This window comes from Giraffa tippelskirchi, chromosome 6, assembly GCF_054371585.1.
Source record: "Giraffa tippelskirchi isolate mGirTip1 chromosome 6, T2T-mGirTip1v1.2.pri, whole genome shotgun sequence".
NCBI classification, from domain to species: Eukaryota; Metazoa; Chordata; class Mammalia; order Artiodactyla; family Giraffidae; genus Giraffa; species Giraffa tippelskirchi.
In genome coordinates, this window is record NC_137280.1 from 1,224,446 (window position 1) to 1,442,078 (window position 217,633).

The following is a 217,633-nucleotide window of genomic DNA, read 5'->3' on the forward strand; positions in this document are numbered from 1 at the left end:
CTCCCATAAAAGAGGTGACTTTATTTGAAACAGAACAAGGGGAAATTCAAGCCCAAGGGCATTTTCTAAAACAGTGGAGACTTAAGGAAGTGAAGTCTCTCTGTCGTGTCCGACTCTCTGCGACCCCATGGACGGTAGCCTACCAGGCTCCACTGCCCATGGGATTTCCCAGGCAAGAGGACTGGAGTGGGTTGCCATGTCCTTCTCCAGGAATGGAGACTTGGTGGTAAGGAATTAAGAGGGGCTGGTAGCTCTGAGAGTATCAAGTTAACCGGTGGGCCAGCTGGTTTATTAGAAGGAATCAGAAAAAGAGAGCTTCTAAGAGCCTTCCTGACATGAGAAAAAAAACCTCAAAGCCTTGCCTCAAACTATCCATGATATTTAATTGATGAAACTGAGGAGCAGTTTATGGCCCAGGGTATTGTCAAAAAGCATAGAACAATCCCACATGATTAGTGGAGCTGAACAGCCAACTGTGATATAAAAAGAGACAGACAACTACTCGGAGAGACCAGAGGAAAAGAAGGTCAAAGAGAGCCCTGCTAAATCCACGCTCACCCCAGGATGACTGGGTTGATGCCTCAGCGTCACATCACGGGGGTGGGGGTGGGAAAGGAGAGACAGGTTTCATTAAAAGAGTGTAGCCAAGGCACTACCCAAATAGACAAAGAGTGTAGCCAAGGCACTACCCAAATAGACAAAGAGTGTAGCCAAGGCACTACCCAAATAGACAAGCGCACTCACATGCACACACAAAGCCCCAGGAGGGAGGAAAGAAGTCAGTATCCAGAATTGCTGCTATGTATTCCCTAAAACGTCCCATTAACAAAAAAAAGACAAGCCATGGGAAGAAACAGAAAAGTGTGACTCATACATAGAAGATGGGTATCCATAAACTGTGAGCGGGTTAGAGACCACAGTTAATAAAGCCTCCCAGGCAGCCATTATCAATACGTTCAAAGAACTGACGAAGCTGTACTTGAACTAGAGGAAGCTATGATGACGATATCTCATCAAACAGTATCAGTAAAAATGCAGAAATTACAAAAAAATAAGCAAACGGAAACTCCAGAATTGAAAAGTGTTACTGAAATGAAAAATACACTAGAGGGACCAACACAGTTGACAGAATCAGTGAAGTGGAAGTTAGATTGATAGAGACTTTGCAACCCAAAGGACAGAAAACAAAATGAAGAAAAATGGACAGACCGTCAGAGAAATATGCACCATTATGCAAAATGTACACATAATGGGCGTCCCAGAAGAAGAGGAGGGAAGGGAACAGAAAATAATATCAAAAGAAAGAATGGCTGGAAACAGCACCCCAAGTTTGATGAAAGTCAGTCTGCATCTCAGGAGCTCAATGAATCGCAAGCAGAAAACACACAGAGACCCACAAAGAGACACATCACAGTGAAGATGCTGAAACAAAGGCCAAGGGGGAAATGTGTAAGCAGCAGGAGAGGAAGGACTCCTCACATGTAAAGGAATCCCACTAAGACCAATATCTGACTTCTCAGGAACAACGGAGGCAAGAAGACAGTGCTATGACACAGTCGGAGTGTTGAAGAGGAAAACTATCAAAGAGGAATCTTATGCTCAGCAAAGCTTTCGCAAATGAAGGCAAATAAAGACAGTTTTCAATAAAAGCTGAGAGACCATGTTGCTAGCAGACTCGCCTTACTAGAGACAATGAAGGGAGTTCTTGAGGCTGAAAGCGAGCGGCTACAGATGGTGCTGTGAGCCCCCTGCACGAAAAACAGACGACCTGGTGAAAGTAACTATGTGACTATGAAAGAAAATATAGATGCATATTTCCCCTCCTTTCTACTCTGAATTGATATAAAAAGCAATTGTCAGGCCTAAAACATATAGAAATGTAATCCACCTAACATAACAGTGCAATGAAAGTAGGTAGGAATCAAGCTGTACTGAAATAAGAAAGACACTAGATCGCAATTTGAATCCACAGGAACAAATAGAACCAGAAGCGGTAAATAAGAATGTTACTATACCAAACTCTGTAAGTATATACTTTCTTTCATTTCTCAGTTTCTTTAACAGACATAAAATTATATTATGGCACATATATAAGACTATATTGTTGGTTTTGTAATATATACATAGATGTAATATGTACAACAATAAAAGCCCCCCAAAGGGGAATAAGAAATAGATATGTTAAGAATAATGTTTCTATATCTCATTGAAATTAAGCTAATATCCTAGGTTTTGATAAGTTAAGATATATATGATAAACCCTAGAGAAACCACTAAGAAAATAACTCATAAAAATATAGTGAAAATAATTAAAGGAAATAAATGTTACACTTAATGCAAAAGAAAACCGAGAAACCACTAAGAAAATAACTCATAAAAATATAGTGAAAATAATTAAAGGAAATAAATGTTACACTTAATGCAAAAGAAAACCTTAAAGGAATAAAGAAGAAAAAAAAAGATGAGAAAACGTATAGAAAACAAAAATTAAAATGGCAGATGTACATCTAACTATATCAGTAACAAAAACTGTATCCGTAACAAATTTGAATGAATTAAGCAATCCAATCAAAAGACAGAGATGTCAAACTGGATTAAAAAATAAAAAACAAGATTGACTATATACTGCCCAGAGGAGACACAGTTTAAATTCAAAGTTAGAAATGGGTTGAAAGTAAAAGGATGGATAAAAATACCAGGTAGGGACTTCCCTGGCAGTTCAGCGGTTAAGACTTTGCCTTTCAGCGCAGGAAGCGTGGGTTCAATTCCTGCTCAGGGAGCCAAGATCCCGTGTGCCTTGGGGCCAAAGAACCAAAACATGAAAACAGAAACAATATTGTAGCAAATTCAATCAAGACTTTAAAAATGGCCCATATCAAAAAATCTTTTAAAAAATACCATGCAAAACAGGAAGGACAAAAAAGCTGGAGTCAATTTAAAAAGCTGAGTGGCTGTACAAGTATTAGGCAAAAGAGATGTTAAAGCGAAAGTTTCTGGTACTAGAGATAAAGAGAGACATTTGATAATGATAAAGGGCTCGATCCATCAGGAAGACATGGTTGTAAGTATATATGCGCCCAACAGCGAAGCCCCGGGACACGGGAAGCACACAGGGGAACTGAAGGAGAGACAGCCGTTCAACGGTGACAGCTGAGAGGTGCACATCCGCTTTCAGTAACGCACAGGGCATCAGGCAGCAGACCAGGAAGGAAAGGAAAGACCTGGACAGCACTGTAAGCCTTGCGGGTCTGACGGCCATCCACGGAGCCCTCCACTTACAAGTAAAATGCTTCTCCTCAAGCGCACATGGAACATTCTCTGGGATAGACCGGATGTTCAACCACAAAACAGTCACCATAAATCTATAGGGATGGAATTCATACAGTTTTCTGAACACAGTGGAGTAAAATTAGAAATCAGTGAACACAAAGAAGTTTCCACAGGAAATTAAATAGCAGAGTCCGAAATAATGGCAATTAGAAAATACTGCTAGATACATGAAAACGGAGGCTCACACAGCAAAACTTACAGGAGAATTGACATCTGTAAATGCCTGCATAGAAGAGAAGAGGGATCTCATGTTAATATCTCACCTTCTAAACCCAAATCAGGCATAAGGAAGGAAAGAGTAAACACTAGAGCATAAATAAAGTGGAAAATAGAAAAAAACTAGAGAAAATCAACAAAACTAAAAGTTGTCTCTATGAAAAGATCAACAAAGTTAACACGCCTTTATCTAGATTGACCAAGGGGGAAGAAACTCAAATTACTAAACTCAGAAGTAAAGAAGAGATATTACTACGAAGCTTCCAGAAATGAGAAGGATTGTGAACACTGAAAACGTTATGCTAAATGGAAGAAGCCGTTTACAAAATCCCAGTCTCCCAATTTACCTCTCTTACCTTTTCCCCACTTGGTGACCCCAAGTTAGTTTTCTACATCTGTGACTCTTCCCTATGTTTTGTAAATAGGTTCACTTGATTCCACATATAAGCGATATCATGTATCTGTCTTTCTCTGACTGACTGCCCTCAATGAGACAATGTCTAGGTCTTTCAAATGCAAGGGACGGAGAGTCAACCAGAACTTAGCGAAAGCGAAACCGGAGACGGCAGGCTTCAGGCACCATCAGATCAAAGAGCGCAAAAGACATCATCTCTCCACCTTATGGGCTCCCCTGGTGGTTCACACGGTGAAGAGCCTGCCTGCAACGCAGGAGACACAGGAGCCGCGGGTTCGACCCCTGGGTGGGGCAGATCCCCTGGAGAAGGGAAAGGCAGCCCGCTCCAGGATTCTTGGCCTGGGAAATCCCATGGACAGAGGAGCCTGGCAGGCTGCAGTCCCTGGGGTTGCAGCGAGTCAGACATGACTTGCCGACTAACCCTCACTCACTTACTCCAGCCTATGGGGCTGCTTGCCCCGAGTCAGCCTCACTTCTCCTGCTGCAGATGGGGCTTGGGGCTTAGGAGCCAAGGTAAAGGGGACGTTGGTGGCCCTGGATTCGCCAGTCCCAGCTCGGAACCCCAGGACCGAAGGCTTTCCTCTTCTCCCACGTATCTGTGATTCTCGGAGGACGTCTTGCCTGGCCCTGTGCCCATCTCTGCTCAGTCAGTGGGCCGAAGGGACTGGGTATGCGGACTCTCCCAGCCTGAGTCACGTTTCCTCGTCTGGCGAAGGAAGCACCGTCTAGACCAAATTGCCAAGGCCACAAGAAAGGCTGTAGGGTGAGGAAATTTCCTCATGGTAAAGGAGGAGCTTCTTTTCCAGAAGAAGAGGGCAGCCTAAAGCGATAGCTTGGAGAAGGAAATGGCAACGGCCTCCAGTGTTCTTGCCCGGGAAACCCCGTGGACAGAGGAGCCCGGCGGGCTGCAGTCCACGGGGTCGCAAAGGCTTGGACGCGACTGAGCGACAACAGAAGCAGCAGCTACCTGTAGCGGAGACTAATGGTCCCCAAGGGTCTCTTCTTCCCTTTCTATTTCTTTATGTTAAAATATTTTCATTTATTTGTTTATTTCTTTATGTTAAAATATTTTCATTTGTTTGTTTATTTGGCTGTGCTGGGCCTTAGTTGAGGCATGTGGGGTCTAGTTCCCTGACCAGGAGTTAGACCCAGGACCCTGGATTGGGAGCACGAAGTCTCAGCCCCTGGACCAGCGGGGGGAGTCCCACTTCCCTTGCTCTTTGCCCCAGTGTTTTAGCCGTGTATCTGTCTACCCAGAGTGAAGGCATATTTCTGACCCACTTGCAACCAGGTACGGCCATTTGACTAAAGCTGGAAAATGAATATATGTAGAATTCTTATATGACAGCTTCTGAAAATCTTTTTTTAAAAGTATCTGTTATGTACCCTTTGCCTCACTTTTTTTAAATTATTTATTTATTGAAGGATAATTGCTTTATAGAATTCTGTTGTTTTCTGTCAAACCTCAACATGAATCATTCATAGGTATACATACATCCCCTCCCTCTTGAACCTCCCGCCCCATCCCACCCCTCTAGCTGATACAGAGCCCCTGTTTGAGTTCCCTGAGCCATGTAACAAATTCCCATTGGCTATCTATCTTACATATGGTAATGTAAGTTTCCATGTTCCTCTCTCCATCCATCTCACCCTCTCCTCCCCTCTCCCCATGTCCATAAGTCTATTCTCCATGTCTGTTTCTCCACTGCTGCCCTGCAAATAAATTCTTCAGTACCATTTTTCTAGATTCCATATATATGCGTTAGAATACAAGATTTATCTTTCTCTTTCTGACTGACTTCACTCTGTGTAATAGGTTCTAGGTTCATCCACTTCATTAGAACTGACTCAAAGGCATTCCTTTTTATGGCTGAGTAACATTCCATTGTGTATATGTACCACAACTTCTTTATCCATTCATCTGTTGATGGACATCTAGGTGCTCCCAAGTTCCAGCTATTGTAAATAGTGCTGCAACAAACAATGGGATACATGTGTCTCTTTCAATTTTGGTTTCCTCAGGGTATATGCCTAGGAGTGGGATTGCTGGGTCATACGGTGGTTTTATTCCTAGTTTTTTAAGGAATCTTCATACCAGCTTCCATAGTGGCTGTATCAATTTATATTCCCACCAATAGTGCAAGAGCGTTCCCTTTTCTCCACACCCTCTCCAGCATTTATTGTCTGTAGACTTTTTGATGAGGGCCATTCTGACCCGTGTGAGGTGATACCTCATTGTAGTTTTGATTTGCATTTCTCTAATAATGAGCTACGTTGAGCATCTTTTCATGTGTTTGTTAGCCATCTGTATGTCTTCTTTGAAGAAATGTCTGTTTAGGTCTTTTTCTCACTTTTTGATTGGATTGTTTGTTTTTCTGGTATTCAGTTGTATGAGCTGCTTGTATACTTTGGAAATTAATCCTTTTTCAGCTGTTTCATTTGCTATTATTTTCTGCCATTCTGAGGGTTGTCTCTTCACCTTGCTTATAGTTTCCTTTGCTGTGCAAAAGCTTTTAACTTGAATCAGGTCCCACTTGGTTACTTTTGTTTTTATTTCCGTTACTCTAGGAGGTGGATCATAGGGGATCTTGCTTTGATTTATGTCATCGAGTGTTCTGGCTATGTTTTCCTCTAAAAATTTTATAGTTTCTGGTCTTACATTTAGGTCTTTAATCCATTTTGAGTTTATCTTTGTGTCTGGTGTTAGGAAGTGCTCTAGTTTCACTCTTTTACATGTAGCTGTCCAGTTTTCCCAACACCATTTATTGAAGAGGCTGTCTTTGGCCCCTTGTATATTCTTGCCTCCTTTGTCAAAAATAAGGTACCCATAGGTGCATGGGTTTATTTCTGGGTTTCTATCTTGTTACATTGGTCTATATTTCTGTTTTTGTGCCAGTACCATACTGTCTTGATGACTGTAGCTTTGTAGTATAACCTGAAGTCAGGAAGCTTGGTTCCTCCAGCTCCATTCTTCTTCCTCAAGACTGTTTTGGCTATTCGGGGTCTTTTGTGTTTCCATATGAATTGTGAAATTTTTTGCTCTAGTTCTGGGGAAAATGCCATTGGTAATTTGATAGGGATTGCATTAAATCTGTAGATTGCATTTGGTAGTATAGTCATTTTCACAATATTGATTCTTCCTACCCAGGAACTTGGAATATCTCTTCATCTATTTATGTCATCTCTCACTTTTCTTATTAGTTTTCTTCTGCCTTTCTTTTGGAGTGAAGACACATAGCTGGTTCTCTACCTGCCATTTTGGATCAAGAAGCAAGGGCCACACTGTAGAGTCCCTGAGGACCTTGGAAAGTAGAGCCGCCAGCCTCCCCTGGACTCTAGGTCTAGTTCCAACATTTTAGGTGAAAGAAATAATCGTCTGCCTTCCTTCAGGAACTATGTTTGACACGTACACACCACATTTCACTTCAGCGCAATCCAATACTTTCTCCCTAATAACTTTGCTTCCTCAAATCCTAATTATGGTCTTAAGTCTAAATAAGTACTATGATGTAGTTATTCATTTAGTTAACAAATATTCCTTGAGATCTACTATGTACCAGCTCTGAGCAAAAGGGAACTAAACTGTTCAGTAGTCTAAGGAGTTTACATTTTAGACAGGGAAGAAGAAATAAAAGAACAGACATACATTTTATAAATGGTGTTAACCTGCTAAGAAGGTAAGCCTGGCCAAGGACGAAGAGGATGTGCGTGCTGGCATTAGTTTATACAGGGTGGTGCAGGGGAATACTCTCTGATCACATAATGTTTGAGCAGTGACCTGAAGAAAGGAAGGAGTCAAGATTAGTTTTATGTCAACTTGATTGGGCCACAGGCTCCCCAGATGTTCAGTTAAACACAAACGTCTGTGAGGGAGTTTGGATGAGCTTAACCTTTGGGTCAAAAGAGTGAAGCAGACTGCCCTCCCTAAGTGGGTCTGCGTTGTCCAGGTCATTGCACAGAACAAATGCCTGAGCAAGAAGGAGCTCTCTCTTGGCCTGGCCCTCTTCCAGCTGGGACCTCCATTTCCTTTTGCCTTTAGACTCAGACTAGAACGTCCACCTTCATCTCTCCTGAGTCCCCAGACCTCGCATTTCTCTGTCTCCACGATCCCATGGGCCCGTTCCCTAGAGGAGATCTCTTTTGAGCATGGGGATGAATGGAAGGCCAATAAGTTTAAAGCAGTGATTCTCAAACATTTTGGTCTCAGGACCCTGTTGCACTCCTAAAAACTATTGAGGATTCCCAAGAGCTTTTGGTTGTATGGATTCTAGCTATATTTGTCATATGAGAAGTTAAAAATGGGGAGGTGGGGGAGGGTTCTGGAAGAGGAAAACATGTATACCCTTGGTGGATTCATGTCAATGTATGGCAAAACAAATACAATATTGTAAAGTTAAAAAATAGGTAAATAAACTAATTTAAAAGAAAAAATTTTTTAAAAGAAGTTAAAAATGAGGACATTTAAAAGTATATATTGTTTCATTTAAAATTGTAATAAGAAAAAAATTGTAATAAGAAAACTTGTCACATATTAATATAAATAATATTTTATTAAAAATAGCTATATTTTCCAAAATAAGAACATTTTAATGAAAAGGGTAATATTATTTTGCATTTTTTTGCAAATCTCTTCAACATCTGGCTTGCTGGAAGAAGCTGGATTCTCATAGCTGCTTCTGCATCCAGTTAGTTGTATTGTGTTTTATTATACAAAGAAAATCTGGCTTCATACAGATACATGGTTGAAAAATATAAGAGTATTTTAATAGCCTTTTTAGATGTTTGTGGTTATGTTTCTTTGATACTGCATCAAAACTCAACAAGTGATAGTCTTTTAAAGGGAAGTGGCATTGTGGGATTTGGAACTATATCAACCAAATATTTGTTCTCTGAGAACATATATATGAGAAAATAGACATGAACACAGCATCACAGTATTAGGATAAAAGTAATCTTGGCCTCCAAACTCTAAAATGGGTGTCAGGACCTAAACCTCGAGAAACACTGCTTCAAAGCAGAGCAGCAGGATAATGGGTGAGGGTGTCACCACCGACTTCACGTAGGAGCTGTGATCGGACTTGAAAGCTTATTCTGAGTGAGACATACAGCCGTCATGGGGTCTTGAGTGGAGAAGTGAGTTGGTGTAACATTTCAGTTCAGTCTCTGTTCACGGAGAATAGATGATGGAGGGCGAGGGTGAGGCAGAGCGCAAGCTAGAAGGCAGCTGCAATCACCCACGTGGGAGATGACGGTGGCTTGGACACAGAGGCAAGATGGAGGGGGTCTGGCTTGCCAGATAAACATCTCTGGAGAAGCAGAAATGGGATCTACCTTTGCTATTGGCATCTTGCTACCATGGGAAAGTTGATGAAATAAATGGCTTTAAGCAGAAGCCTTTATTTCCTTTGTGCTGCTGCTGGGCAGCTACCTAGTCTCTTGATGTCTCAAGGGATCAGAGTATGTCAGAGCGTAAAGGACTGCTGGGGAGTATTCTTTGTCAATGATTTCTGCATTATCCTCTAAGGAACAGTAGGCTTTCCATGAACACAGTATGTCAGTAATTGTAGAAATTCAAGGAAACCAGTAGGGTAGCCACCTCTGCAGGGGCCCACCTCTGCTTCAGCCTCAGCAACTTCACTTTTATCTGTTTTATTAATGAAGTCTTTAAAAGCTTTTGTCCAGAGAAAGCATTCTGTGGCTGCTAAGAGCCTGGGAATCAGTCTTGGCCCTCTGCTGAGTCAAGGTGCAGCCTCTGAATCCTTCTCGACACAGTAATCTACGAGTACCAGGCCAGAATTGGCGCTGTAGATGGATAATATTTGTCATGCCTCATGGAAGCCCAAACTTGCGATCTTATCACAGAGCCGTCCATTTCAACACCTCCCGCTCTGACTTGACTAGTTCCTACTTTTCACCACCCTGCTCTCCTGGCTGGGTAACTGTCCCCATACAGAGATCAAAGGAAGGTCAAGCTGAAGATATATTACAGAGCGAGTAGGGGCTGAAAACAAACACCTTCAGAGGACAAGGGCAGCAGGCAGCGGGGAGACTGGGCAGGAAGGCAGATGCGTCCAGAAGCGTGAATGTCTTGGCTCAAGGCATTCAAATTCAGAATTTTTAAAAGTCCCAGCAAACAATGACAGTAAGTCTAAGAAGCAAACAAAAACATTCCATAATGCCTTATGGGCTTTTTTTTTTTTTTTTTTTGGCTCTCTGGAATCTCAAATTGGTCCAGCTTGCCCATTTTTCAGAGGAGTCTTAATAGAGGTGCCATGTCTTGAGAGGCTGTGTAGTTTGGGGATTTAGAGCTCGGATTTCAGAGTCCGACGGAGCTGGTTTGCATCCTAGGACCACTGTTTGCTAGATGCGTGATCCTGGAAATAATGCCCTTTGTGCGCCTCCGTTTCCTCAGCCTCCCATCCCCAGGAAGCACAAGGCCCAGGGCCTGGCACGGTTCGTGCTCAGTAGGGGCAGCTGTTTGTGTTACTGTTGGATAGGGTCCCACACGACCAGTTTTGTGCAAATGCCAAGACTCCCCGTCCTTCTGAGGTTTTACCTCAAGGAAGTCAGTCATGGACGGCTGGTCTCTGCGCGCGTGCGCCTGCGTGGACGCGGCTGCGAAGACGCAGAAGTGGTTTGGAAAGAGCGGAGACCTGGGCAAAGGGAGGGTTCAGGGAGCTTCCCTGGGCCTGCGGCTGTTTCTCAGGAGCATCTGTTTTGCCTTAAGCATGGGGTCCCTTCAGGGAATGTTTTGCAAGGAAGTGGATTTTTGTCCTGGGTTTCCGCACCCCTGCCGTGTGTTCAGCAGAGGCCGGCCCTGGGGGTCTGTGCGCAGCAGGGCCGCCTCCTGGGAGCGCCAATTTACTGAGAATGAACACGGCCGCGGAGTGCTGTCAGGAGGGAATGATTTTCCATCAGTTCAAATCTAGAACAGATTTGAACTAATGCCCTGTAATTAAAACTCATCCTGTTTCTGGTTGAATACAGAATGATGTTTGCAAATGTGGTTTTAAGCATGTCGCTTGGATGGGTTTTATGTTGCAGTATACCCTTCTCTAGAGTGTTAAACACTTGATGAATATCTGTTTGCTCTTTGGGTACAGTGTGGTTTTGATTAAATTATGCTCACAGTTCTGGAGAAATGTTGTCTCTGATGTATCCATGCAGTATAGATTTTCGGTACTTAAAAAGAAAGGCTTTTATAGAGCCTCTATAAAATGACATTTTATAGAGGGTCCATTCCATCAATTCAGGACTGGGGACTTGCAAGTTAATCCCTCGTAATTAAATAAATTTTAGCATGCTTAAGGGAGGGGGCAGCGTGGTGTAATGGTAAGAATACGGGCATTGAAGTCACAAGGACAAATTCCAGCTCTCTCTTTTCCAGTGTGTGACTTCATCAAGTCACTCACATCTGTCCGAACTTCTCTTTCTTCGTCTCTCAAATGAGCACAATAACATCTACTCAGGACAGGGCTGTTAGGAGGTTCAAACTGCAAAATGGGTTTTGAATACTCAGCTCGGTGTGTGGGAATTCGCGGGTGCTTCTGCACACCAGGTTGAAACCCTGCACATCTTAACAGCCTTTGATGAGCAAAAATAATAAATCACATCTGTACAATCCGAATGAACTAATCATGAGTTTAGGTGTCTTCGGCGCAGGGGGAGGCATCTTCAGTAGTTTTCTTGTCATATGTCAAATGCCGGGGGAGAGTCAAGCACAGAACTGAGGACGCCATCTCTTTTCCCGTTTCCTGGGCTTTCCAGGGATCGATGGTGTTCTGCTCCGTGACCCCCTGGGGGGCGGGGTAGGGGGGTGGGGGCTCCGGAGAGGAGCACCGCGGACGCCTGCGGCTGACTCATGCTGGCGTGGGGCAGAAACCAACACAGAAGTGGAAAGCAATTGTCCTCCAGTTAACACACACAAAAGTGCAGGGACTTCCCTGGTGTCAAGGGGCTGAGACCCACATTCCCAGCGCAGGGGCCGGGGCTCGATCCTGCGCGGGAAACTGATCCCACGCGCCACAACGCAGCATCCCGCGAGCCACCAGGAAGGCCGGAGATCCTGAGCGCCAGAACTAAGGCCCAGTGGAGCCGAAACCAAAGAGCGGCTACGAAGGAAATCCACAGCTGCTGCTGCCGGCGAGGCAGGCCCGAGTCACAGCTCCGGTGCGCACCTTCCACGTGGCGCAGAAGCGACTTCTCCGGAGAAACTGTGGGCATTAAGAAAGGGAAGCCTGAGATCCCCAGACAGTCAGGCAGCAACGCCCAGGGCCGGGCACAGGGCTTCCTTGGGGTTCCCGGGATCCAGACAGACTGACTGCCTGGAGCGGCCTCTGTGCACCGCCCTGCTTGGGGGGCGCGCCTGCCGCGACCCCGAGGGGAACTTCCCAACAACGTGCTCAGCCCCCCACGCCCCCCTCACCTGCTGAAATGGTCACAACTGCCTTTCACGTGAAGGCGTTTTCCTAAACCAGCGACCGCTTTGTCCTCCATGAAAATAAAAAATCTTTCCAGGAGAGACTTCCAGTTGTTACCCACTCTGCCGTGTCAGAAGGCTGGCGTCCAGGGAGACCAAGGGTGAGGAAGAGGGCGTGCGCTCGCGCATTCTGTGCGGGGAGCTGATGCCTGCCGCACTAGTCTGGGAAGCCTTTTCCTAAGCGTGGCACCTAGACCACAAAGCTTACCTACATCACTTATCAAAAATTCAGATTTCTGTGCCCCACCGAATCCATCTTTCAGGGGCAAGACCTGGAAATCTGTATGTTTAGCAAACATGTGAGTGATTTGATCACATTTTTGAGAGACCCTGCCCTGGTGGAGGGACCTGAGGGTGAACTGCATGAAGCTTTAAGCAGTCAAACGTATGACAGATTAGCTTACGTGTTGATAATTGCCCCCAAAGACTGAATCCCCCCACTGTACCTCACCGTCTTTGTAGAGCTCATCCTGGAACTCTCTCCCTGCCAGGCAAAGGATGCCCGCACCGCTGGCTGAGATGGGGAGAAGAGCGGCAGGAGACATCGCCCTCCTTCCCCTTCTGCGCTCGCGCCTTGTTCCGCACTAGAACGCCATCACTCGCAGGTAGAAACGCACAGGCCCCTTGATCCCCACTGTGTTCAGGACAGCGCCACTGTGACTTGTTCAGCACAGTGCATCTGGATGGTTTGGAGCTTCAGGTAGGAGAAAAAAGGATTTAGCAGCTCCCTACAGGATCTTCCATCCATGACAAAAGTCTCCGGTGAGTGAGCGTTGCCGCAGTCTGCTGTAACCCAGACGCTCACCAGCTCACATCCCAATGTTGCAGGACTGGTTTGCATATTCGGTAAGTTCTGTGGACACCCTTCGTTTGTTTTGGCAAAGCTGAAGGAAAACAGTCATGGGGGTTATTTTCCATACTTTTACCATAAATTTTTATTTATCCAACAGGGAAGAAAAGGAGCAATAAATTGAATGTTCTGCTCTTAAGAAAGACAAGCGGGAGGAAGGAAACTCGCAAGGCTTTAATGACATCAGTTACGAAGGAAAGTCCTCAGAAACCCTCAGCGCTGCCAGAGGACTGGACTGGTCGGGGTCTGAAGGAAATTAACTGATTCCTGTTTTTGTACACAAGTGGAAAGGGCAATAGGCCCAATGAATAGTGCTTTGACCTTGACGCATGTCCTCCAAACATGAAAACAAAAATAAATGCCCTGAAGTACTTTCTGAGAGAACCAGTTTAACCAAGTTGAGGCATGTCTCTGGTAGTCTTCATTTCTAACTGGAAAGGAAGGATTTTTGTATCTTAGAAAAAGTTTTTTTAGAAAAGTATGGAAGGAAAGATTTTTGTAACTTAACACTTTTTTAAAAAAATAAATGAATGCTGAGGTTTGAATTGTGTGAGTGCTTGTGAATAGTTTACATGATGATTCAATACATTGTGAGCTTTCTTACAGTGTTTACCTCTACTTTTCATATTATTCAAATCAAAGTCCTAACAAGGGCGACATTTAATTTCATAATAGTTGTAAATGTCTTGAGCATTTACTCTTTGCCAAGCATTATACTAATGCTTTAAAAGTCTGGTCTTGTAAGAAATCAAAAGAGGTAGGTATGCTAATTTTTGTTTTTCAGATAAGGAAACTGAGACTTGGAGATGACTGAAATTAATCCTTCCCCCTCAAAATGACCTGTGACTTGAAACTAGACCATCTGATTCCAAAGGATATGGAGGTAATCCCAGCCTAATAAAACCCTGAGTTTTCTATAGTACTTTGCCACGGGCATGCACACTCATGTACACATACAGTACACACAGAAGGATGATTCTTCCTTAGGGACGAAATTTTTCTTTATTTCATTTTATAGGGACCAGATTCAAGAGAGAGAGGATATTAGAAGCCAAAAGAAAGAACCCAGGAAGATGTCAGGAGAACAGATCAGGGCTGTCAGCCTGCTGAGAGTGTTTCAGATCATTCTGATATTGAATTTTAGTTTTGTTCTTTCTCTAACTCTCTCTGTTCTTAAGGGCCTGACTGGTAACATCTGGGTTTTCTCATCTGTAAGAGATGAAGCTGAAGCAAATAACCATTACACTCCTTGTTTCTAGCATTCTGTGAGTATGTATGGTTCTTGCCTTCAAGAAGCTTGTGGTCTCTAAGGCAGGTGTAAAAATAGAAGCAATGCATGACTCAAACAGGAGTTCAAGTACAAGACTGAAGTATCGCTACAGGTGGTCTTGGAGTCATTGCTAAATGAGTGGTGAAGACTATAAGGAAGGTTTGAGAAAATACAGCCCTGCGGCCATCTGAAAATATTTTCCCAAGAGGATAAATAAAACTTAAGCTGGGCTTGTAAAAGGTTCAAACAATTGGACTTACAAAAATTTACAAGTTGAATATTTGTTCTTTGTAATGAGTCAAATACTGCAGGAGTACTGAAGTTGGTGGAGAAGGAAATGGCAACCTACTCCAGTGTTCTTGCCTGGATAATCCCATGGACAGAGGAGCCTGGTGGGCTACAGTTCATGGGGTCGCAAAGAGTCAGACATGCTTTGGAGACTAAACCATCAGCACCACCACCAGCCCTGAAGTTGAAGGGTAGCCAGGCTGGGTAGAGAAAAAGACGGGAGTCCTGACCCTGGTATAGCTTGGTTTTTCCTTTTGCTGTGTTCTCATTAACATTCACATACATTGTGACCGACTTCCCATCACGTGGTTGTCATTCGCCCTGATCGCTTTCACGTGGCCTGGAGTTCCTTGATGACCCTTCTAGCTCATCACACCTGTTCCGGTGCCTGCAGCAACGCACTTAGCAAGTAACTGGTTGAATGAATGTTGTTATATTTGAATAAATGTTTGTTCATCCATCAATTTTATTTTCCTTTAATGATTTTTTGTGTGTGTGTGGACCATTTTTTAAAGTCTTTATCAAGCTCGTTACAATACTGCTTCTATTTTATGTTTTGGTTTTCTGTCCTTGAGGCATGTGGAATCAAAGCTCCCCAACCAGGGATCGAATCTTCACCCACCATATTGGAAAGCCAAGTCTTAGCCATCGGACCCCCAGGGAAGTCCCTGTTCATCCGTATAAACAAGAACAGCAACTCGATTGAAACTTTGTGGGCCTGGCACTACGCGCAAAGATTAAAGTGAGATTGGTCCTATTCTCACGTAGCTACATAACCCCATGGAGATGTGCTCATAAATGCAAAGTGGGAAGGGAAGAGTTCCTCGAGAGAAGTGTTGCAAGTGAGACTCTTCCAGTTTGGACCAGAAGGAAGGACGCCAGTGAATTTTCAGCTCCTGAAGCCTATAGAGAAGTAACGGAATGGATGAAGACAGCCCCAGAGAGCTAGGTGATGCTTCCTGTCCTGCCAGTCCCTCAACTCTGAAACTTATTTCCTTTGGGACTAATCCGCGGATTCGTTCCCTTGGAGCTTAGATGTTGATTCTTAAGTTTCCTCCACTATTCCAATGTCTTGTAAGACTGCATACGAGAGACTCAGGTCACGTCCTGACTGTTGGGTATCGCTGCTGTTGTTCAGTCACTGAGTCGTGTCTGACTCTTTGTGACCCCGTGGGCTGCAGGATACCAGGCTTCCCTGTCCTTCACCATCTTTGGGGTATGAGTGTATCTGATTCTAGACGAATCCAGAACTTGTATGAAAACAATACGATAAAAGTGTTGGTTCTCATCACAGACTGAATAAAACCCAGATGGAAATGCTGGCCTGAGACTGAGGGGGAAAGGGGAGGATAAGAGAACAGGCTAGTTTTTTCATGTCCATGTATCACCGTACAGAGAATTAAGCACGGGAAGTCTAGGTGAGTGGTGGTTCCATTTTTAAATTCATTCATTCATTTGGCAAACACAAATGGGGTATTTATAATGTCCAAGGCAATGTGCTAAGCTCTGAGAGACTCTAGAGACTCCCCATTCGTGTCAGTCTGAGTCAGAATAGTCAAAGTGTATTAGTTTATTACCACTGCCATAACAAAGCACCGCGGACTCAGTGGCTTAAACCACAGAGCTTTACTTTTCCACCGTTGTAGAGGCTAGAAGTCCAGGGTCGATGCGTCAGCAGGGTTGTCTCCCAGCAGACCCCTCTCCTCGGCTCGCAGATGGCCACCTCTCTCCTTCCACACGGTCTTCCCTGCGTGCGGCCTGTGTCCTGACGTCCGCTTCTCACGATGACACCAGTCCTGTTGGATTGGGGCCCATCCATCTGTCCTTGTCTGACCTTTGTTACCTCCTTTAAGGCCCCATCTCCAAATAAAGTCACATTCTGAGGCCTGAGGAGTTAGGACTTGAACATATGAATTTTAAGGGGACAAAATTCAGCCCATAACATGAAGTTTCAAACATTCAACTCAATTCAGGAAGGGGAGAAGCTTGGGGGTGTTTATTTTATTAAAGTTTACCTTTAATAGGTAAATAAATACAAGTTCTTCTACCAAAATGAAAACCAGCTTGAGGAATCCAAAGCCTTAAAACTTTCCATTCACTCAGGGTCTCATTGTTTGATAAAGACAGTGATTTTTAAATTTTTTGGCACTAAACTCTGTTAACCAACCCTGACTGTTTTGTTTACTAAGCCCTTAGTTACAGCCTAGAGTTGACGTAGAATGTCTTATTCTGGAAATGTGGACACATTGTACAAGCTCTAAAAGAGGAAAAAACACGGTACTTTGCTGGCTTTAGGCAGAGATCTACTATAAAGAGGATTTCAAGCGTGTTAAAAGAGGGGATGGATGGTGCTGAATCGTTGTCTTCCAGTGGACATAGACAAATTGTTTGGACTCGGATAAAAGGAAACATTTTGACTTGGGATCAAGGGGAACAACATGACGTTAAGCGTGTTGGCTATGCTTATCCACAGGAACCGCTATGCTTGTTAAATGCGCTTGTGTTCCCAGAGAGGTCATTTCATTTGTGACCTTAGGCATGACATATAAGAACCATGCAAAAAGGTGAAAGATAATACAGAATTCCATCTCTGAGCCAATGTTTTAATATCCCAGGATGGTAACTCAAAAAAAAAAATCCTCATTGTTTGCATGCAATATTAGATTGGGGTTATTGTAAATAGTACATCTTATATGAATCAAATCTTCTTGTTATAATTGATTAATTCATCGTTGTTGATTAAGGGACTCACGGCCCAGGAAACGAGGGCCCAGGACATTGACAGGAGCTGGGATCCAGAGCCCACGTCTGTATTCTCAGGCCCAGGAGCATTCTGCCACGATCTCTCAGGACGGCCTGCGGTGCACAGAGAGGAACGGGGCCCTGCCTCTCTCTCTCCCAGGAGAAGGGAGCGTGGGGCTTGGGGCTCCTCGTCTGGAATCTTTGTCTTCCTTCTGCACAGAAGGATGAAGGGATGGAGCTTAGAGATCCAACAGGACACCAGCCAAAGTTCCACTTTTCCTTAAGTGCAGTGGATCAACCGAAGACTGTATTTATCAACTGGTCAAACTGTTGCGTACCTTCGGTATGCCAGGATAAAAAGCAAAAAAGCCCCAGAAAAAAAGCACTCTTTCTGTGCTTTCTCCTTCATCCATGCAGGGAACTAGATATAAACATTACAAAATATACCCCAAAATACAGGATGCATAAAACTTTTCTACTCACAGGCCAGGTTTTCCATCTGCTTTAGTCTCAGGGGCATGTCTCCTCTCCTCGTCTTCTCTTTTCCTTTTTGAATACCTTTTTGGCTGCACGCAGAGCCTGTGGGGTCTAGGTTTCCTGACTGGGGATTGAACCGCACCGCGTGCCCTGGAAGCTCAGAGTCCTAACCATGGACCACCGGGGAAGCCCCCCCTTCTAAATGGAAGCTTCCTTGAAATAACACTGCATCTTAGTCATTTCTCAGTTTTCTTTTTTAAAAAAAAAATTGGCAACATTACTGGCAGGTGGGATCCTAGTTCCCCGACCTGGGATTGAACCCGCACCCCCTGTTTTGGAAGTGTGGGGTCCTAACCACTGGGTGACCAGGGAAGTCCACTCTTAGTCATTTCTACCTACAGTGTGCAGCATGCCCAATACCGGTTTAACTCGATGAACTTAATACTGAACATGAATAACATGTGTAACAACAATACAAGAAAGATTTCATAACACATAAGATGGCATGAGGCATCTAGACCCAACTGTGGGAAACAGGAAGTAAAGGGCAGTAGCTTAGACAAGTAGAGACATGTTTTCACCCCGCGCTCAAGGGGTCTGTAGGTGGAAGCCAGCCCTCCACGCTGCAGCTGGTCTAGATGCCTTTCTTATTGCCCCACTGCTTACGGCTTCCATTCCAAAACGGCTGGTGGCACTACAGAGATGACATAAATTCTAGCCAGCAGAGTGGAGGGGAGTGATGAAGAATGATTTTCCCCCTTCTTTTTGAGAATACCTCCAAGAAATTGCATACCCTACTTCTACCTGTATCATGTTAGTCAAAATTTAGTCATGGCCATAGCTAGCTGCAAAGGAAGATGGGAACTGTAGTCTTTTTCTAGAAGACCATAAGAATTCAATTAAATATCAAGGATTCAAATTACTGGAGGAGAAGAAAGATCAGGGAGAAAGCTGGCAGAATATGACAAAACTCCAAGCTCTAAAGAGAGAGGTTTCACTGCAAAATTTCGGTATTTTTTTTTTCTTTTTCTAATTAGGGGAAGGTCAGTGATCTCTAGTCTTATGATTAAGATTGTAGAATTAATAATAAACAGATCTGATTGTATTCTGGCTCTGCCAATAACTGTATGTGTAGGACTTTGGTTAAGGAACATAACTCATAGGATTGTTGGAAAAATTAAGCCACAGTCCTGGCCCATGTGCAATGTACAATAAATGATGGTGTTTACTGTATTTTTTTCTTACTAATTTCCCTGTTGAGAAAATACATACCCCAAAACATGTCTAGTAAAAGAAATACCATCTATCAGCTGGGGGATGCAGGCCTTATAAGCTTCAGTCGCCAGAGTGTCCAAACAAGGAGCTATTTTTTCCTTCTAACTGAGTTGGTCTGGGGAATCATTGCTGAGAATATTCTATATACATGGGTCTTGGTCCTATAGCTCCACGGGAAATGTCTTTACCTGTAGGATTCTCTGCGTTTGCCGGCCAGATGCCCTGGACAGGAAATGGCACACAGATTCTTTAACTATGTTCCCCTTATGAATATGTGTATTAAACATATCTTTTTCCCATATTGAGGAAAACTGTAAAGTTGCTAGTAACCATTCTAGCCAATTTCATTGGTTGGTTGGTTGGTACTGAATTAGTTGAAGAGTCAAATTGAGTTATATACCCCAGGTCTGGTGTTTTTAGGCTCTTTTTAACAGAGGCAAGTAGGTTATAAAGCCACCTGTAGTGACCTGGGCCTGGAAAAAGCAACTCAGTAGAACAAGTACCCACTGAGTGCTCTCTATGCGGCAGGCACTGCATTGAGCGCTGAGCAGCGCTGACGTCTTGTGAGAGAGAAGAATCCAAGCAAGAGATACACAGAGAAAGAGCAATGAAGACAGAAGCTCTGAGGTCCAGAAAGCTTGCATATTCATCTGTGTACAATTTAACTGGGAATGAGAAAGCATGCAGAACTCAGATTAGAGACGTTTCTATTCAAGAATGAGCGGGTTTCACCTAAGTTGTTGCAAATGGCAGAATTTCTTTTCTTTTCATGGCTGAATAACATTCCATTGCAAACTTGAGGGTATTATGCAACTGGAAGGACTGATGCTGAAGCTGAAACTCCAATACTTTGGCCACCAGATGCAAAGAGCTGACTTATTGGAAAAGACCCTGGAAAGATTGAGGGCAGGAGGAGAAGGGGACGACAGAGGATGAGATGGTTGGATGGCATCACCGACTCGAGGGACATGAGCTTGAGCAAGCTCTGGGGAGTTGGTGATCGACAGGGAGGCCTGGCGTGCTGCATTCCATGGGGTCACAGAGTCAGACATAACTTAGTGGTTGAACAGCAACAAAATCAATCAGACAGAGGAAAATGAGTACTACATGATGTTCACTTATTTGTAGAATCTGAAAAGGCTAAACTCATACAAACAAAACACAGGGAGCCCAGCCCAGGGCTCTGTGATGACCTAAAGGGGTGGGAAGGGGGTGAGCGGGAGGGACATAGGTATACTGAGGGCTTGTTCACGTTGTTGTACAGCAGAAATCAACACAACACTGTAAAGCAATTATCTTCCAACTTATTTATGTTGTTATGACTGATTCACATTGTTGTACAGCAGATATCAACAGAACACTATAAAACAATTATCTTTCAATTTATTTTTTTACAGATGATCAGGGAGAATAGAAAGATATTTGCATAATCGCCTTTCTTGCAGCACTAACTCTGTGACCTCTGCTGGTTTCGTTATCCTTTCCGGGACGGTTACCAAGGCCAGGAATGAGGTCCGTGCTGTCTGGCCGATTTACGAGAGGAGCTGGTAGAGCAATGTTACACCAACACAGCCCCGGGGACAGTGATTGTGTTTTGCAAGACAGTCAGAATTTGTAAAAGGAATCCAGCACCAGTTTTCCGAGGAGTCACTAGGAAACTATGATCTGAAACATATTACATTTTTTCAGTTTACCGGCATTTGTTAAATTGCTTCTAATCTGACTTGGAAATTAATACAGTGGAAACAGAATGGTGCTTTGGATGCAGGACAGACTCACGTGTAAACCTAGCCGTCTCCTTGGCTTCTCCGTGATGGCGCAGGGTTACTTAATGTCTGTTAACCTCTGTTTCCTCTTCTGGGGGATTTTTGTGAAGATTAACTGGAATGATACATGCAAAACACTAGTTGTCGCCTGGGTGTATCAGACACTTATTATCAGTTTGCCATCTTCCACTCCAATCTCCTTCCTTCCTCCCCAGAGCGCCTTCACCGGTTGCCAAACCCAAGGGACAGCTTTATGTGGTGTTTGTTTATAGCCCTTGTGAGCACTGGACTCTGCCGACTCTCTATTCTCTCCTGTGGTTTTTCACAAAGCCACCATCTCTAGTTTTCTTTCTGCCTTTACAATTCTTTTTTGTTTTAATACTTATTTATTTATTTATGGGCTTCCCCAGTGGCTCAGCAGTAAAGAATCTGCCTGCCAATGCAGGAGATGAAGGTTGGGAAGATCCCTGCAGGAGGGCATGGCAACCACTCCAGTATTTTCGGCTGGAGGCTCGCAGGGACAGAGGAGCCTGGCGGGCTACAGTCCACGGGGTCAAAGAGTCGGACAGGCCTGAGCGAGCGAGCAGGACGCTCGTCAGACTGGAGGGGGCTCAGGGTGGAGTGTGAGCGGGGGGGAGGGGCTGCAACACAGACCGAGCTTCACTACCCGGCCAGGGACCAGCACTCGTCTGAGCCCTGGGGCCTGGGGACCCCTGTTCTCAAACCAACTGAAAAAAAAAGGAAGAAAAATTTTATCTTCAAAGAACTTGGGAAATACCCTCAACCCCAAACGCTGAAGAATAATTGCTCAACACAGTAAAACTCGACTCTAACTGAGGAAAGAAAATGACAGGAAGTTCACACTTCCACACGCGTGAGCGCTCGACCACAAAGCCCTGTCTGACTCTGTGCGACCCCACGGACTCAGCCCGCCAGGCGCCTCTGTCCACGGGATTCTCCAGGCGGGGATGCTGGAGCGGGGTGCCATTTCCTCCTTCAGGGCATCTTCCCCACCCAGGGATTGAACTCGAGTCTCCTGCGTTTTCTGCATTGGCAGGTGGGTCCTTTACCAGCTGGGCCGCGTGGGAAGCCCCGTGTTTCCATGGTGGTCTTTAAAAAGGGGCCGACCACCATTGATGAGCCCACTGTGGCTGAGACAGTAACGCGGGATTTCGGGTAGACTAAGGAGGTACCTAAGGCCCAGTTTCCTCCTGCTTGTGTCGTGGGAAGTGGAACGAAAAGACAATCCTGCAGATAGGACATCTCTACAGGGATTCTCAGAATGAGAGGGTACAGGGGTACAGTAGAGATGGTAGGTGATAATCATATCAGGGTCAACCCACATACACAGGTTAGGGTTAGGGTTAGCACACACACAAACCCTCCTGATACACAGCCTTCATGTCAGGGTCAACCCACACACACAGGTAGACACACACAAACCCAGCTGACATGGAGCCTTCCCTGTGTGCCAGGCAGACTCCCTGTTCTTCTAGCTGATAGCTCCCCTTACAGAAGTGAAAAGGAGGGGCTTCCCTGCTGGTCCCGTGACTGAGACTCCGAGCTTCCAGTGCAGGGGTCACGAGTTTGATCCCTGTTCAGGGAGCTGAGATCCCACACACCTGATGGCCAAAACACCAAAACACAAAACAGAAACAGTATTGCAACAAATTCAATAAAGACTTAAAAAATAGTCCACATTAAAAAAATCTTAAAAAAAAAAAAAATGGGAATCCCCTGATTTTCCAGTGGTTAGCTCTTTCTGCTTCCTCTGCAGGGTACACGCGTTCAGTTCCTGGTTCGGGGACTAAGATACTGGCAAGCTGCGTGGCTGGGAAAAAAAATGACGAGAAGAAAAGCGGTTATATCAAAGAAAATAAAAAGAGACCGCGCAGCGAAAGTTAGAAAACAGAGGAAGCAGTAAAAGTAGAAAACGGCGAAAAGAAGGGAGCTAAGAGCAAACACCTCTATCGTGTTAATGAACTGAAATGAGGGAAAAATCTTTTTCTCCTTTTTTGCGTTTTTAAAAAACTTTTTATTTTGTATTAGAGTATCGCTGATTAATAATGTTGTGATAGTTTCAGGTGAACACAGAAGGGACTCAGCCATACATAATTCATGTATCCATTCTTCCCCAAACTCCCCTCCCATCCAGGCTGCCACACAGCATTGAACAGAGTTCCCTGTGCTATACAGCAGGACTTTGTTAGTTATCCATTTTAAATACAGCAATGTGTACAGACAACAATAAATTCATTCTCTAAGTCTGTGAGTCTCTTTCTGTTTTGTAAGTAAGTACATTTGTAAGAATGAAGGTAAAATCTTTTCAGAGAAAGACAACAAATGAAAAAAAAAATAAAATCTATATCTGACGCGTGTGCTTGCTCAGTCATGTCTGACTCTGCGACCCCGTGGGCTGCAGCCTGCCAGGCTCCTCTGTCCATGGAATTCTCCAGGCAGCTATCCTGAAGTGGGCTGCCATTTTCTGCTCCAGGGGATCTTCCTGACTCAGGGATCAAACATGAGTCTCCTGCATTGACAGGTGGATTCTTTACCACTGAGCCACCAGGGAAGCCCTCTACATCTGACACCTTGGAGCAAAACAAACTCTTGATTGATTAAAAATGTAAACATAAAATAGGAAGTCCTAGAAATATGAAAGAAAAACTGTTTGGATTTTAAAATAATATTGGAGTGGAAGAGACATTTCTAAGAACTGGCTAGAGCCCCGGAGCCATGAATGACATTGTGGTCAACTTACCTGTTTTCTTAGTATATAAAGGGTCTTATAAATCAGCAAGGAAAAGACCACAAACTCATAGAGAATTTGGCAAGGAAAATAAAAAACTGTTCACAGGAAAAGCAGTACAAACGGTTTATAAACACAAGAGCGCTTGCTCATCTTCACTCAGTGAAAGGAATATAAGTCAAAACGAGGAAATGAAAAAAAGGTTAGCTTATCAGATCGGGCAAGAGTCAGAAGTCTGATCACATTAATGTCCAGGGTCCATGGAAACAGACACAGCAGTGCTCTGGTGGTGAGACGTTAAGGAGGCGCTTCTCGTTAATGGGCAAGTTGAAAGCAGCTCTCGGAGTTAGAAGCACACACCCTTTGATCCAGCAGTTGTGCTTCTAGTCGTTTGTCTTACCGGAATACTCTCATGTATTTGCACAGATAGAAGTACAAGGACAGATTGCAGTTTGTTTGTAATAATAAACAATTGAGAACAACTTAAATATTTACACACTGAGAATTATTTCAATAAAAGATGACGCAACAATCTAATGCGTGGGATACCATACGGCTATTTTTTTTTTAAAGAAGGTGAAATTACATATGCTGAAACAGAAGGATCTCTGTAATTCATTGTAAAGCGAGAAAGAAGCACGTACAGAGAGCAGTATATAAATATTCATCCACAGGAAGACTTATAAGAATGTTTATATGGAAAATTTTTGGAAGAAGAGAGAATAAAGATTTAACTCAGGAGCAGGGGTAAACCTAGTGGTCTGGGATAAAGAGAAGGATTTCGTTTTTTACTATATCCTTTTGAATATTTTAAAAATATGTATGTGGCTTTCATAATGACAATGAAAAAAGCTAAATACAAAATGCAATTAAATTCAAAAGGGGAAATTTCAAATCTCTTTAATGACCCTGCATGACTTACAGGATTAGGTCCAGAAGCCCCACCTGTCATGGAAACCTCCTGGTAAAGTGACCCAGGTCACCGTGCTCACCCTGTCTCCAGCATTTCTTCTGGTCAAAAAATGAGTGAATAAATAGATAGATGTATAAAGATGTTTTTAAAAAGCTTGCACTGATGTCTCCAATGAACATCACATTTTGACTAAATGAGCTTTGAAGTCTTAGGACCAGTTGTCTTGTAATTGTCTTCAGTGTATTTTTTTCTTACCTTCACTGAACGCTTTTGAAAGGGTGGCGCTCTAGGAATTGGGAACTCATCTTGGATTCTCCCAAACCCAGCTTTCCCATCTTACAGACTCAAGATGCCAGACTTCTTTCTTTGTAGTCTTTTTTTAAAAAGAGATAGAGAGAAGCATAGAAAGCTCGTCTTCATTTCTTCTTACAGATTTTAATTACTCACTTTCGGTTGCGCTGAGTCTTCCCTGTCACACACGGGCTTTCTCCAGTTGCAGTGACGGGGGGCTTGCTTCTCTTGTTGAGGGGCAGGGGCTCCCGGCGCCCCGCTTCAGTAATTGCATTGTGGGAGCTCCATAAAGAACGCGCCTGCCAGTGCAGGAGCCATGAGAGGTGGGCTCGATCCCTGGGTCAGGGAGATCCCCTGGAGGAGGGCACGGCACCCCACTCCCGTGTTCTTGCCTGGAGAAGCCCGTGGACAGAGGAGCCTGGCGGGCTGTGGCCTGTGGGGTCACCACGACTCAGCAGGCCTGAAGCGCTGAGGCAGCGCGCGTGAGCTCAGCTGTCGCGGTTCAGCGGCCCTGGAGCGCCGCTCAGGAGCTGTGGCTCATGGGCTCAGTTACCCCTCGGTGTGTGGAATGTTCCTGGACCAGCGGTTGAACCTGTGTCTCCTGTGTTGGCGGGCGGATTCCAATCCTCTGTACCACCAGGGAAGTCCCTTTCTTTGCAGTTTTGATGGATGTTTCCAAATGAAATGATGCTGGTCTTTGTAAGATGTCTTCAGCCCTTTACGCGGTCACGCTGAAGTAGCGCCCGGGCCTGGAATCCGGCCGCCGACTTCGCCGCGCCCGCCGCCTCCCGCCACCTTCCGCCGCCGCTAGACTATGGACCCCGCAAAGTGAGCGAGCTTCGAGCCTTCGTGAAAATGTGTAAGCAGGACCCGAGCGTTCTGCACACCGAGGAAATGCGCTTCCTGAGGGAGTGGGTGGACAGCATGGGGGGTAAAATACTACCTGCTGCCCATAAAACTAAATCGGAAGAAAATACCAAGGAAGAAAAAACAGAGAGTAAGAAGGCGGAAGAAAACATAAAGACAGACGAACCATCAAGTGAGGAAAGTGATCTAGAAATTGACAACGAAGGTGTGATTGAACCAGACACTGATGCACCTCAAGAAATGGGAGATGAGAATGTCGAGATAACTGAGGAGATGATGGATCAGGCAAATGATAAAAAAAGTGGCTGCCATTGATGCCCTAAATGATGGTGAACTACAGAAAGCCATTGACTTGTTCACAGATGCCATCAAGCTAAATCCCCGTTTGGCTATCCTCTATGCCAAGAGAGCCAGTGTCTTCATCAGAGAAGCCAAATGCTGCCATCCGAGACTGTGACAGAGCTATTGAAATAAATCCTGATTCAGCTCAGCCATACAAGCGGCGAGGGAAAGCACGCAGACTTCTGGGCCATTGGGAAGAAGCTGCCCATCATCTTGCCCTTGCCTGTAAGCTGGATTATGATGAAGATGCTAATACAATGCTGAAGGAAGTGCAACCAAGGGCCCAGAAAATTGCTGAACATCGGAGAAAGTATGAGCGAAAACATGAAGGGCGTGAGATCAAAGAAAGAATAGAGAGGGTTAAGGAGGCTCGGGAAGAACAGGAGAGAGCCTAGAGGGGGGAAGAAGCCAGAAGACAATCAGGATCTCAGTCTGGCTCTTTTCCAGGTGGCTTTCCTGGGGGAATGCCTGGTAATTTTCCTGGGGGAATGCCTGGAATGCCAGGAATGCCTGGGCTCAATGAAATTCTTAGTGATCCAGAGGTCCTTGCAGCCATGCAGGATCCAGAAGTTATGGTGGCCTTCCAGGATGTGGCCCAGAATCCGGCAAATATGTCAAAATATCAGAGCAACCCAAAGGTTATGAATCTTACCAGTAAATTGACGGCCAAATTTGGAGGTCAAGCATAATGCCCTTCTGACATAAAGCCCTGCTGGAGGAAAAGCAGCTTAGATCACCTAATGGATGTTGCAACAATACAAACCAGTGTACCTCTGACCTTCTCGTGAAGAAAGCTGGGGTGCTTTGAAGATAATCCCTACCCCTTTGCCCCAAATGCAGCTGAAAACATTTTACAGCGGTTTGCCATTCATTCAGATAATGTTTTCCTACTAGAAATTTAAAACTTTAAGGAATTTTTAAACCTTAAAAATATTTAAAATTAAAAAGGTGTATTAACCCCTACATTTTTCTTTACTAATGATTTTGATTTTTTCCTTTGAATTAATTAGGCAAGTAAGATACATCAGTGTGGAAGATTTATTGTTCCAAGTTTGAGTGAAATAAAGATTTGTTAGTGGGAGGCAAATACAACATTCAAATAGATAAAGTTTGAATTGGACATATGGTTACTGAGGCATTTTGATTTGTCTTTTTACCTGCTTTGTTATTATGATCTTAAATGATTTGCTTCTGTAGCTCTTGGGACCACCAGCATTGCAGTAGGACCTGGGGAGGGACTGGAAGTACTTGGCCAGGCAGCAGCCATCTTACTACATTTTATACCACACGGCCCCTTGTGCACATGAATTAAATCTTACATTGTGGTGAAGGGATGGTTTTTATAATGCTGCAGTAAAATGGGATTACTTAGCTCTGTTCTTGTCTGATACCTAAAATAAATGTTTCATATTTCCATACACACACACAAAAGATGTCTTCCCTTCCCTTGGACTGCAAGGAGATCCAACCAGTCCATCCTAAAGGAGATCAATCCTGAATATTCATTGGAAGGACTGATGCTGAAGCTGAAGCTCCAATACTTTGGCCACCTGATGGGAAGAGCTGACTCATTGGAAAAGACCCTGATGCTGGGAAAGATTGAGGGCAGGAGGAGAAGGGGACGACAGAGGATGAGATGGTTGGATGGCATCACCGACTCGTTGGACATGAGTTTGAGTAAACTCCGGGAGTTGGGGATGGACAGGGAGGCCTGGCGTGCTGCGGTTCATGGGGTCACAAAGAGTCGGACACGACTGAGTGACTGACCTGAACCCTCCCCTGATATTGCTGCTCCTCTAGCCATACTTACCACAGCCATATCTATGGTTTCTTGAGCACATCATCACCTCACTATCTTTATGTCTTTACCTTTTTTGCATGAATGTCTCTGATTCCTTCCTGGAAAATTGTTCTTCATCCATTAATGCCCACTTCAAAGGATGCCTCTTTTGTGAGCTCTGATTTGACGCTTTCAGGCAAAATTCGCTTTTCCGTCATCCTTGCTCTGGTAGGACTTTAATGTGAAGGAGCCCAGCTGTGTCCTCAGCCCATCTGCTCTGTGAGCCCCACGAGGACTAGATGAACCTGAGCCCTCTTCAGAGCAACTGGACACTGGACCGGTTCCCACGGCACGTCAGAGGGTCGAGAGTGGGGAGGGACTCTGTTGATGAGAGTCTGGGCTCCACACTGGCTTGGCCAGGTCACCCCACAGAGGAAGGGGCAGGAAGGGACCAGACAGGGGTGTTGATGTCACACACATGTGTGTGTTTACATGAGCTACCTCATTCATTCTTTACCTTTCAAAGCAAGTCATCTTATCCTCATTTTGGAAATGCAGAAATCTAAAGCCCAAAGACTCAGACGGTGAAGAATCTGCCTGCAGTGCAGGAGACCTGGATTTGATCCCTGGGTTGGGAAGGTCCCCTGGAGAAGGGCTTGGCAACCCACCCCAGTATTCTTGCCTGGAAAGTCCCATTTCAGAGGAGCCTGGCGGGCTCCATGGGGTCTCACAGAGTTGGACACGACCGAGCAACTCACACTTTCAAGGCTCAGAGAGATTAAGTAAATTACCCGAAATGGGTGGCAGAGTTCGGTTTCAAATTTGGGACTTTCTGGTTGTTCCTGTTGCGTTCTGGAATCAGCTTTCCAGCGGGGAGAGGTTGAGACTGAAGCAACCGTGTTCTCCCTCGAGGGGGCGCGTCTCCCAGCTCCGCGCTCTCTCCTGCTGTCAGGTGAGCAGGGCGGGCTGAGGGGACGCGGAGGGAAGCCGGGCTGAGGAGATGGCGGGGCGGCCTCCCTCTCCAGGGGAGCCTGGGTTGTGGCTGCGCGGCTGACCCCAGCCCTGTCCTTCCAAAAGGCCAGCTGGAGCCGTGCCGCTTTCTGGAATAACACAGGGAGGACGATGAGCAACACTTGGCAAGCTCTGGAGTAGGAAATGCGAAACACGTGCCCTGGTTGGGGTTCCTTCACATGTTTCTAATCAACCAACCAGATTTCGCTGGAGTCTTTTACTGCTTCTCTGAAATTTGTAGGGAAATTGAAAGCCAAGGGTAGGCCTGGACCGGCTTGTGGTTGCTCTCTAACTACCGCTTGTCCCCGACTCCTTCCACCACTTAGTGAAAATCATTATTGCAGTAAAGTTTCTTAGTCATAGTTTCCAGGGGGTTGAAATTTCTTAGCTTGTCATATGGATGGATCTTGTATTTATGTTAACATGAGAGCTGGTATGGTTGGATGAGGCTGTATGGAATCTGACAAAAGACAGTTAAAAATAGATATTGAAAATTCTGCAAGTAGGATGTACTGCAGCTTCAATTCAATTCAAAAAGCATTTTAAGCACCTATTATGTATGAGGTATGACCGAAGCTGTATACAGAGGTAAGTCCTACTTTTCTTAGGAAAGTCCATATCTTACACTGAATACATCTTAAAGTGAACCCACTATCTTCATAGTTCTGAGCTCAGACGATGACACTGCCAGTGACCCAGCTGCTGAAGCTAGAAACCCTGGGACCTTCTCTGATTCATCCCCTTCCCTTATAACTGTATTTAATCAAGTCCAAGTGATTTTTCCTCTGCAATTAAAAAAAATTTGCTTCCTCATCTCTGTTGCCATGATTCAGGTCTAGACCTTCATCATCTCTTGCCTGGATGTTCCAGTGGGTTTCTGAGTTTGTTCCAACTTATGGCCATCGAGTCGATGATGCCATCCAACCATCTCATCCTCTGTCATCTCCTTCTCTTCCTGCCTTCAATCTTTCCCAGCATCAGGGTCTTTTCCAATGAGTCAACTCTTCTCATCAGGTGGCCAAAGTATTGGAGCTTCAGCATCCGTCCTTCCAATAAAAATCCAGTATTGACTGGTTTGGGATTCCTTTAGGGTTGAGTGGTTTGATCTCCTTGCTATTCAAGGGTCTCTCAAGTCTTCTCCATGCTGGGGACTCCTAATCTAATCCAAGAGGGTCAGGGAAGGTGTTATTTAAGTGGAAAGAAGAAAGACTTACCCAGGTGAAGAGAAGAATGTGTAAGAGAACATGGGTAAAGAGTCAGAAGCGAGACAGAGGGGAATTCCGAGATGCTACGAAGGCGGGGTTACAATGCTGAGGCCAAGAAGGAAGCAGGCAGAGGGGCTATTAAATATGCACCGACCACAGGGAGTGGCTGGTCCTCCGGGGCAGGTCCGGCCCTTCCTCACTCTGAGGCGGGATGGGCCAGGGCTAGGGCTCATGGCTTGGCTTTGGCAAATGGACCACGATCCAGCTAACTAGAATCCTTAGCTAGAAACTTTTGTCAACAGCCAGCAACTGTGACGAGATTATCACTAAACTAGGTTAAGGCATTGACGCTTTATCTTTGCAACAGTGGAAAACCTTGCAGGGCACTAAGCAGAGGCATTAGGTCAGGTTAGAACTTTAGGGCAACTGCAGTTTGGAAGGAAGATCAGAAGACTTCAAACTGGAGTCAAGGGGGATGCTGACGGGACTTTCTCAGAGGTCGGGCTGAGAGGAAGCAGTGGCCTGGCCTTGAGGAGTGGCATCCATCAGAATCAGCACCGTTGTGAGCAGAGAGGAGCTAAGCAACAGCCTGAGAGGAGCCAAGCGGGAACTGGCGTCTGCTGCTGTTTCTCGCCAAAAGCCCACGTTAGTCAGAGACACAACAGTGGATTTGCTGAACCATGATTTTGACTCAGTGAGGAAGCAGTTTCTTTTTTAGACACCTTTATTGAGGTATAATTGATATTAAAAATCTGTACATACTAATGTATATAATTTGATGAGTTTGGCCATATGCATCTGGAAAAATGGTATAGATGATCTTATTTGCCAAGCAGAAATAGAGACACAGACGTAAAGAACAAATGCATGAACTACGGGGGAATGTGGGAGGGTGGGAGGAATCGGGCGATTGGGGTGGATACTCGCGCAGTATTGATACTGTGGGTCAATAGATAACCGTGAGAACCTCCCGGATGGCACAGGGACCCCTACTCAGTGCTCCTGGTGACCTGAAGGGGAAGGAAGTACAAAGGGAGGACACAGACGTATATGTAAGGCTGCTTCATTCTGCTCTACAGTAGAGACTAACGCAACATCGTGAAACAATTACAATAAAAATTAATTTAAAAAACCCAACAAAGTGACAAACATACCTGCCCCTCCAAAAGGGTTCTTAACAATAGAGACTCAGCAAAGGAGCAGAAAGAGAAACAGCACAAGATTCTGTGAGTCTCCCAAGCGGGCCCAAATGCGTGTCCCTTTGGCCTTTTGCGGGATCATCACCTCACCTGCGCCGAGGACACCGATGTTTGTGACAGCTTGTTCTGTTTGTCCTCCCCCTGGAAACTTTTTCACGAGGCAACTGAAGAATCTCATTCATTATCCGGAAAAGCAGCTTGAGCTTTCACGGTTGTGCAATCGCACCAAGTTAAATTTTTACAGGCCCTTGGTTGGCCTGGTGCGGGTGAAACGTGAGCCTGCAGGGTGGGCGTGAGACAGACGGGGAGTCAGACAGTGATGGAATCAGCCACACTGCAGACTGGCCTTGGTCTGTGTTCACGTCCTCTGGTTCCACCTCAGGGGTGCTTGAGGGCTAGCGTTTGATCTGGAAAAACCATTAATGAACAAAATAATCATTCATATTTTCTCTAGTTTTCTAACCATGTTCAAAAATCTGTTATTTTTTTCTTTTAGGTCTCTTGGTTTTTATTAATTTTTTAAAAAGTTTTTATTTTATATTGGAGTATGGCTGATTAACAGTGCTGTGACAGTTGGACAGCAAAGGGACTCAGCCACACAAATCCATCTTTCCATTCACCCTCCACACTCCCCTCCCATCCAGGCTGCCACATAACACTGAGCAGAGTTCCCTGTGTAGGACCTTGCTGGTTATCCATTCTAAATCTAGCAGAGTGTACCTATCCGACTGAGAGAATGAACTTATGGTTGCTGGGGCAAGAATTGGGGGAGGAGACAGTGAGGGAGTCTGGGATAGACATGGACCCTCAGAAAATCTGCTATTTTAACCAAAGGGAGAAAATTCCCTGCCGTGAAAGAGCAAGATGTCAGGAAGAGTTGGATTCTAATCCCTAATGTTTTCCTTTCTCGGGTGCTGGAGAAACTTGATAAGATACACCCTTTTCTGGGTCTCATTTCCTCCTCTGAAGATTCTTTTGTGTGATAACCCCAGGCTTCCATGAAATCTTTGCATTTTGAAATGTCAGCTCATAGTAGCTTCTCAATATATATCTGAAAATTGGAGGGATGAGCCGTGTATGCTAAGCCCAGAGCTGTTAATGGGAGACAGAGATATGTATACCTATGGCTGATTCGTGTTGATGTTTGGCAGAAACCAACAAAATTCTGTAGAACAATTATCCTTCAATTAAAAAGTAAATAAATTAAAAAAAAACAATTAAACTCTCAAAAAAAAAAAAAGGCCCTTTGTGTTTCAACTGTTCTCAGTCATCGGCACAGGTGATGGCTGGACACAGGCCCAGGGGCGTGTACCCAGGCTGTCCTGTCACAGACGGCAGGAAGGCAAGAAAGAGAGGGTTGCGCAGCATCTGTACAGAGGTTTTCCAGATGTGCAGGAAAGGCTGTTTGCAGCAGGGGAAGCCAGGCACGGTCCTGGTGGGCCAGAGGTTAACAACCCATGCTCCTATGCAGGGGACACAGGTTCGATCCCCGGTTGGGGAACTAAGATCCCACATGCCGCGGGGAGACAACCGAGCCGTCAGACCCTGACCACAGAGAAGCCTGCGGGCCGCAACAAAGACCCACCCCATGCTGGAGCTAAGCAGTCAAAAGTAAACCAGTTCAGTTCAGTCGCTCAGTCATGTCCGACTCTTTGAGACCCCATGAATTGCAGCACGCCAGGCCTCTCTGTCCATCACCAACTCCCGGAGTCTACCCAAACCCATGTCCATCAAAGTCAGTGATGCCATCCAACCATCTCATCCTCTGTCGTCCCCATCTCCTCCTGCCCCCAATCCTACCCAGCATTAGGGTCTTTTCCAATGAGTCAACTCTTCACATGAGGTGGCCAAAGTATTGGAGTTTCAGCTTCAACATCAGTCCTTCCAATGAACACCCAGGATTGATCTCCTTTAGGATGGATTGATTGGATCTCCTTGCAGTCCAAGGGACTCTCAAGAGTCTTCTCCAACACCACAGTTCAAAAGCATCAATTCTGCGGTGCTCAGCTTTCTTCACCATCCAACTCTCACATCCATACATGACCACTGGAAAAACCATAGCCCTGACTAGACGGACTTTTGTTGGCAAAGTAATGTCTCTGCTTTTAAATATGCTATCTAGGTTGGTCATAACCTTCCTTCCAAGGAGTAAGGGTCTTTTAATTTCATGGCTGCAATCACCATCAGCAGTGATTTTGGAGCCCAAAAAAATAAAGTCTGACACTGTTTCCACTGTTTCCCCATCTATTTCCCATGAAGTGATGGGACCAGATGCCATGATTTTAGTTTTCTGAACGTTGAGCTTTAAGCCAACTTTTTCACTCTCCTCTTTCACTTTCATCAAGAGGCTCTTTAGTTCTTCTTCACTTTCTGCCGTAAGGGTGGTGTCATATGCATATCTGAGGTTATTGATATTTCTCCTGGCAATCTTGATTCCAGCTTGTGTTTCTTCCAGCCCAGCGTTTCTCATGAAGTACTCTGCATATAAATTAAATAAGCAGGGTGACAATATACAGCCTTGACGTACTCCTTTTCCTATTTGGAACCAGTCTGTTGTTCCATGTCCAGTTCTAACTGTTGCTTCCTGATCTGCATGCAGGTTTCTCAAGAGACAGGTCAGATGGTCTGTTATTCCCATCTCTTTAAGAATTTTCCAGTTTGTTGTGATCCACATACTCGAAGGCTTTGGCATAGTCAATAAAGCAGAAACAGATGTTTTTCTGGAACTCTCTCGCTTTTTCGATGATCCAGCAGATATTGGCAATTTGATCTCTGGTTCCTCTGCCTTTTCTAAAACCAGCTTGAACATCTGGAAGTTCACGGTTCATGCATTGCTGAAGCCTGGCTTGGAGAATTTTGAGCATTACTTTACTAGCATGTGAGATGAATGCAATTGTGCGGTAGTTTGAGCATTCTTTGGCATTGCCTTTCTTTGGGATTGGAATGAAAACTGACCTTTTCCAGTAAAACCAGTAAACCAGTAAATATCTTTAAAATGCGTTAAAAGCGTTAGAGGTCAGATGACGGCACGTGGGTGCCTGCAGGCGAGAACCCCTAGAGCGGGCAGGGTAAGAGATCATGAGAGCGACCGGGTGCACCCTGTGCCCACTGGACACAGACCGCTGTGTCTGACCCTTGACTGCCGCTGCCGAGGCCCAGCCTCCTGCTGCTTTCAGACGAACCCAGGAGACTGCAGCGGGGCTGAGCAGGGGGTCAGGGCGGACGCAGAGGAAGGGGAAAGCGAGGGAGCTGCTGGACGGAGTGCGGGTCAGGCTTTTTACTCCAGGAATGGCCCTAATCCATCTCTACCCCCCCGCCCCCCGCAGCTTTCCACTCATGGTTGCTCTTCAGCTGAAGCTTCAGCTCTCCACCGTCCCTACTTTCATCAGGCGGAACACACCCGACCATCTGGCCGGGTATCTCCGCGTGGTGTGTGAAGCTTTCCTAGAATAATGGTTTGAATTACTTTTGTAAAGCAGCAGAACCCTCTTTCCATATTAAATCTTACTTAGAGAAACAGTATGAATACAGCTGTGGTCAGACATCATTAACTACAACATCATAAATATTTATCAGGCTTTTATAACCTCCCAAGCGCTGTGCTATGCACTTGCAATGTATCTTCTCATTTAATCTTTATTACAATGCTATGATGTGCTGCTTATAAGACAGGATTATTTCTATCCTCATTTTAGAAATGAGGTAGCTGGGATAGTGGTAAAGAACCTGTCTGCCAATTCAGGAGATGTAAGAGCCCCGGGTTCGATCCCTGGGTCGGGAAGTTCCCCCGGAGGAGGGATGGCAATCCACCCAGTGTTCTTGCCTGGAGAATCCCACGGACAGAGGAGCCTGGCAGGCTATGGCCCACAGGATTGCGAAGAGTTGGACACGACTGAGCGGCCGAGAACAGCTGGGAATGAAGGTGACGGCTAGCACACGGCAGAGCTCGGGTGGATGCAGGCAGTCTGCCCTCAGCGCGGGTCCTCATGCTGCGGGCGGTCGGGCAAGCCCGGCCTGGAGTCCGCCCGCTCCCCTTCCTCGTTTGACGGCAGGGGCAGCTAAGCCTGAGCCTCCTTCCTCCAGCTCAGGAATTCAGATGATTTACCAGGTTGCTGTGTGATGTGATTTAAGAAATATTGCCCTGGTTTCTTCTCCGGAGCAAACCACTCTACAGAGCCCACCTTCTGCCAGGTTGATTCAGCGTGAAAGGGGTCCTTGGCCAAATGAGTCTTCAGATGCAGAAGGAAGTGACAGTCACACACACACACACAAGGGTGTTGTATGATTCCATTTACATGAAATGTCCAAGACAGGCAAGTCTATAGAGAGGAAGTAGACTGGTGCTCATCTAGGACTGCAAGACTGGGGAGTCATGGGGATGGATGATTAATGGCTACAATGTTTTGTGGTTTTTTTTGGGTTTTTTTGGAGTGACGAACATGTTCTAGAATTGATTGTGGTGATGGTTAACTCTGTGAATACCCTAAAAACCATGACTCGTACCATTTACATTGAGGAATTGTATCTTATGTGATTTATAGCTCCATTTGACTGTTAACCCCCCCAAAAACAAAAAATAAAAATAAACAAAGCACACCTTAAAATTTTTTTCATGTGTTAATCTATTAATTCATCTCTGATCGGGCAGTCTGCAACACATGGGGGTACATGGAGAAACCATCTCCGAGTCAAAACGAATCACGACACAGCTGCTGGCAGCACCATGACCACTCTAACAGGGACACACATAAGGAGAGGGGTGAGCCCTCTGGGGACCCTGGGGAAGATCTGGCAGAGAAAAGGTACTGAGCCCAAAGCAGATCTTCCTGGGAGTCCAGCAGCAGGGAAACGCCTCAGGCAGCTGGGATGCCGTGTGGGTGATCTTGGTAGAGCCGATATTATGCAGAAGTTTAGAGCCATGGGAGCGCAGGGCTTGTTTGCCTTGCATGCCCAGATAATAGATGCTGTGAGGAGGACCCAGGGGAAGAGGGTTGCAAGATAAGCAGGAGCTTAATGATCCCATTCCTTGAATCATTCATTCACCCGTTCATTTCTTTTTTCAGAAAATACTTATATGGATTTATTTGGCTGTGCAGGTCTTAGCTGCAACAGTCAGGATCTTCCATCTTCTTTGTGGCATGTGGGATCCGGCTCCCTGACCGGGGATCGAACCTGGGCCCCTTGCATTGGGAGCACGGGGTCTTAGCCACTCAACCCCGAGGGAAATCCCCATCCATTCATTTCTTTCCCAAGCTCACCCATGTGTCAGGCAGACGTTAGGTCAGTGGTCTCTGGCTTGGCTTTTACAATTGCCTGCAAAATTAACAAAAACTGGTAACAGAGTCTCATCCCAGGGGGTGCCCTGAGTGTCAGGATTTTTTTCAAAGCTCCTCAGGGAGTTCTGATTTAGTCAATATTGAAAACCAGTAGGCTGCCAAATGGAGATAAAAAAATAAAAGAGTAAGGCAAAAATGGCTGAAGCACTTGGGGGTTTATAATCAACAAATGTTTTTTGAAAGCCTAAAAGATGGGTCCAAGGCCTCACGAAGTTTCAGACTGGTAGAAGCAGCAGGAAATAGGCGAGTAAGGGAACAAGGGACTCTCTCGTCACAACACAGGGTGAAGGGTGTGACCAAAGTGAAGAAGGCTGACAGCTAATAACGAGGGAGAGGAGGACGGCTCCCTGGATCGGCCGGTCGGGGAAAGGCTCTTTGAAGAGGTGACTTAAAACTTGGTTCTAAAGGGGAAACTGGCCTTGGAAGATCCACCAGGAAGTATGCTCTAGACACACACATGGTGTGTGCGCGTGCCTGTGTGTGTGTTGTTAAAAAGAACGGGCATGTATTCAGATCATATTAGGAAAGATGGAGCATGCTCTATGGGAGACAGTTGAATGTGTTTGTAGACTGTGATGAAATCAGCAGAGAAGGAACTGAAAGCTAAGGGGATGGCTGATGAAAGAATGTTCCGGAAGACCTGAGAAGAGAGGGACTCTGTCACACACAGAATGGAGACTGGACATAGAGTTTCTGGTGCCAGGACAGGAAGCAGCGCTCCCTCCTGCTAAGTTCCTGTGATCTCTGCTGGCAAAGAGGAGACTGTTTGCTGAAAAAAAGGTGGCGGGGAGCGGGCTCCGGGTTCTGAGGGGTGGGAAGAAGGACTGTGGAGTGGGTGGGGGGCTGACCAGGGCTGTGTACCAAGGTGTCCAGGGGTCCGGGCACGCAGTGCTGGGGCCAGTGGACACGGCATGCGCTGCTGTGTGGCTCTCATAGAGCACAATGTGTGGCTAGGGCTTTGGAGATGGTCTGACCCTGGCTGGACTGGGAAACGAACAAACTGAGCAGGAAAGCGAGTTAAGATGGAAACTGACATTAAAGTCGAGACCAGGACATAAACGGAGGAAGTGATGTCGAGGAGGAAAAAAGCAGAAGGACTCTGAGTCAAAAGCCAAACAAGCGTAAGGGGAAGAAGGGAAGGCATCAGAAAGGAGCTAGTTCCTTGTTACTCCATGATAGCCCTGCGCACACACAGTAAGGTACTTGCAAGGATAACAGTAGCTACTTTGTTACTCAGAAGAAAGGCAAAGGGTTTGACCTACATAACTTCATTTAATTCTCATAGCACATACCATAATCCCCATTTTACTGATGAGAAAACTGAGGCTTAGTGAGGTTAAATATATTGCTCGCAATTTATAGCTAGGAAAAGGAAGAAACTGTTATCTGTCTAATGAAGCCAACGCCAGTAACCACCAAGTCAGATCAACAGATACACATTTCTTGCTGTAGAATAGTCTATGACTCCTGCACCCTCTTGTTAAGAGCTGGTAACCTGAGCCAGTCATAGTAACCCATCAGGCTCCACGGGATGAAGTCCAAATCCCCTCAAGAGACAGAAGGTCAGAGTCCAAACCACACCCTCCTCTCTAGTCACAGCCTCCCACGCACGCCCTCTGTTCTCGCCTGCAGAAACTATTTTCAGTTTGTCAAAGGCATCAGGACAGCTTTTGGACATGATGCTGTCCGGGTCAGTGATGTGCTTCTTCGTCTTCTCCTGGCTGAAACCTTCCAGTCCTTCCAGACTGAGTGTGAGTATCAGCCCCTCTCCCCTTGTCTCAGTGGAAAAATCAGAGTGATGCCACTTTCCGGATCAGCCGTCTCCAGAGCATCTCCACAGACCCGCACCACAGCTGTCCTCCTCACACTAAAATTCCGGTACACTGACTCCTTGTTCAGGGCTCTCTTTATAGTCTCACAGCCCCTTCCCCTTCCATTTAGTATTTCACCATCTGGAAGGATCCAGAAAAAGGAGGGGAAAAGACTCTGATCAACACCAGTGATGGACTCAGAGCAGCCTCAGGGATCCCTGGGCTTGTTCCAGCACTTCAGAGTGGCCAGTCTGGTTCCCGCAGCATCCTTTTAGCAGCTAGCAAACAGGAGAAATCAGACAATAAAACAATGTAGTCTATGAACTCAAGATTATCTGTCAATATCCTTAACTTTTAACACTTTTTTTTAACACTGCCTAACACTTTTATAATCCAAAAATTAGAATGTTGAATAGTTATCTTTGCTCTATGTTATACATTGTAACTATAAGAGGTGCTTCTGTGTTATAATTCAGTTAGTGGGGTGGGTCACTCAGCAGGGAGATGGGTGGTCTGTGGGTACACCCAGGATGTGGTTGAAAAAAACCCCGCAGATTTCACTTTCTGGTTGAGTGATTGGGTAGATATCTTATTTTTCTGGAGCTGCTTTCTCCTTCTGTGTAGAATGGCAGTCGTAGGAGAGCCTTCCTGGCATTGTTTGGAAGGTCAAATGACAGGCTGATTGTCCAAAGCTCTTTGTCAACTGTTGCAAGCTTTAGGGAGAGTAAATGGGGGTATTATTTCCCGGAGTGTGAGAGGACTTTATAGGAGGCACTGCCCGGGTTTAACCTGGAAATGCTAATTCAAGGAACTCACCAACCGCGCGGCAGGAAAACCCGGGGAGAGACCGGGGCCGGATGCAGGAGCAATGGCAAGTCAGACCCCACCGAGTCTCCCTGAAAGAGAAACAGTAACCCGGCGCGTGGGGGTGGGGGCGGCGGCCCCGGACGCCCCGTCTGCGCCCGCGGGCCGCTCCAGGCAAAGGTCACGCGCGCGTCCTGCCGGAGGCCGGCTTCCAATGGGCGCCGGGGCCCCGGGACGGCGGCCCCGCGCGGGGAGGCCGGGAGGCGGGCGGCCGGCCGGGGGCAGGGCCGGCGGGGCCGCGCGGGGCCGCAGCAGCATGGGCCGCCGCGCCGAGCGGGTAGGTGGGCGCCGGGCCGCGCTCCGGGCCGGAGGCTCCGGGGGGCTCGCCTCCAGCCTGGGCGCCCGGGCGCGTCTGGGTTTGCAAACGCGTGCCCCGTTTCTGGAGACCCGGCCGCTGGTCCCGGCGGCGGCGCCGCGACTCCGGGCGATGGGCGCCCCGAGGCGCAGCGGGGTCGGGGTTCGCGGGGCTCCGTCCTGCGGCCGGCCGGGCGCTTTGTGCGCTACCTGCGGAACCAGGGCTTTGCGGGGAGGACGGGTTTGTGTTTTCAAGCCATCGGTTACGGTGAAGCTCTCGGGGGTCCTCCGCTTGGCCCCGGAGGAGACGCCCCCCGGAGGCGAGGGGAGCCCCTTCCACAGGCCGGGTCCGCGTCCCGAGCCGCGGGCCTTTGTGCCTCAGCCCGCGGCCGAGCGGACTTCCCGACGAGTCTGTGCTCTGGGAGAGGAGCTGGGGGCCGGGGAGTCCGGCCGAGCCGCCTCGGAGCCGGCACCCCGCGGGGCGGGGACGGGGGCCCCGGCGGCCGGGGTCGGGCCGCCGTCCGCCACGCGCCCTCGTTTCGGTTTAAAGGTTCACCGCCCCCGGCCGAGCCGCTGCCCCCCCGATAAGGGCAGGGGAAACCAAAGCCCCGCTAGCGCCCGGCAGGACGCAGAGGAGGCCGCCCCGGCGTCTCTGGAGGTCGTTCGCCTCCGGCCGGCGGGGCAGGGACGGACCGTCCTCCTCTTCGCAGTCAGTAGCTGTTTGTCGCGTTTCCGCGCTTCCTCACCTCAGCCAGTAGGTGTTGGTCTCATGTCCGCGCTTCCTCTCCTCAGCCAGTAGCTGTTGTTCGCGTTTCCGCGCTTCCTCACCTCAGCCAGTAGGTGTTTGTTTCCGCGCTTCCTCTCCTCGGTCAGTAGCTGTTTGTCGCTTTTCCGCGCTTCCTCTCCTCAGCCAGTAGGTGTTTGTTTCCGCGCTTCCTCTCCTCAGTCAGTAGCTGTTTGTCGCGTTTCCGCGCTTCCTCACCTCAGCCAGTAGCTGTTTGTCGCATTGGGCTGTCCCTCTGCTCTCTGTCTGTCTTCCTCTTGCGTCTCCCTGGGATACCTCATCTACCCCCTTGCCTTCCCAACTCCATACGTATCTGTAGCCTGTTCGGGTCTTTCTCCTAAATCCCACGCTTCTCTACAGCACCTCTCTGCTTTGCGGTCTCACGGAGCCCCTTCAAGTCCACCAGTTCAGACTGAGTGTCTCCTCCCCTCCCCTCCTATGCCCGCTCCTCCGCCATTGTCCACTGCTCAAATGGGGTCCCTCATTGTCCAAGCCAGACAGGACACAGTCACCCTGGACAGAACCATCATCCCCTTCCATTCATGACACCTGGTCAGTCCCCACGTCCTGTCCACTCTCCCTTCTTGACGAGTTTTGCGCACTTGCCTGTGTCTCCAGGCCAGCTCCCACTGTTCAGTATCAGTCAGGACCACCCCACGTTGACTCTGGTCCCAACTTTCTGTGGGTCTCACCTGAGACCAGTACTGCCCACCCCCAGGCCCGCTATCTTGTCACCATCCTGTATCAAATGGTCTTTCTAAAATGCAGTGCAATCACGCAGATCTTTTTGGAAGAGCCCACAGTGGATTCCTATTTTTTTCCTTTTGAGAACAATGTTGATGTACACGGGAGCTCTGGACTTGCCCTTTACCTCTGTCTTCAATGTGATCTCTTGGCAGTCATCCACTCCCTCTGCACGTATGATGCACGTTTGATGCGCACCGTATGCGTGCAGTGTGTAAATTCAGGCATGTGAAGCTATTTCCTCACCCTGACTTTCCTCCGTGTCCTTCTCTTGGGTCTGGTCTAACTTCTGTTTTATCTTAGACTGGGCTGGCAGCCCCTCTCCTGGAGACCACCCAGGCCATCATCTCCTTATTCTCCAGCAGGGTGGGTGGTCCTTTCCTTTTCTCCCAGAGTTTCCTCATCTCTTCTGTCAGGGCATTGACCATTCTTTGTTGCAAGTATCTGCTTGCTTGTCTCTCCTCCACTGGTCTGTAGGCTCCTCAAGGGTAAGATCAGCTCTGTCCTCGCGTCCTTTGAGCCTGATCTCTGGACCCAGGGGGGACGTGCAATGAGTTTATGTGAATTCTTGTACAATTCTGGTCAGTGACTATGATCTTCAGGCATTGAATAAGATGACAGTGATACAATGTATAATACAACTCGGTAAAGAATGAAGAATGAACATCCACCCTGATTATCAGGGACAGGTACAGTCTTCCAAGTATTTAACAAGTGAAGGTGCAGACTTTCTGGGTGTTTGAGATAACCCTGCAAGTTTCCAGATCCACCAGCTCCCTCTCCCATCCACCTCTCAATGATGTCTCCTATTACTCTCCTATCACCCAAGGTTGGGGAAAGTGGCATGAAACGCCTGTTGCGGTTTTACTTTGGCTTTGTGAAAGCAGAGAAATCATTTTCAGGGTAGAACCTGGCACAGGAGGAGGGTACTGAACACCAAGCGAGGTGGACTTCTTTTGTTGTTTCAGCTGCACAGCACGTAGGATCTTAGCTTCCTGACCGGGGATTGAACCTGTGCCCCCTGCATTAGAAGCTCAACGTTCCAACTCTGGGATGTCCAGGGGAGTTTCAAGGTGGGCCTCTAAGAGAGCCCTTCGATAAGCTGACATCAAAGAATCAAGCTGGCATGTTTTGACACCAGAAGCAAGGCTCCAAAGGGACCAGCAGATGAGATGTTTGAGGCCTGCTAGAGTGATGGAGGCTTTGGAGAATAGAGATGAAAAACTTCAGTTTGATTTTCTAAAGAAATACTTGCATTCAGAACTCTATAGACAGAGTGACGGTGACATTCTAATAGAGAGCTATTTAAACTGCAAATTGTTCTTTGAACTGTTTGGAGACACAGTACATTACTGTGAGATTCAAATATACATTACTTTTTAGAAAAAAATGCGTCATATACACCACATGGTGCTTTCTGTAAACTTTCAGGAGGTTCGTCCAAGCCTACTCTTGGGCCCCCTAGCGTGGTCATGAACCTCAGGTTCAGAATCTCTAATCAAAGACGTTATTCATTCAGCAGGCATTTGGGAGAGTAGATGGTGATCACCAGGAGCCCACTTCAGTCCAAGAACGTATCTTTTCTCTTTTGGGAGGGTCCCAGTGGACTGGGTGCCATTGAACTTGCAGTCGCAACACTGGAAGTCGTGTCCCTGCTCAAGCACTTGCGAGCTGCATGACTTTCTCTCTGAGTGACCGTTTTATTACCTATTGAAAAAGGATAACTAAAATAAAGTTTATGAAAGGATTAACATCTGAAACGTAATTATACGCACTTTACCTAATAATTTAAAAACTGTGATTTTAGGAAGGGCCCAGATCTCATCAGGTGCTCCTGTGTTAGAAGCATGCGTGTGGACTGGATCAATGACTGTCCAAACGCATTCACTAAAGCACAGCTGATCGACAGATGGACCTCTTTAGAAGGTGTGCTCCTGGGGTCCATCTCCATTCCTGTTTTATTCAGTATTATTAATATCCATGAAGGCATAACACACTACTCACATTTGCTCAGAGACTAGGCTTAATTAAGAATTAGGAATCCAGAAGTTAGCAATATATTGTAGTACACTTTGATATTTTGTCTTTGGAAGGAGTGTGCAAAACTAGATGCAAAATGTATTGTGCGTGCCCAAAATCATTTGCAAATTACTGTGTGTGTGACAGAGAGAGCGAGAGAGCGTGTGCTCGAGCACAAAAGAGGGAAAGTTAAAGTCAGAAGTGGTGGCTTCATATAGTTACGGGGTGGGGACTTAAACGGACAATAAAATCAATCATGAAATTTTCTGCTAAAATAATGTTAGGTTTTATTAAAAGAGGTGTGGAATATAGAACATGTAAGTCAATTGTCACTCTAATATGTGTTATGCAGACCACATTTAGAACAGTTGTGTCTAGTTCTGCATGCTAGATATGAACGTATTAGCATTTTTGAACACATGTATGTTTGTGGTGGTGGTTTGTTGCTAAGTTGTCTCCGACTCTTTGCAACCCCAAGGGCTGTAGCCTGCGAGGCTCCCCTGTCCATGGGATTTCTCAGGTAAGAACACTGGAGTAGGTTGCCATATATATACATTTTTTTGAGCACATATATTGAGTTGGCCAAAAAGTTCATTTGGATTTTTCTGTAAGATGTTACGGAAAAATTATATATATGTGTGTGTGTGTGCGTGTATAGTATGTATATATGTGTGTATGTGTATAAAGTATGTGTATATATACATATGTGTACATATATGTATACATATATTGGGTCGGCCAAAAATTTTGTTCAAGTTTTTCCATAACATCTTATGGAAAAATCCATAAAATCCATCCATACTGTAATATATACATATATATATATTATATATATATGTAATACACACACATACATTTATATATGTACACACTATGTTCCAATCACTGTGCTTAGATACTGATGACCATGGTGCTAAAAAACCAGACTTGTTTTCAGGGTGTTCACAGTATAGCCAAGGTGGTAGATGAATAAGCAGGGGATTTTAATTCAACGTTATGCTTGCTGTAATATGAGAACCTTAGATCCCTGAGAAACCACTTAAGGGGTTTTTAATTCAGGCTTAGTGGAATCAGGGTAAACTTTTAGAGGCAGTGATGTTTATATCGAAACCCAGAAGCGAAGTATGGGTTATCAAGGTACAGGTGGTGGAGGGAAGAAGGTTCCACGTGTAGGTGAAGTGACTTCAGTGGGGCAGAAATCCTGTGCAAGGGACTGAGGGAAGGGGCGTGCATCCAGAGTGGGGTGGGAGGAGAGAGTCAGATCAGAGAGGGGGGTGGGACGAGAACTTCCTGCTGTGAGGCTCTAACTGGCCCTCAGAGCAGTAGGGAGCTATTGAAGGTTGTCACAGTCAGTTTTTTGGAAAGATCAACATGGTTTGGAAAGATCAATCAGTTTTGGAAAGCTCAATATAGACAATGGGTTGGAGGGATAGTCAATGAGAGAGAGAGAGAGAAAGAAGGGGAGGGAAACAGCTTAGGAGGAATCGCTGTGGTATAAGCAAGAAGGGATGGTGGCTCCAGCCAAGATGGTTGCAGGCAGATGACAAGAGAGGGACATTTTCAAAGCTCTTTAGGAGCTAGAAAGCCAGGAGCGACACACTTCAGGGCTGCTGTAAGGACGGCTGCAGGATGTTTAACCTGCAGAGGAGTCCAGAGAGCCTCTTCAGCTGTCTCTACGTCTTCTCTCTCCTGTGGAAGAAAGGTTAGACTGGGCTTGTCTCTCCAAGATGGCAGCAGTGGGCCAAATGGCTGAGAGATACAGGGAGATAAATTTCAGCTCGGTACAATGAAGAACTTCCTGACAGAGCTGGTCCAAGGCAGTGTGATCTTTGTCACAGAGATATTTAAACAAAGGCTGATAAATATTCTAGGAAAAGTTGCAGAGGTAGGGTTGGGGTGGCCAAGGTGGAAAGCATTGACATTTCTTGTCAACTCCAAGATTCTAAGATTCTGGGTATGAAGTTCAGATACCTTACTTAGCTTGGCATTTAAGGCTCACTGTGACCCAGCTATCAGTCATATGCCCTGGTTTCCCTGTGTCTTTCTAGTGAATGCCTGTCACCTTCTAGTAGCTATTAAGAGCATTCAGTGTTCCCTCTCAAAAGTCTTCATCTGATAAATTTTTATGATCGTCCATCTCTTGACTCGGTATTCCTGCCGTGTCCCCTGGCATGCTGTTAGACACCCTAAGAGCTACTCACACTGGACTTCTGTTGCTCCTAGAGGAGACCTAGCATTCTGTTGCATGTTGGTTTACTTAAGCCATTTCCTCTGTCAGGAGTACCCCTCCTCTTTATATTCTAAATACCTTATTGAGAATATACTTTTTCATAAAGGCCTAACCTAAATGGGCTTTCCAGGTGGTTCAGCGATTAAGTATTCACCTGCAATGCAGGAGGCCTGGGTTCAATCCCTGGGTCGGGAAGATCCCCTGGAGAAGGAAATGGCAACCCCCTCCAGTATTCTTGCCTGGAGAATCCCATGGACAGAGGAGCCTGGTGGGCTACAGTCCACGGGGTCCCAAAAGAGTTGGATACAACTGAGTGACTAAACAACAAAAACAACTTAAATCAAATGCCAAGTCCTTCGTCCAGCTTTCTGATAATTTTATGAGCTGCATCATAGGCTAAGTGCTGCATCACGCTAAGTCGCTCAGTCGTGTCTGATTCTTTGTGACCCTGTGGACCGTAGCCCGCCAGGCTCCTCTGTCCGTGGGATTCTCCAGGCGGGAACACTGGAGTGGATTGCTGATAGTGCTAAGTATCAGTACATAATTATTTTTATATGTGTTTGGTTTTTTATTCTTTAATGGGAGTGTAGTAGCTTGACCATGCTGTGCCAGTTTCTGCTGTACAGCACGTGAATCAGCTGTATGCAGACATCTGTCCCTTCCCTCTTATTCGTCCCTCCCTCCCCAGCCCGTGGCTCCAGGTCACTGCAGAGCACCAACCTGAGCTCCCTGTGCTGTATGGCAGCTTCCCACTAGTTAACCTATTTTCCACCTGGAAGTGTATCTTTATACATATTTGATCTCCCTCTGTTATCCTCTAGAAGTCTAGTACAAAAATCTGTGAAAAATAGTCACCCAGTGGTATGAATTATACAATGTTTAAGGCAGTAACCTTACAGAAGAAAATTCTCGTTTATTAAAAAAGTCATATTTTCATTTTATGATGTATGCATTTTGCAGAAAAAATTTAATAAGGAGAGTAACAGGTAAAAAATTGTCTACAATCTTAGTACCTAGAGACCAGCATATTAACATGTCAGTGAATATCCCTTCTATATTCTTTTGTGCACATGTAGTCTTAAAATTGGAATCACGAGTATCCTTCTATAGCCTGCTTTTCAGTAAAACATACCAAGTGTTTTACTCCATGTCACTGTATGCTTTTCAAAAACATGGTCTTCCACGGGTGATGAATTTTGTTCCTTTCTGTAGCTATCTCATGCTTTGCTTAACTAACTTCTCCCGGTGGACGTCAGGTTGTTGCTATTTTTCAATATTGCCAGGAATGCTTTGATGACCATCTGAGATGTACATCTTGTTCCCATACGTCCATTCTGTGTGGGACATTTATATTTTGTAAAATTGCAAGACAGTTGATGACCAAAAACTGACATTGAGTTGCTTAGAAAACATGAGTTTAAAAAAGGGTCTAATTTAACTTAAAAGCTTCATTTCTATTCTATGTATTATAAATCTTTTGTATATGAGACTTTATATGTGTGTGCCTGTGTCTCCACTTCTCAGTCCTCTCATTTAATGGAGGAATCTGATTTTAAAATGTGTCAGTAATCATGGGCTTGATGTGGAAGTGAGACATAACCAGTAAATACATTTCTTGAATGAAGAATTGAGACTTTGAAATCTAAAACCTTTAGCATCTCTCTATCAGTGTGACACATTTTTATTTCCAAGCTAAATATAAGAAAAATGATGACATGTATGTTACAGGATAAAGAGAGCTCTCTGTAAAGAGAAACACTGCCTAATAGTCTGGTGTCTGGAAAAGATACGTGACCATGGTCTTAGATTTTTATTCTAAAGAGACTAATTAATCTCCTTAGACACTCAACAAGCAGGTATATCTCCACTGTAGAGTGAAATGTTTTCATCTGAGAAGTAGGTCTTGGTTGGGAAACACTGCGAATCGGTTTGGTGGCTTTTTAACAAAATAAATCAAAGATCTTGTCATGGATTGAATGGTATCTGTTCCTCACCCCTTGAAGTCCAGACACCTAATATTGTTGCTGCTCCTGCTGCTAAGTCGCTTCACCGACTCTGTGCGACCCCATAGATGGCAGCCCACCAGGCTCTGCCATCCCTGGGATTCTCCAGGCAAGAATACTGGAGTGGGTTGCCATTTCCTTCTCCAGTGCGTGAAAGAGAAAAGTGAAAGTGAAGTCGCTCAGTCATCTCCGACTCTTTGCGACCCCATGGACTGACTGTAGCCTACCAGGCTCCTCCATCCATGGGATTTTCCAGGCAAGAGTACTGGAGTGGGATGCCATTGCCTTCTCTGCCTAATACTTGTAAATGTGACCTTATTTGAAGATAAGTTCTACATTCATCAGTTCAGTTCAGTCGCTCAGTCATGTCCGACTTTGCGACCCCATGGGCTCCAGCATGCCAGGCTTCCCTGTTCATCACCAACTCCTGGAGTTTACTCAAACTCATGTCCATTGAGTTGGTGATGCTATCCAGCCATCTCATCCTCTGTCGTCCCCTTCTCCTCCTGCCTTCAATCTTTCCCAGCATTAGAGTCTTTTCAAATGAATTGGCTCTTCGCATCAGGTGGCCAAAGTATTGGGGTTTCAGCTTCAACATCAGTCCTTCCAATGAGTATTCCGGAGTGATTTCCTTTAGAATGGACTGGTTTGATCCCCTTGCAGTCCAAGGGACTCTCAAGAGTCTTCTCCAACACCACAGTTCAAAAGCATCAATTCTTCGGCACTCAGCTTTCTTTATAGTCCAACTCTCAACATCCATACATGACTACTGGAAAAACCATAGCTTTGACTAGATGGGCCTTTGTTGGTAAAGTAATGTCTCTGCTTTTTAATATGCTGTCTAGGTTGGTCATAGCTTTTCTTCCAAGGAGTAAGTGTCTTTTAATTTCATGCTGCAGTCACCATCTGCAGTGATTTTGGAGCCCCCCAAAATTAAGTCTGCCATTTCTTCCCCATCTATTTGCCATGATGTGATGGGACCAGATGCCATGATCTTAGTTTTCTGAATGTTGAGTTTTAAGCCAGCTTTTTCACTCTCCTCTTTCACTTTCATCAAGAGGCTCTTTAGTTCTTCACTTTCTGCCATAAGGGTGGTGTCATCTGCATATCTGAGGTGATTGATATTTCTCCCGGCAATCTTGATTCCAGCTTGTGCTTCTTCCAGCCCAGCGTTTCTCATGATGTGCTCTGCATATAAGTTAAATAAGCAGGGTGACAGTATACAGCCTTGATGTACTCCTTTCCTGATTTGGAACCTGTCTGTTGTCCCATGTCCAGTTCTAAGTGTTGCTTCCTGACCTGTGTACAGATTTCTTAGGAGTCAGGTCAGGTGGTCTGGTATTCCTATCTCTTTAAGAATTTTCTATGCATATGGATTGGCTCAAAGGTTCATTTGCATTTTTCCATTACAGCTTATAGAAAAACCTGAATGAACTCATTGGCCAACTATATATAAATAGTTGAGAGAGAGAGAGATTTATTATAAAAATTGACTCACCCAAGGATGGAGGCTGAGAAGATCATTAATGTTTTGTCTGCAAGCTGAAGGACCAGAAACTGGTGGTATAATTTACTTTTAGTCCAAGGAATTGCAGGGCTAATGGTGTAAGTCCCAGTCTGAATCCCAAGGTTTGAGAACCAGGAGCACCGATACTGAGGAAGGAGATGGATGCCACAAATCAAGCAAAAAGAGCAAATTCACTCCTCCTCCCTCTTGTTTTCTGTTTGAGCCCCAGTGAATGAAGTGGTCCAGATCAATATTGTTGAGGATAATCTTAATCAACCAATTCAATTGCTCAGCTCTTCCAGGAACACCCTCACAGACACCTGGAGAAATGTTTTGCCAGTGTAGGGGCGTCCCTTTGCCCAATCACATCAATTAGCCATCATGAGGATCTTTACAGAGGTAATCAAAGTAAGGTCCAGTGGGCCGTCACCCACGATGACTGCCATCCTTGTGAAAAGGGAAATCTGACACAGAGACAGGGAGGAAGGTGTTGGGAGGAGACACAGAGAGAAGATGGCCATCCTCGGAGCCAGGAGGGAGGGGGTGGGGACAGACCCTAGAGGGACCCAACCCTCTGACACCTTGACTTTGGACATCTAAGCCTCCAGCCCTGAGACACAATAGTTTCTGTTATTTAAGTCATCTGGTTTGTGATACTTTGTTATGGCTTAGTACAGATTTAAATTAACACAGATTTCATGAGATCATAATTCCCTTGGTGTGGTTTCAGCAGATAACAGCAATACATCATTATTTTGCTCTTCAGTCACCGCAGATTATGGTATTGTCCCTAGGCATGACAGCAGATGGTGTGTTGCTATTTCAGTCAGCAAAGCATTTTCATAACCACAATCTCCTTTGACCCAGACCAGAGCCTACCAGAGGAGCATTCTTTTTCTTTCTTTGCCTTGCCACGTGGCCTGCAGGATCTTAGTTCCCCGACCAGGGACTGAACCTGGGCCCCCTACATTGGGAGCAGGGAGTCTTAACCACTGGACCACCAGGGCAGTCCTGAGATGGGCATTCCCCCACCTCTGGGTTAGGGGTAGGAACAGAGGTTCAGAGAGGCCAAGCCAGTTATTCAAAGTTGCATAGCTCAGAAGCGGTAGACCTGAAGCTCAAATGGTGGCCTTTGGATACTAAATACCACACTATTTTAGTGAAAATATGATGCTTTTCACCTCTGTGGACATGTCAAATATCATCTTCCCTCTTTAAAATTTGAAAAGGCTTGAATCTTGTGGCATGCTGAGCCGGATTTTTTTTTTCTTTCTTCTCCTAAATCCCCTGAGAATGATTTAATAATCCCACTTGTTGGAAGACCTCTGATGGCTGAAGACACCTACTCCACCCACGTCTTCATTATCAAATATTTATCAGGAATTTAGGCGCCCGTGTTTATGTGCACAGAATATCTCTTCTCCACTCAGAAGCTTTGTTTACTGACAAAATGGACTTTCTCGGGACACAGTTTGATTACTGACAAATCCAACTGCAGAACTTTGGACATGTTGGATATAATTGAGTTTTTCCATCATTAATTCTTCTCAGATATTAATTCAACATCATGATGTGAGAAGCGCCAAACAGTTTCCAGGAAGCTGCTTGACTTTAGTCAGCAGGAACAAATGCAAGATTAGTGCACTTTTTCCTTGGGTGACCTGAGCTTGTTCTTGGCACCCGTGAGTGCAGAGCGCTGGTTGTCTCAGGGTTTCAGTGGCTTCTACCCAGGGGACTTATTAGTTCTGAACCTTGGGGATAATTCCTTAAGAATGTAATTCTTTTCCTCCCTGAAAGAACAAAATGTTGCTTGTGTTGGGCTATTCTTGTTATGGGATAAAACCAGCAGTTCCCAAATTATGGCATCAAAAAGGTCTGTAGGTTGGGCTGTCAGAGTCAGGAAAAGACAAGCAAACCAAAATAGACAACAGCAACCCCTCCTCCCCCACTCCCAGGATGCCCCAGTTAAATTTCAATTGCCAATAAACAAGAAATACTTTTTTAGTATAAATATGTCTCTGATATTGAAAATACTAAAAAAAAACAAAACAAAACTATTGTCTCCAGCAACTTTGCCTGTAAGATTATACAGGGGGTAGAGTACTGATAATTTATCAGTATTTCAAAAGTCTATGAAAACTGTCCATTTACCTAAGTGAGACTTCAGAGTTTCCTGAAAATGTTAAATGTCCTTGATTTTGGTTGGGATTTTCTTTGAACCAGCTCCAAAGCACCGGTCATCTCATGCTGAAACCATAATTATGTTACCATTTTTGATGACTTGTATTCCAGGGATCATGCAAAGTAGATATATTATCTCATGTCATCCTCAAAATCAGAGGCTGGAGAACCATAGCCTGCAGCCAAATCTGATCACTGCTTATTTTGTAAATGAAATTTTGTTGAAACACAGTCACCTCCTTATTTTCTGTATAGTTTGGGGCTGCTTTGATGTTACAACAAGTTGAGTAGCTGAGATAGATCATTGTATGGCCCACAAGACCTAAATATTTATTATTTGGCCCCTTACAGGGAAAGTTTGCCTACACTGGTTCAAAACCATCTTTTGAAGGAGTTACCTGTGTTCTCATTTTCAGAATGAAAACATAGAGACCCACAGGTTCGTAATTGGGTAAATTCTCACAGGGCTTCCCAGGTGGTTCAGTGGTAAAGAATTCGCTTGCCAGTGCAGGAGACAAAGAAGGCGTGGATCAAATCCCTGGGTCGGGAAGATCCCCTGGAGGAGAGAATGGCTTCCCACTCCAGTGTTCTTGCCTGGAGAATCCCAGGGAGAGAGGGGCTGAGCCCACGGGGTCACAAAGTGTCGGACACGACTGAGGAACTGAGTGCGCCTGCACACGAGGTCTCACCACTCTTAGGATTCAAACCGAGCTCTGTTGAATTCCACAACTTCTGCTCTGACTATAGCTGACCCTACTAAGGCTGACGGTCAGTTATATGTATCCTTAAATGGGTTTTACAATGGGGAAACTGACTTCTGATTTCTTATTGAATACTGTCCATCTCAAAGACAAGGCAGATTGCATGGGGTAGTGGTTAAGCAGCCAGGCTCTGGAGCTACATTGCTTAAGCCCCAGATCAACCCCCTAATTTCTCTGTATCTTGATTTCCATCCCTGTAAATTATAGAGGATGATAACACCTATATGCATGATTGTTATTGGGGTTAAGTGAGACGATGTCTAAAAAATGGGAAGAACATTTGACGTGTGGGTCACAGGGCGTTTATTATTTTTATTTCAAATAACTATTATTTCAAAATAAGGGTGAAATAAAGAGTCTGGAGAAGTTGGGAGCATTTGCCATGGTTGGGTGGCAGAGCAGCTCAGCCAGACGGCTCGGAGAGCACGGTGGCCCCTGCCTGTCAGATCCCAGCGAGGAGAGACAGCTGTCTGGCTTCTTCATGTCGGCATGTCTCATTTTATTTGCTTTACAGTGCTTCACAGATAACTTCATTTTTTTTTTTGTAAACTGAAAGTTTGTAGCAACTCTGCGTGGAACAAGTCAACCGGCACCATTTTTCCAACAGCATTTGCTCGATTTGTGTCTCTGTGTCTCGTTTTGGTAATTCTTGCAGTATTTCAGGCTTTTTCGTTGTTACTATATTTGTTATGTGATCTGTGATCAGGGATCTTTGATGTTACTGTTGCAAAAAGATTATGCAAAAAGACTTGCGGATCGCTCAGGTGGCAGCATTAGCAATCGTGTGTTTTAAGGTAATTTTAGTTTTGAGTGCACTGGGTCTCTGTTGCTGCTGGGGATCTTTCTCTAGTTGCATGCGGCGGGGACTGCTCTTTACTGCTGTGCACAGGCTCAGTACTGCAGCTCTTGGGCCCTAGAGCATGGGCTTCAGGAGCTGTGGCCCTCGGGCTTAGTTGCTCTGGGACATGTGGGATCTTCCCAGACCAGGGATCAAACCCATGTCCCCTGCATTGGCAGGGGGATTCTTAACCACTAGACCACCAGGGAAGTCCAGTCGTAATGTATTTTATTTTATCTTATTTTTTTCATTATGTATTTTAAAACTAAGATATACACACTGATTTTGTTTTTCTTTTATTATTTTACTTATTTTCCTGTACCACACAGCAGGCAGGATCTTAGATTCCCAACCTGGAATCAAACCCAGGCCCCACAGTGAAAGCACTGAGTCCTAACACCTGGATCACCAGGTAATTCCCTGTACACTGATTTTTAGATATAATACTATTGCAGACTTGATAGGCTACGGGAGAGTGTAAGCACCATTTTTATATGCACTGGGAAACTACAAAGTTTGTGTGATTTGCTTTATTGAGATATTTGCTTTGTTGCAGTGGTCTGGAATCAAACCCACAGTATCTCTGATGTCTGCTGGTAAGAGCTGTCTTTGTTCTCAGTATGCCTTTTAGTGCTTGGTTGGCCGTGTTTGCCTTGGGAAGGCGTGTTATGAGATGTTACAGCATGTTCATCCAGTGCTCGTTGGACGTTAAACCCCTTATTACTATTACCCTGGATATTTATAGTCCTAATATCCACTGCCAGGGGCTCCAAATTGACTAAAAATAGACCCAGCCTGTCAGAGAATGACCTTCCTATATAACACAAGACAGGCAATTGTCCTCAGAAACATCTCAATCTGTAATTTAATCTCAGGAAAAAGCTAGGAAAAAATCAGTTTTTACCAGTATTCTTCACCCTCCAAAGTATATTTTGTGTATGGAGTCACTATGAATAAAATCTTTATGCAGAGCATGCTAAATATATTAGAATAGATTTGATCTTTTGAGGACATTAGGAGATAAAGTTGTTCCCTGAGAGTAGTGGGAGTGGAAAGGCTTGAAAAGACTGGAAAAATTTGCGACATTATATACAAACTATTCAAGGGTTAAGTCAATATGTAGTAACTAAAGATATGGCCAAAATTCTCCAAGCAAGGCTTCAACAGTATATGAACCGAGAACTCCTAGATGTTCAAGCTGGATTTGAAAAGGCAGAGGAACCAGAGATCAACTTGCCAACATCTGTTGGATCATAGAGAAAGCAAGAGAATTCCAGAAAAACATCTACTTCTGCTTCATTGACTACGTTAAAGCCTTTGACTGTGAGGATCACAACAAACTGTGGAAATTTCTTAAAGAGATGGGAATACCAGACCACTTTACCAGCCTCCTGCAAAACCTGTATGCAGGTCAAGAAGCAACAGTTAGAACTGGACATGGAACAATGGACTGGTTCCAAATTGGGAAAGGAGTACGTCAAGGCTATATATTGTCACCGTGCTTATTTAACTTACATGCAGAGTACATCATGAGAAATGCCAGGCTGAATGAAGCACAAGCTGGAATCAAGATTGCCAGGAGAAATATCAACAACCTCAGATATGCAGATGATACCACCCTATGGCAGAAAGTGAAGAAGAACTAAAGAGCCTCTTGATGAAAGTGAAAGAGGAGAGTGAAAAAGCTGGCTTAAAGCTCAACATTCAGAAAACTAAGATCATGGCATCCAGTCCCATCACTTCATGGTGAATAGATGGGAAAACAATGGAAACAGTGAGAGACTTTATTTTGTGGGGCTCCAGAATCACTGCAGAAGGTGACTGCAGCATGAAATTAAGAGATGCTTGCTCCTTGGAAGAAAAGCTATGACAAACCTGGACAACATATTCAAAAGCAGAGACATTACTTTGCCGATAAAGGGCCATATAGTCAAGGCTATGGTTTTTCCAGTAGTCATGTATGGATGTGAGAGTTAGACCATAAAGAGGACTGAGTACCGAAGAATTGATGCTCTTGAACTGTGGTGTTGGAGAAGACTCTTGAGAGTCCCTTGAACTGCAAGGAGATCCAACCAGTCCATCCTTAAGGAAATCAGTCCTGAATATTCATTGGAAGGGCTGATGCTGAAGCTGAAGCTCCAACACTTTGGCCACTTGATGCGAAGAACCGACTCATTGGAAAAGACTTTGATGCTGGGAAAGATTGAAGGCAGGGGGAGAAGCGGATGACAGAGGATGAGATGGTTGGATGGCATCACTGTCTCAATGGACATAAATTTGAGCAAGCTCCAGGAGATGGTGAAGGACAGGGAAGCCTGGCGTGCTGCAGTTTGTGGTATCACAAAGAATCAGACACAACTGAACGACTGAAAAACAACAAAGACATGGCCAAGACTGCTGGAGACTTTGCTTTGCAAAAATGAAGTAGTATGAGCGTGCATGGCCGTTATCAGCAGGGTTTTGCAATTTCCTAGTGTGTCTTAGGGGCTTCCCTGGTGGCTCAGTGGTAAAGAATCTGCCTGCCAATTCAAGAGATACAAGTTTGATCCTTGATCTGGGAAGACCCCCTGGAGAAGGAAATGGCAACCCACTCCAGTATTCTTGCCTGGATGATCCCACGGACGGAGGGGCCTGGCGTGCTACAGTCCACGGGACGCAAAGAGTCGGACATGACTTAGACCCTAAGCTACAAAGAGTGTCTTGGGTTCATGGAACAGAAGCCAGAAAGTAGCATTATTTTTCTAGGGCTGGGATTTAGCCATCCTCTAGGATCTAGAAAATTCTTGAGAGGCAGAGGGAGAAGGCCCTGGCAACCTTGCTGCCATTTCAGGGCCGCCCGACCCCCTTTCCCCTCTGTCTCTGTCCGCTGCAGTCGGGTACGCTTCCCCTCCGCTCTCGTCAGGGTCTTCTTCCTTTGTTGATCTGCTGAACCAACAGTAGCTGTGTGTCAGGCTCGGCGGCTGAGAGACGAGAGGTGAGGACTTGGTTCCTAATCTTGGAGCTCGCAGTCTGGTGGGAGAGGCGTGCATGCCCGGAATTACCTCCTGAGCCTGAGCTCTAACTGCTTGCCCACAACAGGCCAACATTTGAGACTCGAGTTGTCGCGGGAAGGAGTAACAACTTTATTGGGAGCGCCAGCTAAGAAAGAAGGTGGGCTTGTGCCCTAGAGAACCATCCTGCCTGAGTTGTTCATAGACCTTGGACTCCTTTTATGCGGAAGGGGAGGGAGTGAAGTCGGACACGTCCCGGGCTCCCATCAGCCCCTGGAGGGGTGTGTTCATTTCTTCCTCCCTGGAGTCAGGCACAGGTTGGCCTGGTCCGGATGCTCCTGTGAGCCAAACAGAGGTGTTTTAGCTTAATGCTCGTTATGTGGGAAGCAGGGTTTCCAGAGATGGGCCGTTATGTATAATTTAAGCCTATAGGGCCACATCCCTGTAGTAATTAACTTCGGTGTGTGTGTGCATGCGTGTTCAGTCATGTCTGATTCTTTGTGACCCCATGCACTGACAGCCTGCCAGCTCCTCTGTTCATGGATTAACTTAGAAGAACAAGATTCTTCCCAAGAATTAACAGGGGAGACGAGACTAAAACTAAGCTCCAAAAAGCAGGTAGACATATTGGGGAGAGAAAGAGTCTTTCCTGGAATAGGCATGTAAATAATAATAATAATAAAGGTTCTTCCCTGGTACAGTTAGGGTAGAGTGTTACAGTGGCAAGGTGTAAAGGTCTAGGGAGAAAGAGAATAAAGAAGCGTGTGTGGAAGGTGTGTGGATGGGGTCAGGAAGGCCTCTCTCTGAGCCGAGAACTGAAGGCTCAGTGAAAGCAGAAGTCTGATGAGTTAGCATCCAGACTCAACCAGCTAGTCAATGGTAGCCCTGAAGTTTGAACCTAGGTTTGCTTGACTTTGAGAACTCTTTTCATTAAATCTTAACCAAAAAGGGATTATACTTGCTCTCAAAATGTTTACATTTAGCTCTGTTGTCCTCTCATGATTCAGCTTGGACAAGAATAAGGAGAGAAATCATTTATTCCTTCTTTACCCATTCTGATCATTTACCATGGATTGGCCATGATGCGCCTGCAAGGGCAACGTGCAGCTGTGGCCCGCGCCCCCAGGACTGCTGAGAAAAGCACTGTTAGCTGGAGCTGGGGCGGTGCAACCAGAGCCCACAGGCTCTTCAGATGCGTCTCAATGCCCTCTTTGCTCCAAAGGGTTCCTGCCCTCATCAGAATGCGAGACACGTGCGTCCCTCTTGTTTATTCTTTTCATTCCTGGGCAAATACAAGTCTAATAAAGAGGCAAACAAGTGTGTCCAGGTCAAAAGTCCACTCTGGAAGGTGGATATCTTGGGGAGGTTAGGCTGATGCTAGCAGGTAGCCATTGCACTGTGCAGCTCTGTGAGGTTCAAGGGTGATATTGCCTGCAGTGCTAATTACTCACTGCAGCCCACTGCCGAGGGAGGCTGACCAAGTTTGAAGGTTAGCATTGGCAGCCATCTTTCTTGGGTATTTAGAGTTCTGTCTGTCTGGAAAATGCAGCTGATTTAGATGGAGGAATTTTAACAGTTTCTGTGCCAGATGTTGTGGAACTTTTGGGAGATGCTGGTAGGGCAACTCTGTCCTCGAGGAGCTTTCGGTTTAGTCGGAAGAATTTCTGAGGTAGCAAACAACCGAGGGGGCAGGGTGAATTTAAGCCACTCAGGCCAGCTTCTCTCCACCATTACCATTTAGTCTTGAGCAAATTATTTCTTCTTTCTGAGTCTTGCTTTCTTCCTCATAAAAATAGGATGCTATAACTATTTTGCTCAATATGTCAGCAAATTTGGAAAACTCAGCAGTGGCCACAGGATTGGAAGAGATCAATTTCATTCGAATCCCAAAGAAGGGCAGTGCCAAAGAATGTTCAAACTACTGTACAATTTCACTCATTTCACATGCTAGCAAGGTTATACTCAAAATCCTTCAAGCTAGGCTTCAGCAATATGTGAACCAAGAACTTCCAAATACATAAGCTGAATTTAGAAAAGGCAGAGGAACCAGAGATCAGATTGTAAACATTTGTCAGATCACAGAGAAAGCAAGGGAATTCCAGAAAAACATCTACTTCTGCTTCATTGACTACACTAAAGCCTTTGACTGTGTGAATCACCTCAAACTGGAAAATTCTTAAAGAGATGGGAATATCAGACCACCTTACCTGTCTCCTGAGAAAACTATATGCAAGTCAAGAAGCAACAGTTAGAACCGGACATGGAACAACAGACTGGTTCAAAATTGAGAAAGGAGTTCATCAAGGCTGTATATTGTCACCCTGCTTATTTAACTTATATACAGAGTACATCACACAAAATGCTAGGCTGGATGAAGCACAAGCTGGAATCAAGATTGCCAGGAGAAATATCAACAACCTCAGATATGCAGATGATACCACTCTAATAGCAGAAAGCAAAGAGGAACTAAAGAGCCTCTTGATGAGGGTGAAAAAGGAGAGTGAAAAAGCTGGCTTAAACTCAACATTCAAAAAACTAAGATCATGGCATCTGGCCCCATTTCTTCATGGCAAATAGATGGGGGAAAAAGTGGAAACAGTGACAGATTTTATTTTTATGGCTCCAAAATCACTGTGGACGGTGACTGCAGCCATGAAATTAAGACACTTGCTCCTTGGAAGAAAAGCTATGACAAACATAGACAGTGTATTAAAAAGCAGAGACATCTCTTTGCTGACAGGTCCATATAGTCAAAGCTATGGTTTTTCCAGTAATCATGTATGGATGTGAGAGTTGGACCGTAAAGAAGGCTGAGCGCCAAAGAATTGATGCTTTTGAACTGTTGTGTTGGAGAGGACTCGAGAGTCCCTGGACTGCAAGGAGATCCAACCAGTCCATCCTAAAGGAAATCAGTCCTGAATATTCATTGAAAGGACTGATGCTGAAGCTGAAGCTCCAAGACTCTGGCCACCTGATACGAAAAGGCGATTCATTGGAAAAGACCCTGATGCAAGACTGAAGGCAAGAGAAGAAAGGGGCAACAGAGGATGAGATGGTTGGATGGTGTCACCGACTCAATGGACATGAATTTGAGCAAACTCTGGGAGTTGGTGATGGACAGGGAGGCCTGGCATGATGCAGTCCATGGGGTCACAAAGAGTTGGACACGACTGGGCGACTAACACAGGCTCCCAGCACACGGGAACTGTTATTGTGCTGGTATCATCACTAGGGATAGTCAGTGGTGTGCGCCAGGCCAGGAACCACTATAGAAATTCTGCTCTTGCCTCCGACACTCGGTGACGTTTGTTGTTAGCACTGGCATCTCATCAACAGTGTTGTAGCTGGGTGAAACAACGGGGCCATTGTCCGTAGTGAGGTCACATGAGATCAACTGTAAAAACAGGAGTTTCAGAATTTTTATCAATTCTCAGGAAGAAGGGGAAACAGCTGCAGGAAGGGAAGAAAGCCTGGGGCAAGGAGAAAACAGGGTCCTTTGCAAAATATTTTGTCACAAGAGGCCACGGGCTATGTCTCTGACTAAGGTTTACCCAGCTCCGAACCTAGAAGGCATACAGAAGCAGCTGCTTTGATCAGATAACACAAAAAAAGTACGTTACTATAATGGTCCCAACCTGTATTTGGTGCCGAACTGAGAAACAGCTTTACAAAATCTGTTCTATTTGTGAACTGTTAAAGGCCCTATGGGATAAAACCCTCAACTGCCCTTCAAGGGTGAGATTAGAGGAATTTCTTTTAAAAGTAATAAAATATAGCATCGTGGACTATAGCAAGAACTATTTATTAATAGAAGCTGGACTCTGGTTAGGCAGACCTGAGTTTGAATAAACTTGTGTGAACTTGGGCAAATTACTCAAATTTCTATGGGCCTCTGTCAAGAAGAGAAACCACTGTGTACTTTGCAAGGTTGAGAGAATTCACGGAGCTCATTCCTGAACAATGTCTGGCACATCCTAGGGGCTCAATAGATGGTAGCTGTTGTTCTCAACAGTGAACGCTAGGCGGATTATTTTGCTTAATCCCTGCAATAACCCTATAAGGAAGATACTGGGATTCTCCCATTTTTACAAGGTCTAGAGAGGTTTTCTAACTCAGGCAAGGCCACACAGCTAGCAAGCAGAGTCACCACTCCAAACAACCCCAAGATCCCAGGATTTTCGTAATGAGCAAGTTGTATAACATCTCTCATAAGAGCAACAGAAGCTTAGCGGCTCAACAGAAGGCCCAGAACTTCCGAGTTCTCTTGCATAATACTCCAGTGGCAAGCTGAGGTTATTGGACTCCAACTTTGCAGTGGCTCTCTGTTTACAGAGGGTTGTAAGAGACCTCCCAGCCTTGTACTGGGTCTTGTATAAGACATTCCAGCCTTGTACTGGGTCTTATATAAGACCTCCCAGCCTTATACCGGGTCTTGTATAAGACCTCCCAGCCTTGTAGTGGGTCTTGTATTAGACCTCCCAGTCTTCTACTGGGTCTTGTATTAGACCTCCCAGCCTTGTACTGGGTCTTGCATTAGACCTCCCAGTCCCATACTGGGTCTTGCATTAGACCTCCCAGCCTTGTACTGGGTCTTGCGTTAGACCTCCCAGTCTTATACTGGGTCTTGCATTAGACCTCCCAGTCTTATACTGGGTCTTGTATAAGACCTCCCAGTCTTGTACTGGGAGAGGCAGTGTAAGATCAGCCTGTCCTATGGCTCTCTTCTAGCTCCGTCTGGAAGTAGATTCCTTCATCTCTTAAGTCCATCAAATGATTTTGTGAAAGGTATTCTCCTTTTCTTAGCCTCGCCCTGACCATGTTCCCTTTAATTGTGTGCCTACATGCATGCTCATTCCTGTTTGACTCTGGGACCCCATGGACTGTAGTCTGCCAGGCCCCTCTGTCCTTGGGATTTCCCAGGCAAGAACACTGGAGTGGGTTGCCATTTCCTTCTCCAGGGGATCTTCCCCATCCAGGGATGGAACCTGGGTCTCCTGCATTGGCAGGCAGATTCTTTACCACTGAGCCAGCTGAGAAGCCCTTTAATTGATATAAATTAAATTGCACATGCCATAGGTATTATATATCTATCTACACCTATCTATGTCTATATGTATATTTCTTTCAGGAGATGAAATAGTAAGAACAAAGTGTATTTAGGATCCTTACCATTCCTTTGGATTTATTCAGGAAAAATAAAACCAAGTTTAGTTATTAATTGAGTAGCTCTTTGCTGGTCATTACATGCAGAGAGAACTCAGCTCCCTAAGAGAGTTTTAAGAAGAGAGAAAAATAATAGATGCCTAGAGTTGGAAAGGACCATACTTGTTGTATAGTCAATTTTCCTTTAAATTTAGATACTGTAAAAGGCCCAACCTTTTCTTGAATAGTAACCATGAGTTCATTTTCTGTAAGAGAACTCTGGCAGCATGGATGGCTGGAAAGTTTGTTTTATTGTGAGATAAAACATGCTTCTCTGTACCTTCCAGTTTTGCTCATGGAAGTGCAATGCCCTTCGAGTATCTGCGAAGGACAAACACACCCGCCTTCTCCCATCGTCCATGTAAAGCAGCAGGATGCTCGGTCACAGGCTCCCCACCCACGGGCCAGAAGGGGAGCCGTTAAATAGCCCTCGTCTAAATATTAGGCAGAGTGAGCCTTTTGAAACCGCACTGCCTGCCTCCGATCGCTGCAGCTGGTCCTCAGCCCGCCCGCGGGAAGCGCAGCGGCCCCCTCTGACCACGTGCTCCTCCCCGACCCAGAGCTCGAGCCCCTCTCTGCCGTCGGCTGCAGTTGCCCCCTCGTCTCCCAGTCACTCCGGCCGCACTGGGCTTTCTGAGCACGCGGACTGTCTCCACCCCAGGGCCTTCCCACCTGCTGTTTCTCCCAGGAGACGCCTGGTTCTGCCGTCTGTCCATCCAGACTTCTGTCAGGAGCCCTTCTCTCCGGGAACGCTTTTGTTCCCATCCCGCCGAAAACAGCGCCTCCCGGCCCGCTCTGTCCTCTGCTCAGCTTTGTCTCCTTTATCAGGAATCTTACCTGATAGTTTATTCTATTTCTCTCCCTCTAGAATGTGAGACCCACCAGGCAGAGGATTTGTTTTTTGTTTTTTCCCCCAATTTTTTTGTTTGTTTGTTTATTCATTTGGCCACACCAGGTCCCAGCTGCGGCATGCGGGTTGTTGTTTTTTATTATTATTAAGTTTATTTGTTTTTGTTTTTGGCTGTGTTGGCTGTCCGTTGCTGCACAGGCTTTCCCCTCATTGCGGTGCATGGTCTTCTCACGCGGGGGCTTCTCTCGTCTGGGGGCGCGGCTCTGGAGCGCGGGCTTTCCTAACTGGGCCATGGGCTCAGTACTTCTGGCCACGGGCTTAGTTGCTCCGCGGACGTGGAGTCTTCCCGGATCAGGGGTCGAACCCATGTCTGCTACAATGGCAGGCGGATGCTTTACCTCTGAGCCACTAGGGAATCCCCAGGATTTGTTCTGTTCACTTTGCATTTCCAGTGCCAGATGCATACTAAGTGCTCAATAAAAGTTTGTTAGATGAATACGCGGATGAACGAGTGGGCCAATGCACTGGGTGGCAGGGGCGCCCATCACCCTGGTCACGCGTCTGCCCGCGGTGTCTGTTTGCGGTGACTCAGATGAGACGTCCCAAGGGAAAACGGTCCCGATGGCGTCCAGGCAGCGCCGCGCAGCTGACCTTTTCTCCTCTGGATCTGAGCTAGTTGTTTATTAGAGGATCTTGAGGAAAAATGGGCTTCCCTGGTGGCTCAGCTGGGAAAGAATCTGCCTGCAATGCGGGAGACCTGGGTTTGATCCCTGGGTTGGGAAGATCCCCTGGAGAAGGGAAAGGCTGCCCACTCCAGGATTCTGGCCTGGAGAATTCCATGGGCTGTATTTTCTATGGGGTCGCAAAGAGTCCGACAGAACTGAGCAACTCTCACTTTCACTTTCAAGGTGAAATTAGGTTATTTAGAGTTGTGGTCAAGCAGGGGTGCCTTTAGAACTTGCAGATAACAAAAACTCCTGACTTCGGAGGAGGTATTTTTAAGACCCCATTTTCTTTTTTTTGAAGACTCAATTTTCTTTCTTTATTTATTAAAACATTTTGTCTGCGTGGCATGCAGGATCTTAGTTCATCAACCAGGGATCAAACCCACACCCCCTCCATTGGAAGTCTTAACCACTAGACCACCAGGGAAGTCCCCAGTTTTTTTTTTTAATGAGAATCGTTTTCAATTCTGGTCTCTCTTAGTATGAAGCTACAGACCTGAATTTTGTATTCTGTTGTATTCAATATTGTATTCGGTATACGAAGAATGTTATCCCCGACAGATCTAGCTATTTTTTTTTAAATCTCTTGACTTCAACCTGTCAAGATATTTTTGAATTTTGTTCGGTCCAGGTCTATAGTGTGTGGTAGCTAGCTGTCACTGAATTATTGCATTCAAGAATATACGCCATATCCCATGATTTAGGAATCAAGAAGCTATCATCTCTGTCACCCCCATAGAGGGCCTAGGAATCTGGAGAATGGACAGTGAAATAATGTTTATGAAAGCCTTCCATTTCCACAATCTTGTTTGCCCAGAGTAATAGCTAAGAGGGATTGGAAGAGAGATCCCGTCTTAATTATGCTGTCCAAATCTCATGTGCATGAAGACAATCTCAGTAGCATAACTGGCAGAGATCTAGAAACTGTGTCTATAATTCATCCTACAAAAAGTCTGCAAGATAGGAGAATTCCCTGAAAGTGGCGTGGAGTAGAGATTGAAGGAGCCAATTCTCAGTATCTTCCACACATAACCTTTGCGTACCTCTACAAGTAGAACTCACAGGAGTGTGTTTAGCAACAGTTGACTTCCATTTCTTCCAATTAAAACATGCTTTCTTGTTTCAGTATCCCTGATACATAGTGCTTGGCACATGGCCTGGTGGTTCAGCAGTGAAGGATGTGCCTGCCAGTGCAGGAGACACGGGTTCAATCCCCTGGAGAAGGAAATATCAGCCCACTCCAGTGTTCTTGCCCGGAGAATCCCACAGAGGAGCCTGGTGGGCTACCGTCCATGGGGTCACAAAGAGTTGGACACGACTGAGCCAGTAAACAACAACCACAGCACTTTTGCTAAGCGTTAGCTTATATTATAGTGCGTGCTTGCCAAATCTGGGTTGCATCAACACGATGTGCATCTGCAAAACTCTTCCATTCGAACAGTTGGAGCCCTCGTCTGACAACGACCTCCATTCTCTCTGGTGTCTTAGGGACTTTGAAATGACATGGCTATGATGCCCACGGCTCTGATCGCCTCCTCGTTACCAACTGATTCTTTTTTTGGGTCAGAACAAGGTCAGTCTAGAATAGACATTAATCTGTGGGTTTTGATATGTTCTGAAATAGGAAACATTTTCAAGATTTATCAAACGTTTATCAGATCCTCTGCTTTTAATAGACTTATGTTTCTTCTAGAAAATAGTTGAAATTCCCATTCCTTTAAAATCTTGCCAGTTTTGTAATCCTCATTGGGAAATCATGGAGAAAAGAGGACTCTTCCGCTTAAAATGCATTTGAACTTGGGCAAGTTGCCCAGTTCAGTTTATTTTCTCATATATTGACAGTGGTAATACTCTGAAGGCTTTATGAAGGTTAAATAAGGCAGTGTATGTAAAGGTCTTCAGTTAACGTTGCCTGGCGGAGGGCAGGCGCTTACTAAATGCCAGTGCCATTCGTGGAATGTCTTCTCCACGCCAGATGTGATGCCGCTCATGCAGACGTGCTTTTCCCGTTTCCCTCTCCCAGTCCTGAACTGCCCTCATCTCCCAACCAAGCTGCCCATACTTGAGTGCTTGTGACCTTGACTAAGAGGAATCTTTCCATTTTATTGATTGCAAAGTGGGGAGAGTGAGTGAGCCTTAATTCTTCTGACTTATAATTCTTCACTCTTCTAACATTTTCTTTAAAAGAGAAGTGTTCTTCAAATGCACAACATTGTTCTTTTTTCTTTTTTTAAATGAAGTACAGTCAACACATCACATCATAGTCTTTTCAGGTGTGTAATATAATGATTCAGTATTTATATATATTGATCAATAATCACCACAGTAGCTCTGGTTGAGATCTATCACCACACAGAGTCAGAAATCTTTTTTCTCATAAAGAAAGCACTTAAGATCTACTCTCTTAGCAGCTTTCAAATAGGCAGTGCAGTATTACTATCTACAGTCACCGTGCTGTACATGACATCCCCGTGACTTATTTTACAACTGGAAACTTCTCCTTTTTGATCCCCTTCACTGGCTTTGCCCACCCTGCTTCTGGAAACCTTCATTCTGGTCTCTGCGTCTCTGCGCTCTCTCTCTTCTAGAGATCGCTCCTATCAGTGAGAGCCTACGGTATCTGTCTTTCTCGGTCTGACTTTATGTCACTTAGCATAATACCCTCAAGGTCCATCCATGTTGTTCCAAGTCATCGTTCTTAAATTCCCCACACAGTCCTGCAGACTCTGGTTACAGTTTGTTGCCATTAAGACTCAAACCCCTTGAGATCTGTAGGCGAAGTGACGGCTACAGGGCCCTAGGTTTTCTTCTTAGACCATTTTATTTGAAAGTCAGATGAAGCAGAAACTGATGAAGCAGAATGGCAGAGACCCTGAAGTGCTCTGAGAGTCCCAGGAGCTCCTCCTATTTTTAGAAAAGTAGAGGGCTTCATCACATCGAGGCTGGTTAAAATAGGTCCACACCGCAACGCAAACGCTTCAGTTTTCCTGTTAATTATCAGGTTTGGAGGGTAACTGAGGTGACTCTGAAGACACTTTTGAAGGCATTGACCCGAGCTGCAGATCAGGATTAATGTTCCTTTTCTGCAGGTCCAGATGCTTTGAAATTTGCTTCACTGTGGAAATAATAACACTAGCGTGCTCACTGTCTCTCTTTTAACAGCATTTTTGGAGCTATAAACCAGAAAATCCATCCTTTAAAACTGAGCATTTCAGTGGTTTCTAATACATTCACAGAGATGTGCAAACACTACTATGATGTAATTTTAGAGCCTCTTTGTCACCCCAGAAGAAAACTGCATCTCCAAAATCAGTCAGTTCCGCATCACCTGACCACCACTGATTTACCTTCTTTCGCCGTGGCTCTGACTACTCTGGCTAGTTCACGTAAGTGGATTCATACAGTGGATGGCCTTTATATCTGACTGTTTTCACTTAGCATGATGTTTCCAAGGTTCATCCCTGTTTTAGCATGTATCAGGACTTCATTCCATTTCATAGTTGAGTAACATTTAATTGCATGAATATACTGCTGCTGCTGCTGCCGCTAAGTCGCTTCAGTCGTGTCCGACTCTGTGCAGCCCCATGGACGGCAGCCCACCAGGCTCCCCGTCCCTGGGATTCTCCAGGCAAGAACACTGGAGTGGGTTGCCATTTCCTTCTCCAATGCATGAAAGTGAAAAGTGAAAGTGAAGTCGCTCAGTTGTGTCCGACTCTGCGACCCCATGGACTGCAGCCTACCAGGCTCCTCCGTCCATGGGATTGTCCAGGCAAGAGTACTGGAGTGGGGTACCATTGCCTTTTCCTGCATGAATACACTAAATTTTGTTTATTCACTCATCAGTTGAGAATTCTGCTGTGAACATTTATGAACAGGATTATGTGTGGACACAAGTTTTCAATTCTCCTGGGTATATACCTAGGAGTAGAATTGCTGGGTTACATGGTAACACTGTGTTTAACACTTTAAGGACCTGACAAAAAGTTTTCCAAAGAGGCTGTAACCATTTTATAATCCTATCAGTAATATATGAGGGTTCCAATTTTTCCACACCCTTCCTAATACTTATTATTTTTTGTCTTTTTAATTTTAGCCATCCCGTGTGCTGTGCTCAGTCACTCTATCATGGCCAACTCTTTACGACCCCATGGACTGCGTCTGAAGCCTGCCAGGCACTTCTGTCCATGGGGATTCTCTAGGCAGGAATACTGGAGTGGGTGGCCATGCCCTGCTCCAGGGGATCTTCCCAACCCAGGTCTCCCACATTGCAGGTGGATTCTTTACCATCTGAGCCACCAGGAAAGCCCTTAGCCATCCTGGTGGGTGTGAAATAGTACTTATTTCACTGTAGTTTTGATTTGCATTTCCCAAAAAATAACAACAGCATCTTTTCATGTACTTATTGACCATTTATATATTTTCTTTCTAGAAATGTCTATTATACTCCTCTGAACATTTGAAAGATTGGGCTAAGTGTCTTCTTTTGCTCACTTGCAAGAGTTCTTGATATATTTGGATACTAGACTCTTGTCAGATATATAATTTGCAGATTTTTTCTATCTTTTCATTTTCTTATCATCTTGACAATAATATTTTCCAATCCATGAACATAATTGTTTTCCCATTTATTTAGGTCTTCTATAATTTATTTCAATTATGCTATCTAGTTTTCAGTGTACAAGTCTCACACATCCTTGGTTAAATTAATTAAGTATTTTAGACTTTTTGATACTGTTATAAATGCAGTTGCTTTCTTAGTTTCATTTTAGATTGTCCATTGTGAGTGTACAAAAATACGACTGATTTTTTTTATCATGCCATATTCCTGAATTCTTTTATTGTTGTTGTTGTAGTTCTAACATTTTAAAAACAGATTAATTAGGATTTTCTATATAAAAGTTCATGCCATCTGTGAATAGAGATTATTTTACTTGTTCCTTTCCAATTCAAATGTCTTTTATTTGTTTTTCTTGCCCAATTGCTTCGGCTAGAAGTGCAGTGCTGAGCAGATCTGGTGGGAGAAGGCAGCCTTGTGTTGCCCCTGATCTTAGGAGGAAAGAGTTCCGTCTTTCACTATTAAGTATGATGTTAGCTGTGAGTTTTTTGAAGAAATCTATTATCAGGCAGAAGAAGTTTCTTTCTATTCCCAATTTGCTGAATGTCACTATTTGTTGTCTGATTTAAGGGGAATCACAGAAATAGCAGTTCTGCTTCCTCCCCAAGAGGGTCCCATTGTGCCCCAAACGTGTGATGGTGCCCTTCCAGTAGCAAGTATAAACTTCCTTGTAGGTTTGAGTTCAATAGCTTCCTTGAGTGGAAGCTCAAATTCTTGGGACTTTCCATTTCAAACAGAAGGTTGTTATTGTCACAGTTGAAACCTGTGTCTCTGGAGCCCTCTCCAGAGTCACTGCACCCTTTGCCAAATACGTGCAGCCCATTTTCTCTCATGGCTGGAGAGAATGTGAAGAAAGTGGTTCATAACATTTTCAGCTGAAACCTACACGCCATCTCTCTACAAGTAAAGCAAATTCTCCTAGAACCTTTGTCACTACTAAGCACCTACTAAGCACCCAGCACTTTGCTGCCTACTGAGATCATGAGAGTAGATGATGTTTATCCTGCTGTATTTAATAAAGGTTAGTATTTGTGTATTTCTTGTGTTCAACTACTGAGATACCTGTTCCACATGCGTTGTATCATTTGATGTTTGTATCAGTCCTGTGTGATAAGAACTGTTACCATTTTTGTTATGAGAATTCCGAGTTTCAGAGCGGTTAAGCAAGGTCTCATGCTTGAAGGTGGCAGACCGAGGTTGGTTGGACTCCGGAGTCCAGACTTGAAGTCTCTATACCAGGTGGTGTCCTTCCCCTGCTCTCTGGGAATTTATATTCTTGTTGCCGAGGCAAGAAATGCTGAAGCGAAACAGGCAGCACTGAAGGGACAAGCAGGGACTGTCTTGGGCAGAACCTGCGGTCTCCTGAGGAGAGGACCGGGTGAGGGGCTTCCGGTCAGGGGGCTGGCCTTGGCGAAGGCCACGGCTTGACAAAGGCTTGAGGGACTACAGTGGGAGAGCAGCAGGGCTGAGAATCAGCGTGAGGGGAAGCGTGGAGATGACCTCGGACTTTGTGGGGCCCGAGTCTGACTGGAATGAGAGCTTCTCTCAGTCATCAGGGAAAGATCTGGTCTGGGGGTCATTTGGGTCATATTTTGAGGTGTGTGTAGGTATATGAATGGGCTTCCCTGATGGCTCAGACAGTAAAGAATCTACCCGCAGTGCAGGAGACCTGGGTTCGATCCCTGGAGCAGATCCTTTAGAGAAGGGATGGCAACCCACTCCAGTATTCTTGCCTCGAGAATCCCATGGACAAAGGAGCCTGGTGGGCTACAGCCCATGAGGTTGCAAAGAGTTGGACTCAGCTGAGTGACTAAGCACACACATGTAGGTGTATTAATACGACAGCAAAGGGCGGGGTTTAGAAAAGTGTTTAAGTAGTGGAGTTGACTTAGTTATTGATTGGTTTCTTTCATTTGTTTCTATAAATTGCACTCCTTGAATTCCCATATTTCTGAGAAAGTACCATAGGCAGAAGGGAGGTGGTTGCTTAGATGGGATCCTGGCTTCCCAGTCCCAAATTTAGATGTTGGTATTCATTTTGAGATTTTATTTGAAAGTAAGGTATTGATGCTTAAAAAAAGGGTTTCAAACCACTGAGTTCGCCCAATAATCCTGCTTTACAGATGAATAAACATGGGCTTAAAGGGACACAGCTAGTTAGTAAGAGAACAAGACTTCAAGTTCAAGGCCCAATTTCTTTATGCCAAGTCCTTCACTGGACAAACATTTATTGTCTGTCTGTTAGATCCCAGGAAAGATGCAAGGCTCTGTGGCATGCAGGGTGACTGGTCAGTGTGTTTGAAGTGACCCTGAAGGATGGAGATACCTAAAAAGGGATTACAGATGAAATGGGAAAGCCCTTGCTCTGTGTGGGAAGGGCAGAAGTCAGGGTGGGCTTCACAGAAGAGTGGCAGCTGAAGTGAATCCTCACCACAGTGCTGGAGTCGGCCAGGGAGATTAGGTGGAGAAGAGCGTTCTAGGCTGAAGCAACAAGGTGTATCAAAGGACGAAGGTGTGAGAAAGCACAGCTTCATCAGGGAAGAGCAAATCGTTCCCTGATTAAGAAACTTACCCTTTATTAAGCATTCCTCTGTGCCAGGCGTTGTACTAGGCAGTTTACATGGATTATTTCATGTAATGCTCCTAAGAGTCCTGTGAGCTGGGTACAGATGAGAGAACTGAGTCTTGGAATGGAGAAGTAATTCGCCAGAGGGTCACGTAAGGTCCAACTGCTGAGCAGTGGTAGAGCCAGGATCAGAGTCTGGGGAGCTTAGTTTTGGATTTGGAGCCCTGTGCGCCTCGCTAAGCAGTTTGGATTCTATCCTCTGGGTCAGTGGGTCTCAAATTTGCAGCAGAATCACCTGATGGGCCTGTTAAAGACTCTGGGCTCTACCTTTGAGTTTCTGAGACCCAAGAATTAGCATTTCTAACAAGATTCCAAGATTCCAAGTGATTCTGACCCTTTTGGGGATCACACTTCGACTGGAAGGTTTTCAGTTTAGTGGGGAAATCATCACATTTGCCTATATTTTATGCAGGGCTCTCTGGGTAAGAAATAGAAAATGAATTACAGATTGGATGAGAGAGACCTCGGTGGGATGGTGTCTGAAGTGGGCAGACAGTGCAAACGGGAAGAACAGTTATTTCTTCTCTTATTTGTTTGTTGTTAGCCTTTAATCATTATCTGATCATTCCCACATTTACATATCTGGATCTGATTCTGCTCCTTGCTTTGTCTCTTATACTAGAATAGTTATTTCTAACATGTGTTCAGAAGACTGAAGATGAAAAGATGAATCTAAAAGTATTCATACGGGAAGATAATTTAGGTATTCATGGCACTCAGTAGTCTCTGATAAAGGATGGTAATAATTCTGATTAATGACTAGGATCTGCAGACATGGTGCCTGATTCGAAGTAAGAGATGAAAGGACTGTGACAGAACAAAGGTGGTTTTAAGGTTTCCCTGGAAGGAGGCTGGAGAGGGGGCTGGTTGTTCAGTGGCTGTGCTTTGGGTGTGTTGACTTGAGGCCCTTGTGTGGCCTGGTGGAGAGACATCATCTGTAGTGGAGGGGGACTGACCTGGCTCAGGAGGCCCACTTTCTAGACTGGGCTCAACCCTTTATTCTACCACTGTGGGCCATCATCTGTCATTTGAGCCTCCATTTCTTCTTCTGCTGTGTTGGCCAAAAAATTCTTTTGGGTTTTTCCGTAAGGTGTTTTTGGCCAACCCAATACAAGTGGGGTTCACGATGGCCTCTCAGCCTGCTTATGTGAGACCGGAGGATAAAGGATGAGAGTTCTCAACCTTGTATTGATACTTTTAGTTAAATGATTTTCTCCAGTCATATAGCCACCCATCTATGCTCAGATGTTCACAGTTCACTTGGCAAAGTTGACTCAAACGACTTCCATTTGCCTGGATTTTTACATGCACGTTTCGGAGTAGCAAGAAAAAAAAAAAAAGACTTAAATTGAGTTTGAGTTTTACAATGTTTTATTATAAGCTATAGTTAGGAACAAAGCTGAGCTATTTCCTGGGGGTGATTCTTCTTAAACCTCAATAATGAATAAATGTATTTTCAAGTGTTTCAAGTCTACTGTAACTTTACTTTAAATCAACTGCCTCAGAAGAGTTTTGAAACCACTGACACATGTTTTAAAGCTATTAGCAAGATTCCTTATTTTAACTATTTAATTCTAGAGTGTTAGCAAATGGATGCATATTGCTGCATCTTTCTTATAACCCAATGAAAACCTAAGAAGTGACCTTACAGGCCATCATGACCATTAGCTATTCATTCACTCACAAATCACATTTAACACCTTCCTGCCCCTCAACCTCCATACACAGTGCATGAAAAAGTCCTTTTCCCAGCTCTCCCAGTTTTCTGCCTCTCCACTGGCACCATCGTTTTCCTGATGCCATATCTCACTCACTGGCTTTTGTCTGGATTACCGCCATTGTTTCCAAACTAATCTACTGTATCCATTTTGACTCCCTTCAACTCATATCCACACTGTACAGAGGTTAAGGCTTCATATCTAATTAAGCTTCCACTGATTTAAGCCCTTTAAAGGCTTTCCAAAGCTTTTAGGATTGAGACAATACCGCCCTGCATGACTGATGAGGCACCACGTGGACTGACCTCCACTAACCTCTCGGGTCTTATTTCACCCCAGGCTCCCTTTATCTCCCTGCACTAGTCCAGTGGGTGGTCTCTGGCTGGATGCATTGTGCCTCCAGTCTGTGCAGAGCCTTTGCATATCCTGTTTGCTCTCCCTAGAATCCTTTCCTTCTCTCTTACCTCGTTACTCCCCTCTACCCTCATATCACAGCTCAGCTGACACTTCACGAAGTTTTCTGCGACCCTCTTGACCACATCAAACCTGAATCATGTGTTCTCATAGCATCACTGACCCCTATACATCTACGCTTACGACAGCTGCAACTTTCCGTTTATTTCTGTGTCTATGTGAATTATATGGAGGCTGAGGGACTATGTTTGGTTTGGCTCCTTGTGTAGAACTAGTGCCCGGAAGAGTGCTTGGCACACAGTAGGAGCTAACGAACATCTGTGCAAAGAGTGCATGTTCTTAGAGAGTGTTCCGGTGCAGGGGCTCATGCTTAGATCCCATTGAGAGTACATGTAATGCATAGATGTTTATGATATAAATTGAAGTCATTGAAAGAGGTGACAGTGTTGATTTCAACTTTCAACTGTGTGATAACTAAGAACACAAGTCCTGCTGGCATTTGAATAGGCGTATGCCACTTCTCACTGGCGAACCCCCCAGGGACCATAGATTACTCGTAAAACTTTGCCTCTGTGGTTTAAACTCTTAAGTGGAGTCCACTTTATACACAGGCAGTCCTGGATTGTGAAAACAATTGAGCCGGCTTGTTTTTGTATTAGCTGTCATGATTTTTTGCTCCATTAAGACTGGCAAATCCCTTTTGCAGAGGCTGTTGTATGGTTTTTATTCTGAATTTTCTAATAGTTCTCAACCACAGCAGAATTGAAAAATAAGACTTAACTCAAAGAGTTTTAAAAGGGTAGGAAGAATGCATGTAGGTGCTGTTTTCTTAATTTCCTGGTGTTTGTGCTGTAGTGACTGCTTACGTGTTACCTCTGAAAATCAGGTGATCAGTGACTGTCTGGTAGTCTTAGAAGTGCTGTGGGAATAGACTCAAGTCAAGGCACCGTCATTGTAGTTAATTCTGCATAATGAGAAGCTGGATATTGATAAAGTTTGAATCCGTTCATGAATGCTTCATAAATACGGTAGGAGGCAAGAATGACAACCCTCAATTACAGATTTTTCAAATCTCACTGTTGACCTCAAACCCTTTTACCTTAATCAGGGCTTGGAAACAAGGACTCACAGAAGCACATCATGAAAAGATGGACTGTGCATTTGCATAAATGCAACTACTGTATTACAATTAAGCAATACACACCCTGGCTGCGTCGTACCACCAGCAAAGTAAATAAAATACTGTTTCACTGATTACAGTTTGGAGATGGAAGAACTGTGGGGGAACCACCATGGTTTGCCATTAAGGGATATAAACTTTAATGTCCAATTAGTAGTGGATGCTATTAGTGATATATTAAAATTACATTATGATTTAGTCCAGGCAAGTCAACATTCAGGACATAAGTTAATTGACTCAGAGTAATTTATTCTAATGCTCTTTTCTTACATTATTTGCATCAGAACGTGGCCTTTCCATTGCTTGCATCAGAAGAGCCTATTGTGTTAGCTCTTGCCTGGCTCTAAACTTTCCCTTTCTTCTCCTCACCTCCTGGAGCTAGTGGTTCGGAATCTTGGGGTTTAGACCATAAGCATCAACATATTAAACAAGTTTCCAGGGTCATTCTTATGCCCAGTAAAGCTTGAGAATCACAGAATGATTTTTCAGGCCTGAGATTGTTGTTAAGATTTGTTTGGGTTTTCTTCTGCCAGGGGGCAGTGTTCTCTGAAATATGGCTGGATTAATAAACCAAGCTGAAAGTTAATTTTAGTCTTTCTCATATGCTTTCTTATTTACTGACCCAACCACAAGTGACCTTACACCCAAATCTTAAATACCAGCACAGGTGAACTTTCTTGATTTAGTTTTGTTATAAAAGGTTTTGGACTCTATTTCAGTCATTTTAGTTGAATTTCTAGACGTGCAGTATGCATTATCAGGTTTTTCAGTTTTCTCAATTTTAGATAATGAGGGCTAATTTTATTTTATGGTTGGTTAGATGCCCGACATAGGGACTTGGGTCATCCCCCTGACAGTTAATTTGTAATGATGTCTTTTAGTTAAGTTCTTTTAGTGAAATTCTTTGTAACAATGGTTAGGTGGTGTGTGTGTGTGTGAGCGTGTTCTCTGTGCACAATGACCAGTAGTAGATAAAGTTCTTTGGCTGAAAGGTTATCAGAAATAGAGGTTGAGTTCAATCCTCTTCGATAATTGGTAACAAGTGCTGTACAAAAGCCAATTATGGATCAAGCTGGGCTTCCCTTGTGGCTCAGACAGTAAGGAATCTGCCTGCAATGTGGAAGACCCAGGTTCAATCTCTGGGTTGGGAAGATCCCCTGGAGAAGGGAATGGCAACCCATTCCAGTATTCTTGCCTGGAGAATCCCATGGACAGAGGAGCCTGGTGGGTTACAGTCCATGGGTCTCAAAGAGGCAGACCGGACTAAGCAACTAACAACACATTTCGTTTCTCTGACTATTACACTTAAGACTTTTTTCCCCCTGCACAGCTACTCTGCATGTCAAAAAAAATGAATGAATAATATTCAGCTTCTGAGTCTAATTACTTTTCAAGGGGAGCTTTTATTGTCCTCAAGCTGGATTTCTACCATCAAATATCAGACAGATTCTAAAGTTGTTGGACTCCATTGAGGGCTGGTGAGGCTGGTGAGGAGGTTGAACATTTGGACCACTGTGGCGTACAATGCAGTCACAGGATTGCCTTGGTATTTCCCTTTTAGCTGATAGTTTTCCTCTGTAAAAGCCTGCATCTTGAAACTGAACATCAAGAGTAGAAAAATCTTACGTGGGGTTAACATCTTTCATAAGCCTTGCTAAACACCCGACCCCAAATCATTTCAGTATGGCGTGCAGACTGAAGCAAGAGAATTCTATAGAGAAATCCATCAGCCTGCCATCTCTATAAGAGTGTAAAATGAAAAGGATTTGAGAGAGGCAGCTGAAAGTTTGGCACTGTGTTTTCTTTTTCTCAATTAGCTGTTACTAAATTCTAGAATATCTAATGAAACCCAGACCTACTGTGCAGTCCACCGCAAACCAGCTCTGGCTTTTGTGCTCTCGGGTTTTATTTACGCAGAGCCACCGCTTCCTCCGCCGTTTGTTGCATAGTGAGCGCCCTGTTTGTTTATGTACACACATATGCTGTGCACAAGATCCCTGGTCGCCAGGTCTGGCCAGAGGGAAACCAGAGATAAGGTTTCCTCCCCCGTTTGAGTCCTGCAAGTGTACAGTATTTAAAGAACTTCCAGCTTTTGAGGGCTTGATTTCTTTTAGAAGTCTCCTGGTGGCTAGCTAGCTCAGTAAAAAGACTTTAAGCCTCACAATAGCATCAAAGGCACAGTGTTTGGTAGCTAGACGATAATTTATCTGGGGAAAAACCTAAGGAAGCAATTCTATAGAGCTGAATTCTTGCTGCCACCGAGATGTCCTTCCTCAGTTCAATCACTGATAAAGCTTCCCCCCATCCCACCCTGGCGGCTCCCCAGTGCCTCCGAAACAAAAACAAAAAACCTAAACCCAAAGCTGACAGTTTCTTCAGGAGGCAGAGGCAGGCAGACCTGAAGTCATTTGATGCCTCCTCACAAGGCAAGAGAACTCTGTGCGGCTTCACTGGCATTCCCAGGATTTTGATAAATGTTACTTCTCTAAACTTTAACGACAACATGGGGAAGCAGAATGCTATCTCTGTGTTTCGTTACAATCCTGGGAGGTTTCATCTTGAGAAATGTTTGAGGAGCCGGGAGTCGCTGAGAATGCGGCAGAAGGGACAGGGTCATTTATACTGCCAGAAAAATAAAGAAACGGGCAAGACAGAGGGCTAGTAGGCTTAGAAATGATAAAACTTTCCTTGTTTTTCTAAACACATACAGCCGTTGACCGCATTGAGTAACTTCATTGTTAAACCTTGAAGCTTAAAGCTGGTGGAGACCCTTTTGTGGCTCTGTTTCATTTTTATCGGATAAAACGCATTTGGTTTCTTTTTTTAAAAAGCATGTTTTCAGGAGAGAGGGAAAATGAACATGCAGGGTTATTGGCTACAGCAACATAAGAAACCCTTATGTTACCAGAGGAAACCACATGAAAGTATCTGTGTGTCAGGGGAGGGACCGATGGGGGTGGAGAGAGGGAGAGTGATGTTTCAAGCTGCGTAGGCTCAGGGCTGCGATTTGCGAACAAACTGTGATGAAATCGAGCTTTGGACAAATCAGAGGAGCCTGTCAACCTCCCAGGTGGGATTACTTGTAGTTAATAGACTGGACTCAGAGCCCCAAAAAGCAGCGCATTCAGGGTAGGCAAACAGAACACACTGCCACAGGCTTTCCAAGAACCCCCTGCCATGGCCAGGAGAAGCTCATGCCAGCTCCATCGGGTAGGAGAAGGAGAGAATGACAGGGGAAAGCCTTGACCTTCAGAGTTGCTTTCTGATTTTGAATTTTCTTTTTGCTTTTAAAATGAAGACAGCACTGCAGGGTGCATTTGGGAAGCTGCAGGGTTGGATGGTGATGTTGAAGTCCTTTGCACTGCCTTCGTGGAGTCTGATTTAGGCTTGTCTGGCTGCACTGACAATTTGATCTCTTTCTTCTCTTAGGTAATATCTCTGTTCACTTTTGCTGTTGGTGTTAATATCTGCTTAGGATTCACAGCAAATCGAATTAAGAGGGCAGAAGGATGGGATGAAGGCCCTCCTACAGGTATGTGTAGCAGCTGTGCCCATTTTCAGTCCTTTTAAAATATTAAAAGTGATCAATCTCCACTTACTTGTTAAGAAATGCACCTTTAATCTTGCAGTGTAACTAGTTCATGCTGTCTCTGGAATAAAATCAGCTGTCTGTACAGTTCAGATGGGGGAACGTGGTTTAGTTAGAGAACATTTTATGAGCTTTTCCTGCTGCTTCACTGACTATTTAAATCTCTGTCCTCTGAATTTATAATAAATACCGAGATAACATTAAAGCTCTTGTGAACAGACAAGGCTGAAAAAGACGTGGTGAGAACAGGTGCTGACTTGATAGTAAAGATATTGTGAATGTAATTTGTTGTTATATGATAAGAGATCTAGTATCTGTGTCCAGGAAGTTCTGACCTTGAGAAAAAGAGGGATGGAAGTAAAAAAAAAAAAAAGGCAGGAAACTGTTTTTATGAAAGTTCAGGGCTATGAGATTAAGGTTTAACCTAAAACAGGAAAAATATGAGAGGAGGTGCTTAGAAGAGCTTATGAGATTGACTTCTTCTCCCTGATTTTTCTTTTGGCCCAAGGAGAGGTAAGTTTTCATAGTGTGTCATGACTTAACTAACAGAACTGAAGTGAAAGAGTTTCCTTTTACAATATACACTGTGCCATAAGCAGTATGGGAATTCTTATAAAGGAGCTCCTTGTGCGGATCCAGGAGGCTAAACTGACCAGGTCTTAAGTAATGAGTTGGTTAATTTCCTGGAAATTGGAGCTGCTGATGGTTTTATAAAGAAAAATTACATATTAAGTAACGGGTACTCTAGGGGGCAATCTTTTCTTGACTTTTCCTGACATCTCAACATGTTTGTCGGCCTTCCTGTGCAATTCACATTTCTCTGCACTGGATTTCTTGACCCGACTCATAAAAGACTGTCACCTGTCTCTCTTTAGCCAGCGCGAGCATTTCTTAGCCAAGTTATGATCCGTGCATTGATGGAATACCGAACCTTCCTTATTTCAAGCAAGTGACTTTTGAGTAAGGGCAAAAGAATTATATCAGAAGTGGTTTAGTGAATCCAAGTGGAGTGTGCTTGGAGTGAAAAGTAAAAAAATAGATCATAAAAATTGCACCCGCAGGGAACCAGTGGACAAAATGAGTTGTCTTCTGTTGGGGAAGGGGAAGAAAGTGGATCCCTGGGCTGGAGGATCCGGTTTCTATTGGTGACAAATGGTTGTTCCAGACAAGTGTAACTCCTGCTCACATTGACTGTAGCTGCTCAGACTGGAAGAAGGAGGATCAGACCTTTAGTTCAGCCATGGAGGCAAGCTTGAGAGCCCACTGCTGGCTCTTTCCAATGGACCCTCAAAGGAACTTTTTTCCCTCTTTGTATTAATGTATTACTTTGCCTAAAACTGATATTAAAAGCGATTTCTCTGATGAATGTTGTAAAATCAAGTCACCCATTATTTTCAAAGTTGACTTTTTTTTTGGAAAATGGTCGTGAAAGCCCTGGATTGGCACCCTGAATCCATCTCACCTGCCAGGTGGTCTTGGGGAAGTCACCTGTGAGTTCCATTTCCTTAGCTGTACAGTGGAGAACAGGCCTAGGTGATTTCCAGTTTTCCTTCTGGATTAAAAAAGAAAACATGATTCTGTCTGTTCTGTTTCATTGCCTTTTGAATCTGTGTACTCTCTGCAGGAGAACTTGAAAAATATAGACCAGATTTACTAATCCTCAAATATATTTTGTGTATAATACATAATTTCCATGCATTATTGAAAACAATTATAAGAATTAGTGAATCAATGCTACTTCTGGAAAAATAATACAATCTAAATTATCATCTATAAATCTAAATGATCTCAACTATCTTTCAGAGTATTTGCTTCTTGAATTATTGAATCAAATCATTGATTATTTTTGGCCTTATGGTATCTTCTAAAATAATTTATTAGTGAAAATTCTACTGCTAGAAAGTATTAGTCTTGGGATACATGTAAGTCTTAGTTTGGGATTTTGGTATGCCTGACACTTTTTAAGTTTCTGTTGAGATAGCTTACTGCTGTTGAGGCACTATAATTGATTTCTCCTGAATAAAGACCATGATGTACTTTGGAAGCTGAGTGAAAGCATAGTGCAGAGAGTTTAAACGTTTTCATCTTTTTAAATGTTGTGTGTGTCTGAAATGACGCATTCGGTTGACGATTCTGCCCGCAAAGCGTGCACGTCGGGAAACCCTGGGTGAGCTATTACATGCGCATTAGCGAAGATGCTAGGAGGAAAGGCTGCCGTGCTTACTTTCAACGACACTTCCATGTCCAGAGTGTTCCTGAGAAGCTCAGTGCTTCGAGATTGTTCCACCAAGCAGAAGGAACACCGAGGATATTGATGTATAGCCCGCTTTAGACTGACCGGGGCAAGACCTCCCATTCACTAGCATTCAGTTTCTTGTTTAGGAATCGTAGTAGCTCCGAGTCCTCAGCTGTAGCTGAGAATGTTCTACATGCATGGAGACTGTGGTGGGTACTAGCTCCAAGGCTGTGGCTGTGCAAACTATTATAACTAATTAGCTGGCACACTTGTTAGCTGGATTTTTTGTTAGGATGTGGTGATCTATTGGAAGTCATGGTAAAATAAGATTTCTTCTTTCAGATCATAGATTTATTAGAGGATATGAAATGAGCAGAACTAATTACAATTCTGCAGGGTAAATATCATGGACCATCAAGTACATGAGATGGCTGGAATAAATTTTCAAAGAGAATGTAAAGAATATGTGTGATTGAGTTTGACATTCTTGTCCCATACATCTGATGTAGCCAGCTTGATTTACCTCTAAAGTTGAAAGAGAATTTATATGTGTACAGGTATGTGATACTCATGTAATGTGCTCATGTGTATGTTTGTGTGTGATGGTGGAATCTATTTCACTGGAGTTGGTGACGGATACTCTTCCAGTCTCTGGGTGGAAATGGGATATCCTTTGAGAGAAGCAATTTCATACTTGAAAGACAAAGGGAAATGGGTAAGCTTGTGAATAACTGGCTAACAGAGACTTGAAAGCTTAGTTCAAGTCATCATTGTTTTTAAGTGGCTTGAGAGTTTAAAAGTATGTGAATGCAAGTGAAATTTCATGGGGAAATGTGAAGAGTATCACTGACAACTTTACAAGTAAAGCTTTGCTTTGTGAATCCTGGAGAAAACAGATAATGGTGACAGGAGTGAGAAGGTTCATGTTCATTTGATAGCTTTGGGCGTCTCATCCTACAATGCAAAGGCACTTATATCATAAGGCAATAGCTTGGAGGAACTGAAAAGCTGACAGGTGACTGTCATCAGCCATTACTCTGCAAGGAAAATTAGAAGGACTATCACGTCCTGGGACTTTATGTTAAATCTAACTTTGAAATCAAAAGGCGTTTAAATCAGTGGAACACAATGATCTGAATTAGCATTTAAAGAAGGGCATGGATTTTTCAGTTCTTTGTTATATGGCACTTAGGTGCAGTGATTTTTCATGTATCTTAGAACTATACAAATGCTCTATGGTGACCTTCATGGGAGGAAAATCCAAAAAAGAGGGGATATATGAAACTATATAGCTGATTCAATATGGCAGCCTGGATGGGAGGGGAGTTTGGGGGAGAATGGATACATGTATATGTATGGCTGAGGTCCTTGGCTGTCCACTTGAAACTATCAAAACCTTTTCTTGGGAGGGGACGCAGGGAGTAGAGTTCTAGTGTTTATTATTGTACATATATATATATATATATGTATATATAGATATTTCCTGTGTACATACATAGATAATTTTCTTTCTCAGAAGTATTAAAAAATTGATTAACCTTCAGTCTACAAAAAATACCTACTCTGCATGATAGAAAAATCTCTCCTACAAGTTTAAACTGATTTATACCCAAAGCTTTCCCCAAAACATCTCAAATTCCTGGTGGCTCAGACAGTAAAGAGTCCTCCTGTAATGCAGGAGACCTGGGTTCAATCCCCAGATCTGGAAGATCCTCTGGAGGAGGGCATGGCAACCCACTCCAGTGTTCTTGCCTGGAGAATCCCATGGACAGAGGAGCCTGGCGGGCTACAGCCCACAGGGTCACAGAGTCTGACACAACTATGTGACTTTCACTTTTCCCAAAATATATAATATGAAGCAACGTATTAAATCTTAGTGTAGAAGGTGGGCCATGAGGAGGATGGAGGGGCACAGAGCCACATGTGCTCACACGCTCGTGCACACACACCCCCTCACGCATGTGCCCCCACTCAGCAGTGGCCTGTGTGCGGGGCTCTGGCCCACCTGGGAGCCCCACCTGGGAGCCCCCGGAGGCTCCTGGCCGGCCCCGCGCTCAGGGGGCAGGCCTAGCAGCCCTGTATCACAGCCCTGTTAACTGGCTATGCTCCACTACAAACAGAGAGTTTTCAAAGAAACACAGCTTTGCTGTACAGCAGAAACCAACACAGTATTGTAAAGCAGCTGTGTGCACGCCTGCTCAGTCACTCAGTCGTGTCTGACTCTTTGCGACCCCATGAACTGTACCTCACCAGACTCCTCCATCCATGGAATTTTCCAGGCAAGAATACTGGAGCAGGTTGCCATTTCCTACCCCAAGGGATCTTCCCGACCCAGGGATCTAACCCACGTCTCTTGCATCTCCTTCATTGGCAGGTGGATTTTTTTACCACTGAGCCACCTGGGAAGCCATTAATTTAAAAAAGGGAAAGGAATGAATTCAGACTAAAATTTTATTGTGAACCTAATAAAACTTGTTCCAATTTCTGTTGAAAAGCATAGTAAATAGTAGGCAAAAACCTGGTAAGCAAAAAAATGTCCAAATGATATAAGCACACATTGTAATAGTAAACTTTTAAAATAACTTCTTAAAAATGGATATTTTGCAGATTGTGTTTTAAAAAATCAATTTAGTTTATATTCCAGATGATTTTTATGCTTTGCTTATCATAATTGTATGCTATAGAAAGGGGTGTTAACTATTCTTTAATTTTCAAATTTCATAAAAATCAAAGACTAAAATTGACAAGCAAAAAAAAAACTATACAGAATCTTCTATCTTGTTGCATTAACCAGAAATCTCCATCTTTAATAAAGTTCAACATAGCTTATATCTTCCAAAATCATGCCTTAAAAAGAAGATCTAAAATCTGGAGCTTATGTGCATAATTTGAAAAATCCTTTGTTAATGAAAATGATACTGTAGTTATGATCAGATGATCTAAAATTGTAGCTAGCCCTTTATTAGCTTAAGTTAGGTCTAGGGTTCTTTTTTTAAAAACAACTTTTAATTTTATATTGGAGTATAAAAGTATTGTGATACTTCCAGGTGGACAGCAAAGATATACATACAGCCAGTATATATGTATACATACATACATATATACAGACAGACAGATGGTGTGTATGTATACATACATACATATATACATACAGACAGATGGTATGGATGTATATATACATATATACATACATACAGACGGTATTGATGTATACATACATACACAGGTATCCACTCTCCCCCAAAGTCCCCTCGCACCCAGGCTGCCGCATGACACTGAGCAGAGTTCCCTGTGCTATACATACATACATATATACAGACAGACAGACGGTGTGTATGTATACATACATACACATGTATCCACTCTCCCCCCAAGTCCCCTCCTACCCAGGCTGCCGCACGACACTGAGCAGAGTTCCTTGTGCTGTACATACATACATATATACATACATGCAGACGGTATGGATGTATACATACATACATAGGTATCCACTCTCCCCCAAAGTCCCCTCCCACTCAGGCTGCTGCATGACACTGAGCAGAGTTCCCTGTGCTGTACATACATACATATATACATACATGCAGACGGTGTGGATGTATACATACATATATACATACATACAGACGGTATTGATGTATACATACATACACAGGTATCCACTCTCCCCCAAAGTCCCCTCCCACCCAGGCTGCCGCATGACACTGAGCAGAGTTCCCTGTGCTATACATACATATATGCATACATGCAGACGGTGTGGATGTATACATACACACACAGGTACCCCTTCTCCCCCCAAGCCCCCTCCCACCCAGGCTGCCGCATGACACTGAGCAGAGTTCCCTGTGCTGTACAGTGAAGCACTACACGAGTGAAATTAAACTCTTAAATTTTATTCAAATCGTCTAGAAATCTGTTTTCTTGTAGTTTATGAGATCTTTCTACATGAGGACATGGTATTTAAAAACACATTGAAAGTATAGGGTTCTGAGGGCTTCCCTGGTGTTCAGACAGTAAAGAATCTGCCTGCAGTGCAGGAGATCCGGATTCAACCCCTGTGTCAGGAAGGTCCCTGGAGGAGGGAATGGCTGCTCACTCCAGGATTCGTGCCTGGAGAAGCCCATGGACAGAGGAGCCTGGTGGGCTGTCTTCCATGGGATCGCAAAGAGTCAGACATGACTCAGCGACTTTCTCTTTCACTAGAGTTCTGATCTCCCAACCTGGAAAATGGGGATAATATTACCTCTTTGTCTGAAAAGATTCTTGAAAACAAACGTGCCATACTAAGACTGATGAGAATATAAGGTGTTGAGTGTATGCTGATATATTTCATTTATCTCCAAATTTGTTTGAAGGCCAGGGTCTCCATTTTTACCTCATCCAATTGGCAATATCTGCCATATAAAATGCCATTTCATTGTTTGGTAGCAGACTTATACTACTGACTATGATCATACATGTTATTTGAGTGATTTACAAGTGAAATTAGACTAAAATTTCATTCAAATCATCTAGAAACCTGTTTTCTTGTAATTGATGGGGTTTTGGTACATGAGGATGTTGTATTTAAAAACGCATTGAAAGTACAGGTGTTTGAAAACTTCCCAGGTGGACCTACTAAAAAAAACTGTCTATGAAATCTGGTTCAGAAGCTGTGAAGAGGAGGAGAGGATGGTGATGCTGAAGTAATGGATATATTCATAGAAAGTGATGTATTTAGGAAGCAGTCTAGATACTGACACACAGGCCTATATTAAGTGCTGCTTTCGAAGAGATGAGGTCAAGAGTATCAAGAAAAACTGGCAACTTCAGTGCAAGAAAGTAGGACCAGAAAGAACACATTGTATACTCCAGAAGAGGCATTAGACAGGACTTCACTCTTGAGTTGGCCGGCATTTCGATTGTCATCCATGTTGTCCGCCGTTTTTCCTTGTATTTTATGCTTCAGACAAGGCAGGCAGACACCGGAGAACCAGATCTGTCTCAGTGCTCTTGAAAAGGAGGTGGCATACTCACAGTCTGTTTCATTTCAAGACTTGCCTCTCACTTTCAGGAAATCCTCAGGCTGAGAACCATGGAAAATGGCAGGAACAGAGAGCGGGTCACAGCACAAACTCTGAATGCAGGACCCGACAAAACTTAGAAGAATCGTCCAGCTTTAGGCTGGGCTAAGCATTTTCAAACTTAAACACAGCCTCCCTCACTGGCCATCGTCCAAATCTGAAAATTTCCGTCTTGCAGAGAGATTTGGCGGGAAATGTGATTGGGAGTCCGGGATGAAATAAGGTTTAGGTCACAACTCTTGTCATGAATTAGGTTGTTTCGAATAGTCAAATTATCAATAATTTTTTTTTTCTGTGCATAAATGGCACCAGAATTCCACAGTGCTGCCTCTGTGTAGGTATGGTAATATGGAATATTTTAGAAAGAAGGCTTACTTAGATAAGTAAACATAATTTCACTAGTTTCTCTGAGAATTATGAGTTTGAATGTGATAAATCCAATTTTACATTTGTGGGATTTTAAAATCATGAAATTGTGCTTCTGGGAAAAATAAGGAATGTACCGCATTGTTTTTATGCTCATCACATACGTACATATACACATATTTTAAGATTTGAAGTCTCTATTTAAAGAAAACTTCTGTCTGTGTAGACCTGTGACATCTATTTTTTAAGATTCTGGAACTGACTTGTTCCTGTCAAGTAAAACAATATCGTTTAAATATGTAATTCAAAAGGCAGAATAGCAATTGACTCTCATAAAACTGCTGGCAAGTACCTCATATGAAAACCCCCATCAAATGTAGGACGATTTCTTTTTAATTTATTTTTAATTGGAGGATCATTGCTTTCCGGTGTCGTGCTGGCTTCGGCTGTGCAGCAGTGTGAGCCGGCCGTGAGTGTCCGCAGGCCGCGGCTGCGTGCACCTCGCTCCCCCCAACAGCAGTGTGAACCGGCCGTGAGTGTCCGCAGGCCCCATCGGTTGCACCTCTCAACACCGCCCCCCCACAGCAGTGTGAACCGGCCGTGAGTGTCCGCAGGTCCCCGCCGCGTGCACCTTTTCCCCCCTCACCCCACTGCACCCCCTGGGGCTCACAGAGCACCGGCTGAGCTCCCTGAGTTATGCAGGCCTTCCCACCATTCTCTGGTTTACACTTGGTGACGTCTGCGTTTCAGCGCTCCTCTCGCAATCCGCCTCCCCTCTCCTCCCCCGGCTGTGTCCACCCACCTGTTCTCCATCCCTGCGTCTCTGCTCTGCCCTGCACATAGGCTCAGGTACCATTTTTCCAGAGTCCATATCTGTGTGTTAATATACGGTATTTGTTTCTCTCTTTCTGACCTACTTCACTCAGTACAGATTTTGTTTTGTCTCCTTGTTGTCTTTCTCGTTGGTTCTGAGGGTTTTAGTTCTGATAAAGGAAGGCTTTACAGATTTTAGAATTCAGGTGTATAAGAAGTCAGATAATATTTCCATATCTGACTATTCAGTCAGGTACAAGAAGAGCAGTCCTAAAATCTGAGCTTGGCCTGGTACAGGGTGAGGGGCCCGGGACCTGGGTGGGATGAAAAAGCCGGCTGGTGGGGACGTGCTGCAGAGAGAATCAGGGCTGGGAGTCGTTATGAAGGAAGGTGGCAGGCGTGGAACAGGCCCTGGAAAGGCCAGGTGAACTTTGTTCTGTCACTTTATTTTGTAAAAAAAAAAAGGGGGAGGTGTGCAGCCGTTCAGCTCTTGGACTTACTGGCTTTGAAGAAATGTTGATAAATGGCTCCATTGTCTACCTTCCTATTTCTCTTCCTGCCCTTCTCAGCGCAATCTAAGTCAGCCAGGAATGAACTTTGGCACATGTATCCCTAATCCATGGGCTTCGCTGGTGGCTCAGTAGTAAAGAGTCTCCTGCCAACACGGGAGACCCAGGTTCGATTCCTGGGTCAGGGAGATCCTCTGCAGAAGGAAATAGTAACCCCCTCCACTATTCTTGCCTGGAAAGTCCCATGGACAGAAGAGCCTGGTGCGCTACAGTCCATGGGGTTGCAAGAGTCGTACACACTTGGCAACTAAGCAACAACAATCCCTGATCCACACCAGCCCAGAAATTCACTCTTATTTGAAAGTTGTTAGCAACCCAATATTGAGTGCAATACTTTTTATGAGCTGTATCTTTGCATTATGACTGTAACTGCAACTCTTTCTTAATAAAGCTGTCTTCAGTTTAAGGGTAGGCAAGGAAGATTATAATTGGATAGGGGCAAGCTATTGCGTGAAATTCAATTATTTTCAAAAGCAAAGTGAGTGGTAAACTTAAAGAATAACTGTTGTTGTAAGGAAGGAGTAAAAATCACTTGGATAGAATGAATGGAGAAAGGTTTTAAATGATTAGAAATTCACACAGACCTTTTGAAGGTAAAAGTAGGAAAAAGGAAGAGATTATGATGAGGGGAAAGCAAAGGGCATGAATGGAGGAAAACTTCACATGCTGGCTGAGATGCCACAAAGGAGACAGGACGGGTGAGCATCTACAAACAATGTGCCTTTGAAGCTCTTCTGATTATCCCAGCTCTAAGGATAGCTAAGTGTGCTTATATACGCAGTTCATGAGCACAAATTCTATTCAGAATTTATCATAATAAATGGATACTGGAATGATTCTAAGCAGTATCCTCAAAAAAGGAATATTTCAATTGTAAGCATTTTTCTTATATTCACTCTTCACCGCAGGACTTGATGTTTCCTCTCTCTGTGCTCAGCGCCCCTCCTCTCGGGGTTCAGCACGTCTATGGAGTGGTTGGGCAAAGTCAGTAGAAAAGTGTGGTTTGTGAACCAGAGGTAAGGCATTGCCTTGGAAACCTGATATTATTTCTTCAACTGAACGGGGGTGATTTGTATGTCTTTGAAGATCCCAGAATCAACCACGCAAAAGCGTTTCACAGCTCGTGGTCACATGAATCGGCTCGCTTTAGTTGAACTGATCAAATGCCGTACAGGTCAGGATTGGGTGACTCGGACTTGAAAGACGACAAAGAACTAACAGATGAACAGGATGTTCAGATAAACGGCTTTGGTGAACCTAGAAATGTCATTAAATATCTGTGCTCTCCCTGCCTCTGGTGTATTCTTGATTTTACAAGTAATGGATTCAGATTATAAAAAAATGGAAAATTCATAAACATAAACAAGGAACTAAAATAACATATTATAAATAAAATTTGTAGGATATTTATATATTGTATAATATATCCTTTATGCACATAAATTCACATGTATGTCTACTTACACACATATAGGAATATGTTATATATATACATGACGGGGAGAAGTAAGCAAGCAAACCATCAAAAAAACAAAAAGACATTTGTAAAACAGAAGTTTCAAATTGCAGAAAAGTAAGAAGTTTCCTTGCTTTTTGTCTTTCTCATTTCTCCAAATATAATTTCTGTAAAGAATTTTTTACAGTGAAAAAAAGTGTTATTCACATTGGCGTGTGCTGTGTGCTCAGTCGTGTCCGACTCTTGTGACCCCAGGGACTGTAGCCCGCCAGGCCCCTCTGTCCACGGGGTTTCCCAGGCAGGAATACCGGAGTGGGTTGCCATGTCCTCCTCCAGATTCACTTTGGTACCTGTCTCAATGCTTCTGTTCCCACCCACTCTCTCATCTCTAGGTCTGGCCTCTGATTTTATTTTATGTTTATCTTTATTCCTTTCTCTACCTCTGTTTCTAACGGAAAATATAATATATACATTTACCACCAGGGCTTCCATGGTGGCTCAGATGGTAAAGAATATGCCTTCAATTCAGGAGACCTGGGTTCGATCCCTGGGTCGACGTGAATAGTTTACCATGCTTTGCTGTTTAAAAAAAACATGTTTATCCATTTTGTAGCTCTTTCCATACTAATCTGTGCAGATCTGACTTGCTTTGTAAGCTAGGATGAGGATCCTGCTTAATTTTTCCAGCCAACCTGTTATCCTAGCACTACCTACTGATTAATTTTTTTTCACTCCTTGATTAATCCTTTCTTTCTCCAAGATTGTAGAGTTTATGTTTGTATAACTCTAGTTACATTTGTAGATTTTACGGCTGGAAGAGATCTTAAAACTATTTTATTTCAACCCTATCTGTTCAGACTGTTCTCAGAACATTTAGGCTCAATTTTCCTGTTGCAGTTGTAAAGAATCCTGCCTGCCAATGCAGGAGATGCAAGAAACACAGGTTCGATTCCTGGATCAGGAAGATCCCCTGGGGGAGGAAATGGCAACCCGTTCCAGTATTCTTGCCTGGAAAATCCCTTGGACAGAGGAAACTGGCGGGTTACAGGCCATGGGTCGCCAAGAGTTGGATATGGCTGAGCCCCTGAGCGTGCATGCACATTCCTTACAAAAGCTGTGGGTTTTGAACAGGGGAATGAACACTTCCGAGCGTAGACTTCAAAGTACAGTTCCCTGTTGGCATCACAACATCCACAGAGACTCAGGTTTGTAGTAATAATCAGTGCAAATAGTAGTAAAACCAGTAGCCAACATTTCGTTACTTTCTATATGGCTGATGCCTTAGTCAGTATCTCATTTAATTCTCATGATAGCCTCTGGTTGCTTTTATTGGTCTCCCCGCTCTACAGATGAGGACACTGGCGCAGAGGACCTGCTGAGGTTCACAGCCAGCAGGAGATGGAGCCAGGCTGCTCAGCTCGAGTCTGCCTGCATCACCGTGGTCTTCTGCTCAGGGCCCTCCTGCCAGAGTGACATGCCATGAAAGTCGCTCAGTCGTGCAACTCTCTGTGACCCCATGGACCGTAGCCTTCCAGGCTCCTCTGTCCATGGAATTCTCCAGGCCAGAATACTGGAGTGGGTAGCCTTTCCCTTCTTCAGGGGATCGTCCCAAACCAGGGATGGAACCCAGGTCTCCTGCATTGCAGGCGGATTCTTTCCTGTCTGAGCCACCCGGGACGCTCCCTAGTGACATGAGCTGTTCCCTAACCCCATTGCCCTGTCTCTTGTCTCTTGCAGTGTTATCAGACTCCCCCTCGATCAACATCTCCGGATCTTGCAAGGGCAGATGCTTTGAGCTTCAAGAGGCTGGACCCCCTGATTGTCGATGTGACAACTTGTGTAAGAGCTATAGTAGCTGCTGCCTTGACTTTGATGAGCTCTGCTTGAAGACAGGTGTGTAACTTTTGAATCCTCTCTAGTCTTGGTTAGCTGGCTTAACGACCCCCTGCTGTTGAGCAACCTGGCGTTGCCGCCCTGCTTTCGACAAACCAGACTGGGGGATTTAGTTTGGTTTCTGGACTCACTGTCAGCTGTGTTACGAGCACACCCTGTGTGACTGTCGTGTCCACACAAGACTCAGCCCAAAGGGCATTCTTCACAGCTGCAGTCGTCATTACTAGTTTGGGATATTTATGACCAGTTATTTTTTCTCTCTTCTTTATGATCTCTTGCTGTCCCGCATTCGCTGCTAGGATACCTGGACTGAAAATTGGCGTGTTCTAAAGTGCTGGGCTCTTTTCTGGGGTCTGTTCTAACTGTGTTATTTTTGCTCGCCTGCTCACTCTCTGACATTCGCTTCGTTTCATCTTGTCGGACGGTGACTCGGGGTCTACTCTGGTGTCACTGCTTCTTCTCGGTGGACGTCCGGAATCATTATGGAGTTCTTCTTGGGGTTGCATGCTCAAGGCAGCTCTGAAACCTTCCTCTACATGTTCCTGACCTTTGCTTACCTTTCTTCTCTGGAATATACAGGTCTCTGAACATGCGTTAGTCGAGAAAATCACCCTTGGGGACTCATTCTACCTGCTGTATTTCCGAAGTCTAGCACTTTAGGTGGGACTTTGCAGTCACCTTGTAAATTATCCACCATTCCTCTGGGCAACATCATGTTCAGACTCTCTGGGAAAGGTGACAAGCAACCCTGCTCTTAAGGTCATTTTGTAAAAAAATTAATTTTTGGAAAAAGTGGAAGCAGTGACAGATTTTATTTTCTTGGGCTCCAAAATCACTACAGCCATGAAATTAAAAGATGCTTGCTCCTTGGAAATAAAGCTATGAAAAACCTAGATAGTGTATTAAAAAGCAGAGACATCACTTTGCTGACAAAGGTCCGTATAGTCAAAGCTATAGTTTTTGCAGTAGTCATGTATGGATGTGAGAGTTGAACCATAAAGAAGGCTGAGCGCCAAAGAATTGATGTTTTTGAACTGTGGTGTTGGAGAAGATTCTTGAGAGTCCCTTGGACAGCAAGGAGAACAAACCAGTCCATCCTAAAGGAGATCAGTCCTAAATATTCATTGGAAGGACTGATGCTGAAGCTGAAACTCCAATACTTTGGCCACCTGATGTGAAGAGTCAACTCATTGGAAAAGACCCTGATGCTGGGAAAGACTGACGGCAAAAGGAGAAATGAATGGCAGTTCATTTCAGTTCAGTCGCTCAGTCATGTCCCACTCTTTGCGACCCCATGAATCACAGCACGCTAGGCCTCCCTGTCCATCACCAACTCCTGGAGTCCACCCAAACCCATGTCCATCAAGTTGGTGATGCTATCCAACCATCTCATCCTCTGTCGTCCCCTTCTCCTCCTACTCCCAATCCTTCCCAGCATCAGGGTCTTTTCCAATGAGTCAACTCTTCGCATGAGGTGGCCAAAGTATTGGAGTTTCAGCTTCAACATCAGTCCTTCCAATGAACACCCAGAATTGATCTCTTTTAGGATAGACTGGTTGGATCTCCTTGCAGTCCAAGGGATTCTCAAGAGTCTTCTCCAACACCACAGTTCAAAAGCATCAATTCTTTGGCACTCAGCCTTCTTCACCGTCCAACTCTCACATCCATACATGACCACTGGAAAAACCATAGCCTTGACTAGACGGACCTTTGTTGGCAGAGTAGTGTCTCTGCTTTTCAATATGCTATCTAGGTTGGCCATAACCTTCCTTCCAAGGAGTAAGCGTCTTTTAATTTCATGGCTGCAATCACCATCAGCAGTGATTTTGGAGCCCCCAAAATAAAGTCTGATACTGTTTCCACTGTTTCCCCATCTATTTCCCATGAGGTGATGGGACCAGATGCCATGATCTTAGTTTTCTGAATGTTGAGCTTTAAGGCAACTTTTTCACTCTCTTTCACTTTCATCAAGAGGCTCTTTAGTTCTTCTTCGCTTTCTGCCATAAGGGTGGTGTCATATGCATATCTGAGGTTATTGATATTTCTCCTGGCAATCTTGATTCCAGCCTGTGCTTCCTCCAGCCCAGCGTTTCTCATAATGTACTCTGCATATAAGTTAAATAAGCAGGGTGACAATATACTGCCTTGATGCACTCCTTTTCCTATTTGGAACCAGTCTGTGGTTCCATGTCCAGTTCTAACTGTTGCTTCCTGACCAGAGGATGAGATAATTAGATGGCATCACCGACTCTTTGGACGTGAATTTGAGCAAACTCCGGGAGACGGAGGAAGACAGAGGAACCTGGCAGGCTGCAGCCCGTGGGACCGCAAAGACACGACTGAGCGACTGAACAACAGCAATGGTTGCTTTACTTTGCTGTGTTAGTTTCTCCTGCACGGCAAAGTAAAGCAACGATATGTATGTATGTATCTCCCCTTTTTATTTCCCTCCCATTTAGGTCAGCACCGAGCGCTGAGTGGGGCTCCCTGAGCTCTACAGTAGGTCCCTATTAATTATCTATTTTATTCACAGTATCAGCAGTGCATAGGTCAATCCCAGTCTCCCAACTCATACCACTCCCCCTGTTACCCCTCACCTTGGTGTCCATGCTTTTGTTCTCTACGTCTGTGTCTCTATTTCTGCTTTGCAAATAAAATCATCTATATAATTTTAATAGATTCTACATATATGTATTAATATATGATATATGTTTTTCTCTTTCTGACTTACTTGACTCTATATGAGAGTCTCTGGGTCCATCCACATCTCTACAAATGACGTAATTTTGTTCTTTTTTATAAGTATAAGTGTTGGTTGCTCAGTCTTTGTCTGACTCTGTGATCCTATGGACTGTGGCTCGACAGGCTCTTCTGTCCATGGGATTCTCCAGGCAAGAATACTGGAGTGGGTTGCCATTTCCTTCTTCAGGGGACTGTCTTGACCCAGGGATTGAACCCAAGTCTCCTGAATTATAGTCAGATTCTTTACTGTCTGAGCTGCCAGGGAAGCCCTCCTTTTTTATGGCTGAGTAATAGTCCATTGTATTAAGACCATTAGATACAGAGATTCCACAGCTCTCTTGATAAATTATTACCTGCTTTTAGACTTTTATGGTTAGATGATTATTTCAAAAATCTAGCTCATATTATCATTAACATTAGTCTGACTTTTCTAATCACAATATTAGAAACAGATATATTATTCTCCTTTACTAAAGAAATAGCACCTGATTTATATGAAAACCTATGTCAACTCCTTACTCGTTCAGATTTGTTTGTTTCCTCCCTCCTCAAAAGAAGGAGAGTGTTATTAGGTTGTTTATTTATTTATTTTTTTGCGTAATACATTTTCCCAATGTTTGGCCATAGTTTTTTGTTGTTGCTCCTTTCCTCTTTCCTTTGGAACTTCTCCCAGCTTTCTTTATTGTGGGTTTGTAAACTGAAATGCTGAGAACCTTGTAAACTGAATATAGGGATGGAACAGATGTTCCAGCAGAGTTTTTGGCTTCAAAATATTATTTCAAACCAGTGGTCTGTGTTTACTTGGCACTGAAGAACTAACGAATGCTCTATATTTCCTCTCCACTTTGAGTATCTTTTCCTTGACACATCATCCCAGCCATCCCGATTCCTGATCTTAGAGCTGCTTCTAAACTTGAATGGATCTTCTGACTCTAGCTTAGCTCTCTCTGAATGTAGCTCATGCCTTTCTTTCCAAGTTTAATAAGTATAGACTAGAATAACACTTTCAAGTAGTTTATGTCCCTGTGTACAAAGATACCTTAGGCCAAATGTGGAAGAATCAAATATAAAATAATAACAAAAGGTTGTAGGAGAAAACAGATCTCTGAGATACTACTCAGAGATAAGCACAGTCAGTATTTCAGTGCAAACTCAGACTGTGTTATGTGTTTAGAATGTATTTGTTGTACAGTTGCTAAGTTGTGTCCGACTCTTTGTGACCCCATGAACTGCATGCAGCACGCCAGGCCTCCCTGTCCATCACCAACTCCCAGAGTTTATTCAAACTCATGTCCATTGAGTCGGTGATGCCATCCAGCCATCTCATCCTCTGTCGTCCCCTTCTCTTGCCCTCAGCCTTTTCCCAGCATCAGGCCATTTAAAATGTATGTGTGTATGTATTTACACTTGTGTACGTTTATGCCTGTGTGAGGGTGTATCTATATTTATGCACCTTTATATACATCATCCTTTTGAATGCCTACAACCATATTCCATTGAACAGATGCAACCTACCTCATTGAGTGACTGATCAGCATTTATGTTTCCCTAATTCTTGCTACTGTGAACAATGTTCACAGTATTGTTCATGCATATTCATACTTTTGTCTATTTTCCTTGAGATAAATTCTGAGGAATGGGATTTGGAGATCAAAGTATATATGCATTTCTTATATGTAAATAAATATAACATAATTATGCACCTCAAAGTTTATATTTCTCTCAAAGGGCAGAGGCCCTTTCAGCACTCCTTTTTCAGTATGTTCTCATTTATAAAATTTTTTTTCTGATATAATAGATAACTTTATTATTATCCAATAAGGTTAAATATTTTTATGTTTATTCTTATAGTTGCTTTTAAAATTATACAGAATTATACCTTGCTTGAGGTTCACTAAATTTTTAAAAATTTCACTATTATGCAAAGTTAGTAATGCCTCAATATATCTAGCCTGTTAATAGTGATGCTCTTTTGCAAGTAAAGGGATTTTCATATGGAGCTTGTTTAGTCGCTAAGTTGTGTCTGACTCTTTACAACTCATGGATGGTAGCCCGCCAGGCTCCTCTGTCCATGGGATTTCCCAGGCAAAAATATAGAATGAGTTGCCATGCCCACCTCAGGGGATCTTCTTGACCCAGGGGTCAAACATGCGGCTCCTGGATTAGCAGGAGGATTCTTTACCAGGGACAACCTCTTACGGAACTAGGGGAGAAATAAAAATATATATTTGTTGGGGATGTCCCTGGTGGTCCAGTGGTGTGACTCTGTGTCCAGAGTGGGGGCCACTGAGTCTGACCCCTGGCTGGAGAACTAAGATGCCAGGTGGCCAAAAAGGAAAGAAAATTTCTTGAACTGAATAAAGAAAACTGAAACTACAACATATCAACTTAAAAGATTATACGGCAAAAGTAACAAATTTTAAAAAAGTGTTTTGGTTGGAAGAATTATCTTTGAATTGAAAAAAAACCCTCACATGACCTCTGTCCATCAATATAACCTTGGAAAATTGCTAACCATTGCGAATAGAAGATCCTGGGTAAAAGAATTCCAAGCATTTAATCTGCTTGGAAAGAGAAGGCAGTGGAAACAGGAGTTATAAACAATATCAGAGAATGGAATCAGGATGCAAGAATAATTGTAAAATATGGAAATTCAACAGTCAGTCAGTCAGTCAGTTCAGTCGCTCAGTCATGTCTGACTCTTTGCGACCCCATTAACCTCAGCATGCCAGGCCTCCCTGTCCATCACCAATTAAACAGTAGTTGTGTGATTTTCTATATGGCAACTAATATCTTTTTATCTAATTATTCACATAGCAATTGTATCTCTTGGTAGAATATTGCTAAGGAGCAGCATTGCTTTCTAAAATTTTTGCTTCTCACTTATGACATGTTTTAAGAAATGAAGATCTGAAGTGTCCTTTAGCTCAGAGAAGCCTTTCTTGACCATTCTAAGTCAACTAGACCCAGCCCACCCCGTCACTCTCTGTGTTAATTTGCTTCATAGCATTTACCACAAGCTGAAATGATCTCATTGGCTAATGACTTGGTTATGGTCTGTTTTCCCAACTGGACTGTAAGGTCCATGAAGACAGGACCTTGTCTTCCTTGTTCTTCACTACTCCCCGGAACCTAGACCACGGAAAACATAGTAGATGTATTTTTTGAATAAATGAATTAGCTATGAAGTTTCTCAGTACAGCAGCCGTAAATTTAAAGAGCTGTATTTTATTTTCGCGGTAATTCTGAATTAGATTTAACTGATGTTCATGGACACTGGCTTGGGCTAGGCACACGCTCAGGTGCTAGAGTTACAGTGGTGAAAGGAGAGATGGGACTTTCCCTGCCACGGAGCTCACAGTCCAGGGGAAGAAAAGGCACATGTGAAGCCCAGCACTCTCTTTAAAACGAAGATATTACTTTTCTGAAGATATTTTCCTGGTGGAATTGAGTTGTGAGCTCCCCATCGAGTATGCTCAGATGGAAATCTGTAACCCAGCAACTGACCCCCTTGAAAATAGGTATTCTGACCTGTAATTGTAAGCAGGGCCACAGTTTGGTCTACACTCAGAACTGTGAGTGTTTTTAGTATAGCTTTATACTCTTCACGGCTTCCCTGGTGGCTCAGGTGGTAAAGAGTTTGCCTGCAATGCAGTAAACCTAGGTTCAATCCCTGGGTCAGAAAGATCCCCTGGAGGAGGGTGTGGCAACCCACTCCAGTATTCCTGCCTGGAGAATCCCGTGGACAGAGGAGCCTGGTGGGCTACAGTCCATGGAGTCGCAAAGTGTCGGACACAACTGAGCAACTAACACATACACACTCTTCATGTAACTTTAACCGCTGGTGCATCTTATATCCGCTAGAGGCCATTTAGTTGCACTATCATTTGTATTTAAATCAAGCCGATTAAGGTTTAAGTAAAACTACTTTGAAAAATAAAAGAGCCCAGCTATGGCCAACTGTGTCTACAATGGTATGTGCATGCTAAGTTGCTTCAGTCGTGTCTGACTCTGTGCGACTCCATGGACTGTAACCTGCCAGGCCCCACTGTGCTGGGATTCTCCAGGCCAGAATACTGGACTGGGTTGCCATGCCTTCCTCCAGGGGATCTTCCCGACCCAGGATCACACCCATTTCTCTTACATCTCCTGCATTGGCAGGCAGGTTCGTGACCACTCGTGCCACCTGGGACAATATCTCTATCACAAACCCTATCACAAATATCAATATCTCTATCACAAATGTATACACCATACATTTTGTTGGTCTTTTAGGACAGTTCACAAGTGGTTAAGGTTCCATTTTACCAAAGGAGACCAATGCCATCGGACTTTGTACTCTGATTTGAAAAACTAAAAATCCATCCTATTTCTAAGTATGCCAAATATCATTTAGGCCTCAGGCCAGCTCTAATTTCACAAGCAGATTAAATGATGTGGGACGTTAGCTCTTTTTCTTGGCAGACGTTGTAAGCAATTGTGGCCTCTTTTATTTGGTTTGTGCGAAGCAGTGAAAAGTGTTCTGTTGTGCCGATTTCAGCTGGCGGCTGGGAGTGTACCAAGGACAGATGCGGAGAAGTCAGAAATGAAGACCATGCCTGTCACTGCTCAGAGGACTGCCTGGCCGGCGGAGACTGCTGCACCAACTACCAGGTGGTTTGCAAAGGTACGTGCTTCCTCTGTTGGCGTACACTTTGAAAGAGGGAAGACTGGAGACGTTCCAGGAGACCTTGGCTGTTGTGGCTGTGACACCTTGGATATGGGCTTGGGAGGTGGGGGTGAGTTGTGCTTTTTCATTTCTCAGGCTTCTTTCCCAGTTTGGCTGGTCTGCATTTTGCCGATCTGAAATAACAAGGAAATTATCCCAAATTCCATAATTAGGGACCCATAGTCATGTATGGATGTGAGAGTTGGACAGTAAAGAAAGCTGAGCACTGAAGAATTGCCTTTGAACTGTGGTGTTGGAGAAGACTCTTGAGAATCCCTTGGACTGCAAGGAGATCCAACCAGTCCATCCTAAAGGAGATCAGTCCTGAGTGTTCATTGTAAGGACTGATGTTGAAGCTGAAACTCCAATACTCTGGCCACGTGATGCGAAGAGCTGACTCATTTGAAAAGACCCTGATGCTGAGAAAGATTGGGGGCAGGAGGAGAAGGGGATGAAAGAGGATGAGATGGTTGGATGGCATCACTGACTTGATGGACATGGATTTGGGTGGACTCTGGGAGTTGGTGATGGACAGGGAGACCTGGCGTGCTGCAGTTCATGGGGGTCGCAAAGAGTCTGACTCAACTGAGTGACTGAACTGAACTGGACTGAGTCATGAAGAGATTTCTAGAAGAGTTCCTATCTTGGTCAGGTTTCCTTGAAGCAGAGCCTGAGATGGGAGTGCTGTCCAGGGAATTCTCTGGGAAGGTCTCGGCAGTAGAACCGTCTGAGGGAGCAGGGGTGTGGGGAGGAGAAGGGAAGCAAGGATGTGGCTCAGGGCACGGGTCCCCTGGCTGTGCCTTCCTTGGGCTCTGGAGGCGGAGCCTCAGAGCTCTTATGTTTGAAGCTGGGGGCGCAGCTCTGTGGCCACCGGCTGTCAGCTGTGAGCCTCAGCGCCAGCACCAGCCTCGGGATGGGAGTACGAGCGCGTAAGTCGCTCAGTCGTGTCCGACTCTGTGCGACTCTCTGGACTGTAGCCCACCAGGCTCCTCCGTCCATGGGATTCTCCAGGCAGGAATCCTGGCATGGGTGGCCATGCCCTCCTCCAGGGGGTCTTCCCCATCTGGGGATTGAACCCACGTCTCTGATGTCTCCTGCATTGGCAGCAGGCTCTTCGCCTCTAGAGCCATCGGGAGGGCCCAGGCATGGGAGCACTGCTGCTGAAGAGGAGGGGGACCTCAACAGTGGCTCTCATTACACCTCAAAGCCGTGTATGTGTGCGTGCTGACTTGGTGAGGTGGACTGTCGAACATGATAGTTTTATTCCAATGGTAAATACTCGTCAATGGACTGCTAAATGTGTAAAAAAATGCCCTTTCTGACTTTAAGGAGTTTGTCACCCTGGCAACCACTTAGCGAAGTTAATGAAAGGATCTCAGGATCTTTGTGTAAAGTTTGCAGGTCACTTTTTAGTGTTTAAATTAAGACTCTTTCCTAGCTGTGACATGGAACATTTATGTAGAGTTTCTGTTCAAATATTTTAGGGGAAGAGCAGATCAGTTCTGAAATATACATAGTGTTTAGTTACAGCAACACATCCTACCTGAATGCTGACCTTGAAAATTTCTCCTACCCAAATGATGGTTGTAGCTGTTGATAAAACATAAAATTGGTTGAGAATTTTCTTTTCTTTTCCCTTTTATTTCCCTAGTAAAAGTACCAATATTCCACAAAGGCTATTAGAAGAGCAAATAAAGTTCCAGGTATCACTGGCCATTGAATTGTGAAACACTGGTTTTTGCCGGCTTCAGATTCTAGTTGTGGGACTTCCCTGTGGCTCCTGTGTGGGCCCTGGGTCATCACATGTGCGCTGGGGCTTCTCCGTTTTAAGGAGCATGGCACTTACATAGTGGTCACTAGTTAGATTCGTACTGACCAGGGAGATTTCCAACGCTCTTTACTTGGGAGCGATTTCTTCAAAGTCTTGTTGGTCACAAGTGTTAACATTTCAGACATATGCTTTTGTTTGTTTTAGGACAGTTTAAAGCACGTGGTTTTTGATCATTTTCATTTTCTCCAAAGTAAGCTTCATTTTTTCAATCTAAGCTCTTTTTCAGTCTCTATTCTTTCTTTTAGGTTTGAATGAATGGATGCATTTTCAGTTGCAGTATAATTGCCTTACTGGGCTGTGCTGGTCTCTATGCGGCTGCGTCAGTCAGCTGTGTGTGCACATGCGTCCCCTCCACCTCGAGCCTCCCGCCCACCCCTCCCGCCCCCAGGTTGCCTCGGAGCTCTGAGCTGAGCTCCTGTCCTCTGCAGCCGCTTCCCACCAGCTAGTATTTCACACGCGGAGGTGTGAACACGCTAAGGCGGCTCCCTCGATTCATCTCCCCTCCTCAAACCCCACCCCGTGTCCACAAGTTCCTTCTCTAGATGCAGTGACTCAAGAATGGCATAGGTTTATGCTCTCAGCTCTTGCTGGAACATAAAAATGAAAGATGGCATTGGTTTAGATTCCTTAGTGCGAGGGTTGCACACATACCATTGGTGAAAAGCCTCTCTATGGCCGTCTTCCATCTGTCATCTCCAAGTAGTCTAAACCTTTTTCCCCAGCTAAAGGGAAGTTGTATCATGTTTTCTCAGAGAAGGCAATGGCAACCCACTCCAGAACTCTTGCCTGGAAAATACCATGGATGGAGGAGCCTGGTGGGCTGCAGTCCACGGGGTCGCTAAGAGTCGCTAAGACTGAGTGACTTCACTTTCACTTTTCACTTTCATGCATTGGAGAAGGACATGGCAACCCACTCCAGTATTCTTGCCTGGAGAGTCCCAGGGACGGGGGAGCCTGGTGGGCTGCCATCTGTGGGGTCGCACAGAGTCGGACACGACTGAAGCGACTTAGCAACAGCAGCAGCAGCAGCATGTTTTATATGGCTTTGAGTTGTTTGGTGGCATAGGAAAAAATGTTCCATCTAATGACCAAACAGTTTATTTCTGGAGGGAAACAAACATGGAATTTTGTTTCCTGACGCCACTGATGCTTTTATCTACAAGCCATTTAGTCACGGAATGCTCAAATAAACACCACTTGGGGTTATTAAATCTAGGCTTTCTCATCACGTATGGGTGTAGTTTAGTAAAACCAAAACAGACTCTAGACTTTATTTCCGAAGTTCTTTTTAGATGGTGTTCCATAAACAACAAGTATCTTAACAGGACACAGGTCCTGCAATTATACTTTTCAATGCTCCGGATGACATTTATAATTTGATTCACCCAAGAGTCTACCCATTTTTCCTTACAGGAGAGTCTCATTGGGTAGATGATGAGTGTGAGGAAATAAAGACCCCAGAATGTCCTGCAGGGTGAGTGCATTTTATGAATATTATGTCATTTTATATATGTGTTGATAAACTATCACAAGCTATGAATGGGTAAAAGGTTTAAAACAATGTAAAACTGAAATCCTCTTACATGGGCAAATTTATGAGTACTTCTGTGTAATTTCCCAGTCAGAGGCTGGAATGTACATCTTGAAGGGGGATTTTTTTTTTTTTTTAATTTTTCTTCTACTGGGACTTCCCTGGCAGTCCTGTGGTTAAGACCTTCAGGCACCCAACGTAGGGGTGCGGGTTCGGTCCCTGGTCTGGGAACTCTCACATGCCAAATGGTGTAACAAAAACAAAAAACAAAAAACCAACTCTGTGTCTGTAGTGATTGTTACACAACTCTGTAAAAATACCAAAAATCATTGAATCGTACAAGTAAAACAAGTGAATTGTATGAGATGTAAATTAGAACTCAATAAAAATTTTAAAAAATAAAATGTTTGAAAAAAATTTCTCCTCTATCGCCTCTGCACATATTGGAAACAATATCCTCTATATCTCACCTCTGCTGAAGATTCTAGAAAGTAGATCTGAATAATACTGAAGAGGAAGAGAAACATTTCTGGCAGTGATGTGTTTTTCTGTGTTTTTTCCCTGAGTGCTCTTTTTGCTTTTTTTTTGGTGGTGGCGGCGGTGGTGTGAGTGGGGTGGCTGGAGGGAGGACTCCAGAACATCTCAAAAATATTATCCAAGATGGTAATGCCTGCCAGATGCTGCAGAAAGTCGGCAAACTACTGCTGCGCCGGTCTGCTGGGATCCAGCCAGACCTAGTGACACCCCACAGCTCAAATGGGACCAGCATAAGGCACTTATGACGCCTTCCAGGAAACTTGCAAATTCACGGACCCTTAAAATGCCTGGCAGAAAATAAGATGTTCTACAAATGTGTTTCCATGAATGTGTTTGATTGGACATCTTTTTGTTTTAGGCAACACACCCTGGGACACAAAATCCAAGAATTTAGATATTTTTATTTTTGTCTCCTTTTTAACGTTCATGAGCTACTTGAACGTCTTTGGGCTATTAGAATGGGATGACAGTAGTGTCTGAATATTTAAAATGTGTTCGAGTATTTTTGGAAGAGAAAGCAGTCTAAGTGGTAAAATCATTAAATGATAATCGTAATGATAGTGATGAACTCATACAGAATTATTCTAAGTGCTTGGTATGTGACTCATTTAAAATATGGGCTTCCCATGTGGCTCAGTAGTAAAAGTATTTGCCTGCAATGCAGGAGACACAGGAGACAAGGGTTTAATCCCTGTGTGGGGAAGATCCCCTGGAGAAGGAAACGGCAACCCACTCCAGTGTTCTTGCCTGGAGAATCCCATGGAAAGAGGAACCTGGTGGGCTACGGTCCATGAGGTCGCAAGAGTCAGAGTCGTTTGTCGTGTGGCTTCAAATAAATGCAAGCTTGTGCTTGAGGAGTAGTCTGCAAACCATTAGAAACAGTTTTCCACAAAGTTTAGCATTCTCAGATTTGATCGAACAACTGGAACTTTAGATTGTAACAAAGAGCCTAGTTCATCAATCCTGCCCTGATTAGATGGATAGTCTAGTTCTTGATTAAGTTTTAGAGATCTTCAACAGTTTTAATTATTTTCACAATCATTTTGTAATTAAACTTAGAATTTTTGGTAAGTGTTTAGTCTAGTGATAAGATTGCTACTGCTTATTAATTTCATTTTCCTTCCTCCCTTCCTTCTGTATTTGATATTTATTGAAGCCCTACAATAGGTCCATAAAATAGGAAGATGAATAAGATACCAACTGTGCTTTGAAACTAATGAAGAAGATAAACATGTTAATATAGCATTATAATATAAAGTAATATATTAAAATATAATATGCATTTATTAATTCAATATGTATTTATTATATAATTAATATATATAAAGTGATATACATTAATATGAAAGAGGTATTAATTATTATCTTAAAGGAATTCTGAAGCATCAACAATTACTATGAAAGAGGAAATCTTGAGCTGGATTTTAAAGAACGAATAGGAATTTTCCAGGTAGCAAATGGGAGAATCATATCCCCAGAAAATCAATATAATAGCTCTTTACATTGTGAAAAACCTTGTTTGCAATGCAAGAGGCAGCCGTGGAGAGAGCACGTGGAGGGAAATCTGGAGTCCAGCTCCTTCCCTGGTCATTGAACTCTGCACTTAAGTTGCCACAAATGTTAGGTGGCTGAAAATCCAGGCTCGTACAGATATCCTCACTGAAGTTTTGCTTTAGAAATTCTCAGTTCCAACTGCTGAGAAGGACTAGGCATAATGCAAACTCTGTGATGTTATTTTTCTAACATTTAACGTGTTACCGTTCAAGGTTTGTTCGCCCTCCACTGATCATCTTCTCTGTGGATGGTTTCCGCGCATCGTACATGAAGAAAGGCAGCAAGGTCATGCCCAACATCGAAAAGCTGAGTAAGTCATTCTTGTCCTGTGTTCTTATCTGTGATCTGCGACCCGCCCAGTAACCCTCAGCTCTCGGTTCTGAGAGGCACGGGCACATGGCTTCCTATCTGAAGTTCAGGAGTGAAGATAGCCCGCGTCTTTGATCGTTGGTAGAACGGGTCTCCCTGGGGAGTGGCCCTGTGTTTCTCTCGCTCTAATACCTGAATTCTGTCTGCAGGGTCTTGTGGTACTCACTCCCCCTACATGAGGCCTGTGTACCCGACAAAGACTTTCCCTAACTTATACACTTTGGCCACTGTAAGTATTCTTTCAAATGGTGTCGATTCAAGGGGCTGATTTCATCCTGAAACGACTTAAAGGGAAATTTTAAAAACATGTTCCTTAGTGTTCAGAGAAAATCTTTCTGTTTTTCATCTCACCTGTATCAGTTGTTCATAGTAGATGTCTTTTACAACTTTGTCGATGACTGAACTTCATTGCAACTTTAAAACCTTTTTTTTTTTTTCATGTGCAATTCTGTCTGAATACATTCAACCTCTCAAATACCACAGGATCTATTCTTTAGTTTCTGAGTTTTCAAATAAAAGCATTGACTTTGGAGCTGCTATGTTTTAATTTTCAGATGCTCCCAAATTCTGCCTCAGTTTCTTCTTTAAAAAAGATTATTTATTTATTTATTTATTTATTTTTGCCTTGGAGTAGAAATGAACCAAAGAAAAAGGAATAATGTATTTAGAAATAGAAGCTTCTTTGGAGGCACATAAGTAAATTTCAATTTATAGGTTAATTATTGTAATAAAAATTGTCATCTTATTGTAACAGTTAAAAAAAACTTCAATGTTAAATTTCTTATAATCATGTCAAGTTTCACAATGGCTTACAACTAATGTATAGATAATAGTCATGTTTCCTCTGACAGACATGTAAATTTATATATATCATATAAAATTGGAAATTACATATTATTATAAAACCTTCTATGATAAAATTTATGATAGAGCTATTATTACATGTGGATTATTTTGACAGTAAATTTGCTTTTCCACAAAGGGGCTGTATCCAGAATCACATGGAATTGTTGGCAATTCCATGTATGATCCTGTATTTGATGCACATTTCAATCTTCGAGGGCGAGAGAAATTTAACCATAGGTGGTGGGGAGGTCAACCGGTGAGTTTTGCATTTATGTGTGTTTCTCTGTGTATTGAAACTCTTCATTTCCAAATTTGTTATCTGTGAAAAAGATGCATTTAATTTCTTCATACTTGGCAGTGTTTCTGTGTTTTGGTATTGTATATGTGTGTGTGTGTGTGTGTTTGTATGTTTGTACCCAATATATATGCATATGATATGTATATGCATATTGTTGTTAACTGTTTAGTCGCTAAGTTGTGTCCTACTCTTTTCGACCCCATGGACTGTAGCCCACCGGGCTCCTCTGTCCATAGAGTTTCCCAGGCAAGAATTCTGGAGTGGGTTACCATGCCCTTCTCCAGGGGATCTTTCCAACCTGGGAAGAACCCGTGTCTTTGAATTGTAGGTGGATTCTTTACTGCTAAGCCACCAGGGAAGCCCCATATGTGCATGTATGTATATTTACGTACCTCTGTGTGTATATGTATTACGTACATTTGTGTGTCTGTGTGTCTGTCTGTGGGTACAGGAGGTTATGATTATGAAAGTGTGACATGATGAGGGTCTTCATTAGGATGATGGTGATAGCAATGGTGACATAGCGGTGACTTTCAGAAATATTTTGAAGAAGGAATGTGCTGTGCTGTGCTGAGTTGCTCCGTCGTGTCCTACTCTTTGCGACCCCATGGACTGTAGCCCGCCAGGCTCCTCTGTTCATGGGGATTCTCCAGGCAGGAGTACTGGAGTGGGATGCCGTGCTCTCCTCCAGGGGATCTTTCCAACCCAGAGATCGAACCCAGGCCTCCCACATTGCAGGTGGATTCTCTACCTTCTGAGCCACCAGGGAAGGAATAGTCAGATCTTATTGATTTACAAGATTTGTGGGTACAAAGAAAAAGAAGTGAATGACATGACTGCCACAGAATTTTAACCCAAACTCCATATGATCAAGAACAGAGAAACCTGCTGCAAAAATAAAATAAAATAGCTTAATGAAACCCACAGTAATTTTACGAATTTGTTTAGTCCATTTTTTAAAAATCTTGGGAGTTAAATATAGTAAGTGGAATCTACCTTGGTTTTGGACTAGCAAATTAATACTTTGAAAGAAATCATCCTGTTGACTTCAGATCAAAAGGCTGGGCAGAAAGTACAAGGGGATGTAGGTGGCTTTCCACACAGAATTTTTCCTGTGACTGTGTGTTGGCCACAGGTGAGCAAAGCAGCAACCGAAATCCAGGGCCATTTAATGTGTAGAAGGGAACTAAGCGCACGTGACCCTGGGTCGAAGGATCCGAATGCCTGTAGGAATGCATCCCAGGACACAGAGTCCATCAGAGGCGTGTGGAAGAGTGGCACATGGCTCCGTCTCGGGTCAGCTCCATCCAGGGCCACGGGGGAGCCTGAGGCAGAACAGAGGGCCCGGAGGCTTTCGTGCCGTCTGCTGTGGCAGGAAGCGTGGGCAGGGTCCACACACATTCACGAGTCCACCATCCTGAAAGGAGCTCCCACCTGGCGATGTTTGCTGCAGTCTAAGGGCTAAATGGAGAATGTAAAGTAAGAAAAAAAAAATATTTTCTTTGAGTAAAAGTCATCTATGGTAAAGCATTCAGAAAACTAAGATCACGGCATCTGGTCCCATCACTTCATGGGAAATAGATGGGGAAACAGTAGAAACAATGTCAGACCTTATTCTTTTGGGCTCCAAAATCACTGCAGATGGTGACTGCAGCCATGAAATTAAAAGACACTTACTCCTTGGAAGGAAAGTTATGACCAACCTAGATAGCATATTAAAAAGCAGAGACATTACTTTGCCAACAAAGGTCCATCTAGTCAAAGCTATGGTTTTTCCAGTGGTCATGTATGGATGTGAGAGTTGGACTGTGAAGAAAGCTGAGCGCCGCAGAATTGATGCTTTTGAACTGTAGTGTTGGAGAAGACTCGTGAGAGTCCCTTGGACTGCAAGGAGATCCAACCAGTCCATCCTAAAGGAGATCAGTCCTGGGTGTTCATTGGAAGGACTGATGTTGAAGCTGAAACTCCAACACTTTGGCCACCTCATGCGAAGAGTTGACTCACTGGAAAAGACCCTGATGCTGGGAAGGATTGCGGGCAGGAGGATAAGGGGACGACAGAGGATGAGATGGCTGGATGGCATCACCGACTCGATGGACATGGATTTGGGTAAACTCTGGGAGTTGGTGATGGACAGGGAGGCCTGGTGTGCTGCGATTCATGGGGTCGCAAAGAGTCGGACACAACTGAGCGACTGAACAGAACTGAAGTGAACTGATGGTAAAATATGCATATTGCATAACAAGCCAGTATGCAAGGTTAAATAGGGTTTTTATTTTTAAAAAGGGTTGGAAGGCTTCTTGTACGTCGGTAGTAGTGTTTCTTTCTCCTAGGGGCTCTGACTCTGCTGTCCTTATTCAGGCTGGACTCCCAGGAGTCTGTGATGCACTGTGTTGTAAGCAAAGTGAAATCTGTTTCCAGGGTGGATTTCCCAAACAAAGTTTATGATAGAGGACCATTTTAGGTATAAATAAAATGACTGAAGTTAGAGTTCTGTCAAGCTGTGGCTAGTTGGTCTTTTATATTAATTTTGTCGTGGAAGCAAGCTTGGTTGAAGAACCACAAAGGATGTAGAGATGAACAGTCATTTTATCGGATTGGATCAACTTCCATCCAGTGTGGACATTAGGCTTCCTCTGGGTTGGTGTGACTCAGAAAATGAGACTAAATGTTCACTAACTTCTGCAGGAGCAGAGCAGAGGGAAAGCTGTGAACCTGCTCAGTGAGGTGAAGTCTCCATTCTAATTCTGTTCAGTTGTTTCCTCACTAACTCTCCAAGTTGATACATTTCACTAAGTTTAGTGATTTCCTAGTGCAGACCAGGATTTGCCGTGAAACTGATTTGTGTTTCTGTCTATCTTCTTGAACAAGAGGCCACCAAAAGCATTCCAAGGAGCACACTAGATATAACTTAAAAACACGTTTTATTGAAATCTGGCACGTAAGAAGACTGTATGGACAGGAACTATAAGAAACTACAGTATAAGAAACCAAAAATACTGTAAGAAAATAGGAGCCTTAATAAATACTGCAAAGCATTTATACCATCCTCTCTGAGGCTTACGTATTTCATGAACTCACCAGTGAAAAAATTGGAGTAGAGAAAATATTCATAAAAATCTTAGGCAATTAAATCAAACTGAACTTATTTTAACTGAATAATTAAACCATGAAAGGCACTTGGCAAATAATGCGTACGTCAGATTAAATGGGGAATAAGAACTGCTCTATTTCTAGTTTGAAATCTAATATATGCCATGAGGTGCTTGCAGTGTCCATCTGATAATGTGAATCACACCATGAAACTTTCAAAAATAGTTTCTATATTTTAATTTCATTACTAAAACCCTGATATAGAGACTTCAGCAAAGTTGAGTCTGCTTTTCATTTGTTAATCTTCAGAATGCACTATTAAACGTTGCCATTCACTGTAAGACCCTGTATTTCGCCTACATATATTATAATGGGATTCCTTTTTATATTGTTTTGAAGCTATTTATTTTTTTCTCATTACAAAATTATGTTCCGTACTCTTAATGGAGCGCCGTAAGTGCGCTTGTTTCTTTGAAAACTCTCTCTGCTCTCATCCTGCTGTTTCTAATACTGAAATATCTTGGTGGGGAAAATTCCCTGTTCAGTTTAAAGCTGGACTCAGCGAAGCAGAGAGTAATTGAGACTTCAAGGGACCCACTAAGTGTGGAGATTTGAGAGATGAGGTTAGCCCCCATCATTGTACAAGTTCTCTGAAGCCAGAGTTTCTGGAGGAAAGCACTTCTAAGAGGAGAGGATGCATTCCTTTATTTTAATTAAAAAAAATTTTTAAACTGAAAACAAGATTCCTTAAATCCTACAGTGCTTTACAGTGTTCACAAGTTTCACACACGTGATTTCATATAATCCCATAATCCCTCTTTTTCTCCCTACCCTCATAGTACCCCTTCCCCCTCCCTCTCCTTAGTGGTGTCCAAGCACTAGTTTGTTCTTTATATCTGTGAATCTGCTTCTTTTTTGTTTTACTTGCTAGTTTGTTGTGTTCTTATTACTCCTCAAGTTGCTGGGCCTACAGTGGTTTTTGGCTAGTATTGGTAATGCAATGAGTTGGTCTTGAGACCATCCTCATGAATTACTGTAGCATAAGGATGCTTCTCTGGTGGCTCAGACAGTAAAGAATCTGTCTGCAGTGTAGGAGATGCAGATTCTGTCCCTGGGTGGGGAAGATCCCCTGAAGAAGGTCACAGCTACCCACGCCAGTATCCTTGCCTGGGAAATGCCATGGACAGAGGAGACTGGTGGGCTTCATTCAGTCCATGGGGTCACAAAGAGTTGGACACGACTGAACTAACACTTTCACTTTTTTTCAAGAATGCAAGAAAGATGGCAAGTTCAAGAAAGAGACAGCAAAGAGAAGAATGACATTGGAATAGTCCTAAACTTCCAGGCCGAGGGATCACCCTGATGGCGCTAGTCTTTGCTTACCTCTCTGCTTTATTATCTTGCTAACAGGTGACTTTTTTTTTCCCAGGAAAGCTACTTTTTCTTTATTCTGTTGCTTGTTTCCCATCCACGCTATAAATCTGTATCCGCTCTCCTTTTGCTGTATCATCGTGTACTCAGAACAGACCCTGCTCCCCGATCCCTTGCCTACTATGCTCATCACTCTTTAAAATTTCATTTGAAATATCCATTCCCAAGAAGCTTTCACTAAGCTTCCTCGGCTCTTAATAAGCTCAGGGACCCTGTTTTGGGTTTTTGTATTATTTCTATCATGATTATGACAACATCATTTGAAATTATTCAAATATTTGCTTTTGTCTATGGATCCCCTGAGGGCAGAGACTTGATCATTTATCTGTTTATTCTCAGGACCCAACCCGCAGCCTGACTCATCTAGGCATCTGTTTACCAGGCCTGAGCTTGCTCTGCACCTCCGTCTAAGGTGTCTGGACTTCCTCCTGAATCTCATCACTCACTTCCTCTGGTCCTCATCCCCTGGAGGGAGCCACACTGGTCCATGATCTCTGCGGTGGCACCCCCCGGTCCTCACGTCTTTAGTCGGTTCTGACTCTTTTTTAAAAGCTTCATTTGGTTTTGACTGCATGGGGTCTTGTGTGCCCGGCTCCCCCTCGTGGCCATGGGCCGTGGTGGCGCTTCCTGTGTGTCCGGCTCCCCCTCGTGGCCGTGGGCCGTGGTGGCGCTTCCTCTGTGCCCGGCTCCCCCTCATGGCTGTGGGCCTTGGTGGCGCTTCCTCTGTGCCCGGCTCCCCCTCGTGACCGTGAGCCGTGGTGGCGCTTCCTGTGTGTCTGGCTCCCCCTCGTGGCCGTGAGCCGTGGTGGCGCTTCCTCTGTGCCCGGCTCCCCCCTCGTGGCCGTGAGCCGTGGTGGCGCTTCATGGCCGTGCCCGGCTCCCCCTCGTGGCCGTGGGCCGTGGTGGCGCTTCCTCTGTGCCCGGCTCCCCCTCGTGGCCGTGAGCCGTGGTGGCGCTTCCTCTGTGCCCGGCTCCCCCTCGTGGCCGTGAGCCGTGGTGGCGCTTCCTCTGTGCCTGGCTCCCCCTCGTGGCCGTGGGCTGTGGTGGCGCTTCATGGCCGTGCCTGGCTTCTCTGGGGGCAGCTCCTCCCTCGCAAAGCGAGCCTCTCGGTCTCAGCAGTCGCGGTGCCGGGCATAGTTGCGCCTCTGCACGTGGAATCTTCCCAGACCAGCCATCGAACCTGCATCTCCTCCATTGGCAGGTGGATGCTTAATCACCCGGCCGCCAGGGAGGTCCTGTTCTGACTCCTGAATCTCAGTGACTGATTTACTCCCGCTGATACTAGGGCCCTGCCATTCCTCTGGGCCCTCAGAATTCCATTTCTTCTACTTCTGCACTTCGGATGCAAAAGAATAGTTTACCTGCAGAGAACTACTAGGAAGACTACAATAGTAGTTAATAGTTTTCAAAAATGTTTTTTTTTTGCTTATTTTCCTTTTGAAAATACCTTCCCTTCTCCCACAGCTGCATATTCTACTGAATTTGAGAAAGGGTTAGATTTTTCATTTAAATGCTGCTGGTCCCAGTGGAAAAGGTTTCTTTTTTTTTGTTTTATTTTTAATTCCTGATAACATATCAAGAAGGTACAATATTTGTATTCCCATTTATTCCCTTTTCAAAATGTAGCCTCTAGGACACAAATGTTGAAAACTGTGCCTCTAGATAAAGCAAAGTAAAGGAAGAAATACTCGGATTAAAGGTGAGAAGGCCAAACTGGGTGTCTTCTTGGCTAATTTTTTTTCAAGCTGTGTAGTTTGACTCATCTCTGAGGAAATGTATATTACTTTCAGATTCCCAATGGGAAATGAAAAATTATGATTTCCACTTCTCTGAATTAGTGAGGAACTAGTTTTATGATGTCTATTTCGTGACTCTTCCCCTCTTTTATAGCCCAGGAGGCTCCTTTTCATGTGTCTTCCTTTGGACCAACATTTTACTGCGCTTTTTTCCCTCTGTAATTACTAGATTTAACTTCAGGGTTCTGAAATATAATATATACGTATAACTTGCAAAGGAACTTTTATAGCTGCTCATGATCTGATTTAACTTCAGAAACTTTATGCATTCAGTCTCATACTGTTTGCCAAACCTTTGACAGACCAGCTTCATTACTGCTAGGATTCTTTCCTTTGAGATTAAAAAAAAATTTTTCTTTAAATTTCAAGTATTCTCTTATTTGTTCACTTTTTGCACTTTTCTGGTCAGGCTCCCAGTTTTCTTTTAGAAAATATGGCCAGCATGACTTTTACCAGGAGCAGGGAGAAATCACTTCTCTTGAAAGAAATAAAGAAAGAAAAAATTTTACCTTTAATTTCTTTGTAGTTCACATTGTTGGTTTTTGTTTTTTCACAATTGGTTAATTTTTTTTTCCTCTAATTACCGAGATGTTGTCACTGCCAAAATTTTCAGTACAGAAAAGTATACAGAACCAACAGTCCTGATTTTGCCACCAGGATAATTTCCACACACTTAATATCTGTCATCCCTCCCAGTGCCCGTTCCTTATACCATTGCAAAGACTCCTTTGGTGATCTTTCCCCCAAGGGTTAGGAAGCTGAAAGTTACTCATAGAGCTTCCTGTTGCTCAGATAATGCCAACCTCAGCATGTATCCCACAAGATAGCTTCTGAAGGTGTAGGGTCATCTCTTGACAAAACTGTATTTAAAAAAAATTTTCCATTAGAAAACCCCAGATTTATCTTACACTTCACATCTACCAAATATTGCTTAATACAACTTCCTTGGAAATAAGGCAACAGATTTTCTAGGAATTTGCTTTACTATGATGCATTAAACTTATGTCTCTGAAATGAAAATAAGTATGCAAAAAGGTCACTTAATATAAGAAAAAAAGACTTCCCAGATAGCACTGGTGGTAAAGAATCTGCCTGCCAATGTAGGAAACACAAGAGACGTGGGTTCGATACCTGGGCCAGGAAGATCCCTTGGAGGAAGGCACAGCAACCAACCCCAGAGGAGCCTGGCGGCTATAGTCCGTGGGGTCACAAAGAGTCGGACACGACTGAGCACAATATCAGAAACGGACCTCTCTGGAATCTGAGGTGGTTTGAGGCGCCTGCAAGGATGTCAAGCACTCAGTTTGAGTTCATCTTCTTGCTCGTGGAGGCGCTGACACAAGGATGGATGAAAGTCCAGGACCCACTCGAGTCCTCACTGGCCTGGGGATACTTGGAACTGCTGGAGTTGACCTGTAAAGTGGAAGATGCATGCGTGCACGCTAAGTCATGTCCGACTGATACTTCGGACCAAACCTCTGGGTGGCGCTCAGCGCGGTCTGAGGTCCTGACCTCTCTGGTCCATCCCCCTGGGATGAGGACGTCCCTTCTTTCATGCTGATGACGCCTGCTGGCAGCTCGGGCCTCCAGGAATCTGAGAGCGTGTCTGCCTCCCACTCGTCCTTCGCCAGCTGCAGCAGCTGTGCTGTGGGAGCTGGGGGTCTGCAGTGCTCCCTGGGGGCCTGGGAATCCTTGCATAATTCTCCTTGGCCAGGTGTTCCAGACCTTCCTGAAACCGTGGCCAAACTTCTGGATGCCCTGCACCTCCAAATTGCCTCTTTCCCCCCAAAGCAGAAGTTTTAACTGGAGTAAATAAAACACTGTCAAAATGTGGAGATGATGAAGCCAGAAAGGAGGGGGATTGCAATTCCTGGACCGTTTTTGTTTGGTCTTGTGAAAAACCAAGCCACACTTCTCTTTCCTGTTTGCCTCCTAAAACTAAGGGATTTCTTCTCACAGACTTCTGTCCAGTGGGACACAGGCCATCCTAAGTTGTTTTCAGTGTCCTGAAATAACTCAATTATATTCATATCCATTATTGCATAATAATTAAGATGAAAATTGACCCAGTGTTTACCAAATGTTTTTAAGGACTTTACACATGTTAATTCATTACAGCTTAGAATAATCCTATGTGCTAGGTAATATTATCTACATTTTAAAATGTAGAGACCTTAAATAACTTACTGGAGGATCACATGGCTGGTAAGTGACAGAGGCAAAGCATAAAATCTGAGTAGCTGGTCCTCACGGTCAGGTTCTTAACTACCATAACTTCTGTGCCCCACAGCATGAGCTAGAAAGAATATGCTGCTGCTGCTACTGCTAAGTTGCTTCAGTCATGTCCGACTCTATGCGACCCCAGAGACGGCAGCCCACCAGGCTCCCCCATCCCTGGGATTCTCCAGGCAAGAACACTGGAGTGGGTTGCCATTTCCTTTTCCAATGAGTGAAAGTGAAGTCACTCAGTCGTGTCCGACTTCTTGTGACCCATGGATCGCAGCCCACCAGGCTCCTCTGTCCTTGGGATTTTCCAGGCACGAGTACTGGAGTGGGTTGCCATTGCCTTCTCTGAGAAAGAATATATACATATACACATATATAGACATATATTGTGTATACATGTGTGCTAAGTCACTTAGTTGTGTCTGACTCTGCAACCCTATGGACTGAAGCCCCAGGCTCCTCTGTCCATGGGATTCTCCAGGCAAGAACACTGGAGTGGGTAGCCATGCCCTCCTCTCCAGGGGATCTTCCTGATGCGGAGATGGAACCTGTATCTTTATGTCCCCTGCATTGGCAGGTGGGTTCTTCACCACTTTCGCCACCTGGGAAGCCCATATACTATGTATATATACGTATTTGTATATATTATATATATACTCTATTTATCTACATATTTTTGGCCATACCACAGGGTATGGGGGATCTTAGTTCCTGGACCAGGGGTCAAACCCACGCCTCCTGCCGTGGAATTGCAGAGTCTTTACCACTGGACCACCAGGGAAGTCCTTGAAAAGAATATTTTAGAAGACTTAATGACATGCTTGGGTCAACTAACTTATCCCAGGAACTCACTCCTAAAATTCCATTTACTAAAAGGCTAAGTAAAAAGTACAAGCGGAAATCCAGAATAAAAAATAATCCTCCCCCAACCCCCGTTTCATTCACCTCTTTGAAAATAAAACAAGGCAAAGCTAGGTCCCGCAATCTGGGCATCTGTGTGCCAAACTGGGGTTCTCCTCTGTAGGCTTTCAACAGTCAAGGAAACATGTGGTCACTCGAGGTCCTTTGATGAGCAGAATCCTCACATATAAGTGAAATGTTCAAAACAATGATGAGAAGGGACAGGTACAGAAGAGACTCTTGAGATGAAATAAGGGTTTTGTTTTTTTTTTTAAAAGCCACTATAATCATAGCAGAGCTTGAAAGCTTTTGCAGAGAATGTATTGAATAACATTTATGGAAAGAATAATTCTGACTTCCAGATGTGAAAAAGAAAAGTTGCAAATATTGGGAGATTTATGGTAGGGTATGGGTAAAGTTTAAGATGTCTGAGCTAATACATTTTAAAACCTTTTTCTTCTTTGACCAAAAGTCAAAACATGTTCTAAGCCTCTTATATTTTCCTCATTAGCTATGGATTACAGCCACGAAGCAAGGGGTGAACGCTGGGACGTTCTTCTGGCCTGTGTAAGTTACCTTTATTTTGTCAGTGTTTGTAAAATTACAATTATGATTCAGCTTAAGAAACAGTCATTCAATTTGATTTCATTTCAGTTAAATGTAAATGTTAATATAGACCAATGAGTATTTTCTGACTCAGGAGAGCCCTCCAGGTATTCTTTGGGGGGTCCTCTCTCTGTCTCTTTTTCCATCTCGATTCTCTTCCCCCCTCATCTCTCTTTTCCCTCTTCTTTTCTTAACAGAATGAAAGGGGGATTTTTCTCTTCTGCGTCTAGTCATCCTTTCGATTCTTCTGTTCCTGTTTGTAGATTTTTGGTAACTTGGCACCTAGGGAATGTATATTTCTCAAACTATTTATTGCTGTGATTTGAGCTATCATTTTCTATAAATGTATTACAACATTCTATATTTATTTTGGCTCATAACTTTAAAAATCAAACGGGTTGTCGAACAGCTGATGTAGTAGTCCAGAGACTGGAAACTTCAGACAGGAGACCAAGAGGAAGTCTCTGTTTCCCCCTCATTTTCCTACTGAGCTCCAGGGTTTCCTTAATAAGAGAAAAGAAACTTCTTCTCTTCCCCACAGAGGTGATGGGGCGAATTAGTAGTTAATGTTCATGAAACAGTCTTAAGATGAAACTTACCTAATAAAAGTGTCAACATGTTGATTATGTTTGAGGTTCCTTAGTAAGAAAAGGAATCTGTTTCAACTTTCATGGGAATTTTGTTCCCACTGAGATGTTCTTTCCATCTTGTTTTTTTTTTTTTTTTAAACCACCTAAAGCTGTTTCCATATTTGCTTCTTATGCCGTAACAAAAATCTGACTATTCTGTAATAGTAGAGTGCTGAGAGCAATCACAGGTTCAGATTAATCCAGAATGGTACCCTCTATATTCTCAAAATTCAGGAAGAAAGGTAGCTTTTTCAGATTTGAAGGGCTAAATTGAAATTGGGTTTGGTGATTTGAAGCTAAGACAGAGAGTGTCCCTTAAAAGTCTCCCCTTTTCTTTTTAAAAAGAGATCTTCTTGGCTGAGAAGATGTGCATGTTAGAAATGACATAATGATTTACCAGTTTAATCTTATGCATAACATTTTTTAACCCTTGGCTGTCATTGGTGCTTATAGAAGTGATTTCTTCTTCTCCGCAACATATTTGGCTGGCAAAATGGAGAGGCACCAACAGTATAATTAATACTTAGTCCTCACCCTTACCCCCCGAAACTGCTGCAGAGCTTCATTGAAAAGGCATAGTGTTCTGGTTCTGAATGGTAATTTTCTCCACCCATTTCAAACCTTACAAGAAGGTAGCTTTTGTGTGCTCTGCCTGTAGTTTTGCTTTGCTTCTCAGACTATTCTTCTTTTATCTCTGTATCCTGGAAGTGACTTGAATTCATTTTCTTTCTTTCTTTTTTTAAAAAAATGTCTTTAGAACTTAAAAAATATGGTCCCACTTCCAGGTATTTATTGGAATATATGTCAAGGAAATCTACACATCATCCATACTGAAAATTTTCAAATTTAAGCAGATTCAAACCGTAGACTTAGACTTTGAGAGTCATCTTTTTAACCTGGTTCCGTCCTGCAACCTAGAATTAGCCTTGCTTTTCAAATGATAGTATTTCGTTTCAGAATCCTGCTCAGCTGTGTCTCCGTTACGTTCTTTTCTGTCGACTCATTCTCAGAGCAGTAGTTCCCTTTATGTATGGGTGTCGGGTTGATTCCAGTCCCAGCTCTGCTGCGCAATAGGTTGCTGACCTTGAACAAGTGTTTTAATCTCGTGACAAATCAATGTCTTCATCTTTAAACGGGAATGATAGTGTCTTCACCCTAGGGTGTCATGAAGATAGACTGAATTAACTTGTTTAAAGTCCTTAGTAGGGTGCTTAGTACATAGAGAACGGCCAACAAATGGTACTTGTTTTCTTATTCGCATTATCTCTTTCAACAATGACCAGAGAACGGCTATCTATGTATGACCTAAGCTAATTTGTTCCCCTTTAGCACTAAATACCTCATCTAGTTCATCTTCCTTTTTTTTCCTATTTCCTTTTCTTCTTCTAACATGTCTAATGTACTTGGTCTCATGAGAAATTCTGTATCAGCCAGTAATGGTGAAGACAGCTGCATGAATCCCTTGCTGCTTGGAGTACACTCTTCCTTTGCAGATCTGTTTGTGCCGTGTCTGCATCGAACTTTAAACATTCATGGCTAGGGGCCATGTCTTTTCTACCCTCTGAGGCTTTTTCATAAAGGTGGCCCTAGATCTGCAGGGAAACTTAGAGACCCCTCTGTGTGCCTCCCCATGTCTGTGATAGAACGCCAAGGCTTAGAGAGGTAAAACGCTGTGCCCAAGGTCATGGTTTCAGCGGATACTCAGACGCCCACATGCTCCTCTTGGCTCCTACCCCACACGGGCCCTCGCCCAGAAAAGGATGATCACCTGCTTATTTCTCCGGGCAGAAAATGGTAACTGTTCCGTATTGGTTTTTTTTTTGGTAGGAGCATCTTGTATCTTTATTTATATTCACATAAATGCCTTGAATGAAATATGCTTTCAACAGATATTTCATGAGTGAGCGTATCATTTCTGTGGGCCTGTGAATCCAGGGCTTCCCTGGTGGCTCAGATGGTAAGGAATCTACCTTCAGTGCAGGAGGCCTGGGTTCAATGCCTGGGTTGGGAAGATCCCCTGGAGAAGGAAATGGCACCCCACTTCACTACTCTTGCCTGGAGAATCCCATGGACAGAGGAGCCTGGAGGGCTACAGTCCATGGGGTCGCAAAGAGTCGGACACGACTGAGTAACTACACACACACGTGAATCCAGTCCATAATGATAAAAGCTAACATTTTTCAATGTGCCAGACACTTTGCTAAGTACTTTACACTGATTATCTCTTTTAATCCTTATCACCATCTTGTAAGATAGCTCATTTTATAGAGCAACAAAAGGTTAAGTAACTTGCCGAAGTCCCATCACCAGTATAAACCTCAGAGCTGATGTTTTTGTCCCCTACTTGTCAAGTACCCCGTCCAAAGAAGGCGTTTAAAGGGTGAACATTCTGAGCTTGAAACAAATTCTATTAATCTGTATTTTTCCATTAGCATCAAGTGAGTCCATCAGAATCCATCTTTGTGACTTAACACCAATTACGTAAAATAAAGCAGCTTGTTAGGTAGGTAGTGAAGTAAGGCACAATGAAAAGACTACGACACTTGCTTTTCTTTTAAGTTAGGAAAGAATTCAAAATATGTAATTATTTTGTTCAGATACAGGGGATTTCTAAGGCTGAGGAATTAAATACCTCAAGCGATTAACCTGGCTTTGCTTTGCCTACTTCTAATTCAATTATAGGATATAATAAACAAGATCACGTTTATTCAGTAGCATTGGACTTTGTGTAAATGAGAACTTGTTTTATGGTAAACATGATTTTGTTGGGCAGGTAGGATAGTTCTAGACAGAGAAGTGGTCAGAGAGGGAGATGACAGACCCAGCGTCTCTCAGGGAAGGGTGGTGTTGATGAGGGTGGGTGGGGCAGGCTCTGGGGGAGGTTGTTGAGTGGAGCTGCCAACGCTAGTCTACTGTGACTCTGAACGTCTGTCTTCCCCCGGCTCGCCCACGCGCGTGTCTACCAAAACTGAAAGCTGAAATGGCTCACCCAGTATCCCATAATACATTTTTAATAGTTAATTTTTTAGAGCAGTTTTAAGTTCACAGTAAAACTGAACTGGGGGAGCAAAGATTTCCCATATATTGGCTTGGCCCAAAAGTTCATTAGGGTTTTTCCCTAACATCTTATGGGAAAATCTGAACAATTTTTTTGTCCAACCCAGTACCTCCATCCACATCCCACACTGGCACAGCCTCCCGCAGGATCAACATCCCCCACCAGAGTGGTACCCTGATTACAAATGATGAACCTCTATTGACACATCATTGTCACCCAGAGACCACAGTTTACATTAAGTTTCACTCTTGGCCACAATCATTTTTACTATCCACAGTTAAACTTGGGCTTCAGTTTAAATTTATTGTAAACATGCTCCAACGCCTGGTCTTGAATGAGGGAGCAGAAAAGCATGTTACGCTTCTTGTTAGGAAAGAATAAGCAAATTTCCCGATAAAAACATCGCTCAGCTTGTGAGCATCTTAATGTAACTAAGTCAGCCCACGATACAGTGCTATCCTGCTAGCCGAGGGCTCTTGAAACGAGTGCCAGACTGAGGTAATTATATTTCAACAGAGGAATGAGACTTAAACACAAAAGTCATTGTGGATGAAGATTATACCCTTTTTGTCAGTCTCATAATTATATGTGCCTATTCTTGATAGATTTTTTATAGAGCTAGAAAAGAATTTCCCGAATACCTTTCCTAACCCCTTATTTTATAGATGAGGAACTTAAAATTTCAGATTCAACAATGTTTCTTAAGTCATATAGCTATTTCGAGATAGCATGGTGACTAATCTTGATCGTTCATGAAAATAAGGACATTTTTTAGCACTTACTATGTGCTAAGCCCTATGCATGGCTTTTGCCTATCTTGCCTCATTTCATCCTTACAACCAAGCTGTGCGGTGTGTGTTACTATCATCTTTACTTTACTGATGAGTAAACTGAGGCTGAGAGAGGTCAAAGAAGCCTAGAGGTCAAGAGAGGTCATGCTAGCAGAAGGCAGACTGAGGATATAAGTCCTGGTCCCTTGGTGGCCACAGCTACCCGAGTCCAGGGTCCTTTTTGTCTGCAGCCGAGCCTTTGTGAGCAAAGCAGATTCTTCACTTGACTGTGAATCAGAGTTTCCAGTCTTGTCTTCTGTGGCCGAGGCTGAGCAACATGACCTGTTGCAAATAGAAATGGACATTTAAACACTAATTGGAAAAGAGATCTTTCACTTCAGTGAAGTGAAAACAGATGGTGGTAAGTAGAGAGCCGCTGGCCCGGGTGCAAGGGCCGGGGCGCGGCAGGCTGCCGTTGGTGGAGCTGCCGCCGAGCCTCACGCATGCTGCTTGCTCCCCCACAGGGTGATCCCCCACGAGCGGAGAATATTGACCATCCTGCAGTGGCTGACCCTCCCGGACCACGAAAGGTATCCGCCCCCTCCCCCGCTCCCCTCTTTCTTGAGTGCGTGTCTGTCTCAGAGCGGAACTGGGGGAATAGCCCGATGCCTGTGCAGTAGGAGCACAGCCAAGGTTTGCTGTTGTTACTAGTTTTGCACTTCTGAGCCTTAAACGCGACCTCCCTAAGAGGGATTTAGGGCACAATGGGCGTAGGTTACTGAGGACCATTTAATTACGTGAATTACTCCAGCTATTAATCCTGGTCACTACAGCAGAGCTCGAGGGAGTTCTTGGCTTTGGTAAATAAACCAGCAGCATCCCAAGAATTGGGAAAGCATGAAGACTGACTTTTGAAAAGGGTTTATTTTACTGACGTGTAGTTGGTTTACACTGTGTTAGTTGTTACTGTGCAGCACAGTGGCTCGGGTATGCGTTATGTATATACACACGCATGCTTTTCATATTCATTTCCATTATGGTTTATCACAGGATGTGGACTGTAGTTCCCTATGCTGTGCATATAAACAATCCTATATAAGCAGTAAGGATTGCTTATCCATTCAGTAGGTCATAGCTTGCATCCGGCTAATCCCAAACTCCCAATCCAGAAGACTGATTATTTTCACTTGAATGGAGCTGTATTTTCAGGCTGCAGATTGCATGGCCCCATGAACTCTCACTGGGTTCTATTATCTTAGGGATCAAAAGACCTGAGTTTGCATTCAGATTTTCCTCCTGAGTTTTTATTCCTGAAGGTGGTAACCAGGTAGTTACCACAGCGGGGGTGGTGTAGAGGATGGTGGATGTGGAAATAATAGAAAACAACAGAAAAAAAAAAAAGAAAGAGACTTTTTTCATGATAAGACTAGCAGTGGTTGGGTGATTAACTTGATTTGCAATGATGCTTTGGTAATGTGTAGGGATATGTGATATTCTTTGTTGTGTGTGGTTTGGGGAGATTCTGAACCTTCCAATTTTCCCGTAGGCCTTCAGTCTATGCCTTCTATTCCGAACAGCCTGATTTCTCTGGACACAAGTATGGCCCCTTTGGCCCTGAGGTTAGTAGCTTATCTTCTGCCTGAGAGCCTGTGTCCCTGGGCCACCTCATGTACTGACCTGATTTCAGGATCTGCACAGTCTCTGGACGTGTTGGTGTGTGCATGGTGGATACAGAGTCAAAGAACTGCAAGAGTGAAAACATTTAAACAAATCTTAAACATACCTGTTTTTCTTACAGGAACTTCATTTCAGATTGATTTGGTATGCAAGCATATCCTAAACTTGGTGTTCCTAGGGGGGTGTTCCTATCTTCCAGCTTGGTGTTCATATATTCCAGCCACTTGGTGTTCGTAGGTTGCAGTCCTGCAGGCATCAGTCAGAAGATGAAGGACCGGGAAGGGCTGGCCTTCGCTGTCACCGGGACAGGAGTGGAAACGAATCTAGAGACAAAACCTGCAGTACAGGACAGCACACCTGAACCGCATCTCCCTTAGGAGGGTGTGCAGTTCAGAGGGGATAGGTCAGCTCAGTAGCCTTTGCAGGTACAAGTAACCTGGAAAACACCGTAGCATGGGACACTTTTATTTGATAAATCTTGGCACAGGTATATACCCGGGAGAACACCACCAGGACCAAGACTGTGAACGTATCCCTCACCCCCTAAAGCGAAACAAATTCTTAACTGAGAGAAAAACACTGTTGAATGAATCTGTTTAGCAAAGCAGTGTGACACCCTTATAGCAAACACTCAGGAATCTTAGTAGACCGATCGGTTTGTAAGGTAGTATGCAGGAGAACTTCAAATTCAAGAGGTGGAAAAGTCATGGTGAGATTTTATTATGTTGTTCTTTTATCAAGTGATGGAAATTTTCCCAGTGCTTCAGCATAGATCATTTGAAAATATGCTAGGATTTGCGAATCTAAATCTTTTAACATTTTAAATGTTTTCCACCACTCTTTCTTCCTGGGGCAGTGAGGTCTACATCAACATGATAAAAATTGGTTTTGGATGAGAAATTATTTCACAAACTCTTCGATGATGAAAAATACCTCCTGTGCTCAGATAGCCAATGGCACTGTTGGCTATGATTAAGTTTATCATGTTCAGCATAAGAATGACTAAGGAAATACAGATAAGTGTGTCTTGGCTTAAGTATTTTTGATCAAAATGCAGGATGTTTAAACAAAGGCAGTAAATACTAAGAACCATAAATACTTCTGAATGCTTTAACATCAGTTCAGTGGTGATTTCTTTAAGCACTGGAAACTAGCGGCTATGTGAAACCATTCTTAGTTTGCCTTAAATCATTGAAGTCATATAAGTCCGATGTTCTTTTTCCTATTCCTTTGATGTTTAATCACTGTGCATGATTATGAAACACAAATGATAAAATGAGATAAACATCTGCATACATGAAACACAGAACTTATTCTTGCCAGAGCAAGCATGGCTGTTTTATCTTTAGGATGATTTTCTTTGAGATTAAAGGGAACAAAAGGAGCCTCATTTTATTAAGATGTTAAAAAAAAACAACAAAAAACCAAGCCCTAAGAAGTTCCATGTGCCCTATTTAAAGGTTCAGTTTTGCTTGGATAATAGTATCCCTAAAAGACCCTGTAACAGAGGCAAACAGAGATGGGTATAGCCATTCTTTAAAAAGCAAGAGGCTGGTACTTGAAGAGGGGCTACTCCAGTTGCTCGGCTGGTAAGTGAACTTGGAAATGGAACTTCTGACTCCCAGACCAGAGAACCATTTGACTCTCCTGCAGGTCAGCAGATAAGCAGTGATCCATTAATAGCCATGTCCAAACCGCACAGAACATTTTCTTTATGTCAAAAGGTGGCTTTTTACAATACAGAAAAGGTATAATTCTTATAATTTTCATTCCCTTAAAAGTTATAAGGCTTAGCAATGAATGTTCTTTATCCACAAGCATCTCTGGATTTCTCATATACATAGTTAAGTTATAATTACTTACTTGAAAGTGTGTGTGTGTTTTGATCGAGAAATGAATTTAAAGTTTTTTTTAAGTACCGAGCAGCGATAAATAAAGCGTAATATAGGAAGCTTTAACTGGCTGTAATGATGGTTCTAGGTTCAGGATTCTCATAAACATATAAATCTTTTTTTCCTCAGTATTTCTGAGCTGAGAGTTAGAAGGATTCTTGCTATATTCTTTTTAGTATTAATGCTTCTTATAACTGGGATATTCTCATACATCCACAGGGTAAAACATATATGATGAGGTGTTGGAATGTACCTTCTGTTACGATAACCTGAGAACTTGATCACTTTCTTCCCTTAAGAAGAAAGGGGTATCAGATTTCAACTAATTCTCATTTGGTTCTAGAAATCTTATTTTTTACTGAAAGAAACACAAAACACTTTATACTTTTCAAACATGAAACCAAAGCCAGAAAAACCTCTTTTTTGTGTGTGTGGTAGACAAAATTGGTTTATCTACCTAATAATATATATCTCTCACTTGTCTTTATTGAGCGTGCAAAGACTATACTAGCTGAAAGATTATTGTTGAGATCAGTGACATGCTGTCTTTTACATCTAATGAGAATATACCTGGCATCTGATATTCAATCAAAATGATTCAATCTGGCAACATGTTGTGTGTTCCAATACAGCTGAAGTTTGTGATTCTTCGCCTGATATTGAGTATACTTTTTTCAGGATGATTCGCAAAGGTTATTAAATGAGATGACCACACACGGGGCTTGTAGCTCCGAGCAGTGGCATGTCGCTCCTGGTTTCATAGTGTAATGGTGAATGTTCTGAAAACATGCTTGCTTTTGATTATTGGCACAACCTTTTCCTCTTTGACCTTCTGTGCTTCTCTCCGTGACTCTTGGTTCGGCTGCTCTTCAGGCCCGAGGCAGAGCTTTGGCTGGCTAGTTACTACCTTCAGACGGCAAAGTATCCTTCTGAAAAGCAGGGAAATTTGCCCCCTCTCCTTCCCATCCTTTAATAACCTCAGGCTCAGCCTTCTAAAGTCAGACTAAAGTGCGGCTGGTCAGTGAGACGGAGCCTCCGTCTGCCTCTAACATTCGAAGAAGGAAACACGTGCCATGTAATCCCTGGATGAAAACTCATTGTGACTAAATCCTGTTTCCCCGCTGCTCCTCTAACCCCTGCAAGTGGAAGGGCTCGTCTCTGCGGTCTTCGGAATGTTGAGGCTCTTGCAAATGGCCGAGTGTCTGATGGGCAGACTTGAGCGCTAGCTGGATGTGTTTGGTGACCATGAAATGGTAAACTCTCTTTTTCCTTTTGCTTCTCATCTCATGGGGAATTGGCTAAACTGGACGCATTTAAAAACAAACAAGCAAACCAAACCAGAGTCTGGGGAGGAGCTGTGTCTGTCCATCCTCTACGGGAGAGAGAGGATGGGACGGCAGTGTCTTTGCAGTGCTTGCTCTGGACACAGTGACATCGCATGGCAGATGCGTCCCGGGGACACACTAACATCACTCCTCCTTTGCCCCTTCTTGCATCTGAATGATTCTCGAACAGTCCCCCCGAGAGAAATCAGCTAGGTAGATGGCAGGGCTTGCTGCTTTAATTCACCTTTGCACCATCCGCAAATCAGGGGCTTGTTTTTCTCCAGCATTTGGAAGTCCCAAAAGGTTATCTTCTTTCCTCAGTTACTTATCAGCCTTTACCACCCAAGAGATTTTCAAAACAAAATGCATAGTACAGTCTCTACCCTCCAGGCCACCACCAAGAGGGGAGTTTCTAACAGAAAGAGGATAAGTAGACTCTTGATATAGATACACTAAGACGAAGAGATCTTGATGACTTTTTGCATTTTATCTAATTTTATGAGAGAATTTTTTTTAAATGACAGTTCTATTTATGATTATTTCTTGGCTTAGAGTTCCTCTCTAAAACCTAAATTATCAGTGGGAAACTCTCTCCTGATTTGTGGAAATATCAGTATATTCATGACCAAGGAGGATTGTTTGGTATTTATGTTTCATTTCATCCTTGGTTTAAATTTTTTTTTTTCCTGATCCTTTCCAAGGAAGGTGACAGTTGCATGGATATATTTGGTGGTCTGAACAGATACCTGTCCGAATCTGAATTGAAACTACCTCCATGAATCCCTTTGCACCTTGAAATGACTGAGTGATTAGTATTTATTTTTCAGCGAGTACTTTACACATGGAGAGTTTTTCATAACCAAGGACCAGCCTCTCCATGACACAGGAGTTGTGGAATACAGAACTCTGTGTCAAGTTCAGGTGTATCCACAAGTAGGCTCCTCAGCCAAAAGAGAGCCACATGACCAGATCCTCTTAAAGTATATTCTTGTTCTCAGTGAAGAAGCTATGCCAGCAGCATCGAGTTCAATTTAGGAAGCTTCTCTCTGTAGAGTTCCCCAAATCGTCCCTCATACCAATTTCTTTTTAAATCACTTCAGAAGGAGTCTTAGTTTGCTTTTTGTTTTTTAACTAAGACTTCACTGACCCTAGATGGCAAAGTGTGAGCTTTATTACCTGACCCAGAGGGACAGACGGCTTCTGAGTCCACACATCTCTATCCGCCGGTACAGGAGAGTAGTTATGGTTCACCTTTTACTCCGGCTAAGAGACCTAAGAGGAAGGTTACCCCTAAGAGGAGACAGGAAAGACCAGTTACTCCTCCAAAGAAAAGAAGAAGAAAAGTGCATAGGATGGATCAATATGCCGCGGAAGCTCGTCAGGACAAAGTAAGTTTATCTGTTGTTCCAAAGCTTTGTGGCGGGCAGCGCTGGAGGTTCCCTTCAGTGCCTTGGTTTGAAAATCAGCTGAATGCATTTCAGAAAAAATCTGGCGCGTCATCCTTGGCTTTGAGTCGAGAAGAATCTAGTACTTCAGAGGTTAGCACTCATGTGACGCGTTCTTGAACTCTCAGCCAAAAAACAAACAGCCTTCTACTTTCTTTAGAGTTAGTTGCCCCCAAACTAGTATGAACATGTAGGCTTGAATGAACATTAGGAGAGCTGTTGGTTGTGCTTGCACTTTTCCACAGAATTTGTCACAGTTGTTTGTAACCTTGGTTCTTGAGAACAACCCAGCAAGGTAGTTGGGGAAATCCTCGAAGACGGTGTAGATTAGAACTCAATAGAATACTGGATTAGGTTAGCTGTCTGCTCCGAGTTCAGAGGCGGTCTTAGGTGATAGACCGGAAAGAGGTGAACGGGAAGCAGAGAGGAGAGATGGGGGATAGGGCGGGTGTGTTTTCTTTAGAGATGCGGGCAGTGTCTTCTCTTTTCATTCCATTCACAATAGCCTCTAGGTTGTTCCTTTTCCAGACACCTTCGGATACCGCCAAGGCACTATCTTATTTATTGTTTGAACTGATCACTGAGAAGTAGGTTCTGGGTTTTAGCCTGAGTCACCTTATTGGCTAAAGGAAATTAATCTGTTCCCAGGGGTTGTTATAGGCTGTGCATTTGGTATTTGTCTAAGTGAAGGTCTTACAGGAGAGCATGGTTTCCTCAGAAGCAAACGCCACTGTCCACCCTCTGTTAGTCTCTTCAGATTACGCTGTGTACGTGGCTCTGAAACTTTCACTTTTGGCTTACTCCTTGGGACAGAATTTGAAATACTGACTTCTGTCATAAAGGAAAACAAATTTACACCTTGACTGTACTGATGACATGATATGAGGAAAGATCTTGAGTCCTCTGAGAAGATGCCAATGGAAGATAATATTACGTGTCTGAGGAAAAACGATATGCGGATCCCTTCTGCTCTTGTCGGAGACATCTTGAGTGGATGTGTGTGATTGTAGCTCACTTGTCAGGTTCAGCTAAAGTACTGTCAGGTGTTTGGCTGATGGGGTGTTTCTTGAAAATCTTTCTATTGCCCAGAGCTGAGAGGGATGTCCCCAGTACCTCTAGTACGTGGGGGCATTCATGCTATGGGGCTTCCTCGGTGGCTGAGACAATAAAGACTCTGCCTGCAATGCAGGAAACCACGGTTCAATCCCTGGGTCAGGAGGATCCCCTGGAGAAGGAAATGACAACCCACTCCAGTATTCTTGCCTGGGAAATCCCATGGACAGAGGAGCCTGGCGGGCCACAGTCCATGGGGTTGCAAAGAGTCAGACACGACTGAGTGACTTCACTTTCACTTTCATGCTGTCAGAAACTTCCATTTGAAGCAAGAACATGAGATGAGTTATGATTCTTACGCTTTGGAAATGTTCTTCGGAGAACTGAGTTTTCATTTTTCATTAGGCTAAATAAGAAACTTCCTAGAACAAGCTCAGTGATTCACTTCTGTTTAAGTTTGGACTCCTGTAGATTTGTATTTTACTCATAATCAGCCTGAAAGGGACTAAATTGAGAAGTAGTAGCTTGTTTCCTAGGAGAGGCCCTTCTCTTAAGAATCTATTGTCAGAAATTGACAGTTAAGGTTTTTCTGGAACACTAGATGGGTTTCATTGTGTTAATGATGCTCTATTTCAGCATCATTAGCGAAAGGTTACCGTTTAACCTCAGAGCTGCTTTTGATTCCCTTGGCCTCCATCTTCTTGCCATGGTTCAAAGCCTAAGTGGTTTCACTCAGGGGTCAGGAAGCTTAAACTGTGCATCTGATTTTCTGCTCACTCTCAAAATTCTTGGATGTAAAGAACAGTGTTATATTTTAGAAAGGCCATTTAATTTCTAAAAAAAGAATTCCCCTTAATATTTCAATTTTTGTATACAAGAATCTTGAAAGGGATTAGATGAGGAGAGGTTTAACTTTCCTTAAAGAGTACAGATAGAAGTGCTGAGACCAGCTTTCCCTTTAGAATGACAGGGGAACCCCTAGACAAAGCTCTGCCTCTGGGCCCGAAGATTTCTCTCCAACATGTTTAGAAGATCTTTGAGATGTTGGAAGAAAAAAACCTTCAGGGACTAATTTGCTCCTTTTTCCAGATGACGAATCCTCTGAGGGACATTGACAAAACCGTGGGGCAGTTAATGGATGGATTGAAACAGCTAAAGCTGCATCGCTGTGTGAATGTCATCTTTGTTGGAGACCATGGTAAAACTTTGTTTCTTTATCTAAACAGATAACGTTTCTGATGGTGTTGGGGAATCCCGGAAATCCCAGATTGTATTCCTCTTCTTCCTGCCCCTTTTCTTTAGGATGGGGAAAGAAATTGGACCGTGACTCAAAACTATGAGATGACCTGAGATAACCCTTGCATTCATGTCAATCAAAACCAGGGACTTCCCGTATCTTCCTACCCTTTACAGGAAAAGCCTTTCTTCCAGAATCTGTCTCTTATTAAAAAGGTTCAGGGCATTCCCTGGTGGTCCAGTGGTTAGGACTTGGCATTTTCACTGCTGGGCCTAGGCTCACTCAACCCCCGGCCAGGGAGCTAAGTCTCATAAGTCTTGCAGTGCAAAAAAAAAAAAAGTTGCAGACAGTTCCCTTGTGATAGTAAGAGTTTCCTCTGTGAATATGACATATCACTGCTAGTCACAGCCCTAAAAGGAGCTCACATGATTCACATGGCTAAAAAATAAATCTGAACATGATGAAAAGGTGGAGACATAGGCTTCTGCTATAGAAGTGGCATATGAGGGAAATTATTTCCCTGCATTCACTGAGCGAATTCTAGACCCAAGCCAGAGGACCCTGTTTCAGTAGAGACGACTGTTAAAGAGAGGAAGAAACAGTTTAGGAAGCAGTTTTCTAAATCACTGTATAAAGGAGAAAAATTCATGGATCAAGAGCATCATAAGCATTGTATGTTGATAGAGCTAGGGGAGGGATGCATCAGAGAACATTCTTACTTCACAGGTATGCAGACTGAGTTCCAGAGAATGCCTCCTGCATTCCAGAACTAGCAGTTTGAGACTGTGACTCTGGAATACAGGGCTGCTCCCTTCTAGGAGGGTTTAAAAGAAGAAAGTTGGTTGAGTCGGTGTTCTGTTAAGATTGGGCAAATCAATCTCCCCAGTCAAACCACTGCTCTGGGCCTGAAGTTTGCTTTACAGAATGTTCTAGAAGATCTATGAGAATTAAAAAAAAAAAAAGAGCCCTGGGATTAACTTGCTCTTCTGCAGGGACTAAACGTGACTGTCTGCAGAATCGTGTCCCCAGAGTTTGACTTGGTGGAGAGCTGCAGAGAGGATAGAGAATTTGGAGCCCGTGGCACAGCTGATTCAACTTCAGTGGCCCAGAGGCGTCAAGGACACTTGGTCACATGGTGGAGCCAGATGTCTAAGAGGTAGATGGGTTCCACTGAGTCGCCGCTGGAGCCTTGTAAAAGTCCTGGCTAGATAAAATTCATGTCTTGCTGGTGGGCAGCCTTCTGAAATGAATCGATGACTTAGCTTCTCTATCTTAGAAGGTAATAGTGTCTGGCGTTTCAGAGTCCGAGCTTTGGAGTAAGAATTGCATTGGAGTTCAGATTACACTGTGCCACTTAAAAGGCTCTCCAAGTCAGCCTCCTCACCTGTAGAATGAGAGCACCAACACCGCCGCCAGAGTTAGCCTGGAGGGCGAAGGGGGACGATGCTTGAGAAGCACTTTGAAAGCAAGGGCGCTGCTTCACCACTGGGGTGGCTTAAGTGACTTAGAAAGGTGAAAGATGGAAGATCTAGAGACTTGCCCTTCCTGGATGAACACTGTTGTTTAGTCGACACTGTACGTGCGTGCCTGCTCAGTTGCTCAGCCGTGTCCACCTTGTCCAACTCTTTGGGACCCCATGAACTGTAGCCCACCAGGCTCCTCTCTCCATGGAATTTTCCAGGCAAGAATACTGGAGTGAGTTGCCATTGCCTTCTCCAGAGGATCTTCCCGATCCAGGGATTGAACCCCCATCTCTTACGTTGACAGGCAGATTCTTTACCATTGAGCCACCTGGAAGTCCTTAGTAGACATTGTACTAGAACATATAGCTGTTTATTGTTTTAATTTTTCTTCCAGAGACTTTAAATGTTAAAGGGCAAATCTATACCCCTTGTGCTATGTTGGGATATATTTTTCCATCTATATTTTAAAGCAATCTGGGTTTTTTTTTAAATATTGTTTTTATAAGGATTGTATAAGTAGATTTTTCTTTGAAGATCATGGTTACTTCCTCCCAGTTTTTATTAAAAAAAGGAAGGGGTCTGAATCTGGGATCCCAGAAGGTGATAATTTAAATTTTACTAGATCAGGACCACTCTATATTTATTCTAGAACCTTAGGGAATCCTTTAAAAAATTATTTATGTTCCCCCTCTTAAAGAATATTCAGACAGTGTATTGTACAAAGCAATATACTAAACCTTTCTAGCTTCATCTCATCTCATAAATTCTGAAATGACAATAAAGTTCTCTGCCAGCCTCCATGATTTGAGTTTATTTTTATTTATTTATTTTTTATCATTGATCAAGAAATTTTTTTTGATGAGAGGCAGGTAGCAAATCATTGGTGGGCAGATAGTATTTGTTGATTTAAAAAATTCGCTACCTCTTTGTGTTTTAGTTGCTAGCTTTCAGCTGTAACTGATTGCATTGCTTACAGCGTTATTTTGTTTTTTAGTTTGGGTGGTCACTGGGGTTGACCTTTTTCTTTCTCTCTCTTGTTTCCAGTATTGTTTTGTCAGTAACATCCAAGGCCACCAGTGAAAGCAGAAGGAGGACTGGTGATTGTGTACTCAAGTCGGGAGATGTATTAGAGAGAGAGAGAGAGTTGGAAAATGAGATTTTTGTAAAAAAGACACAGGACTATACATTCCAGTGATTTGCATCACTCCCAGCTAGAAAGAGTTTAAAGCAATTTGGGATTTTTTTTTTTAACGAATATATATTTTTCATAATCTTTTTTTTTTTTTTTTAAAGATCGTAGTTGCTTCCTTTATCTTGTTGTTCTTGCTGAATGACTTAAAATGGTAACTGAGACAATGCATTTTCAGCCTTCTATTGCTGCAAGATGATACGATTCAATCAAAGCCTGGTGAAAAGATTATATAAAGAAGCACTAAAAAATCCAAAGTCAAGTTAAGAAATCTCAAGAGAGGGATCCTCACATTCACTTGTGCCTGAATATTATCTGTAGTGTCTGTGTTGAGATTTTAATTTTATAATTGCCTGAAAATACTTTTTCCCCCTTCCCATAGGAATGGAAGATGTCACATGTGATAGAACCGAATTCTTGAGCAATTACCTGACTAATGTGGATGATATTACTTTAGTGCCAGGAACTCTAGGAAGAATTCGACCCAAATTTAACAATCATGCTAAATGTAAGTTGACTCTTAAAACACTAAGTTGTTAGAATGGTAATATAGTGGAATGAGAAGGGGCTTGTTCTCTGAAGCTGGACTACTTGAGGGAAAGCCTGGCTTTGCTATTTCTTAGCCGAGTGAACTTGTATAAGTCATTGAAACTCAAAACCTCAGTTTTTTTGTTTTTGTTTTTAATCTGAGAAAAAAAAAAGTGGTGATAACAAACAACTAGCTCATAGGGTTGTTGTGAAAATAAATCTATGGGTATCACTTAGAATAGTTCCTGGCCCCTAGTAGCATTATATAAATATTTGCTCTTGTTTTTATCATGTGGAAAATACACTTAATTTGAGGCATGTGTATAACCATAAACTTCTGTTTACAAGAGAAGAACTTTCCAACCAGAGGTTCAGGCTTACTCTTTAGCTGAAGCGAGGGCATCCATAACAGGGTTGGCAGAACTGCCCTCATCGCCTGGAGCTTCCTGGGAGCCTGGATGAAGGGGATCTCTTCACCTTACGGAAAGCGATTGACAGAACCCAGCAGGAGAAGCTATGAGGCCCTTGAAAAGTGGCAGCTGTTCTGAAAGATTAGAAATAAAATAAACAGGAATAGTCTTATCGCTTCTGTTTTACACATTGGGGTTATGATAGTCACCGAGGAGAACTTTGATTTATAGGCTAAGATGATTTAGATGTTGCCCAACCACCTAGCTTTGGAGAAGTCTGTAGTGTTATTAGAGACATGCTGCATTTTGGAAAGAAAAAAAAATCCTGTAGCATTTTTAGCCTTGGGGATAAGAAACCACTGGCACCAAGCAGAAAGCTTTGGAAAATTAAAGTTTTTCCCAAACGATGTTCCTGAGTCAACACAAACGGGAAGCGTTCCAAGGTCAGCTCCAGGCAGCGCTGAGAAATAAACAAAGTGTGGGTGTCTCTGCCCTCTCTTCTCCGCACCTTCTCGGTCCTCTGTGCCCTCTCTTCTCTGCTCGTCTGAGATAGGCTGGCCCTCGCCAGAGTGACCTGCGGGTACCTCTTGATTTAGTATTTGCTTTCTAGGGCTTATGCAAGAGAGGTTTTGTCTAAAGATATTCAAGACATCTCTAAAAGTAATAGGAAGGTTATTTGGGGGGGAGGGGAAGAAAAACTGTCCTGGGGCCAGTGAAATGGTAACTACCCATAATTAAACATTTTGTATCTTAAAAAACACGTCCATCCACTTTGTGAGAGACCACAGAGCAAGCTGGGTAAGAGCACAGACACAGTGGCGGGCTGTCTGGATTCGAGTCTGGGTTCGAGTCTCTGCCGATTGCCTCACTCTGTGACCTTGGGCAAGCTTCCTCAGCAGTGAGCCTTAGTCTCCTCACCTGTAACATGGGAAGGGAAAATGAGAGATTCTCCACTTCTCACTTAGATTAGTGCTGAGCACGTAGTCAAAGCAAAATAAATGGTAGTTACAATGATGATGTTTTCAGCCAGATATATACAGGTCTTACTGAATCCTTCCAATGGCCCTGTGTGACAGGTACTATCATCTCCACTTACAAACAGTAATAATCAAGGCTCAAAGAGAGAAGCAGTAATCGGCTAGGGGGCAGCAGTTAATGACTGGCGGGGCTGGGATTCAAACCCAGATGCTTCATGATCCTTAACCGCTACCCTGTCCTGGGGCGTCTTTCACTCTCAGGGAGCCGGTAGCATGAGAACTGAGTATTTCAGGACTGAAGCCTCGGTGTCCCACACATGGGCTCAAGCTTTTGTTGTTTCCTAGAAGTTCTCTGGGATTTGTCTGAGATAATGATAATTTTTCTTCATTATTAAAGAATATGCACTCACTCTGTTTGGTCCCTTTGAGGACTGTGGTTTATGAGGTCACCGAGTGTAGAGGTTGAAAGCATGGCTTGCCAACAGGGTCCCAGTTGGCACGTCCCCCCCACCTTCTAAATGCTCACGGGCTTGGTGAAGACCCCCCAGCAGAGCTGTCGTGAGTGACCAGGGAGGCAGCGCCTGCAATGCTCTTACAGAGAGACTGCGCGGGAAATGCATCCGATCTGGGTCAATGATTATGGCTACTATTGTTACTTATCTCCTTGCCTTTGAAAGATGCAACTGAATTTTAAGCCCAATTTAAGTAGAAGGGAATCTACATTTATCTTCAAATTTCATAGCTTTAGAACTAAGATTCTGAACATTGTCTTGAAGAACATGTATATATGCGGCCAGGCAAGCTCACTAGTGTATTTGCAGCAGCGTCCATGAGCTCTTGTCTGTTCACTAGCATGCTGATTGCGTGCTGATGATGCCCGGGCATCAGGAAATGACGGGCATGAGCTGCTCCGCGGGGGTTCACCGACCACGCCCTCCAGCCTGTCCGAATATCTTCCGAACGCTGCTTTCCTTCTCTGCTGATTCTGTAATGACATGCTGAAGCAAAGTTTTGGAAAACAAAACAAAATTCAACCAACCTACAATCTCCTCTTTCTCCCCACTCCCCCACGCCCAAAAGGGGACCTTCAGATAATATAATCCTGTCCACAGTTTACACACAGCTATTATTTGCATAGTTTTGCTTTTAGCTAGCTCAGGATATTGACAAAATATCCTTTATTTGCTGGTAGTGAAAAGGAGGTCCGTGTGTGTGTGTGTGTGTGTGTGTGTGTGTGTGTGTGTGTGTGTGTGTGTGTGTGTGTGTGTGTGTGTGTGTGTGTGTGTGTGAGACGGAGAAGGGGCAGCCACTTGTGTCATTAGACCTGTGATATTACTGAGGAAACCAAACTCCCTTTAGAAAAAATAACTCAATGGATTAGAAGATCCATCTTAAAAGTGAACGGTCACTTGTTTCAAGGATCTACAGCTACATAGGGAGTTACATTCAAAGCCCCAAATGCCTCAATATAGTTCCTGATGTTTAATTTAAAGTAAACTCAGTCCAGGCTCCAGAGGGGACCCTTGGGGAGGATTTTTTTTAACTTTTTATTTTATATTGGGGTATAGCTGATTAACAATGTTGTGATAGTTTCAAGTGAACAGCAAAGAGACTCAGCCATACATAGACTTGTGTCCCTTCTCCCCCAAACTCCCCTCCATCCAGGCTGCCACGTAGCACTGAGCAGGGCCCCCCGTGCTCACAGTAGAGCCTTGTTGGCCGTCCACTTTACATACAGCTGTGCGTATGTGTCCATTGCAAGCTTCCGATACATACAGCTGTGCGTATGTGTCCATTGCAAGCTTCCGAACGGCCCCTTCCCTGCAGCCTCCCCCCGGCAATCACAAGTTTGTTCTCTAAGTCTGTGAGTCGGCTGGGAGAATTTAAAAAAGCCATTTACCCAGCAGCATCCTGGTGCTCTGAAAGGAGGAATTCCCTTTCAGAAAGTTGGCCCAGACTTAGCAGGGACATTTACCATCGGAATTTCTACTTATTTTGATGTGTTTCACTTACTGAACTATTAAATACCCACACAGAGTTTTGCATGTACTTGAAACAAAATCTAAATAGCTCTTCCAGAAGAAAAAGAAAAGAATTGAGTCTCTTGCTGCAAAAATGGTTTCTCTCGGTGATTCTCGTCAACTCTTCTGAACTCTCTCTCCTTCTCTCTTTGAACAGATGACCCTAAAGTCATTATTGCTAATCTCACGGTAAGTGCTGCGTGTCCCGGGCCGCTGCCTTTGGAGTCACTTCCACACACTCACCTCCTGTGCTTACCACCCTGTAGGGTGAGAGGAGCCTTTTCCTCACCACCCCGCCATCCAATGTGTTTATTTCCCTAAGAGCTTTCAGAAATCCTGGCCCATGGACAATAGCGGGCTCCCTAATGGTCTTGGCAATGATCCAGAATGGGAATATTTGATCATGCCATTAGGGCTGAGAAACCTTCATCCTTGATTAAATAGACCCTTGCACTTTCTGAACCAGGGCTGCATACCGCCCCGTTGTTTCCCCATCCAGAGTAGAGAGTTTAAAAGTGTCTGAGGAGGTGGTCTCATGAACCTCACTGCTCCCTTCTCTCTGCCCGCCCCCCGCCCCACCTCTGGACTTAGAGTATTTGAGAAAAGCCTTGGGGTTTGAGCTGCTCTGGATGATAGTCCCACGAGTCAGGGACGTATCTTAAAAACTTCTAACTCTCCTCTCTGATACCCTTCCATGTCTTCTTCAATGTTACCTAATCCCCTTTGAATCTGTTTGATTCCTGCTTTTACTATTTGATGGGGGGAGGGTCACAAATTCCATTTACTCACTAACTAGCCTTTCCTTTGACTTAAAACTTCCTTCAGCTTTCTGGAGAGAATGTCTTGGGCTTTTCCAGAAGACTCTCCATGTAAAATTCAATATCCATTTATATTTCAGTGTAAAAAACCAGACCAGCACTTTAAGCCTTACATGAAACAGCACCTTCCTAAACGTTTGCACTACGCCAACAACAGAAGAATTGAAGACGTCCATTTACTGGTGGAGCGCAGATGGCACGTTGCAAGGTACCTCGGGGACAGATTGTCCCTGCTTCTCACCTTCATAACCATCCCCTCGGCTCTGAGGGCTTCCCTGGAGGCTCAGACTATAAAGAATCCTCCTGCAGTACGGGAGACCTGGGTTTGATCCCTGGGTCAGAAGATCCCCTGGAGGAGGGAAAGGCTACCCACTCCAGGATTCTTGCCTGGAGAATCCCATGGACAGAGGAGCCTGGGGGCTACAGTACATGGGGTCACAAAGAGTCAGACAGGACTGAGCGACTAACTCTCCACTCTATGCAGCTTCTGTAAGGCAGCTGCAGCGCTTTAAGGTCATTAGCCATCATAAAAAGAAATTTCATGACTTCCCTGGTGACCCAGTGGTTAAAAAAGCCACGCTTCCATTGCAGGGGCATGTATGTTTTGATGAATAAAACTTGGGAGTTCAGTAGAAGTTAAGTAAAAGTTGAGCATATTAGCGTAGACCAAAGCCAGCCGTTTTAATTAGCAGCAAATCTTCTCAATTTAACTTGAGTTGTTGAGTTATTATACGCACATATCTTACTATCCCAAGCTGAAAGTACTTTTCCCAAGATCAAGGACTCAAACGTTTAATTTCTTTGTTTTTCCCCAAGCGCTTTACTTCAGTGCCGTGTACCTGTACGTACTTAGGAAATATTTGTCTTAATAAACATGTAAGTGTTTTGGAAAACTGCTACATGACTCTGAGCAAAAGGCATCTTCCTGTCACAACAAGGAAGTTCCAATGCTTTTGATGTCTCGAGAGCGAGGTTTCCGTTTCCTGTTTCTAAATAGAGCTACTGCCTAGGTAAGGCTTGGCTTCTGTTAAGCTATGCCACCGTTACATGTGCTAAGCTTACCATTCGGTTATCCTTTCTAATGGTTCAGTTCAGTCGCTCAGTCGTGTCTGACTCTTTGTGACCCCATGAATCGCAGCACGCCAGGCCTCCCTGTCCATCACCAACTCCCGGAGTTTACCGAAACCCATGTCCATTGAGTCGGTGATGCCATCCAGCCATCTCATCCTCTGTCGTCCCCTTCTCCTGCCACCTTCAATCCTTCCCAGCATCAGGGTCTTTTCCAATGAGTCAGCTCTTCGCATGAGCTGGCCAAAGTATTGGAGTTTCAGCTTCAACATCAGTCCTTCCAATGAACACCCAGGACTGATCTCCTTTAGGATGGACTGGTTGGATCTCCTTGCAGTCCAAGAGTATTACCAGATAAATTTGTTGACAGGGAAATTTGTTTGCAAATATTTTTATGGAATACAGATCTCCATTCATTGATTAAACATCACACATTTTAAAAGCGCCAACTGTGTGTGTGCTTAGCACGGAGCCTAGTGATGGACATATAGAAGTGAGCCAGACAGACCTGGTCCCAGAGTAGAGAATCTTTCCGTCCTGGAGACAGTGGAGCTCGTAAGCAGATAGTTGAAAGTTTGTGGCAACTTTGCATCGAGAAAGTCTATTGGTGCCATTTTTCCAACAACGCTATTTTTAAATTAAGGTATGTGCAATGTTTTTTTAAACATAATGCTACTGCATACTTAATATAGTATAGTGTAAATATAACTTTTGTATGCACTGGGAAACCGAAAGCTGTGTGACTCCTTTATCTCAATATTCTCTTAATTGGGGGTCTGTAACAGAGCGTGCAGTACCTACAGGGTGCGTCTATACCTGTGACCAGTGCTTTGCTCAGTGCAACCGTGAGATAGGAGGAGGGCGCCAGACTTTAGGTCCCAATCTGTCCTAGGCTGACCGCCAAAGCCAAAGCACTGAGGGCAAAAACACAGCATCATCTTTCATCACCCTGGGAACGATGCATGAAAAGGGAGAGGAATACGCTTTATCAGTAAAATCCACTTCTTAGAGATCTTTCTGTGCATTGGACTTTTTTTTTATCAGAGCGATTTTATGAGAAGTCCTGATTGATTGTACAATCGTTTCACTCTAGGAAACCTTTGGAGGTTTATAAGAAACCATCAGGAAAATGTTTTTTCCAGGGAGACCATGGATTTGATAACAAGGTCAACAGTATGCAGGTATGCTCACAGAACTATGAAGAATCAAACTGTGTTTTAGAGGTTCTGAAAAAGGATGGGAATGGTGGTGTGAGTGAAGCTTGCAAAGCATTCATAACTCGCGGGAGGGTTGCTCCTGGATATTAGCAATGCCTAATTGTTTTTGTTTGCTTTCTTTTCTTTTGGAAGACTGTTTTTGTAGGTTATGGCCCAACATTTAAGTACAAGACCAAAGTACCTCCATTTGAAAACATTGAACTTTACAACGTTATGTGCGGTAAGTCACTTATTTCATCAAAACCAAGAAAACAATCTGGAGTTAACATATGAACTCCTTTCAATGTCGGAGAAAGAAATGAGGTGTCTGTTTTCTGGGATCACCTCATCTTTTCATAAAAAATGCTGTAATTTGCCCATTGGTTCAAGGGACAGAATATCATCCCCCTTCTAAGGCTTCTTTGTCTTCCTTCAACAGTTGACTAATGGGGAGTTTTCATAGTGTTGCTGTTGGCAGCCTCCGGCTGATCGAACATAGCATTACAGTCTGACACCACGGGTCGCAGGCCGGGTGAAGCGGGAGTTCGGCATAGAACCTCCCCCCGCCTCCATCTCTCCCATCGCAGCCCAGAGCACAGCTTGCCAGCTTGCCTCCTGGCCAGCTATTTATGTGCTCCTAATTATTTTTCTTCCTGGAGTCTCTCGTTGCTGGATGAGGACAGCTTTTCCCATTTAGTAAGGGAGTGCCAGTCTGGCGGTTAGAGGGGGAGTCTGCAGGTCAGGTCTCCTGGGTTCCCTTCCCCTCTGGGCTGCTGGCGCTCCCCGGCCCTGCCTCTCAGCTCAGGCCAGTCACTGTGTGCTTGCTTGGCAATCTTCTCACTTGCTCTGAAATCAGCCTGTTCATTTCACAGCGGCCCTTCAGGGCACACAGCCAGAGCCTCCTCTTGTCCCCGTACTTCTGTGGAGTGCATGAGAGGGCAAGCTCGAGGTTATTTATTGATCATAAGTCCCACTTCAAAACTTGGGATAAAAAGTCTCACAGAGAAGCAGAAAGGCAACGATCCTGATGCTGATGGTCCTTGGGTTGTAACTATCGCAGACATAAAGGTAGCGAAGTGAGGCCCTATTTACTCACTCTTTCTTTTTGGGAATGTCTCTCTTGATATCAGGCAATGAAGATGCTATTTTAGAAAGTTGTTGCCAAGACCTGGTCAGGCAAGGATGATTTAGGAACTAAGAAGGGAGCCTACCATCTAAATTTGGTTGTATCCAATTCTGATTTGTGTTCCAAGTTTTCCGTCCCTTGGAAGGTGAAAGGTTTTGACTCTCCTCCTATCTCATCAAAAATACTTACAAAGTACCTGTCCCTTTTCTTTCTTCTCATCAGATCTCCTGGGATTGAAGCCAGCTCCAAATAACGGGACCCATGGGAGTTTGAACCATCTCCTGCGTACTAACACCTTCAGACCGACTATGCCAGAGGAAGTCACCAGACCCAATTACCCAGGGATTATGTACCTTCAGTCTGATTTTGACCTGGGCTGTACCTGTGATGATAAGGTAGAGCCAAAGGTAGAAGCAATCTTTTTTGTTTATCATGGAAGAACCTGTTGGGTGTAGAGCAGTGCTATCTGATTGAACTTTCTCTGATGATATGCATGGTCTATCTGCACCATCCAAAATAGTAGTTACTAGCTACATAGCTTTCGAGCACTTGGAACTAAACTTTTAATTTTATTTAGTGGCTTGTGGCCACCATAGTGGACAGCACAGGCGTAGATAATGAAGAGCAAAAAGTAAAATTCATAATACTATTCTGTGGAGTCTCAATTCCTAACCAAACATTTTTCTTTTTTTCAACCTGGATCACATGTCTATCAGTCATGGTCCCAATAGGAAACAGATGGCCCATGCAGAAGGAGTTTTTCAAGAAGGTTTAAAGGGATTGTTTCAATCGCATTTAATGAGAAGACGATTTACAAAGCTGGCAGGGTAGAGGGAAATCGAGGAGGATGGTAGAGGCGCCTGGGGCTCACAGGGTACCAATCTGGATCTCAGCAATAAGGGGGAGGAGCAGTGGCCAGCACATGGGGAAAGAGCCTGTGGGAGGGACTGAAACTGGGTTGATGGGGGCAGTGAATGCACTGCAGCCTGGTAGAGAGGAAGGCGGGGTGGAAACGCGTCCTCGCCACCCCCGCTGGTGCCTCTCGCTCCTGGAGTCCAGCCAGAGGGCAAGCTTGCTCTCTGATCCGTCCCTAGACATCAGCCTCCCAGGCACAGGGCAGGGGAGGGAAGCGGGCAACAGGGTGCGGGTGGGCGTGCAAATAGGCGCTACCCCGCACAGCGAATTCGGACAGTTATTGAAACAAGCAGACTACATGTGTTCAGTAATGACTTTTTTCTCGTATGTAAAAATCAATTGTATTTGTAAATATAGCAACAGACAATTGGATAATGAAATTTAAAAACATTTATAACAGCGTTAAAAATATAAACTATCTAGGAATACTGAAAACTATAAAAGAGTATTGAGAGAAATTAAAGAAGACCTAAATAAATGAACCGATACTCATCATGCATTGAAGGACTCAATACTGATGGCAGTTCTCCTTAAATTAATCTATAGATTCAAAGCAATCTCATTCAAAATCCCAGTGGATACTTTTCAGCTTTTTCTTTTGTACTGGAGTATAACTGATAATGATTTGCTTATTGAACTTTATATTGACCAATGACCTTTAAAGTTGCCAATCAGTGCTCCTGACAGCAAGATACCACCAGTGTCCGCACACTGAGCTGATCGTGTTCCAACACAAAGCAAAGCGATCCGCAATGTTTGCATGTGCGGTTTTATTGCAGTCAAATACGTGATCTTTTCACTGGGCCTCAGAAAAATGGAAAATAGTTTTCTTATTGGTCTTTCCCCCTCCCTCTACCATTGTCTACCTTCTAGGATTCCTTGGGGCCTGAGAGCTGCAGTTTGGGAGGCCCACCGTGGGAGGAAGTTTGCTTCCCTTCCGTCCACCCATACCTTATTTTTTTATATATGAGCTCATTATCTTTTTAAGTTTTCTTTTTTTTTTTAACGTGGACCATTTTTAAAGTCTTTGTTGAATTTGTTTCAGTATTGCTTCTGTTTTATGTTTTGGTTTTTTGGCCTCAAGGCATATAGGATCCTAACTCCCCGACCAGGAGTTGAACCCTCAACCCCTGCATTAGAAGGCGAAGTCTTAACCACTGTACTGCCAGGGGAGTCCTCATCCCCTCTAATGCCCCCTACTTTAGCTCCTGATGAGAACTAGCAGCCCTAATTTAAGTAGGTAATTCTAAGACTTCAGCTGGAGGAGTTGAGTTGCCCAAGTCAACAGGAAGTGGTCTTTGAAGTGAATCCCAGTTATATTTTTAGAGGCGTCTATTAGATCTTGTTTTCTGAATTACCTTTCCTCTGAGAAACAGGAAATATTTTGGTTCTTTTATCTTAAACTGTTTTGGAGGGATTCTAGATCATCTTTATTTTCTCAATGGTTTTCTCCAAAAGACTACTTTTCTTTAAAAAAAAAAATACAGACATACAAAAAAGATATAAAAATTAGTAAAATGAATACTTCAATACAGACATCATGAGAAAGAAAACATTAAAGATGGAATGCAAGCCCCACGTGACACCCCCTACCCCAATGCCACTTCCTTCCTACCTCAAAGCTAACTAATATCCTGTGCTGTGCTTAGTTGCTCAGTCGTGTCCGACTCTTTGTGACCACATGGGCTGCAGCCCGCCAGCCTCCTCTGTCCACGGGGATTTTCCAGGCAAGAACACTGGAGTGGGTTGCCATGCCCTCCTCCAGGGGATCTTCCCAACCCAGGGATCGAACCCAGATCTCCTGCACTGCAGGCGGATTCTTTACCATCTGAGCCCCAGGGAAGCCCAATATCCTGAATACAGTTCATATAATTGCCATGCTGTGCTGTGCTCATGGACTGTGTCCAACATTTTGAGACCTTATGGGCTGTTACCCGACAGGATCCTCTCTCCAAGGGATTTGCCAGGCAAGAATACTGGAGTGGGTTGTCATTTCCTACTCCAGGAGATCTTCCTGACCCAGGGATCCAACTCAAGTCCCCTGCATTAGTAGGTGGATTCTTCACCACCGAGCCACCGAGGAAGCCCTAATTGTCATGGAGGCCTCTGTACTTTCACTCCATACATAGGTATCTCAAATAATATATCAAGATACCTTAAGCATAGTTCCCTAAAATAACCTATAGTATAGTTTTGAATGTTTTATTTTTTATTAAAAAAATGGTTTTTTGGCTGCTCCTTGAAGCATTCTGGATCCAATTCCCACACCAGGGATTGAACTGTCAGCCCCTACACTGGAAGTGTGGAGTCTTACCCGCTGGACTGCCAGGGAAGTCCTCTGGGTGTTTTATATTTTTTATGTAAATGCTGTTATACCATATATATCCTGCATTTATTTGTTAATCACTGTATTTTTAAGATTTTTTTACAAATTAATACATGAAGTTTTATCTCATTCATTTTTATTGCTGATATCAATAGTTATTATAATGCTTAATTGTACAACTACCGCATCATGATTTTATTCATTTTGCTACTTGAGGATGTTTGGTAATTTCCAACTGTTAGTGCCTCCAAACAATGCTGCTGTAGACATTACTGCAAATGCCTTTGTACACATGCTAGAATATCTCCAGGATCTACAGTGGGAAATGGAATTGCTGAGTCATGACAGTTTCAGGATTGCTGGGTCATTCCATTTCTACCTCAGAAAAAGCAATTTTATGAATTTGTTTGGGAATCACTTTCGTGTACCTAGAGATTAATCCAAACTTTTGAGGCAATATTAGAGTTAATTTATATATATGTGCCCTAATCCTCATCATCGACATGGGAGGCTGGTCCCATGATAATCCATAGTTTTAAGAAAAAGAAGCCAAGTCACGGAGAGATTAAATAGCACGTTCAACACCATAGATCGCTAAGAAGTAGAGCTTCAGTGTCAGTCTGAGATAAAGTAGTAACACTTGATAGAGCGTGTGATACTGATGAAGCTTAGGATCCTATTTTGAATTTAGCTGGGTACTGAATAGAGAGAAGGGTGCTGGAAGAAAGACCATTTCTGATGTTTTCTTTTCCCTTTTGTTTGTTTGTTTTTTATTTTCACATATGAAGAACAAACTGGATGAACTCAACAAACGCCTTCATATAAAAGAGTCCACAGAAGGTAAGGAGTTGACAGAAAAAAGAACCAGATAAGTTTTTATTTTCTAGTTTTCAAAAACTGGAGAGACTTATTTACTTCATAGTGTAAGCACAATGTTTTCTTAAAATTTGAATTTGGATTGCAGAGTGACTTTTATGCTCTCTGGCAAAGGGTATCGGTTTTTTCTCTGTATACAAGATGCCAGCTGTGTAATAGAAAAGTTCTATTACCTTTTTTTTTTCCCCCTCAACAGCTTTTAACCCTCTGAAAAACAGACATGCTGTTGTGTATCCGATGGGTTACAAGTTAAGGGCTGAGGGTACTTCAGATGAAGGGGATGGAAGTCACCATTCATAGTGGTAACAGCTTCCCTACCTGGACAGTCAGTGTGTATGTCAGGGGAAGAGACGCCCGGAAGGAACTGTGTTAGAACTCTCTCCAAAGAGGGTCTCGAGCCCTAACTCACCCTCGTCTTGTTCTGCATACGATTAGTAACGCGCCTGGCTTAGTCAGCTTCTGCAAGCTTGTGATGAGAAAAGAAAGCCTCAGCGGTTTGTGTATTTCTTATTCATATTTCAGGATGCGGACTGTTGGCCAAGTGCTCCTCTGCCCCACGGGTGCTTTCATTTTAGAGTCTGGGGTGAAGGGGCTGCCCTTCTCGTGGTGGCGGGCAAAGAGGAGGGGCAGAGCCAGGCGGCGGGGCTCAGCGCTCCTGCTTTCTTTTGTCAAGTGCCTTAGCCGAACCCGAGCATCTCATGGCTTTCTCCGCTCGGTCGTTCTGGGTATCGACGTGTACCCTCACGCTTCTCTCGCCCCGCTGCCCCATCTGCAGGCCCGAGTCCGCGTCCTGGGCGAGGGACCAGGGCTGAGGGCAGAGCGCGTGCCCTTACGTCCTGCTGACATCCCGGTGGAGGATCGAGTCCACCCCGGGGTTTCTGGCCAGGTTCGATGCTTCTGCTTGGGTGAGGCATTTCTCACTTCCCTGTCAAAGTTCACTGGGGCAAGCAGGGCACGTGAAGCCCGTGGAAGAGGGACGTACATTCTCTCCCCAAGGACGCTGTCCTCCCCGTTCCTTGGCGATGGGTGGGAGCATATCGTCCTTTCACACAGGAGCAGTAAATAATTAGGAACAGTAATGTGATCTACCACCCAGGCTCTTCCTTCTGAATTTGAAATCCCAGGAAAATTAGAAGAAATGAGAAGAAGAGGGGAAGGCTCCTACGCAGGTTACTACAGCAGAGGCGACAACGTCTTCTGACAGCAAGGGGACGAGCGGAAGTGTGTGCGAGCGGGAGTGTGTGCGAGCGGAAGTGTGTGAAAGAGAAGGCTGAGCTCAAGCGCAGCTGCTCGAGTCATGCGGTCGCGAGGCACGCAGTCAAATTCTCTTGAGAGCCGTTACTTGAGTTATAAGCTGACATATGGTTCTGTTGATCACATGTGCCATCTTCAATCTGATTAAGTAAAGGTTGAGGAAACCCGCGGAAGATTTTATTTCCTTGACCTATTTCCCCTCTTTGTAAAGATCTCCATCTTTCCCCCTCTTCCCTTTCTGCATATCCACCATCCTGCTTCTCTCTTGGGTGAGAGAACACACAGACTCTTTGACATGTCATTGGATGAACACAGCTTTAGAGACAGGACTTGGTTGATGGAAGGTACACAAATCCTTCTCAAACTCTAGAAGTGATTCAAAATATTTGACATCAAATCTAGTGGACGATGGTGTCAGTATATTTGGAAAAATTGAAATACTGCCAGGATCAAGAACCCGCCTCCAATGCAGGAGACATAAGAGATGCGAGTTCAATCCCTGGGTTGGGAAGATTCCCTAGAGGAGGGCATGGCAACCCACTCCAGGATTCTTGCCTGGAGAATCCCATGCACAGAGGAGCCTGGTGGGCTACAGTCCATAGGGTCACAAAGAGTCAGACACACTGAATGAATTCACACACACACACACCTCGATCAAGGAGTATAGAGTCTCATGATTTGAGTTTTTCGAACGTTCAATCAGCAAGACAGAGAAATATGACTGAAATGTTTCCTTTCTGAAAGTCACTAACGAAACAGTTAATTATGATAGCTTTGAACAGACACTCATGTTTTTTCTGATTCAAGCTCTGGCTCTTCATGGTCCTAAAACATTTCCAGCTGGGAAAAAAAATCTTTCACTTCATTTTCTGGTGGCAATGTGCTCATGGGACAAAACCAGCCCACAGCTCAGCACAAAGAGTGGCCTCACACTGCTAAGCGTGGAAGGAAGAGGCATCTTCTGGTGACTTGCTGACTCTCAGGGCTGGCCGGGGTGAGACTCAGCGACCTCATCTTTCCTTTGCTCTGCTCCGTGTTGAAGACGTCTTATTTCTCGATGATTTCCTATCACTGAGGCTTAAAGTTTTTACTTTTTCATGGCAATGGACCCTCTTGAGTATTTGTTAAGCACCTGCCCTGAGCTGGGGGTTGATTTCGCTGAGACGTTCTGTCAGGTTCTGTCAGGCTGAGAAGAAGGCTTCTGAGAAGCCTGGTTCTGTCAGCTGTCTCACCGACAGTTTCAACACGTGACTTCATGATGGTGACCCGAGATATTAGAGGGAGGTCATGGTAGCACATCTCCTTGGTTTGCTTATGGTTTAATGGCATAGTCTCTCTCTTTTCTTTTCAGTTTTGTTTTTGGCTGTGCTTCGTCCTCAATGCTGCGATGCTTTTTTCTATAGTGGTGAGCGGGTCTCCTCTCTAATTGCGGGGCTGGGCTCCTCCCTGCGGCGGCTCCCCTTGGTGCAGAGCTTGGGCTCTGGGTGGGTGGGCTTCAGCAGTCGTGGCTTTCGGCTCTGGAGCCCAGGATCAATAGCTGTGGCACACGGGCTTGGTTGCTCTGCAGCATGTGGGATTCCCGGACCAGGCATCGAACCCGTGTCTCCAGCATTAGCAGGTGAATTCTTTACCACTGAGCCGCTGAGGAGGCCCTGGGACAGCCTCTAATGATGCAAGGGAGTTTGTATTTATTTTTATTTGTAATTAACAGCTTAATATCAATAGACTTTTTTGGTAAAGTTGTCTAAGTTTATATAGCACTGTTTGCTATGCATGCATACTAATGGCTATTGGCAATTGCCAATAACTGGAGTGATACGAGACATGCTAAAACCATTACATGAAATACAAGTAGCTATATGTCACTGTCTTATGTGCCTGTGTAAATTCTAGAACACATGTAAGCCTCCGTGTCCTCTCTCCTGTCTGTTTCTCTCCCTGTCTCTTGGTGTTTGCCTCCTTAAGGGCCCTGTCTCAGTCATTGCTTCAGCTACAGAGTGACATTTCCTGGGTCTGAGTCCCTCAGGCCGTTGTGCTGTGTCCTGGTTCATAAGTCTCGTCCCCACTGGAAATCATCTGCGTCTAACTGCTGGAGGGGACCTCATGAACTCGAGGTTCTGTGAGCATCGTGCTCAGAGTAATCACGTCCCCTTTCTGCATCTTTGAATATGTACTGAGGCTTTGCAACCAGTTTGTAGACCTAGAGCTCTATACAAATATAAAGTTGTGTTATTTTCCTGCTTAGTTTCTAAAAAATACACAAGAAGGTAGCTGATTCTTTCAGAAAAATTCACGTGCCCTGAACATTCCATTTGTAACATTCATATGTAACTGTTTTAGTGTTGTGTGACATAAAACCACTCATACATTTGTACCAAACACATCGGAAAAAGCTGTGCATTCCAATAGTGAAACAACCCAGGGTAAATTCAAGGTAGCAGAAGAATGGTATATTTAATTAATGTTAGGTTATGTTTTATCACCGACTCAATGGACATGAGTTTGAGCAAACTCCAGGAGATGGTGAAGGACAGGGAGGCCTGGCGTGCTGCAGTCCATGGGGTTGCAAAGAGTTGGACATGACTTAGTGACAGAATAACAATGACAAGCGTTTTATTATAAATACTAAATTTACAGAATCAAGTCCTTTACTAAAATGAAGGGAAGAACAGTATAATCTTCAAAAATTATGATCTAAACTGCTTTCTAAAGCCCTAATATTTCTACATTTGTAATGAATTCCAGATCTTAGTTGCACGGCTGCTATTTCTACATCAGATGTATTTAATGTCTTCGCAAACTCACTGAATTTTCATTCTGAAATCCGTTGAGTCGGTGGATGAATGAATGAATGATATGGGGATCTTAAATCTCTTACGGCAGCATTTCTGGCCCTGGAGTCAGGTATAAGTGTCTCTGTAAGAATAACTGGTTTATTTTCACCTTAGTCTTTTCTCTGTTTACATTACTAAACCATGTTTTATATTTTCTTAGATTGGCATTCACCATCATCTTTGTGAGAAAAAGGGAAAAATCATGATAACACCCATGTTTGGCTCCTTGTCACACCCTATGAGAGATTAGTTTGGTTAGAAAAATGATTGAACCAACTAGTGATTCTTATCAATTTAAAGCAGAGTCCTGAACAACTAGAGAGGGAAACTCCTCTGTAGCTCTTTTCAGTTATGAAATGTTTCTCACTTTTGTTATTTTACTGGGGATGTTAGTATTGCTACAGAAAGGAAGAAATATACTTGTGTTTCTCTGTGTATGTATCTGCATGTGTGTTTTGCAGAGGACTTAGAAGAATTCAATACATAGCATAATTGTTGATGATTTATAGTAGGATTCAAGATGAATTGGGTGAGATAGTACATTTTTTTTAACTTTCTCTTTTGTATTGGGGTATAGCCAGTTAACAAAGAGCGTTGTGATAGCTTCAGGTAAATAGGGAAGGGACTCAGCCATGTGTATACATGTATCCATTCTCCTCCAAACTCGCCTCCCACCCAGGCTGACACATATCATTGAGCAGAGCTCCCTGTGCTATACCTAAGTCCTTGTTGGTGATCCATTTTAAATATAGCAATGTGTACATGCCCATCCCAAACTCCCTAACTATCCCTTCCCCTATTCTTCCCCCAGGCAACCATAAGTTTGTTCTCTAAGTCTGTTTTGTAAGTAAGTTCATTTGTATCATTTCTTTTTAAACTCTACTTATAAGGGATGTCATATGATATTTCTCCTTCTCCAAACACTGAATTTTAATGACCTTTAACTATCAGTATTCCTTGCTGATGTTGAAATAGAGCATTTACTAAATTTGTTGTTGTTGTAGTTGTTCAGTTGCTAAATCGCATCTGACTCCTTGTGACCCCATGGACTACAGCACGCCAGGCTTCCCTGTCCTTCACCATCTCCCAGGGTTTGCTCAAACTCATGTCTATTGAGTCAGTGATGCTATCCAACCATCTCATCCTCTGTTGCCTCCTTCTCCTCCTGCCTTCAATCTTTCCCACATCAGGGTCTTTCCAGCGAGCTGGCTCTTCTCATTAGATGGCCAAAGTATTGGAGTTTCAGCTTCAGCATCAGTCCTTCCAGTGAATATTCAGGACTGATCTCCTTTAGGATGGACTGGTTGGATCTCCTTGCAGTCCAAGGGACTCTCAAGAGTCTTCTCCAGCACCACAGTTCAAAAACATCAATTCTTTGGCACTCAGGCTTCTTTATGGTTCAACTCTCACATCTGTACATAACTACGGGAAAACTGTAGCTTTGACTATATGTACCTTCATCAACAAAGCGATGTCTCTTCTTTTTAATAGTCTGTCCAGGTTTATCATCGCTTTCCTTCCAGGGAGCAAGCGTCTTCTAATTTCATGGCTACGGTCACCGTCTGCAGTGATTTTGCAGCCCATGAAAATAAAGTCTGTCACTGTTACCACATTTTCCCCTTCTATTTGACCTGAAGTGATGGGACCAGATGCCATGATCTTAGTTTTTTGAATGTTGAGTTTTTAGCCAGCTTCTTCACTCGCCTCTTAGGAGGCTCTATAGTTCCTCTTCGCTTTCTCCCATTAGAGTCGTATCATCTGCGTATCTGAAGCTCTTGATATTTCTCCTGACAGTCTTGATTCCAGCTTGTGATTCATCCCGCCCAGCATTTCTCATGATGTACTCTGCATATAAGTTAAAAAGCAGGGTGACAATATACCGCCTTGATGTACTTCTTTGCCAATTTTGAACCAGTCTGTTGTTCCATGTCTGGTTCTAACTGTTGCTTCTTGATCTACATACAGATTTCTCAGGAGACAGGTAAGGTGGTCTGGTATTTCCATCTCTTTAAGAATCTTCCAGTTTGTTGTGATCCAGTCAAGGGCTTTAGTATAGTCAGTGAATCAGAAGTAGAAGTCTTTCTGGAATTCCCTTGCTTTTCCCTTGGCAATTTGATCTCTGGTTCCTCTGCCTCTTCTAAATCCAGCTTATACATCTGGAAGTTCTCGGTTCACATCTTGCTGAAGCCTACCTTGAAGGATTTTAAGCTTAACCTTGCTATGAATGCAACCGTAGAATAGTTTGAACATTCTTTGGCATTGCCCTTCTTTGAGATTGAAATAAAAACTGACATTTTCCAGTCCTGTGGCCACTGCTGAGTTTTCCAACTTGAGTGCAGCACTTTAACGGCATCATCTTTTAGGATTTGACATAGCTCAGCTGGAATTCCATCACCTCCCCTAGCTTTGTTCGTAGTGATGCTTCCTAAGGCCCACTTGACTTCACACACCAGGATGTCTGGCTCTAGGTGAGTGATCACACCATCATGGTTATCTGGGTCATTAAGACCTTTTTTGTATAGTTCTTCTGTGTATTCTTGCCACCTCTTCTTTATATCTTCTGCTTCTGTTAGGTCCATACCATTTCTGTCCTTTATCGAGCCCATCTTTGCATGACATGTTCCCTTGATCTCTCCAGTTTTCTTGAAAAGATCTCTAGTCTTTCCCATTCTGTTGTTTTCTTTTTTAAAAAAATAATTTATTTATTTTAATTGGAGTCTAATTACTTTACAGTATTGTAGTGGTTTTTGCCATACATTGACATGAATCAGCCACAGGTGTACATCCTGAACCCCCCTCCCACCTCCCTCCCCAGCCCATCCCTCAGGGTCGTCCCAGTGCACCAGCTTTGATTGCCCTGTTTCATGCATCGAACTTGGACTGGTGATCTATTTCACATATGATAATATTCATGTTTCAATGCTATCCTCTCAAATCATCCCACTCTCGCCTTCTCCCAGAGTCCAAAACTTTCCTCTGTTTCTTTGCATTGTTCACTTTCTTATCTCTCCTTGCTATTTTCTGGAACTCTGCATTCAGTTGGGTCTATCTTTCCCTTTCTCCCTTGCCTTTCACTTCTCTTCTTTTCTCAGATATCTGTAAAGCCTCCTCAGACAGCCACTTTGCCTTCCTGTATTTCTTTTTCTTTGCAATGGTTTTGGTTACCGCCTCCTGTACAATGTTACAAACCTCCGTCCATATTCTTCAGGCACTGTGTCTACCAGATCTAATCCCTTGAATCTATTCATCATCTCCACTGTATAATCGCAAGGGATTTGATGTAGGTCATACCAGAATAGCCTAGTGATTTTTCCTTACTTTCTTCAATTTAAGCCTGAATTTACTAAATTACTAAAAGCCGTTTACTAAATGACCACACTACAACTACATTGGATCAAGACAGAGTGAGGTGCTTTACATGTTTTCTTGTAAAGAATGCAACATCTCAGAGAGCTATGAGGCTCTGGGAGGTTAAGTTAGAGAATCACAAAGCTATGAAGAGCTGAGATGAGATCTGACTCCAGTTCTATAGGACACTAAAGCCTCTGTGCTTCCCTCTGTAAATGCTTCTTATTTTAAGGGCTGGAATAAAGAGAGAGTGTTTGGAGAGAATCTCAGCGCATAGCAGGGTTTGGAAGTTGTTTCTGAAGCAGTAGGTGCTTGGATACAAACTGCTGGTCATATGAGCTTCTCAGCAGGCGTGGCTCTGGCTGAGCTCCTGCCCGGGGAGTAAGTGGGCCTTCCATCCAGGGTGCTCTCCATTAGAGCGACCCAGCAGGTGCATCCACCTGGAGCCTGTCTGGGAAGCTAGGAGGAGAGGAATGGGCCAGGGGCAGAGACCTGGGTCCTGGGTGCTGTCATGTAGCTGAATTATCTCACACAAATCATGAACCCTCAGTTCCTGCATCAGTAAGATGAAGGTGACACTGGTCTTCCCAGTCTGTCTCTTGGGGTTATATTAGACAGGTCATATGTAGAAAGCCAGTTCTTGAAAATCATAAAGAACAATATATTGTGTTCAAATAAAACAATCATTTATTTATCCAGGTCTATATTTGGCAATGTTGGAGGTAGAGATACAATGGTAAACAAAATAAATAAAAGCCCTGTCCTCATTAAGTTATTATTTTACTGTGAGATTTAGCCTGTTGATGAGTTACAACACTGTTTTAAAGGCTGAGGTAAGAAAGAACGGGACACTACCAGCGCTAACAGACATCCCATCTAATCGCAGAAGCGGCTGACTCGGCAGCAGTGAGAGTGGACACTTACAAGGCAAAGGGGGAGAAAGGAGCCGGGAAAAGCATAGACCTGGGGTAGAGATTCTGTGGTAAAATGTAAGAGCGTATTATTGTGGGAGTGAATGTTTAAAACACAAACAGAAAAAGAGGAGGGATTTTCACGTGGCTCCCAGGTCAGCCAGCTAATCTGTGGGAATATGGGTCAGAGAGCTGAGGAGGGAAAAGAAATACACACTCAAGTCTGGACAAGCAAACGCTGGAAGACAAAAAAAGAGGGCTGGGGAAGTCCACACCACTTAAAAAGAGTCGCCTCCCAGGACTTGCCAAATGTGGTATCTGGAGGGGAACTGTGGCATGTACTGAGAATTCCAGACACTATTGTAAACAGGGAACTGGGGTGTGGAATGGAGGCTCCGTCTGGGATCTCAGGGAGTAGGAACCCAGCCTGGGAAGACAAAAGTTATGCTAGATCCGTGTCAAGAAGTCATGAGGAATGTATTTCAAAACTAGAAGTTCATCTCCAGGGTGGCTGGTCTCAGGACGGAGCCCTACGTGCACGGAGACTGAGCTCCAAGTCCACTCTGTGGCTCAGCCAACAGGGACGTTTGGCTGCACAGAAATGGCGCGAGCGGCTTGTCTAAGACGTCGTATGGAGTAACAGAGTCAGGCAGTGACTAAGAACCTGTGCTTCTTCGATACCCTGATAAACTGAAAAGTGTTAGTCGCTCAGTCATGTCTGACTCCTTGCGACCCCATGGACTGTAGCCCTCCAAGCTCCTCTGTCCATGGAATTCTCCAGGCAGGAATACTGGAGTGGGTAGCCATACCCTCCTCCAGGGGATCTTCACGACCCAGGGATTGAACCCTGGTCTCCTTCATTGTAGGCAGACTCTAACCCTGAACCACCAGGGAAGCCCTGGTAAACCCAAAAAGGGAAATCTAAATTTGGATTCTGGGCCATAAAGTGTTTCTTACTGCAAAGATGATTTCACTCTTATGCTTCAGGAAGACTCGAGTAGGTTCTTCCAGTCACTGGGGGACTCGTGGACTCTTAGGAGACTGCCAGAGCTACTACTTGTGTTTTGGTTTTTTGCTTCATCTCATATATGGTCAGTTAACAACTGAGGAAAACTGTGTCAGATAATGATATATTTGTGCTCCGTATGCCAAAAACTCCAGTAGTGCGTATCTTGGGAGCTAGGAAGCCCACATTTCTGAAGAAAATTGAGTCTGTACATATACAGCAAAAGCATAAGTAGAGATGGAGAAGCTTAACTAGAGAAATGTTTCAGGAGGAAGGGACTCTTTGGATGTCTTGTCCCCTCTTTTTTCCCCTTTCTCCCTCTCCTCCCCTTGTCTTTTCCCTGGGAGCTGAACGACGTGACCATTTTATTTGTCAACCCCTTTTGAGGGTGAGAAGGGCGATTATGCCAGGGCATAGGCATCAGTGGGATGTGGGTTCACTGTGTCTTAGCTTCCTAAGTTCCGTAAGGACTGCACTGATGCCTTCACCTCCGTCTGTGGCATGTACCATTATCTATGTTCCTATTCCACCATGTCAGTATCTCCGCTAGAGTGGGTACCAGACTGCATTTTAGTCATCAATGCCATGTTTCTGTCTCCCATTGAGCTGTGCCTCAAGACTTCAGTCTTGTCTGGAGAATCCCACGGATAGAGGAGCCTGGCAGGCTGCAGTGCATGGGGTCACACAGAGCTGGACACGACTGAATGACTTAGCACGCACACATGATTATCTCTGTTCCATAACCCAAGACCTGACACAAATGTTTGACAAAGGAGGATATATTGACAACACGTTTGAAGGGAGACAAGTAACGGGATTGGTGGAAAAGTTATTCCCAGTGGAAAGAAAAGGCGTCACATATATCATAGCATGGAGTTGCTGACAATGATTATGGGCAGTCCTGCAAATCAATCAGTCTTCATGGATTGGAGGGATGACAAGAAGTAAGGAGGAACCAGAGTTGGTGGAATCTACAGATTGTCCAAGGCTATTGATTGATGGCTGCTCTAAAGAGGGGTGGTGCGTGAAGGAATACAGTCGCTGTTTTGCTGTCCTCCTTAATGGGATAGACTGGATAATCCACCAGGTTTGCATTTGAGCTTGGAGGAATGTGTTGGGTAAGGATGAAAACTTGAATGATAAAAAGAGAATAGCTTCTCAAAGAATCTTGATACTTCTGCTTCCAGCTGAAACCAGGAAATTCAGAGGCAGCAAAAATGAAATCAAGGAAAACGTTAATGGAAATTTTGAACCTAGAAAAGGTTTGGTTTGAGTTTTGAAGGACAGTCTGACCTGGTTAATAACTGCTCCCAAGTACTACTGTTATGATTTGCAGGCTTTTTATTTGTTTGTTATATATTTCATTTATATAATATTTAGCCTATTATTTTCTAATTCTTAGGGGCGGGTCCCTAAATTCGGCAGCTTAACCAAGGCTTCTACATTTACTGCAATGCTGACGAAGCCCAACTACCCAGAACAGGCTTGTGCTGTAATAGTGTGGGCTGTTTTGCCTCAAATCAGCAGTTCTACTTGGGAGGGTCACGCAAAGTAATCTACAGGGTTTTCTCTGTTACTTGCGTAGAACGGTAATACTTTAATTAAAGCAACATGTATACATAATTTAATAAGTGATTGCCAGAAATGATTTTCTCTAATAGAAATCATAGCAGATTTTTTTTTTTTTTTGGTTATCACTTAGGGAATTGTGAATTGCCAAAGCCTCAGTCGTGAACTATTTCGATCTGTAGGACCCCAGTTTCTAAGAGTCCGTGGCAGTTCTGCCTTTGGCCTGTCTACACTGGGCAGACCAGGCTTGCGGCATTTATCGTGGGTGTGGAGTGAAGGTTTGCCCACTCATGCCCCCTGTCTTCTTCTTAGAAGATGAAGGTTTCAAGCCTTTATTTTTCCCTAAGAGGAATCTACATTCTGGGGTCTTAACTGACAACCTTCCTTTTGTATTCAAAAGACCCTCTTGAAAGCCACTTATTTTATCTATACATGTTCCTTTAAGTTCTTACCTAAAGGGTTTTCCTACGTGTCACAAAGCTGCTTACTTTAAACGCTCATTACTGCTCACTTTTTATGCTGACATAATGCGTATTTGAGTTGCAGTTTACAAATAATGATCAGAGTGCCTTTCTCTTAATTAAATCTTTGGTTAATTTGATGAGCCTTTCAGGGTCAAAGGAATTAATTCTATAAAAATCCAACTGTCTTGACTTCCCATTCAGCTGAATCATTTCACAATTTTCTATGTTTCTTTCCCATGTGGATTAAAATTCTTTACAACTGGAAAATTATTAAAATAAACATGGCATTTGTATTACAGTTTTGATGACTGTAAGCCTTGACCCATGCTTAGGTGATCAAATAAACCACCAAAGTGTTAGGAACACTAACCTGATTAAATTAAGGAGAAGGAACTACATTATTAATAAGTAAGCAAGCAAATGTTGGACAACTTGACTCTCTTTGAAAGTCTTTAACATTTGGTGGACATTTTAATCTGTATTTAAGACAGTTTATTTTTTCTTTCCTAGAGAGACATCTCCTCTACGGACGGCCTGCTGTGCTCTATCGGACTAGATATGATATCTTATATCACATTGACTTTGAAAGTGGTTACAGTGAAATATTTCTAATGCCACTCTGGACATCATATACTGTTTCCAAACAGGTCATTGAGAAAATTGGGTTTCATGTTCTTCATGTCATTACGCTCCATGCCTTAATAGAATGATTGCTGGCGGAACAGAATTTGGTCTTAGAAAAGACTTTAATTTTTCCTGATGAAAGAAATCCTACATTGGATCTATTGTAAAATATTTTGAATTAGGCTTTCTGCCATGTTCTAATAACTTCACGGTAATATGTGAAATAGCATAGCATACTAATTCTGTTAGTTTCTTTTACTCTGCTTGTCATGGCCCAGTAGTTTCAGAAGCTATCAAGATTTGGCTATGTGTTGTAATATACTTTATCATTTAGAGCAGTTTTAGGTTCACAGCAAAATTGGATGGAAAGGACAGAGCTTTCCCACGTACCCACGGCTCCACACATCACAGCCTGACCCACTAACGTCTTGTTTTGTTTTGTTAATGAAGGTTTGTTTTATGTTGGGGTTTCAGTTTTGGTAAAGATGGGGTAGTTCGGTTTATATCAGAAGTTAGAAAAATTTATTAGGCAGTCGAGATACGTTTCTAATTCTGAATACGAAGGACTGCTTCAGCTGCCCCAAACACAGCTTCTTGTTCATTTGTACTCGGGCACGTACCATACATGAACAGTTATTTTTTTTAAATAGATATGTCTATATTATTTCTCAGAATATTATTTTTTAAGCTATCTTCTGTGGAATCTCATTCATTATGTCAACAGTGAGATTTCTGCCTTCCATATTATTGTTTTACCTAAGACTGATAAGAGAGTTCTGCTAGTAGAAAAAAAGAGTTTGAAAATTACTAGCTTAGTGCATTTAAAAGTGAGGTCTTTTTTTTTTTTTTTAAGAGTATATTTTTCTTTTTTGGCTGAGTGGCATGTGGGATCTTAGTTCCCTGACCAGGTATTGAACCTCATCCCCTGAGTTAGCAGTGTGGAGTCTTAGCCACTGGAATGCCAAGGAAGTCCTCTCTTTTTTGTTTGTTTATTTTAAAGAGAGACTATCAGAATATGAGCTATAGTAAAAGCTAATGGGGCTTTGATTTTGGCTGTTTGGAACCAAGCAATCTGGCTTCAGTGTTTCCCTGTTGGTTTGGTACTGTCTCTGCCACGGCTTTACTGACGACTTGTGACTCACCATTCAGGCTGAGGTCTCTGGCATCGCTGAACACCTGACCAACTGTGTCCGGCCTGATGTCCGTGTTTCTCCGAGTTTCAGTCAGAGCTGTTTGGCCTACAAAAATGATAAACAGATGTCCTATGGATTCCTCTTTCCTCCTTGTAAGTTACAGAAGACCAGGCTCTAACCATTCTAGAGGGGTGTTATTTTGTGGAGTCTGGCGTGTGCAACTTGGTATTTAGGATTTCAGTGGTTTTTAGAGGGGTGCTCAAGAGGTTGAGGAGATGAACTTCTCTGGGAGCCTTCCAAAAGCAGCCAGAAAAGAGACCAGCTTTCACAAATCCTATTCCCGAGGAGTTCTAAAGTGCAAGGGAACATTCAGTGTGTCTCCTGACATCATTAAATGAGAATCTAAAAGTGGAATGGGAAATTAATAAGACATTAATCTTTTAAATAATACTATAGATGTGATCTCTTAAGAATACATGAAGCCATTTAATTATCTCTCATTATCTTGATGACATTTTTTAAAGTCCAAATGATACTGGTAAAGTCAAGGAACTCTTTTACATAATACTTAGTAGACCCAAGATTAGGTTGGAAGCAAAAGAACATAAGAATTTTATTTAAGGAGAACGATTGAGTGAAGAAAGAGATGGAGTGGGAAGAGAAGTAGGCGATGGTATATAGAGGGGATAAGGGGGAATGAGAGAGCAGATCCAGTCACTGCATGCTGTTTGGGTCATTTTACAAGATTACTTTTTTTTTTATTGATGTCGATTTTAGTGTGTAATAGACACTATTTGTTTTCCTAATGTTTAGATCTGAGCTCGTCCCCAGAAGCTAAATATGATGCCTTCCTTGTAACCAATATGGTTCCAATGTATCCTGCTTTTAAACGTAAGTCCAATATTTACCTAGTAGATTATTATTTGTAGAAAGAAATGTTTCTAAAGTTACCACTTACCTTTCCTACCTCTATATTCATTTTAATAATAATAATAATACCTTTCATGTATTTAGCCTTTATAATTTTCAACAATCTTTAATGTAAATTCTCTACTGCTAATCCAAATTATGAATCTGTAAGGGAGCTTGGCAGATTTTTATTTATCCCTTGTTTGTAGTTAAGAAATTAAAGTCACAAGAAGTGACTGAGGTCATGAATGGTAGAAGCTGAGCTAAACCAAGTTTGTGCTTCTAATCTGTTGTTTTTCCTATTTCAATGCTCACTCTATCGGTGGTTTAAAGAGTCTTTGTATTTTGGATGCTACCTAACATTTAACAGCATCTGTATTTATTTATTGAATGTTACAGTAAAAGCCATGAACAATCCTTCCTCTAGGGGAATGGTGATGATGTATTCTGAATATTGATCCTGAAACCTAGCAAGACCTTAATGAGTCTTCTGAATCATCAGAGTATAAATTCAGTTGGTTTTAGGGCTGTGTAAATTATATACGTGCATGATTTCTTTCTATACAGTATAAATATTTGTGGGTGAGAGTGACGAAACGAATGGTATAAGCATGGTGAGGTCTGGCTCCCAAACTGAGCTCTGGTCCCTGGAGTGTGACCACTGCCTGTGTGATCACAGAAATGCCATTTGGCCTCTCATTTGTAAAATTATAAGATTTGATTGCATGACTTCTATGGCTTGTATGGATTTGTAACTTAATTGTCCAATGAACAAAATAATCCATTTTCTATTTCTGATAACAAAGAATTTATTCATTTGCCCATCCATCCATCCATCCGTCTATCCATTCATCCATTTTCCTCCCATCCATCCATCCGTCCATTCATTTTCCTTCCACCCATCCATCCAACCACCCATCCATCCATCTTCCTTCCATCTACCATGCATGCATGCATCCATCCATCCATGTATTCAAAGATAGAGAAGGCATTATGGAGTAGACTTGACCTCCCTTTATTTCATTTACAGCAAGCAGACCTGGATGCTTCTAGGAAAGGTGGGAAAAGGAAACATTTCTACATAATTTCACTTAGTAAAGGAACATTAGGCTGTGTTACATGACTCTCAGGACTAAAATAAAATGTCACAACAGAAACATGAAATGGTAAAGTGTCATCTACAGGGCCATCCCTCCTCAACTTGACACTGGTGAAATGGCCAACATGGTTTAGAGAAAAAAAAATGTTTATTTGATGTCCTTAGTTAGTAAATAAGGGCTTATTCAAAGGTAGAATCTGTTGCATATGAGTGAAAATTTAAAGTATGCTTTTAAAAGGAGGTTTCCTGGTTTGTTCCCAGGCCCAGTGGAGAAATGTTTCATAAACTCACGTAAACCCATTTGTCATAATATTACATGGAATGCAGCTTCATTGAATTTCCACAAATCTGGGTTTCCTGGATTTCTTTATTCTTTGCTGATGCCTTTTTGACCAAGCAGCAATAAAGGAAACACACAGACAGCCCCACCCTGAGGCTGGTGTGGCCAAAGGCCCTTCACAGAGGGCCCGCTGTTCTTCAGCGGGGAATGGCTTTTTCACAGGCCACATTTCTGCGGGTTTGGCCTTTTGACTGTTCCCATTGTTATTTCTTTCCCTCCATGCCTCTCCAATTTTTATGCTTAACATTTGAACTTCTCCGCCACTGTCCTCCCTTCTTTATTGCAAATAATTATCCGTGGTATTTTGGCTCTGGTGGGCTGCTCTGTCCTTCTTATTTAGAACAGAGGAGCATCAGCATTGAAACCCCGTGGGAAAAATGCCCAAGTATTTTTTAATTAGAGGAGGTACGAAATGATAACAGCCTGAACCTCATAACCCCCATGTATTGGGTTGGCCAAAAAGTTCGTTTGAGTTTTTCAATCACATCATACAGAAAAACCTGAACAAGTTCTTTGACCAATCCAATCATGTCGAGCACGGTAAGTCATATCTAACATTTTGGAGCCAGCTTCTCTGGTTTGCGTTGCCTGTCCTCTCTTTTCCCTTCTCCCTTCCACCCCTCTCCTTCCCCCGCGATCGACTATAGTGGAATTGGAGCTAGCCTGGACAGGGAAGTCTTCTCTGGACAATGACCGTGAGGCTGAGAAATGCAGAGTGGAGGAGACACCCGGCATTCACAGTTCAAGGGCGAGTTTTCCAGATAAAGGGAGGAGCACCTGACTCTGAAGCGCGTCCAGCAAGTAGGGGCAGAAGAAAGCCTGTAGCTGAGGGGGGAGAATGGGAAGGGAAGTCATGGAGGGAGGCAGGGGCCTCGGTGGAGAGTTGGGGTTTTGTTCTAATTACGGGAGACATCATCTGGAGTGTGAGAAAAGGGCGCTGGGGAAGTGTGCGTCTCTGATTCATGGTGTAAGAGGACCCGTCTGGCTGCTCCAGAGAGAACGGGCCGCATACAGCCCGTGGGCCCCAGCCTCTTTGGCACCAGGGACCAGTTTCGTAGAAGACAATTTTTCCGTGGATAGGAAGGGGATGGTTTGGGGATGATTCAAGCACATTACCCGTATTGGGCACTTTATTTCTGGTATGACATCAGCTCCATATCAGGTCATCGGGCATTAGATCTGGAGGTTGGGGACCCTTGAGCTACACGGAAGGAAGAGTTTCTCCCAGGGTGCCCAGGAAGTAGTCTTTTGTGGTAGCTCGTGGCAGAGAAGATGGTGCCTTAGATCAGCGTGGACGCAGTGAGAATGGTGAGGAGTGGTCAGCTTTAGAAGACTGGGCTGTGTGTCGGAGGTCTCACTGACAGGACTCTGCCACACGCATATGAAGAGATCAGACAAGTCCGGGGTGAATCCTAGGATTTCCCGAACGTCCGAGAGCGAGTGCCACTCACTGACTGTGATGGAGAAGCCAAGAGTTGGAACAGGAGTGAGAAGGAGAATTAAGAATTCTGTTTGAATAATTTTTTGTTAGATATGATTATGAGGTCTTCAACTGCACCATGAGATGGGTGGTTGGGTAATATGTCTGGAGCTGCATGGAAAGGTTAGGGCCAGAGACATAAACTTGGGAATTTATGTATGACATCGTGAAAGAAAAAAAGTTGATTAAGGCCTTTTTTCAATTTTTCACAAACACTAGACTTCCTCCGTTGCACAGCTATTCTGTCTTCCTGGAATATTCTGTCTCCACATCTTTGCCTCAGAAAAACCCCCTTATCCTTCAGATCTCAGCCTAATAACCACTTCATCTGCAAAGCCTTCCCTGACTGTTCACCTAGGTTAAACTCCTTTACCAATGAATGTCTCCATGTCTTTCTCTTTTCTGGCTCATAAATGACACACACACAGCTAGTGCTTTATGATGCATTGTTCTCAAGAATCACAACAGCTCTATCGTCTCTTAACTTGTGATATGTGTCTTGTTTAACACATCCTGGAGAGAATTCAGCCAAAGCAAGGAGTTTTGTTCACGATGAACTGATTTTGTCTTTGCACAGGTGTCTGGAATTATTTCCAAAGGGTTCTGGTGAAGAAATATGCTTCAGAAAGAAATGGAGTTAATGTGATAAGTGGACCAATTTTTGACTATGACTACGATGGCTTACATGACACACAAGACAAAATCAAACAGTAAGCCTTTAAATTCCAAAATCTCACTCAAGAATAGTTTTCAAATATTCATGTACTAGAGAAGAGCTGATACCTTTTAAACTTGTTCTTCTTTGAAAGTCCTTGTGAATTCTTTAGTTCTTTTGGACCTTTTATTAAACATGGCATTGGTGGTTGAAAGAAATAGGAATTTGTGGTAAATAAATGCACTTTTCAGCTCCATGAAAGAATATGTTATCAAAAGGTAAAATTTTTTTCATTTATTCTGTAATAACTCTTGTGGGAATATAATAATTTTCCCTTGTTCATTATTGGGGGGGGACTTAAAATTCCTTAGGTTTTCTGAGTCAGTACATCTAAATAGGAAATTGCATATATACTTTGATCAAATCTTGCTTCTGTCCCTCTCTCTGGTGCTATTAGGGATATAAAAGAATTAGGCATACTCTGTTCATGAGGAACTTACAGTCTGGTGGAAAAGGCAAGAAGATATAAATACAACAAATTCATAACAGATCATCACTTAATTTTATACATGCATGTAACAGAGCAACACAAAATATGAGAGGGTTTAATTGTGATTTATAGTTAGACAAAAATGTTAGTTTTTTTCATATAGATAAGTAATAAAATAGATCTTACTCCCTTTCCAGTCATCCATAAGAGAAATTTTATCTTACTCATACATTTATTGATGGTTATTGTTATAGTTTTAAGCTCAAATTATATTATCAGCTTAATCGTAATTTCAGTATTTTGAAAATGATTAAAATGAAGATAAGAGAAAACTAAGTAAGGAATTATCACTTCCTGTACTAGGCTCTACTGGAAAAGATTATTTACGCTTTTGTAGCGCCTGGTAGGCTGCAGTCCATGGGGTCGCTAAGAGTCGGACACGACTGAGCGACTTCACTTTCACTTTTCCCTTTCATGCACTGGAGAAGGAAATGGCAACCCACCCCCGTGTTCTTGCCTGGAGAATCCCAGGGACGGGGGAGCCTGGTGGGCTGCCGTCTATGGGGTCGCACAGAGTCGGGCACGACTGAAGAGACTTAGCAGCAGCAGCAGCAGCGCATCACTAGCACTCAGTCCTTCGAATTCTCTTTAGTAAATGAGTTCTCTGTACCAAGTTCAGGACCTCACTGTAGCTTGAAAGGGCTATTGTTCTCCTAGCTCCTGTGTTTGCTGCCTCTGGCCCATTTGACACAAATCTAGGAGAGTTATTCTCCTGAAATGTGGATCTCACACTGGTGCTCCCAAGCACGGAAGCTTTCAGTGGAGCATCACTGTCCAAACTCCACAACTCTGGCGCTCAGAACCACTGCCCCTCCTACGGTGGCTCTTACTGCCTCTTCTCGACTTCCATTTCTACTCCGTTGGCCGAGCCATTGTGTCCAGCCTCTGAGTCTGGGCTCAGGCGATTTTCCTTTGTCTCGAGTATCCTTTCTGCTCTGCCAGGTTGAGAGAAAGGAGATTTCGGGCACTGAAAACATTATATTCAAAGACAGAGAGGTGGGTTAACGCTTGTAACTGAGAAGGCGACTCCCTTGAGAGGAGCTTCCTTGTGGTCACCGGGGCGGCCTTCACGGACCACATTCAGGAAGAGCTCTCCGTCAGCCGTAACTCGTCTTGCCTCCCCGCGCCAGGTACGTGGAGGGCAGCTCCGTCCCCGTGCCCACGCACTACTACAGCATCCTCACCAGCTGCCTGGACTTCACGCAGCCCGCCGACCGCTGCGACGGGCCGCTCTCCGTGTCCGCCTTCGTGCTGCCCCACAGGCCCGACAACGACGAGAGCTGCAACGTGAGTGCAGACGTGGCGGCCCCGAGGCTTCCGCTTCCCCCCCGCGCTCCTTGATCTCACGCGTATGCCTTGCCCCGTTTTCATTGCTTTAGAATTCCTTCTATTTTGTTATTGTTTATTTTTAAAATTTACTTAATTTTATTTATTTATTTTTTAGGTTTTGTTCAGCAAGTACATAGGTATTTATTATTATCAGTATCATTATTATTATCCAAACTAGAACATTTTTGGAAGTGAAGGGAGGATGCTGTGAAATCACAACTACGGACTGCAGGGATGAGCCATGCTTAAATGAGGGGCATATTTTCACCCTATTTGTAAGGCATAAGGGGAACTTGTTTAATTTTAGTTGGAGGATCACTGCTTTACGATGTTGCGATGTTTCTTCCGTGCGTCAGTGTGAACCGGCCCGAAGCAGGCGGGTGTCCCCTCCCTCCGGGGCCCCTCCCACTCCATCCCTCCAGGTCGTCACAGAGACCGGCTTCGGGCGCCCTGCGTCACACATCACACTCCCTCTGGCGATCGGTTTTACGTTTGGTAATGTATATGTTTCAGTGCTGTTCTCTCAAATCATCGCACCTCCTCCTTCGGTTATTATTTTGTAATTGGAATATGGGCGCTTTACAGTGTTGTGTTCCTTCCCACTACACGATGAAGTGGATCTGCCATATGTATACGTATTAAATAAAACGAGACAAATGACAGTGCATCAAGTTTATAACATAACTGCACAGAGAAAAGAATTCCAATTATGTGTATGTACTCTGACTCTAGGGCTTCCCACACGGCGCTGGTAGTAAAGAACCCGCCTGCCAATGCAGGAAACATAAGAGACGCACATTTGCTCCCTGGGTCAGGAAGAGCCCCTGGAGAAGGGTCTGGCAATCCACTCCAGTATTCCTGCCTGGAGAGTCCCGTGGCCGGAGGAGCCTGGAGGGCTGCAGTCCATGGGGTTGCAAAGAGTCAGATGCGACTGAGCGACTGGGCACACACGCACGCTAAGCAGACTCCCTTAATGGGATTCAGTTCAAGAACAAAGAAAGCAGGCAAAGAAAATGTGACCTTTACACAGCAGATGTGGTGTTGCTAGTGATGTTGATATTTTAATTTTGAAAATTAAAAAAATGTACTGTTATAAAAAAGCAGCGTCCTTTGGGATTTGCTGACAGAATTCATCTTTGTGTCTTAAATTATATCCCCACCCTTGAACTAGAACACACTTCTTATAAAACATTTGGACTATACAAATGGGTATACAAGTTGAGTCTTTGGAAAAGACCCAACAAAACTGCCTAACACTAGGGAACTCTGTGTCCTAATGGTGTTTTATTTTTCAATGTAAGGGTATTGTGCATTTAATATAGTTCTGTTTCAGTGTTCGCTCTTGACAAATGATAAACGTGCTCAAATGTCCTCAGTTTTGCAAAAGACAAATATATTTTGAAAACAGTGAAAAGTAGCACAATGTTGGTAGTTACTGAAATGAGGAAAGAGCGTCCAGGAGCTCATTATATCATTTGCTCTACTTTTGTGGATGTTTGAAAATTTCATTAATAAAAACTTCTTAAACTTTTTTTTTCTATTGGAGTATAGCCAATCACTCTGGAGAAGGAAATGGCAACCCACTCCAGTATTCTTGCCTGGAGAATCCCAAGGACAGGGGATCCTGGTGGATTACAGTGCATGGGGTCACAGAGAGACCCAACTTAGTGACTAAAATGACAACAACAATAGCTAATTAACAAATGATGTGAAAGTTTCAGGTGACGGCAAGGGGATTCATTTGGGGATATATATATATATATCCCCATTTCCCCCCAAATTCCCCTACCATCTAGGGTGCCACGTAACACTGAGCAGAGTTCCCTGGGCTACATAGTAGGAATTTGTTGGTTATCCATTTTAAATATAGACACAAACACACAGGAATATATGCTCTACACATCAGACTTTGATTTACTACTAGTTGTAAGGGCAGGTGTAACAGGTCACACCCCATTCTTAAATAGCACAGATGACTCGATTCACTTACTCCAACATGAAAGCAGGGCGGCATGATGACAAAGGCCCAGGAAGGCAGACAGGAGCCCTGCTGTGTGCTCCTGGCTCTGATCTAATGCTGCTGCTGCTGCTGCTGCTGCTGCTGCTGCTGAGTCACTTCAGTCGTGTCCGACTCTGTGCGACCCCAAAGACAGCAGCCCACCAGGCTCCGCCGTCCCTGGGCTTCTCCAGGCAAGAATACTGGAGTGGGTTGCCATTTCCTTCTCCAGTGCATGAAAGGGAAAAGTGAAAGTGAAGTCGCTCAGTCATGTCCGACTCTTAGCGACCCCATGGACTGTAGCCTACCAGGCTCCTCCGTCCATGGGATTTTCCAGGCAAGAGTACTGGAGTGGGGTGCCATTGCCTTCTCCGATCTAATGCTGCACTTGGGGGCAAATCACGGGACCACTCCAGGTCTCTTTAATGCAATGGAAACCTTGTGCTTCAAGGTTGATTTTAGAATAGTCTCTATGCTTTTGTTTATAGAAGGATCAGAGATAAAATCTCCAGAAGAAAATTTTTAGTCAACAAGCGGTGCTTAAATTCCTTAATTATTTATGTAAGGTACCCTGGAAGAAACTAATTATTTATGTAAGGTACCCTGGAAGAAACGATGCTGTTTTTAACATAGTCACTCCTCCAGGCAGCCTTCCAGGGAGAGAGCAAATGAAACAAGCACAGAAATTGCCTTCACTAAAAGGCAAAGAGCATTAAGAATAGCTTCAAGAGAGATTTTCAGCTTCGTGGACAAGGCAGTCTTGAGGCTAGGGCTTCAATAATAGGTGAAGATTGAGGCTATGACCATCCGAAACAAAAAACAATGGATGCAGGAAAAAATAGAAATTTGAAATATGGCTAAACAAAAGCTAATTAAGTTTCCCCAGAATATTGGAGATGAAGATCATAGTGGGAGATAAGCTTTTAAAGGTTGTGTGGAATCAAATTTGAAATGAAAGCTGTCAGGACTTCCCTGCTGATCTAATGGTTAAAACTGTTTGCAAAGCAGGGGGCCTGGTTTCTATCCCTGGTCGGGAAACTAAGATCCTACATGTCACGAGGCCAAAAATAATAATAATTAAAATGAAATAAAAGTAGTCATAGCAGCCATAGTTGTAGTCATTACCATTGATTGAGTTCATGTTAACCATCCAGTACCGTGCAGTCTTGTCTCAGTACAAGAGACAAGAGACATTAATATATAGAAATATATTATTTCTAATCATCTTATTACCCTATTAGACAGGTACGTATGACCCCCTCCCCTTTTGTTAACTCCTGAGGAACCTATGGCTCATAAAGGAAAAGTATGTAGCATGGTTACCTAGCTAGTCAGTAGAAGAGCAGAACTTCAGATTCAAGACCTCTGTTTTCAAAAGCCCATCCTCTTTCGACTCTATCAGATTTCTATAGTGGAAGCTTAGAGCCTTAGGACTTTTTTCTTATTGCACTGACATTAGATAACCACAAAAAATGTTTAGACATAAGAGCAATATTTTGGCCTCTGTTTTGGGAGATAAATTTGAATTGGAGGAGATTAAGCATGGTCCTCAAAGGGCTTTGGCGGGATTCCCAGGATTGAGGTAACAGAACTTGAACTGGGGTGTAGTCTTGGAAATTTCTAAAGGAAGGTGAAAGGCAGCAATATTGTATTGCAAGGATCAATAAGATCTTAGAAATAACTGGATGGGAGGTGGAGAAGCAAGGGAGCGTCAAGTGAGAGAGGAGCTATCCTCAACTGATTGCCTTGATCTTCTCAATTCTGATTGTCTACACCCCACAGGAGTAGCTAACGGTGTACGGTGGGGAGGGGGTGGGGGGTGTAATACCTTTGGATCTGAACTTCAGTTTTACTGAAATTTTGTTGTGGGGGGGTAACATTTTTGCAAAAAAGTAAACACATATTTTATGGGGTGAAATTCAAAATTGCCATACATGTTTAAGACAAGGCACAGACTACAGAGACATTTCGGAGTTCTTGGGGGAAAGGTGTTCACATTGTCCTGTCCTTTGGGGAATTTGGGGATGGGGGGAGCCTGAAAACCTTGTTCTGAACTCAGTTCAAAGGCAGTTTTTATTCGTCGCGATGTTCTGTCTGACGGCCTCCACCGATGTCCTCGCGTGTCTTCATCCCTGCCCAGGGTTTAGAGGTGTTTCTTATAGTGCCCATGGCCGACCTGCTTCTTACTGAAGAACCCCCTGCCACATAGACAGCTGTCTGTGCTTTTATTTTTTTGAATTGGAGTATGATTGCTTTACAATGCCGTTAGTTTCTGCTGTACAATGAAATTAATCAACTGTACGTATTATATCTCCTCCCTCTTGGACCATCCCTCCCATCCACCCAGCCCTTCCAGGTCATCCCAGAGCACCGAACTGTGCTCCCTGGGCTTTATAGCAGGCCCCCACTAGCTACCTGCTTTGCACATGGTAGTGTATATGTGTCAATCCCAACCTGCCAGTTCATCCACCCTCCCCTCTGTCCCCCCGACTGGGTCCACTACATATGCATCTCTATTCTTGCCCTGGAAATAGGTTCATCTCTACCGTTTTTCTAGATACCACATACATGCATTAACAGACAATATTTCTTTTCCTCTTTTGGTTCACTTGAACTTTTATTCGACTTTTATTAGTTTTGCATTTCATACTAGAGTCTCCCGCAGCAAATACTTCAGTGGGTTGCCAGCTAGCAAGAGGCAGAAGTCATTTTCTTCCTTGTAGCGTAGCCCAGTATTTTGACTAATTGGAGGCTGGATTTTAGCCTGTGAGAACCAGAGGAGAATGCCTCTCAGATGAAATTGGCAAATCACTTCCCTAGGAAAGAAATAGCAAAAGACAGATTTTTTCCCCAAATTCTTATAATCCCAGCTGGCCATTATTTAAATTAGGAAAAACCTTTTCACCCCTTGTCCACACATTCAAAAGACTGCGTTTACAAAGGAAACATTAAACTTACTGACCATTGAAAAATCAAATGAATGAGTCGAATATGAAAATTCTCCCAAAATATCTCTTCATGCTTACTCTGCTTACTCTGAGGGGGTCCCGACCCATTTGGAGACCTCCTACTTCGTTAATTATATGGTCACACTGAGGACTGGTCAGTACCGTTGTGGGCAGAGTTATATTTAGGCCTGTCCTTTCCTATGAATCGCAGAGATCTTGGTTAGCCTGGGTGAGGAGGGTGGGGCGTGGAGGGTTAAAATCCTTATTTCCCCCAGCCTCCAAAGCAATTTCTTCCTGTTTCTTCCTTTTGCCGGGATGGCCGGGCATCAGTTTCCTGAACCAACGCCCTCCTGTCCGTGTTTAGCACTGGCGCGAGCTGCCAGAGCTCCCTGTCCAGGCCCGTGTGGGTTGGAGTTTCCGAGAAAACCCAGGGCAGGTTCTTGGGCTTTGCTGTAGCTCCCTGAGACCAGCTGCGGTCGGAGACCTGGGCGAAGGCATGCCTGAGCTGTCTCAATCCTGGGACATGCAGCTGCCCTTCAACTTGTAGAAAGACTCTTGGCAGCTGTTGCAATTTGGGAATGAGATTATTGCAAAGGCCCTCCCGCCCCATCTCTTCTCTGAAGGTAGACATTTCCCCACATTCTCAAGGTTCTCAGATCTCATTCTTTCTCTCAACTTCCCTTGAGTGAAAAATATTTTTTAAAAGTAAAGACTGCTTTGTCGGCATTATTTTTTCTTTCTTTCTTCTTCTTTTTTTTTTTTTTTTGCTAATTAATCATTGATTTATTTGGCTGCACCAGGTCTGAGCTGTGGCATGTGGGATCCAGTTCCCTGACCAGGGATCGAACCTGAGCCCCCTGCTCTGGGAGCGCAGAGTCTTAGCCATAGGACCACCAGGGAAGTCCTGGCATTACTTTTTTCATTTCTCCTTAGATGTAAAATCAATTATTTAGTGTGAGACATTTAAATGTCTTTCATCTCAAGTTTGGGCCAATGAGGCGATTCTTGGCAAGCAGTGAAGACAGAAAGAGATTTCCTTTCTTCCCATCCTGGGAAAACCCATGATTTTTTTTTTTTTTTTTTTACTTTCACCCCCTTCTTCCTTCCTGTCCTTCCTCCTGCTCTGGAGCTGCAGTAAGCGTTATTCTTCTTGTGTACCAGTGAAGAAACGGGAGGCCGAGAGGTCAGAGAGCTTCCGCACGGTCTCGCAGGCAGGAAGCGGAAGAATTGCATTTCCAACCCGGCCTCTTGGGCCCCAAAGTGCCAGGTGTATCCACTGGGCGGCTCAATTGATACGGGTTGAGTCAAACTCATTCCAATGTCAATCCGTTGCCGTCTAATAGGTGACGTCATCGATCTAGCATGTTCTTCAGAAGCTCCAGGGGCGCGCACACGTCGTGTGCACTGCGCACAAGCTCTGCACTCCCCGGGGGAGGCGGAGGCGCTCCAGTCCCTGCTCTCTGCTCCTCGCGGCAATTCGACCTCAGGGGAGAGAGACCAATGAGTGAATTCTCCAGGGCTTTGCGCTCTCCCGATCTTGACTTATGTTCTGAGGACCTATTGAGTCAAATGCCTTCTTGCACCACATACCTCTTTTATTCGGTCCTGCTAATTGCCGTTGAAAATGTTTACAGCCGAGGGCCGGTATTTGTGGTGGGTTGTGGCAGGAATGTGGGAGCCGCGGGGAATCCAAGGAGGAAGAAAACATCTTGGCCTTGGGTGCAGGAGTTTGCTGAGGTCGTGTGTGGACTTGGACCAAACGGAGCATTTGGAGAAGCACCTTTGGAAAATTCTGACTCTGATTGTCTTTCTTTTCCGTGGCAGAGCTCAGAGGACGAGTCGAAATGGGTGGAAGAGCTTCTCAAGATGCACACAGCACGGGTGCGGGACATCGAGCATCTCACCAGCCTGGACTTCTTTCGCAAGACCAGCCGCAGCTACCCAGAGATTCTGACCCTAAAGACGTACCTGCAGACGTATGAGAGTGAGATCTAGCCTTCTGGCCCTCTGCGCTGCAGGCTTCTCAACCGGTGTATATTTTTATATTGTTTTTGTATTTATTAATTTGAAACCAGGACATTAAAAAAATGCTAGTATTTTAATCCTGTACCAAATCTGACATCTTACGCCTGAATGACTCCACTGTTTTCCTCTAATCCTTGATTTAGGTAGTCCTGTGTTTGAGTAGAGCTTGTAATAATTACCGCAGCTTGCATTTTTAGTGGAAGCTTCTAAATGGTGCTGCATATTCCATATTTGCATTGAGGAAATCTCAATCTTCCAATGCACAGTTGCCACATTTAGTCCTGTACTGTATTAAAATACTGATTTTGTAAAGTTGCATTCATTTACTGTTAATTATGACAGACATATTTAAACCTTATAGACCAATATAGACCAATCTTAAATATAATAAATCACACATTCAGTTTTTTTTTTTCTGGTTTTATTTGGCCTTTGTTTCATATAAATTAGAGGGTTTGCTTCTAGTGTATTTCATGCATGAAAAGGATACATTTCTTGTATTGGGCCCTTTTCCTAGTTGGATATGGTTTACATAGACAAGGGACTTCCTTAATAGTCCACCACGGTGGGCTGAATGAGGCCGAGCGTGTATTGCTACATACCTGTGGGCTATCAGAAGGACAGAGGGAGAAGGGAACCAGAACTCCTGAATATACTCTCTCACCTATCTGTCTTAAAAAATATTTTGAATGTTGGAGGAACAGGTTCTTTTGATCAAGTTATTTCAAAGCTTTTATTGGACTTAACTGGGAGTGTCCTAAGCATGTATTCTGTATAAGTTTATCAACCTAAGAACCAGGAAGGTATAAAGAGAAATAAGGAACTGAGATGATACGGAGGCATAAAAGTGTATTTATTTAACTAATCAAGGTAGAGAATAAATGCTAAGTGAACAGTGTTAGTATAACGCAATATGACGGAAGGGTTTGAATGACAGATGGGGTGATTTTTGATGGACCCAATTGTGGCCATAAATAATAATGAAGCACAAAGTGAGGAAGTCATTCAGAGATTTTCTGCCCTTCTGATTGTGTTATGGATAAAGGTACATCTCAGTACTGCCATATTTCTAACAGTTAATTATCTTCTCCAAAAAAAACAAAGAATAGCATGTTAAATTTTCCTTTAAAGATAAATTTGCTGAAGGGAACTTCCCTCGTGGTCCACTGGCTAAGACCCCACGCTCCCAATGCAGAGGGCCTGCGTTTGATCCTGGTCAGGGCACTAGATCCTACATGCCCAAACTAAAAGATAAGATTCCACACACCCCAACGAAGGTCGAAGGTCCTGCATGCCACGTAAGACCAGGGGCAGCCAAAGAAATAAATGTTAAAAACATTTGTTTCCTAAAGAAGGAAGACATTGTGTTAAAAGGACATAAGGAGAGCAGGACAGGTGGTAAGTGGACAGTGGGATATGGGGAAATCATGAAAGTGGTCTGAGAAAACCGGTGTTTGGGAAACACAGCTACAGGCATACACTGGAGGAAGCGCCGTGGTAACACTGATGACGGCTGTGTTTATCCAGCAACCGCTGTGTTCCACGCACATCTCTGGTCCTTCGTACGCTCAGGGAAGATTTTATGGAAAAGGGAAGAGGTGAAGGTGGGGGTGGGCAAGGCTTGAATTGGGCTTTGGAGTTTGGGGTAAATAGGGTGGGAGTGAAACCGTAGGTAATCATTAGTCAAATCCATGTCACCTGCCTTCACAAATCCAGGTCATCTACAAAAACACTTGCATGTCCTCCAAGTGGCAAGTAGCCTAAACAATAAGGTGTTTGCCCAGGTTGTTTCCCCGGAACTTAGACTCAGCTGTGTCTAATGTGAGCTGAGCTGGTTAAGACTGGATAGGACCCCCAACCCTCCAACCGGGCACGCGCGGAGGCACATGCTCAGCGTCCTTCTGCCACCAGAGCCGGAAGGTCGCCCTGCGGGTGGTGCCTCCGGGTGTTGAGTGTGCAGAGGCTTGTCGCTTAGTCACACCTGCACAGGGGACGATGACCACTGTACCTTCTTCCGTCACCTCTGCCCGTGATCCTCCTGCTCCCCAAGCCCCAGACCACCCCGACTCTTCAGTTTTTTATCCCATAGACACCCCAAGCTCCTTGCCTTCTGGGAGATGGATCTGACATGTCTCTTCACTTGGTTGCCTTTCAAATAAATCATCTCTCTGCTGTAAAACTCGGTGTCTCAGCATTTTAGCCTGCTGTCCATCAGGCAAAACAAATCTGGTTTGGTAATGGAAGTGTGGTAGAAATGAATTGGGATATCACTCACGGCTTATTTAGTATCATGTCATGATTAATTGATCATCTACTACATGCCAGTACCTATCCTTGCTGTTGAGGATGAAACCAAATAAGATAGACAAGAGCCATTCAAAACCGCCAGGGCTTCGTTGTGATACGTGCGGTGAGAGAATTAAACAGGTGCTGAGGGGCAAGGGGGTGGGAAGAGAAGAGCCTCGGATGACAATACAGCCAACAGTGAGGATGAGAAAAGCTGCCTCAAGAGCAGAGACAAGGAAGAGCCTGGCCAGGGACTGGGGAGTTCTCGACCCAGAAAGTACAGGCCTTGGCCGGGTGCTCTTGCTGGAGACGTCTTGCAACAGGAAAGGCTGATAAGGGATACGGTCCTGCCCTGAGAAGTCAGCCTACAGACTTCGGGAGGAGCCAAAGCAGGGAGAAGTCGATCAGGCTTCTGGAGTCCTTCTCATTGGAATCCATCTTGGCCAAACAATGCGCCTGCCACCAGGAAGGACACTGAGTCAGAACGATTGGCCAAAGACAACCGGAAACTACCCCCTTCCCATAAGACGCTCGCCTGCGCGCCCTGCGGCAGAGCAGTTCTCCTGGTTCTATCACCCTGCCGTTCTCCACCCGGGTGCCCCTTCCCAATAAAATCTTCTGCTTGGTCAGCATGTGTGTCTCCTTGAAAAGTTCAGTTCTGAGCGTTAGACACGAGTCCACTATCAGGCCCGGGGCGGGGGGTGGGGGCCCTTCCTGCAACGCGAGGACTAGGGGTGAGAAAGAGTTTGGCGTGTGTGAGGGTCTGAAAGAAAATAGGTGTGCCCAGACACAGCGGTGGGGTTGTTAGGGAACAGGGCAGCAGATCCTTGTGGACACCGTTGAGGGGTCACAGGCCGAGGTATGACAGGGTTCAGTGTTCAGGTCAGTCACTCAGGCGTGTCCGACTCTCTGCGACCCCATGAACCGCAGCACGCCAGGCCTCCCTGTCCATCACCAACTCCCGGAGTCTACCCAGACCCATGTCCATTGAGTCAGTGATGCCATCCAACCATCTCATCTGTCGTCCCCTTCTCCTCCCGCCCTCAATCTTTCCCAGCATCAGGGTCTTTTCCAATGAGTCAACTCTTCCCATCAGGTGGCCAAAGTATTGGAGTTTCAGCTTCAACATCAGTCCTTCCAATGAACACCCAGGATTGATCTCCTTTAAGATGGATTGATTGGATCTCTTTGCAGTCCAAGGGACTCTCAAGAGTCTTCTCGAACACCACAGTTCAAAAGCATCAATTCTGCAGCGCTCAGCTTTCTTCACCGTCCAACTCTCACATGACCACTGGAAAAACCATAGCCTTGACTAGACGGACTTTTGTTGGCAAAGTAATGTCTCTGCTTTTAAATATGCTATCTAGGTTGGCCATAACCTTCCTTCCAAGCAGTAAGCGTCTTTTAATTTCATGGCTACAATCACCATCAGCAGTGATTCTGGAGCCCAAAAAAATAAAGTCTGACACTGTTTCCACTGTTTCCCCATCTATTTCCCATGAAGTGATGGGACCAGATGCCATGATCTTAGTTTTCTGAATGTTGAGCTTTAAGCCAACTTTTTCACTGTCCTCTTTCACTTTCATCAAGAGGCTCTTTAGTTCTTCTTCACTTTCTGCCATAAAGGTGGTGTCATCTGCATATCTGAGGTTATTGATATTTCTCCCGGCAATCTTGATTCCAGCTTGTGCTTCTTCCAGCTCAGCATTTCTCATGATGTACTCTGCATAGAAGTTAAATAAGCAGGGTGACAATATACAGCCTTGACGTACTCCTTTTCCTATTTGGAACCAGTCTGTTGTTGCATGTCCAGTTCTAACTGTTGCTTCCTGACTTGCATACAGGTTTCTCAAGAGACAGGTCAGATGGTCTGGTATTCCCATCTCTTTCAGAATTTTCCACAGTTTATTGTGATCCACACAGTCAAAGGCTTTGGCATAGTCAATACAGCAGAAATAGATCTTTTTCTGGAACTCTCTTGCTTTTTCGATGATCCAGCGGATATTGGCAATTTGATCTCTGGTTCCTCTGCCTTTTCTAAAACCAGCTTGAACATCTGGAAGTTCACGGTTCACGTATTGCTGAAGCCTGACTTGGAGAATTTTGAGCATTACTTTACTAGCATGTGAGATGAGTGCAATTGTGCGGTAGTTTGAGTGTTAACATTACTCCAGAGTAATTGGGATGGAGAAGAAATGTATTAATATTTATTTTACATAACTTGGCATTTATGTAGTGAGTGTGGCGTGAGCATTTTTTGTAGGTATTTTTGGTATGTGTGTAATTTTACAGAGAAATTTAGCAGGAAAACGTTAAAGAGAAAAAACAAGACACATCCCCACGTCTAGTTTGAGCATTCTTTGGCATTGCCTTTCTTTGGGATTGGAACGAAAACTGACCTTTTCCAGTCCTGTGGCCACTGCTGAGTTTTCCAAATTTGCTGGCATATTGAGTGCAGCACTTTCACAGCATCATCTTTCAGGATTTGAAATAGCTCAACTGGAATTCCATCACCTCCACTAGCTTTGTTCGTAGTGGTACCTCCTAAGGCCCACTTGACTTCACATTCCAGGATGTCTGGCTCTAGGTGAGTGATCACACCATCGTGATTGTCTGGGTCATGAAGATCTTTTTTGTACAGTTCTTCTGTGTATTCTTGCCACCTCTTCTTAATATCTTCTGATTCTGTTAGGTCCATACCATTTCTGTCCTTTATTGAGCCTATCTTTGCATGAAATGTTCCTTTGGTATCTCTAATTTTCTTGAAGAGGTCTCTAGTCTTTCCCAATCTGTTGTTTTCCTCTATTTCTTTGCACTGATCGCTGAGGAAGGCTTTCTTATCTCTCCTTGCTATTCTTTGGAACTCTGCATTCAGATGGGAATATCTTTCCTTTTCTCCTTTGCTTTTTGCTTCTCTTCTCTTCCCAGCTATCTGTAAGGCCTCCTCAGACAGCCATTTTGCTATTTTGCATTTCTTTTCCATGGGGATTTTCTTGATCCCTGTCTCCTGTACAATGTCTCGAACCTCTGTCCATAGTTCATCAGGCACTCTGTCTATCAGATCTAGTCCCTTAAATCTATTTGTCACTTCCACTGTATACTCATAAGGGATTTGATCTAGGTCATACCTGAATGGTCTAGTGGTTTTCCCTACTTTCTTCAATCTAAGTCTGAATTTGGCAATAAGCAGTTCATGATCTGAGCCATAGTCTGCTCCCGGTCTTGTTTTTGCTGACTGTATAGAGTTTCTCCATCTTTGGCTGCAAAGAATATAATCAATCTGATTTTGGTGTTGACCATCTGGTGATGTCCATGTGTAGAGTCTTCTCTTGTGTTGTTGGAAGAGGGTGTTTGCTATGACCAGTGCGTTCTCTTGGCAAAACTCTATTAGCCTTTGCCCTGCTTCATTCTGTACTCCAAGGCCAAATTTGCCTGTTATGCCAGGTGTTTCTTGACTTCCTACTTAGGTCCAGTCCCCTATAATGAAAAGGACATCTTTTTTGGGTGTTAGTTCTAGAAGATCTTGTAGGTCTTCATAGAACCGTTCAACTTCAGCTTCTTCAGTGTTACTGGTCGGGGCATAGACTTGGATTACAGTGATATTGAATGGTTTGCCTTGGAAACGAACAGAGATCATTCTATCGTTTCTGAGATTGCATTCAAGTACTGCCTTTCGGACTCTTTTGTTGACCAAAAGTGTATTGTCCTGGATATGCCATAATTATATAGCCTCCTCTCAATGTAATTCCACAAAATGCAACCGATACTAGAGAGTCCACCCATTTAGGTGCAATAATTCTGCACTAATACTCCTAACAGTGGCATTGCAAGATAGAAGGGTCCGTTCCATTTTAAAAAACTGTTTGCTAGCTCCTTGCATAGCTAGACTTGCACTTCACCTCAGATTGAACTCTTCTCAAAATAGAGTATACCTGAGGCTTTGGGGGTGAGCAGTTAGCAAATTTAGTTGAGTGCTGCTCCTCTATTTTTAATCCTTAGGTCAAGTCTTTCTTTCTCATAAATAAACTGCATACCAACCACTGTGTATTTCAGGTGAGCGGTTTTGCCGATAAACACATGTCATTAATTGGGGGGTTATTTATGAAAGTCTCTGAATGGACAGGGACTCTATTAAAATGAGGTCTGGCAGATTATTTTAAGTTGGGGTATTTTTTTAATTTTTTTTAATTTGGAGGCCTTGGTCCATTCATGCTTTCATTGAGCAAGTTGCCAGCTGCTTGCTAGCATGGTGGTCCTGTTTTAGCGGATAGATTCAGAAACTGCCTCTAAAATGAGCTCACTGTAAACTGAGTAAACCAGGAAAGCGGCCACATAGTTTCTCAAGGGCAAAAACATTCTGAATTGTTTTTAAGAGAGTTGACTTTAAAGAAAAGAATCTCTGCACAAAAGCAGGGTTTGGTGTCCACTGGGTTTGCCCAGATTCCGGGCCCGTTCCGCCTCGTGGTGGGAAGGGCTGCTGCGGACGGAGGATGTTCCTCCAGCTGTCTCTCTCTAGCTCTTTGCTGAGTCAGGTTGGGCCGCCTTGTGGGTGGGAAGTGGTGAAGGCGACAGGAATTCTCCCATGAGGGGAGGGATTGTACAAGGCAGTGAGGAACAGGATCTAGCTGTTTGAGTTTGGAGGCTGGGTGGAGCAGGGCGCTGCAAGAGGGTCACCAGGGGCGGCAGTAGCTCCCTACCTGGGTTGCATTTCTAGGAAGCATCTGTCCTTTCTCCCTCCTGTCCCCTGCGTGTCCCCAGCCCTGGCAGGCCGTCTAGTTTGGGATGGAATGTGAAGGTGGACGTGGTACCCCAGTCCTATGAAACTTTGCCGTCTGGCTCTTGGGAGCAGGCAAAACTCCAACCCCTGCGTGAGCTCTGGGCTCTGTTCCCTCTAATTCCTTCCCGTGGTTCTTTTCCTGCCTTTAGGTGGAAACTCAGGTGCTAATTAATGTTCAGCTAAATACTGGAGGCACTTGGCAGTGTTCTTTATACAAAAATGCCCAAGAAGTATTTTAACTTTAAAAGCCCTATGGTATATTGGGTCATGCTCACGCATGCTAAGTGGCTTCAGTCGTGTCCGACTCTCCGTGACCCCATGGACTGTGGCCCACCGGGCTCCTCTGATCATGGGATTTTCCAGGCAAGAGCACTGGAGGGGGTTGCCATGCCCTCCTCCAGGGATCTTCCCCACCCAGGGTCAAACCCAGGTCCCTTATGTCTCCTGCACTGGCAGGCGTGTTCTTTACCACTAGCGCCCCCTGGGAAGCCCATATTGGATCATACGTATGTGTTAAAATATAGTTACAATGTAAAATGCATTTAGTGAGGATAATAATGAAGACTAATTCTACCTTAATGTGGAAATTAGCATTTATTAAGCAACTACTATATGCCAGGCTATGAGCTAGTGATCTTACCTATGTTATGTTTTTCACTATCATAACAGCCCTGAGGTACTTACTAAACCCCACATTTTATAGCTGAGAGAGATTACACTAATTGTTAAAAAATAAATTGGTCAATGCCATATAGATAAAGAGAGGAAAGGCAAGATTTGATTCCCTCTCTGATTCCAAGAGCCATGCTGGTACCACATACCGCAATGTCTTTCAGGCCGGAAGCGGAGAGAAACAAACGGGAAAGGACAGCGAGAAGCAATGACATCAAAGACACCCGAAGAAGGAGCAAAATGTCTTTCAGGGAGAAAGTGATAGAAGACAGTTCTAGCAAACACTTGCAAAAATATGAGCTCTGAGGGATTGTGACTCTGTCAGGGAACGGACATTAGTCTCCCGAAGCGTCTTTTGCTGGGTTTGGAACTGGAGGTGGAGATGCAAATGTAGGCTGGTCAGGCTGAGTTCAAGTAACAAGGGAGCTTGCTGAAAGGATTTAGGCTTCATGCTGCTGGCACTTGGATCATTGAGAGAAATACGATCAGGACTGTGATTTAGGAAGCTCTGTCTTCTTTCAGTTCATAGCACAATTTGGGTAAGTATCCAGGATAGTGCATTATTGTTACTGAATGTAAGGATGAAGGTCGAGGCAATTTCACCAGCTTGGGGGATGGGTTAAGTAGAGTTCCCTGTGCTATGCAGCACGCGCCAGCGGTCATCTGGTTTATCAGTATCAACAGTGCATATATGTCAGTCCCAGTCTCCCAGGACCCCCTGCTCTTCCCGGGTCCCCGTTGGTGTCCATACCTTTGTTCTCTACGTCTGTGTCTCTATTTCTGCTTTGCAAATAAGGTCATTTGTACCATTTCTCTAGATTTCACATATGTGCATTAATACATGGTATTTATTTTTCTCTTTCTGACTTACTTCACTCTGTATGACGTTCTCTGGGTCCAAAATGGAGGGCAATCCAAAAGGGAGGGGATATATGTACGTGTATATGTATGACTGATTCATTTTGCTATGCAGTAGAAGCTAATACAATATTCTAAAGCAATTATCCAGCAGTAAAAATCAATAACAAAAGAAAATTTAGGGAAAATCTCTTATAGACATGATTTTCATTTAATGTAATGAAATAGTAATGCATAGATTTTTATCATGCAACAAGACATTTTTGCATCTATACATAATTTTGAATTACATATGAAAAAACACAGTAACTCAAATTAAGTTATTTATAACATATGATCAATGGCATTACATTTCCTGGCTGTTAAAATTGTGTTTTATAGTATTAATAACAAATATAATAAAAAGTGTTTCCTTAAAAAATAAAATAAAATATATATTTAGTACATAAAAGTAGCTTTGGGGGTGGAAATGAGGGGAAAAGTTGACAGATAAATGTGTGTGCCTCTGTGCTTAGTTGCTCAGCCATGTCTGACGCTTTTCTACCACATGCATGTAGCCCGCCAGGCTCCTCTGTCCATGGGACACTTCAGGCAAGAACACTGGAGTGGGTTGCCCTTCCATTCACCGAGGGATCTTCTGGACCCAGGGTTTGAACACAGGTCTCCTGAGTTGCAGGCAGATTCTTTGTCGTCTGAGCCACCAGGGAAGCCTGACAGGTAAATAGGAGATTCAGTACAGAAACAGGAAAAGGGATAATAAGCGTAATTCAGAGGCTTTTAATTCTGGCAACTGAGGAGATGATGGGGCCAAAACCTCAAAATTCTCAGAAAAGGAACAGGTGGAAAGATGCTGGCGGAACAAGGAGATTATACGTTATTAATTCATAAGGGCCAAAATGGAAGCATGAACAAGCCATCTCGGTGAAAGTGATCTGGAAGCAGGCAGAGAAGGAGACCCAGATCAGGGAAAATCTACACCCCTGTGTGTAGGTGTCAGATAATATAATACGTGTGGGCTCCATGACCCCTGAAAAGTATGCAGAGCGAGAGAAACCAAGAGAGGGGAGGAACGCAAGCATTTCAGGGCAGAGGAGAGACGGCAAGGTCATATTAGGCCGCGGAGCACACTCTGGAGATTTGTGGGTACGCGGTTTTAGGCAACTTTAAGTCTAGTATCTCTCATCTGTAAAATGGTGATGGGGGACTTGCTCGGTGGTGGTTAAGGCTCCACGCTTCCAATGCAGGGGACGCGGGTTTGGTCCCTGGTTGGGAGCTACGATCCCACATGCCTCGCGGTGCAGCCAAAAAAAAAAAAAAAAGAAAAAAAGTGATGACAATAACTTTTTTCAGCGTCAGCAAAAGAATTGTGGCAAGAAACCTCATTGAAACATAAATTGATACATTTTCCCTCCATTATTAACAACACTTCCCAGCAAGGAAGGCATCCCCTTCTAAAGTGTTTTCTTGGCTTCAGGGCTTTTTGCAGAGTGGGTGTGGGGAGCAGCAGTAGTCTGTAATTAATGGATTTCCTGTCTTTTGTGAAAACCTAAACCCACTGAAGAAGTGGGAAAAAAAAATGGTCTTTAGTGTGCCAAGAGAGAAAGGGGCCTTTCCTGGGATTCAGGGCAGAGAAGTCTGGTGGATCCCAGCGGTGATTATACCCCAGGAGGGCTTCCCTGGGGGTTCAGACGGTAAAGAATCCACCTGCAGTGCAGGAGACCCGGGTTTGATCCCTGGGTCAGGGAGATCCCTGGAGGAGGGCATGGCAACCCACTCCAGTGTTCCTGCCTGGAGAATCCCACGGACAGAGGAGCCTAGTGGCTGGAGTCCATGGGTCGCGCAGAGTCGGACGCGACCGAGCGACTGACACGTGCACTCCAAGGCGTGCTGCGTGCTCCTTTTAGGGGGGCGGAGCCCTGGATCCCGGGATCCTGACCGTGGCCTGGACGCGAAGACGGGCAAAGCGCGAGGGACTTGAGGATGCGCAGTGGAGGCACCCATGCCCGCTGCCCTTCTCCCGTCGCGCCCCACTTACTAGATTCGGGAATAATTGGGGTGGGGCAATGATGGGACTCTCCGCAAAGACTGAATTAAAACATGTAAGCCACGTAAGCTGGAGTTTGGATTAGAAATGCCATCTGTTTTAGGGAAATAGATTTAGGGAGTGCGCTACACTATAGACTAGCTACATTTGGAAAATGCTTAGCATCAGCTTGGTCTATGTCAAGTGTTCAAAAGATTATCTAAGTGAAGAGTGAAGGAGAGTCAGAAAGACGAAAAATCTTGACGCACGCGTGTGGGATCTAGAAGGACGGTACGGATGAACTTGTTTGCAGGGCAGGAAGAGAGCTGCCAACGCGGAGAGGGGAGTTGTGGACGTGGTGGGGGCGGGGGAGGGGGGTGATGAACTGGGAGGTTGGCATTGACGTACACACATGACCACGTGTGAAAGAGAGAGCTAGTGAGGACCCGCCGTTTGTGCAGGGAGCTCAGCTGGTGCTCTGAGACCCCCAGCCGGCTGGGGTGGGAAGGGTGGGTAGGAGGGCCCAGGGGGAGGGGGTGCATACGCATCCATAGAGCCAACTCCCCTCCTTGCACAGCGGAAACCAGCACAGCCTTGTAAAGCACTATACGCCAATGAAAACAAATGGTCCGGGAATAAACGTTTTCATGGAAGAAGTATCTTGAAAGGTAGGAAGAGAACAGAGAGAGAATGAGCACTCTGAAACCCGAGGACAGAGACACTTTCAAGACAGAGGAAGTGGTCGGTGATATCAAATGCCAGAGGGAAGTTCAGTTAGACAGGAATTTGAAAGCATCCATTTGAATTTTGCAATAAGGTGGCCATCCATGACCTTCCTGGAAGCACTTTTTTTTTTGTATAAATTTATGTATTTTCATTGGAGGCTAATTACTTTACAGTACTGTAGTGGTTTTGCCATACATTGACATGAATCCGCCACAGGTGTCCTTTCAACGAAGGTGTCTGAGAGACGGCCACACTGTCCTGGGAAGAGGCGAGAATGGAGACCACGCGGGAGGCAGGCGTGGAGACTGGCCCAACTTCTGGTTGGGAAACAGAAGCAGAGAACAGCTGCAGAGGATGGGGAGAGCTGAGGGAGCACTTTGTGCTATTTAGGATGGGAAGACTTTTCACAGGCTGTTGAGAGGATTTCATCATCCTGGAAAGGCACTCATGGGTAAAGCAACTGAATTAGAAACAAATTCAAAATTGAAAGCATGGATGAATCCAGCTGTCATGGATTTGCCTTCAAATTAAAGAACTAATAAAATTATTTCTTGGGTTGTGTTAGCATAGAACATATGATCGCGCTTTGCGAAATGGTGGCCTGCAGGCTGCATACAGATTACTTTGCTGTGCCCTTGGGATATTTTTTAAAAATTAGACGCCAAAGGTCTTTAACCTCTCCTGAAACATTGAGAAGCTTTAACTTAGTCGTTGTTTGTAGGCTATTGTTCCTGCCAACCCTCAGTGGAAGTCTATTTGTCTGCCCTTAGCAGCATTCTCAAGCATTTTCTAGAAAAGGGTTGGCAAAGGTTTTCTGTAAAAGGCTTTGCCATTCAACCTCTAATTGCTCAACTCTGCCATTGTAGATGCAACTCAACCGTAGACACCACACAAACGAATGGGCTTTGCTTTGCTCTGATACACCCACCTGTCTCGTTGTTCTCTCTACTCCAGATGGAGTACCACTTGCCATTTTTTACTGTGTTGGTACTTTTGTTTTTCATACTTGTCCTACTGCATTAACTTAATTTGCTTGCCTTTACTTTTTAAACTTTTTATTACTTTTTTAAAATTTTACAGGTGTATAGCCAATGAGCACTGTTGTGATAGTTTCGGGCGGACAGCACAGGGACTCAACCACACATATCCATGGGTCCCATCTCCCCCAAACTCCCCTCCCATCCAGGCTGCCGCATAGCATTGTACTTCGCTTGTCTTTAGACCCTTGATTTTGACTCCCATGTAGGCTGACCAGATGCCTTGGACTGAAGGAGTCAGTGCTAAAACCCAGAAAGTCTTGAGTAAACTCTGAGGAACTGGTCACACCACCCTGATGTTTACATTATGTTACATTTCTATTCTAATCTACTTTGCCGTGGAAAATGCACTGTCATTTTCCTTAATTAGTTTAAAAATCTTAATAATCTTTTATCTCTTTCTCTCTTAGGGCTTTGTTTGCCATTTCAGGAATAACTCCAACCAGTGTTCCGCTTTAGCAAATTTATCTCCTCCACTGCAGAAGGGGGGGTGTTGTCTTGTTCATCATTCCGTCCAGAGACGTTTGCCTAGTGCCTCATAGGGATTTGATTATCTCTGAGAGAAAGGTTGGTGGCTGGTGGGCCTTCCTCTCTCTTGACCCTCTCAGATAATGTCATTGTGGCCAAAAACCTCTGGGCTGAGATGAAGATAAACTGGTAAATCAGAGGCCATCATCTCCTGAAACGAGAGCTGTGCTTCTTCTGTGTGTTGAGATTCTTCACTCCGGGCCGTGATAACACCCCAGCCAGAGACCCACGGTTTCCTGTCCTGTTTTCCACTTCGCAAAAACTCAGCTGCTCATTTGGTCAAAGGAGCCCTGGGCCTCTGCTCTCCCCTTTCACACAAACAGCTTGAATCTGCAAAGTGAGGAAAGACCCCAGGGCGCTGAAACCGGAGGTAGGGTCAAGTTTGCCCTCTACCCTGTACTAGTTCTAGGTCGTGTTTCTTTCCTGGCGGTCAGTTCATTTGTAAACTAGGGGTGCTCATATGTATCCCTTTGGGTGTTTATGAAAATTAAAGACAACTGTCGACTGAAAAAAAATGCACAGCCTCAACGTTGAGAATTATGTTTTATGTGGCGGATTTTCTGAGGACTCCAGTCCAGAGGACAGCCTCGAACGTCAGACTGAGGGACTGTTCCGAAGAGACAGGAGGAGCCAAGATACAGAGGAAGTTTTGCAACAAAACCCAAGTAGTGGGAACATAGAAAGTTACTGTTAATTAGAGGAAACCAGACATCACAAGCTGAGGAATCTGGCGCTTTTTATGTGTAGGAAGATCCCGGAGTCTGGCTCATTGAAGCCCTTCCCTTGATATGCAGCTCAGCTCTCCGGGGCCAGCACCTTGGTCTTTTTTTTCCAGCCTGCGCCTCCTCCGGCGCACGGTCTGCGGCAGCGCAGTGACCGCTGGCTTGAAGACCACGGCAACCTCGGTTAGCGATACGGCAGGTGCGGCCCTTCAGCCACGCAGAGAGTGCGCAACACCGGACCCTGGGCTCGCTTCGGTGAATACCCGGTGCTTCCGGGGAAAACCCCAGGGTGTGGCCCTGGGGCTTACAGCAATCATACCAATACGCTGTAAATGGATTGTGTTTCACACGCTGAGTGCAGCACTTCACAGGTGAAATCGTGTTTAATCCTCACAAAAATAACATTATCCACGGTCCTGGGAACGAAGGTGTTCCTAGGACGCAGGACTTTCAGCTCTAACACTTGGAACAGCCCCAAGCACCCTGGGACAAATGGGTCACCCCAAAGCCCATCAGTTAAGTGTATTAGTGGACCCATTTTATAGATGAGGAAGCTAAAGTGTGGAGAGGTAAGGCACTTGCTGAAGATGGCGCGTGTGTGGCAGAGCTGGGATCTCCAGCCACAGCTGCACAAGGTCCGATGCAGAGGACCTTGTCTGACCCACGGCTCTCTCCTTTCCTCCAGCTCCACTGGGCGGGGAGAGAGCTGCCCTTCTCACTAGGAAGCTGGCCGAGCCCTCAGTTTCACAGAAGCCTGGGATTTTCTGGACGGAGGGGATGGATTGAAGGAAGGCTGGTTTGAGTTCTCTCCTTTACGTAACACCAGAAGGAAAACCTTGTTTCCCTGGAGGGGAAGCATTTTAACCTGGGGGTGGGGAGTGAGAGCGAAGGTGAAGTCTGATCTCTTTCCTCCTTTACACTTTTAGTAAAAGTGCAAAATAAGCTCAGGCCCATTGAGGTCACAGTAAATAGCTCTCTGTGGCTTATACAAGTCCACCCCGTGCACATCCGTGGACATAATAAGGAGTCCTGTTGCTCTAAAGCAGGGGAAAGCATTCGTTTCTCTGCGTGTACAAGTCAGAAGTCTCACCCCGAGAGATATAAACAGTTTACGGTCTGAATATAATAAAAGTGTCAGTTCATCTTTGACAATACGTGTACATGGCACCCACCCTCACCGTGGCGAAAGTCCAAGTATTCTAGAGCAAAATGAACTCTCTTGAATTAAAAACCATTTTGTTCCTGAGCAATGTGTGTGCATGCTCAGGCATTTCAGCCATGTCCGACTCTGCGACCCCATGGGCTGTAGCCCACCAGGCTCCTCCGTCCATGGGGTTTTCCAGCAAGAACACTGGAGTGGGTGCCATGTCCTCCTCCAGGGGACCTTTCTGACTCAGGGATCAAAACTGAGTCTCCTGCATTACAGGCAGATTCTTTACTGCTGAGTCATCAGGGAAGTCTTCCTGAGCAATATTTATTGACAATAATACTAATGAAAAGGTTGTTGTCACAGGCCCATGAATGATAATGCTCCATAGGTGAGTTCAGTTCAGTTCAGTCGCTCAGTCGTGTCTGACTCTTTGCGACCCCATGAATCGCAGCACACCAGACATCCCTGTCCATCACCAACTCCCGGAGTCCACCCAAACCCATGTCCATTGAGTCGGTGATGCCATCCTGCCATCTCATCCTCTGTCATCCCCTTCTCCCGCCTTCAATATTTCTCGGCATCAGGGTCTTTTCCAATGAGTCAGCTCTTCGCATCAGGTGGCCAAAGTATTGGAGTTTCAGCTTCAACATCAGTCCATAGGTGAGTAATACCTGAGATTCCCTAATAAAAATGTGTCTTCCATTCGTGAGTTGGACCTGAGACAGGCCAAACAAGAGTGATTTTAGGGGTGAGCTCCAAAGAGTTGCAGCATCCTGAGAAGCAGGTGGAATCAGGAGGCATTTTCTACAGGCCCAAGAAGCAAAGCCACCTGGGGACTGGAGCCTGGAGGATGGCCAGGTAAGGGATGGGGGCCGGTGCTTTGGTGTCAAGTAAACAGAAATATCAGTAACCTCAGATATGCAGATGACACCACCCTTATGGCAGAAAGTGAAGAAGAACTAAAAAGCTTCTTGATGAAAGTGAAAGAGGAGAGTGAAAAAGCTGGCTTAAAGCTCAACATTCAGAAAACTAAGATCATGGCATCTGGTCCCATCACTTCATGGGAAATAGATGGGGAAACAATGGAAACAGTGTCAGACTTTATTATTCTGGGCTCCAAAATCACTGCAGATGGTGATTGCAGCCATGAAATTAAAAGACGCTTACTCCTTGGAAGGAAAGTTATGACCAACCTAGATAGCATATTAAAAAGCAGAGACATTACTTTGCCAACAAAAGTCCGTCTAGTCAAGGCTATGGTTTTTCCAGTAGTCATGTATGGATGTGAGAGTTGGATGGTGAGGAAAGCTGAGCACTGCAGAATCGATGCTTTTGAACTGTGGCGTTGGAGAAGACTCTTGAGAGTCCCTTGGACTGCAAGGAGATCCAATCAGTCCATCCTAAAGGAAATCAGTCCTGGGTGTTCATTGGAAGGACTGATGCTGAAGCTGAAACTCCAAAACTTTGACCACATGATGTGAAGACCTGACACCTTTGAAAAGACCCTGATGCTGGAAAAGATTGAAGGCGGGAGGAGAAGGGGATGAAAGAGGATGAGATGGTTGGATGGCATCACCGACTCAGTGGACATGAGTTTGAGTAAATTCCGGGAGATGGTGATGGACAGGGAGGCCTGGCGTGCTGCAGTCCATGGGGTGGCAAAGAGTCGGACATGACTGAGTCACTGAACTGGACTGAGCTGGCGGGACACAGAGGGCATACTCACAGGGGGAGATGGAAGAGAGTTGAGAGAAGGCGCGGTTTGCAGGGGCTGAGGGAAACCAGCTAGAGGTAGTGACACACTCTGGTAAGGGGCGTTACTGCCCTTTGGTCTGATGAGCCAAGAAAAGGAGAGCGTTTTGGAACCCGGAGAAAGAGCTGAAGCTGTAGAGATGGTTCTCGAGTAGTGGCTGTGACCTTTGGAAGCAGGATGCAGCCGTGTCAGACCCATGGCCTGGCAGGGGAGACCCAAGAGAGAAACACAGTGGAACTGTCTCCCTCCCGCTGGGGTCTTCCCCTGGTCAAACCCCTGGCAGACGAAGGAGCTTGTTGGTCAGTCCGCAGGGTCCTGCTGAAGCACGCTGCAGAACAGAGGGGAGCGGGGCGCAGGGGTGGACAGGAGGCGCAGCAGGATTCCCAGCAGTGAAGTCGTGCCTTTGATCACCTCGTGGAGTTTCCTTCTGCCTCTTCTTTTGTCTAATTTGCCAGGGAGCACCTCGTCTAGGGGCAGCTGAGTGCTGCTCCCTTCTCAGGCTCTCTTCATCCCTTCGTATCTGCATTTAATGACCATTGTCTGGAATAGTGTCCACCTCTAGAGTGCCTGAGGAATGTGGACTGTGCTTCAGCGGACATTTTCTTCTTTAAAAAATTTTTTTTAAAAATTGAAGTATAGCTGACTTACGCTGTTGTGCTCGTTTCAGGTTACAGCACAGTGATTCAGTGATATATGTAACACGTGTATGTGTGTGTGTAATATAGATTATACGTATATAACATGCGCATGTGTAATATAGACTATACATATATAACATGTGTGTGTAATATAGACTACATATATAACACGTGTGTGTAATATAGATTATACATATATAACACGTGTGTGTAATATAGATTATACATATATAACACGCATGTGTGTGTAATATAGATTATACATATATAACATGTGTGTGTATAATATAGATTACACACATATATATCCGTGTGTATATATATTCTTCTTCAGATTCTTTTCCCTTATGAAAGTCTCAGTCATGTCTGACTCTTTGTGACTCCATGGACTGTAGCCCACCAGGCTCCTCTGTCCATGGGATTCTCCAGGCAAGAATGCTGGAGTGGGTTGCCATGCCCTCCTCCAGGGGATCCTCCTGACCCAGGGATTGAACCTGGTCTCCCGCATTGCAGGTAGACTCTACCATTTGAGCTACCTGGGAAGCCCCTTTTACCTGATAGGTTATTACAAAATATTGAGTGTAATTTTCTGTGCTAAATGGCAGGGCATTATTGGTTATCTACTTTATATAGTGATATGTATATTTTAATCCCATCTTCCTAATTTATCCCTGCCCTGTGCATCTTCCCCTTTGGTAATGGTAAGTTTGCTTTCTATGTCTATTTCTGTTTGGTAAATAAGTTCATTTGCATCTTTTTTGTGATATATATATATATTTATATATGTATATATACACATGGGAATATTACTCAAACATAGAAAACAATGAAATAATGCCATTTGCAGCAACATGGATGGACCTAGAGATTATCATACTAAGTGAAGTAAGCCAGACAAAGAAAGACAAGTATCACTTATAAGTTGACGCTTTTCCACCGTCAGGTCTCAGCACCGTGTCTGATCCACAGGAGATACTCAGAGGTGCAGATACCAACTGAGTAGCATTGGCCTAAAGCAGCCAGGTGAGCTCCAGGTAAAAAGCATGGTTCTAGTCTCTGAATCTGAATCTGAAAAGCATGGTTCTAGTCTCTACTGCCACCAATTTTTGGAGGGGCCTTGCCCACTTTGTGCCTCAAATTTTTCAAAAGCAGGATGAGAGTTGGACGATCTCTCTGGATTAATCCAATGATTACGATCTTGTAATTTTATTAGCTAGTCAATGGGAATTTGCTGTATAACTCAGGAAACTCAAACCAGGCTCTGTAACAACCTAAAGGCTGGGATGAGGTGGGAGGTGGGAGGGAGGTTCACGAGGGAGGGGACAAGGCACACCCCCGGCTGACCCACGCTGGTGTCCGTAGTTCAGTCCAGTCCAGTCGCTCAGTCATGTCCGACTCTTTGCCACCCCATGGACTGCAGCACGCCAGGCCTCCCTGTCCATCACCAACTCCCGGAGTTTATTGAAACTCATGTCCATCGAGTCAATGATGCCATCCAACCATCTCATCCTCTGTCGTCCCCTTCTCCTCCTGCCCCCAATCTTTCCCAGCATCAGGGTCTTTTCAAATGAGTCAGCTCTTCACATCAGGGGGCCAAAGTATTTTGAGTTTCAGCCTCAGCACAGTCCTTCTAATGAATATTCAGGACTGATCTCCTTTAGGATGGACTGGTTGGATCTCCTTGCAGTCCAAGGGACTCTCAAGAGTCTTCTCCAACACTCCAGCACTCCAACAGCCCTCAGCTTTCTTTATATTCCAATTCTCACATCCATACATGACTACTGGAAAAACCATAGCTTTGACAGACGGACCTTTGTAGGCAAAGTAACATCTCTGCTTTTTAATATGCTGTCTAGGTTGATCATGTTTGGCAGAAACCAACACAAGTCTGTAAAGCAATTATCCTTCAATTAAAAAATAAATTTTTAAAAAAGAATCTTATAATTTTGAGTTTCTAACCTTTTCTTCCCTCTCCACCCCTAATTTCTGAATCCACCTCCTCAATTCAGATATAGAATTCTTCCTGTGCCCTTCACCAGTAGTTTGTTCCAAAGTCAAGATTATTTACTCCCATCTTGGTACTCCCATTGCAGTCTGACCAAGTAAGAGATAACAATTATCTCTACATTCTTTAGTTACTTGATTGCCACTGGTTCCTCTCTGGCTGGGTTAGAAAATATTTGGCTCATAATCTCTGTTATGCATTAGTGTGTTCCTGGTATCTACCAAGAACGTGATAATGTTCGAGGAATAGATGAATGTTAGGACAAGGAGTTTCAAATGATTCTCGAAGGGAGGGAAGGATCGTCAAATTACCATCCTTAACCAAAGACTTCCCTGGTGGCTCAGACGGTAAAAGTGTCTACACTTTTACCTACAAAGCGGGAGACCCAAGTTCAATCCCTGGGTCAGGAAGATCCCCCGGAGAAGGAAATGGCAACCCACTCCAGGATTCTTGCCTGGAAAATCCCATGGACAGAGGAGGCTGGCGGGCTACAGTCCATGGGGTCGCAGAGTCGAACACAACTAAGCAACTTCACAACCAAAGATAATATAAATGGCTCTTGGTTTTGTGCTGCTCCGGCCATTGCCTATGGCTGGGCCTAAACCCACCTCGCCTCACCTTTCCCCTTGACCTCTACTCTGTATCTCTCCTTCCCTGGTTGGCTGTTTGAAGAGACTTGAGTAACCCAGCAAGATGGACTGACTTCTAGACCTCAATGACATTTTGTCTTTGCAGTCGTTTAGCTTTGCAAGAAAATAAATTTAAGGCCTTCTCAGAAGTGAGCTGTATACCAAAGCTCTCGCATGTAGTTTTCAATTATGTAAATTCTTACAAGTGTCTTTGCATCTGACTGCTGCTGCTGCTAAGTCGCGTCAGTCGTGTCCGACTCTGTGCGACCCCATAGACGGCAGCCCACCAGGCTCCTCCGTCCTTGGGATTCTCCAGGCAAGAACACTGGAGTGGGTTGCCATTTCCTTCTCCAATGCATGAAAGTGAAAAGTGAAAGTGAAAGTGAACTCTTCGAGACCTTATGGGCTGCAGCCTACCAGGCTCCTCCGTCCATGGGGTTTCCCAGGCAAGAGTACTGGAGTGGGGTGCCATTGCCTTCTCCGTCGCATCTGACTATGGGTAAGATATTTTGTCCCTCAGGGATTTTTTTTTTTCTTAATCATCTCTAAAGTGAAAAGTCTGGGCCAGACTTTAATGATACTTTAAAACTTTCAAGCAGCCTCTCTGTCTTAAGTCTGCCTGGTTGTGACTGTTGACTAGCCCACTGATTAGCAATGACACCTTGCAAAAGTCACTTTGCTGAGTCTCACTTTCCTGTCTGTAAAATATGATAAGAAGGCACAGATTTTGTAGAATCATTGTAAGAATAATATAATTCAGATAAACCTGGCATGAAAATTAGCTATGCTTATTGCAGAAAAACTCACACTATTACATAAACCAGATTTAATTTAGTTTTGTTGATCTTTTTGAAAGTCATCAGAATATAGAGATCATTACAAAGTCTCAGTAAACTGTGAGGGACATTTGCAGTGTGTTTGGCTGCTGGGATCCACTGCACCCCTCTTTTGAGAGCAGCACTCCAATTTCCTTCTAAGAAATCACCTTTCGGGACTTCCCTGGTGGTCCAGTGCTCAAGAGTCTACGTGTCCACTGCAGGGGTCAAGGGTTCCATCCCTGGTCAGGGAACCAAGATCCCACATGCTGAGAGGCACTGCCAAAAAAAAAAAAGAAAACTTTCTTACCCTTCTCTGATTTCATACAGTTTGAATGACAAGGATCTACCCCAGTTTTATGGGCAGATTACTGAGATCTGACCAATTATAGATGTGCTTTTCCTTGAGCTCATGAGTGATTCTGAATGGCATGTGACCTCATTAGGTCCAACAGGACATAGTGGGCCTTTGGCTGGAATGTCCTGAAAGGAGATGCTTCTTCCCACGAAGCTGGACCCCAGGAGGATGTGAAGCTGGACTGTGATAGTCTTCCTTCTTCCAGGAGGAGCTGTCACTCCAAGTAGAGGGTCACAGTGGACTCAGAACAAGGTAGAGAGAAACCTGGGCTCCTTGCCTCAGCCAAGCAGGCAGATAGACACTTCTGCCAATCTTTTCAGTAGCATGGGTCAGCAAATGCCTTTGTTGCTTCAGTTAGTTTGGGCTTGAATTTGACATGTAATTGACGGAATGCTGACTCACTCAGGAGCTGGTCTTTTCTTCCTTCTGTGAATTAAGGTTTATGAACCCATTCAAAACTCAGAAAACAATCGTAACCACACACACCCCTCCCAACCCTACCATCATCAGCCTCGTCAGCTTCAAAGGTCTTGCTTCAACTTCTTTTTTGCCACACAAGCACCTTCACCAATTCATCTCCTCTGTGTCCCAGCTGATCACAAGCCTGCCTGCCCACCTGGTCCCCGCGCTCCTCACCAGCTGCCTCCCAGTGCCTGGCTCCCGTTAATGTTGGCTGGTCCTCGACAGATTCTAAGCCGGCCACTGGCGCCTCTTAAGTGCTGTAATGAACAAATACCTAAGCAATAGTCACCTATTGACTGGTTCTGTCTCATTCTTTCTCAGTGACAAAGAAAAATTTGAGTGTCCTGATCCTGTCTGAGGTTAGGAGAAAGAAAAGAAAGTGAAGTCGCTCAGTCGTGTCCGACTCTTTGGGACCCCGTGGACTGTAGCCCACCAGGCTCCTTCGTCCATGGGCTTCTCCAGGCAAGCATACTGGAGGGGGTTGCCATTTCCTTCTCCAGGGGATCTTCCTGACCCAGGGATCAAACCCCCGTCTCCAGCACTGCAGGCCGACTCTTTACCGTCTGAGCCAGGTTAGGAGAGACCTAGTTTGTGTATTTTCTGAAAAGCCATGAGCCAGCTCTAATTCAGCTGAATGAGATGAGAAATGGAGATAGCTCCAGAGGCCTCCACTGTTAACTGGTGGGCTCCTGGCTTGCAGAGGCTGGAGAGGGCAAAGGAGAGAGTGTGGTTTGACTGCAGTGTAATTTCCCTCCTCTGGGAGCGGTTCAAGCCTATTCTACAAATGTCAGGGAACCAATGCCTCACCAAACAGTCGGGTGTTGATTTTGGGAAAGGGAGAGGAAGTCCCCGCTTTGGAGCTCACGGAGGGCTCTGCACTAGGGTACGATCTCATCGCCCCAGTGGGACCGAAACGTTGGCGGGAATCCCTTGCTCTTTGCTGAGCTGCGGGGAGGCGCCGTGTCCCCCACATTGCAGGGGCGGGGTGGCGCACTTGCGGAGGCCGAGCCTTCCCGGGGGAGCGCTCCCTGCGTCTCCAAGGGCCGGGCGCCTGCAGTGAAGCCTCAGTCCCTGAGGGCAGAGAGGAGACAGACGTCGCCTTCAGTCCCAAGGTGCTGGCGACGGTGAGGTGAGGAGCGCGTCTGGGAAAGGCGAGCCGCCGCGGGGAAGCGGCTGTCAGAGAGGCCGGACCGCTCCCCGCAGCCCTTCTCTCTCCTCCACCTGCGGGCCCGGGGGGGCGAAGAAGCCCAGCTATTGACGCAGAAGCGGGCGAGAGGGCCGCGGGCCCCGAGGGGAAGACGGTCAGCAGAAGCCACGGCTCCTCCGACGGCGCTGGTCTCGTGAACGCCCCGCCCCGCACGCCCGGCTCGCGCGCGGGGCCCGCGGGACCGAGGACACCCACGCGCCGGGGTGTTCCCCTTCTCCCCTTTCCTTGAGGGTCTTGAGCCGAGACCCGGGCTCGCTGACCGCTTCTGCGTCCTCCGGAAGGCCGACAGCCTCCCGCTCTGCTTCCTTACTCGTTTCTTTTCTAAAATGGTGACGAGGTGCTTACAGACACTTGCGCACGTGTGGCGATAGTGAGGGGGTCTTCGCCGTGGACTCTGGTCCGAGGGCCGCGTCCGCCTCTTCTCAGGGTCCTGGTCGTGGGACTGAGGCAAAGCGGGGGGCGGGCCCTGGTGGTCGGCAGCCCGCGCCGCGGGCCGCCCCTAGAACGCGGCTTGGACATGCGACCAGGCCCTCAGCTTGCGGCCGCAGTTGCAGCTCTGGGTGCCCCGCAAGGGGCCTTCCCATCGCCGGTACCGCCCGGTGTGAAGAGAGGGCCTCGGTGCCAGTCCTCAGACCCACTTAGGCTCCGCGCTGCTTGTTTTTCTCACACGGTTATGGCAAAATCCTAACCTTATTTTAGGGCTTCCCTCGTGGCTCGGATGGCAAAGAATCCGCCTGCAATGCAGGAGACCCAGGTTCAGTCGTGGGGTCAGGAAGACCCCCTGGAGAAGGGAATGGGTACCCGCTCCAGGATTCTTGCCGGGGCAATCCCAGGGACAGAGGAGCCTGGTAGGTTACAGGCCATGGGGTTGCAAAGAGCTGGACATGACTGAGCACACACAACCTTATTTTCTCCTTCTCCAGAGTCTTGTGAGTAGCCTGGTGATGGTGGAGAAGGCCACACAGTAGGACCTAGTGGCATCACAGGAAGTTCGGGATCGCACGGTCCTGTGCGCCTCCACACGGCCCTCAGCGCGCTCTCCGGGGACCATCACGCTCTGGCCCCACCGCTGGTTCAAGGCCCCACCGTCTGAATGGCTCACTGTCCCCTCTTCCCTGCAGAGGGAGCTGAGGCCGTCAGACCGGAAGTTCTTTAAGCTCAGCCAAGCGAGTGTGCGCCTGTCTCTAGAGCGAAGGCCGTCTTCATCTCCTGCTCCGTTACTGGGCCGGTCCCTGCCCTAAGAGCAACCCCTCCTCCGCGTGCTTCAGACTCCACACTTCTCTGTCTTCACAGGGGCCTTACGTTATTAATGAGTCCACTCAGCTGGACTGCAAGGAGATCCAATCAATCCATCCTAAAAGAGATCAATCCTGGGTGTTCATTGGAAGGTCTGATGTTGAAGCTGAAACTCCAATACTTTGGGCACCTCATGTAAAGGGTTGACTCATTGGAAAAGACCCTGATGCTGGGAAGGATTGGGGGTGGGAGGAGAAGGGGACGACAGAGGATGAGATGGTTGGATGGCATCACCGACTCAATGGACATGGGTTTGGGTGGACTCCGGGAGTTGGTGATGGACAGGGAGGCCTGGCATGCTGCGGTTCATGGGGTCGCAAAGAGTCGGACACGACTGAGCGACTGAACTGAACTGAACTGAACTCAGCTGGATCTTTCCATAAATATTTAAACACACGGCTCTCTTCAATCTTTGAAAAAAAAAAAATCCCCTCATGTTACACCTGTGTCCTCTTACAGCTTCTTCTGTTTTTCCCCCAAACAGCCCTCTAATCCTTTCCAAGCTTCGGGGCTAACCTTCTCAGAAGGCCTGTCTGCGCCCGGGGCTTCGTTTCCTCTCCGCCCCACCGGCTCCCGCCTCCGGGCAGGCTTTCACACCACTGATCCCGGCCTTCTTCATGGTACTCCACGTTGCGGCGCCTTCTTGGATCTCTCCCTCCATCTCTGGCTGATCTTCCTTCTCTTTGCGATGTCTTTCCCCCTAACCTTCCATCACAGTTTCTCGAGGCTTTAGGGGAGACGTCCCTGCGGGTCCAGTGGTCAGGGCCCTGCACTTCCTCTGCAGGGGGCGCAGGTGTGTGAGCTGCTCAGGAAACCAAGGTCCCACATGCCACACAGTGTGGCTACAAAAAAAGAAAGAAAATTTTCTCAAGGGTTAGTCTCAGACCCTCTTCTCTTCCTTTCTCTCAAGAATCTGCTTGATGTAATGACTGTTGTAACTGCCTAACTGGGGATGACTTAAACCTCAGTCTCTAGTACAGATCCCCCCGGAGTCTCACACGTGTGTGTCCCACTCTCTAGTCGCCGTCACCTACTGCACGTTCCAAGGCCACCTCCGGCGCTCATCCCGTGTAAAGAGCTCTGGGGCCAGGAATTTGGGTTTCAGAGCTGCCTCTGCCTTTAGATGTGATTGCTGCAAGCTGCTTTACTAAGCTTGAGGGACTAGGTTCTTATTAGCCTGGGATTTTGCGATTTTTGTGTGATTTTGAAGCTAAAATCTTACAGATAGGTGAGTTTTCAGTAGGCAGACATGAGTAGATGGGCTTATCGGACACATGAGCAAGGCCATAGAGATATCAAAAGTGCAGAACTGTTTAGGCACACAGGGGACTTGGTGTGTGAGGGCAGAAACAGGCTGAAGAATGTCAGAACAGTGTATTTTTACTGTGTATCTAGGAGAGCATATTTGATGAATGGAGTAAGATGGTTGGGTGCAGATCTAAGATAACTTCTGTAGGAACAGAAAATGGATCTGAGAGGTGTAAAAATAGTATATGAAAAACTTATTTGAAAAAAGATAGAGCAAAAGGTGATAAAAGGCCCAAGGTGGGTAATGAAAGCAGTGAAGTGATAACCGTGGTGGTCCAGTATTTAAGACTCCCAGCGTCCAGTGCAGGGGACATAGGTTCGATCCCTGATCAGGTAACTGAGATGCCACATGGTGCATAGCACTGCCAAAAAAAAAAAAAAGTTGTGAAGAAAAGGGCCTTGGAAGAAGAACCACTAAGAGGGTAGACGAAAGTGTTTGGTATCTGGGGAATGATTCAGTTGGAGAATCATTTATTCAACAAATATTTTTAACACCTATTTTGTGCCAGATACAATGAGGGTATTGGCGTCCAAAGATGCAAAGACTTGATCGTTGATTTCCGGGAAATATGTTAATTAATAATTACAAAGAATACGGTACAAGTCAGAATGTGCACATGTTCAAGGAACAGTTAAATCATGAAGAAAGAAGTTTTATGTCTTCCTGAGTGAATAAGGATAAACATTATAGAGGAGGTATTTGAGCAAAGATTGGAAGAATGAACTAAGAAGGTGATTGGGGTAAAAGCAGAATATTTAAGACCAAGGCTCAAGTCTTACTCATCTTTGTATTCCTACAGCCCATTTTGGAGCGTGCAGAAAACAGAATGACCATACAATTCCGGGGTCCAGCAGAAGATGGCTACCAAGGGAGGTGCAAGATGACGAAGCAATGAAAGAGAGGAAGGAAACGATGACCATTCAGAGGCTGAACTTAGAGACCACGCGGTGCCTTCCACATCCTGAATGGCACCCTGTCAGCTTGAAGGAGCTGATTCTGCCTTTGAAGTTTGCCAGCCTACAATTAAGAGGGTTCAGCCATCAAGAGAATCCGATTCAATAAACAGAATTGCAAATTTTTATTCTAATTACATTCATAAGCTTTAAAAGACAATTATATTTTGGTCCAGGGACAGGCCACAGATTTAAAAGAGTCAGAAGTCTTGATATTTTCTGGAATCTTTTTGCTCATCTTTAATTGAAAGGATAGTTACTTTTCAAGCCAGTTTTCAGGTCAATCCAATTATGCTTCTCTGTGACACATACTCTCATTTCACCTTGGCAGATTGGTTTCATTAGAAATAACCCACGGTGGGGGTAATGTTAACATAATATTGCTTCTAAACTCGGCACAGTTTGATGAAAGATTTGGATGTACTTGGTGGGTTGCCGTTCCAATTTCAGACATTTTGCTGGCATTCCCTGAGAGTCTGCCAAGAGCAGAGGATGACAGCTAAATGGGCTTTTCATACTCTGAATGTGGCCGTGGAGACTCAGTCCTGTGACTCTCTTTAAAAGCCTTGGGGAATTGATGATCGAGAGGCCCTGAGCTCCTCTGAGAAATGTTGTTTCAAATGAGTGCTTGCCAATTCCAAACTTACCAGCTAAAGCTGGAAGATGAATTAGGTCATCTCTCACATTTATGCATTGTTTAATCCAATTTGCAATGTTATGTCACATACATTATCCCATTGGACGTTCATAGTCACTCTGGGTTGTAGTCAAGAACAGTCTTACTTTTTCCATTTTATGGATTTTACAGATGAGGACTGGGTTGAAAGAGAGTAACTTGTTTGTTCGTATTTGCACAGATAATTAAATGTTTATGAGGTCTGGGAATCAACTTGGTCAGTTCGTTCCCAGTCTAGGGCTTATTATACTTAACCAGGTGGTTTCATTTGGTAAGACTTTTAAATTATTCATTGAATGAATGACAATCCAGTCTTTGCAGCAGATAATGTCCATACCACAGGTTGAAGCAGGCGGGTATAATGAAGATAGAAAAGGTACTAAGGACCATGACTTCGCTCTTCAAGGCTTGGACTTCAGTGCACCCTTGTGTCAAGCACAATGATGGCTTTACTGGTTCATTAGTCTGACTCATCATACATTTGGGCTTCCCAGGTGGCACTATTGGTAAAGAATCTGCCTGCCAATGCAGGAGACATTAGAGACTCGGGTTCGATCCCAGAGTTGGGAAGCTCCCCTGGAGAAGGGCATGGCAACCCACTCCAGTATTCTTGCCTGGAGAATCCCACGGACAGAGGAGCCTGGCGGGCTACAGGCCATGGGGCTGCAAAGAGTCGGACATGACTGAGTGACTTAACGCGCGTGCACACATCATATATACCGAGAATCTCCTGGTGAGGTGACAAAGAGCACTCTAGAAAGAAGACAGAATGGCCGTAATAGGAATCTCTCATGAGTGGAGGTGCCGTTTCATTAAGACAATTTGCCTCACCTGCTTCACGGTAAAAAGGAAGAGTATTCTTGAACTTTTTTGATATTCACATTAATTGCATCTCAAGTTGCTTTGGTAGAGGACACTGCTGGTCCAGGCTTCTGTGCCTGCCACAGTGATTCCTCAAGGGGGAGCAATCTGACTTCCCCCTTGTTATCTGTTGCCAGGGAGCTTCACTGTTAAGAGTGTTTGGGTTTCTTCTCATGCAAAGGTGTTATTATCAAAGGGCTCACAATGGTTGCTGATCAGGACAAGCCTGGACGTTAGCAGCAGGCTCCACTAGAATCAGTTCTCCTTCTGTAAGCAGTAGGCCTTGGCCTTGAACCTAGACTTTTCTATGCTCCATCTTTGTGAATCCTTTTCAATGGCCTTTGTTGGACTTCAGTTGCCATCATCCCAGTCTATCAGAGAGAATTTAACGTTGACTGTCACAGTGAAAGTTGTTGAAACATCTACCACCTAAGTGGGCTTCCTAGGTGGTGCTAGTGGTAAAGAACTCACCTGCCAATGCAGGAGATGCGGGTTCAATCCTTGGGTCAGGAAGATCCCCTGGAGAAGGAAACGTCAACCTGCTCCAGAATTCTTGCCTGGAAAATTCCATGGATAGAGGAGCCTGGGGGGGCTGCAAAGAGTCGGACACGACTGAGCAATTGAGCACACACACCACGTGTGTCCAAAAGCCCATTAACCTCCACACATGCGAACCTTGCCGTCTAAGCACAGATGTGTTGTGTCTTTGGCACAACAAAGAACAGCTGGAGGGGCTTTTGGCAAAAGCCTCCGAATGATTCCAATGAACTCTTGCCTTCTGTTTGCATATCTAAGAGAGGTATTTTGGATGATTCTTTGTGGAACCAAGAAGTCAAGAGGATATATCCTCTACATTATTCTACCTAACAAAACCAGGAACAAATTCATGATTTCCTATCAAGGCACCTTGGTATAGCAGTGTCCCAGACTACTGAAAAAGTTGAAAGCCTTAGTGTGACTTAAATATTTAGGTAAGCCCTTTATACAGAAACAGAACTTTGTCCTGACATTTGAATACTAAAATGTATCTAAGTAAGAAGTCTAAGAGATTATATAGAAATACAGAATTTATGAACATTTGACTTGTAAATCTCTGCTCAAGTTACACCTCACTCTGCTGTGAGAGAAAGGGAGAAAAATGTCTTCTGCTAGAACATCTAATAAGGGGATAAAAGGACAAAGATGAGGTGGCAGAGAAGACAACAGAGCTCTGAGTCCAAGAAGGATAAAAAGGCTGAACTACATGTTGACACTAATTTCAGGGTTGGTCTGCGGCTGATGTGAAAATGCTGGAGTCAATGGACTAAAGAAAGAACTGTCGTGAATTAGAGGTTATCAGGACCGCTGCAGTGGGGCTGAGCACTCAGTGGCAAGGGCGTTCGAGTTCAGTGGCTTTGGGGCATCAAGCCCTGATCATCAGTGCTCACTGCACCATGAATCGCTGGGGCTATGAGCACTCTGTGGCGCTGACCTGAGAGGTAGCTCTGGTGGGATTCTGATTATGTTTTGCCTCCTTTTATTCCATTTGGAGCATCATTTTTCAACTTTCCTGTTAATCTTGTGAGCTACCAATTTTCTCCCAATAAATCACTGCTTTTGCTTAAGTTATTCAGTGATACTTTCTGTGCTTTGTAAACAAGAAGCTTGATGAGTGCAGATCCTGGAACCAGTAGTATCTGCAGGTGTATTTTAGGAAAATGTGAGAACTATGGGGCTCCTTGAATCGATTAGAATGAAGAGCAATGTAAGTTCATCTCAGATTCAGTCTTGAGCACCCAGAGGCTCCTGGTGCACAGTTGGGAGTCTGCTAATGAAGTTTGTCAGTCTGGGATAAAATGCATATCAAAAGCAAGATTTGGTGGACTGAGTCGTTTCATGCCCTGGGGGGCAGTGAAGACTCCTGGAATTTGAGAACTATTGGTTGAGGTGTGTATCACGTGGTGTCGCAGCAGAAGAGAGACGGTACACTCAAACAGGGAAGCTGAGGAAAGTAACAAAGGGCTCGTTAGAGGACTGTGAGCAGGGCTAGGGGAAATCAACGAGAGCTGGTGCAGCAGCTCAGGGATCTGAGCCCCTGCGCCTGAAAGAGCGACAGGGAGGAGCGGTCACCAGGACCCGGAGACAGCTGTGGTGCAGCCGCAGGCTTATAACGAGTGGACTTTGGCAAAAGGATCCAGCCTGCCATCTCCTGTCCTGGCCAGGAGGTAAATTCCCTCTTATCTTTCTCATCGGATTCCCCCCTCCACCCCCCAGGCATCCCAGGGGCTGAAGCCAACCTGAAGTTGCACGGCTGAGATCACCTGGTTGATGCAGAGCATGGAGATCCCTTTTAGGGGCAAAGAGCAAGGGAGTAAAGAATGGAGTGTAGATCAGGGTGGACAGACAGAGGCTGTTCTTCACCGGGCGGCTACTTCTAATGGCGCTAGAGAGCTTTCAAGAGATTAGCCAACTCAAATTCCTACATTCTTGGCTCAAGGAACAGCCTGAAAGAAAGGTATTTTCTATGACTACGGAAAAAGAATATCTTATCTCTCAGAGGCTTAGGACGGGGATGGCCCCAAACCAAACAAACAGTTTTCTTCCAAGGTTTGATATATTACAGAATCAGCTTAATTCAAAGCTTTGTTAGACTTCTTCTAAAGTTACAACAATGAAATAGGATGGGACCTCCGTAAATTAGAATGGGACCCTGTGAAAGAATTGTCTACACTGGCGACTGCAGTGAGCCTTCTCGGCCAGCTGAAATAACTTACCCCGTTCCAAGGCTGCTGTAGAACTTTGTGACCAGCTCTCTAACTCTTGCAGGGGAAGCCATTTCTTCCTCTGTCCTCTCTACCAACCTTACTGACTGTCTGTTTTAAAGAAAAACAAAAACACTTGCTCCTAGAATATCTGGGTTGTGGGTGTGTGCTCAGTTGTGTCCTATTCTTTTTGACCTTATGGACTGTAGCCCGCCAGGCTCCTCTATCTGTGGGATTTCCCCTTCGAGAGTGCTGGAGCAGGTTGCCATTTCCTACTCCGGGGGATCTTCCCCACCCAGGGATCAAATCTGCATCTCCTGCATTGGCAAGCAGATTCTTTACCACTGTGCCACCTGGAAAGCCCATTTATTTATATTGTCCCCATGAAAATATGAGTATAGTGAAAAACCCAACTTTTATACACTTTCTATCTTACAGACTTTCTAGTTTCTCAGATTCTTCTAATAGTGAAAAGTATATTTCGTTCAAAGTCAAAACAGAAGACAACACCAATGCTTTTTAGACTGTCGATTCCAAAGGTTGAAAAGGTAAACTAAAGTGTAATGAGGACATAAGGATCCAGAGAATTGCAGTGGACAGTGAGGCAGCTGAGCTGGACACAACTGCTCACTTTCAGCATAAAGTCTGCAAGATGTAGGAGAGGCATTGCAAACTCGGCTACTTGATGTCCTTTCAATCCCACAACCAGCATGGGACCAAGTACCGCTATCAGGCTGGGGGCAAAGGTATTTATGGGATTTTTCCCTAGAGGTGACCTGGGGAAGGGGGGTGCAGCACCGGGATTCAAAGAGAAAAAGGAAAAAAAGAGGACCTACGAAGAAAGAGTAGAGTTTGAGGGCACAGATAGACATTATAACTCTTTCCTAAATCTATGCCTTCTTTCTAAGTTGACAAAGTGAGTAGCAAGGCCTAATACTTCATGTGCTGTCTTGACATTTTTGAGCCTCACATGTGCGTGCTCGGTCATGACCGACTCTTTGCAACATCATGGACTATAGCCCACTAGGATCTTCTGTCCATGGAATTCTCTAGGCAAGAATACTGGGGTGGGTTGCCATTTCCTTCTCTAGAGAATATCCAGGTTAGGGACATTTAAAAAATTAAATCTGAGAAAAGAATTTTATACTCCAAAAGTATTACAAGAATTTACTAAAATATGTGGACAAAAATCTAAGATATGTGTGCAAGAATGGATTCTGAGGGTGTTGGGTTAAAAATGGAAGAAGATCATTTTATTTCAGGATGAGTTTTTGGAAATTGGTCTATTTTCAGTTAATGTTGGGTTCATTGTGCATGTTTGAACATCTGGGAGTGGTTCTAATTTGTTTTCACTTGGTTGACTGAAATCTGGACCTACATGAAAAAGATGCCAGTTTCACTGTAGAGATGGAATCTGAAGACTTTTAAGATAGAAGGGTTGAGATGGATTAATTATGTATGACTCACCTGCTTGTTGCTTAACCAAGGTCCGCAAATGGCCTGCGCTGCAGCTTGACTCTGCCCTTGGTCTACACTGCTTCCTTCCCCACCTTCCCACAGGTGCTGATCCCAAGGGGCCTCTTAAATAAATATCCTGAAATTTAAAGGCCATCTCAGAGTTTACTTCTCAAAGAACCCAACCTGTAACATCAGCTATGTGCGTGTGCTAAGTCACTCGGTCATGTCTGACTCTTTGCAACCCCCTGGACTGTGGCCCGCCAGGCTCCTCTGTCCATGGGATTCTCCAGGCAAGAATACTGGAGTGCGTTGCCATGCCCTCCTCCAGGGGATCTTCCTGACCCAGGGATTGAACCCGTGTTTCTTATGTCCCCTGCATTGGCAGGCAGGTTCTTTACCACTAGTGCCACCTGGGAAGCCCAACATCAGCTGTAGCCTCATCTCAATTACAAAAATGAGGAATATAACATCAACCCATATTTCTTACCTTGCAATGAGTGTGTGTGCACACAGGCATGTGTGTATACTTCATTATCTGCTTTTTCTATCTCATTTTTATATGTGTGTACATATCATACATTGTCAGGTAATGACTTTTATTTATTTGGCTGTGCTGAGTCTTAGCTGCAGCATGTGGGATTTAGTTCCCTGACCAGGGGTTGAACCTGGAGCCCCTGCACTGAGAGTTTGGAGTCTTAGCTACTGGACCACCAGGGAAGTCCTGGGTAATGACGTCTAGTCTAGTCAAAATGGAAGAATATCAGGAAGGAGTAAGATCTGGAACCCAGGGCTGGCTACAGTACCCAATGAGACATTGTTTTGCTCCCATCAGACGACTCTGAGAGTCTGGTTGTCTTGAGAAGCATTTCACTGTGTTTATAGGAGCAATGCTTTTAAAAATGTTAAGAAGCAAAGAAGGATCTGGGGAGACCTTAGCCAGAATGGAGGATGTCGTGAATGTTAGTCAGTCTGAGTGCCCAGAACCTAAAAATGTCCTTTGCATTTTGGAGAAAGTCCTGAGAGAGGTGGGAGGTTATTCTTGCTATAGAACTGGAAGCAGTGGGCTATTCTCTTTTTAGCTTTGCTCTAGTAGCTGAACATTATTATGCAACTGATGTGTAGCCAATCGGATTCTCCAGCATCCAACTCTGGATGTTGAAGAAACTCTTCAAGTACTTAGCATGGTCAGTTAACAATTATTTCTGCACAGGATGGCAGATTCACGAGTCCAGGCTTGTTACAGCAGGAATCTGGTGGCTGAGGGATCTTCTGTGTAGAGTAGTGACGATAGAAGCGGACCATGTCCAGGCTGTTTCCCTAGGTCCCTGCCACACTGGTTCCCTTTTCTGCATCAATTGGTCAGAATCTGTCCAATGCATCCCACGCTCTCACTGGTGTCTGAACCCCGGGGCACTCCTGAGTCCTTAGTGGGGTTACGGACCTCAGGCACGTGAACTTCAGGGCAAATGGGTACAAAGTAGATGGAAAGAGGGAAAGGCGAGCGCTGCTCCACCACCGACCCCTCGGATGGGCCAGCTTTCCTGGTCTTTGCTCTGAGCAGCCTGGGTCTGTCCAGTGAAGGAAATGACCCTGCAGTGGCCCCTCAAGTAAAAGCACGAGTGACCTACTGTCCTTCTCTGGCCTGGACTCTGCTCCTTGAGGCCTCTACTCTTTGCTTTCCTTATTTATATATGACACCGGCACGTTTTGTGTTGGCAGGGATACACCCAGATACCCCCACTGCCTAGAAGTGAACAAAACCCTGATTTTATTTACAAGTGATTACCAGCAAACTGAAGAACAGCTGCTCTGTGGACTTGGACTGATGTCTGAGCGAGTGGCGTGGAGCCATCTGAAAGGCCCCCTCCTTGTTCCATAGCAGCTAAAAACTGGCAGGAACAGAGAAGCGTGTTGGATCCCACAGTTAGAAACTTTGGAGCATGGACCGTCTCCCGTCAGAGCAGTCGTCTAGTTTATTCATCCGGATGCACTCTCAAAGCTGTACGCCTGATCTGTGACTGTCATAGCAATGGCCAGAAAAGAGGTTACTGGTAAACCCAGACAGGCGGCCAAGGCAAGCACAAGCAGTTATCCATTTCTTCTTGACGTTTCTCATTGCAACAAGTTAAGTCGTAAATCTCCTCTTATTTAAATGGCAGATGTTAGAGAGTGTTGTATTTGTTTAGGTAAACCTATAAAAGGGGAAACAGCATCTGGAAAGTAGGCTATAGGTTAATCCCTTCGGATTCAGGAAGGGACTGAGGAAGGGAGTCTGGGAGGTAAAGACCAACCTAGAGACCAGGAATTAACAGAGCAGAGCCCCCCTGTGGTCTGAAGTTGGGGCACTGTTAGTAAAACACCAACATTCCCTTCTGCGATAGACTAACTCTTTGTACCCTCTTCACCTCCCTTTCCAAATTTACATGTTGAAGCCCTCATCCCCTAGGTGATGGTATCTGGAGGTGGGAAACGTGGGAGGGAATACGGTCATGAGCGTGGGGCCCTCACAAATGAGATCTGTGCCCTTTTAAGAAGAGACGTGGAGGCTTCCCCGGTGGTCCAGTGGCTGAGACTGTGCTTCCATTGCAGGGGCCCAGCTTGGATCCCTGGTCAGACCCTACATGCTCCACAGTAGAGCCAAAAAACAAAGGAGGGAGACTGGACAGAGCTCAGTCTCTCTTGCCGTGTGAGGACACAGCCAGAGGTTGGTCATCTGCAAACCAGGAGGAGGGTTTTTACCGGGAACCAGATTAGGAGCACTTTGCTCTTGGATGTCACGGCCTCTAGCACTGTGAGGGATAAAGGTTTGCTGATTACACCACCCAGTCTGTTATCCTGTTACTGCAGCCTGATCAGATGAAGAGTAAGACAATTTCCAAATAGAAAGGCAGCTGGTATCTCTTGATGAAGTAGGAAATCATTCATTAAAGGCTTATAATTATAACAGTGGCTTGTATCTCATGTATAACTGAACTAACACACTAGACACCGAGAAAGCATATCGTCTTAAGAGAGCTGCAGACAGAACCTCCATCATATTACTTGTTAAAATTTATTGATTACCTGCTGTTTCCCCACCACCACACAGACATTTTCTCAATTCATCCTCTCAGCCATGCTCTGTGGAAGTTCTTATTTTGTCCATTTTACAGATGAGGCTCTGAGAAGACAAAGGCACGCTTCAACGTCTTTTTCTGTGTGACAGGATGCCAGAACCCAGCTTTGTCTGATTTCAAAGGCCAGGATCTTTTTACTGTTTTGACTAGAGTTGGAATAAGACATTCATAAAACATCTGCCCACAAGATAGGCATGTTAGTCTGCTCACGGCTCATCCCTGTCTTTTTGAGGTTAACAACAACCAGCGTGTTTTTTTTTTAACCACATGTCCCTGGGTACCATTGTCAGGTTCAGAACCCCAGGCTGCCCTGAAATTTGATCCTACCCAGTGTGGGATCTTTCATATTCTCCTGTTCTTTGGCCTCACGATTTACCTAAAGCACAACATCAATCCAGTTTAGTCTGGAACAAGTTCTAAAAGGAAGCACATTACTTGACACGCTCGGGTAAGAGAGGATAAGGGGGTCAGGATGGAAGCGAACTTTGTTTGTGAGGGCGCTTTGTTTTGTCACAAGGACCGGGGTCACATGGTCCTTTCAAAGAACCCAGACAACCAAACCGCCAACATGCAGAGTGGTTTTAAAGACATACGGTTCGAATCACCCTCATTCCATGGAGTAACAGAAATAGGAGCTGAAAATGACCTGCTTGGCCACCCTGTCCTTCCGGAGTCGGTACAGATGGTTCTCTGTAGACGAGGCTGCCGAGTGAGGGCTCTTGGGTTTGATGAGCTCAGTGTTGAGGGAGCCTCGTTTGCTTCCTCTGTGAGTCGGCCACCTAACTGTTCTTACTGCTTGGAGATTTTCCCAACCCCAAGCCAAAGCTTTCCTTTGCTACCCTTCATCTCATTGTTCGTCCGGTGTACTCATGGGCCTCTGACTCATCCTGTTGTCTCTGGCAGTTTCCACCCTTTGCAGAGGCTGGCGTGCCACACCCAGGGTGTTCCCCTAGCGCCTGACTTCTCCCAGTTCCCATCAGCAAGTCACGCTTTCCCAAGATCGGGAAGCTCAGGCATGAAGACCAGAGATGCTTTGCACACGAGTGGCCTTGGGAGGTGGTAGAGAGCTTAGCCAAGTTTCCCTAGGTCTTCTCCTCATAGCTAGTCTTTCTCAAACATTGCCATTAATACATCCTTAATGGCAGAGTCAAGTGAATGCATATCTCAGAGGACTCCGCCCAAAGTAGCTTGCGATTTCTTCAACATGGCCTATTTGGTCTTACATTTTCACAACTTAAAGGTATCTGTGCTTTCTTTAATGAAAAAAAATGTTTTAAACACTAACCAACGAAAATATTCCACTTTGCACACTCTCCTACCTGAAACCCCAGCCCTGCAGCATCCTCAAGTAAAATTATCATTGTCGGAGGAGATTCCATGGCAGCCCAGTGGTTTGTGGAGAAGGAAATGGCAAACCACCCCAGGATTCTTGCCTGGAGAATACTCCTCTGTCCTCCTGTGTGGACAGAGGAGCCAGGCAGGCTGCAGCCTATGGGGTCTCAGAGTCGGACATGACTGAGCAACTTTCACTCACTCGCTCCAGTGGTTAGAACTCCGTGCTTCCCCTTCAGGGGGCGCGGGTTCAATCCCCGGTCAGGGAGCTAAGACCCCACATGCCAAGTGCTGTGGACCAAACAGACAAATTGTCATCGTAGGAATGTGCTTATACTAAGTCTGAGACCTCAGAGGCCACAGACATGTTATACAGGGAATATAAATCCCCATTTCAGAAGCAAAACTCTGAGACGCGCCAAGTGCCCGTCAGGGCCACGTGCGGAAGGAAGGGTTTAGCATCTGGTGGGGCCAGAGAGCCGGTACTCCCAGGGCATGCAGGCGCTCTGCTCTGGGTAAGCGAGCGATGACGCCAATCTTCCTGAGCTCTGAGAGGCTTCACGTCCTCAGAGTCTGTGACATCCGCTTCTGCCTTGGTAAGACCAAGGATCATAACCTGTGTGCAGTTTTAAAGAGAAGGTATTTGTGAGACACTCAGCCTGAGTCCTGTGGGCAGTGAATAAATGTGACTGGCCCTTCCTTGTCTAGAGGAGAAGACAAGGAGATAGGAGCTCTCCGGGCCCGTCTCTGGGTCATCTCTCTTCCTAGCGTCACCCTCTCGGGCCCTGCTGACTTGCTGGAACAGAAAACTTTCAACTCAAAGGCTCTCCACGCCTCCTTGGGGCCGAAGGCGCCGGCTGGCCACGTGTGACCACATGTGGAAGGTCCTCCTCCCACCGGGAAGAACCGGCTGGAGGCTCAGGGCAGCGCTGCACTGGGCCCGGCTGTCTGTGTCTCTGATCTCTCTGATCTCTGTCTGATCTCTGTCTCTGACCGTGTCTTGGCCGGTGTCCCGAGTGGGTTCTCCTTACGCTGACACCGAGGCTGTCTGTCAGCCCCGGGTCTGTCTGGCTGCATCCCGCACTAACCCTAACCCTCGTAACCCCGCCCACCAGGGCCGAGCTGGGGGACAGACCGGTCAGTGTCGGCTGGTCTCACCAGCCCACGGTCTGCCCCCGTGTACTTTTGGGGGGGCCTAACCTCTGCATCACCTTTGTTGAAAAAGCGTTTTCTTTTGCATTTGGCACCCTGGGTCTGGCTCTGCAGGCTCTCCTTGGGGGCGGCACGTGGGGGGCAGCCCCCTGCCGCGGGCGCAGTGTCTCATCGCAGTGGCTCCCCTGTTGCGGGGCCGGGCTCGGGGCCGGGGACTCAGTCCTTGCCGCACGCGGGCTCAGTAGCCCTGAAGCTCTGGCTCTGTCGCTCCGAGGGCCGCGGGGTCTTCCCGGCTCAGAGATCGAAACTGTGTCTCCCACGTTGTAGGCGGATTTTATGTCGCTGAGCCCCCAGGGGAAGCCCTGTGTAACCCCCCCTTCACTCTTTCTTCTGAGCGCAGGGCCAAGTCGCTGGTCAGGTCTTTGCATGATCTATCAATCTAGGTATCTATCGATCCATCCATCCATCTATCATCATCTATCTCTATGATTTTAAAAGATCAGTCCAGAATCTGAAGCTCCTCTGATGTTGGTGCCTGAGGACACATCTTTCACGAGTTGAGGTGGAAGCCAGGTCCTCTCCTCTGGCTAAGGATGCCGACAAGATACAGCCTGCCTCACGCTCAGTCCTGGCAGCTGGCCTGTGAGCGCCGGCCCAGACTGGACCAAGCGCATGTTTCGACCCACGTCCCTGAGCTTGGAGCCCGTGATGCGGAGCAGCGGGGGGCACGTCAGAATTTGTCCCAAAGGCAGGGTGGCGGCACCGTGTGCCTGGCCTCGGGAGAGGCATCCAGGGCAGGCTGCTCAGAGGAGAGGACCTCGGTGGAGACCCTGGGCCCTCACCCTCTCTCTGCTCCTCCTTTCCACTTCGGAGCTTGTTTCTTGCACCTTCTCATCAGTTTCCTGAGCCAATCCATGCCCTTCCGTAAATCCCGGTGTCCTTCAGTTAGCTGGAGTTGTGATTACCTGCGTTCAAGAACCCTGACTCAACAAACCCTTCAGCCCAGCCCCACCAACCCGAATCATACTGCTGCCACCTGCTGGGTGGTTGTCTCGGCCTGTAAACGGGTGAGGTGACTTGCAGGGGGCAGACTGCATTCTTCTTTGGGGTGAGCATAGGTGTGTCCCCCACGTCCCCCACCCATGAAGGCCTTGTTTCCCCAGGTGCTGGAGTGCTGCGCGGACGACCTCAGCTGCCCGCTGCCCCGGGGGCTGACCGTCAGCTCTCACCTGGCCCAAGGCCACGCCAGCAGGTCCCACTCAGCCCCAGGTGCGGGGTGGTCGTCTCCGCCCCGCTGGGAGCCACCCTGAAGGCCCAGCCCGCCAGCCCGGAGTCCCCGGGAGGTTTGCTGAGGTTGGAGCTCAACCCCTCTCTGCCCAAGTGTGCGTCCATCCTCTCCCTGTACATCAGGGCTGATCTTCAGAAACGCCTATAAAACCCTCTACATGCTGGTCTGCATCGCAGAGTCTACTTCCTGGGAAACAGTCTGTAGTAGCCTTGAGATAACCCAATTGTTGGGACCACAGTGCAGCTGTTAAGGAGTAAGAAACGGTATCTGTGGAATAATTGATTCCTTTTAGAGAACGGAAGACCATCCTTCTCTTGCCTAAAACCGATCTCCACGTCTACTCCGGATCCATCTCTTTTCACCCCTCTTGCTTCCCTACAGACCTGTCTTCACCCTCCTTCTTACACATCCCTGACCCTGAGACGTGAGAGGATCTCCGGGCTTTGTCCTGGGCTTTCCTCTCTCGGAGGAGTCAGTCACCCACATGGCTGGCAGGATCCGAGGGCCGTCCACGTGTCTGTGTGTCTGTTCCATTCCCAGGACCTGTCACCAAGCTTGGCACTTAGCAAGCACTCAATACATACTTCATTTACGGACTGAAAAGTAGTATCTTCTACATTCCTCTGTTGGGAAAAGAAAGTTAACCCAGTAGCAACATAGAAGATGTTTTGAAAAGGAGAAAGTTTATTCTAAGCCTCTTGGAAGACCTATGTTTGCTTTCACAGTTAGTCTAACATTATTATTTCTTAGAGCCTTTCCTTAGTCATCAAGCGAGGCGAGGCCTCTTTACTTTTATTTTTATTCACATTAAAGTGCAAATAATTGGTGTGACTGAAGTGCTTTTCTCAAAGGGAAAAGCTATTTTAACAGATACCAGTAGTACAAGATAAATGTGTAATGAATAATAATTATACACATTTTCATGTTAGCCATGCTTATTTTGTTTGGCTTTGCAAAGGAGAACCACTTGCATGATCTCATTTGTAATATACAATCTATGAGGCCATTTCTTATACTTTCCATTTTATAATGGATCAAACTGAAAGTCAGGGATTGTAACCTTCCTACCCCAAATTACACAGCTAGGAAATGGAGGATTATTTAAACCATTTACAATCGTTTAATTGTAATTTGCATGCTCTATGTTTTATTTGATGCTGTTGAAGTTAAACCTAGAATATCAGGCTTCTTTGGTTTGCCAGGTAGGGGCGGGTTGGTCAGATTCTACCTTATGCAACTTGTCAGGAGGACCTGTGTGTTTGTATGCACTCAGTCTTATCCAACTCTTTGCAACCCCATGGACTATAGCCTGCCAGGCCCCTCTGTCCATGGGATTCTCCAGGCAAAAATTCTGGAGTGTGTTGCCGTCCTTCAGGGGATCTTCCCGACCCAGGAATCGAATGTGCATCTCTTGAATTGGCAGGCGGATTCTTTACCAGCTGTGCCACCTGAGCTATTTATGAAAGTGAAACCTGCATTCCTTTTTGTGATGACTCTTAAGAGAGGAAGTCCCACTGTCTAGCTGTCTAAGTCTTTTCTGAAAGAACTCCTGGATGAGACAGAAGCCTGTATTCATTTGGAGGGTATATCCAGTTCATGGGCTCCAGGGACAACATCTGTCCTGAGAATCCAACAGTCGACTAAGGGAGAGATGGCGCAACCAAGTAAGACCAAGCTTCTACGTGTAACCGCTACTGGTTCAGATTTGAAAAAGGGAACCACCTTCTGTGATTGCAGAAGTCCTGTTATGAAGCTATTTCTTTAAAACAGAGGAAGGTGAAGAGTCAGTCTGAGAGGAACCCAGCTGCCCCCCATATCGATTTGGCCCCAGGCGCAAAGCACTTTTTTCTCTCCCAAGCCCCGTCCTACCCGCAGAGCCCTTGCTGGCGTGCTGGCTGTGACTGTGCTATACTTTTCATTTGGAAACAAATCTTCCTTTCCAATTTTCCAAGCCTCTCTGTCTGACCATGTTCTTGGCACACCGTTTGATCACAGCTCAGACATTTTAACCTGCTTAAAAATACTGTGGATGGATTTTCCAGGAAGGCTAACCTAGAGTTGAAAACAATGTTTGATCTTAAGGAATAGCTTTCTTTTTTTTTTTCTTTTTGCCCACTGTCATGCACAAAATACACCTCAATAAGCTGTCTAGAGTGTGTGTGTGTGTATATGTGCGCACGTGAGTGTGTGCACACATGTGTGTGTGTGGTGTTTGGGGACTGGAAAAGCAATTTCAGCTTATTGATGGAGAAACAGAGTGCCTGAAAGGTTTTGCCCTGCTCTGATTATTCACCGAGGGGATAGGCAAACTCATTATTGATGATGTGGAAGAACTGGTGAAGCGTGAGGCAAGAAAAGGCAATAGTCAGTCCAGACTCTTTCTGCGGAGGTCCTGATAATATTTCTCAGACGTCGGCATTCCGTGCTCCCTCCTTCGTGGGAAGGTCACCCTGACCCGGATCTTTGCGTGCTCGAGTGAGCTGCTGAGGGTGTCGCTGCTGCATGCCCTCCCTCTTTCTAGCTGTGATCTCTTGAGTGCTCACCACCTGCTGGGTGCGGTGTTCAGCGATTTATGGAGATTTATCTCTGGGCTAAACCTTACAACCCAGAGAGGTGGGCACTAATCGCCATCTCCACCACACAGAGAATACAGAGGTATGTCTGGGGTAAGAAACGTGTCCAATGGCCCAGCACTACTAAGGCGCCAAGGTTTTATTCAAACCCAGGAGCGTCCGACTCCAGAAGTTGAGCTTCTTCTAACCATTCAACCAAGCTGCCTCCACCAAGAAGCCGCGGAAGGTGCCTGCCTCCGAGCAGGACTTTGCAAACGACCTCCAGATTCCAGCCGTGCAGCCGTGACCTCCACGCCTTTCAGGAGAGCTGGGTAGATTTCTCTCTTCTTTTCAGGCCAAACACAGGGTGAAGCTGGGTGAACAGGGAGCCAAAAAGGAGATGGTTTCACAAACCCAGACTTTCCCGGCCTCGGGTGGTGAGGCTGGCTGAAGGCTGTTCTGGTTTTTAGCAGTGGAGACAAGGATCTGCTTTGCTGACGAGTTTTACGACATACGAAGAGCTGTGTCTGTGGCTCACTTCTGAGAAAAGCAAATGCCAGGCGACAGGATATGAGCGAATAAAAGGTGAAATCAGGCGGAGAGCACGTCCCGGCTCTGGTGAGTGTCGCCACCGAGAAAAACCATCGTGCTCTTTCCATGGTCCCGGTTTCGCTTCTTTTCCACTTCCCTTAGTGGGGTGTGTTCATTAGGGTGCTTTAAAAATGCCAGAGTTTTCTCAGTAAGAACATGTAGAGGGAAATACACCTTCAACTTTTTTTATCAATCTGGACTATGCAGATGGTGTGTGGGGGAATACTTTTTAGGATGTTTTGGTTGTATGAGCAGAAAAATAAAAATAAACGGATATATTCAATTTAAAAATGTATTGATTTCTATAACTATAAAATCCAGTGTGAGTATGCACTTCAGGCCAGGTATGATCCAGTGACTCAACGGCAGAATCAAGGTGTTCATTTCTTTTTATTGTTCTGCTTTGCCTTCCAAGGGCTTGATGTCATTAAAAAGTCCCCACACGGTTTAAGATACTTGCTGGCAGCAACTGAGGCCAATGTCTTCTTGTTTACATCCCAGAGAGAGAGAGAGAATCTTTCTGCTATCAAACCGAAGTCCTTTGCCTGATTATGTCCAACTTAGGCATGAATACATCCTTGAATTAACCACTGTTGCCACGTGAGTTAGAAGACACTGTTGACTCTAGCACAGTCTCTTGTTGCTGATGCTTCAAACTTTCACCAGGCAGCAGAATTCCATCTCCCTTCCCGTTGCTATTCAGTCTCGAAGCTGTCTCTGACCCTTTGCGACCTCGTGGACACAAAGAGTCAGGGAAGATAGTGATGGACAGGGAAGCCTGGCTTCCCTGTCCATCACCAACTCCTAGAACTTGCTCAAACCCATGTCCATCGAGTCAGTGATGCCATCCAACCATGTCATCCTCTGTCGTCCCCTTCTCCTCCTGACCTCAGTCTTTCCCAGCATCAGGGTCTTTTTCAAAGGGTCGGCTCTTCTCATCAGGTGGCAAAAGTATTGGAACTTCAGCTTCAGCCTCCTGTAGTGATTGGTTCAGCATTGGACGTGCAGTTGGTACCCAAACCAAGCTGGAGATGGATATCCTTGGCAATAATGGTTGTTTCGTGATGGATGGGGACAGGTCCAGTGGGTGGTGGACATACAGCTGCACCTTCCATTTCAGGAGAAGGCAAGATCAAAATACAGCCATCCAGTCAATGCTATTCAATTTTTTGGTCATTGAGAGAAATGTTAATACATGAGAAAATTGATTATGCTCTTTTAAACAAATCGAATTCCATTTGCCTGCTGTTGCTGCCTCTATTTACCAAAATAGATTCGAAGTTTTTCACTCATGTTCCACATATCATCGAGACAGGTGTTGTAAGCTGTCAGAGCCACTATTTACTGGTCAAAAAATTCAGGAGCAGCTCTAGACGTGGGGATGTGTCTTGTTTTTTCTCTTTAACGTTTTCCTGCTAAATTTCTCTGTAAAATTACACACATACCAAAAATACCTACAAAAAATGCTCACGCCACACTCACTACATAAATGCCAAGTTATGTAAAATAAATATTAATACATTTCTTCTCCATCCCAATTACTCTGGAGTAATGTTAACACTCAAACTACCGCACAATTGCACTCATCTCACATGCTAGTAAAGTAATGCTCAAAATTCTCCAAGCCAGGCTTCAGCAATACGTGAACCGTGAACTTCCAGATGTTCAAGCTGGTTTTAGAAAAGGCAGAGGAACCAGAGATCAAATTGCCAATATCCGCTGGATCATCGAAAAAGCAAGAGAGTTCCAGAAAAACATCTATTTCTGCTTTATTGACTATGCCAAAGCCTTTGACTGTGTGGATCACAATAAACTGTGGAAAATTCTGAAAGAGATGGGAATACCAGACCATCTGACCTGTCTCTTGAGAAACCTGTATGCAAGTCAGGAAGCAACAGTTAGAACTGGACATGGAACAACAGACTGGTTCCAAATAGGAAAAGGAGTACGTCAAGGCTGTATATTGTCACCCTGCTTATTTAACTTCTATGCAGAGTACATCATGAGAAATGCTGGGCTGGAAGAAGCACAAGCTGGAATCAAGATTGCCGGGAGAAATATCAATAACCTCAGATATGCAGATGACACCACCTTTATGGCAGAAAGTGAAGAAGAACTAAAGAGCCTCTTGATGAAAGTGAAAGAGGACAGTGAAAAAGTTGGCTTAAAGCTCAACATTCAGAAAACTAAGATCATGGCATCTGGTCCCATCACTTCATGGGAAATAGATGGGGAAACAGTGGAAACAGTGTCAGACTTTATTTTGGGGGGCTCCAGAATCACTGCTGATGCTGACTGCAGCCATGAAATTAAAAGATGCTTACTCCTTGGGAGGAAGGTTATGGCCAACCTAGATAGCATATTTAAAAGCAGAGACGTTATGTTGCCAACAAAGGTCCGTCTAGTCAGGGCTATGGTTTTTCCAGTGGTCAGGTATGGATGTGAGAGTTGGACGGTGAAGAAAGCTGAGCGCCGCAGAATTGATGCTTTTGAACTGTGGTGTTGGAGAAGACTCTTGAGAGTCCCTTGGACTGCAAGGAGATCCAATCAATCCATCCTAAAGGAGATCAATCCTGGGTGTTCATTGGAAGGACTGATGTTGAAGCTGAAACTCCAATACTTTGGCCACCTCATGTGAAGAGCTGACTCATTGGAAACAACCCTAATGCTGGGTAGGATTGGAGGCAGGAGGAGAAGGGGACGACAGAGGATGAGTTGGTTGGATGGCATCACCGACTCGATGGACATGGGTTTGGTAGACTCCGGGAGTTGGTGATGGACAGAGAGGCCTGGTGTGCTGCAATTCATGGGGTCACAAAGAGTCAGACACGACTGAGCAACTGAACTGAACTGAACTGAACTGAACTGAATGTTAACACTTCAAGGTCTCCTATATTTTTTTTCCCTATTTATGGACAAAGGGTACAAAGACGTGTCTAGAATTGTTTTGCCTGGTCTTTTTTTTTTTTAAATAAAAAGTGAGATTATATCATGTACATTGCTCTACAAATGTCCTTTCTCACTTAATAATACATCACTGATATATTTCCATATCAATAGCTGTGGACATAACTTACTTTTCAGTAGACTTAACTATGAATGCACTTCAAAATTTTTCCAACTATTATATTATTCTGTTTATTATCGATGGACATGGAAGACAATGCTAAATATTTCACCTTATTTAATCTAGCATGATAGTCTTTTTTTCACTAAACTATGGAGTATTGTACACTTAAAAAGGGTGAATCATATGGTGTGTGAATTATGTTTCAGTAAAGCTGTGATAAAATATGTATGATAAAGTATGTATCTATGTTATAAGTCAATGTGTCCATCCTCAGAACCTGATCCTGTGCTTAGAACATAGTATCAGCTAAAAAAATATATATGTATTTATTCAATTAATTTCCCTTTGTGCCGTAAATCCACTGAAGTCAATCCTTTTGTAGTTGTCATAAATTAAAATAATATAGTTTAACCACAAAAACATCTGTGCCTTAATCGCTTTCCCTAAAGAGGTTAAATTTATGATTGAAAAGTAAGATTGACTACGGCAATGATGCGAAGCTAATGAACATAAAGTATGTATCTTAAAGGATCGAGCCAGGGAGAAAACCTTTTATTACACAGAAGCCAAGGACAACTTAGGCTGATTCAGAGAGAAGCTGATTTCATATCCCCTCCACCGCCCCAAACTTCCCTTTGTAACACAGATTTAGAACATTAACCAAAGCCGTGAGTGATTCATGAGGGAGTTCATTCCAAGGCGTTTACAAAGCTTCAAATTCTTAACACCATTTTTATCAGTCAGGGTTTGACAGAAAATCCACTTAAGCGAGGTGGTGGAGGTGGCTGTGATGAACGGCTGCGCCTGAGCATAAAGGCGGGTTTGCGGACGCCAGCCCGGGAGAAGCGCGGCAGCAGAGGCGCGGGCGCCCTCGTCTTGCTCCAGAGCCTGGAGGCTCAGGCCTGGCGGTCAGGCTGGAATCCGGGGTGCAGAGGCCGCGGGCGGTGGGGAGGGTCCGCCCCTAAAGTGAAGCGGCTTCTGCAGAGGAGGCCGCCCCGCACCGGCCCTGCGAGGGGCAGTCAGGAGGGTGGGTGCACGCCAGCTCCTTCCGCCAAACTGCCCGCCAACACAGGTCAACCCTGCTGGGCCGAGCAGGATGGAAAAAGAGAGTGGGGAATACTCGGCACGTTCCTCCAACATACAGATCACCTCTTCGAGTTCAGGAGTTATGAATAAAAAATGTAAATAGTAATTAAAAATAAGTCAGGTACAAATTTATGCACATGGACTAGAGTAGTTTGCAAAGATGGTTTCCAGCATGAGTTCCTCTTTCTTTTTTATTAAACTTTTGATTTTATATTGGAGTATAGCAATGCAGTGAGTTTCAGGCGGACAGCAAAGGGACTCAGCCATGCCTATACACGTGTCCATTTTCCCCCAAACTCCCCTCCCACCGAGGCCGGGCACTCCTTTCTTAATGCTTTAGTTTTACCATCAGCATTTGCAATGAGAATGGATAAAAAAGATGATAAACTCTTCCGTATAGGACCGTGTGTCTGCTCTGCAGTGATTAGTTCAGAGCTGATCTGCTTCAGGAATTTCCTTGTCATCGACATCATTTATGTACAGAGGGGCTAAAACACAGATCACTCCAGAAAATAGCTCCTTCTGAGCTTGGTGGAACTAGTGATGTCGTATGATTCCCGTGTTTTCTCAGCAAAACATGTATGGAGTAATCGCTCTGTGACAAAAGCTGTACCAGATGCTGGGGAAAATGCAGAGAGGAGTTAGACAGCCCTCACGGAGCAAGGGCTGCCCCGGCGGCTCAGCAGCGAAGGATCCGGCTGCCAACGCAGGAGACACCGGAGACCCAGGTGCCATCCCTGGGTCGGGAAAATGCCCTGGAGAGGAAAATGGCAACCCGCGCCAGTGTTCTTGTCTGGGAAATCCCATGGACAGAGGAGCCTGGCGGGCTACAGTCCATGGGGTTGCAAGGAGTTGGATACCACTTACTGACTAAACAACAGCTCCAGAAGCAAACCATCTCTGAAGAGACAGGCAGGCAGGTGACTGTGGTTCAGTGCATGAACTGACTCTGGGAGTCATTAACAGCCGTTTGAGTTTATACGCAGATGTTTCAGGTCTGGTTCCACCTACTACCTTTGTGTTCTTAAGCAAGTTACTTAACGACATGTATAACAATAATCATGGCAGATTATAACTGATCAAAAATGGTCATAATGCTCATCCCACATGCAACATGACTTTGTCTTCCCTTCCCTCATTAAGGGTAGAATTAAGTTTTCTACCCCCTTGAATCTGAGCGTGTCCTGGCATTGCATTAAGCAACAGAATGCAGTGGGAGGTGGTAAAGAACCTCCTTGCTAATGCAGGAGACCTAAGAGACGCGGGGTTGATCCCTGGGTTGGGAAGATCCCCTGGAGGAGGGCATGGCAACCCACTCCAGGATTCTTGCCTGGAGAATCCATGGACAGAGGAGCCTGGCAGGCTACAGTCCTCGGGATCACAAAGAGTCAGACATGACCAAAGTGATTTAGCACGCGTGTGCGCGCGCGCGCGCACACACACACACACACACACACACACACACACACACACACACGACACCGGAGGTTCTAGATACAGCCCAGGTTCATCCGGTCTGGCAGGTTTCCCACCTTGTCTTCTGGAACTCTTGGGATGCCCCTTCTGGAAAGCAGGGCACCATGAGAAGCCCAGGTCACAGGGAGGGCCCAAGGATAGGTATTTCGTATGTAACACGATAGAAAAATGTTTCTGACATTTCTTTTTCTCCCGTGTTAGCTAAAGATTCAAAAGCTATGCTCCTGAGAGCAGTGGGGTTTACCTGAGTAGACTTCAACGACTATAATTAAAAACGACAGTTGTTTCCCAAATCCCAGAAAAGGTAAAATTAATGGATGGGATTGTCTATGTTTTAGTTTTATCCTCTCCTAAAATTTTCCTAAGCGATGACTTCACTAAAATTTTAATACTGAAAATCTAAAAGTCAGATTCAGACTTTGAGCAAAAGGCTAGAATACCTTATTTTAACTGTGGCATATTAATACTTCTTGAGATTCAAAGAAAAATCACCATGACTTTGGAATGAGCTGCCATCTGTTTTCAGAGCCTGAGTGTGCCTGTAGCTTTTCTTTTTTTTTTGGTAAACTCCAGGCTATTTTTTTCCCCCTGTGGCTGCACCAAAGGGTATGTGGGATCTTAGTTCCCCACCCAGGGATCAGACCCACACCCCTTGTAGTGAAAGTGGGGAATTTTAACCACTGGACTGCCAGGGAAGTCCTGCAGGAGATGACCTAGAAGACAGTTTCAACATGAGTGAAAAGTGAAAGTGTCAGTGGCTCAGTCATGTCTGACCCTTTGTGACCCCATGGACCCCATGGGTTGTGGCCCACCAGGCTCTTCTCTTCATGGGATTCTCCAGGCAAGAACACTGGAGTGGGTTGCCATTCCCTTCTCCAGGGGATCTTCCTGACCCAGGGATCGAACCCAGGGCTTTCCTACATGGCAGGTGGGTTCTTTACCTCTGAGCCACCAGGGAAGGACAGTTTCAACATCCTGGCAGGTTAATTCATTTGAAGAAAGACTCCGGTGGAGGAGCTTGGGAAAGAACCCTTTGAAAACCAAAGAAGCAGCCATCAGAGGAATTATCTCAAGTTCTGCCTTGATAAAAACAACAAATGGTAGTTTCTCCCACTTACTTACCCGCCATCCTATTTCACGGAGTAGAAAGCAATTCTGCTCTTCTCCCGCCACTGCTTAGCAGCCCTGCTGGTGGCGGTGGTTTAGTCGCTAAGTCGTGTCCAACCCTCGCGAACCTGTGGACCGTGGCCCACCAGCTCCTCTGTCCATGGGATTCTCAGGCAAGAATCCTGGAGTAGGCTGTCATTCCCTTCTCCAGGGGAGCATCCCGACCCAGGGATCAAACTTGCATCTCCTGCATTGGCAGCTGGATTCCTTACCGCTGAGCCACCTGGGAAGCCCCTAACAAACAGTATCTAGGTTTTGTTCTCCTGTCGACGGCCTCGCTCTCTCCTGGAAAAGACAGATCAATACACATGTGATACTTTCTTAACCTCCACCCTCGGTTTCCCTCGCGCACCTTGGGAGCCCGTCGGGCTTTACCCCGTGGGCGTGTTGTGTGTGTTAGTCGCTCAGTCGTGTTCACTGTTTGTGACCCCGTGGACTGCAGCCCACCTGGCTCCTCTGTGCATGGGATTCTCCAGGCAAGGATGCTGGAGTGGGTTGCCATTTCCTTCTCTGGGGCTTAACAACAACCCTAGCATTGGTAAATTCAAGCTTTCTTTCTTTTTTAAAAAATCATTTATTTGTCTTGGCTGGCCTGGCTCTCCATCGCTGTGTGGGTTTTCTCTAGCTGCAGCGAGAGGGGCCCCTCTCCGCTTCTCCAGGCGCAGAGCACGGGCTCGCAGGGCCCGGCGCGTGGTTCATTTCTGGGTGGCGTGTGGGATCCTCCTGGCCCAGGGATGGAACCCGTGTCTCCTACATAGGCAGGCAGATTCTTTACCATGGAGC

General features: G+C 44.6%; 1 protein-coding gene, 1 long non-coding RNA gene and 1 pseudogene across 40 annotated transcripts; 2 read left to right on the plus strand and 1 right to left on the minus strand.

Annotated features, from left to right (window-relative positions):
* Window positions 1-25,886: 25,886 nt before the first annotated feature.
* Window positions 25,887-27,686, plus strand: LOC145509083 (hsc70-interacting protein pseudogene; annotated as a pseudogene). The gene has a single exon (XR_014055847.1). The product of XR_014055847.1 is annotated as a hsc70-interacting protein pseudogene (transcript).
* An 8,389-nt stretch (window positions 27,687-36,075) lies between these two features.
* ENPP2 (ectonucleotide pyrophosphatase/phosphodiesterase 2) lies at window positions 36,076-168,488 on the plus strand. Of its 38 annotated transcripts, XM_081504879.1 has the most exons (28): window positions 39,675-39,753; window positions 65,767-65,990; window positions 76,587-76,689; window positions 88,984-89,139; window positions 96,422-96,547; window positions 99,834-99,894; window positions 102,255-102,352; window positions 102,561-102,640; window positions 103,394-103,513; window positions 113,513-113,568; window positions 118,589-118,654; window positions 119,611-119,683; window positions 124,191-124,346; window positions 126,546-126,654; window positions 129,728-129,853; window positions 133,439-133,470; window positions 134,180-134,307; window positions 136,261-136,348; window positions 136,517-136,604; window positions 137,712-137,896; window positions 141,519-141,570; window positions 152,147-152,221; window positions 153,503-153,639; window positions 154,766-154,901; window positions 155,563-155,640; window positions 159,155-159,287; window positions 160,913-161,069; window positions 167,880-168,488. In XM_081504879.1, the coding sequence occupies exons 7-28, from the start codon at window positions 102,310-102,312 to the stop codon at window positions 168,048-168,050; spliced, it is 2,289 nt and encodes a 762-aa protein (XP_081361005.1). In that variant the 5' UTR covers window positions 39,675-39,753; window positions 65,767-65,990; window positions 76,587-76,689; window positions 88,984-89,139; window positions 96,422-96,547; window positions 99,834-99,894; window positions 102,255-102,309; the 3' UTR covers window positions 168,051-168,488. The 38 variants fall into 38 exon arrangements, with proteins under 38 accessions (XP_081360974.1, XP_081360976.1, XP_081360982.1 ...); XM_081504880.1 differs by lacking the exons at window positions 39,675-39,753; window positions 124,191-124,346 and adding an exon at window positions 39,183-39,483 and having other exon boundaries at window positions 137,712-137,884; XM_081504844.1 differs by lacking the exons at window positions 39,675-39,753; window positions 65,767-65,990 and adding an exon at window positions 39,183-39,483.
* On the minus strand, window positions 36,938-40,601 carry LOC145511486 (uncharacterized). The gene is made up of 3 exons (XR_014057894.1): window positions 40,517-40,601; window positions 39,429-39,508; window positions 36,938-38,890 (listed from the first exon to the last, which is right to left on the minus strand). It is a non-coding gene; the product is annotated as an uncharacterized LOC145511486 (long non-coding RNA).
* Window positions 168,489-217,633: the final 49,145 nt, after the last annotated feature.

Excerpts from the sequence above, each read along its gene's own strand:
- ENPP2 (XM_081504840.1), top strand. The coding sequence starts at position 76,335 with ATGGCCAGGAGAAGCTCATGCCAGCTCCATCGG. Across the intron at positions 103,514-113,512 it reads GGTGGTGGGGAGGTCAACCG|CTATGGATTACAGCCACGAA; the intron begins GTGAGTTTTGCA and ends TTTCCTCATTAG. Across the intron at positions 126,655-129,727 it reads CATCTTTGTTGGAGACCATG|GAATGGAAGATGTCACATGT; the intron begins GTAAAACTTTGT and ends CCCTTCCCATAG.